Source organism: Acanthaster planci, linkage group LG08 (assembly GCF_054643075.1).
Source record: "Acanthaster planci isolate LZ-2023a linkage group LG08, COTS_SCS, whole genome shotgun sequence".
NCBI lineage: Eukaryota > Metazoa > Echinodermata > Asteroidea > Valvatida > Acanthasteridae > Acanthaster > Acanthaster planci.
The window spans coordinates 4,627,906-4,909,828 of NC_141784.1; the positions used below are offsets into that span (position 1 = coordinate 4,627,906).

General features: G+C 40.8%; 12 protein-coding genes, 1 long non-coding RNA gene and 2 other non-coding genes across 46 annotated transcripts in view; 6 read left to right on the forward strand and 9 right to left on the reverse strand.

Moving 5' to 3' along the window:
• Positions 1 to 4,366, reverse strand: part of LOC110974478 (coatomer subunit zeta-1-like) — an 86,287-nt gene extending 81,921 nt beyond the window's left edge. The window contains exon 1 of the mRNA XM_087140360.1: positions 4,349 to 4,366. Within this exon, the coding sequence (XP_086996486.1) occupies positions 4,349 to 4,366 (18 nt within the window). The remainder of the gene's footprint in view (positions 1 to 4,348) is intronic.
• A 4,617-nt stretch (positions 4,367 to 8,983) lies between these two features.
• Trnan-guu (transfer RNA asparagine (anticodon GUU)) lies at positions 8,984 to 9,057 on the reverse strand. Its single transcript has one exon. It is a non-coding gene; the product is annotated as a tRNA-Asn (tRNA).
• Positions 9,058 to 30,265: 21,208 nt separating this feature from the next.
• Positions 30,266 to 56,674, forward strand: nfe2l1 (nuclear factor, erythroid 2 like 1). Of its 3 annotated transcripts, none has more exons than XM_087140356.1 (4): positions 30,266 to 30,501; positions 52,734 to 53,679; positions 54,135 to 54,281; positions 54,601 to 56,674. In XM_087140356.1, exons 1-4 carry the CDS (start codon positions 30,289 to 30,291, stop codon positions 55,260 to 55,262), a joined length of 1,968 nt encoding a protein of 655 aa, XP_086996482.1. In that variant the 5' UTR covers positions 30,266 to 30,288; the 3' UTR covers positions 55,263 to 56,674. The 3 variants fall into 3 exon arrangements, with proteins under 3 accessions (XP_086996482.1, XP_022081666.2, XP_022081665.2); XM_022225974.2 differs by lacking the exon at positions 30,266 to 30,501 and adding an exon at positions 46,977 to 47,386; XM_022225973.2 differs by lacking the exon at positions 30,266 to 30,501 and adding an exon at positions 50,822 to 51,934.
• Positions 38,327 to 41,455, reverse strand: LOC147798313 (uncharacterized). Its single transcript, XR_015426234.1, has 5 exons — positions 41,253 to 41,455; positions 40,988 to 41,080; positions 40,657 to 40,759; positions 40,443 to 40,524; positions 38,327 to 40,216 (listed from the first exon to the last, which is right to left on the reverse strand). It is a non-coding gene; the product is annotated as an uncharacterized LOC147798313 (long non-coding RNA).
• Positions 56,675 to 58,469: 1,795 nt separating the features above from the next.
• Positions 58,470 to 79,980, reverse strand: nemp1 (nuclear envelope integral membrane protein 1). 3 transcript variants are annotated; one of them, XM_022225975.2, is made up of 8 exons: positions 79,752 to 79,980; positions 77,710 to 77,819; positions 76,831 to 77,050; positions 75,111 to 75,183; positions 74,301 to 74,394; positions 73,477 to 73,814; positions 68,459 to 68,623; positions 58,470 to 61,364 (listed from the first exon to the last, which is right to left on the reverse strand). In XM_022225975.2, exons 1-8 carry the CDS (start codon positions 79,837 to 79,839, stop codon positions 61,217 to 61,219), a joined length of 1,236 nt encoding a protein of 411 aa, XP_022081667.2. In that variant the 5' UTR covers positions 79,840 to 79,980; the 3' UTR covers positions 58,470 to 61,216. The 3 variants fall into 3 exon arrangements, with proteins under 3 accessions (XP_022081667.2, XP_086996485.1, XP_086996484.1); XM_087140359.1 differs by having other exon boundaries at positions 79,729 to 79,824; XM_087140358.1 differs by lacking the exon at positions 79,752 to 79,980 and adding an exon at positions 79,230 to 79,705.
• Positions 79,981 to 80,346: 366 nt separating this feature from the next.
• Positions 80,347 to 91,533, forward strand: LOC110974525 (speckle targeted PIP5K1A-regulated poly(A) polymerase-like). 3 transcript variants are annotated; one of them, XM_022226242.2, is made up of 9 exons: positions 80,347 to 80,448; positions 80,661 to 80,753; positions 81,795 to 81,999; positions 83,185 to 83,442; positions 84,227 to 84,481; positions 86,093 to 86,298; positions 86,732 to 86,961; positions 87,314 to 87,379; positions 88,868 to 91,533. In XM_022226242.2, exons 4-9 carry the CDS (start codon positions 83,257 to 83,259, stop codon positions 90,214 to 90,216), a joined length of 2,292 nt encoding a protein of 763 aa, XP_022081934.2. In that variant the 5' UTR covers positions 80,347 to 80,448; positions 80,661 to 80,753; positions 81,795 to 81,999; positions 83,185 to 83,256; the 3' UTR covers positions 90,217 to 91,533. The 3 variants fall into 3 exon arrangements, with proteins under 3 accessions (XP_022081934.2, XP_022081932.2, XP_022081933.2); XM_022226240.2 differs by having other exon boundaries at positions 81,795 to 81,985; XM_022226241.2 differs by having other exon boundaries at positions 81,795 to 81,985; positions 84,227 to 84,418.
• Positions 91,534 to 92,562: 1,029 nt separating this feature from the next.
• LOC110974527 (D(2) dopamine receptor-like) lies at positions 92,563 to 120,619 on the reverse strand. The gene is made up of 2 exons (XM_022226243.2): positions 119,529 to 120,619; positions 92,563 to 98,282 (listed from the first exon to the last, which is right to left on the reverse strand). The coding sequence occupies exons 1-2, from the start codon at positions 120,001 to 120,003 to the stop codon at positions 97,042 to 97,044; spliced, it is 1,716 nt and encodes a 571-aa protein (XP_022081935.2). The 5' UTR covers positions 120,004 to 120,619; the 3' UTR covers positions 92,563 to 97,041.
• On the reverse strand, positions 94,863 to 94,936 carry Trnan-guu (transfer RNA asparagine (anticodon GUU)). Its single transcript has one exon. It is a non-coding gene; the product is annotated as a tRNA-Asn (tRNA).
• Positions 120,620 to 127,672: 7,053 nt separating the features above from the next.
• On the forward strand, positions 127,673 to 136,735 carry LOC110974590 (myosin-2 essential light chain-like). The gene is made up of 6 exons (XM_022226338.2): positions 127,673 to 127,810; positions 127,908 to 127,932; positions 130,020 to 130,160; positions 133,005 to 133,169; positions 133,688 to 133,765; positions 134,630 to 136,735. Exons 1-6 carry the CDS (start codon positions 127,808 to 127,810, stop codon positions 134,656 to 134,658), a joined length of 441 nt encoding a protein of 146 aa, XP_022082030.1. The 5' UTR covers positions 127,673 to 127,807; the 3' UTR covers positions 134,659 to 136,735.
• A 768-nt stretch (positions 136,736 to 137,503) lies between these two features.
• LOC110974521 (uncharacterized) lies at positions 137,504 to 184,211 on the forward strand. 18 transcript variants are annotated; one of them, XM_087139698.1, is made up of 13 exons: positions 137,504 to 137,779; positions 145,685 to 145,993; positions 159,718 to 160,079; positions 161,243 to 161,396; positions 161,651 to 161,772; positions 162,651 to 162,749; positions 165,300 to 165,395; positions 166,918 to 167,013; positions 169,812 to 169,907; positions 174,141 to 174,236; positions 176,306 to 176,398; positions 177,438 to 177,623; positions 178,762 to 184,211. In XM_087139698.1, the coding sequence occupies exons 1-13, from the start codon at positions 137,692 to 137,694 to the stop codon at positions 178,912 to 178,914; spliced, it is 1,950 nt and encodes a 649-aa protein (XP_086995824.1). In that variant the 5' UTR covers positions 137,504 to 137,691; the 3' UTR covers positions 178,915 to 184,211. The 18 variants fall into 18 exon arrangements, with proteins under 18 accessions (XP_086995824.1, XP_086995826.1, XP_086995827.1 ...); XM_087139707.1 differs by having other exon boundaries at positions 137,507 to 137,685; XM_087139705.1 differs by lacking the exon at positions 137,504 to 137,779 and adding an exon at positions 140,290 to 140,426.
• elac1 (elaC ribonuclease Z 1) lies at positions 184,044 to 200,224 on the reverse strand. Of its 7 annotated transcripts, none has more exons than XM_022226348.2 (15): positions 200,105 to 200,224; positions 198,908 to 199,035; positions 198,421 to 198,483; positions 196,628 to 196,856; positions 195,820 to 195,968; positions 195,091 to 195,189; positions 194,034 to 194,186; positions 193,376 to 193,426; positions 193,111 to 193,195; positions 192,039 to 192,346; positions 191,571 to 191,668; positions 190,575 to 190,670; positions 190,120 to 190,268; positions 188,457 to 188,588; positions 184,044 to 187,228 (listed from the first exon to the last, which is right to left on the reverse strand). In XM_022226348.2, exons 4-15 carry the CDS (start codon positions 196,818 to 196,820, stop codon positions 186,975 to 186,977), a joined length of 1,767 nt encoding a protein of 588 aa, XP_022082040.2. In that variant the 5' UTR covers positions 196,821 to 196,856; positions 198,421 to 198,483; positions 198,908 to 199,035; positions 200,105 to 200,224; the 3' UTR covers positions 184,044 to 186,974. The 7 variants fall into 7 exon arrangements, with proteins under 7 accessions (XP_022082040.2, XP_022082043.2, XP_022082042.2 ...); XM_022226351.2 differs by having other exon boundaries at positions 196,628 to 196,871; XM_022226350.2 differs by having other exon boundaries at positions 196,628 to 196,982.
• A 48-nt stretch (positions 200,225 to 200,272) lies between these two features.
• On the forward strand, positions 200,273 to 242,722 carry fbxl7 (F-box and leucine rich repeat protein 7). 3 transcript variants are annotated; one of them, XM_022226406.2, is made up of 5 exons: positions 200,273 to 200,423; positions 202,191 to 202,514; positions 206,812 to 206,907; positions 231,679 to 232,296; positions 234,253 to 242,722. In XM_022226406.2, exons 2-5 carry the CDS (start codon positions 202,472 to 202,474, stop codon positions 234,993 to 234,995), a joined length of 1,500 nt encoding a protein of 499 aa, XP_022082098.2. In that variant the 5' UTR covers positions 200,273 to 200,423; positions 202,191 to 202,471; the 3' UTR covers positions 234,996 to 242,722. The 3 variants fall into 3 exon arrangements, with proteins under 3 accessions (XP_022082098.2, XP_022082100.2, XP_022082097.2); XM_022226408.2 differs by lacking the exons at positions 200,273 to 200,423; positions 202,191 to 202,514; positions 206,812 to 206,907 and adding an exon at positions 217,446 to 217,825; XM_022226405.2 differs by lacking the exons at positions 200,273 to 200,423; positions 202,191 to 202,514; positions 206,812 to 206,907 and adding an exon at positions 227,965 to 228,773.
• A 5,817-nt stretch (positions 242,723 to 248,539) lies between these two features.
• Positions 248,540 to 256,446, reverse strand: LOC110974437 (transmembrane protein 169-like). Its single transcript, XM_087140026.1, has 2 exons — positions 256,206 to 256,446; positions 248,540 to 254,420 (listed from the first exon to the last, which is right to left on the reverse strand). Exon 2 carries the CDS (start codon positions 254,303 to 254,305, stop codon positions 253,544 to 253,546), a length of 762 nt encoding a protein of 253 aa, XP_086996152.1. The 5' UTR covers positions 254,306 to 254,420; positions 256,206 to 256,446; the 3' UTR covers positions 248,540 to 253,543.
• A 210-nt stretch (positions 256,447 to 256,656) lies between these two features.
• mlx (MAX dimerization protein MLX) lies at positions 256,657 to 269,548 on the forward strand. The gene is made up of 9 exons (XM_022226068.2): positions 256,657 to 256,781; positions 259,098 to 259,178; positions 261,210 to 261,308; positions 261,734 to 261,831; positions 262,242 to 262,338; positions 263,875 to 263,974; positions 264,146 to 264,230; positions 264,347 to 264,463; positions 266,322 to 269,548. Exons 2-9 carry the CDS (start codon positions 259,133 to 259,135, stop codon positions 266,379 to 266,381), a joined length of 702 nt encoding a protein of 233 aa, XP_022081760.1. The 5' UTR covers positions 256,657 to 256,781; positions 259,098 to 259,132; the 3' UTR covers positions 266,382 to 269,548.
• Positions 269,549 to 272,058: 2,510 nt separating this feature from the next.
• LOC110974581 (myeloid differentiation primary response protein MyD88-like) lies at positions 272,059 to 281,564 on the reverse strand. Its single transcript, XM_022226327.2, has 6 exons — positions 280,523 to 281,564; positions 279,970 to 280,041; positions 279,742 to 279,813; positions 276,015 to 276,192; positions 275,396 to 275,487; positions 272,059 to 275,199 (listed from the first exon to the last, which is right to left on the reverse strand). Exons 1-6 carry the CDS (start codon positions 281,319 to 281,321, stop codon positions 275,051 to 275,053), a joined length of 1,362 nt encoding a protein of 453 aa, XP_022082019.2. The 5' UTR covers positions 281,322 to 281,564; the 3' UTR covers positions 272,059 to 275,050.
• Between the last annotated feature and the right edge of the window lie 359 nt (positions 281,565 to 281,923).

Sequence of the window (281,923 nt, forward strand, 5' to 3'; positions counted from 1 at the left end):
CATTTAAGCTGCAGGTTGCATGCAAGTGCTTTAGGACGGATGAATCTGAATATGACATCAAAGACAGTAGAGGAGCCAAGTCAGGTTAGCAGTTTGTCTCCACTGGTGACAAATTTCTGCCGGTGTCGACACCTAAAATGATTTCCGAAACATTCTAAATACTGTCATTCACTTTTGGCAGTCAAAACTTCACAGACCAGTTCGACACTAAAAAGGAGACTGATATTTAAAACAGAAATCACTGTATGGTTTTCAATCCAGCTTTATCCTCCATGCTGATACATTTGAAGACCAGGCTACACATGTACATGTACATAGATTTCCCTCGTCACTGCAAAATGTAAAACCATCGGGGGAAAACTGTTAATGTGACTGCATTCCACTGCAACAAACTCTTCCCCCCCTGATCCCCCCCCGACTTGGGTCATAAACAATGCATTTTGGAACATGTTAGATTGAGAACTCTGACCTCTTTGATTTTCTGGTACGATTTTCTGGTGCATTTCTCTCAAATACAAACACACAGTAAAATCAGTACAAGGCTAAGCAACCTATGAGAATTTCATTATTTTAAGATTCTGTTTGATCAGTTAACAAAAGCAAAGGGCAGATATAGAGAAAAAAATTTTGGCGGGAGGCCCAAAACTGTTGACAAATTTCTTCACCTAACCTTTTATAGCCTCACGAAAGGGTAAGACTCAATTTGGAAACTTTTTACACTCTTTTGAAAGGAAGTAGTCTCATTACATTCAAAAAGCCAAAAAAAATTTACAGGAAGGAATTCATGTGCTGTTTCACCCATGGATCCACCAATGGGCAAGCAGTTCAACTGTATTTATCATTGTTTCAAATCTGTACAGTGGAGTGTGGAAAACTGAAGATGAAATGCCGACAACCAGTAAGTACATGTACATATTGGACGTAAATTGTTCAGTAATATTTCAAAAACAAAAGAACACACATGGCGGATAAGCTTGGAAGGCCACCATATTACCTTTGAGATAATCCTCTCTCCATCATTATCAAGGATGGCAATAGCTTTGACGGTATACAAACTCGCTGGCTGTAACAAATGAAAACATCATTATAAATTATAAAAAAGGTGATAATATTATACACAGAGTTAAAATTAATAACAGCTAAACTTGGGTTTCACATTTTCATTTGAGAAAACAAATGTAAAAACAAAACTCATAACATTTATGGTCCAAAATTAGATGTGGGCGACTAGTGAATTTCAGTAGTCATGGCAACTACATGTATCAATAAATGGTTCCGATTTGTCAACCAACTATTTTTTGTATTAGTTTTGTGTATTCCAGTCAAACCATGTACATGTACATGTATGGTTAGTACATGCACTATCCATAATTAGTGATATGCAGCAAGGCACCCTCTGTTGCCTGTGGTGTGATAATGCACAATGCTGCCAACGGTTTGCAGCATTCCCATACCCAAATGGTACAGTCCAAACTCGGTGGAAAAGTCAAGATGACAGCCAACGGCTGTGCAACCACTGATCATCTTTACAATGGAGATCAATGTGTGCAACCTCGACTCCATGGGTCTGCATGTGCGCGTTCCATCGCAAGGCATGGTGGGAACCAACATGGCATGGCAAGATCGTACGCTTGGGAATGAGGTTGACAGCCATGCTGCTTAAAAGTTAGAGGTATTTTTGTGTTCTGCCGATAAAAAAGTCAACACAAAAAAGGAGAGTTTTGCTGAAGCTTACTTTGTACATGAAAATGTTACCATCAAAGATCTCCATGGGTAATAGCTTTGCTATTGACTCCAACAGTAACGGCTACAGTGGCCATGTCATGCGCATTGACAACTGCACGATGCAAAAAGTATTAGACTGGTTACCCTGTCCAGCAAGTCCAGCCAATGAAAAAATGTCAATGTGAAAAAAAAAAGTTATGTCAAAACTTACTTTATGCATGAAAATACTGCCACTAAGTATCTCCTGATCTACTGTGGCAAATTTATTGATTACCGGGGCAGTTTTCCAAAACCACCATCTGAAATAGTATTGCAGATTCCAACGGCAACTAGCATAGTGGTAGGCTTGGACAGTATTGCATTTTTAATAACGCGATATGCACGATAACTGATGAAATACTGCAATGTTCACTAATGTTGTGATATTCTTTGAAGTGGAGTATTCAGTGGCATCGTCAAATAGCATTAAAGACAAGCAGTGACATTCACTGGGAATGCCAGCAACTACCTCTGACTTCCAGTCAGACTCTAAAAGCTTCATGTACACCAAAACCACAAACACAATGAAAGGGGGATCATAAAATTTCAAAGGGTTTTGGCTGGTGGGTTGGCAGTTGTTTAAGTTTCATGTTGTAAACCAAGTCCAAGTGACAATGCAGTACCGGTTGACACTGGATGACTTGTACCACAAAAGATGGAGTGAATATGAAGACATGGTGGTTTTCCTTTATTTTCAAAGCACAGCAAGAATACATGGTATCAAAATTCCACAGGTATTTGCCGTTATTTCAGTATTTATGGACCATCAGTCGGTACTTTTCGGTACTGAAAAAATACTGCCACTATTCTGACTATTAAATAATCCAAGCCTACACGGCAGCCATGTGGGCATAGTGGCTTGCCGGCATGGCATGCATGGTGGCAACCATTGGCAACTCTCAAATCTCTTTATTTTCTCCAAATCTCGCAAGAAAAAATGACATCATTATCACGTGATCAGATAAAAATGACGTCATCACTGGTTGAACAAGCCTAAGCAGAAACTAGCAACATTCCTAGATTGTGGTTCGGTCCCCGACCTGTAGGCCTAGGCCTATAGTTCTGTCTCGTTTTATGATTAATAATGTATGTCAACAGTGCTGACTGTGTGTTGATGGTGTGTTGACAGTGATATAGACCCTTTCTCACATCACCTGTGATACAAACTGACCATGGTCCATAATGTCCATGGCCTACTTCCTGAATATTAAGGCACTACCCTGTAGGCCTTACTGCACTCTACCTTTTTTATGGTTCTGCACACAGTGGAATTTTGAAAGCTGCCCAGCAATCGTACCAGATAAAACATCCATTTGCGCTTTCTCAAGCAAATCTTCCCCTGAAGACCCTATAATAAAAGCCAACCAATATAGACCTACCAGGCATGAGTGTATTTTGTAGCATTTAACCTATATTATTGGCAAAAAATGAGGGTTTTTCTACCATCCTCACCTCTCATCGCTTGATGATCCACACATAATTATCTGCATTCTCTGTGGCCGCATGTCACGTGACAAAAACAAGGACAGCATATTCGTATAATGAACATTTATATTGCTTTGGATACCAGTCCCCATAATTCCAACTACTCCAACTAAGATTGTGTACAGAGACATGTGGGAAATCTGTGGTCAGGGAACCACACTAACCACATGTATCAGCTTGACCATTTTGGAAGCGGGGGGGGTGATGCACGCTGCATTGTCAAGCTACATGTAGCTATTTACACATGTTTAAAATGTTTGAAAAATATGTACTTCAGGGAGTGATAATATTTTACAAAGATACGGTTGTAAAGTGGTAAGACTAACAAAGTTTCTATTTTCCATGCAATTCAGGGATTTATTTTTTGCAAAATGGTCAAACCAATTTGCGATTAGCGTGCTTCCCTGACGACAGATTTCCCAGATGTCTTTAAATTTAGTGGGAGTAGTCAGAATTATGGGGACTGGTATCCAAAGCAACAAAAAAGTTTGTTACGCGAATACACTGCACCTGTTTTTGTCACGTCATGTACGGCCGCAGAGAATGTGTGCAGATCGTCATGGGATGAGAGGTGACAAAGGTAAATAAAATTAAAACTCATTTTTGCCAATAAGGCCTAGGCCTATTTTAGGTATAACGCTACAAAATACAAATACTCCGGGTAGTTCTGTATCAGCCTAGGTTATCTTCATGGGGTTTTTACTATTTTAGGGGAAGATTAGCTCTAGAAGAAGAAAGTGCAAACCGACATAAATTCTGGTTACCTTAAAAATGCCACTGCGTAGGTAACCATAAAAAAGATGGATGCAGTAAAGTCTATGGAGTAGTTCCTTACTGTTCAGGAAGTTGCCATGATCATGGCACAACCGGTCGACCATGACAACTGCACTAGTGTTATGTGAACGGCCGGCCACGACTGCGCATGAATTGAAACTCTAAAGACTTAAGGGGGAATGTCTACTAGTCACTTAACTGCGGTTGCCAACATTGTCTAATTTGAATTATCACTTTTACTGAACTCTGAAACATGAGCAATCGGCAGCAGCAGAAAGACAGCACTGATTGAATGATTTCATGCTATACAGCTCAAAAATCTCACCAGCACGGAAGCGTCCATCTTGAATTGTTACTGGTATCATGTACATGTATGTTACGCAGGTGTTGCGTTCAACGTTTACCAACGAAAACTTTTGCCAACGTGGAAAACCGGAATTTGCGAGAATATCCGAGAGGACGACTTGGCACTATATCAGTGATCACTTCGAGGGCGCTCTTTATTTTGCCAAGCTGGCTTGCAATTTTTTTTATGGGCCTCTTGTAAAAACGGCGTGCTTTCAATGCTAGCACTTCCCCCCCCCCCCAGGCAGTGCTAGCAACTTCCATGAAACGTGATAATTGCCACCATCTAGTGCACATTTGTTGCCTGTGGTGTGAACTTTAAACTGCCCCGTGGTTCCTTGGCAGGAACATAAGGCAATTTGTCACTGCCATTACCTTTTGTTGTCACTGAACGACGTGGTCATAAGGTTATCTCGTTACCCTGTCTGTAACGTGACCATGGTGCAATAAAAAAAAGCCACTGCCTCATCCCCATAATCGCCCTGAAAAACTGCACCGTTTGTAAACCTCAACGAAAAGCAGAAAAACAACCCGAAAGATAATTAGGCGAAGTTCCTCTGAAGAAGAATGAAATAGCTTGTAAAACACTTGTTACGGAGTTAACCTGTTATTTACCCCACGGCTGACGCAAAAAATGTTACCACCCGCCCCGTCGTGTAATACCTTGGATTAACTGAAACTAGTACCTGTATGTTTATAAACAATGTACGTAGCATATCGCAGAAGAAGACTTCATTAATATGAAATCATTACTTTTTGTTACTGAGAGGCCGCTGCTTGGGACATGCATATACATAGTAAACCCAGCTCACGTCCCACGTAGTTCACCACGGGGTGGTGTTATTGTGTGGTTTTCAGTCTGTACGGGTATTTCCCCCAATGCTGAAAAAACAGCGAGGAAATGCAAAGTAAACAAACGTGCGAAATAACAACGAGTATACTTGCGATTTCAAAAAGAGTTAGGCGAGTAAAAGGTCATGTTTTGATTATTGGAAATGACATAAGCAAAAGCGACGAACAGTTTCTTTAATTGCCCCGGTACAACCCCTTACAAAAATCACCGTGTACGCGCAAGGAGTTTTCACTTTTTTTCCAGGTCACGAGTAATAATTACAAATGACCCCCAAAGACAGCGCTGTTCATTCGTTCGAATTTGTATTCAAACTTTCTTAGTTTTTTATTTGCCGTTGTTTTCGCAGGTTAGTTTTTGTTTTTGTTCCTTTTTCACAGTGTTGCCTTTTTCCGGCGAAAAGTTGACTAATGAAAACCCCAAAACAACAAGTTTCATCTTGTTTTGTTGGGTTTTTTTGTGTGTGTGTGAATGTTTTGGTTTTTTTTATGTACAACATTCAGACGGGTTCCCTACTGAGATCCAAGCGTTTCTGTACAGCTGTCGGGGGGAACCTTCCCATCGGTTCTAGACCTAGAACCAGTTCTGATGACCTCACAGAGCCGATTATGTTCCCTTTTGTTTCGGTGATTAAGCAGAAGACAGGATGTGCATCATTGCATTATGACAATGGCGAGGAAGTGGGCATGCGGGCTACTCAGAGGGGAAACAGGTTACTTTGCACTGGCCCTTATACGGCGTTCAGTCATTAATGCTGTGTTCACGTGTAATCTGAATGACCATTGGTGAGAAAATCAAACTTCTCAGTAAGTGTAAAGTCTTAACTCCAAATTTGGAGGGACAGAAACTGCGATATCGGATAAATGTTTGTCCTGTTCATTCTTCGTCATTCGTTTACCTCATCTTACTTCCATCTCTCGCCCCCACGCCTACCCCTACCCGGCTGTTTGTTGCTCTGCTCAATTGTACACTTCAAATCAAGTGACTTGCTTTTTAGCACCGCAAGCTTATTCATTTTATTTTTGAATGGGATGTTTAGTAACAGCAGAAATATTACCGCCTAGATCAACCAGCTTCTACCCGAGGACAAATATTTCTTGTTTCAACAAATATACCACTTTCTATAACATTAATTTGCACTCAATCATTTAGTGGGCCTTTTATTGCAGGCCAAGTTCGCATTACGTCCATGGAAGAGGAACAATAACGGTGGTGAGATTTTTAATTGAATAAATTCCTCTATAACGGGGATACTGACTCGATTTCCTGGTCGTATTCTAGGAAGTCAAGGAATAACAAATACACCAACCTTGGGGGAAAGATAGGGGATAAAACATGTCAGTAAAATTCTGATAAAAAGCTTGTTCGAAGTAATATTCGAAGAAATTTAAATCTTTAAAGTTAACTCTATTTTAAAAAACAAAGATTGGACACAATGAGACCCTGGAACTTTGAGGGGGTCCGATTAACGCAGTGGTCGCCTCCTACGCGTGTCCCACGTTCGAATCTCGCCAAGGTTTGGCAAGTGGGTAAGGTTGTCAGTCCCAACCGAGGGGCGTATCCAGGACTTTTTCCAGGGGGTTCAGGGGGATTTTTTTTAAATGTCATTTTGGGGGACAAGCGTAAATGATGATGAACAAAGTCATGACGTACATGTACATTGTTTACAACGTTATTGGTGTACTTACTTCAGTTATTTTTTATTATTTCCCCCATTTTTGCGGGGGTTTTTTGGTCTCAGTGCAGGGAGGGTTCGACCCCACACACCTGGATTCGCGCCAACAACCTGTGTTTCCCCTGAAATTCAAATCTTCATTCCGGGGTTTTCCCACCTCTAAAACTTTAGACTTTCGTTTTCATTTATCTCAAGTGTTATATCCGTATTGAACATTCATTCATTAAATTATTTAGAGAGTCGATAAACGAAGGACGTTTGACAAAACACGAGATATATTTAAAAGACAAAGTCTTTTATGGAAATCGTTATTAAATCAAAAACTTGACAAGCACAACTAACGACAGGTCATATATGAAAGACTAGAAGGGAGCAATACAGACATGACTTCTTCATCTTCTTCATTTTGTTTCCTCGAACCGGCAGGCCATCATTTTTTAAAACTTTACTATTAGGCCTACCAAAAAGAAAAAATACAGAAAACAACCTTAGTTGCATCGGTGTACCTTATTACAGTGTTGTTTTTAAATTCGAAGTATAAATCTAACATTTTGTGAGAATAATTGTGTTGGGTGTGTAATAGGTCAAGAAACTGCAAAAACAACACCTCCTTCTTCGGCGTTTTCCAATGTCATGTTTCTGTCTCTACAGTAAAAGCCAGTGCTTGGAGCATCATCTGGCGATGGCGGTGTTTTCGGCTCTGATGGTGCGGGCTTTGCTTACCGCAGACACAGGGGCGCGTGCCGGCCCCAAACCAATCTGTCCTCATTTTTCTCAATGAAAAGGGGATGTGCACTGACATCAAACATGTCATGTGAGGAAATTGATACTACGTGATTTTTATTGTAAGAAGGAGAAAAAAATGAAGAGGGCGGGGTTGAAAAGTGTCTAGAATATGGATTTGCTAATGTGACAAAGATACCATATCTAACAATACAAAAAGTGTGATGTAAATCTAATCGGTATCCACACAGGACAACACCATCCGGGTATTGTTTCATGAAGATACCGGGGGCATTAATTTACTATTATTTGAACACCATAGTCTTTGCAGTGAACCACGGTATCAACTCGAGGTAGTCCGTCAAAGGTTACGCTCAGGTGCTTTACAGCCATTGATATTATGCCAAAGCAATGACTCTGGCATACTCCATAAACAAGAGGTTTCCGGAGCACGGGAAACTGACTGAAGCCACCCTTACCTTTTTGGTTCAAATTGCACACAGCAACAGATGTAAAGCATCCACTAGTGTCAAACAATTTGTTTGACAGCTAAACCCAATTGTTTCTTTGAGTTTGGAAGTGTAGATGTGCCCTACCTCATTTGTGAACAACAGAGAAATTACAGATGGAATCATTCCTTTACTTTCCATTTATGGATTTTTGCCACTGTTTCGCTGAGTAGGTACGCCTTTCTTACAATCATTCTTAGGTTAAAATAAATCGTTCATTTGCCGAGAACAAAGATCATACATGGTCTCCACCGACCTTTCGGTCACCTGCCCGATTCTTGACCAGATGACATTTTAATGATAATTTTCCTTGATGCCGACATTTGTTGATATACGACAGGCTCACCTCTCGTGCTAAGATGGATCTGACCCGGTAATTACTCTGTGAATGCTGGACTCCCCCCCCCCTACCCGTCGATTTTCTCACTAGAGCTTTGTGTAACCGCACAATTTCGGCCGCATCAAAAATACGTCAAAAATCAAGCATCCTCCAATATTTCAATTAGGAGAACGTGGTAAAAACACGCAGTAAATAGGAAATTGATGCCTCATAACTCGAGGTGTTCTAAATTATAGAAGTATGGGTGATCGATCAAGTGGAGGTGCTGGGGAGTGTCATAGGTCCGCCCTCCAACTAAAACCTAAAGAAATACCTCGTGAATCTTCACCCCTTCCTGAGGGGGATCTTACTTTCCTTTTATTTTTCCCGTTGCCCGGTTTTGCTTGAACCATCTTCTCTGTTGTATCGCATTCTTCGCTCCAAACATGCAGAAAGCATACTGATTCCAAGTAAGTAAATAAGTCCACCAAAAAATTCATCCTACTCTGCGGATCAGATAAATATCTCGCAAAAAAAGGCGTCCCTGGGTGGGCTCGAACCACCAACCTTTCGGTTAACAGCCGAACGCGCTAACCGATTGCGCCACAGAGACCTACGTTAGGACGCCAGTAATGAATTTGCCTTCTACATATTCTCAGCATTAACTTCATCTAGCTCTACAGTAATCGCAGGCCCACTGTGAGAGAATTCCATGTTGTTGATTTGATTCAAACCATTCACGTTTCTGCCAACGAGCAATTACTTGTGACAACGCGATGGTTCTACACACCAGCCGAAATTTATTTCAGTTTATGAAAGAGCAATTGAAAACTTGTAAGCTGATCGCTAAAAAAACACTGAGTTCTGTTGTTGCGAAATTTTTGCTGTTTTTGATTCACAGCCCGTGTGTGTGTGTCTGTCTAGCTTGTACTGAGCAAGATGTTACACACATGCCCCGGAATTACTAGCAGTCTGGACTTGTTCTGGATATACTGAACGACATGTAGTGTAAACAAAACATGTAATTTCCAGGAAATTAATACCGTGTGATTAGATCCCCTAAAGCCAGGGTCCATCGATCAAAATTGGAGACTGGTTCTTGTCACAGGTTGTCCCTTTGCCCTCCCCACCCCCACCCAACTGAGCACCTTTAACGAGTTAGCAGATTCGAATTTTGTCATCATTTGTATGCACTTTTATTTAGCTTTAACTACTGTTTGTGACTTTCATGCACGTATTTGGAAAAGAAAGTGGCCGAATGCTGGGAAAATATGTCAGTCGACACCTTGCCCCAAAATTGGTTGAAATATCAACTGCCTGCACTCTTGACGGACATCGTTCCATAATTTGCTAAGATTTCTTTCAACTTATCTTTGTAGGATCAAATAGCTTGCAACGGGCAAAGCACAGCAATAAGGTAACTTGGAGCACTGGTTGTATAATTCAGTTTTTGTCAGCGTTCCTATCACGGTGCTACGAAGCTCTTTCATATTTTTCATATCAGTTTACGCTTGTTTGATAAAAGATGCACAAACCACGCTTACCGGAAACCAAAATATCTAAAGGATACCTTGTATTTTAGTATATAAAAGAAATGTCGACTAGACCTTTTCTGTTGAAATAATGATTATCAACAAATGCCAAGTAAATCCTCGAAAACATGTACACCGATAAACTGGTTAAAAATGTACGTCTGTAGCGTCTTTTCACACACACACACAAAGTTTAATCAGTAAACTCCACAGAACTAGCATAATGGAATTTTTCAGGCCTGGATAGTTTCAATTTTTCCAGCGTGCTTCTTTCAGCTATAACTAACAGTCCTTGAAATCTTAATGCAAATGTCAGTTTCTTAATTACATGTATTTTCTACCCTCTCTTTAATTTCAACGAATTTGGACCCGGGGAGTGTGAAATTTCTCTGGCAAAGGGGATCATTTTAATCCCGAAAGTAGGCATACTTTGTTAACGGGTGGTGGTGGGGGTTAATAAGCCTAGTTTGCAGTGATCATTTCGCTTACACGTACACGTATTCAAGCACGGTGTGTCACAAATTGTATTTACGGATAATCCGACTTCTTGGAGGATCGACTGCTGTTTGCCAATCGAGCCAAACACACTACACATCTTCATCTAAAGTATCTTGTTTAATTATGAGTGTCTTTTCTCCAGATATACGCATTGTATCTCTAAACACAGTAGGTGAAAAAAAAACTGTTCGCAAACTTAGGCATATGCAGCAAGGTATGAGACGGAGAGAACCCCCCCCCTGCTTTGTGTTGGTCATTGTCTGGCAGGAATCTGGGGAATTCCTTTCAGACATCTTGGGGGATGTGTTAAGTAACAATAGTCTGGAATGTGTAGAGGGATTGGACATGTTGGGGGGTACCCCTCGGTCTCATTTCTTGCTCGGTATATTTGCAAGCCTTCATTTCGGGTACCGCCTTATTAGGCCTAGACATTCTTAATAGCGTTATTGCGAGCTTCCCAGGCCCAACATTGCGTGGCTGAGGTAGAAATGCTTGATAACTTCATAAAGTGCAAGAGACGTAACCGTCTGTCCTTTTGTAAGGACCACATCCTTGACTATCTCCACCCGAACTGCCGTAATTAAGACGGACGCTCAGGGCCGTACGTAAACCAATGAGCTCAGCGTCACAATACTCCAAACGATCAACACCAAGTCGGAGAAACAGTCCGCAAAACTGCTCGTTGTAATGATGCGGCATTTTGTGCGCAAGGTACTCGCGCAACTAGATGCGCAGGTATGGGCTGTGCCTAATGAGTGATGTCTTAATACTAATAGGCAAAGGCACCAAGATGAATTAGGATAGAAAGGGTTGGGACATGAGACATATTAGCTGGACTTGTTGAATGATTCACGAGTGTTGATATCTCGCTTTAGGTTCCCCATTGTGAAAGAATCAATAAGGGTGGAGAAGAATTTATTTGAAATTTGGCAGTGATTGGCATGTGTTTATGTCCTTTCGCTTGTAGTCGAAGATTGCACACCATTACCATACATGTTATTTCATCTATTTACGCCATACAGTGGTAGAAAGTTGTATCAAACATCTTTCGGAAGAATAATTGATTTCCATGACTGAAAAAAGTGCACGACTTGATATGGAAAGTATTTGTCTGTATAAAGTTCGGTTTATAGTACAGCTGAAGGAGCGAAGCGAAGCGAATACGACGTCAAGAAAACTATGCAGCGAAATTTCGCTCGAGTTGAAATGAGTTCAACTTTTGTGAATTCGCAGCGCGAATATCTGGGCCAGACGGGAGGTCACTAATCCGCGTTTTGTGTTCGCTATCTTGGGAATTATGAACCAGCCTTATTTAGGCCGGGCAGACTGAGTTCGCAAAGACAAGTTAACACCGGTTAAAACTTCTGACGTCAGTTCTTAGTGTCTAAATAACATCCATGAAACTATAATTGAAGCTATTTGTTGGGGGGACGTCCATGCTCTGCTTAGAAAAAAATTCAAACAATTATTTCATAATCAATATAAAAAGTATTCAGAAATATTGTAGGCATTTTGCGCCACAAAGAATAATATGTGATTTTTGTTAGAGGTAGGAACAGAAATAACTTTTCGATCCACGTATCGAGGACATAATTGGCGACTCTCTTCGGAAGGTTCAATCGTTATCTGATACGACAAAGGTCAATCAATTTGAAACTGATTTTTTTCAGTATGCCACATCCTTGTGATCTTTTGACAGTCAGTGCTGAAAACATGGCTTCAAGATTTTGCGGAGATTTTCAGCATCAAAATGAATAAAACAAGACTCGTGAAAGAACCTCTATGTTGAAATGATGCGGATTCAAACTGCATGATGACTCCATGCCGTTGGCTAAGAAACACGATGTACTCGAAACACATGGTTCGTAGAGATAAAAATAACATGTTTCTCAACTGAGCTGTGAAGCAAAATGCGTATATGGCCTTCTGCGCCGAGGAAAAACAGCTCATGTTCCAAAATCCCCTCTATAACCACAGGCCCCCTCCCGTGTACATGTATGTGCTTGGAACACGGAACCAGCACAAATTGGCATTTCCCCTCTCCCACGGGTTGCGGGCAGAGGAGACCCTTGTATCTCTGGCCCCAGCCAGCGTCACACCTGACCTACGAGATGAGCGAAGGCAATGGCCGGTAGGCTCTCGCTGAGGGAGGAAAACAGGTCAGCTTTTATAATATGCAGCGTATCTGGGAGGGGAACATATCCACAGTGCAACAAATCGAAGCTTCTCAAACTTTGGAACCTGGCACAGACAGCAAATGTCTTATTTCTGTTTGAGAAAACTGTCGAAAGTATAATATCCAGACAGTGTTTTTCACATAATTTTGATTTTTACTAAAACGTGATGATGTATTAACTTTTTACGGCCAGAGCGAAGCATGAGTGTACATCCAGTTCGGCGTCTTTTTCACCATTCAACAAAGAAAGAGTACCAAGTATAACTCCGATTGTTTCGCGTTTGACCATGCACCTCCATCCCATTGGCCGTGATGCTCCAGCAATTGCATGAGTAATGTTCCGACAGATTTCCAATTAGGATAACTTTAGTGGTTTCTTAACGCTCCTAAGATCGATGGGATTTCTTCAAGCTTTGTATTGAGATGTCACTGCGCCGCTCAAACTTGGTGATGACTGCACCAAGTTTCATGATGCTGATCGCGTAAATCATAACCGTTCGCCCGAGTTATTTTAGTCGAGCCCCAGGGGGGAGTCTCTTGCTAATTCATCTACTTCCCCTGGGTGCTCGTAAATCGCTATACCATCTCGTAGGTATTATTCGACTGTGATGCCTTAGACTTGGGGGCCACTTTGCGTGTTGAAGTTCAACTTGTAGAGAATGCACACTTACACGTACGTTAAAGCATTTTCTGAACCAGAACTTTTGGTAAAATCCCTCTTGGGCGTTCCAAATTCTGTAACAATGGATATCAATGTTTATGCTGACTGCAACTTGACCAATTTCGTTTGTTTCCAAAATGAAGGATCTAACATTAATTAGTGTTTTTCTTTTCTTAGTCACGTCAAGTGATGCGTGTTTCAAATTGTTCATTTCAACATGCTGGACTTATTCAATAATGGAATTATTTACACTAGGTGTCAAATTTTCTTCTGAGGGAAACTGAGATTGGAGTACAATTTCGGTTGGATTAAAATAAACATCTTGTAGTGTTTAACTAACACTGAGACGTTTCAGGAACACCACTTGAACAGTAAGTAAACTGTTCAGAGTTAATTTCAAAAACTGAATATTCAGTGCAACCGTACGATAAGAAAACACTCATGGAGTGACATACTGAATGTTCCGTTCCGCGGGGCGAAGCGTGTCAAAGCACGCATGTCTTTCATAAGAGGCGGAAATGGACCTACAGGCTGGTAGAGTGACGTCACTTATTACCCGGGGACTTGCTGGTCGCAAACGCACAGCCCCACTTTTTTTAATGTGTATTTTTGATGGTGTTGCCGTTATGTTCCTGAATTTTGGTGTTATCGTGGGCCTTTGCGGTGACGGTACCGTGGTGCCTAAACTTGTGGCGACAGTAGGTGATAGTAATGAACTTTGAAGAATCGTCTCAAGAAAGGTCACAAACTCAGTTTTTCAGCAGACCAGGGGTTAAAGCCCCCTCCCTTTCCATCTCTTTCCAAACCAAGATGCAAAATGTGTTATCTCTCACTTGAAATTTTGAGAAATCCGAATTCCAACAATCCCTTTTAAGGGACTTTTTCCAAAAGTCTTCAACACTATTTACTGTAAACCATGCCGGGACTCGAATATTAACAGCCACCAGAAAGAAAATAAGTTCAAGACATTGCATGCCTGAACTGGGAGTTGTCTGGTTTATGGATTCGAGGCTAGCGATATTACGGTGAGTTCGATTACTTCCTCGCACCTACTAGGGTAAGCAAGACTGTGTTCGATTTGACACTCACACTTCGCACTTATCGGGCCTGGCCAAAATAACCGACCAGCCAAGCCGGTTACTTGGGGAAGTACACCACAGTGGATTGCAAAACACAGGCGGCTATTGTTCTCCATAAAGGAGACCAATGGATGCGACAGACAGCTGATGCTGTTATCAATAGGCCTATAGGTCTGCTGGGTTCAGAAAAAAAAATTGTGAATGTGAGGGCAAAATGGCTCAAGTCAAGTAATCTATGTGAAATAAGGGCCATTACAAATTTAATTTCTGCATGACTTTTCACTCAGTTGGGAAGCTAATCCGAGATCATTCTTTTCTATACCGTTTTTGCATGCCCGCCTAAACCCATGATTGTGTATGACGGGTAAGCGCGGGGGGAGCAATTGAAGACTATGTGTAAGGTTGAAAAAGTTGCAGGAAGCATGCAGCGGTGTGTCCAAAAAAATGGACGCGTTGCGTTTTATTTTTAAGTCAGTCATGCGTAAATATTCTGGATGAATGCTTGTCTTATTTCCCCCGTTACCCTCAATCTTTCTGCACCTCGCCAATTTGGGATCCCACTTGGCCTCTGGGCCCTGACCCTGTACCAAGAGACTCAAGTTGGCCAGTAACAACCCGGAAGGTCTGTGGTATCCGGGGAGTGGTTGAGATCCCGCAGCCCTAGGCTCAGTGCTATCCTGACCCCGGGGTTGTGCCAAACGATCAGAGTACCCCCTGACGCCATGGAACACACCTCTATCTGATCAATGGGCTGTGCGCGTGAGCGTAGAGGGAGCTATGTTGCTTAGCAACGACCTCCCTTAACGCCGACTCAATGCATGCGCACGTGCGGTACGCAGGTTTTGCAAAGTTACCACTTATCTCGATGACTGCGTTCGAGCGTATACATGTACACGAGTACATTTTGGAGCCTACAAACAGTAGGAGAATGACCTGTGGGTAAGAAGAGCATGTTCTCGATAAGGCAGAAGCTGTTTCAAGATTGTAGAAAGGTAATTACACGTAAACTTTTACTGTTTGTCCGATGTGATTTGAGAGTACTGCGCGAGGAGCGTTTTCCTGCATCGCCACCGGAAAACTCAGCCTTACGGAATAGCGCGTTGAGGCCTGGTCCAGGCGTCAACTTTGGAGGCCGCAGTACTCAAAGAGTCGCAGGGTCTCATGTATTTGCTGCAAGGTAATAGGCGGGCGCGAGCTACAGTGCGTTCTGAGCGTACAGTAGGCCTAGCCTCCTTCGGCAGCGTCCATAATCTTTTCACCGACAGTAATTAAGCTTATAAAGACAACAGTGATAAATACCCCTTCCCCTTAAAAAATCAGGAAAAATACTCACAACCTTCTCACTTGCAGGCGGTCAGGACACGCATCAAACTTAAAGCTCATTTCAATCACCTTTCTTTTTCTTTTCAATTTTTGCTGGGTAATTTACCAATACCTTTTGAGGTATTTCGATCTGAAGATTATTCCTTGTGAGACCCATAGCCGTTTTGAAAACCGATGCCTACCCTCCATTGCAAAAAAAGAGCCATTTAGAAGGCTCCGTTTTGCCAAAATGTCTCAAAAATATAAGCTGGCAGTCTTGTTGATTGCTTCTACCCTTCCTGCCAGGGGTCAATTTCATAGAGCTTTTCAACATTTGCTTAATCGCGAAAAAAAAACCTTGCTTGACAAATCACATTACCAGCCAAACTCTACGTGATGTATGTTGTTTTGGAATGGTTTTCACCTGTCTTTTGATAAGCATGACAATCACATAGATTTTGAGCTGGTATACCTTTTTTAAACAAGGCTTTTAAAAGAAAATTTTGTGCTTAAGCAGCTCTATGAAATTGGCCCCCGCTGTCCATGATGCATAACATCCTCCAATGGATGGATACAAACTTGCACGGGCATTTTGGGGCTTTTTTCCTCGCCAGTCTGTCTTCGCCAGTTGCAGATACCCGTCCAGTGGAAGAACGATGTATCAGCCCGTCATAAGTGATGGACCGTGTTCGTTGCAGTTAACACGTGGCTAAAGAAACTGCTGACTTGTGGTTGTGTATATCATTTACCACAAAATAACATGTGTTCCTGCTGGTTTACAGACCTTCTCACTTTCACGTGCGCCATATTAGTAACCGTACCTTTTCTAAATTGGGCAGCGAAAGAAGAGTTGAGTGCGTATTTTATTTTCCTAATCTTGATATTTATTGATAAAATTATGGCGAGATAGTTGAAGCTTTGAACAAGCATAAGGTGAATGTGCACATGAACCCGTACCAAGGGCGGATCCAGAACCATTTTTTTTGGGGGGGGGGGCGACTTTTTTATCTGGTGGAGGGATTCGAATTTTTTTCATGTAACCTTTTATGGCCTTTCTGAGGGGCAAGGCTTCATTCGGGCTTTTAAACTGGGTCTTCGGGTGTGTTGCTTGCCGAGCGAGGTCGATTCATTCCGAAGGAATAGGGCACAGTCTAACATCCCATCAGCTGCAAGCTCCAACAAAAATTCCCCCAAGGGAAGCATGGTGTTTATATCCATGACAATTACCACGGGGTCAGGATGTGCTTAGTCATCCTCTCGCCATGATTGGGTAAAGGGAAAGAATGATTGACTCCACTTGGAGTCCTGGCCAAAGGTCCAAGGGGTTTCAACACGACAGACCAGTAATTGTGCTGTTGTAAAATCATTTTGAAAGCACAGTACCGAAGCAGATTATTTCCTTTGCGATGTGTCACGATCCGCTGAATGCCGATGGTATGTGAATGGATTTCCTTTACGGAAGACTCCAGCCTCAGGAAACCCACTGACAGTCGGGAAAAATCTGTCGGAAAGCTTCTTCATAATTGAAATAATTCGAACTGTTCACAATTTTGACTCTTTCCGTTGGCTATTCGTATGGTTGTCTTTATGATAAGATTGAGTGGTCATTTAATCCTGTCACACTCATAATTAAGATGGTTTGTGCGTCTCAAAATCAATTTCGCACCGAGCACTCCATGTCGCCTGTTGCCACTCTTCGTTCTACTGTCTGTCTGTCTCTATTTCCAGTTTTGCCTCCTCTTTTTATCTCTTTATTACTTCCTTTTGAATGTCAATTCTCTCTGTGCGTGGCCCCACCCAATAGGCGATTTTATCAGTTCCTATAACCGGTTCAAGAGTGCGGTTTGTCGATCTCTGGAACCACGTCTATCATTCTTCCAAGCCTAAAGTGGATTGCCCACTCCAATTTAAATCAAAGCAGCCCAGGAGATAGGGTGTATCGCTGCGTAAAAGTCTTCAAAGTTTACCTGACAGAGCCCAAACTTTCAGGCCATGCATGAACGATGCACGTTTCTCGTGACAACTCACTCTCCACCTATTTTGGCGTTGCGCGAAGATTTTGAGCTTAGCTGAGATTTCTGCTGAGCCTCTGCGTGGCTCGGCTCCTGGCATGGCCTTAAACGTGCTGAAACGTGAAAAAGCATCCTGCTCAAATCGCAAGCTGGATAAATCCGCAAAATAGAAATATATACATCGACAGAGATAACAAAGGGCGGAATCAGGGGCCCGACGGTGCCACCCCCCCCCGAAACCATTTTTTTTTTAAATTAGAGAAAAAAGGCGATTTTGGTCCATTCTCTTTCCCTTCCAAATTAAGAGCCCAAACTGTATCACCCCTCCTCAGGCCATAATAGGCTACATGCAAAACATGTCCAACTTGTGACTCCCTCCCCCAAAAGAGATTAGCCCCCCCCCTCCTTGCTTCTGGATCCGCCCATGGAGGTAAACGTGAGACACAACGTACAATCAGTACAAAGACATGCGGACCATCGAAAAAAAGTAATGATCATTAGAAATTATGGACAGAACTTGCATGAAGAATCACCTCCGTGTCCACCAACAAAATGCAATCATGGCCAAAAGTTGTGGCAAACTTAAGGCCGGTTCATACTTCTCGAGAAAGGAACAACAGATGTGAATTTGTGAGGGTAGATCAAATATACGCGCTGTGAATTCACAAAAGTTGAACACATTTCAACTCCAGCGAAATTTCGCTGCAAATGTTTTGTGACGTCGAAATCGCCTCGCTTTTACATTCGCCTGTTGTATAGAGATCTGCAAATAGAAACTAGCCTCCCACACGAAATGGCGTTCCACTTGGTTTGTAAACGAATCGAAAGCTCACATTTCCGAGTCTTGTCTCTCTTTTCGCTAGATAAAGGCTATCAAAATCTGCCAAATATGTCACACACAAAAATCAGTCAAGAAGAAAATGTTCGACGACCACTTTTGTATTTACGGATCCCATAAAGGGGCATTCAATATGTTTTATTTTGTGCGTGCGAGATATAGGGCCTATGTCGTGCGCACGACAGAGTTGTCTTTAATAGCGTTTTCGAAACGAATGGATTCAGCTTAGACTTTGGTTTTTCTGGTTCCAGTCAGAGCTTGAATATGTTGTTTCGAACGCTGCTTCAAAATGGCTAGAATCAGCCAAACCATACCGGTAGTCTCAGCCGAATCCACTCGTTTCGAAAACGCTCATATTATGTTCATGGGTTAGAAGTTAACAAATACGTACCACGCACCATTAAAGACAGTGTTCCAGTCAGGATCAATCCCTGGTTCTTCAGCTTACAAAAGATAGTGTTTGTTGTTATCTCTTTTTGGAGGTATAAACGTTCCCTTTAATCACCGTTAAATCACAGGTAATGCACAAAAAAGTGTGTGCCCATTGAATACAAGGAAAAATCAGCGTGGGTTTGCTCGACCCTTGCAACCGGAATTCGGAGCTGAATGTTGGGGTTAATACTTCGTACCTTCTGCGGTTTTACAGCTTCCTTAGCATGCATTTCCTACAGGATGACTGCCTCACTTATGTTTTTCTAAAGCGTACTTTGTCAAGCTCTGTGTGCCTGCTGTGTCAGCTCTTGCATGCGTGAGTCTCTAGGGCTAGAACAATCCGGTACCCTCATCGGTCGGGGGTCGGGCCTTTCGGGGAAGGGATGGGTACATGGTGTACACTCATGAATGTGAGTGCCCGCCCGACGTTCTCTTCGCAGCTTTCAGGGTCATTGTCAAACTCGATTGTAGACAATGAGTCGTGATTGGAAGCAGGTTCTTTCCCTCTTACATTGCTGCAGACAGTCAGGGACATACAGACTACATGTAATTTACGGTCGGATCCACTGAGATTTGGAGGAAGGGGGGGCCATGCTGCTGCGCGGTGAACGGCTCGTGAACACATCTGCGCGTGCTGTTCTCGCAATAACAAGGAGAGTAGATCTTCTGAAAGTCTTGGATTCTTTTCTTTCCGCTGTCTTGATAAAGTTGGCAATGAAAATACAGCACGGGAGAAAGTCTGCAAATGACACTGTATAGTGTCAACCACCCCATCAATGTCAGTGTCACACGACGATCGCACTGTAAATGACAGAATGGTCAAAAGGCCATACCTTTGTGTCTTGTTATAAACGCTTTTGTATGAGGAAAGCACAGACCTACATTTTGCGTCTTTTATTTGCACTTAATTAACAAATGACGGCAGATCAAAAACGATGTTTCCCCATCCATAAGGAACTGAGGTGTGTATTGCGCAGTTCTGCAGCTGAAATAGAGCCTGAAAGTAAAAGGTCACTTAGCGAGCTTCCGGAACCCTCGCGCGGTCCGCCTTTGGGGATTTCACATAGGGCTTTTGGAAGAACGATTCCTTACTGAAAACACCTCAAGAAACACTCATGCCGGAATTTTCCCTGCGTCCTCGTCAAGTAATATAGGGAAAAGTCAGCCAGAGATGGGTAAAAAAAAAAGGATTTCATGAAACGACCTTCCACTTCCGGCAGTATCGTTCCTATATACATGTAGGTCTCCTTGTTCAAACACATTTGTTTTCATTGCACTTGCTTTGGCGTGGAGACGAGATTGTAGGCCTACAGCGTTGCAAAGATTTACCTACCTGCAGTCGATGGACGCTAGATTCAGTCAAGTTGACGCAGTTCTTGTGAGCAAAGGTTAGATTACACATTAGAATCTTTCGCTAAAGCAGATTATTGCTTCAAGTTTATTTCGTTATAAATTACAAAATCCTGAAGATATTTTGGTTTGTTTTTATTTTGGCTTTATCGAAAGACTACCAAGAAGTATTATTCCGTAACTGTTCATCTGCGTATGCGATCACCGAATTGCACTGTTCTTTATGTAATTTAAATTTTCGGAAGTGATAGGTCAATTTTTGGCAGGATATTTGTCTTTCAGGTCAGGAAGTTTTTCAGTTTCTACTAATTGATACCGATATGCTAGCAAATATCTTACAAAAGGCCTTTTTACGGGTAGAGTTTATAAGATGTAATTGAACGAAAAAGTATTACACATTCTTAAAATTTTGCACGTTATTTTTCCTATCCGAGGGTTCCGAAAGCGCCATCTGGGGTCAACTTTCAAGCTCTATTGCTATGCTGCTATGCCGAATGCTGTATTTTCGTTGGTCCAAAGCGATCACATGCCCGGGCGACAAATAAGCATGTCACCCTCACCATTGGACATGACTTCGTGATATCACAGTCCAAACCATAATGCAGGGACTGCTTTAATACCAGCCTATTCGTTGGTTTGAGTGCTACTTCACCTTGAAGGTGATCATGAAATATCGAAATCCACTGTATGAGACCTCACATGTGCATTGCCAACCAAGGGTGAACCTTCTGTAAACTTTAGCCATCACCGATACAAAACAGTTGCTGGCAATAGGAGACAAGCCTTCCAGCCTTTTTCTTTTGACGTTACCGTCACTTTCATTCAGAGTTCAAGAGGGTTTCCGGTGCTTAGTTCCAGCAGACCTTTTAATAATAATAAAAAAACAAGCAAACAATCTCGGAAAATCCGTTTACGTAAATGTCTATCCATCCACGTCCGGACGAAATAAGAGTGGGTGGACTCAGCCGAGGGTGAGATGAGAAACGATTCTTGAGAGTTGATATTCGTTTTTACTCTAAACTTTATTTAATATGCCAACAAATCCCCATTCCGCACCTCCTCGGCAACTGTAATATCGATCCCAAGCTTACACCAGTTTAGTTTTTTCCCCATACTACCCAACTGGTATTTGCTTTTCGAAGGAGGTTCGGGCGGAAAGCGACAAGTTGCAACAAGCTTCATGCTGTACTAAATCAGTTCAACTTCGGTTTCAAGGTGCGCAAAACACCAACAGCAAGCCCAGTGTCATGTTCCCGTTATGTGAGAAACAAGGGCGTAATAGGAGGTAGACATTTTATGAAACTGATGCACTCAGTAGCTTTCGTTAAAAAATATTACAAAATAAACAGCTCGGCACAACTCCTACAGGTGGACGAGCCCCATGACGCCCAGCCCTACTTTTGGCCGACTGATGAAAGGATCAGAAAGATATGCCCTTCGCCCAATGATTGCTCCTTTAAAATAAAAAAAATCAGAAAAAGCTACTCATGTAGTAATTCTTGTGTTGCTACTGATTTTGCAATGACTCAGCGATTCTGTTATTGTTTTCTGGTAAAAAAAAATTCCCAGTTACCGTTGATTATGACATCCCCTTTAGATCTTCAAATGCTAGCCCTGTTACGGATGCTAATTCTATTTTAGGGGTCTAAAACCAGCTCATCTCTACAGCAATTCTCAATTCTTGCCTCCTCCCCCAATATCTGATGAAACGATGGCTTCCAAAAGCTAACGCAGTGCTGCAAGATGTTGGCCAAACACTAGCAGTTTGGTGTAGCTATGGTGTAATTCGACCAGCAGAATTAGAAGCCATTACTGCGGTGGCACAATGCTCTTGAACAGGTGGTACGCGCTTTACATGCCTCTTCGACCAAAAGTGTGTCGTGATTTGCCAAATGCACGCGCGCGTCAAGCTGAAGAATGTGCGTGTGAGTGTGGTGCCACCGCAGTTAGGGTGTCTGATCGGATTAGTCTATAGTTCTAGGGTGTCAACCAAAAATGACTTGATGCGTTGTATACTCTGTCCAATTCCGAAGCAAAAGTAAAAGGATGTGGTATGCATTTGCGGGTACACCATAGGATCTATCTTTTCAAGAAGAGGTGGGGTTCCGAAAAGAACCGGTGAGTGTTAACTCGACGTTTCAACCAGGATGCTTTGGCCGTCCTCAGGAGAGCAGGGGGTTGCACTTCACCTGTTTCAATCGTTCCTCACCATACCGAGTACCAGCTGCAAGAGGTCTATGGTCAGTTGCTAAACATTGTTTATCAATAGTCTAAACCTATAATTAGAAAGGGTTAAGAAAAATGCTTACAATTGCTAATAAACGGTTTTGGAGTGTACGTGTGTGTTGTTAACACACTTGAAAGTTAATCTCCCACGATGTCTGATGTCTGAATCCGCCCTCTGAATGGACATCCAGGATATAGATGCATCCTACGCTTGGGAGAATGAATTAGACAACCATTCTAAAGGTGGATTGGAATCAGTTTTTGAATTTATGCCACGAGAATGTGAGTCACGCTTACAGGCAACAAACAGACGGCCCAGGTGTCACATTGTCAGAGTGTTTGTCTTATCTTCGAGTCGAACTTGTTTTCCTTCTGCATTTTGACTCCTTCCTGCCCGATGACACATATGACATCCACAAGCATTTCAATTGTCCATCAGTCCAGTTCATGCAGAGAGATTGAGTGACGAGAACGGAAGTGTGGATTGATGATCATCCAGCATCCACTCCACGCAAAGGAACCAAGCTGGCGCGGATGGATCATGGACTGACGGTAATGAAATCCTTACGCACAACGCGTATCAGTCGCACGTGATATTCCTGTTTTTGTGTCAGCTGGCCTAGAGTTCGGACCATGTATACCTGACAGCCCCCGAGTTTTAAGTGTACCCTGATCGGGTTTCGAAGCACAAACAGGTCTCCATTCGTTTGAAGTTACAAGTTCTGTCCTTATAAGCTCTCAATCCTCCAACACAGTTGAAGATCGAGCACTGATAGGGCTAAACCAACTGTTGAAAGTTGAAAATGGTCTGCATGCAATTGGGATTTTCTTCACAGGGACTGCGTATCGTCGGTATTAATAATGCACCTTGTTCGTGGACTTAACTTCAAATTTAATCTTACAAACTGTTCGAAAAGAAATGGCGAATATATGGGGCCTATGAAGAATTGGACATGAATACAAACGATAGGATAAAGGAACAACAAAAAGAGAAAATTACTTGCAACCAATTAATTCTTCACATCACAAAATAATGTTTCTAACTCAATGTGCCTTGAGTCCTTCAATCTTTTGCACCAAAATTACGCAAAATCGAGATTTGCCTCATTTGGTGCAACGACCGACTGGACCTGACAGGGAGAGACCATCCCGTTTTCGCGCCGTGTCTGCCAGTAATTCCCGGTCGTGCAGCTATGTTCCGGGTGTCCAGTACAGACGGTGTTTCAAAACACAAGCACGCAATAAATAGAACTCCAAATCAGCCCGACACTCTGACCGTGTCTGAATCACTTGGCTGCGGCTTGACATTGCACACTACTCTATGGGTAGTGGCTGCAGCCACTGTCACAGACTCGTGCGTATTGTCAAGCCGTAGCCTAGTAATTCGGACAAGGCATCTCTCTCGACACGCCCTTAATCGTTAATTCAGTCAGTTGGCAAGGTGAAAATATATATTCATATGTAGCATGTTAACATACTTTAAGGCAGATCCATTATTAAATCTACCAGTCTTCAGCAACAAATGAACCCTAACCATCCGAAAAGTCTGCAGGTTGAAGTCTGAAGGTTCGGTCAGCTTCATTATTCTTCAGTTAGATTTGATCTGTAATGACGGAAAAGTGACCAGCCCAGAAGGCCTAAGCTGGGTTTGGATAGTAGGAGATTAATGATGAAACTGCAACAAAATTTATTAATTTATTGGTAATTTGAAAATTGGAAAGGGGAATCTGGAAACTATCAGACTCAACACAGCGCTCAACATGCGATGGACATCGGTGTTTGACACTTGTTGACTCTGTGTACATTTCTAGTTTTCAAATTACGTTTCGGGTTTAAAAGTCTGGTATAGATTATCTAATGAGAGCCATCAGATTCCTGACTTCTATCTTTAGTTTGCGTGAGTATGCTGATTTGTAAATAATGAAAGTCATGATCGGCAGCTTCTCGTGGGTGTTCCCAGCAAAATTTCGGCGGGAAATACACGGGCCTGCCCAAGCTGAAAAGTTTGGGACGTAATCTAGATCCTCACGCCCACAGCCGTCCTTACTTGCCCAGCTTACTCACTGGTGTTTTCTAATCAAACAAAAGTAAGCATGCAGTATAGCCAGTCGTCCATGAAAAGTTTGTCCACGTCGGACCATCAGCCATCATAGCAAGAAGGCGGAGGTATAGGGGTTTGAGGTTGCGAGCTGCCGGTAAGACGACAGGAGTGAGGATTACAGGTACCGTAATAGACCGGGACAAGCCTGAGGGTTGATTGGGGCCATGTCGTAGTTGGACACAGACAGTAGATTGACTGGAGAGACCTGGTCGGCTCGGTGTATGTGGATGTGTGGCACTGGGGTATTGGATATGAACGGAATAGGACGTGAGAGAGATGGCATCAGACCCAATCAGGGGTTGAGTCCTTGGATGTGATGAGGGAAAGGACAACGATCCAAGTGAGAAGGAGGTAGAGATTTCTTCAATTATACACATTCTGGGTCATAAAGAAATCAATACATAACTAAATTGTATCAAAACGGACTGAGATAATCAGTTTATTGACTTAATAAAGTTTTGGTCTTGACTTGAGCTTGATTTCCTTCTCTTAATTTTCACCGTTTCTTCTTCCCTCTTGAATGAAAAGAATTTTTACTTGTTTAAATAAGTGAGTTAAATTAACCCATTGGCTCTTCTCTCCAATATTTTAGAAGTTGAAAATGGTCAGAATTTTAACAGAGAAGACTGCATAATATACTTGGGGGCATTACGACTGCACGGAACCCATGGCCCAGTGCACGCTATTAGCTGATTATACAGACATTCCCTAAATTAGCATCTGCGTTGGGCTATCCCCACGCAACCCCCTATATTTCCACTGTAGAACTTTACATTTTAAGTAAAAGGTTTGCGGTAGCACCTCTTAATAATAAAACGAGAAGTGACGGTTTAAATATCTTATACTTCAAAAGTACAGTAATTAGGAACTTGGTAACAAATTATGCAAGGTAAAAAAGAGGCATTTTTTTGTCTATTTTGGCCTGGTTTGTTTTGTTGGTTGTGTATACATTTGGGGAAAGCAAGTAAACGTTCGTGAAAAGAGGCCAAAACCGATGGCATTTTTCAACGAACCAGCAATGACACTCCTATCAACCCGTGAGAAAAAGGGCTCCAGGAACTTTAAAGAGCGCGGTTATTCACGGAAGTGTGTTGTTTGTTGTTGAAATACAAGGAAAAACAACAATGGTTGCAGTAATGCTCGCCTCAACATTTTCCACAACAAAGCCTGCTGTGATCCATAAAGTGGGATTTTTCCCCTTTACGACGTCGAATAGTGAAGTTTTCGTCATTACCTCGAAGAATTGTGCTGGAGCCAAACCGTCAAATTATTTACCTATATACTTGAAGTAGGCATTTATATCACGAAAGCAAAAGCCAAAATGAGGCAGTGGCTAAAGGTAAGCTCATTCTTTGAAAAAAAAAACCAACACGCCTCTTGTAGAATTTACTTGCATGCATGGCGACAGATTCCCTAAAGTTATGTTGTTGTAATGCTCTTAAAACTCTCTGTCTCTCTTTGTCTTTTTTCCGCCAATGTAAGTCGCTTCTCACAACACTCAGAATTTTTTTAGTTGGCTGACGAAAAACACGAAATCTTCCCTTAAAAATTCAAATATATTTTGATCCATCAAGGTCGTATTCAGGGGTTTTGAGAGGCAGGAAAATGTGATCAGGAAGTGTAGATTGGGTTAAAAGTACAGCATGCAGGTAGACTCATTATACCTACAAATTCCTGAAAGTACAGGTGATTCAGTAAAGGGGTCACTTGAGCAGGCACAAGCTAAATGTTACTGAACAGCTCCATTTCAAGGTGCATGTGTATGTGCTAATCTAAGGGGGGCAAGGGTACTCGTGCCTCCTGGAGTGGTTGTCTGGGACCCCGCCCCCCTATACCCAGCAAGAAATGAGACCGAGGGGTACCCCCCAACATGTCCAATCCCTATACACATTCCAGACTATTGTTACTTAACACATCCCTCCAAGATGTCTGAAAGGAATTCCCCAGATTCCTGCGAGACAGTGACCAACACAAAGCAGGGGGGGTTCTCTCCGTCTCATACCTTGCTGCATATGCCGCCCCCTTTTAATATCTTGAAATGAACGCAACTTAAACACAGCTGCAATTCACTACTTTCAGTACCCCCTTAAATAAATGTTTGCAACCCCAGTTGCCCCCACTGCAGCCTCCCCGGCAAAAGTTCACCCCAGTCATGCAACTATCAAAAGGTTAGAGGTGTAGCAAATGTGTATACGAAAAGGGACTGATAATACCCGCTTTGTTTTAGAGTTGTTACAACTTTGTAGAACCTCTGTATATTTCGACTGTTTCTGCTCGTCTGTTTGGGTTCCTTTAGACGGAAAATTTGTAGTAATTTGTTGCATACATAGTAGTAACAGAATATGATAAAATGTAACGACTTCTCAGGCTGATTTTCCTAATACAGAAAGACATTATCAAATTCGAGTGGCCAGCCTACCGTCCAACATCGATCGCCGTCCACCGGTGATTTGCGTTACCCCTCGGTGATCAGTTACTTCCCAGTTGAGGCACTCCGCACTCAAAACGTCCGGGGATAATTAGTAAAATCCGAACTAAGCCGAGGAAACCTTTTGTTAAGGATCACCCAGGATGGATCATTAGCCATGGACGGTATTTATTTTCTTTCCTTTCTTTCCTCAAACGTTTCAAAACCCCCTAGGATTGTCTAATTGCCTCTTAAAACCGTAAGCTTCATCCGAAAGTGATTGAGAATTTTTTTTTTCGAATTGTAGTTTGGGAGAAAGATTTATCTTATAGGTGAAATCATCTTGCACTTGTTGAATGAATGTGGGAAGTTGTACTGAACGGGACGGATAACAACAGTTTTTAAAAGTGCAAACAAGGAAATTTCAGATTCTTTGCCAGCTTGAAACCACTGAGCATTGTCAGCGACATAACAACAAGCCTGTTCGCTAGATTATTTTGCTCTGTAAAGCTTAACATTTTTAAAGAGAAATTAGTGTAATCATGTTCTATTGATATTCTCACGGTATACTAATTATTGAACACTAAATATTACATTACAGTTTAATTTGATGAACAGTATGGCGACGCACCGATGAAATCTAAACCATACACCATCCCATCAACAACCAATAAAAACTGTTATAGTCTAAACTCACTGGGTGGAGTCAGAAAAGTGAATTCCGCAATTCCACTGTCCTCCCTCGTTTTGACTTGAAGTGTTGTCTATCATGTACGGCCAGCAATCGGAAAAGGATTAATGCTCAATACCTTCAAAACACCGAAGATACATTACTGTCAAAACAGTGACAACACAGCATCTTTTTCAATCGGTCGTCAACACGCGACCCGTACAGCAAGAGGACAGGCTGGAGAAGAAATCGAGCCTAGTCAGGTCAGAAGTTCACGAGCTATCGTTTTGATTGTTTTGGCGTTTTCGTATTTTCCACCACTTTCTTGGCCTTTTTCGTGAGCGCCAAAGCCTTGCTTCATTTAGAAGGCGCAGAGTCGCCGGTGCCGAGCACCTATTTTTAACTCACGGGGGGACGAAGCAGAGAGCCACGGTAGGCTGCCGAGAGGGCTTAGCCTTTTGAATCAAGCTTTAGGAAACCGGACCGTGTAGTCTTAAAATAATGTTATTCCCTCTCGATTATCCCGAACAGTGCGTGAGGGCTCCACAAAATCCTTTACTGTAATCGTCCACTTCCCATTCACTGGCATACCCGTGTGGAACATTCGGAAATATGTTTCTGTCAATTTTAGAGATTGACGAGAGGCAACACATGCACGTTGAACATCAGAACGGAGGTGCAGTTGTTGGATCAATCCACGGGTAGTGACTTCATACGGATAACCGGTAGCATGAGAAATTGCACGGCAGTCATGGCTGTTAAGACTTCGGTGCTTGTTTGTTTGTTCTCAAAGTGAGTAAATTTAGCATTAATTGGAAAATTTTGTTCCCCGTCGACGATTTTCTTTTTAACAATAAGGGATTTCTGCAAGGACGGAGAGTGTAGCAAAATGACTCACGAAAAGTATGGTCTTTAAAGCTATCATACATGTACAGAGAAGAAATGATCGTATTAATTGTAGGACCACAAAGGTCAGGTGAAATACAGCTACAAGGCTTTTTTTAAGCGAAGCTGAATATCTGTTTAGGGAGCCTATTACGCGTATGGTCTCTAGCATGTCTTGCATGCTTTAAGTGCCCGGTCTCGGAGTTCTCCCCGAGTACTTGCTTGCTCTTGACCGAGGAGGTGTCGGGAGGAGCAGGGCTAGTGTGACGATCCCCGCCCCCGCGGACACTCCAACGAAAAAACCTATCCTTTGCAACCAGACGCGGAATCGAGGGCCACAGACTTGGAACGACTTATCGATCGGTGAGGCACGCGCGCTACAAATTGTCATTTTGGTTCCCCATTGTCTCCCATGGGAGAACTGGGGTGATATCCATCATGGAGAACACCCGCACGCGATAACCATGGCTCATGTAATAATGCAGCGTCTCTTTCTGAGTGGGCATGCGCTCCTTTGCCGTGCAATCACCCCCAATGTGTCACTTGGCTCGTCGGTGCGTCATGCCGTCTATCTACACAGCCTGTATCTTTCCACAGCACGCCGCAACAAAAGTGACGCACACCGCGAACAGCTAATTGTCCAAAGCAATTTCGGGTCATTCTGATCTAGAATTCACAACTGTTTATAAGATCCTGAGGTTTTTTCCTGCGCCTTTCTGAGCCCTGAAGGGAGATGGGGGGGGGGGAAATGACCTGAATCGCCAGCCCGGGCCTCTGAGTCACCTCACCGGAGTCGGGACTCAAGGAATGGGGATAAATTAATGGAGATTTGGAGGTGCTTTAAGGTGGCTTAACATCTCAGCTTTATGAAAAGAGCCGGTTTTAACACATCACAGGGACCTAGATTTTACTTAGCCCAGGAATCTATAGAACGGTGAGATGCACCAGCTGTGGGAATACGTGAAGTGTAAGAAGAGGACGGACTTTTGTTAATCACCGATGCCTGGAGATACTATCATACGCTGTATGTAATGTGACTATCTCTCCTCCACTGCACGTTTTGTGCCTATTTACCCAGTACACACACCCCATCAGTGCACAGTGTAGGCTGGCTGGACCACTCAGGAAGCCCCCAATTTATCACAACGTACAGCAGGGGGAAATGACCAATCAAACGACTTCTGTTGGCATAGTTTTCGGTATTTCCAATCCAAGACAGCAGTGTGATGCAAAAGACTGTATCTGACATGCCTCAAAACGGTCACCCTCGACGGCGGTGATTTTCCCCTTCTTCCTCCTCTTTTTTTCATTTTAAACGGACACCCATCCCTGTAAAATAGTGCAATCCTCCAAAGTCACCGATTCTGCCTGGAAACACAAGCCGAATGGGGAACTACGCAGCAGTAAAGTAACACTGGGATGCGCAGTAACACTAACAGGGACCCGTGGACGTGCACGCGCACGCGAATCCAATCAGGAAAGAGAGCTCCACTCCTGTATCCCTCCGCCTCTGCTGTCTATACTTACCATGCCACGGCGGCTGCATACACAGTCAGACTAGCTGGGAATATGGGCAGTTCAGAGGCGAGGCTCCCCCTCGCTTAGCGAGACTTTAGAAAGTCACAGCCATTCGTCAGTCGACGCACACTGGGACGAACAGGGACTTATATGCGCCATGGATTGGTTGTACAACCACACCAGGTCATCATGCCGTCATCAACCAAGGAAAGCCTACTATCACCACCATACCCACCACCACCACCGGACTCACCATCACCACAATCACAGGCAATCTCACAAGCAAGCTGTCGGAATGTGTGGCCCTAGATATCGTGAGCTGCGCAGAATGTCTTTCAATTCTTACGGAATTTACCATCCATATTGTAAGGTAAATATAACTTAATACGGTTTCAGTAGCAAACAGTTTTGGTTTTTAAAAACAGCTTTTGCTTATGGTCCAATTAATTCTATGATTCTATAGAAAGTAACACCAGAATTGTACAAACTCTGCTTTGTTTTTCACAAGGCCATTGTAAAAACGCTTTTTTGCGAACAGTGCACAGCACTACGAAGTTAAATTTCCAAACGCGTACGTCCACAATTACAAAAGCGGCTGTGTGTTTGTAGTTCATGTGCTTATGACGCCAAAAAATAAACCTTGAACACTTCTATTAATGTTTGGCTTCAAATTTCGTGACCCACATGTTGGGACTGTTTCTAATTAATAAACTTAACCGCCATCGCAAACTTCCCGGTCTTCTTTTAAATTGCATGCGTTTCCCGGAAAAACGACATTCAGAGGATGGCATCTGTCACGGCCACAGGACTTAATATAGGGCAAGTATTTTTATTTTTACAACATGGTAGGAAAAACGCGATAAAAAAAAGGTGAAGATCGATTTTAATCCAGTCTGAATTGCTCACAATAAAAAAAGAACACAAAACGAAAAAGAAAATTACATGACTGAGACTGCTGACGTTTACGAGCGTGAAGAGAAGACATTCTGATAATTATTTCAATGAAGAGAGAAATATTTTTGCAACATTTTTGTCAATGAATTCGCATCAGTCAGCTGGGGAAAAGAAAGCTTGATTAACAGAAAAAACCATAATTTGCCACTTGACTTTCTGAATATTCATGCCCTTAAATAGGTGGGTGAAATTTCGTCTTACACTCAAGTTTCTACAGAAAGATATACTTATTTCACATATTGTCAGGACATATTCTTAAGTACAATTATCTCTCTTCACAAAACTATCTGATGTGTACATAGTCTCTAAACTTTCAGATTTAAACGAAAGGACGTCGCGTTGTGGTTAATTGAAACTTCAAAATCTCCTGGAAGCTTTGGAACTCGTTTGACTCTCAGCCGAGAAAGAAAAAGTTGAAGCCACGTTAAAAATTGGTTCTGAAATTAGGAAGTGTACTTAACTTACATTGGAACTTATCTACCATAGATCAATCTGTATAAAGGAAAGCTTAGCCTTAAAACAAACTCCAGAAAATGGGAGGATGCTTTCACTCTTCGTTTTCCCAATGAGGTTGCAGAGTAAGCTTAAAGTCTTGTTTCAAATTTCATCCATTAATCTGCGGTCGTCACGCTCACTGAAACAAACGAACAACATCCCCTTGTAGATACAGCGCAAAGCAAATATATTCCAGAATTTGTTATGAAAAAGTGCAATACTTGAATCGATTAGATTCTCATTATTTCCAGATTAAATCGTCCTCTATTTTGGAATGAAATAGTACTTTTTTGTAAGTGTTTCACGGATATTTTAAGCATCAGGTTTAAACAGACAGGGAGTCCGAAAACGAGTGTCCCGAGAATAAAAACAAAGGGTGCACCCTGAGCTACCTTTAAAGCTCACTGGAGGAGAAAATACCGACTTGTTTTAGGATACATGTAACTAACATCTTAAATAATTCAGCGGGTGTCTTCCCTCTGTCTTAAAGTCAACGGAAGTAATGGTCTTCCGTTGAACGGACGCAGTTATCAGTGTATCCCTGTACGAACCGTTCCACGTGTACGCGTATGGGGATTTGGCTAATCTATAAACCAGCTCCCATAATGAATTTGTGGTACAGAACCACTTGAGATTCTGTTGGGATTTCTGAAAGGGTCGAATGTAATCATGAGTAATTTTGGAGGGGTACGAAAAATATCCATGAAAATCGTTTTGCATACGGACACGCGAATGCATGAAAACGATCGAAAAGGCTTGCTGTTGTGATCTTTGAAAAAAAAAGATGGCGTACTTTCACTTTAATATGAGTCTATGTACACTGTGAGTAATCACAAACTTCCCTGGGTTTTCCATTTATATCGTCGTGCACAGTCAACGGAATTATATGTGCTGAAAGAAATGAATGTTTTTCAAGGTAACAATTTCTAATTCGGGAATCCTCATCTCAAAGAATTAAGTCTGTAGCGTAGGTACTTTACTTCAGGAAAAAAGCCTCACTGTCGTGGTACATGCATAAATTTTTCTTATTTAGCTTTGTATATTTTGGAATTGTCACCTTATGCAGGCTTCTTACCCTGGTTTGTAGATATTTTGTTGCTGTGGACGCTTTCAAATTAAATGTATAAATCAAAAGTCTTGTACCTTCGAAACGCAACACCGTAGTGGTTAGGATTAAACTAAAGCCAGACGAGAGCTCAAAGTGTCATGAAACAGTGGCGGGTCCAACATTTACGAAAGTGGACATCGAATCGGAGATGAAATCTGAACATAATGAGTGAGGCATGTTTTATCTCATCTCGGGGGAGATTGTCTTCAAAGTTATCAAGCAACCGGTTGAAAGCCGGAGAAACAAGAAGGACGGGATGGGCCTATATCCCCGAAGAAAGGGGGTTGCCTCTCGACGACTGACTGTAACCAGTCAAAGTTACCCCGCAACAGCCGCTGTTTGCCACATAACTTCGAGCTCCATTATAATAATTGTCTTGTTTCTCAACCATTCCAACTACTTAGGAGAAAACGTTTATATTTATCATTTCTCATGTTTAAACGCATGCATCCAAGCCTAACCTCCTTTGAGCTGCTCATACCCTCATCAAGGCCACGTCCAACCTCGAAATCTTGAGTCAGATGGCATGAATCATTGTAACACTCTCAAATTCCCAGGTTTGTCAGGTCTTGAGCGTTGATTTATCATCAAATGAATGTTCAAGCGTTCTGTTGTGTCTGATTCGTGTTCATTGAGATTACCTGGTGATTCGCATACGATAAATGGCAAATCATAAGGATTAATAGAGGTGCATCTGGTTTACCAAAATGTTATACCACTTTTATTATCTCTCCATGTTAATCAACCCGCATACACGGGAGGAACTTTAAAAGTTCAAACGGGCCTCGGCAAATTTACAGGAGAAATGTTGTTACAGGCAAATCCCAGGTAACAAAAAATCACAAACTTTAATCTCACGCTGCGATCTGATCTGCGGACGGGAGTGGCCTCAGCCCACACACTACCTGAAATCTCCGGTCAACTCGTCGGCCTGCGACATCCCTCACAGGCTAGGCGTGGGAGGGTTGATCCAGCTAATATGCACTACCATCACATGAACTCATAAAACAGTTCTTGTCCCGGTTCGTGGGACCTTTGGACAAAGGTCTGAAAAGTTGGCTTGCTAGGGTATAAAAGAACAGCTTCTGAAGCATATTCGGATCCGAATGAACCAGGAAACAAGTAATTTTCTTCACTCTACGACAAAAGTTTTGGTGTCAAGATGCGAAAATTCGTCTTGTAAGGTAGGCCCGTTTAGAATATAATCGATTTTGTGAACAGATTGTTGAAGTCATCTGCTTGTGCGTTAAGTTGTGGATCCACCCCCCAACTTTAAAAGTAAGCCACTGAGGTAGGTGTAGAGGCAAGGTTAGACTATGGAGTCCCTAGCGTAAAGGCCAGTGTAGAGCATGAATGTCTGGTCAACAACGCTTGTCTCCAGGACTAATCATAGGCTTTTCCTGCTTGACACTATTCTGCATCAAACCTGCAGTAGGCCTAGTTATCGGGAAAAGGTAGTCGGGGATTAAGCCTCTGTAGGAATACACTTTTCAGGAGAGAGGGGGGCTTGAGCTCATGACATTAAATTGAATGATCCTCAGAACTTCAAACTAGGATTAAAGCTTGCCTGTGAAAGGATTAAGTTCGACCGCATTTCCTGGGAAGGCGATTTGTTTAATGTACTATCGTTAACATGCAGTTTTCACATGATGCGGTAATTGTTTTACTCTTACACAGCACTTATTTACAGTAAATGTGTACAAAGGGAGCAGTTATGGTGAAAGCCACAACATTCTCCCTAATTTTCGGGACAACACCATCCTTCCTGATGTTTCCTGGATCTGATGTTTTATGTCTCGCCCAGCAAAAAAGAAAATGGACACAGATCAGCCTGTCGTTACCACGTACCGACACTACCAGTCTGTTCAGTTCTGCAAAAATAACTGAGCGAACTTTAAGTAGGTCAAGAGTTACTATTTCACCTACCTCATATACATGTAGACAATTTGGATTTTTCCGTCAGGAACGAAACGGTGTTTTCGCGCGTCTACATTGAGTATGTGTTGTCACGTCATCGTCTTCTGACGTCTGTGCAACTGATGCTTATTGGCGACCGTGGGTTTTCTTAATGATATTGTCTTTTGATTTGAAGACTAGTATTACTGGTATAAACAGCGAGAAAAGTCTTTAATCGCCGGAAAACTTGAGTTTTCCAGTATCATACTGCTTCCGAAAACGAGGTTTTAGCGCATAAGCCCTGCGATCAACTGGCTGTAATCAAAACAACTGAAATTGAGAAAGTGAGCGGTCTTTATCATTTGAGGGTTCTGAGCATCCGAAATGCAGGAATGTTCATAGAATAAATGATTCGACTTATTTGTTCTTAATTCAAAATTACGCCCACTTTTGAATTCGCTGATGTGCTCGCCAAGAATGACACAGAAGTATTCAAGTGGCTTTGTAGTGTCGGTCATTCCCTCCAAACTCGACAGCGACAAGTGATTCAGATGGATTTCTTCTCTCGACAAACTAGAGACGCATTGTAATATGTATAATTTCTGCACGGTGGACCTACGCGTCGATGAAATCTGATAAACCTCGTCGGCTCATTAAAACAAAAACAGCAAACAGTTGCGTCTTATGAGAAAGTTAATGATGACAAAAAGAATATCTCTTTTCTCAGTGCAAGCATGGAAAAAAAGATGTCGCTCGAAAAGCTTTTGCTGACTTTGATGTGGTTGATCACAAATTGGCCTTTAGTTTAGTTTAGTTTTAGTTTAGTTTGGTTTAGTTTAGTTTAGTTTAGTTTAGTTTAGTTTAGTTTAGTTTAGTTTAGTTTAGTTTAGTTTAGTTTAGTTTAGTTTAGTTTAGTTTAGTTTAGTTTAGTTTAGTTTAGTTTAGTTTAGTTTAGTTTAGTTTAGTTTAGTTTAGTTTAGTTTAGTTTAGTTTAGTTTAGTTTAGTTTAGTTTAGTTTAGTTTAGTTTAGTTTAGTTTAGTTTAGTTTAGTTTAGTTTAGTTTAGTTTAGTTTAGTTTACTTTACTTTAGTTTAGTTTAGTTTAGTTTAGTTTAGTTTAGTTTAGTTTACTTTAGTTTAGTTTAGTTTACTTTAGTTTAGTTTAGTTTAGTTTAGTTTAGTTTAGTTTAGTTTAGTTCAGTTCAGTTGAGTTCAGTTCAGTTCAGTTGAGTTCAGTTCAGTTCAGTTCAGTTCAGTTCAGTTCAGTTCAGTTCAGTTCAGTTCAGTTCAGTTTAGTTTAGTTTAGTTTAGTTTAGTTTAGTTTAGTTTAGTTTAGTTTAGTTTAGTTTAGTTTAGTTTAGTTTAGTTTAGTTTAGTTTAGTTTAGTTTAGTTTAAGGTTTAAGGTAATGACCCTGCATTAGGTAATCCCGAAACTTTGCTATTGGGAAGATGCCAGTGCTGGCAAGCAACGACAGCCGCTCGACAGAGATTGAACCTTTCATCCTGGCCGAGCAAGATCGACCTTTCCGCGGCGAGACAGTCCTTGCTTGAGCGAGTACTTATCCGTCAGGGCTCTTTTTTTTTTGTCTCGACCCAACCAAGGCCACAACAAGGGGAATATAGCATTTCTAGCTGTGGTCTGACCAAGTGCCAAGTTTAGAACTCTGCCTGACGGGGTAGACAGGTGGCCGGTTTTTTCGTCTGTGTTTTTCGACGCAACGCTGACCAGGGTTGAGGAACTAGCAAATGATAAGCTCAGTCATCAACGTGAGTCATACTAACCGGCAATTTGACAATGAAAAATCTAAGCGAGTTGATATAATGCTCTTTGGCAGAAGTGCCAACTGGCCTGTGAATGTATTAAAACGATCGGACTGAAAACGTCAAAAAACTTGTGGCAGCATTGGCAGTATTTGTATGGTACAACAGAATTATGAGGAAATTTCCGGTATCGATAATGAGATTTGTTTATTTCGCAGTCATTGACCCATAATGGGAAGCAGCCCGTGTCTTCGGATGAAAGTAACGTAGCGCCCTCTTGAGCTCTACATTTGCCAGGGGAATGCAGATCACGCACTGCCCCATTACTGTTGATTGCTTTGTTCCCTCTTTCCCCCCTTATAGGCCTACGTGTTTTAGCTGTTGTTTCGCCAAAAACAAACTCATTGTTTCACTTTGTTTTGATATTTCTTATGGTTTATCTTAGTCTTTTTTGCTTTTCAATATATATAACCATTCAAATCGTATCTGTTACGTACAGGGGCGTGATCGACGGTTAGATAAGATTAAGATTAAATCCTGAGTGAAATCATTCCCTTGACATAACGCCACAAGGAAATACCTCTTTTGGTGAAATAACAAACAACAAAACAAGATCTGAAAAGTTCATCACTGTCAGGAAGTTCAGCCCTGGAAAAATAACATCCAATGTACGGTGTTCAGTGAACACTGAAGGCCACTACAACTAAATAAAGTCTATAGTCCCTAAGGGTGCACTGAACCAATTCAAGCTCCATTGAAAATGGTGTAAAATCAACCAAGTTTGGAGCCCCATGGCAGGCAACTGAAGTCCGCGAGGCCTCTCAAACAAAAAACAATGTGTTGTTTGGTCCTTCAGGTTTCATTTGATTTTCAATTTTTAGTAGGTTAACCAATGAATTTTTTAATTATCCGCCCAAAACAAACTCACCCCCAAAAAGTGAATGTTGCCAAGCCCTCCCAGCGGCCATTTTTCAAATGACATCCCTCACCTTCCTGGGGCTCTTCTGACTAATTTCCAATCCCATTTTCGTCTGCTTTGCCCCAGATGGGTGCCCCTGAATCTACAGAGATGATCCTGGGCCATACTGACACAATCCCACCATTTCTTGGCCCAAACAGACCCCTCTTTTCGAAACAATCTCTGGGGGTACTTTTTCTGCGCCTCGGCCTGGCGGAGAATTCTCCTTGAATTGGGACACTGCACCCCTAAACTCCCTTCTGCCGATGGTGATGACGTCATACGTTACTCGCGGTGAACCTGGAATTTAGTGGAAACACTTTCAATGACGAGACCTTAACATTTTGACAATTAATTGCTACAAAAGGCTCGATTCGCTGAGACAAATTACGTGAGTCACAAAAATCAGGCCAGGGTTGTTTACTACGCGACTGTTACCTACCTAGGCGAAGAATGATCTGACAAGGTCAGACCGGAAGTCAGCCCAGCTCCACCGGATGGCACAGGCGCCATCAGCGTGCAGCGCAAATAGCTAGCTCTGAACTTCCGCAGCAGCAGCAGCGTGACCTTTGTATGGCACACTGGAGATAACTGGTTTCCAATCAGTAATCAAACCCGCCCTCTGTCGATTGGCCTTACTATATGCACCAAGCATTCGCTCGAACGTCACCCAGCGCCCGAACAAGGTGCAGGGAAGGGCTGGTCGATGGTTTTGAACTATGATTGGCTACATTGTGCACGACCTGTGACCACGAGGTTATCACTTCCTGTTTGCAAAGCGTTATTTGTATTTATGAATCGCCGAAAGTAATAGTCAAGGAGCACGGACCCTGAAAAAATGAAAGTTCTCAACCCTCATAACATCTAAGGTCTGACAGCATAACTTGGTGGAATAGACCTTAGAGAACATTTCTAGGTAGTATGTGGCCTCAAATTGTGGTAGCACTTTTGCGCTATACGTAAAAATATTACAATATTTTGAAAATGCGATAAATAATAAAACACAAAAGAAAATTCGAAGTCTTGCTTTAAGCTGCAACTTCTAGCTTCTGTTTTTATTTCATTTCCCAAGAAATGGATAATGAAACATTATAATCCCTTAATCTGTCACAAATGTACATGTCAAGGACTTGGGAGGTCCAAACAATGCTGCCACGCCCATTTTTCGGTTGTAGGGCGGGAACGTGTAACTCATGTTCTAGTGGCTCATCAAATTTAGCGTATTTGTATAAATGGATTCCCATTTCTTGAACATTTCAGTGTTTTAGGTGGTCAAGGCAGCACTACCAAGTCCATTTTTCATTTACAGAAAAATGCAAATTCCTCATTTGAGGCTTATCCTATCAGATTTAATTAAACTCATACTTTAATTTGAACTGACTAATTGTGGCTGCGGATATGCTACACCACACAGTGTAGCATATCTGCAGCCACACAAGTGGGGCTAACTAATGTCTCCTCATATGAATTCAAATTAATTGTCCATTGACTCCACATCATCGTAGGAAAGGCAATGGCCCATTTGACTAAGCATTGTCACAAGCTGTTTTGATCCAGTGAGGTGACGGATAGCCATCCCAAGGCTTGCGTGCTTCGGCATCTTTGTGCGAGCATGGGAGGAACAGTAGACAATATCTTGGGCAAGCATAATTACGCGTCGCTCGTCTGTATCATTTTTACAAGCAGCATCTGTGAACTGCTCACCTTCCTCCATTTCTGGGTTTGTAATTATCCATCGTAGTAACCAGTACAAACTGTCAGGAATGAGTGATCTCGACGAAGCTTGCGTGAGGTCACTAATATTTGGAGGTCTAATAGAAATGCCGCTGCATTCACTGATGTCTGCTTTGATCAATGTCGCTGCCTGATGTATTATTTTCTGCTGGTCGTCACTTGCATTCTCACCGGATGGAACCCCTTGCTTTGGATTAACACTCTGTGCATCCAATGTTGACCTCTGATGTGCAGCATTGATGACATCTTGCAAGCATACTGAGCTTGAGTACACAAGCTCAGACCTTGATGGCCCAAATGTTTGGTGGAAAACAATTCCATCACCAAAGTGGTTTTGCAATCTGTTTTTTAGCCGCTGATTGGTGTATGAGTCAGCAGATTCTCCATGATCTTTCAAACAATCTTTGTACTTTTTCAGCAGTGTTGTCATGTTGAAGGCTTTACCGGCTACAATGTTAGGTGAAATATCTGCAACCAACTCTCTCATTGCAATGTCAAATGTGCTCTCCTGTTTGCTTTCGATGGCAACTTGGCGCTTGAGATTTGACTTGCTCACATATGTGGAAAAGCAGGCTTTGTGATACTTTCCTTCAGCTGCCACAAGGTCATTATTGACACCACGCAGCACCCGCAGCAGCTCTTCATCTCCTCTACACTCAGCAGCATGATAAATAGTTTCACAGACTTGAAATGTGCTGGCCGCTACCATCGATTTCACTTTTTTGTGGGTTAGCTGTTTGCAGAACAGGCACTTCGACCAGTCAGTGGGAGTAGATTTGGATCTGGACACGCGTGGTGTTCCACTACTTGTATTTGAACCCGCACTACTGACTGTGGAAATCTCTGATGGAGTCGGGGAAATGGCACGTCTCCGTTTCAGAAAGTGACGCAGATTTTCCTTGCTTGTGAAGGCCTCATAGCATTTGGAATGCCAAAGAAATGAAAGTTCTGGCAGATGTCCAATGTCAGGCTTCAGACGTTCATACACATCGTCTTCACGGATTTCTAATGCAGAAATCAGTTTGGGTATAGAGGACGGCAGTGGTGTTCTTAGGGACTCATCTGTATCTATCTGGCAGATTACACACTTGTCAAAATTTGTTCGTCTTTTTCTCTTTGCAGGTAGAAGGACAAATGACCCCTCATCATCTTGGCTGTCCATGCTTGTGAGGATGGGCACTATAACATTGAAACAAACATAACAGCAACCAAATAAAATTAATGTTTGAAAGTGCCTTGAGAATTAACCACTACTCTTAACAACACAAATAACAGTATGGATAAATCTTTTTGAAATTATGTATATTTATTTATGAATCAAAATCTATTTCTTTTTAGTATACTGTTAGGCCCACATGTCCAACGTAAACCATAAAAGAAACAGCAATGGGAGTGAAACACACACCTGCAACAACCCTTCTTGGTAGTTAGAAATAATCGCCAGAAGACAACATGGGATGAAGCGACTTGGCAAAGAAGTGACGTATCTGTTAAAATAAGAACGAAAAGGTTTCAGTAAATGTCTGGTCTGGAAGAAATATCAAAAGACCATCTAACTTTTTAAAAACAAATCCCCTATTCAAAAAAGCAACAGCAACATCAATTTGTGAAACACATACTCGTTCTTTTTAGTCCATGACAGTGAACTCCATTTGCTGTTGGCCCGCTGATGAAGATGGGACGATCATGACAAAGCTCTCACAGAGAAAAGACGTCTCGGTGCTGTATCATATGAAAGAAATGATTTTGTATTTTTTCACATGAATGATGTTGTCTCAAGTAGCAATTTAATTTAAGTGCTAAATATGGATACTACCCTTACAATGGTGCCAGTAAGACAGAGCCTGTTATCAGAAATCTTAATCAAGGCCCACATGTTTAATACAAAGTATAAAACACGTAGAAGAAAGGGTTACACCTAAGAAAGAGCGCTGAGAATGAAAAACACACCTGCATTATTAACCCTTCTTGGTCCGTTGGTAGTCAGAAATAATCATCAGAAGACACTATAAGATGAAGTGACATGGCAAAGAAGTGATGTATCTGTTAAAATAAGAACAAAAGGTCTTGTAAATGTCTGGAAGAAATATCAAAAGAGTATCGAACCGTGATCTGACATGGGTTTCCCCAAATTCACAATCCCCATGACCATGGTCATGAACAAACATGACAAATCGTGTTGAAAAAAGTTATGCAAAACACTTCTGGAACCTACCAATAAGCTTGATTGTCCTCTTCAGTCATCAGGCAGAAGTCTGTCGAATGCTGCAACAAATGCCTTAGGCTTTTGTCAAACTTCAGAGACATTTGCAAGTCGAAAACTATGGATGATCTGCAACTAACGTGACTAAGCTATGCTTGCCATGTGTAACCTGATCTGAAACCCAGACCCGTTGCATGAAAAACGAATAGGTCTTTTTCATGTGAGGCACCAGACTATATGCAAAAACCAAAAGTTTTATTATTAATAATTTAAAATACTAATATTAAAGTGTTTTTTATAACAAATAACCATTAAAAATGAAATCTTTGTAGTAAATAGTTTATTATAGTTTTCAATGATATAAGTACCAAAACAAATGCGATAAAACTTGCACTAAAAAATACATTGTGTTATAAGCCTAATATGTAAACAGTGTTTGGTCTTTACAGAAATCCCCACTGAAAGAAGGCTTGACTCTTCAAAAAATCACGATTTTCTCAAAAGTGATACCACAATTTGACACCACATACTACCTAGTGAAGATGTGTAAGGTATAAACTACCACTTTATGAAGTCAAACCTTAGATGTTGGGGGTGTTGAGCTAACTCCTAAATTAGAGGGTTTTCTGGACTTTGCTCCTTGACTATAATGCTTTGGCACGGGCAAAGTGTCGGCTGTATGATGAAACATGACTTTGGTACGATCACAGTGTGGTCATTTATCGTATCGTCTAGGTATCACTGATCACGTGCCTTTTGGCGATATACTTCAAATCAATGGTTATCTTGATCAATTTTGGATGAACGAAAAAAGTGTAGTGAGAATATTTTCAGCAATGAGAAAGAAAAAGAAAAATATCGAATTGATAACCGCCGCTCGTGTAACGCATTGCCCAAGGCCATGCGCCTGTCAGAAATTTAACCACAATGCTCTGTGCGTCGTTACCTGTGACCCCGTGTGACGTATTTCCTTCACTAAAATCAGTGCAAGGCCACCTGCCCTTCCCAGCGCCCTGTTTGGGTTCTGGCTGACGAGCGAACCCCGATTATAGCCGTCAATAATGGGGAAGCCATCTTGCTTTTTAGCATTCAAAGCTATGTAACTATTAAAACTGTCTAGAGGTAATAGGTCTAGTCTTTGCTCCACGAGACAATGGACCTAGCCATAACTCTGGAAGCCCCTTTTGGACACGGCCTGAGGATAAAAGGGGAAAAATGGTCTGTTCCCTTTTATCAATACGTGAAGTTGTATTGCTATTGGAAATGGATCAAAAGGGGGCTTGACAAACATGACAGCATCATGATAAAGGCCTATAGCACAATAATGACCAATACACTTTCGGCGATCCCAACCGTGAGAGGTTTTATTGCACATTTCCAAACGTTTTTCGTCCAAATTCATTCAAATTCGTCCCGAGAAGACTGGAAACGCTAATACTACAGTGAATTTAGTCATTGATCATTCCAAATGATTAATGGTTGATCTTTTTCAACATTTTGTCCATTTGATGTCATCAGATTTTTATAGAATCGTCTCCAGTCGCCCCATGATCACGTACTGTAAGAATTGAATTAGTCTTTGTTCAGTCGATTTAAATAATGTTTCTATCCAATTCATTGGATGGTGTACAAGCATTTACAAACGTGCAGACAGTGTACAAGACAAGAAATAAAAGGTTACCAACTTAAAAAATTACCAATCCCAAGGACAATAAGAATTGAAACGACTGTTGGTGAAAGATGTGAAAAAACAATATAAATGCATGTTTCCTTTCAAGTATATGGGCCTACTTGTTTCTCGCATGAATTGGCAAATGTATAAAGTTTCACTTGCCTTTGCATAGACCTTCATTTCCTCTAGTTTCTGACGCTTAAAACTGTCGAAGAAATAAATGGACACACAAACGTATGGAATAGATATCATTTTTGCCTATTGAAGATATATGGCCTACAGATCTATGTTGAACAGGAATTTTAAACTGCTCTCCAGACATACAATAAAGCAAATATTTTTAAAGTAGAAATGAACAGATGAACATATACCAACGATATTATAACAATCATGTGACGAATTTGAATGCAATTTAAATAAGGCTTATTAATTATTAAACTGTTCCATCCATTTTACGTTTGGCAATAGCGGACGACGACATCTGCGTGGCTTTCATGAAAAAGTGTGGTAAATGCATGAAATTGTTTTGAATAAAGCGCAAATATGGGTGACTAAGACGAAATTTAACTGAATAATGAAAGGCCCTGGGTTTTAGTAACGAATTTGAAGTCAACCGTTTATGAATTTGAACAAAAAAACGATTTGAAAAATGCGGGAATTACTGTGCAGTGTGCTTCATAGGCCGAGGCCGAATGGCTTCGTAATATTTAGAAATACGTGGAAATTGCGTAGAAGGCGCTATACCTGGCGGCTTCCAGAGGCGCTCGGTTGGCCGTAGCCAAACGGTTTGGACTTGGTGACAGCAAACGCAACTTTAATTCAATCTCTGCCAGATCTGCTTCGGTTCAAATTTCGCGAACCTTTTCATTATCATGCCTCGTTGAACTGCTTTAAAAAGGGCGTTCAACAACTGATGAACCCGCTGCATGTAAATGCAGGCACGTAATTGGGGTACATTTTGCGGGGGGGTATTTGGGAGAGCCCCTAATTTTTTGGAGGTGGGCGCTCAACGATTCAGGGGGGGCATACGGGGGCCACTTTAATTTGGACCAGTAATACCCGCACCATTTTCGTGAAGGGTATTACATTTTATCATCCATCTACGGTTTCTTGAATTTATGACAGAGAGAAGATTGAACATTGTAAACAGACACCGTATCTTCTGTGTATATGTCTATTTGCCCTGTGTCACACATTAAAAGCGATGATCTCACAATTATCGCAAACTTGGTCAGGTCAACGGTGAAGTTATCAGTGAGCTTTGAGAATCACATTCAACGTTTTGAAAGCCACGTACATTCGAGTATATTTGAATCTCCCTTGATCTTTTGGTTGAATCTATTGTTCATGCAGGCCTATGCTTTGGTTGAATAGCTAAGCAAAGGAATAGGGTCAGTGTGCAAAAGGTACGAACGATAACGCGCAGTTGAACCTTCTTGAACGTTTATTGCCCGAGACCTTTTAAATCAGACTTGAAGTTCACTCCTATTGACCTAATCTATTTATTCTTTCTGGTGATAATAAAACCGGGGGTGCCTCAAAAGTGCATGGACATTGTAGCCCGAAGGCCACAGAAAAAATGAAGAGAGAAAAGACATTAAGGTCCAGCTTTCGAGACGGGAGGAAAACCCTGCAATAAATACCTATGCAGGGAAAACCAAAAGAGTTATAGGTCGACTGAAAGCCAAAACCACATGACCACCTTGGTGAGAGACGAACCCAGTCACAGAGACGACAGGTGAGGAATTTTTAAAACATTTTACAATATGCCCAAGCTTTTCTGGACAAGTTAGGGTGTTGTTTGTTACTGTTAAGTAAATCAAAGAAGACAATGTTCAGCTCACACGTTTTCACATCCAAATTTACTTTTTGAATCTTCTTCTGAGAAAAGGTTATTTGATGGCTTATTGTAGTATATTTACATTTTAAATCGCCGAACAAACAACAAAACATAAACAGCCCAGCTTTTTTTGCACAATTCAATGCTTCATATAGTTATTGCCTTAGATGACATCATAGTTTTGCACATGGATATTCAAATTTACATCAGTATAAAAACCAAAAGTTCCGAAATACAGATTAAAATGGCCAAAAATAAAGACGCAATTTCGGGGCTTGGAGTGAAATAATTGTATATTACATATACATGGCCCCTTACCCTCAGTTGTTACATAAACGTTCATTCTACGGATTCATTCGTTTCCTTTTCATAGTGTAGGGACTTTTGTGGGTGATGCACTTTCAATATGTGTCATTCGTCCGAATGACGCGTGACGATGAATGTGAGAGACCCCCCCCCAAAAAAAAACAAAAAAGAATGAAAAGAAAGAATGGAAATTTAACAATTAAAGAGCGCAATTACGTATCCTCAGAGCAAACACTGACACCCATTATTATTCGTATAAAGAAGTGTTTAATTTTTATATTCTAATTTCTGTGGTACTGAATGAAGTTTCTAAATTTACAAAGGTTACAATCTCTCCCCTCGGCTTATTAACTAGCATGCACCATAGCACAAAAGCAGACTCTTGCCGATAACTGGATATTATTACACAACGTTCCAAACACACTCAGTGATGGTTTTTGTCCCTGTTGCCGGTGACAGGACGGGTGAGTGCCATAGGCTACAGGGGGAGGGGTACAATTAGTCTTAGACTCTTTACTACACTTTGTTACAGAAGATGTAATACGGGCGGCTCACAATAGTGCGCCACCAAGAGTTTGCAACACGTTGGCCAATCATAAGGCGCGAAATTTGTCGACCCTTTCCTAACGCGCATCGGGTCGACAAATTTCGCGCATTGTGATTGGCCAACGCGCTGCAATCTCTTGATGGTGCACTATTGTGAAACGGCTGTATTGTGCTCGGGCGCATAAATCAGCTCATATCTTAGGCCGTGCCCGAAACGGGCTTCCAGAGCTACGGCTAGGTCTATTGTCTACGCGTCTCCACACATTTCCAATGGAGTGAAGACCTAGACCTAGCTCTAGACAACAGATTCGGATGCAGCCTTACATTACTATTCCAAGGCTGTAACCGACCAAGTGGATGGATGACGCCCACTCCCCCCGGGGCGGGGGGGGGGATTTCACTAAAGCTAAAAACAAAAAAGATACAACGAAGTACGTTTGACTGTTTTGTTTTGTTTTGGATTTGTTGTGCTTGTCACTTTTTTCTAAATGATACAACAAACGAAAAGGAATGAATAGTTATTTGTTTTTCTTCAGATTTTTTCAATTGGACGGTAAAGCGTGTATTTATGTTAGCGTCCCCTAACACCAGAAAAAAATGGTGAAAAATGTTAACATTTCAACTAATTTAACTAATACACTGTATATATGACTAAAATATATATATATATAATACTTGCAAGTTGGGATTTTGAAGTTTTTTAAATGGTCAAACGATCTCCAAACAAGTCTTCATAAATAATAGCCGCGTCTGGATTCGTGGCTACGTCTGTAAATCCCACACATCACTTAATAGGAAACAGATTTATTTTTTAGTTCTTATTGAAGGTTCTATTCTTACTAAAACACAACTATAATATAAACCCACAGTAAATGTCCAGTTCTCTTGTCCAACTTGTCCTATTTATTTTTTTATGATCTTTGAACAAGTGTAAAAGGAAAAACACCGACCTGCCACCTTCTTTCCCCCATAGTAATACTGCACGGGGCTGAGCACGGTACGATCTCTACTGCCTGAAAGCGCATGATTTTTACCATTCAGTCAAGCAGTGGCTAGTGGAACAGTCTGTGTACTGCAGGTCCGCAACTTACGTCAATCCATAGTCAGACTCTTAACCACCCAAGGTCAAAACAGTGGATGAAAACACATGTATTCCAACCTTGTCCGGTAGCTCAACATCGTCTACCAATCATCACCCCAAGAAATGATGTCATCGTACTTGCAGCCGTCAACATGAATTATTCATCACTAATCTTTTCCGTATACGGGTACGGCCGGCAATCCCATATTGAGTTGCGTCAACACGTACGTACATGTACGGGTGTATGTACATGTACTGTACGTGTACATGTACGTGGTGTACATAGTGCGTTATTGTTTGATCTTTCCCATCCCCGGGCCGGGGTTGAAGTACAATTGAAAGCAGCCGTGTCTATGACCCGTACTCGAATTAGTACCAGGCTGCACTACCAAATTTAGGATTTTGTAGGCGTGCACCGGTAAGCCCACCGCTGACATAGTGTCAGTGTTCAGTGACCCGATTGGCGCGCCATACACATTATAGTATTGGTTCTCCATGTACCAACCATTAATCTCGAGAACAACCCGCACAATACACGGTTCACAACTTGTGGACGTCACACTCTATACACTGGTCTAGTACTGACATTGATTTCACTGGAACATATCGCAACAACCATGGAGGTTTTACAGGGACAACTGAGTCCGAACATGAAAATGGATGTAACTGATGGATCCGACATCAAAGAGCAAACACAGAAGGTAGGGGCCGGCAGCGCTGTATGCGTAGACTCATGTAACCTGACTGTGGTGTGTCATGTGATGACCATGTTATTGGAGAGTGTTCAGTGTTCAAATTTGCTAATGATGTAGTTATCATGGGTAGCACACATGTACAACCATCGTGTGAACTGTATAATGCATATATGCTCACCAGAATGCGGTTTCAACCATGTAAACCGCTTCTTCTTTAACCATACTTAAACCGTGTTAACATGGTGGTTCACATCATGGTTTTCTCATGGTGTGGATCGCCTTCGATGTCACGATCATTCATGGAGAGGTACATGTAGTAGATCGACTATGCTACGATTCACTGCAAGCATGAGGGTATCCCTCCAGTTTTACCGATTAAATCATGTTGCAACTGAATTTGATGTTTTCATTGATAATGGTCTTTTCTGTTTTGCATTATAAGTTGCCACCAGGCAGGCAAAATGGGCGGTACATCATGGTACATAAATACATGTAAGGTGTATGATATGGCACTGGAACTCCATGCATGCAACAGACTAAATGGCACTAAGAATTCAAAGTTCAGAACCCCCGTTAACGTCTTTTTCAATGAGTCTTCTTGTTTTACCACATCTGTTCAGAGTTATTTCAGTGAAATTTTAAATGCTTCTCAATCTCAAATTAATTTTTTTATTATGAACTTGCAACTCGCAGTATAAATGCTGGAGATATTTTTCCCAAGAGACGAGACAGTATAGATAGCTACGTATATGTATTTTGTGATTAACTAAGTAGTCTTCATTTTTAAGGTGCTAAAAACTGTCAGAGTTGCAAACAGTGTGAATGCAACATCATTTTCAACATTCATTCATTTTTCTATATGCTTTTCCATTTGTTATCATTGAAATTTATTTGATTTCAAATCAATAATGAAAGGCCAACAGGTAACAACAAACGAACAAGCACAGTTTCATCACTTTATGCAATGGCATAACGTTCAACAGAGTGATCGGCAGTGATGTGTCTAGTGGCAGGGGGGAAGTTTTGACACCCCCCCTTATTGAGAGATGTTGTTGGTTTCTCCTTTTTTAAGAAATTGAAATTATCAGCATTTAAGGGAACTGCATAACCACCGTGGTGGGTGACTACAAACGTTACAAACGAAAAAAAGATGGACAGTTGTTTTTTAGAAAAAAAATCCCATTTGGTCCCCCCACCCCCATATATAGACCTCGATACATTCCACGGTTGATTGGTTGCTTGGTAAAGTTGGTTCTCCACTCTGCATTGTCTTTCACCATCACTCCCAGAATTCTAATCCATCTTGTGTTGTTTTCCTGCGGACTGCATGTGTAGTGCCAAACTGCATCACATCCTCACTGCAAACATTCCCTGACTAAAAGAAGGAAGATGCATAGAGGCTGCTCGTCAAAACCTGAGATTTAAGTGAAACTTTCTGTCACCAGGATCGAGTGATTTGTTATTGTTTGCTCTGACACAGATGTGAGGCAGTATTGCCAGACACATCAAAAGTTTGGAATACAAATGTCTCAGGAAAAGTTTGTAGAAAAATGCCACACAAGATACTGTACCATTACCCCCAAAAGTCTGATTTTGTTGTTTGAAAAGTGTTTAAAACCTTATTTTCATAAAGCTGAAACAAACTTCAGCTGCATGTACATGTACAACCACGAAATTGATTGAACATGAGCATGCAAGGTCAAAGGTCAAGGAGTGTGGGTCCTTCCTAGTGCAAGCGGCAAGAAATCGATGATGATGCAGATTCTTAAAATTGCACCTCTTGCAAATTCTTTTTAAGGGAACAAGTGCTTGCCCTGTCATGTTGTTCATCTTTGAGGTGGCAGAAGATGTTTTTGTGAATCCAGAAGGAATTAGTTTGTAGTGGACGATTCTCGTAATTAGAAAGTGAAAATTTACTGTACATAAGTAAACTGAAAATTCACTTCCAATTAATGAAACAAGAAAGAATCCATATTTTGAGTGCAACTTTTGGACTCATCTATAATTCACTGTAGTTACTTTTGGAGTTTTTGCTGTTGAAGATATTTATTTCAGTCTAACTTGGATCTTCGATTTAAATGTACATGTACCAACCCGCGGTTTTGTTCCACAAAAAAAGATAGTTCATCCTCAATCCTCAGGCATAGTGGTAGACGTGAAGTGACTCAAGTGAACAAAGGTTTCTTAAAATTATAAGCAAGTGTCCATGTTGAGTTGCACCCTCTTTTTTCTGTACTTTTGTGATGGATGCGTAATCAGGAAGTGTTCTTGTGACTCACTGTCGCGCCACCGAATAATTGCTTTACATTTTGTTTAAGAAACAAGGTTACAAGGTGATTTCATAGTTTCAAATATGAGCTCAAAACATCGGACAAAGGACTGTGTTATGAAGAAATTTACTTGGACGTTGTACAAGCCTTGATGGATTATGAACTTGCGAAGCAATGTTTTATGGGATTTACATGCAAATGGTGACTCCTTCAATTGGGTGAATTTCCTGAGCTTTTGTGGAAGCAGGTTAAGAGAGAACTACATGTTTGTTGGATTAAAAAATCAAAAGTGAATGATGCGCAGTCGTTTGATTGTTAGTCACTGAAGTTGAAGAATGTTATTATAGAAACGATGGTCTTATTAGTCACATGAGGAAAAACTAGACATGTGTTGGCATGCTTTGACTTCCGGGGCGATATATTTAGACTTGTTTTGGTTTGAGCTTCCTAATTTCGTTTTCACTTGACGGCGGGCCTGTTCTGTGAAACAAAATACTTGAAAAGAAGGGAACAAAGTTTAACATACAAGGGTACCTAATATTGATTTTTTTTTTTAGTATTTATGAGGCAGCATTTGAGAAGAAATTTTAACCAACTGCTTGCAAGAAGTATAACAAGAAATGGAAAAAACTTTTTGTGTATGAAAGAATATATAAAAAAATTCCAATTGTCATAATTCACTAACTTTATTTTTGGAATTTCCCTCCGACCTCATTCAGTAATATTAAGTCCAGGATGCTGGAGTTGTTAAGGAGAAACCTTTATCGTTTTCCTTTTTAGGTATTGGGGATTGAAAATGCGTATTGTGACGCCAATTACTACGGTTCACATTTGTGCGGGTAGGTCCCGTGCCCATAGTTAGTTGTTTCACCCAATGTTCATTCCTTTCAGCCAAAGAAATGGAAGTTTTGCTTTAAACCTCGTTTGTGTTCCACTGTTGTACTCAGTAAGTTTAACCGTTCTTTCAACAATAACAAAAATACCAGAAATCGTGGCCCACTCGCAGCAATTCTTATGCTAACTGCTCCCGCCGTAGCCAGTGTTTGCAGGTCATTTGCATTTGCGTCATCGCCGTGCGACCGTCCCGTACACTTCCAGAAGGTTCCTTCCACAATCACGTGGAGAGTACGCGTGCGCTCGTGAAGTCATTACGTCATGTCTAAATATAGACTCAACGACCTGACTCGACACTCCTGTTCTAGTCTTTGTGTGGTCTATGTGTATCTGTGTGAACAACGGAGCAACTGAGGACAAGGAAAATACGCAAATGTACAGCCTGAAGACTGAAGAAAACTATCAGTAAAGAGCTTGAAGACTGTGGGCTCCAAAAAGATTCGATTCATCGCAGGAGTGGAATTGCAGCGTTAACAAATTAGGGGGTTTTCGTCGTGTCGGGCGGAATATCCTGACCGGCGTTTTTATCGCGTGACCTACCATCTACTTCTTGTGGACTATGATGAAATCACTCAACTGCTGAATCAGGCGAGCTAACGCAAAGCCGTGTGCGTGATTTCGGAGATTGCTGGACTACGTACGAATGTTTAGGTTTGGAAATAAGTAACTTTGCCATATTGACGAGACAAAGAAGCAAAGCCGATAATACAGTTGTGGTCGATTGTTTGGTTGAGATGAGTTGAGATTTTTCCTGGACTGGGCTTAGTCATGTTAGTTGGGTCTTTGTGAGGAACTTGATTTGTAAGCTCCTATCCTGCAACGGTTGCTGAGTTAGTGTTTGTTTACAACTGCCTCAGTTCTCACCATGCATCGTAAGAAACCCTGGCGAGATCCATTTCTCACATTGGCTGTTATTTTGAGTCTCCTCCGGGTTGACTGGGATGATTATATGCAGAGACAACTGGGCTCACAATTGCCAGAGATCCACGAAATACTGCTTGGACAAAGCGCTGCTCTGACTGAGACGCAGTTCCACAATCTCTACAATTCTTTAGACGGTAGCTATGTGAATTTCAAGAATTTGGACTATGATCTCCACAGCCAGTCGGCTTTTAGAGAACTCAACTCGCTCTCCCACGGCCTCTACCCGGTCAGCCGGGATTTTAGAGAAGTTTCCACATGGCTGTTGGATCGACTGGAACCCAATAATGTCAGATCTTTACCCCTTGTCAACGTAGCATCTGCTCCGAATAACAACAACAACAATGACGAAAACAACAATAATGGCGAGGCTTCGGAAGGAGAAGCCAACGGTCCAGCACAAAACACACTGGATGGTGCTGTTGCTGTGACGCACAGCGGCCAAAACATTGTTGATCTGAGTCCAGAGGTACTCAAGTGAAAAATTGTCTTTGTTTCTAAAAATCCATAAACAGAATGAAATACAGGCCAAAGAGAACCATAAGTCAGACCCTTTTTCAGTACTGCGCTGGAAATTTTGTATTATTTCAAGTTTTGATCAGGGTTTTCACTTGTGTAGCCACGTTTTCCCCTATTCAAAGGAGATTCGTAAAAGGGGCATTGTCCTTTGTGCCAATATCATAAGATTTAGCAAAGCAAAAATCCCTCAATTAAAAAATCCAAGCTTATTAAAAGTCTTCAGTTTGGAAACTACTAAAGCAGACAGCATTGTTATCAGAAAATGTACACGTAACCAGTAGTCTCTTTTGTCAACAGCCAAACACAATTGCACACTATTCAGCCTTTCTGATCTTACAGGATGACCTTAAATGATTCACAGAGCTGTTGTCACATTGTCCATTACTATTCAGCAGATCCAACCATTCTTCTTCAAGGTTGGAATTTTCCTTTCACAGGTTACCTTGCCTTTCTGTGGGTGTCCTTTCGTTTGTTTCTTGTTGTGAAGCTTTCTTTGGAGCATTTCATCTTATTAGACTGACAGGAATTCTTCACACACTGGCAGTAAAAGTGGACAATGTATATTTGTGTATTTTTCAATCAAATTTTCTGTCGCGTGATTTTCTTGAATGAGAAACCATAGATACAGTCAGGGAATTCCAAATTTCATGGAAGTACAAGTTTTCCCAACTGATTGTGATGCAGGCGTGGTGAGGTTTTGATGCAAAAATCTCATGATACTTTCATTTCTGTATTTCTCTCGAACACAGGATATGGACCTCATTGAGGCTTTGTGGAGACAAGACATTGACATGGGTATTTGCCGGGAAGAGTCCTATGCCTTCAAGGAAGATCTACTGGTGGAGAAAGGAGAGCACGCAGACAAGCTGAAACCCCAGCAGCAGTCGTGGGACCACTTCGGCTACAACATCGATGGAGAGACGGGAGAGTACGTGCCCAACCCGCCGGGGCTGGAGGTGGTACAGCCCCAGACACCCCAGCCAACCCTACCTCAGGTCCCCGTTCAGCCAGATGGGAACATCTCCCTGGAAGACTGCCTGCAGCTCCTTGAGGATGAGTACCTACCTGCTGTGCCCCAGACTGATGCTGAGCAGCATCAGGCCCAGCAACAGCAGCAGCCTCTGAGCCCCCAGGAGCAAGAGCAGCGGTGGGAGGACCTGGCCTCCATTCCCGAACTCACCCGCCAGCTCCACGAGCTCCCCGGCCTGCCTTACCAAGCCGCAGTGGACATGAACATAACACAACCGCACACCACCCAGGATGCCTTTGCCATCAACGCCACCACAAACGGCAACGTGAACCTGCAGAATGCCACGCTGGCTGCCAACCGAAACGTGCTGCCTGTTGAGCTGCAGCGGCTGTATGAGTTCGTCCAGCCACCAGAGGTCTTCTCCCCGTTGTCCAACTTTGCGAACCTCAGTCTGAGCTCGACGTCACCGACGGGGTCGATCAATGGCCAGCAGAACCTTAACTTCACTAGCTTCCTCCTGCCAGACCAGACGTTCTCACCAACCCTGGAGACACCCATGCCAAATGCCACTGACAACCAGGACAACTCCTCTCTACTGATGGAGCTACTGAACACATCCAGCGTGGGTGAAGTGGATCCCATGGATGTGGACTTTGACGAGCAGATTCAAAATGTCATGCAGGCATTCGGAGAGACCAATTCCACTTCCTCGTTCGAGGGATCATGTAAGTAACTATCTTGAAATGGCATGGAATTCATAGCAGCAGACTTTTGAGGCGCAGACGTACCAGTCCTTCACAGTATTATGCGTGCTCAGGACGACGCATGCCTGCTCAGAACAACACACACATGCTCAGAACTGGTAAAAAGGACACCAAGCATATCAAAGTCTCCCAATGAAGTAATGACTTATTTTTCAGAACCTGTTTGGCAGTTGTTACGGATTTTTGTGAAGAAAAATCAATTCTGACATTGATCAACCATTTTCCTGATGATCTAAGTATGGTGATCAGACACCAAACACATAGATTTTTGTACATGTATTTTACAAAAAAGTCCATCTTTCTATTGTAAATAGTTCTAGGACTCCAAGTATCCATGCTGATTGCATTTATATTAACCACTCATTTTTTTCACTAATATGGAAGTAACTTATTGTTCTGTTGACTATCATTTACAGGCTCTGGATTTGAAGATATGAGTGACGGGAGTTCCCCGTACCACACCAGCGATGATGGCTTAGAGGGTGCTACAGGTTACAATGCCAGCCTAGATGGAAATGGCCTGAACGGGACATCCAGTGGCTATGGCTACCACAGACAAAGAGGTGAGAGTACAGATCAAACAGGGACATACCTTATCTGGCCTTGGGAGGCCCGCACTGGTCTAGTAACCAGGCTGCAGGGATGGTGAAAGATGACATAACAGACAAAGGGGCAATATCTTGAGGGAGGTTAAGAGGGGATTGACGAGTGAGGATAAGGATCCTTTGCATTTTGTTTTTAGAAATGTCTTCTACTGCCTGTAAGCAAAATGTCTGCCCATTACAATTTTAGATCTTTCTTCAAGGATTGATTGGAGTCAAGTGGTCTTTTGTTTCATTGATTTAAATGATAAATTGCTGTCAATGCCCTTATTGGTTGTAGGTGGTTCAAGTTGTGGGGGTGACAGTGACAGTGGAAGTTCTTTCAGCAGTTACAACAGCCAGTCCTCTAAGCCCGAAAATGTCAAGCACAACCATACCTACGCCTCATCCTCGAGTTCTCCCACCAGCACCCGCAGCAGCAACAGCAGCAAGAGCAGCTCCACCAAGAAGGACAAGCAGAACGTGGTCAAGCTGTCGCGCGACGAGAAGCGAGCCCGCTCCCTCAAGGTGCCAGTGCCCATCGACAAAATCATCAACCTGCCCGTGGACGCCTTCAATGACATGCTGAAGAAGTACGAGCTGAACGACGCCCAGCTGACGCTGATCAGGGACATCCGCCGCCGCGGCAAGAACAAGGTGGCGGCCCAGAACTGCCGCAAGCGAAAGATCAATGCCCTGGTGTCGGTGGAGGTCAACATCGACAGCCTGAAGGTGGAAAAGGAACAGCTGCAGCTGGAGCGCGAACAGATCGATAAGGAGACGTCCGACATGCAGGCACGCTACGAGCAACTCTACAGTGAAGTCTTCCAGAGCATGTGTGACGAGCACGGCGATCCGGTAGACCCTAACGAATTCACCCTGCAACAGATGCCAGATGGTAGCATGTTCCTTGTCCCAAGGAACAGCACCGACCTGGACAAAGACAAGAACACAGAGAAATAGACTCTGACTGGTGCACGGACATGAATGCACTTGCACACCTGATCAGACAAAGCCTTAAATGTCAAGAGAGATGGCACAGTATCAAGTATCACTAAGCTTGAATTGTAGCATGTATGTACGCTCCTCCTCTGTAGGTTCTTTTGAGTTACATAATCTGTCTTGTCGTTTTGTTTCAATTGGTTGGTAGAGTTCTTGTCAATTGGGATGAAATACGAAATGCAAAAATACTCCTTATGGTGACTTTAAAGTTATTCTTAACAGATGATTCGCATTGATACTGTCAAGATTTGATTTATGCAAGCATGGCTTACTTTTTTTTTCAATGAAAGGAAGTATATGCAGAATCGGTCACCTTTCTATTTTACCTTGCTCTTTTCATGGTAGCGATTGAAATTAAAATATATCTTGTACAGCGTTCAGAGAAATATACTGTAAATAATGTGCATATTTTGTAAATAGCAGCAGTCTGTAAATATGTACAAATATTGAAGTAAGTTTGTTTGGTCCAGTTGTTCACACTACCTCTTAACGTACTGTTTTGAATATCACAAAGAATGTTTTTTCCTGAGTTGTAATGGCGAGGTCTGTATGTGAATTTTTCCCATCCGTATCGAGAAGTTTGGCACGTAACATTCAGCATCAGCAATGCAGACTTGTCCTCTCTTGTCTAGGATAAAATCATGCTAAGTTTTTGCATGCCGTTGCAACCAAATGGGCGTCAATAAACTATTGGTGTCATGGTTTGATATTTAATGGATACTTTGCGGGGAAAAGAGAGAAATTCAAAATGGTATGAAGCCTTATTTATTGTGAACATTTAGTCCAAACAGTTTATTATCAAAGAAAGATTTATTGTAACATACTTAGAGTACATGCCAGTAGATTTTATGGCACTTGTCTTGCAGGCTCATTTGCCATTTCTTTGTTTACAACAAACAGCTGGATATTACAAACTGGTAGACAGCTGTATTTTATATGATTTGTAATCTTTATTGTTTGCAATGTGTAAATTCAACTCTGCATTTCATGCAAAAGGATCAAAATGATTGTGTCTTTTCAGCTTAGCTGTGTGCGTATTTGTGCTGGTAAATATTTTGTCTTTTCTGTTGGCAGTAAATTTGAAATGGAGTCTGCAATTTTGCTGGTAGCTGTCTTTGTGCTGTTCTTCCAAATAGTTCCATGTAAAGATTATTGTTTCGACTTTTTGTGCATGTACACAAAAACTTCCTTTTTTATGTTGTGCTGTAATAAGGACAATCTATTTCTGACTGACAAATGCATCGTTATCTTATAAACCACTTTAAAGAAGAAAAAAAATTATCGCTTCCCACACTAAGATATAAAACCTGATTAATATGTGGGTTTTGTTTTGCTTCTTTGACAAGTTGAATAAAATTACCACGAAATCTCAATGCTTTGTGTGTCTGTATATACTCCTTGGACGTGTTTGAGTTCAAAAGCGCAGAGTTAGAAAGTTTAAGTCTCTTTTCCTGAGGGAGAAAGAAATACATTTTTGTTGAAAGACTAACAGATCATACTGTATACCCACACCTTCCCCCTCCTATTAACAACCACCATTTTAATAGTTCTGGAAAACTACAGGGTAATGACACAGCAAGTGACCACTTACACGATGTTCATTTACATAATGGATCCTTCAGTAATATGGTGGATAAACACTGGTACTCTGATCTTGAGGGTAGTCACACACTACCATGCAGTGATCTAATACCAAGATGACCAAACATTATGTCTGCATTTATGAATCATCTGGGTAAAGCAACCCTGACCCCACATATCCTCAACATGACTGGTCTCTGGCAATACAAAGTAGCAACACAGTACAATCTCAGACATGGTGTCGACCGATAAGTGTGGACAATGGAACCTTGTGGTTACACTCTTACCGTAGACCACAGACCTGACCTCAAGTGAGGACAGGCAATGTCCTCAAAGCTTCTGGCACAACTGGATGCCATGTGTCCTCACAACTCCTCTGAAATTTGACTGGCCTGCTTCCCATGCATGTGGACGGAGGGAATCCATATTTCTACAAAAAATATCTACTTCTCCGCTGATACTTGTCAAAGTCCCCACGATGGGATATCGCGCCAAAGGTTCACCACCACAAGTTATAACTATTTAGCAAAAACTGTTCTCACACCCAAGTTTTGAGAGACACCTTGTAGCTGTGTTCGGATTTCTCTTGTACAAATCAGGCTGGTACCCATGCAATCACAGTCCAGTTTCAAAGCCCTTCTTACCACGAATGAAAAAGGACCATACATGTATGCTTTTCGCTATTTACACGCTGCCGCCATAGGCATGGAGAGCCTTGAACTGGCAACTTGTACAATCGCTTCAGAATTGTTTTATCCAATTGCATGGTAGAAGAACTAACTCGGCATGCACAAAATTACATAAGCAACATGCACAGGAATCAGTGAACCAGTTATTTTTATTGTGTAAACCTGCCAGATCGAGGCTCTGCATGCCTATGGTGGCAGCATGCAAAGAGCAAGTAGCAGAAGAACCAGCTCCAACCGCATATTTCTAGGGCATAAGAATGACTGTCTTACATACATCCCATAATGCTTTTGGGTATAGGGGCTTCATGCAGAGTTCCAATGCTATACGTACAGCGTAGAACTGCAGACCATTACTGCAGACTTGTAATTAAGGCATCCTAAAATGAAATTGGACGAGGATATAATGATACATCCATTAACACTGAGTGACTGGTAATAAGTCTTACCCTACGTATTAATTAAGAAAATGATGGATCAAGTCGCATCTCCACCCCAACACTTCCTGAATAATAACAGACAAGTGAGGAAGCCCTCTAGAGCAGCACACATGAATGGCATGATTAATCATTATATGCATACTACCTGTGCACATTCCAGTCCATCACGAAGTAGACAAACGTGCACAAGATAACTTTGACCAAAAAAACTGTGATCCAATCATAAGCGTAATGAACTCAGAATTATTGCACATATATGCCACGTTCATGAATAATTCATATCGATGAGACATGCCGCTCAAGACTTCCTCCGTCCACTCTCGGGAAAGCAGCATCAATCAAATCCGTTACTACAGTACTAGTTCGCAGTTCTCTCGGAACAAAAACTTTGTTCAGGATAAATAATATATTTCAAATAAATGTTCAGTACAAATGAATGACGATGATATGCACAAAAATATAAAAAATATGATAAAATCACAACAGACTTTTATTGCTTTTCATTAAACTGTTAAAAATGTTTTCAAATCGGTGATAATTAAGAAAAACTGAATAAATTCAATTCTTACATAACAATTACAGTATCAAATGCTGCAAATATCCTCATACGTGTTGGAGGCAAGCATAAACTTCAGACATCATGCCCTGAACATCTGTATGGTCAAATTTCTTTTTGGTGAACATGTTGAAGCAGGAATTTTGTTATTGCAACACAAACCGGCAACAGGGGTGACAAAATGCCTATTTTACCAAGCTTGACATACATGCCAAGGGTAATCGATGTTTGTGTGCACAGTCTCTTTTTTATTGCAAGGTATGACAGCTCCCCCCACACAAATTTATTTTTAAAAAATTAACAAAAATTCAGCACTTAAGAAGTGCCTACATGGGTCACTGCTTCAGTCTGTAGATGGATTCGCTATTTGGTCATCTCGGACACCCTGGCATATATCTCTGCACTTCAGTACATGGCGATCTCCAAAGTGAGCCTCACTTTCTTTGCCATACTTCCTTTACTGAAAACCAGTGGCTAACTTTAGATTCACACAGCAAAATGCCAGAGAGGTTCATTCCCATAGCAACACCATTTTAAATATTTGGCAAACCAAGAGACGGGCCAGGACACTTCAAATATGCCAATCTGTTATCCGGGCTACTTACTCTTGTAAACGGAAGTAGGGTAAATCATAGAGGAGGGGCACAGGAGTTGCAACTCAGGCACTTCAAAGTGTTTAAGGATGGTCCGTGCCCAATCAGACGAATAATAGAAAACATTCCAAAACTGCCTGATTACTACCTGCATCTTAGCCGGACAAGTGGGGCCAGTAATATCCTGGCAATACTTGTAGTGTTTAGCTTGCAATTGAATACAAATTATTGATGTGGCCAGGAAATAGAGAAACATCCCTGATATTAGACCTACTTTTGCCATCGTAAATAAGCTATTAAAATTTTGATACACTGTTCCATTATGCAATGTTTGTAAGTTTATTCTCCTCCGTCCAATACATCAGTGTTCAAAGAATTGTTATGAATTTGGCTAAGACTGGCCAACAAAATGTCCACTACTACTGGAAAGCTGACTTCGTTAGGAACAAAATGTGCTATTTCATCACAGGGAGTGATCATGAAATCTCATAAAATACATTTTTGTACAAATGCCATAATAAAAACAATTCAAACAAAACAGAAAATCTTGTAAACAAAATTGCGGTGGTGATCAAAGGGGTTTTGTGGTTGTGAAACTGATGGTGCATAGCAAGCATTCGCTGTGCTCTGGCTATGCACACACCTGGCATGCCAGAAAGGGGTAATTGGCCAGATGTTACAGCCCGGGCAGTTCAAACTCCTTCCGTGTCCTTCCTCTATGGGTTAAGCTTTGTTTGCATGTGTGCTTTCCTATGGGAATCAATGGTGATGGAAGACAGGGAAGGTAGGCCAGGGAGCATGCCCCCCCCCACACTTTTGGCAGGCCATATAATAGGGTGGAGCTTAATGGATTGGTCTATTAATGTCCGATACCCAACTCTGAAAACGGTTCCCTTGCTACTGATGGGAAACAGGTGGGGAGGAGAGATAAGAATTAAGGATGGCACCATCAGTACATGAATGTAATGCCATTCGTCCCATTCTATTTCCACCTGTTGAAATAAATATGTCCTCCGCTCTTTTTAAACTTTAGATCCTCCTTTTTACCTTTTTTTCGCTCTTCCACCCTGGGTTTCTTAAAGACAGAGGGCTGCACTGCACAATGAGTTGCTCACCTATTCAGGGTTCTCAAAGAAATCTGTAACCACATTCAATGACTTTTCCAGAACTTTCAAGGATTAAATGTGACAATTCTTCCATGAGGTTTAGCGCCATTTTACATGTATAAACTGGGAGACTGCCATGGCCACTACTAAGAGCCCTGAGCTGCACAAAGAGAGGGCGCAATTTTACTAGCAACAGCAGCTGCTTTGGTCCCTAGCAACAGCAGCTGCTTTGGTCAGAACTGCACTTCGCTGGTTCACAAATAGCTATGAAATGCACGCATTACGGGTGCATTGCCGCCAGCAAATGAACACTCCCAACCAACATGGCTCATTTCAATCCATGAGGGGGTGCTTCTGCTCAATGCAGATAGTTTCACAAGGATAGACCCAATAACTGTCTCGCTATTCTATTATCTCCTCAAAAGCTGCCCACAAAAATTAATTGTCGCATGACCATGATTTCAACGACTTTTCCACAACTGTTTTTCTTCCTTGACTTTTCCGTACCTTTCTAGAATAACTTTTCCAGGATCTTCCATGACCACGGGAACCCTCCTATCACTTCAGGAATTCTCCTCAAATACTTCATCGTAAAATGAAGCAGCAAATATTTTTCCTAAATCTTGACCGTTTCGTTTGATAAAGAAGACATATTTCTAAGTCAAGGCACCGGCGAAATTGCATAGAAGTTTCTACATTAAACCTTGTTGCAACAACACAGTAAACTTTCATATCTTCACTGTCAATAAAATATGTATAATCTTCAAATATATAACAAAGAGAAAATTTTTCATAGGTCTCAATTGATTTTTGGGAAGCTAATTTTGAAAATGAAAGTTTACACTACGCACAGCAAAGAGGAAAGAAAGGGCTGTTTAAAAAAGGGTGCATGTTAAATAAATAAAACTGTTCCATTAAAAACAAATAAGCTGACAGCATTGCATTTCAAAATATCACTCTGTTTCCATGTCACTGTCACTTGTCATTCTGCCACTGCCATCGTCACTGGAATCAAGGGTCAAAAGTGACAGGTCATCTTCATAGGCTGATGACTCAGCTCGGCTCACGTGATCTTCATCACCCAGAACAAATTGGGCAAATCTGGGGCGGAGGGGAAGACAAAAAGAATAAGATTATAGGGTTCGATTCCCTGGTGCTACAATGTCTAGCAATAGTCAGGGAAAGCACTGTGAGGTTGGGTGCTCATTTATGACGGAATATAAATGCGAGTGATTTCATCATGACTTTGTGGAGACGGGCCATGGTACACGTGGAATTCACCACTGGTTTCATAAAATACTGATGGCAGATGGGGGGCATCCCTCCGCGTTTCTGCAGGTCCTACATATAAAGTGGGGTTTACTAGACATGCTAGAGCTACCTATTATGGCTGATGCCTGACGGTCTTACAACTCTCCCCCCCCCTCTGAAAATCATTCTGCCATTGTACTCATGAAACAATAAGAAAGCCTGTACAATGTTTCTGTCTTATCGATATGTATTTGCCACTGTACATACATTTTATACTCGTCAGGGGAAACTGTCAGTTTGTTGTTGGATCCCGGAACCAGACTCATTCAAACATAACGGTTCATGCATCCATGAGTGACTGAAAACAAAACTGATATGACATGACATATATATGTACTGCAATACAGTACAAAAGCTATGCTGCTATACATCTACACAGTGACCAAAAACTCACAATGAGGCTGAGTTCGGGCGGCTTGTTCCCGTATGTTCACGAACAGCTCGATTTGTTGTTCGTGGGTCGGCCGCTCGAACGCCGGGAACAAACAACCGGTTATTACAAGCAACATGCAACATGGCGGCGTCCATGTACGTTATTCGAGAGTTAAGGTTTAGATGGGCTGAATTCTTTTCTATACAAACAGGAACATTCATTTCTGTGTTTCGGAAAATAATTAATGTTAATTTTGCAAAACTTCCCATTGTCCACATGGTCTATGGCTTTGGAAGCCATCTCTTTACTTTTTGCAGCTGTTCAAAAATCAAAATCTCACGAGTTTTTCCATGTGTTCCTGTAAAACCCTGACGAGGAGGTGGGGTGTGATCCTGTTCCGAGAACAGTGTTCTTGAGTCGTGTCCCCGCCGTTCAAGCGCGAGAACAAGAAACCCGTGTCAAGAACGGACCGCCCAAACTCGACCAAAGAGATTGGGACATATGTGAGCAGTTGTTGGGGGTGTGTGCTGGAACTGGGAATCTGAGAGCACCCAACAACTGGTGTCAGGAACTTGTTCCAAATAAATTATGAAACCATAAACCAACTTCACTCATTCCCTAAAACCTTGCCAAAAATGAAACAGAAAATTTCAGTTTGGGAATTAAAAATAAAATCAGGCTACGCATTCACGAGTACAGATTGTAGATGGACATGTTGGTAAGATGGAATTGGTATGCTTTTCCTGTCAACTGAGGGCACTCCTGCCATGCTGTCATTACAGGAAAACACGGCTCAAAAAGAACAAAAGTACAAAAGCAACAGAGGAAGACATGAAACTACATGTAGGACAGCACAAAAAGAGAAGTTGCAAGTTGCTTTGTTTTGTATTCTGTGGTAGTTTTTCCCCTTCCATTTACGCTTTGCCATGATGTACACATAAAATGGAAGAAAAAAAAAAGAAATCAATTTATTTGAGGAAAAGGATGCATGCCTACCTTTAAAGTAAGGCAAAAATGCTTATGGTGAAAAAGGACTGGACTTTTTAAAAAATTGAACAAATTATTTAAGTCAACAACGAGTCTTGGGGGTACATGTAAAATGAATGGACCATGCAACCTGTATATCATGAAAACATTTCAACACATCCAGTAACTTTGGCCTTTGAGTCATCGCTCAATTATGAGTTTCGAGTCACAATGAATTCACAGGGCTTAGCATTGTCCCCCAAATCTTTCCACTTGTGTGCTTATTCTTTTGAATAACTACACTGGTTATGAAGATTTGAATATATTGAGGTCATTTGTTACTCAAGAGCGGTTCCTCGCGAACAATTGTTGTTTACTGTACATGATAGTGCTTGAGCCGTCTCGCGAGCACCTGCGAGATCTCATTCATACTTGTGGGTGTCCATAAGCGCTAGTTTTCCCCACAAAATTTTCAAGGAGATAGAAGGGTCTATCGGTAAGGTGTGAACGCGTACGAGTGCGAGAGGTACTTCAATAGGGCTGAGTCAATTTGAATAACTCACTATTCGAATATTCAATTGAATATCGTACCGATCGGCAGATTGTTGATGAACAAACCATATACAAAATCAGTTGCAATAACGCACACAATTGTACATTATAATCATTATAATAGCTTCTCATATCTAGGAATATCTCCAGCCATGATTTCGCAAGATTTAAGAGATGAACAAGACTGCTTGCCCAGTTGAAAATTCCTACTCCTTTTAAATCTTTTAATGAATAATTTACTTTTTTAATTGTTGATAGATTTCTGTCGCTTTTATTCAAATCTGCTTGAAACGAGCCTCCGCAGTGCATTTTTTTCTCATTTAAAGCAAAGAAAATGTTCCCTTCCTTCTCATGAATTTTGCATTGGAATATTCAAATTCGGAAAGAAACAAATTTAAATATTTGATAATCGATCAAATATTTGGTTATTCATCACAGCCCTATACTTCAATTTAACAGAAGTGTGGTTCATTCGACTGTCTTCAGCAAATTGGTCCAGAGACAATATCAAGGAACATTTCCAGCAGCCATTTGAAAAACTTGCATGTACATGTGAACGAAATAATGAGATTTCAGGCATATCAATGACTCCGGATGCCGCAAATGTGCCAAAAAGCTTCAATGCCAACCACACATCGCGTACACTACACATGTGCACGGTAGATTTCAGATAATAGACACAAACCGAAAAAGTTGGATGTGGGGGGGGAAAAAGGACACAAGTGAACCAGGGAATAGTGCATTCATCAGACACGAGTGACAGGCCCCACTGTGGGATTACAGAACGAAAGGTTGACAACTCATGCTCAGTATCCATAGGTCTTGAATCTAATGCAAGCATAGCTTGGAGGGAATGACAGATGGGTATCAAGCGCGTCAGATGTAGGACACATCAACTCAGACATCGGAAAAGGGGATGATAAGGCGAGCCATGGATTAAAGTCGCTGTCTCTCGGTCTCTGAGTCTGTTTTCAACAGGACCTTTTCGTCGGGTGACTCTGCAAGGGATGAACGTAACAAATTACTATTTGGGCAACCCATGCTTTCCGCATGAAGTATTTACAACGTTTCACACAGTGCACTATTTTGAGCAAATTTGTTAGCGCACATTTGGAATGCTTACAATGTGAAATAGATGATGGATAAAAACCTGTTTACACATGTGATAAAAAAAGTAGAAAATAATCAACCACAGTAGATTCATACAGGACATATATAGGACATATATATTCATATAGAGCAGACAAATCGTGAAATTAAAAGACACCGTCCATTCCGGCCAATCAGCAGTCCTGTTAGGTATGACATCATGGACTGACTGGCATGGTCAAGTGCTCCCCCTCATGCCTTGTGGCATGTTACTGTTTGTTACGGATAGTCAGTATTCAACATACATTTAATGATCTGCATACTGAGCGGGCTTCCACCTCATGCGTAAATTTTACATGCTACTCTGTGGACAATGCTTTCTGGTACCACCTAGTCGTGTCAATGGGCCCTACTTCGATAAAAATGATGTTCTTTAACCCACACAGCAACTTCAAATAGATCAGACTGATCAGAGTCAAAGTCGACACCCACTTCCCTTGTGGTTCCATTCCCAGTAGCACGTGCCACACCCCATCCACCCACCAACGCTTCAAATCAGCCTCGGGTGACTCAAACATCTAAATCGACTCAGGACTTCCCATGCCAACCAAGAGAAACTTCTCTGCCCAGGAATCAATTTCCAGTTACTCACCCAAGGCTAATTTTCACTTGTGATCTGCGGTAGTGACTCATTAATAATGCAAGGTCGTAAAGTGATCTTTTACGGCCCAAACTTTATTGCTAGGAGAGTTTTCAAAGACAAATCAAACAGCTTGCACGTCATGCGATGCTTGCCCTTGCAAGAATTGTCCAGCCCTAAGAACAGATCCATGTTCAGAATTTTCAACATTTAGAATCAACTCCCACATATCTACAATCAGCACAAAAAAGTGTATGTTTCTCTTTTTAGAATGCTGGGTCAAGGCCAACCAAGCTTAGTTCTCATCAAAAAGTCAAACTGGCTAAAGTATCATTCAATTAATCAATTGTGTGGTTAAGGGAGTGCGCCTCTTTTATAACCCCTACAATAAATCAGTGTGGTATAGAGACCACCTACATGTAAAAACCACCCCTAAACCCCAGATGACGATCACAAGCCCAACACAAGACCTGTAGTCTGAATTCATGTAACAGCTACACTCCTCTGTTACTCGTCTGGTGCCCTGTCTTGTGACTGGTTGCATGTCTGGTCTTGGTTACTAGTGCTGCAGCCGCACCTCTGCACCGAACCAAAAATCATTGAACATGGCACTTTTGAACCGAACCGAACTGAACTGGCCGGTTCAAATGTTTGGCTTTAATATGGTTTGGCATTGATAGCACACAGAATGTGTGCAAGAAAACTTGACAAAAAAGCAAACATGACGAAAAATGGATAACGAGTTATGCCGCACCGGCATGTGTAAACTTACGGTGGCCTCACATCACAAGATGGTTGTAAAAAGCATGTGGTGAGAATTCACTAATAATAAACCGAGAACACGCAACATATGGCATTTCTGCTGCACAACAATTCTAAATTCTCACTACATCCAATTGTTCTTATGTATATTTAGATTTAACATTATGTTTGACAATCTCTGATAGCCACGCCCTTACATTTCATGTAGGCCAATGATGTCATAAATGGCCGTGCAAAACGAATTTTGATTGGGCGCAGATCACAGTTGGACTCGTGCTCAATCGAAGGCAACTCCGGAGGGGAAACTGATTTTGTCAGGCGAGGCCAGTGCAGCGATCCAGCGCACGACAAGATTTGGTTCGAGCAGAGGCCTAATTTGCCTTTCATTTGATCATGTTTGATCAAAGTTGTAGTGTGAATGCATTGTAATGGAATTTTGCCAGATCTCTAGGTTGTTCGCAAATCTCCAATAACAAAATGCTGTCATCTATTTGAAAAAACATGATGGAAAATCGCCCCTTTGACCATGAGGGCGCCGTCCTGGGAAAGAATGCTGAGGGTTCTTCCAATACATCAAAAGCCATAGTTTGGTAGTTGAATCTGTTTCGTGAAAAATAACCAAAACACAATTTGCTGGAAATCTAATTTTATCTTGTATCCTGTACTGGAGGAAACTCCCATTTGAGCATGCTGTTTTGGTTTTTTTCTGTTTTCACATATCCTACGATCGTTTCGTTGAGTCAAGCGTTGTCCAAACACAACTGCTTTTGGTCTGTAAAACACCGGCCAGAAACTGTCACACCTCCGACAGTAACTTTCTGGGAAATTTTAACTCCTAAACAAATTTTGGGAAACACTTTGGAAAAAATTATGTTCACATCGACGCTGCTCATGGATGGGGATGGAGAGGAGGCTCATTGCTTGTATAAAATATTTTATACAAAGAAGTACAGGTACTATACACGGCACATTTGTAGTGAGCTCTTCGACATCTCAATGTGCATTGTACATGTAAATGCATGTACATGACTACACATGTGTACATGTCCGAACCCGAACTGAAGTTTGGCAAAAAATGTCCAAACCATGTCCGAACCGAACCGAACACTGGCACCTACATGTACTTGCAGCACTATCGATGACAACACCTATGTCAGAACGTACATTACATATACAGGGTGTCCCCGGAAAACCAAACCCTGAGGAAAGGGGTTAATATGGGGGTTCAGTCCAGGACAAGTATGACAGAGGACAACCTCATTCACTGGTTTATCCAAAGTGTTACAACTGAGTTTGCATGCCCCATTTTCAAGACAATGGTGTTCAGCCATGCATGACAGGAGAGACATCATCAAGGTATCATTAGAAAGAATACTGCTTCTACTTATCGGAGATCCTTATACATTATAATAATATCTCATGGTTTGGGCATATTAACCCCTTTCCTCAGGGTTTGGTTTTTTTCTGGAGGGACACCCTGTACAGTTCACTCATTTTACCTGGCTTGCTGAGCTTAGTCTTAGTCCGAGCGTGGTGTAGTCGAGATTCTTTAGATCATCACAAGACCAACAGAAGATATCCAATCTGAATTCAAGTTACAAACTGCTTAAATGAACTGTAACAATAGCATTCCCTTGTCACAATTCATCCCGTTACTTGTGACTGGTCTTGAGACTGTTCTCATGCATGGTCTTGTCTCTGGTCTAGTGATAGTCTCGACTACAACACTGGTGAGTGGGGCAGACGTATTTGGCTTCACTATAGACGCACAAAGGAACAAAAGATCTTCCCTTTCCTCAATCGTCCATCTTTTCTTCAAGCCTGGTTCTCAAAAGAATAACTGCTTCACAGTCCAGGTCAGAGTGTTGCATTATATAACATAGGTCAACAATGTTTTATCCTCTGAGGTATGGCAACTTACAACAACAGTGACAGAGCACTGTGACCTCTTTCCGTCTTTGGTGCAAAGAGTAAAGCGCATGGTTTATCTTTCTGACACTGGCATGATTGAAGGCCATAATGTGGGACTTGTGCACTTTGCATCCAAAGGGACCCAGCTCTTGGGTGATAATGTCAAGTCTCACATCAGTGAGCTTCCTGTGTTAAATCAAGTCTTAGCAGCCCTGCAGAATCAAGTCTTCACATCACACATCCTTAGACACATACATGTGTCACCTTGGCATTATTACTGACACAAAGCACAACGTAACGCGTCAGGTGTGTCTGAGGCCAAATTACTTTGCTGTGGACTGAAACTATGCACAAGTGTACAGAGATGACTGCAGCCTCTTCCCATGGAGGCCTGTGCAATTTCAAGCTGCAGCCGAGTACATGTGGACACAGCCCAAGGCAGAGTTTAAATGGATCCATATGTCCCAGCCTCGAAAAGGGCTGGCTCACACGTCTATCCATCAAAGAACTCCACTGTGAAATTGCATTTATTAAAACCAGGCCCTGGATGCTTTCTTTGTTTTTCCAGGTCGAGGTAACAGGGTCACAGACCTTTTCGGGGACTCCAGTTTGGCGATCATCTGCCACTGATTGCACTCTGGGCTTCGACAGAATTCCCGGAGCTCATCCAAAGCTTTCCTGGTCTCAACCCGGCCCTGCTCGTAATACTCATCCTCCGTCAGCAATCGTATTCTCACCTGCTGGTTACTCCACCACCTGTTAAGCCACAAATTGCAAGAATTATGAGGGCCACCATTTCTTTGGGAAATTTTAGACTTGAAGAGAATTCTAAATTATTGAATATCACATTCTTGAAAAGTGCGAGTGTATAAAACCGTGTTTCTTGTTAAATATAAATATTTATGATTCACTATTTTTCCCCCTCAAAGTAAGATCTATCCTAGCACATCAAGGCTGTGAACATTAGCAAGTCTAAATTTCTTATCCCATTCAAACAGTCTTCATTATCATGACAAACATCTGCAAAGTCTTTCATCAGCTGAAACTTAAAAATTACTGGCTAGCCAAAAGGATGCTGTCAACTACAGAAACTGGCTTTAATGTTGAATGGAAGCCTTTGCTACATGTTCTCGCTGAGTGGTACAACCCAACAGAACCCGACAGTCAGTCACAAATTCAGGTAAGACCAAAATGCTAGCAGTTTGTGATTTACACTCTTTGTGCCAATTCATCATCCATATAAGGGTGTGAATGGAACATAAAAAAATAACTGAAAATAGCTGAATTGCAAGTGCAAAGCACAGAGTATACGGCAGGGGGTAGATGCTCTGTGTTGCATTTTACAGCATTTTATGTCCCTGAGACTGCCCTTGTCCGCACCACCACATTGCCAGTCAAGGAAAAGCTGGACTCATTTCAATCATAGGACAAATTCAGACAAACCAAGTCGCTGGCCCAAAGCAAGGCTCCAGGTTCAGATGGCATCCCGGCTGGAGGTGCTGCAGTGTGCAAATCCAGCACTTCTCATCCGCTTGCACAAACTTCTCTGCCAGTGCTAAGAGGAGGGCACAGTTCCCCCAAGACATGCCAAATGCAAACATCATCACACTGTACAAAAACAAAGGGGATCGTAGCTACTGTAACGACTACAGAGGCCCATCCCTCCTCTGCATTGCTGGAACAGCTTTTGCACGTGTTGTTTTGAAATGGCCGCAGTCACTACTAGAGTTAGTCTATCCCGAGTCCCAGTGCTACTTCTTCAGTGATCTTCTCCCTCAGACAACTGTGAGAGAAGAGCCGAGAACAAAGGCAGCCTCTTTACATCGACTTAAGAGTCAGCGCGCAGCACCCGTAAAAGCTGCTCCTTTCATTTGCTACGTATGCACGGCTGTCTGAATCATGCATATGTAATGAGCTGTGTAGTGGACTTTTCAGAATTGTATACCACCTTGTGTTACCTATAAGAATGGAATATCTTTACATAAATGAACAGTTAAGATATCAGTCTCATGTCCTTTGTAAAAAAAAAATACAAATATTCGCGGTCTCTTTTGAAGGATATCAGCATAAAACGTAGGCATTCGTGTGTAACAATGCGGGTAAAATGGTTTTAGTGGATCGAAATCTGCGCCGGCAGAATTGTCTTGACGGCAGAAAGATAGAGATGTCATATATAATGCCAAACAATACGTTTTTACTTTTTAAGTCGTTGCGAAACAGTCAAGTGCGCCCAGAATATTTCGTTATCGCAGGTTTAGACTTCGTGAGACTTCGTGAGAAAACTGTCGTATGTGTTTCGTGAAAGACTATCTGTAATTGGTCGATTGACATATTCTCTCTAATACTGGCCAATCAAATGACAGCAGAGATACGCGTAAATGTGTGTGACCGAAACCGGGAAGCCAGACTTAGCATCGAAGGAAACGTAGTGAATGTTGGTTGTTTACTGGGGAACCAGTACAAATGCAAAAATGTAAACACTGCCGGGATTGCTGAGTGAGTAGTGCATACAACTTTACAATTTTGATTGGCCCGGCAGCCAAGATATTGGTATTAAAGGGATGTTTAATCATTTTCGTGAAGAATAGTAAGACTCAATCTTATCCAGTTATGGCAAAACAGTCAAGTGCACTTAAAAAAGAGGAGGCCTGCGATTTTCGTGAAAAACACTAAGCAAGTTTGCGTCCAAATAAATCGTTGGGAAATTGTCGATCATCGCCGAAACATAACTTTATTGATAGTGAAAAACGTGAACTATCTACTCACCAAGTCATTTCGACCCACGAATGAAGCAATGGATTTCCTGGCGGGTTGAAGGGACACTACTGTAATCTCGCTTTTTCTCGCGAAATCCCATGTACTCAAGAGATCATTTTCGAGTGCAAATGGAATTGCCAAAAATGCTCATTAACGGAGGAGCTGCGCGCTGACCAAACCAAGGTGGTTAGCAGAAGAGGTCTCTTCACACTGGTCGAGAAGATCGGTTGCCCACCAAAGCTGCTAAGCATTATTTCCTTCCACGACCACTACACACACTCCAGCAGCAAGCTTCTCAACCTTGCCTGCCTCAGAGCAAAGACCAGAGTTTGACAGATCTTGATTAGATCCTCTTTGCTGATGATGCCACCTTGATATCACATACCCAGGCAGGCCTATAGCCACTCGTCAATTCCATGGCACGTGCCTGCCAGGAGTTCTGCCTCACCATCAGCCTAAAGAAGACAGAGATCATGTGCCAGGACATCCGTGAAGTCCCACATGTCACCATCAGTGACCACAGACTGCAGGTGGTTGATGAGTTCACCTACTTATGTTCTACGGTCTCTAACAACTTGTCCCTCGACCCAGAACTCAATAGACGTATTGGGAAAGCTGCCGCTGCGATAGCGAAGTTAACCAAGAGAGTTTGGGAAAATGGCAGCTCACCACAGCTACTGAAATGGTAGTTTACAGATCTCATGTGTCAAGTACCCAAGTAAGAGCTTGGCTAGGAAGAGTCGTCAAGAGAATTGCCTTAACACGTTCCATCTCAGATGCCTGCGTCTCCTGGAGGGACCAAGTACCTAACACAGTTGTGCTGGACCAGGCAGTTACCAAGCATGTACGCTCTCCTTTTCAAAGAGACAGCTTTGCTGGCTACAGTAGGCAACATACAGCCGATAGTCGATGGCAGCAGGCCAAAGGACATTCTACATGGTGAGCTGAAATCGCAAGTGCAAAGTGCGAAGCATTCAGTGTGGGTTATGGGGCCGGCCTCTGGAAAATTTTGAAATGTAGATGCTCTGTGGTGCATTTTACGGCCTCCTGGTGCAACCATCTGTTATACTTTTTCTTGCAATTTAGGTTTTGTATATTTTAATTTCACTATGTCTTCACATTAGGCTGAAATTCTTGAAGGATAAATGAACTAGTATACAAAAATTGTAACTATCAAGGTTTGTAGAGTGAGTTGGCCCTTTTCCCACCTAATCTGACCATGTTTTCAAACTTTAAATACTTTAAAGAATGCACATCGGACGTCTATTCTTTTGGATTTTCCCGGCACGAATTGTGTTGCCTGCCAATCTATGATGTTTTCCATTCAAGTCCCTTTCCACGTATTTGTAACTTTAGGATCGGTCTTGTCAAAGAATGTATCTAAGACAGAGCCTCTTTGGACAATTATACATTTGTACTGCACTGAAAAACTGTTTGAAAACTCGTACTAAACAATGTAAAACCGCACGATAAAATGTGTGATTACTCGCCGTGCGTAAGTTGTAATGAAGCCCTCTATCAGCGAACACGAAAATTTACTAACCTTATTTCAAGCTGTAAATTGACAGCGAAATGTGTGCTGCCACGAGTTATAGTGGAGCTTGTTAGTCACTACTTCTGCTCATGCAGGAACGGCTGTTATGAGTCCCACTGACACATGAATATTGATGTTTCATTGGCAGCCAGTCACAGCACAATGACCAGATGGTCCGAGGATGCCAGTTTACACCAACCTCGTTACCATGCGTACAATCTTACCGTGCCATGTCGGTTCCCAACATACCTTGTGCAATCTAACCCCTGTATTGTATGATTTAAATATCCCCCTTTTTGGGATATTTAAATTAAGACTATAGTCAGTGTGTTTACGCGCGATGTAGATTTACACATGCATGACATGCAGGAGAATACGTGGGCGCGAGTGTGCAGCTTTTGAAATACGCATGCGATTGACTTTGCGTTTTTTACGTTTATGTATATTCATCCTGAATAGCCAGTCAACATCCTTTTCGTATTCTACACAACCAGGGGCTAGTGAAGGAACATGTATGTTGCCCATGGAGTCAAGGTTGCATTTACACACAAGGCTTGCCCGCACTGAATAATGCCCACACAGATTAGTACACTGTACGCGTATGCACACCATGTACGATAGATTCAGACGCGCGCATTACATGTAACAGCGCTCCAGTCCTGTTTGGTGTCGGAAAGAGGATGTGCAGAGTTTGGCCTGGCCGTCGTGTCACGTCGGTACAAAAAGACAAATAGAAAAATCGGCACTTGCACAAGGAAGAAAAAACAAGGAAAATCTGGCCGGTCAATGGCAAAAAGCGGAAAATGAAACTCGGCATATTCAACAAAAAAGCCGAAATCCGCCAAAAAGCAGAGATTTCACACCCTCGACTCATACTTCTAAAAAAGAGTTAGGACAAGTCCTTGGGCATGCGTTTGTAAGGGCTGTATTTGAGACCAACACAAGATCATTTGCAAGACCCAACACAAGTCCATTAGCAAGATCAGACATAAGAACAGTTGCAAGACTGAACACCAGACCATTTGCAAGATCAGACATAAGAATATTCACAAGACTGGACACCAGACCATTCACAAAACTGGACACAAGACCAGTCACAAGACAAGACACAAGACTAGTCACAAAACTAAAAACACTAAAACAGGGTAAAATGCGACAACAGAATTTTTTTTGCAGTTCATTTCAATAGCTTGTGACTTGAATTCAGACTGGAGGTCTTGTGTTTTGCCGAGATTTTAGCAGGGAGAGGAAGTATAAACTGCATTTCCACCTCTGCAAGATCACGCCATAGAGAGACAGCGAGTGGCTGAATACCTACCTTAGTATTGATCCAGCTCGCTTCATTCGTCCTCGAGGCAACCACCAGATGACAGCCAGCACTGCTATGATCGCCACTGTTGAGGCCTCGTGCTGGGAGCCATTGTAGATGCTGACCAGCCCCAAGAGCTGAATGCAAAGCTGTATTAGGTAGATGGTGCGGTCACTGGTGACCGGTCCGTACCAATAACACACAGCAAAGCTGATGAAGGCCGCTAGCACCACATAGCCTATCAGGTAGGGTTTGTACTGCAGAGCAAGGAAGTTGTCTAAAACCCAGTGTACAAAGTAGAAACACACTGCCCATCCACCGAGAAGAAGAGAAAGGGCCCCAGTTCTCTGTGCAGCAAGAAGAAAAACACAGAAGGATTGCACTCCATATTTTGTCGGTGGTTTCTCGCCACGTTAAAGGAACTGTAACCAAGTAACAGCCGCGGGTGGCCTATAAACGTGAAATAATGACTTGGCAGTAACACTTCGACATTGCCTTGTCAGAAAAGGTTTTGATTAATAATTGGACACAAATACAAGGGAGGATCTCTGTTAGAATGTACAATTTTCACATGCGCATCCAGTACCAAGTCGGAACAGTTGTCATCGACCTTCGTCAGTATCAAAGGGAGTGCTCCTAATACATGTACAGCCAGTAAGATTCAAGATGCTACATGCTAAATGTATGCATAAAAGTTAAAACAGCACTGGACAGCATATGCTTTTTGCATTCACTTCATTAATCCAATGCTTCTTACAAATCTGTTAGGGCAGGAACTTTTCAAGGAATTAGGCCATCTCCATAAATCTTATGATGTTTCTCCGTTGACTTACCCTTGGGATAAAACGACTAAGAATATACACCAGAATGAGGAGAGATGCCACAGTGCCCAAAGTCACACCGGTGGAATAATGGAACACAACACTCCTGATTGTAGGAAGAGAAAGAAAAAAACTAAAAATTGTAGTTTGAAAAGAGTTTAATCCTGGAATATGTTTTAAAACCTTAAAAGAGCTTAGGGCGGACCCTGCAACATTTTCTCTGTCGGCATCACAATACTTTTTGTGTGACCAAGGCTTCAGGATTCATTCCTAGAAACGGTTTACAGTCATTTTGACATCGGTTTTATGAAATTCAGACTTAACATTCTCACCTAATTGCTGTTTCTGAGACAGGTCAGGCCCCCCAAAAGTTAACTTTTTACACTGATATGTGCTCTGTGTACACAATACTTTTTGTGTGACCAAAGCCTCAGGATTCATTCCTAGAAACGGTTTACAGTCATTTTGACATCGGTTTTATGAAATTCAGACTTAACATTCTCACCTAATAGCTGTTTCTGAGACAGGTCAGGCCTCCCAAAAGTTAACTTTTGACCCTGATATGTGCTCTGTGTACACGTACATGGACCGCCACACGTGAGCATATGAACCATTGATGTCTTTCAACAAAACCTATGTCTGATTGAATTCACGTACTGGTATGTACTTACGGTACAAAAAATGCCTTTATACTAATGTCCAGTTTGAAAAAATCAGGCATGGAAAAAATAAGATCTTGGGGGAAGTAGATTCTAGAGTCTATCCGGCAGTCATAAAAGGCCAAAAATGGAAACAGGCCAACTGCTCAAGTTCACTACTTACTTGCTGAGTCTTGGAGCAGCAAAGACTAAGCTCACGCCACCGACAGTCAAGAGGAAATACATCCAATGAACATCTAGGGACAAGACAACAGGCATTTTTATCCAATTTCACCACAGTTTATACTGGATGAATAAACGCAGGCCGTTAAATCTTTGACCGTGAAAAATCAAGTGGAGAGAACAGGAGAAGTTTGAGCTTTTAAGCAAACATCAACCATCCCAGATATTTTCACATCGACTAACTGATGTTGGCCAGATGCTGTACGTAAAGGATTAAAGAGGCCACTACGTGTACAACTTTACTCGGGGCTGGATGCCAAAGTTACCAATTCAGTCTGCTCTTCATCTCTCCAGGCCAACTTTAACTTCAGGGAAAAATGAAAGCAAAGCGAACGTGATGTCAGCGAACATTTGAAACAAAATTTGCTTGACCTGAAATGTGTTCGACTTTTGCAAATACACAGCACGAAATTTTTGTCTGACATCACAAAAAAATCAAGAATTTTACACCCCGGCGCAAAGTCGTAATGCCGTGCCCCCAGTATCAGTGATCAACCCTCCAACCAATGAATTGGAAGAAATTAAAAGAATTTGTTGATCTGGTACACCACCTATGAGACTAGCTACCAGATTTGATGGGAGCACTCTGCCTCCAAGAGAATAAAAATATCTCCAAAAATCCATTGAGTGTGAGTTCCAGTCATGGGCACTGTCGGACCATTTTGAATGTGAGAGGGCATCATGAAAATTATTTTGTTAAAATTGTGCCATTTTTGGGGGGGTGTAAATTGGAATTAAAGAATAACATTTTTTTTCTACATTAGTTTGAATGTGATGCAAAGGGGTTCAACAGACTTCCATATGCACGCAACTAGTCTATACCCTTTAAAGAGTTTTTCACTTCATTAGAAACAAAAGCCACTTGACCTTTCTTGCAGTTATTTTTAACCACTTGTTGCCGGGTTTAATTTGAAGTTGCATGACGTAAAACCAGGGGGATTTCAAGATTTTCCGTTTTCAAAATTCTTCAAAAAATCATAAGTACATTTACTGGATGTTTACACCCACACGAATGACTGTACTCTGGTGGCTACTCTAATCTGACAGACAACATCTATTGATGCACAAGTATTTCAGCCAGGCCTGCCTCCTGGTAAGAAGAGCCCAGATTGTGTGGTGTTATATAAGTTTCCTTTGTTCCCGAAACTGGCACAGTGCGTGGCTGGCATCTTTTCAATGGGGGCCAGATTAGCGTGCAGCGGTACTGTGGCGCTCATCACTGGAGCGCTTTTGTCCCCAATGGTGATCCATTCGTGCTAAATGCCACAAACAGTGGTATAATCTTTCAGAACAACGACGGATTTCCTCCGCTGTCGACAACTGAAAAAATGTCGGCGATTCCCAGCACCTCGGTCTTTTGTTCCGAGTACGGCCTTTTGTTACAAGGCCCAGCTCTTTTGTCCGCTTTCAGGTTCCCCGGCTTCGTCTATTAAGCCAATGTGCCCGAAACCGGGCACCCCAGCAGGAAATGGCTAACCAGTTAGCACACCGACTCACAACTTTAAAACGTGGCCCCCCCCCCAAGAAAAGTCCCACCTCCATGCATCTACCCTGTATTCAGATGCCACGTATGTGAAATAGGAGGATTATTTTTTTTGCCCTGAACATTAGTCTGAAGTAATAGTCCGAACCATTCAAGTTGCATTTCCATCCTAACTTACAGGTTTCGGTGACGGTAACTTCCACTTGGTCAGAGGCTCTCACTCCAATGCAGTTGTTATGGAGTGGAGACATCCCCCTCGGTTGAGACCACACCCATGGTGGGAGCAAGGATGGAAGGATGCCGTTCTTCTTGGACAAATGCTTCTCCACATCGGTCATGTTTGCTCCAACAACGACCGTAATCTTAGTGTCAGGGGGTCCAACATTGACAACTTTAACCTGTGAGAGCGAAACATCATATCTTGCCTTAATATGCCACACAGGAAAAACATAACATATCAACTGATCAAAACTAAGCAAACCATTTCTAAACAAATTGCTAAAAAAAATTTAAAATAGATAAGTTCAATTAACAAAGCTTACCCCTTAAAAAGCATAAACCATGTAGGGGTCTTATCTTGCATTGTACATGACAACAAAATATATCACATACATGTAGCTTCATCAACAACAATGTCCATATCAAGGAATCTCTCCTCCCCTAGCCAGTTGAACAAAAAGTTTCCCAAACCCCCCCCCCGCATAAAATCCTAGATCCGCCTCTGAACGTCAGTAACCCCAACCTTCCCAGATACTCCAAAATTCACCAGGTTTAAGAGAAACTTGGTGGTATACATGTACATGTGTGTACACAACAACCAGCCATGAACCTAACATAATAGAACTTCTAAATAATTATAAATTGGTTCCATTGCATTTCCAGTGGGACTAACAGTTTTGCACTGGACGCTTTGACCCTCTAAGTTAGCACCACCACCCCGTATGAAAATCCCACATTCCCCTCTCATTTTGGGTGAATATGGAGGGCAAAAGTAACTTTGTAATGTAGATACATAAAAACTACCAGTGCGGCATAAATTGTGGCCTTTTTAGCTTACATTTAAAGTGCTCCACAGCCGTAGCCACCTCCAGTCTACCCTGGCTTCAAAACATCTATTGTAGTTGTCAGTTTGGCAGGATTCCAAGACCTTAATATTCGCTGGCAAAACTACAGGTGAAGACACAGGTTAATTAAAGCCAGCTTGAAGATAGTGTGGACTTTTAAATGCAATACAACAAACCAACATGTACTAGGTCTTTATGCCAAGATGTAACAATCGTTGAAATACTGAGGGCTACTTTGTGAGTGAGAAATCATGCTTCAGTGGCTGAGTAATATACAACGCTTACAGAATGAAAGTTACAAACGAGGAAAAGACAGACCAGACGCTCCTGAATTAGTTTTAAAACACTCACGGAACATGTATCAGCAGTTAATTTTGCCATGACACAAAACAGCCATCAGTATTTTGACAATTGAAATACAACGAAAGCACCCATTAGCACAGGTGCTTTCGTGGAGCTCCCTCAAATCTATACATTTACATGTAAAGAAAACAGGGTCGTGACTAATTTTGCATACAATTTGATCGCTCCCACTGCTTGGCAACAAAATTGTCATGAAAGTTCTTTGTCATGCCTGCGAATAGCAACCTGTACAGTGAGCATCCTGGCCAAATTTCAGCTCACAAATATGATCAACTTGGTGGATGTCAAGTGACGACAGAAAGAGAAAAGTCGCCTGTGTTCCCGTATCCCAACATACCCAAGTCAGGGAGCAATCCCAGTATCGATGGAGGAGTATACTAAGCTACGTTGTAAGTTAGCATGCTTACGGCTATGTTTAGTATTAACAAGGAGGAAGGACTGGACAGGAGTTTGAAAAGCCTGCCAAGCCACCACAGGGTATTTACTGGCCAATCATGCCAATTAGCAACCCTACATGTAGCTGACCAGTGTGGTTAACACGTTAAGGCATTGGAGACTGTTTCACAAGGATCTGGATCGCCATCAAGGATCCCAGAGCTTGTTTGCATTTTCCATTAGGCAGGTTCTGGCATTTCTGGTGACAGTGAACCAATGACAGATCACTGATCGTCATTCGTGTGGAACAAACTGGCCCCAGGCTATGTTTATGCAACTCACAACTGACATGACTGACTGAGCAAGGCAAGACTCCACGGGAATCCGGGCCACACACCTGTACTACGGTAGTTGTACAGGGTGTCCCAGGAAAAACCAAACCCTAAGGAAAAGGGTTAGTATGACAGAGGACAACCTCATTCACTGGTTTATCCAAAGTGTTACAACTGAGTTTGCATGCCCCATTTTCAAGACAACGGTGTTCAGTCATGCATGACAGGAGGGATACCATCAAGGTATCATTAGAAAGAATACTGCTTCTACTTTTCGGAGATCCTTATACATTATAATCATATCTCATGGTTTGGGTATATTAACCCCTTTCCTCAGGGTTTGGTTTTTTGGGGACAACCTGTATAGGGCCTAGGGCTAGACCTCTAAACAGGGCCCAGACATATCTAATACATGGACCGAGCGGTAAGATACTACATCATACCAATGGGCTCTTCCAAAACTTGCAACTTGGGCAGCAGTTTAGATATGTCTTGACGTGGAACAAGCATTGAAACGATGAGGGGCAACTGACGTAATGTTCCACGACCTTATTTTAAAGATGGCGACGGTGAGAGCGAGCCTGTGAGACTGAATGGATGAAGGCAAAAAGACTGGAAAATACCAGAACTTGAGTGAAATCATTCAATAAAGCGGAGAGGCTAAGGATCATCTCTGTGTGCAAAAGAAATTGCGCCCACGATGATAAGTGGGTGCGCCGAAAATTTTCAGTACGCCGACACGAAAGCGCGTATAGGCTCCTATGGATGTGTGGCTGAGGATGGAGCGGGGAGTGAGAGTCCGTGCCACACTGGGGGTTACGCCCCAGCCCGCCGTGCCTGCGCCCACGGACCCACAGTTCTGGGTACTTCCTGAAACAATGCAAAATATACGCTTTGTTAACTATATATACAAATATTACTGATGAAGGCCAGAAGACATACTTTAAAAATAAACTAAGGCTCACCCACTCCAGTAGCACTGCAGATTACAGCGCTGAAAAGGAAGACGAGACACGCGATCACCACACTCAAATGCACCGCCATGCCCGCCATGTTTCAAACAGTATTTAATAACCATCTTGTAGTTCGTGTCAAGGGGTTCAGTCCACTGATTCAACTCTCAAGCTTCATTTGAAAATAGCGTAAAATCAGCGGCATACCAACATCCCTATGTTTCTGAAACACAAATAAAATTATTGTCTGGTCCCTAGTCTTTGAACTTCTTTCACTTTTCTGTGGGTTACCCGATTATATTTTTAGTTATTCTTGAAAAGTGATTTTTCCGAAGCAAGCTCAAGCTTGCACTTGCAGCTATTTTTCAACTTTCTCGGCATTTAGTACCATTTTTCAACCGTATTTTAAGCCATTCTGCTCTCAGATGAAAGCCCAAAGACTTAGAGATTTGATCCTGGCAAAGCTTTACACAATCTCAACATTTAGGGGGCCAAACGATCTCCCTTTTCAAAAGATACTGTGGTGGGCACTTGCAAATTCTCACCTGAATTAATACAGCACCCTGCATGCATGTTACTTGCACATGTATGTGTATGCGGGAGATATCCGGCGATAGAGGGCGACGTAACACATAAACGTAGAGCCTCAAAATACGTTTGTTTCATGTCACCTCGGCCTCGTGATGCCGCAGTCTACTCGAGTTTGCAGGTATTAATTAAAATGTACAAACGAAATTTGATATTACTGACATATATGTATATATGATTGATTTTTAATGTTTTTAGATTGGTACAGTAGAAAAAGAAACGGGTTGATTTTGCAAGCTAGGTTTGTGTGATCATGAAGGAAGGAATGGTGTGATGGTCCTACCCGTCGTTGAATGAGTGAGATAGTCCTGTTTTCTTGAAAATTTGTTGCAGATTCTAGAATGGACACGATGGAGAAGTCTGAGTTTATTAAGGTCCGTGGAAGGAATTTTGTTTGTCAGCTGTGTGACATTAAAATCACTTCAGGTAAGCCCATATATTGCTTTTTTATGTATCAAGTAGGCCTAGGCCTATATTACATTGCAACTATGCTATTGCAAGCCAAGTTGTAATCGCATCTGTCACAAGTCATTCGGTTGTGTCAACTCACAAGCTGTGAACTGTGACAGTCATTCTTTTGTCATGGTTCATCTCGGTAGTTCTTACCTACTGATTGGTGAAGTGACTTGTGGACTGACTTGTGATTGACTTGTGGACTGACGTTAACTTGTAATGAACTTGTGACTGATTTGTGATTGACTTGTGGACTGACTTGTGATTGACTTGTGGACTGACGTTAACTTGTAGTGAACTTGTGAGTGACTTGTGATTGACTTGTGGACTGACGTTGATTTGTAATGAACTTAACTTGTGGACTGGCTTGTGGACTGACTTATGCTAGCTTCACTAGTTTTTACTTTGTACATGGTTAGTTGTGATTTAATACTAGGCTAGAACTGGGCAAACCCATGCATTAGAACTGTGGAGGGTTGTAATTTCCCAATTCAACTGGTAACGTCCAGTGTACTGTAAGCTGGTCATTCCAGACCAATTTAAACTCCCTCCCCCGTGACCTGACTCAGATCTCCTGAAAAATTCCTGGAAATACCTTGACATACAAAATAAAAGAAAATGGAGTTTCAGGTTTAAAACCTGATTTCCTGGTTTTCTTGTTATAACCACTGAAACGTTAGGTGCTGTGCCACATTTTGGCACCCATGAACTGTACAGTGTATATTCTTCTCCATTAAAGATGGAAAGCTGGAGACTGGTGTGAAGGCTACATGTAATATTTGCCCGCGGTTTTAGATCAAATTAAAAAATCAATTACATGTACCATTTACCTCTTCTAATGTGGAAGTTATGGGCCTCCAAAATCTTACATGTGTACGAAAATTCTGATTTGCTAAAATTGTGCATTGTCAACATTTATGGTGAAACTATTCTGAAGATACAGTGAACGCATTCAATCCTAGACCTGTAGACATTATTTGCAAGACTACATGTAACCAATTTATCTTGTTGCAGAGAAAGCAGTCGATGATCACCTGACAGGGAAGAAACATCAGCGGCTGCTAAGTCTCCGAGTCAGCCGCCAACAGCAAGTACAAAGAAGTATCTTTGTTGGAGGTTTGAGTCGGGTGAATGGGGAACCGGAGTTGGGAGACTACTTTTCAAAGTTTGGAGAAGTGACGCAAGTTATCATCGACAAAGAAAAGGTGCATTTTGCCTGGTAATGTAATACTTCCAATCAGCATTTTAAATGATTTGAGCAGTGTCTCTCAATTTTTTTTTAATTCATTATTTTGTTGAATTTTGCCAATTTAAGTTTCAATGTTCATCACGTTTGCTGATTTGTGGCATAACTATAGATTTGCAATGCACTGAGTAAGTTCCAATGAGAGATTTTCAAGATGTTTGGTGGAGACAAACACATCCGTCATTTTCTTATGTTTTTGTCATGTTTGAGTTCACACTTGCATATGCTCAAAATGATGCCAACAATACCAGACTGGTCATGTGACACTGACAGGTTTGCAGCAACCGTGTCAAAACTCCGCCATGAGGTTACTATTGCATAGACCTATCTGTTCGACTTAACCCTAACCCTACATAGTACTACGAATTACTAGTTGTTGTAAAATGTAGTATTCAGTCCTGTCGCTTGTAAGAGGACACGACCTTATTGTTCTCTGAAGCCATAAAATAAAATAGATAAGACAATGTACCATACATTGCTGTGGCACTATGAATGCATGGCTTTATTGTTCTCTGTACGAGTAACAATGGAAGTAACCTAGCCAGAGGTAGTAATCTGTAGTGCTAGGTCCTTCAGGCTCAGACTATTACTTAGTATTTTGTAGTACTGTGTAGTGTAAGCCAAACAATGTGCTTGGCTTCATCTGTGGGCTTTAGGTAGTAAGCTTTCATTGTCACTGTCCAACACAGTCATGCACCATGTTTAAATATGACGGCAGTAGCATGTAACAAATACCATTGCGTGTATCGAAATAAGGGATTTATAAGTTAGATGAAGAAGGCCAGGGTTTGCCCTTAACTTTTTTCTCGCTTGCCAGCTGGACCAGCAAGGCATTGGCATTGCGGAACAGAAGCTCCAGCTTGTTTTACTGCCGCCGCATTCATAGACTTCAGCATTACTTCTGCTGGGCTGGTGCCAGGGACCGAACTATTCCTGGTTGCAAAAGGTTTTATTTTATTTGGTTCAAAAACCAGCAGCAGCAAGAGGGCGTGCATCACGATCAACTATTTCATCGCTTATTTCAGAATATTGTTTTACTAGACCGCCGGACTACCCAGACGAGGGCTTTTGCTAGACCGCTGCGGTTTTTACTCAAATTTGGCTAGCGGACCAGCGTTAAGATTGAACCCTGAAGGCTATCACTTGCATTCTCAATAGGCTCACTATGCAATAGTGGAGTTCACCAGCCCAGAATCGGCCAAGAAAGCCACCGAGGTGGAGAAACAGCTCATGAATGGCCTCAAGATTGTGGTCCGGCCCAGGCTGCCAAAAAATACCCAGCCACAGACCATGGGAAGCGGCCCATCAAGGAATAGACAGACAAGCAAGGGGACAAGTCAGGGGATTGGACAGACCAGGCAGCCAGAGCCTGAATTGGATGAAAGACTGCGGCGGACACTACAGCAAGCAAAAACAGTAAGCGAATTTCCAGACTTCTAACATGCAGGCTTCAGTCACAGTAATGCTCACGAATGATTTCCTGTATTATACCTACATTGTACCATTTGAAGACCTTAGTCTCCTTTGTTTCATCAGTCCATTTCTCTAGTGGTTACTGGGCCAATAAATACTCTCCAGTGTGCAGGTTGTTCCATATTAACTCATTTATTGCATCATCGTAATTCCATTGGACCTTTTGTGGTGGTGGATAGTTGATTTCAGGCCTTGCCCTTTTGTAGTCCCAAGAATGCAGTGAAGTCACAGGTCCTTCTTTACTTCTGATTACATGGAAATGATTTGACAAAAGGCCTTGCTCAAAGACATGGGATCCTGAATTCATATCCTGCTGACAAATAAGATTGAGACAACAGGTGTAATTGGATATTCAAATATTTGGCTTTCCATTGGATGTAATCTTCAGTTTTACAGAGTTCCCGCAAAAGCAGAGACAAAATAGAAATATTTTACCAAAAATGAAATAAGAAAAACTTGCCTTATTGTTAGGCATGTGCATCCAGGAGCCTTTGAGTTTGCTCCTAATACTTAGGAGTATCATAGGCTTTGAGAATGTAATTTTGTAACCAAAAATTTGATTTTTATTCCCTTTTTCTTTAAATTTGAAACGAAAATATTTCAAAAATTAGATATTGGAAGATTTGACAAATGATCCAATATCTGAATATTCAAATAGTCGGCACAGCCTTTAATCTTGCACAGTGATATTCGTCACGAAGATTTGTCGTCACCTTTGCTTCTTCAGGTACCTGAGCAGATGTCTGTCCTCGTTCAGCTTTCAGCCCTATCCCAGGCAGACCAGAGACTGCGTGGTCTGATCTGCGACCTCCTGCAGGGCGTCTTGGAGGAGTTGCTCCCGGGCTGTCGCGTCGCCCCGTTTGGCTCCTCCACCAACGGGTTCGGGGTGCAAGGGTGTGATCTGGACGTCCACCTTGAGGTGAGCGAGCTTGCACCGGGTGAGATGGGAGAGAGGTCCTCACTGGCAAGAGCAGCTGAAGAGGTATTGTTTAGGGTTTAACAAAAGAGGGTCATCCAAACCATGGGTTAATAAATTCATTGCATCGGTTTGGCATTCGAGGCATGTCCTTTAGCTTTGTGTTAGGTGCTGGGGTTTACAGTTGTTGGTTGTAATCAAGTACTATTGAACACAGTGTTGTGGTCAAGTGCACTGCAGTGAACATGAGTACAGAAAAGTACAGGTGTGCTACTTCTTGCTTGAGAATGAGTGTGAGTACAAATATGCTGATAGAGCCTTCCGTAATGAGGGCTGTTTATAAGCCGAGATTGTTTGTATGTTACCTGGGTCATTTGATGAAGCAGTTTGCATCTGTTATGCTATCTCTCACATTTCATTTTTTTTTTTTTTTTTTTTCAATTTCACCACTATGTTGATCAAATTCTCAAAAATGTAACAGTCTTTGCTACATTGACTCCAGAGCATAGCAAAAAGAGGCAGATGGCCAAGTCATGGATAAGTCAGACCCTTTGTGTACAAAACCAGTGGGAACCATTGACGTGTAAGGATCTGGTCACATGCTACTCTTATTATCCACCCCGAATGGAACCAAGAGAGGGCGTAGTTTTCCTAGCAACGAAGGTCATAATGTACTTTGGTGGGAACTGCTCTCGTTCAGGAAGGACTATGAGATTCACATGTTACGGTTGTGTGGCTACCAACAAAACAATCCCTCCCTACCAGTGTGGTGCTTTTCAACCGACGAGGGGGTGCTTCTGCTCAAGGCAGATTGGCAGATCATGCCAACTTTGTATCTGTCACATATCCTCCACTCGGAAGTGGTTGAAGACTGTTTCCAATATCATACCAAGAGAAGGTTGAAGTAACCTTTAGGAAGACGTAATGGTTTCATTCTTTAACCACTTTGGACCGGGGGAATTTATTAATTTTGATTCTGCTGGGCCGGAGTATTTTTCATTTTTTTCTGTTTTCAAAATTCTGTAAAAATTCATATCTTTATTTACTGGACACTTACACCCACACGAATGACTGTCTGGTGGCTACTCTAAACTGACAGACAACATCTATTGACGTCAGAGTATCTCAGCCAGGCCTGCCGCCTTGTGAAAAGAGCCCAGATTATGCAGTGTTATGTAATTTTCTTTTGTTCCCGAAACTAGCACAGTGCAGTGCTGACATCTTTTCAATAGGGGCCAGATTAGTGTGCAACGGTACTGTGTGGCTCATCGCTGCAGCGGTGGATCGCGTTTGTCCCTAGTTGTAATCCGCTCACACTGCATTCCACAAACAGTGGTATACTGTTTCAAAACAATGCTGGATTATCTCCGCTATTGCCAGTGAAAAAATGTTGATAATTCCCAGCAGCCTGGTCTTTTGTTACGTTTTACGAGTACGAGGACTTTTGTTACAAGGCCCAGTTCCATTTGTCCGATTTTGGACACCCCGGCTGTGCATCGAAAGAGTCCAAAACCGGGCTCCCCGGCAGCAAGTGGTTAATATCATAAATGGTAACTCTGGTTCAGTTCTCACTGAGGACACTGTGGATATAACTCAAGTGTTAAATAGACACTGTACTGGGAGCACGTCACACGTGTAGTCACTACTGAATTCTGACTTCATTTGTCAATTTTGCAGAGCCCGTCCAGTCCCAGGGATGACCACACCCTTTTGGACATCACTTCAGCCACACCACTCGACATACTCACCCTGGTCAGCGATGTCATCAAGCGTTGCGTGCCCAGCTGTCACAACGTCCATGTCATTCCCAGCGCGAGGCTGCCAGTGGTCAAGCTTACCCATAAGGAGTCTGGAGTGCAGTGCGATATCTCAATAAACAACAGGTGCATTTGGTCGAAAGGCTCTCAGAATTTCAAATCACAGAATATGTTGTGAAGAAACACGAATCCATATCTCTCTGACTTGACAAAGAAACAGCTTTTCTTTGTGTCCACATGTATCTTTTTGTTATATTTGATAACAAGACTTTCACTAATTTTAGTCATTTTTAATACTATTAATATAACTTCCCACTCAAGGATTTGCCTTATGATTAGCTGATAGCACATGATGTGATCTTTACTATTTCACCATGCTCTCAAAATTAAAACCTTCATATAAAGTACACAAAGCATCCTCACTTTCAAAAGTATCCATCCTTGCAGTATGGATATACTTACTTCTTGGCACAATTTCACGGTATCTACATCTTGAAATGTTATTTAGTGTAGGATACACTAATCCTAATCCGTCCACGTCTAATCTCCACATCGATAGGCTAGCTCTGCAAAATACCAAACTCCTCCAGTTCTACAGCCAGCTGGGTCCCCAAGTGCGCCCTCTAGTGTTCACCATCCGCCACTGGGCCAAACTCCGCCAGCTGGCTGGGAACGTTGGCGCGGGACCTCGCCTAACCAACTACGCCCTGACGTTGATGGTGCTGTTTTTTCTCCAGGCCAAGGACGAGCCTGTGATTCCCAGTGTGGCCGAGCTACACCAGACTGGGGGTAAGCGTCGTCCACTGTTAGACAAGCATGTCATTTCTTGTATGCAGACATAAGAACAAAAGAGGTCCCCGTAATGCAGGTGTTGAACCTTTCATGGACTTGCCCCAGGTCCACACAAGATTCACCCTCTGCAAAAAACAGCCTTAGAGGAGATTTGTGGTCATGGTTATCTGCCAGGAGTATTTAGAGACGAACATTGAAGGAAATGTGATGAGAAAATATCATGTTACTGTTGGCCACAGCCGGGTGATTTGATCAAAGTCTGATTTCTTGCATCCACATTAAATTGGTGCTTTCTGTATCAAGTTCGTTCTCATTGGTCTTTGTTTGTCAATTTTTGACTGTCTTACAGATGGCTGGGATAGTGTGTTTTCCATTAAAGAGGCTACATCAACAGCCAAACCTTTGCAGACTCAAGGTAATTATTTGGACGTTCATCTTTCCAATATGGAAATTCTATCAATCCTAACCCATTAGATCCTTGATTCACAGGGCTCGTGAAATTTAAAAAAATGAAGTTGCCATTCGGACAGGAGAGTCTAAAATCTGGTTGCCCGAACTTCATTTTCAGTTGCCCAGCAAGGAAGTTTTAGCCACACATGGTCTCCAAACTTTCAGAAATTACAGTCATTTTCCTAGTTCCCGATCTCTTGAAATGAATAGGCCTAGGCCTACCCACCTATTTGCTATTGCTCTGCAGTATTACACGCTAAGACGACTTTCTTTTTTGAAAGTTAAAATAGAAGTCTTGCAGTACAAATTTTACTCCCAGAAAATTTCAAGATAAGGAATTCTGGCTAAATTTCAAATTCGCGCTTCGATGTTTTTTGACGGTTTGTCAAAAAAAAAAAAAGCACCAAAAATCAACACCAGAAAAATTACTAGTCGGTGGGTCACTCACTACGCAATATACCATGAAAGTTTTTCCTAGTTTCAGATCGCGCATGCAAGTAGGCCTACATGTACGAACGTCATGAACTCAACTACATATGCGTAACAGATTTGTACGTGACGTAATGGGGTCGTCAACTTTGTGGCGGGGGGGGGATTTGTGATCGACGGCTCGCTGTGCAGCAAAGACAAGTCAAAATTTATGCAGGCTATCCATGTTTATGCACTGAAATTCTAATATATAAACTAGTCCCCTTTAAAATAAAACTTGCTTTAACAAAAAATATGCTTGTTACAATGGTTTTGGCAGAGAAATGGGTTTACACTTGACTACTTTTTATGTGTAGTGATCTAGAACTGGCTAAACCGATCCAGAACTAGGAAAAGTGTCGTCGTCACTTTTGTCGATCTTGTAAGACAAATTAAAAGCTAAAAATTTGAAAATATACATGTACAAGGTAGACCTCTGACCCCATTTCACTGAAATTTGATGATAATTGAGCTGTAATACGACTGAATATAGTTTTAGCGATCTGGAACAAGGAAAACCACTGAATACAGACGCCGCTGCATTGTTCATGCCAGCGATTCGACCGTACGTACCACGGTGCACATACCCGAACATGTACAGTTGTGCAACAATCAAGGTTAGGATGTGGATCTTTTTTGCAGTCTTTTTTTTGTGATCTTTTTTTTGGTGCAGAGTGCTGAAATGGCCAAAACGCCGGGCAAAAAAATGTGTTGCCGAAAAAAGGTGCTTGCCCGTCGGGCTGGCAGCCTGGAACATTTGGTTGCCCGACAAAATATTTTGGTTGTCCCGGGACATCGGACTACCGATTCTGCGAGCCATGTTGAAGTGGTATTATGGTTCCTGCTAGTAATCAATTTGAGTTAGTATTTTTAGCACAGTGTCCCACGCACGAGATTCTTAATCTCTTCCCCCTCCCTGCCACATCTCCAGACTTCAATCCACCTCCTGCAGAAAGTCAGAAAAATTGTCATTTTGTCCTGTCAGGTGATCTTCTCACAGGATTCTTCAGCTTCTACAGCAGATTTGATTTCACCACCTCTGTCATCTGCCCTCTCTCGGGAAAGACAGCTTCCCTCTCGGAAGTCTTAAAGGGGGGTCGGGATGATTCCGGGAGAAGCTTCAAGGCAGGGGCAGTCAACGTCCAGGACCCTTTTGAGCTATGGCACAACGTCACGTTGAATGTGAATGAGAAGACTGCCCAGAGACTGTCCGCAGAGTTTGGCATCGCTGCCCGGCTCTGTCAGTCCGAGCTGATGCAAAAAGGGAGAGGTGGCTCTGAGGGCAATCCTTGGGGTCTCCTGGCATTATTCGACCTAGCCAACTATTCCTCCTCCAAGTCTCAGCCCTTGTCTAACATGGCATCAGCCGGCAGCGGAACATCTGCGTCAAGTGGAGCTACAATTGAGATCAACCTGAAAGCCTCACACCTCTCGGAGAGGTTGATCGCAGAACACCCAGATCCTGGCGACTTGAAATTAGTTTGGTGTGTGGCTGTGAGAAAGCTGCTCTATCGCGTTCTCACAGAAGCCTTGAGGTTTGAGTGTTGTTGGTCAAGCAGCCAAGAAATGGCAAGTCCATCCAAATTGACTCAGACTAGTGAAGCAACAGGGCAACAGCACCTTGGTCCCTGTCAGACCACAGATGAAAAGATCCCAGAATCAAGACTGCCCTGCCCAGCTGCTACCTCTGAAGAAGATTCCAACAGGAACTTTGATGAGCCACCTCCCAGGAAACGTTGTCGAGTAGCAGATTGTCAGGATGGTAGTCAGTCTTCAACATTGTCAGATGATTGTTTGGATGGATCAAAGCAGGAGGTTTCAACATCTACACAGAGTGCTTACCCATGGAGCTCAGCAATGGAGATGTTAGAGTGCACGGCATACCATCATGTCTGGCTTGGGCGACGCAAGGCCAGACGTCAGCTACAGTTGAAACGCAGATCCACAGACGGTCACTGTAACCCTGACGGAAAGCAGTCGATGCAGCCGGGATCTTGTCAGCAATTCACACACATTTCACTGCCTGACTCTAGCAAGGTGTCTCCTAGTAAAGACGGATCACGTGATGTGCAAGTCGATTCCCAATCAGCCAGTGACAGTCTTCTCCTTGAGAGCCAGGTCACAGATGTGATCATTGCCGAGAAGCAGCAAGGAGACTGTGTGTCCCCGTCGCCTGTCTTAAAGTTTACCCTGGAACTCAGGGATAACGTTACCTGTGGAAGTACGGCTGTGGTTATGCGCTTCTTGCCAAAAAGTGGAGACACGGACTTCAAAATGTTCCTGCATTTCTTTGATTCTTTCTTCCAAAAGATTTTGGATCATTGTAAAATTTAAAAAAAAAGAATAATTACCTTGGGTTTTTTTTTGAGGGAGGGTACTTTTTGAGTATCGCTCTCAGTGACATGTTATATCAACAGCACACACTCAAAGGCACAGTTGCCATTTCCTTTGGAAGCGTGGACTGTCATTATTTGAAAAGTAGGTTTTCTGTTAACCTGATGTTGGCTTAGTTTGATGACTTTCTACACAGACATGCAGTTATTGTTTTGACTATTTGTTCCTCCTATGTGTGGCAATAGGAAATGAACAGAGTCTTTGCATGTTAGCCATCTTGTAGAGCAGTTCTTTTGTTCATCAGAGAAACCTCCTTTGAGCACTAGCCTACAAGATGGCAGCTATGCAAACCCTCCGTAACACATACAAATTCTTCATAGCTTGGAAGTGGTTTATGTTTCAAACTTAACCGTTGGTAGTGTCTCATCAAGCTACCTGTCCACCTGTCCCAAGGACTGGCAAAAGCATATTTGGACTGGCGGTTATTGCTCCTTCAAAATTTACAAGCCTTTATTTTTTTACTTAAATCTTTAACACTGATGAACAGCTCTTCACATTCCTTCTGAAATAATGGTTGCAGTGGAAATATGGCCTTGGATAGGGACTGGTCAGACAGGTTTTAAATCAGCTGAGAAGGGACAGGTAGAATTTTTATTCCTTGATGAAACAATCACGGTTGGAAGCTTGTTTTCTCAGGGCTTGGTCCATAACCCTAATTGCCAGCGTGGTGCTGCAGCCCTTTTCAAACACATTTTTTATGGCATGAGTGTTAACTTAAAAGTACTTTTCAGTCAACCCAACCCAAACCATGGCTTCCAAATAAATATCCCTTTCACTTTTCATCTTGAATTTTTGTTTTCACTGTTTTGCACACATCTTGAAGGTTCCCCTACATTAATTTTTCTGTCATTTATTCCAAAGTTTGTCGATCGATGCTAACTCTTAGGAACAAAGTTACATTTATGTCTGTACATAGTTATGCACATGTTGCACTGTTTTCAGACAAAAAGCAGGGTTTGAAATCTCACACTCCACCATCCATGGGTATATAGATGCCACATACACATGTACATGCTGTGGTGTATATTATTGAAAAGCTGTGCAAATTGGGGGAATTTGAAATTGATTGCTTGTTGCAATTGTGCATGTAGTTTGAGAGCTCCGAGCTCGAGGTCTCTAGTTCAAGTCTAATGTATCAAGGCTATTTTCACGGGGATTTTTTCCTTGTTAGAGTTATTTTTTTATGAATCATACAATTTTGGCTTTTAGAAATTGCTTTATTGATTAATATGAAATAATTGACAAACAAAAACTGGATGTATCGGTGATCATTTTGTGATTTTATTTTTCACTTTGGTTTCCTTGCCATGAACAAAATGTTAACATCTACAATATCGGATGTAATCGACTCTAATTCAAGTTAAAGTACATAAAAGGTTTTGGTGCCATTGCAAAATAGGTTTTCCGTTCGAAAGTACATTTTTTAACAAATGATGATAAACCCGTCATTTATTATTAAAGTCCCTCGTTTATACTCTATAGAGAAATGCACTGGTAAACCATTGTCGTGTATAAAGTACGGTAACAAACATTTCACGTTCTCTAGTCGGATTGCACACGTCAAAACAGACTTTTCTTATTTTCCACCCAAAATAAAATAAATATTTTTCATAAACTGTTACTAAATATTCACTGTTGTCTTCAAAGTACACTTCCAGATCGAATGTTTTTTCTGGTTTTATGAAAAGTGAGAAAGCAGTCCAGAAATGTACATTAGTTAAGAAGAGATTATCAAGGAAAATCAGATTTTATCCTCATGTTGATTTTCATTGATACAGTCTCGTCCTGGATGTCAAATGTACACCCACAACGATCCCAAGTCGACTAATGATTGCTGACATCCATATTTCGATTTTGGATGAACTTGCTGTTTGATGTTCGGTGCAATTTAAAGCTAAACAAATGGCTAGTGATAATATGCCTTATATGTCACCAAATTTCTTCAAAGAAATTAAGAATGAGAGGTATTTTCCAAATTCTTTCCTCAAAAATCTGTGTTCTTTTGTTGGAGCAAATGCGAATGCCATTATACCATGGATTGATTACATCCTTTCAAAATGAACGAGTCTTGACTTTGTAGTTACTCCCACAGGACGAGTGTCAATCAAACTTGCATTTTGGATTTCATAAATCTCTTACACCCGGTCATTATGTGTGATTCCTCAGAGTACCGTAATAATTACTAGCGTCAGGCTTGTGTCTTAAGCGAGGAATATTAATCAGCACTCCAGGCTTACCGTCGTGCTCAGGAATGCAAATTTTTAGCGAGAGTGCGGGGAGAGGGGGACAGGCCCTGTGTGATAAAGATTGCGTCCCCCGCCTCGACACGTTTGATGAGCATTAGAGCTGAAACATAGCAGGCATGATATTGCATATTTTTTGCTGCGTTCCTACAACGTAGGTTACCCCGAGTATCCTTTGGGAAGGAATGTTTGTACGCTGATTGACGTCAGCTTGACCGCGTACTGTATTTCACCCACTTGAAGCATGAGAGAAATCCCCCGTGCCCAATCGTGACTCCAGTGCTGTATGTTGATGTGCGCATTTCCTTCTAAATAAAGCGTACTTGATTTTTCTCCGCACGCCAGAACAAATAATATGTATTTGAGGCTTCTCAAGTGGACAATTTCAACGTCAGTAATGTCCCAGGACACGGAGAGCCGGTATTGCTAACGCGACTATACTTCATCAGCATCTCACCAAAATTTCATGACCGTTTTTCCTCAGCCTGTTATTCCTTCAACAGCCTTTTTGCTATTGCCCCAGAGAGCAGTATACCCCGCTCACTTAACTGCCATGCCCCACGCGGACAGTTGGAGGTTGTTGTCACGGACGTGTATAAAAAAATCCGGACTCGCAATGCCCTTAATCATCTTATAGAGATCATTGAATCCACTAGCGGTTGGCTTCTTTTCATACAAAGGCGTTGCAAGTCCAGGTTTTTTTTATATACGCCGTGGTTGTTGCAAGCAGGTTAAGGGAACTCAACCCACCCACGGCCACGTGATATCAACAGATTCGTTAAAGCTTAGCCAATGGTTGCCAACGTTTTTAGCCGTGTCACAGAGATTGATCGCAACTCAGTGGTTTTTTTTGCTCTTCTGAAAGAGCAACGATTTGACCCAACCTTAACATCGCACCCTTTCGCTCAGAGAAATAAAGATGTAACATTTAAAAAGCCCATGTACTGTTCTTTTAATGCAGTTCTTGTAAATGCCCGTTGTGTCCCATTCAAACTGATGTTCAATTATTGTGCCATTTTAGAACATTTAAGTACATTTTTATTGGCAATGCACACGTGATTTTGCATATTTATGCGCGAAACTGTGATGTCATCAGTGGGATACATGGTATCGCTAAAAATTTGCCAGAATTTTGGACACTTTGCTGAAAGTCGTAAATTATGTTTACTTTGATAATTCGTTGTTTGTTTTCATGAAAGTAGGTCAGTGATCGAAGTGTTTACATGATATTTTCAATGAGTAGAATTTGGGTTCACAATGTAAACATAACCCCCACCCCGAACAGTGTCTCCCTGTAATGACATCACATTTAAACTGTTTCAAAAAAGTAACCAGAAGAGAGATGTCGGGTAATTTTCTGAAATTTTTGAGGAGTAGAAAGTATTACAAAACACGTTCCAAATTAAACTTCACATCATGGACCCTTGAAGCCTTTGATAAAAACGGACATAATAGTGTCCGTTCGCCATTGAGCTCGTGATGGTGTCTTTTATTTCCAGTTTCTCGAATGGATGCAATTTGGCATCAAGGCAGCATGACTACATGTCAGTCATCATCAGCATTGCTCATAATGAGTACAAGATACACCAGGTTTAAATCAGCAGGATAAATAATGTGAAAACAAATCATCCACTGTGTGTGTTCCCAGATCTGTGTGGAAAAATCACACGTCTTCTGCTGTGGTGTGAGATACCAAGTGCACGGCAACCTGACTGATTCTGAAGCATGCGCCCTGCAGCCGTGGGTATTTTCAAGTCCATTTTGAATGGATAAAGAACGAGTGCTTGACACGTGCCGGCACATGAAAACATTTTAAATATATGAAAAAGGAATGGGACATAATAGACACTTGTCCGAGTCTTTCGACAACTAGTACAACCTTTCCAACGCCTTTGTCCAAATACCCAACTTCTCACCATAAAAGAAAGTCGCAGCACCCGATATCTAAATTCCATCTTGGCTGGTGAAAAAGGTGCGAATACAATACTATATAGGCAGGAAACTTCATGTAAAATATACGTCAAAGCAGGAGACTACTTGCCGCCGTTCAATAAAGCATAATAGAAGATAACGTTACTCCCTTTGTGTCGGCTTGATTTAAGCCTAATTAAGGCATCATGGGATATTAAGTTGGTCGAACTGATTTGAAATTCTGTGTTTACGTTTTGGCGTATCTGTCTGCTTAGGAGGTGATCCTTACTTTCCTCGAGGTAGGCTCACTATTTTTAAATATACATCACGAATAGTGTAAAAGATCAAAAGGTACACATAATTTCCTGTGGCTTTGGACTTTCGACTGCCGATATATACAAATAGTGTAAAAAAGCGGCAAAAAAGTTTCTCCGTCCCTGGGTGGGCTCGAACCACCAACCTTTCGGTTAACAGCCGAACGCGCTAACCGATTGCGCCACAGAGACCGAGGACAGGTACCTTTAGCCGTGGGCACCACTTTAACCTATTTGGGACAACACATATGTCACTATTGTCCTGACATTATTCCGAGTGCTAAGCTAAGCTATTTAACTTTTAAAATTTTGAACAGGGTTGGTATAGTAACGTGCACCGCACTATACTAAACTATTTGAAAGCATAAATGAAACTCGCTATTACCCTTTATAAGCGATTCTGAAGGCAATAGCTAGTTTGAACACATACATGTCTTCGTTTGACTAACTGTAACTGGCTATCTCAGGTAATTCAAATTGTTCGTTCAAACTAGACCAACTATGAGTGTACTTTCGCACATAACTAAGTGCAGACTTAATAAAGAACAAATAACTGACTTAAGCAAGAAGCGTTGCTCCGAGATATATGTAATCGCCATTATCCATTCGATGAGTGAGCAAAATGATTACAGGACGCGCGTTATGCTACCTTCTCATGATAAAACTAGTTTCCTTTCTCCGTCAATTACATTTTTAAACTGCAGGTGAAAATATTGCCAGGGTAACAGGTTAAATGCAACAGAAAACCTCACTTTAAGCTGTTTGTATATTCACTAGTCTTTTTGCGACTCGATTTTACCACTAATTTTGCGTGGGCTACATGACGGATATTCTAAGATTGCCTTTGTAACTAAACCTTAATTTTCTGTGATAAAAGCCATATTTGTAAATTGTCTTTTCCATCAAAATGTTGGAAAGGTTTTGATCGAACGTGTTTTACATTTGACTTGGTAAATGAGTAAATATTACTCAGAATATCGTGAAGAATCAGTAGGCCTATACATCAAATATATAATCTACAAGTTCAATTCATTTTGACATGAAATTGCGAAGTGGCTTACTGTTTACGGCAGGGAAGTTTTCAAATTATTCAAGGATTTCGTAACACAATAAAAGTATGTTGCATCCTCATCTTAGTAACTGTTATGTTTTCCATACTGAAACAACGATTTTCCTGCACCTATGATTAAAAAGTGCATAACCATTTGATAAATTGTATACGGAAAGACTTAATGGCGGCTAAAAACTTGGGAACTCAACTTTACTCGTGCCATGTGTGACTTTTCACCACTGGCTTTGAAGTGGAAAGACAGCTTGAGTCTTGAATAAACAAGAGGTCACAATTTCAACCCAGGCTCATACCATAAATACTTCGTAAAAGTGAAATTTTCAGGCACAGACAACTACGTGTGCTTCCTTTTTCATTTCCAAGTTGCGTCATTTATAGCACTGGATAAAAGTCGAGGCTTTTTATCAGGTGAAATAAAGATAACATTGATATCGCCTAATGCGTTAATCAAACTAAGATTATGAGCGTTAATGACAGACTCGTGTGGCAGGACGTAGGCCTACGTGCATTAGTCGCGAAGTGGGAAGTTATCACTCGGTTATTTGGCTGATTAAAATAAGCACACATGCACAAAATGTCGACAAACCCTCCCCCGTGGTTCCAATCCCTTTCTTCTGTATGCTGTGGTTCCACCCACCCCTGCCCCAGTGGCAATATCCGAATTACTTGGCTACGGTTTGAAACATTTATTGACGAGTCTACGGTAGAGGCTGCAGTCCTTCCCAATAGAGTCACGTGTATGTGTAAGCCGCAGCCAAGCAAATCGGACATGGCCGAGCCATTAAACCTGAAACACCGTGTAGCCAGGGATCACGCCCCAATAACACAATGCAACCTGGGAAGTGGTGAACAGGGATCACTCAGAGAGAATACGGCTTTTGAACATAAATCGTGAAAAAAATTATATAGGGAAACTGACTAGGTTTTTAATACATGTACTTAGGCAACGTGATAAGACAAATATTTTGAAAATCCCCGCAAATCATCCACAAGAAGGCACAAGGTCTTCAATGTGTCATCCGAGATCGAATCAATTTGAGCTACATTTCACACACAATATATCGTTTCTTTGATGTTAAAGTTAGTCATATGTATACTTTTCTGGGCTTTGGATGTGAGTGATGGAACTTTTTTTCACGATAACAGCTGCCTATTCCTCTGCGTACAAACACGAAATTGCACCATGAAGTCTTAGAGGGTCTTTTTTGTAAACCTTTGATAGGCAATTTCACTTAAGAGTTTCATTTTTTACATTGATTACAGACACCCTGTTCTGACGAGGCATCTTTGTAGATAGGCAGCACCTACAGGCACCGCGTGGGCTGAAGAACCCGCAGAAGAACCGTTTGAAGCCACTCCTGAAATTACGGTTCAGCATGCCGTAGATGAGCGGGTTTATGGCGCTGCTGGCGAACATCATGTACACGGAGAAGATGTTGAGGGCCGGAGATACATCCCCGTCCCAAGCCGTCTCCAAGAAGTTGATGAAAGTTATGGGCAACCAGCACAGTATGAATGAAGTCAGGACAGTGCATACCATGACGGTGACCCGCACGTCATCCTTAGGGGGTCGGAAGTTGCCCCCTGCAGTTGCTTTGCCAGTAGGGGCGGTTTTGACCGTCTTCTCGGTCTCTTTTTTGGTGCTGCCCTTCTGCCGCTTCAGCATACTACCGTCCCCTTGCTCGGGTGCAGACGAGGTTCGGCAGACCCTGGGGTGGGCACTTTTGGATCGTGAAGGGGTGGCTTCGTGCGCTTTAGATTGGTCAGAATGGTCTGTTTGGTAAGACACTGGCACGGCAATAGTGAGATTCTTGTCTGCAGTCTGAGCCTCGCAGTCTGGGGCATTGTTTAATACCTGTAGGAACCTGTTGTCGTCTTTGATCTGTGCTTCTGCGAGGGACCACGACCGCCCTCTGTTGGCACTGTGGACTCCCGGTGACAGGTGATGGCCCAGCGTGATGGGTTCTGGTGATGCGGGCGATACAACCTGATCCTTGTCACCCACATCACTCAGAATCGCCGCTGGCATCTGTTGGGTCGACGGGCCAGGAGGGTTACTGCCGACCGCTCCACTGACCACTGAGACCGCACTGACACTGTCGGCTTGCGGTGGTCCCGTGCTCTGCAGGCTTTCCCGCCTCGCGGCTGCCGATAAATGCCGCTCGACCGCGGCGTTCAAGTGCCGCCCAAAGCTACTATTGCTGAAGTTCCGTGAGACCGACCCGTCCTTCCTTCGTGTGCTGTGACTCCGCATCCTTTTGAATTTTTTCCTCACCAGTCGGAAAATGGCGGCGTAGGCAATGAACATGACGACAAAAGGAAGGAATATGCCCAGTGTGAAGACAAAGACCGTGTAGGTGATCTCTGTGGACCATTTCAATGTGCAGATGGCTCTCTCTGCAATGAACTCGTATCGTGACCAACCAACGACTGGAGGGAAGGAGAGAAGCGCTGACAGAAACCACAGGCCTGCAGGGAAAAGAGAAGAAAAGAGAAAGGGGACTCACTTCAAAATACAACACAAATAAATACATTTCTGGATCTTGTTTTTTTTTTAATCACTGCATGCACTCAGCTTCGGTGTTTTTATGAACGCACAATCTCGTAATATTCCATTGCGTGAAAATGTCAATAATGTTTGTACAGACAATCCTATCCCTAACTCTGAATAAATATCGGCTGTTTTATCATGTCAGTATAAAACAGCATCTCTTTCTGTAATCTGTTTTCTGATTCGAAGTAGGATCTGTTGATCAGTTCACTCCCTTACCGGGGAATAAAGGTCTTTGCTGCGTATGAATCCGTGTGTTAGCGCAATTAGGCATGTCTAAAGGAAGGGTATTTTCAATAGGTTTTGTTTACAAGTTGGCCACTTTGGATTGTAGTTGCCAAATCCACTTTCATTGAACACTGTGAAAATGAGACGAAGCATGTCTTTTTTGCCATAATTACAGATTTAAACTCACTTTGAAAAACATTTTGTTTCGGCCTGGACAAAAGGTGACACGACTTTTTAAACACACTAGATGGAAATATCTATTGAAGCACAGGAATGGGTAAATTGTCCCTTTGTCTTTGTTCTATACACGAATTAAGTTTTTTGGAAGCTTTTTAGCGATCGCTTCGGTTTCGATACAAGATGATCGACAGGATAATAAATCGTACTGTTTTTCTAAACCGATTAATGGTGTTGTTTATGTTCATATTATTATTATAAAATGTTAATTCATTAAACTTTCGCGGCCTGATGAAGACCGTGATGTAGTTTAAGTTACAATCATTAAATTAAAAACGCATTCAGTAAAAGATTTATATCAAAGTATCATGACCATAACAGTAAAGACTGTGAAAACATAGCTCAGAAGCATACGTGCTGATAAAGACATTAAACACGACCACTCCTTTTATATTACTTATGTCATATTATAATTATTATATCATATATTGTATATATCCTTGTATGAGTTGCCACAGCGTAGCCAATTAAGCAGTCTAGCCACGAGTGTCAAAATGCAACGGGCTCTAGAATTTTTTTTAAATGTGACTAAGAGCAAAATTGAGACGGGTGAAAAGAGATCACAGAATGCAGAACCGGAATGGCGAAGGTAAATGGTGAAAAGCACAAAATAAATACAAAAATCGTTCCGAAGTCGACTATTTTCTTACTTGTGTTTTCAGTAAAGGCCTAGAACCTATTTTTGTAATCTAATCTACACGGGAAGAAAATTACATTTTGCAATAGGAAGACGAAGTCCAGACTACGGGCCTGATGGATCAGACGAGAGACAACGAGGCGGGGGCAATTTTATAACCGGTTTTGTCGCCTCAGATGAACAAGATTGAACTGTATAGATCTTAATTCACAAATGTACCGCGCGTGTACCGGACAACAAAAGCTTGCCATGCCGACAAGGTTTAGGCCTACGGGAGTCTGTGAAATCATAATGCCACAGCAACACGGCTCTGTTCAAATGACACGATTTCACAGGGGTAACGCGTGAACCTGGATTATTCACGACTTGTCTTGAATATTTTTGCGACGTCATGAATTTATGAACGACTTAGTTGCGAAAATTTTCGGGACGTAGTGAATGTCACAACGTCGTATGTTTCACTCTTTCGTGACTAAATTCACTACTTCGCAAAAATATTCACGACTAGTCGTGACTAAATTCACGACATCACAAAAATATTCACGACAGGTCGCACATACTAATGTATGTCCCCCAAGGCCACCATAGTAACCGGATGATTCAACAGACTGACTAGACGACATAGTCTGTGAATTTGAGGAACAGCCTCATCGAGAGGACAGGTGAACTGAGGTCGCGGGGGGGGCACCCCCAATACCCGGATTTCGTTTCCGTCTCACGTTCGCCTCTGAAATCAATACCCTCTTTTAGGCTTGCTGCGTTCAAATTAAATCGAAATGCTTGTTTCGCTGGCATGTACCGACAGTTCCACGTCTTGTTGGTAGTATTTGACTTATAGTGACTTCAAAGTCCGAAGATGAAAAAAAGGGCGAAGTCAGAAACGGAGAATAACCCCATTATTGTTGGAAGCAAAAAAAAAAAAAACTCTTCAAACCTTGTCAGCGAGTTGCTGCTCAGGGTCGTGGCTGGGGGTGGGGCGTGTGAAGGGTGCACGCCCCCTATGAAAAATCATCCTAACTGTTTTGATGTTGTGTCTTCTTCCATGGAGACAACTGGTCACCAAAACACGAACTGCACAGTCTAAAGTCGAGCAAACGAGCTTATCTTCAACCAATGTACAGCAACGATTGTAGCTTGAGGGATTTCAATGGCTTACTTATGTCATTTATCGGGGACAAGATCTATGCCTTTACATCCATTTGTTATATTGGAGAAAGTTGATTTCTACGTAGGGAGAACACTTTTCACAGAATACTGATGAATTTAAAATACATAGGCCGAATGGTCTAGTATTTGCATTGTGTGGATGATTGTGTGGTGATTTTTTAACTTTTTAGGGGGAGGGGTGTGCTGAAGAAATTCAAATTATGTAATTTTAAGATTTCGGGTCTTTTTTAAGATTCTTCTATACGATACATTTTCCCATGTGTAAGAATGTAACTGCAAACCAGTCATTTTCTGTTTTGTTTAAGAATGAATTGTGTCCAACAGCGATGCCAGTAGGGGTCATTGTCCTATGATACACTGCGGGTGGGTAAACGTGTGGCTCATTTAAGGACCATCAGAATTGGGACGTGAACAGAATACGGGCGGCTCAGAAAAGATACGCGGTCACAAAAACCACTCTGTGTGGTCATTGCGAGAATTCTAACAGACTTATTAAAATAAAAATATTGAAGGGTCTCCAATAACCACACAAAGCGAGGGTTTTTTCCCGACGACAGCGTACGTGCGCCATTTTATTAAATTTAGTGTATACCGCTAAGTGCTTCTGAATCCTTCGCCGGTGCTTACAGAAGAGGAACAAGCACCTCCACCCCGCTGCGTCTGTGATCCATTTTATACTGTTTAAAGCAAATAAAAGTGTTTTGAGGTGGCTTTAAATAAGTATGTTTAACATACCAGCCGGATGCCTCGTCACACGACAATAGACCGAGTTCTTCAACAGTAATCAATTCAGCATTTGTTTATATATTTAAAATGAACTTTGGAAGCAACAGCAGATGATTTCGTCGGGACTCGGGGCAGGTGTGTTGCTGACAAATCTTGCAGCTTTCAGTCGTTTTTTTATCCTCTGTAATTAAAAGCCATTCCCGTCACGAACTCTGGGCCAATCAGAAAACTCAAACTGTTTTTGATACTTATGAATAATTGGTAACTGTGAATTCAACTCAAGCGTTAGGAAGCCATTTACCCCACTGAACATTCGTAGCCGAGCATGATGTAGTCATTACACTAAATATGAAATTCCACTCACATCTGAAGAACATTTGATTGGCCACAGGGTTAATTAATGTGCACGGGCTACATTCCTAAACCCAGGACAGAACTCAAAAACCCATGGAGAGTTAATACGTTCCCGTAGTGACTGTGTTCGGAATTTTTTAGGTTTTTTACAGACAACATTTGGGATAAAATACGGCAGCGTTAACGTCATCGTGTTTGCATATTATGAGAAAGAAAGTCAAAATTAATGTTCCCATGTCGAGGCTGGCCAAATAAGACAACAAATCTTATTTGGTTGACATCACAATTAATATGTAAACTCAGGACTGTTTATGGCTGGCTTTCAAAGCAATCAGCGATCACATCAGAATATTTTCAGCAGTGGCGTATTCAGCTTTTGGTGTAGGGGGAATTCAAAAGTGAATGTGGCTTTGGGCTCTTTCAACATAAGTTTGGGGAGAAAAAAACCAGAAGCCTTACTCGCCATCCCGACATCCTTGCTTTTATTTGCTGATGTTGTTTTCTGAGGATTTTGGTGTTAATGTTTGATAAATAAATGTACCAGCTACTTAATTTCCTACTCACCTTTGAATTATATTCTTTGTTTAAAAAAATCCATAGGGGGCCAAGTTGCCCCCCCCCACGCCATTGATTTTCAGTGACGGAGCAACTGGGTGCATGTCATGGCGCCAAAGTGAAAATTATTTTGTGGTAGAGAAAAACGAAGCCCTGAACCTCGGTAAATAGGGGATAACCCTCCCTTGCCCAACCTCATGCATCCTCTTCAAGTCATGGTTTATTCATTTGGCGTCTCACATTTTGACACGAAATTTATTCCAGTGTGGGATGTACAGTTAGTTATCGCAGGGCTGCCGGTCGTATGTTTCTCATAGATATGATGAGGACTACTCGCTCCGAGACTTCGAAACGATTAAAAAGACGACAAAATATTTCGACTAGACTAAAATTTGTATACACGTTTATGCTTTACCCATTTTATGTAAATAAACATCCTAGACGTCATTGGCCCGAGCCCGAAAAAGATAAACAAACTCTTTAGTTATACGTTAAACAGCATCAGGTATTTAGTTTTTGTGTAACCTCACAGCTGTCGTCAATTTTTCTGTCTTGTGTGAACTGGCATACAATGTATTCGTTTCGACAATGCGGACAGTACAAGCAAATAATTCCCTGCAATATTTTAGTTCATGCATTAAGGCCCTATTGCTAGCACCTTGAAAATCTTTTACCAAAGGCAACTGTGTCAACATTGTGATTAACATCACATCGCCGTGATAACGTCAGAAAGGAGTCTTGTTTCGATGATGCATCATCACGCAAATCTATGACCAGAGGTAACTGTGCTAACACATGCAAGATTGGAATCACATGGCCGTAACAACGCCGAGAAAACACTGTTATCATACCTTAACTTTTTTCTCTGGGAGCACGGTTCTTAATGCCTCAGGCGGGCCGGCAGGGCTTATCGTCATGCCGAAGATGCAGTGTGGGGGCATTTGTGTTAAAGAATAATGGTGTGGAAGTTTGTTTTTCGAAGACTACACGGCCGACTCCTGCTAAACCACTTGGGTTTCATGCGTTGTATTTCATCGGCTACTTTCAACTTAACTTCTGATGCAATCAACCTCCGTAATTTTCTTGCGAGACTCCTTGACCTCTAACTTAACATCCTGGTTTTGTACCGTCATACCTTCAACGAACACTGATAAAGTCATCACTTTAAGCAACTGAGATTTGCCGTATAGGAGCAATAAATTTGGAACACGAGACAGAAACGCAGCATCCTACCCAAAATAGGTTGTAACGGAGGATTAAGTTTCTTTGGTACTTGACAAAGGAAAAGCAGAAGTAGAATGGCACGCCACACGATTTGTGATTTTAACTTCTTCTGATAATTACGTAGCTTGTAATTGATGTCAACAGATTTTCATAAGTTGCTTGCCAAGTTGAAGCTGGCCATTTTTAGTGCCTCGGCGCGACCTAACTCAGCAAAATTAATTTTTGTAAAAATCATTTATGGACAAGCTTGCATCCAGGATTAAATAATGATGTTCGCTTGAATTGTTGTAGGGACGTTGCATGAAATACTTCCATTAGGCCTACCTTCATTTGATTTGTTCCGACCAACAAAGAAAGCCCACCAAATTTCACAATTAGATCAAAGACCAAACAGAGCATAATATGCAGATGAAATATGATTAAATCAATAATCAAATATCAATGATATTTGCCCACCTAACTTAGGCAGAATTTTACTTTGATTGAATGTGAAGTATTGGAATTGATCCTAGCCGGCGTGCGGGGATCATAATCCCCTTCCATACGGTTCGGACTTGAGTTACACTCGAGCACGTACGCCTGATTACTTAGCGCCAATTAGCTGAACACTCCATTATGTACGGGAAGTAATCGATTGAGTCTAATTACTGTGTGAGTGGGTGTGGTTTACGTTGCATCGACGTCACTCTTACGAAAAGGATATTCTCGGTAAAGGGGACCCATGTGGTAATGGCCCGATGATATTCCTTTCTGCCTGGGTCTCCGTACTTTTGTGGGGCACTTGTTTTTATATTTGTCGTCATGTATAATCCAGAATGCAACGGAAAGTCTTAATCCATCACATTTGTTAAAATTGTCTTGGGGCGAAATATCCCGAGATGCTGGAATACTGATTGCCGTGTCCCATGCGAAATATATTCAGTGCAAGAAAACGTGAACAATATCTCTCAGTTCAGAAGAACGCATTGAAAGGGGCATCGCGATCACAGGCGCTGGAGCCGACAAAGGATGAAAGAAACCGCTAGTTAACTTTTCCCCCTGGGAAGGCAAGAGACGAGGGGCTGCAAAAAAAGATGAACTGCAATGAAAAGGGATTTAAGTATTTCTCCCTTATTTTTAGGACTGTTGAATTATTTACGAATTCATTTTCTGCGCAGGATTCCCTCAAAAACACACCTGTGGAAAACAATTCCAAGATGACACTTAAATTTAGACAATGTTTAAGTGAAAATGGGCAGGAAAATAAACTGTTGTCAGCTTTCTGATCAATTTTCGAGTGAGAAATATATTGGCTGTAAAGGTAAACGAAAACCATATTAAGTTTTGGGCCATCGTCACCCGGTCGTTGAAAATTACTGCAGGGAAGCGATTTCTCTTATCTATTTATTTAATTATTTATCTATTTATATTCATCCAGCAGCACATTTAGCGCCAATAACAGGATGAGGTGATAATTTTAAGAAGACCATGAAGAAATGGTCCGTTTCAGAGGCAGGATTTCAGAAAAATCCTGGACAAAGATTCCGGGGAAAATCCACGCATTCAAGGGCTGAAAACCCAATGACCTTCAACTTGTCTGGTCTTAAATCTCTCCGAGATATAACACGACTGGCCAGCCCCTTTCATTAGTTGCCCTTATTTGAAATGGGCCATTCGCATCAAACTTTCCGGGAAAACATCAAGCCTAACCACTTTTACGGCCTTCCGCACGAAGAAGCCAAATGAACTCAATAACAAACCAAAATCTAATATTTCCATTGAAAGATGGGGTTCCAGTCAAAATAAACGACAACGGGAAGGCATTGAAATATGACCGCTTACGGTCACTTATAAGAAATCACGTAAACAGTTTCATTATCACGGGTGTTGACCGATTCCCACGTAGCTTTTCTGACGCACATATAAAATCTGTGGACATCCAATATCACACCTTACTTACACACATAAAAACCCGTGAGCTTTCTCGCTCAGAGTACCCTAAACTTCATGTTACGCACACAATGACTAGGACCTAGCCGAGCAGGCTCTGCAATTTCAAAAGGTGGCCAGATTTACCGAGGGGGCAAAAATAAGATGGGGCAAGCGGCTCATCGCTGTACCTTTCAATGTTGAAACCCATGAATGATTTGGCCCCTTCCGTCTGCCCCAATAAAGAACCGTTGTTCCCGCATCCTGTTTGCGTAGCTTTCAGCTTCAGCGGCGACTGCAGGCATAAATATAACCCCCCGTTCTTCATTGTCAAGAAGTAATTGCTCCTTATCTCTGATATTCCCAAGGGAAAGATGAAGGTTTACTTCATCAGTTAGAAGACCGTCTCCTGGCAGCATTGTATACCTTAAAAAATCTTTCTGGGGCAAATTGTGCGTCGTGAGTTATTTTGTATTGCATAAACTCAGAATCTAACGGCTAACCCGTTAGATTTTGGTCTAGATTCAGCCATGCTGAAAATGAACTTGAAGTGAGCATTTGTCATCACAAACCGGCACAAACCTTTCGATATTCAGGAAATAGGCTCCAACCGAGAACCACTTCTAAAAAATCTTTTTATTTTCATTTTTAATGAAAGTGTCTCGTTTTCTTGAAATGCTTACTGATGACTCTATATATCTTCAGCCTGAAAAATATACTAATTTTGTTTGCAGATAATTATGGATGATATTGCATTTCCAATTATTAGTGTTGTCCCGTTACAGAACGCGTATTCTGCGCCGTCCAACGTCTTTCAAAAGGTTAATAATTATGCCAACACAATAGGAAACTATAGACATGGCCGTCATAAGAGGAGGAAGAGGGCGTACCCCTCCCCCTGAAAAATTGGAAATAATACAAAGGAGGGAGAAAGAGCGGCAAAAAAAGGGGAAGAGCTAGGAACAAATATCACCATTTTGCTCGAAATATCTCTTCCACCTTCAATGGTCTGTCAGTTTGCTGGTCTTGTCCCCCTCCCCCGGGAAAATCCTCGCAACGCCCTAGGATGATCGTAGAGGTTGGCTACACGATTCTGTAATGTTAGATCAAATATTCGCTCAAGCAAGTTTCGCAGCAAACGTTTTCTGAAGTTAGGTTCGCTTAACTTTTCCATGTTCCTAAAGCACGAATCTGCCTCAAGCTGATATAAAAACTGGTAAATGCCTTACGATAATATTGGGGACATTTTTATCTCGTAGTACAACAGTACGTCCTAAGCCAGAATGTTACACTTCAGCAAAGAACGTTCCGAGTGATGAACTACATTTACCTTATTCTTTATGTTCAGATATAATAATCATACCCCATGCGCTTATACAATGTAGGTACGTGGCCTCAGTCGACATGCATCAAGCTTAAAATAATATAATATCAATAATATCAATAAGTCACATAAAGAATGACAATTTATTTTTACTAAGGCTGGAATTCTGTGCTACTTAGAACATTAACATATGGCATGAAGTATGGAACGTGTGCAGATAAAATTGGAATACAAAACCTATTTTAATAAACCGGGCAAAGGCAGGTTAACCGGATTCAAAACTTTTTGTTTTGGAAGGTAAAAGACATACCAGCCAGAAAAAAGGCTCTCAGTGAGGAATGACGAACGCAAGCGTGGATGATTTCAATCGCAACATTTATTATGACAGATGAAATAGCCGGCATACTATTCTAGCAATGCCAAGGATACACAAATATTACAGTCAGTGGCGTAGCCAGTTTTTCCAGGCAACTATTTCATGTCAATTAACTCTTTGCCTCAAGGAGGCATTTGTTTTTAGGAATTCACATGCAAGTATTCCCATGTTCAGAAGAGCTCAACTCCAAATTGATGGGTCTTCATTGTTTATTATGCCTTTTGCAAAGGCTCAAAGTGCTGCTTCTGAAAAAAAATCTACCAGGAAGTTCGAGATTGATGCGCACTGATAGACGCACTTGTCCTGGATTATTTGTTTTGTTATCCCGAGTGGTTCGCTTCACGCCTGCGCGATAGGCAGGCAAAAGCAAACACGAAGCAACAATTATGTAAGAAATTGTCCTGCTCTTAAACAGATTGATAAAGGAATCGCAAGTTGGAAAATACGAAGGGGGGGTGAACAAAGCATCGATAAATGCTCAAAAGGTAAATTTGAAGAAAACATCGGGACAGATCATTTTCATGCTTCGTGCCATGTGATAAAAGTACAAAGTAAGGATCATTTTAGAATCATAGACTATTTAGACGTGGAAGTCTCTGATATATATCGCAGCGTTTATTTATGTAGCGGGCTGTCTGCGTTATTGCACAGTTCACTCACACACGGAACCACCATTTTTCTTCTGCGTGGGATGTCAACCGCCGACAAGTGCAACTCTTCATATCCTGTTTCTTCGTTACACCACAAAATAAGATGACGCGCAGAAAAAAATCAACTGAAAGGACACCATGATCCCTTGGCCAGAAATGAGAATAAGTAATCACACTGTTCTATTCAGATAGTGTTTACAGATCCACGAAAAACCACAAGGTCAGAAAGCAACCGGGAAAACTCCTATGTTTAGTTCAGCTGTTTGGTTGGTTTATTTCCATACATAAGAATATAATGAAGCCCAGTTACTTACAGAATGAAGAGGAGGTGACAAACGGCTGATACCAGGCAAAAAGCAACGCTTGTATGGCCTGGTTCCTTATTTGTCCCAGTACTAACTGAAGGTACAGCTGAACGTCAGAATTAAGTAAGGATCTTTAAACCCAGTGAATAATAACACCAAGAAATTTGAAGGAAATCATTTGACTTATTTTTGAGTTATGAATCCATGCATTGATGTTACTATACCTATCGGTATTTGAGCACAGCATATAACAAGTCTTTCATTGATGGAAAGTCGATTACTTTGGAACCAGGAACATGTGACGTAATTCATTGTTTAAAATATCGACTACATCTTTTAAATTGTCATTGCTGAATAATATATTAGTATCATCTGCGAATAAAATAAATGAAAACAAACTTGAAGATTTACAAATATCGTTGATATAAATGAGAAAAAGAATGGGGTCTAAGATTGATCCTTGTGGGACACCACATCTGATAGGCTTGAGAGTTCACGAGCAATGTTTCCATTGGACAAACTGTTTTCGATCAGAAAGATTCTGAACCAATCCAAAGCCACTCCTCTAATGCTATATATGTTCAGTTTTGAAAGCAGAATATTATGATCAATTGTATCGAATGCCTTTGAGAGAGAAGATTTATCTTAAAAAGAACTCATTTTATCAATAAGATCAACCAGAGTCATATGGTTCGAGTAGTTCTCACAAAATCCATACTGTGACTTAGTTAAGATAAGTATACTTGGTTAAACGAATCCAGATGATTTGCTACCAGTCGTTCTCGGACTTTGGAAAGACACGGTAGTATAAAAACGGGACGGTAATTGAATATAACCTGTGGACCATGAGTTTTGAACACAGGAATTACTTCAGCAATGTCGAAGTCATTTGGTAGGGGCCTATATAGTTCCAGATAAAAACGGTAGTTGAGGTTAAACATTTTAACAGGGGAGCAACAGCATGCAGGATCAACCGGCGATGACTGAACAGGACACGACTAAATGCTGCCATAATGATTCCGAAATTGTGAATACTTTTAAAGTTACGTTAATGTCAAACATTGATTAATCATGCGTTGTGAGTGCAATGACCAAGTGGGTTCAGTGAAACAGCCATCAGCTCGATAAACAATAATCGCTGGGTTAGTCGACAGCTAATGGCGTTTCACTCTCTTAAACTTCAGAGCTCTCTAGAATGAAATCTACGGTTGGATTTGAACTCACAATGTCTTGTTTGTATCTTTGGCGAGTAGGTTCTGAATTTTGTTTGATACATGCATGGAATCCACTTCAGATAACTTTATTTTTAAAACAACTCAACTGATCTTCCTGTAGAAGAAATATCTAATGAAATAAAAATTTGCATTGAAAAATTTGAGTTTCTTTTGGGGCAAACTTTGAAAAGCATCAACAGTAGGATCCGCTATTTCCAGCTAAGTAGGTTTTTAAGTGTATAATCTTAAGCTGACCTGCTGTGAAGTGGTGGAAATCCAAATGGATATGGGGATAATTAAATTCTTAGTACTGTCCTGCTGATTAAAGTTAACTCAAAAAGGCGGGGCTCTTGGAGGCTAGACACCGCCACTGGGGGGCGCCCATCACGATAATGTTCATTTTATGTGATGCTTTTTGCGAGGTTACGTGCCCGTTAGCTTACATCAAAATGATACATATAATGCATATTGTGCATAATTATAACCTATACATTTGTTTTTTGTTTCTCGCTCCAGAAAGGGGAGGGTAGAACGGGGAAGGAACGCAACCTACCCCCACCATCAAAAGGTGAGGGTAGGTACCCCATCCCTGGGGATTTACACCCATGCTGTTTGGATCCACTGACTGATCCGCTCGCAAAACCTTTGCCCCGCTTTTCTTCTGTCCAAAAGGACAGGAAATCGTCACACTGGCCATTTATTGAAGTTAAGTCCTTTGCAAAGTCACGTCGGATCTCGACACAGCAAAACAAATTGAGCTTAATTGGAAAAGACATGCCAACGTCGCTGCAATTAAATTGTGCACTTCCAAAAACACTTCAACATCGGGCACACGGTTTAATCTATACACCCACGAAAGGGTTGGTGCTTAAACAAATATGAAAAATACCCGCTTTCAGAACATCCTCGGAGTGGTTGACGAAAACAGGACAATATTTCACTTTCACGGACTTCAGAAGGTACCTCTGCAGGCCTTTCAAAGCGGAATCCTGTGATGGTAATTGGAGGCGTGACAGCCGAATGTTTCAAAGGGCAATATCGAAGACGGAATGAGTCGTCACAGGTGCGCTGTTTAAATGGCCAGTGCAATGTGATTCTAATGCAGTTCTTGTAAAAGCTCTTTTTGTCCTACTTACACTGGTTTCATTTTTTGTTTTACCGCTTTGAGGGCATTTTGGTGTCTTGCTAATACAACTCCGCATTGTCATAATCAACAATTATGTTGTCATCCAGAGGTTGGACTATTTTTGTCGCTAACTCTGTTTGTTTTACGAATGGTACACTATCGCATCAGTTCATTACGAAATTGGCCAGTTAGCTAATAAAAGGTATTCCTGTGTCGGGGACCTTGAATTGAAACTAAGGTAAAATGTTTCATTTGAGGAACCCAAGATTAAAAGTAACAGAAACGAAATTAAAGTTCATACAAATTCCCGCTAGTTTCTGATTAGAATGATTTAAAACTTGAGATAACTTAGATCTAGATGTTTTAAGCCCCATTAAAAAACTGAAAGTGAGGTTTAGAACCCAAAGAGTCTAGGACCACCCCTTTCATAGATTACATTGATATGACAGATTCAAGGAACAAGACCTAATCCAGTCTGTTGCTGTCATAGATATTTTTCATTTAGCAATTTTAGGGGGTACGATTTGAACAGATTACCCCCAAAATGACGGGCAATGTCTATCACTCTTACAGCGCCTTCATTTTGTCAGGAAAAACGTGGATAATGTTAAACTTGTTTTTAAAAATGCACTTTTCAATGAAAGCATAACCAAAGGCATACCAGGAGTGTTTTTCAAGAGGAGCAGAAAGTTGAATAACATGTTACAACACCCAAAATAATCGAATTGAGTAAGGACTATATACATGTAAGTTCAAAAAATATACGCATTTAACAATGCCTCTACGAAGCAACACGTTCAAGTCAGTGCTGTCGATGTTTCAGGTCAATCATGACATTCAACAGAGTGTTGACTTTCATCTTTTTCTTAGCCCACCCACAACAGCTCATTCGAGCGAACTGAAGAGACAGTGTGTGCCTAGTTGTCCCAAAGCAGTCATTCAAAAAGTACCCAAAACCTTAAGCAGGGAAATTCTGAACGCCGGAAGAATGAGTCATTGCATCTAGACTGATTATAATAATGCGGTATATCAATCCTAAATATTTTGTTTCGATCTTTATCTCTTGACGAACTACCTCTGTTTCCAACGCCCCATTGCGGGACTTTAAAGCCTTTTGTCAGCTAAACTGTGCGCCTAGGGGTCCAGTCCACTAATTCAAGCCCCATTGAAAACAGTGTAAAATCAGCACTGTTCAGGGCCCAGTAGCATGCATGCCAACATCGCTGAGATTTCTGAAACACAAATGAAATTCTTGTCTGGTCGCTTATCTTTTAATTTCTTTTAAATTTTTTGTAGGTTAACCAATTATATTTTTAATTATTCCCACAAAACAAAATCACCCCTCAAAAACTGATTTTTCCGAAGTCTGATTGCGGCCATTTTTCAAGTGGCAACCCTCAACTTTCTCGGGCACTTAGGACCATTTATCAACCGTAGTTTTTAGCCATTCTGCTCTCATATGAAAGCTCAAAGACCCAGGGAGTTGATCCTCGGCAACGATTTACACAATCTCATCATTTTAGGGGCCAAACAATCTCCTTTTTCAAAAGATACTGTGGGGGCACATTATTAATTAATTAATGCTAATGAGCTGGCCATAAATTCTCACTTGAATTAGTGGTCTGCACCCCAAGTATAAGCACCTTGGGCATGACACATGACACATAACGAAAACGATATGCTTACATGCTTACGGGGCGCAATTTCCTAGTACAGCGGGCGTCGCGCATTCGTGCGTGATATTCACCTGTTGCGACTGTCGCTTGCGTTCGCTCGCTTTGCTTAATGGTTCTCATCAGTGTGGGCCAAACCTGTCACCGATTCACATGGTAAATCATCCATATTGTTACTGATATGGCGTGTGGCAGTGCCAGGCGCAAGAGTGTACAAAGTGGACAAGTTTTCAATTTATTCGGTATAGGATTCAGAGATAACTAGGCCAAGATTGGAAGTTACATATAAATCATATTCATTAAGTCATTCAAATGAAAATGTTAGGCTAAGTTCACGCCGATATTATAGCTATGTACCTATGCTTTTATTTCTTCATAAAACATTCTGACCTTTGCAGTTAGATCTAAATGACGCAAACGATAGATTAATGCCCTGCCTCGATTATGCCCAGATGCCGTTCCGTCAGGCGTACTTCACGTCTATTCATTGTCAGTACCGGTACACTTGTAGTAATGTAGCCATAATCCAATCTGCAATTTAGTGGATGTCATTGTAATTATAATACAATACACACTCACTGTTTTCTTCTCCTGACCAATACGGCACATTCAGATCTACACTTCCTATGGAAAGCCACTGGCAATATCCGGATTGCCACTGAGCCCTAACCCATCTTTCCTCAACCAATCTGGGTCTTATAACCTCAAGGAAAACAATCTTTGTCATCTGATAAAGTCCAACTCAACTTCTGCGTCTTCATTCGCATCGAATTGGCTCCCCTTTTTCCCTCCTCCCCCCCTCTCTCTCTTTCTCTCATTCTCTCTATTTCGGTGTAATGGAGACACGTTCTTTCATCAAATCCCCTCGTGTGATTTTGAGACTACAGACTCCCCTCCTTGCATCCCGTCTACTTGCAGCGATACGCATCCAGGTCTTGTGACTTTCAACCGCCATAATCCGTCAACGACGCTAAGAGCGTCGAAGTGGCATTTTGGGGGGGTAAAAAGCCATTCGCAAATGACCATCCCGGTAAGGGAAGTGCTGTCGCGCGAGGAAAGAAAAGATCGGTTTCATAATGGGAACAGACAGGTTAAAAGAGGCAGGCCGCGCCTAACACACTGGACTTAGGATTCTGTGCGTTAAAGTGTGCACTGTGTGGCGTAAGTTATAAAATGCACGTAGGATATAGATTCTGTTTCCCAACGATGAGAGAGAAGTTGGCGAACGGACTACCAAATTAACGTAATGGGTTTCCCTCAATTTACGAGAGGCTAATTTCATTTAGCAATGTTGCTATAACAACGTCGAATCTTCTCCGAGGATCGGGAATCTCTTTCCCCTAGCCTCCTAGTGCGCACCTATATACATACGTACGTCACACTCACACCCTCTAGACTGGTATACTTCAATAACATAATGAATTGTTTATCTTGCAACTTACCATTACCGAAGCGTGAAGTGTAATTATCCATAATGCCTGCGTCTACGGATCACAGTATGATGGGGAAATTACAATATGTCCTTCTGATATCCAAATCATAAAACCCCTTTTCCTGGTATTACAAGTCCCCTTTTTTAAAGGTTAAATAATATTTCAAAGGTATCGCATCGAGATCATCTCACTGTGTCTGGTTTCTAAGACGAATTGCCGTTTAATAGCGATATGATTTTGTAGGACTAACATGGGTGGAATTAATTTCCTCAACTGAAAGCCGGGGGAAAGACACCTGTTTGTAAGCCTACAGGGGAGGGGATTCTCATCGGGCCACGCTAGCATCCTAAGGAGTCCGCTCCGAAGACAGTATAAATGTAGAAGGCTCGACTTCACGGTCTTCGCAGCTTACATCTCTAGTTAAGTGTTACATGAGATCAACCATTTGAGTATTTTCGCCATGAACTGGACGAACCACGTGAGCCTTGTTCTGAAACAAAATATACTTAAGACTTAAAACATAATTAATGGAGTCGTTTATTATAAACTGCTGGTGGCAGCAGACATGCCAGTCCTTTTTCACGGTGTTGCGCACGCTCAGAATAATGTGTGGGTGTTCAGAACAACGGCGCGAGTGCCAAGAATTGGTAAAAGGGACCTGTATGTTTACCGCCATCAAGCGTCCTAAAGTCTTCCATTCTACTGTTTATCAGGAACACAGTTCCACACCTTACCATGATTTATTCACAAATATAGAGTAAACGCAGAAAATTTGGCTGGTCCCTTTAAATTTTCATTCATCTGAAAGCTATAAGGCAGTACTTTTTCAAATTGGTGGTGTGCTTTCCATCAAGATCACGCCAAATTTTGAGGAAGAAAGTACAGTTTTGTGCCTACAACTGGCTCTTGGGCAGCTGCATTACCTGACAATACAATTCAAAAAGGTAATATCTCTGGAACACTCGGCGACCCTTTAGTGAGTGGACAGTAAACAAGGATCGGCCGACGGCCGGGAAGTCTAATGAATTCGGCGGGCAAACCTGGCGTCGGTATAAATCGACGACAGACTTGACCTCCCGATGTGTCGCCCGTGCAATATGCAATCAATGGGAATCCATCTTAATAATCCCCGAACATGGAGTGCATTTTCGAAAGATTCATTTGATCTATTAGTGGCCTTTTCAACACTTTGAAATGATTACTCAGCTGTTGCACTCTCATGCAAAAAGACAAGATAAAAACAATATAGGGACGCTGCAAGAAACATGATAAGTAACCTCTTCTTAGCCAACTGAAAATTAGATTTGATGGTTTGGTGTACAAACATAATTTCATGAGCAGTGACAAGGGTCCATTGAAATAATTCATGTAATGATTGATGATAAGACTATACAAGCCACACAACTCTAGGGGCCTGGTTTGTGCTGCGGCCACTTCTCTGTTGAGTCCATTTATTCAAAGGTGATTGAGTATTCCTCCAAAAAATGCGCCAAGTTGACAAGCAGTTTGGCAAGGCTCGCATTACTGTCCTGATATTCAAAACCATTGTGTGAAATTACTCATTATAGCAATAATTCTATATGCTCTGTATTTATACTGTAAAGGTTATCATGCATCTGTTTCAATTATGTAGAATGCTTGTACTGACTGCCTCCGAATTTCGCATCTTTTGTGAATAAAACCCATCAGCTTAGGTAGATTTTGCCTACCCCAGGAGATAATATGCGTTCACCTTGAGCGGTAATGTGACTGAAGCTTGTCAACTCCGATACAAAACCTAGGAAATAATTCATAATTTCCAGGTAAGCTTACAACTACCAGAAATAGGCATTATAAAGGCAACCAATGAAGTCAATTCAAACTGCTAATTCAAACTGTTAATATTGATAAATTAAATGTAAATAAATAATGCTGGACTATTACATTATGACGACGTGAATAAATACTCGCGTGACTGGTAGACTCATCACTTAAACCTGCAAGCAAATTGCACTAATCCTCATATAAACTCAAAGACTCGGAAAAAATTCTTCTGTTAGCTTTCCTCGAACAATTATATATACACTGTATGTGATTACAAGCTTGGTGTTGAGTGGCTCTTACGATGTTCAATCAACACAGTAAGTCAGAAGAATGAGGAAAACCCATCCACTGAGATCATTCTGCACGAAATTTTGTTCAAGTGGTCAATTTTATAGTCCTCGCTGAAAAGCAGTTTTCAAGCTACCCGAAGAATGCGTCACTGCAGTTTCCCCCATCAAAGCCAAGTGCACGATCTACATTACATGACCGCTTCTAGGCCCAGGTCGACTTGTCAAGCACAGTGCACGCGGGTCTCAAAATGACCAAACTAAACAGACCGACTGAACGCATTGTCCCCACCATGGCAAATAGCACCGGTCCCCATTTCAGCAATTCGCAGATTGATTTCGAGGACAAAACGGTAAGCACACAGACATCAGGAGAAAATTACACCAGCTCTAAAGGTGTCACTCGTCAGTGAAGTGACTTGTCGCCTACACAGCGGAAATTAATGTTATCTGAGATGCCCAAGAGCTTGTGAGAGTGTCCACTATTATTGAACTGTTAAAGACGTGCTGCGGAGATGGCATTGACACAACCAATACCTGGTATCATCTAGCCTCTGTTTGAGGTGAAATGGAATTCTAGTATGCTATGACTCCCACGAGTGCGGGTCAAGATCCACGAACACTCCGGACGCGTCCCGTGACACAAATAAACAGCAGTAACAGCATGTACCCAAAACATAAAGACTAACCACTTGAATCAGGCACATAATATTATGTCAAACTTGCCAAGATCTAGTTTGGACAGTGGTACACGAAAGATGTCTAGGTACATTCAAGACCTAGGGCCTATACAAATTTAAAATGGTGAGCCTTCTTGAACTTTCAAGTAAATAACGCACTTACATGTCGTACTTGAACAGGTTCATTAAATGAATACTGTTCTAACTGAACGATATGTATTTACTTGAATACACTATTGTTTATGCTAATTTTATTGCCAGATTGAAACCTCCTTGTTCATCGACAGACCTAAACGATCATTACGACTCCGTATCAAAACTGATTCACGATTTTGCCGGACGTTAACACCGGTAACAGCCAAACAGCTCGTCAAGAACGTAGAGTTGAAACGACAACCGCTCTCATTTTTATTTGGTTGAGAAAAACAAAGCATGGTTAAGAAGATCACATTACAAGAGACGAATCGAGGGGAGTGATATCCCACTGTGGCGTAATGGGAAGTACTATTAATGCAAAAGGGATCCACTGTGGCGTTTTCCAGAATTCTAGAGTTCACAGAGATTTATCCAGGACTTTTAACTCTGGGCAAATTTAGTCAAGGCCAAAGGTTCCAAGAATCTACCATCCGTCGGTAACATCAATTAACTTCTAGTATGCATGCAGCGAGTGCAAGAAAGACAAGACACGGAAAAAGGAGTAGATTCCAGTGATTTTGAGCAACCATTTCTCCTGTTGCCATTCGAATACAGGGATGCCACACTGCAAAAACAAGTGTTCTTTTAACGCCTTTTAAAGCCTTCCTGGTAACACTTTATGAACGTGTTGTGCTGTTAATAACCCAAAGCTGAACACGTTGTGGTGTTTATTATTTTAACAAATAATGTTGACATGTTAACAAATTCGACTCAATGACACATTTTGTTGTTAATGATAAAACACCAAAAAACCAAAAAAAAGTTTCACCGGTGGTAACAGTTTCTGTACACCGAAACACGTTTATTGCCAAGAAGGTATTACCTGACTCTATAGCCAATTAGTCGGGCAACAGGCAAATAAAGTTGTGTCTTGATATGACTTTGATGTCGCAAGTGTGGTATGAAGTGCACACAGAGTGTAGAACAGACATGCCATCATTTTATTTCAAAAAGAAAACAGCATCGTGCTGTTGGATATCTGATGGAGGAATACCCGGGGCAAGTCGACGCTAATGTGAGATTGCCATCCGGCCTCTGGAGATGAAGGTAGAGTGGGAGATTAGGGGCATTATCTGTGCACCTAGATTTGTTCCCAAGGGACATAATGGGAATTGTAGTGATCAGCATAATGGTACAGTAATAAGGCAAACCCCAGTAGTCTGTTATCAACCAGACATCTTTCATGTTTGCCTCTAGTAATGCGAATACGCATCACCGAAGTGCCTGAAGTATTCGCCGGTGCCTGGGAAAACATCCCTCAGGAACTCGTAGACGGTCGGTGATGATTATGGTAATCGAGCATTATATAAATCTATTCTATATTAAAAGGAACGACCGGTATCAACAGATCGTACATAATTATGCTGATGCGTTCTTACTGGAGTCCGTGGTTGATTGGTTTGGCCCCGTTGCAGTCTATGCATACCCCGGCGCATGGCTTGGTTGACCGGACAACGGAAGAAATCTCTAGTGCACTCTATCAAAACAGTGCTGTGTTGGCGTGTGGCAACGGCTGTGGGGGGGTATGGTTGTTCGGCCTGGGCTGCAGTCCGCCCCTTGAAACTGGTCACAACAAAAATCTCCCCTGAGGTACGCTGCAATTTATTTTTTTTTACTAGGACAGACGCTTGGGTAATACCAAGATTTACAGCTTGACACATGACTCAACAAAATATAGTTTTATAAATGTTTCTAAATTTTAGCTTAATTTCCATTTTTCTTCATTTGCCGCTGTTAATGTGAGAACCGCTCATAGTTTTGTGGGAGTCACAAGTCCAACGATCCACAATTGTTAACTCTAACTGCCCAGCGAAAACAATAAAATCGTAGGATTGCGGACTGTACGGTTAACAAAGATCTACAGTTAGGATTTGGGGTCAGCTCGTACCTGAGTTAACTCGTGCCCTGGTCAACTCGTACCCCCGACGAAAACATACGTGAATTTTGACCCGAACGGATTACGAGTGTTTTCTTCCTATTTTACCCCAAACGGATTACGATAATTTGTCTCCCTTTTCATACCCCGAATGAATTACGATAACTGCTCTTCCCCTTTTCCTGTTTTTCTCACTTTTAAGACGATGTTAGATGCTAGGGGTGTTTATTCATCTTATATCATTAAAATGGTAAAACTTGCAAGTGTGGTCCCACAAACGAAATCTGGACGATTAATTTTATTTTGTTGATGACTTTATTAATATGACTGGGCCTGAGTAGTACGAGTTGACTCGTATACGAGCCAACCTGGGTGCGAGTCAGCTCAGGTGCGAGTTGACCTGGGTACGAGTTAACTTGGGTGCATATTTTAGGGTACGACTTGACCGGGGTACGGGTTAACCAAGGTACGAGTTGGCCCATTTCGACACATGCATGCATAAAAATCAACGTTGATGCAAGTGGTAGACTTGCACGGATAACACGCAGTGTAGCGACACAAAAAGGAATTGCCTACTATCATAAAAATTGACGAGTTTAGACAAATTAAAAAAAAAACTTTTAGTCCAGTTGCTAAAAGTAAGGATATTTTGTTATAAATAACATCGATCCCTCATATTACAAAATCGAGGCCGAGCCGAGATTCAAAATGAACAAAGTAAAGTATTTCCATCCAAGTGCATGGTTTTAAAATGGGGTGTTCTCTAGGAGGCTTGTGATAAGTAAGTTTATACTAGTTAACGTGTTTCAAAATGCCTTTACAAAATTTACAAAATTGAAATGTACAGATGTGTCTGGTAAGTTGTTAAGCAGGCAAATGACCTTTTGTTGTCAAACGGAACTATTTCTCTCACGGTGCTAACCCTTTGTAACCTAATAGTACAGAAGATTTTCACCATGAGTGACACTTCGCGTTTATAATTATCAAAAATATATGAAAAGATTGGAAGTCAACGAAAGTGTACACATTCGAACCTCGTTAATAAGAGCACTGCTAATACAAGATTCTGATTACAACAAGGAAAATTTTAGGTCCCAATCCTTTGTTTTTTGATGTTTTCATCTATTTGCCAAGTTTAGAGGACCTCTTATTAACGAGGTTCAACTGTAATGTTCTGAAGGCTTACCACTGATGAGTATTTTGATTGAAGACCGATTGAACCAGGAGGCGAAACGACCTGTTGATCTTCGGACCATTTGGTACCGATTCACGGATATCAATGCTAAGGTTAACACCGACGCCAGGCCATAGACGGATGTCGTGAACCCGTTGAATTGGCAAGCAGCGTTTCCGTACGTCCACCCACTCTGGGAGTCTTTCGACAACACCATCAACACCAGCGGGCCGTTTGCTATCACCGTGAACAGCCCGCACGCGGCCAGGTTCAGGACCAGTGTGTTGGGGACGGAGCGGAGCTTTTGATCGGTCAGAATGATCCAGCAGATGCTGGTGTTGCCCAAGAAGGCGAGAGCAAGAATAATTGCCATCAAAACGACGTGGAAGGGCCCCCATATCGAGCCGTCCGTGGTTGGGTCCCCAACATCTGGTGATGAAGTTGTCAGATTAGCTGTCGTGTTTCTTGGCAATTGCATTTGCTCCATCGTAATGTGCTGTTGCTCCTTTCTACGATGCGAGTTTCTTGCCTTCAGAAATGCTAATCTTTTCCTAAGACATTTTTACCAAAGAGATCCGGGAAAGGCGTAGATACCATTAAAAGATCTTAGCAAAGAATCAACATTTTTAGTGTCAACTCTCACTTCCATGACCAGGGCACGTCAAAATTAATACTACATGCAAAACCACTTCATAACGATGCCTCTACAGAGGAGCTCGCTGTACCATTCAGCTCAGCGAGAAATCAAAGAATCGCGGTTGTTGTGTTTCAACACATGCACTTCATCGTAACCCTATCAGCTTGGGGAGCGGGCAGATTTCACTGCTATCAAATAGCCGGCATATTAAACACAAATGTCGGCCCATTCGGCCGGTCCGCGAGAATGTGTGTTTCGAGTCTCCGCTGCCCAGATTTGCTTCATCGTTTAAGGTCTGCCTTGGAATAATCTTAAGATGCTAAGCTGTCCCAATACCACCAAGCAGCCTCTGTTCGAACCGACAGACCTTGCAGAAGCTGTGTAGAGATGGATAGAGTGCTTCTCGCACGTGATCGGAAGAGCAAGTGTTAACGACGTGCGGTGGTCGTGTGCACTACCTCTCTGATTACGTGTTGAGGCAGCGAAACTCATCGAGCGCGTGTACAGATTTTAGAATCTGCGCGGCACGTGGAATGAAAACTAACCCGATGCGCCTGCGCTGTCTTCACAAAGGTGTGTGTTACTGTATTCGCTCGTTCCCCACCGCCTGTAAACGTGGTGCTGTGCCAAATATTTGTACATTCGTTATTGATCGTCATTCGCATATTCGATGAACAAATTCTAATATTAAATTAGTATCCTGAAACATATTTTCAAAGATATTACGAGAAAACTTAAAGGTAGCTGATGCTTATTATGTCCAACGATAGGGCCAACTTTCTTTTCCTTTTTTCAGTTTTCGTGGTGTGTAATCTCACTATAAAATGCATAAAATTACAAATTAGAATCAAACGTAAGTTGGACTGTAGTATAGGCCCTTTCTTTTCGCTAGAGGACGGACCCATGCCTCGAAACCAAATGAGGTCAACCCCCACACAAACTTAGGCCTACATCAGCTTTTATGGGAATTTGGTACAACTCAATTATTCGAATATTCGATTGACTGGAAGGTGACACCTCTAATATTCAATAGTTCGAAATGACTCGTCTCAAGGGCACCTGTATAATTGCAAGATGCAAGCAGAGTAGAGTTCCTTTCGTGCGCGCGTGCCATGTGCGTACTGAACATATATGCCAATGTATATGAAGTGACCCACAATGCTTTGCGCGTTTGCAGCCGTATGCATTTCTTTCATAGAAGTTTGTGAACGCCACTTGCCCCTCCATAGCCCCCTTTATTAGGGCAGTGGTGCCAAGCAAATGATGTGACACAAATCTCTTGGCCGCCGTTGATGTCAATTTATTGTGGTGTTCCGAAAGGCTTTTCGTGGTTACGTCGTTGCTTCACTTGTGCACGATTGACAGGTGTAATGCTTCTCGTTATTAACAGACAAGCACGAATGAAATGGCAAGGGCAAACTGTAGCGTGCGTAAACCAACTCTGTTTCCGGTCATGTTTCCTCATGCAGTTGGTAGCCTTCCCACGATGCATTTGTGGGTGTTCCATTGAAAAGCGTTCCCCAAATGATGTGCTATGATATATTGTTCTCAGGATACTACTACAGGAATCCGCTTAACTACAGCCACAGAGCTTATATATTAGGCCTAGTTAGTAACTTCATCACCCTTTTCAATTCAAAAGGGGACTATTAATTAGCTTTGTTCTGGTTTACTGGTTTCTATTGCCTAGATGATAAAAATTGGCATTTCTGTCGGAAGAGTGGTACATTCGCATTTTATTTCCCAGTACCAAAATGGCATGGACATTTTGTTGCTATATAATGATTCTTTATTTTACAGGCAAGAGTTACACTTCAAAAAAAAATTGCAGTCTTTTCTCTGTTTATCAATCACACATCTTGGCAGGGACTTTGAATTTATATCTTTATTTGCTATTTCAAGTCCAGATGAGGGTGGGTCCTTTCAACGGTTTTGTTCATTGAATATTGATATTAAATAGTGTCGAAAATTTCTCTTTATTTGTAAATCTGATTCATTCAGAATATTCAAAAGTGAAAAGTGACTGCTAGATTTTAGCAAATCATGAACTATTCATAAGTTTAACTCTGCATTAAGACTTTTCAGATCCTGCACGGTTTAATGGTGAGATTTCTACCTTAAAATAAAACTACAAAGCCCATGCGACCATTCAAACTCGTTATATTTAGACTCCATAGATACAGCCCTTTTACCTTCAAACGTATTAATCATTTAGTATTACTCTGGTCCGGCTACTGATCAGTTATTTAGAGTGACCTTGCCTCTGTCAACTAATGTTGGATCTAAGGATCTCCAAGAGAGAAGGGGGAGTTAGAGAATACCTACCTGCATTCACCGTTGAGCTAAATGCGATCCAGAATAGCAATTTTCAAATAAAGTTGCCCGTATGCACCTCATGGGCAAGACTGCTCATCAATGCCTCGTCTGTTCTTGTCCGCTCAGTCACGACTTACACGTGCAGTAAGGCTTATCGTGCAGGCCGCTGTACGTGTCTCCATAATTCCTTGCACTTGAATAATTCCGTGGAGCTCGGCTGATTTCGAGTTTCAGCTATCAAAACCTAGTCTGCCATGTCGAACGTGGTCTGATGTTCAAAGTACTTTCCATATTTATTTTGTACTGTGTTTTTAGGGGGGAAATGCAAGCGTTACGGTTTCATCACTTCCAACAAAATGAACACTCCCGGCCAGCATGGCTCTTTTCAACCGATGAGGGGGTGCTTCTGCTCGAGGCGGATAGGGTGTCGTGACCATGGTCGTGACTTGACAATGTGCGCGCCGGCGCGCTCAAAGTAAGGCGTGTGCGTGAATGCAACGGCTCGCAGGAATCCAGAAAGAGTAGTGCAAACGAATGGAGTACACAGGCGCAAAAGTTCACACGCTGGTTCTCACACCAACGCTTTTGACACGCATTATTGAGTGCGCGATGTGGGCCTATTCACTTCGGTAGAGCGGGAAAGTGTATACGTGGTGCTTCTCATGGTTGGAAAAGGAAATACATCCCTATAAGCTCACGTGAGTTTTAACTGTTCCATCCCCTTCAACATACGCACTTGCACCCCCTGTCGTTTTCTTATGAGCGATATTTGCTTAATTGTAGATTTTAAGGAGACGCCACTCCTGCACGTTCTTTAGCGTGCTTTTTGCAAATACCAATACACATAATAGCTATTGGTAACATGCGCGAGGCGTGCCACCTCTCCACGAGCATTAAGCAGCCGTAGTAATGACTTTTAATTCTGGTTATCGATTTCACTACAATGTTACTCAGTTTTATCATTTAATCCTCAACTGTGACACGTTTACGTTCACAAGTTACTTCCTTTCATAAAAGTTTTTGGTCTCATGCTACTTTGAATTTTCAGTTTAGAAACGTATAAAAAATGGCACCAAATACGTTCAAACTGGAATGTCTACCTCTTTTGAAAACTTTGAGTAAATTGGGTAATGGCCAGGATGTGTTTTTTTTTCCTCCGGGAGTGAATCCCCCTTTTATTTTATTTTTGTCTATTCTATGAGACTTTATTTCTCAAATAATCCATCGGCAAGAATGATGGCACCATCGTGAGTTGGAAAACCATTTCATCATCTTCATTGGAAAAACGAATAAGTCATACGCTGCTTACGCTGAGATAGCCTTGTAGGTAAACTATTCCTTTGATAAACAATCTGTAGCGAAACGCTGGGGTCGGTCACCATGATATGAAAACATCTTTCTTTGCTTCGCTGCTCACGCCTACAAATTGGGAGAGCTACGGAGGGCGGATGCAAGCGTAGCAAAAAATATTTTTATGCACTGCTCTTTGTAACCAGTATCCACCCAACTGCACTGCTCCTAGGAAATTTGAAACTGCTTCGATCCAAATGTGGGTTGAGCAAGCAAGCGGCCACACAAGGAAAACATCTTCAGGATTGTCATGGAAACCAGCAGATATCCAGTTTTAGCTCCGTGTATGCTTGGCTGGCCTATCACGCGGGTACTGACAGTGGGGTGTCTCTGCCGTGAATGATGGAGATTTTATGGAAGCTGTTGTCGTTTTATTTTAATTGGACCTCGCAGTGGAGTAGTTTTCGTCAGAGAGGCGCTGTTAGCTAATATCTCTTTAAAAGGCCAGGAACTGAGTCACGATCTCGTCACAAAGCTCGTCACAGAGCACAAAAGTCGATCAGACGCTGTGATAAGGCAACATTCCCTGTGCCTGGTAAATTTACATTTTGTGGGGGGGCTACCGAAGTGACCATTAAGTGTTCCTTGTGGCCTGGGCCCTGTGCATGAATTTTGGCAGAAGGGATTCTACGGATGTGTGGCAGGTTCCTCGACTAAAAAGCTAGTTTGGAGCGATGAAATGGGGTTATTTTGGGATTATTTATTTAGAGAATGAGCCATGTCGGTATGTATCTCAAAACAGCAAGGTCATCCGGGAACAAAGCTCGCGCGTAAGGCCGCGCAGGGCCGCGCTGATAGGGTGGATCACTCACGCGCGTCCAAATGACCTTGGGTTCCATTTTGGGCGTGCGATGTTGGAGTGCCGAACTTGTTCATTGTTACAGTACAAGTGATCATCAACTAAAAGTTAGCAGTGAAACCAAAAATTGAGATATCCCGTTTAGCTCGCCCTCCTACGAGAGTCTCGGATGTTGCGTCAGTAGCTTCAGCTGAATATTAGGGTGCAGTCCACTAATTCAAGTGAGAGTTTTTGACCAGCTCGTTAGCATTAAAAGTTCCCCCACAACATCTTTTGAAAAAGGAGATTGTTTAGGCCCCAAAATGATGAGATTGTTTAAATCTCTGCCATGATCAACCCTCAAGAGCAGAATGGCTACTAGACGGTTGAAAAATGGTCCTAAGTGTCCGAGAAAAATGAGGGCTACCAGCAGACTTTGTACAAATCACTTTTTGATCGCGTAAAATGAAACACAAAAAAATGAAACACAAAAAAATGAAAAACAAAAAAATGAACCACAAAAAAATGAAAAGAAAATAACAATTAGGGAACAGACAATACTTTAATTTGTGTTTCAGAAACTTTAGGAATATTGACATGCATGCGATTGGGCCCTGAACAATGCTGATATTACATTGTTTTCAATGGGGCATGCATTAGTGGACTGTACCGCACCCAGTAATCAACGCTGAGCCGCCATCGTGCAGCCAGCACTGTGCCGTTGGGGCGGTATACTAGGAGCGGAATTTTCAATGATTTTCATGAGGCATTCATTAGATCAGAAGAAACAGCGATAAATCGAATTTGCTCTGCAAAGAGTTGTATTCCATTCCATCCCATCCTGCGAATGACTTATTTCAGCGGATGAGATCAGTTAAACGTTACAGATCAATTCGCGCAGATTCCACTCGAACCTTGAACAGTTTTTATCCAAGTGCAGTTCGCTTATTGAACGTACATGTACAGGTACAATCAAAGTCCTAATCAGTGATCCATCAGATTTTATTGTTATCTTAATCCCATTTTATTTAATAATCAATTGTTATTTTACCTGATATGCTGTCTGAAATTATCTGTTGTAATTCTGGTGTGAATTTTTGTAGCGTCGGTTATTATTGTTTTGTATATATATTTTGATTATCAAGTTTTTAACGTTCTCAAAACCACACAACGAATTTCAATGTATTCCAATAAACTATGTTGGATACAAATGATATTTAATAAATGAAACATCATTTTGTGGAATAGAATTTGCCACTTCAGTGAAAGAAAACTGTCAAGGTATTCGACGTACAAACGATGTATAACATCCTCGCTACCTTCATCTTATGCTTTAGTCTGTAATGCGATAGCTCAGTCGACGTGGTCCAGAGTTTGTTTCTTTGTTTTGCTCCAGTCTTAGGTTCCCAAGAGAAATACAAGAGAAAAACCTCAGACGAAAGTGCACGACGAGTGGGAAAAATGGGAGCAGTATGATGATTGATAGCAGGGACTAAACATGAGCCTGAATATGTTAAAACCAAGAAATTCGACAGCAATGGTTTTAATGCACTTAACATCTTCGGGTTTGGTGATTCCCATCCATAGTGATTGTTGCATTCAATTGTTCACTTGCAAATAAATCTCTCCCTTACTAATCCCTTGCCCTAAATTATAGAGATAAATTACTTTAGGAGAATTAATTGAACAGACAGTGAGGCACTCTCTGGTATATATGGGGATTATTAACCTTTTATTAATTTTCCTCGCAGGAAGAGTGGAGATGGTTCCCGCTGTGGCAAGAGTCGTGTTAAGAAGAGGTCATAAATAATGCTTTGCGGTATCAAACAGTAACCCTTTCCTCATCAGTAGACAACCTTGAGATCTGAATGTTCAAAATGATGCAATAAATTATTCAATTGTTTCTCTCCACAACCCAATCAGATAGATTAGATTCGGTTCTCTAATACTCGACAAACTTCACAAATATCTAACAAACTGCACCGGTAAAAAAGGTTTTACACTTGAGGCAAAATAACACTTTTCTGCTAACGTGTATCTCCGATTATTCCATCCCACTCATTTCTATTTGAAAATACGCCTGCAAGCGGCATTTATCAAATTCCTGTCAAGTGGACTCATCGAAACCACAAGGCCGGACGCGGAACTGACAACCCTACGTTTGGGGCGTGGCCATACTAATGCGGTTTACTACATTGTCGGTACTGTGTAGATACCATTTTGGGAAAACATGTATGTCGTATCGATATATCCGGAGTCGATACTGAGAAAAACCAAGTGCAAAATCGGTACACTGTGATCAAAAAGGCTCAAACGGGAAAGGTTCAGCGTGCGCGCGTTTGACACCCAAAGATAAATAAATAAATAAAACACAAAACATCAAATTTCAAGAAATATCCTCTTCGATCCGATTATGTTCAAGCCAAATGCTAAACAAAAGAATGCACTTGAATGTGCTAGTTTTTCTGATCCACATGGAAAGCTCCAGCTTTCTCCCATTTTGTTTGTGGCTATGTTTTCTTCTCTTTTATTTTTGGATTGGTCTTCTTTACTATATTTTATATATTTGTTGTAATTATGGTATGTGAATTTGTCTCTGTAAGAGTTGTATTCAAGTGGTGAATAAAATCAGTGCAATGCAGAAGAAATACTAAACTTTAACAGCCTCAGTGCGACTTATTCTGTGCATGTTATTATAATTACTGTTAATCATTTCTGGTTCTGAACAGCAACGATTCCTCAAAAGCACCCTAGGCACTGTAGCTCGCAAGCTTAGCCTGAAGAAACCTGTAGAAAGGAGACAGAAGCAGTTAAAGATTTAGAGGTGGTAGCAAACCCCAGAGGAATATTCTGGGTAAAACCCACGGAATCAGGTATGGACTGAAAACCCCAATCCACATGTGGACCAAGCCGGGATTTGAACCCGGACCGCAGAGGTACTTAAGCTGGAAGGCGAGGAAACTGAGAAGCCTGAGCACTCCGTCAACCTGACTCCGGCGGACACGACATGGACACGGCGTACACTTCAATGCCGTCCTAATAGTATTCGATACTATGATTAATCGTATTCTTAAGAGAGCGAGATTTTAGAACCGCTCATGATCGATGCACATGCACATTACAGTTGATACGGTATAGCAAGTGGTGCCTGAGCCGTCAAATCACGTACCCAACGCGAACGTAGAGCAAGAACACAGACTTTGCTTAAAAATGGTAAGTTTTGAACCTCCATCTCTCTAGTTCACGTATTCAGTATCGAGTGTAAATCTGCATATGTATTAATAAGAAGGTATTATTTTCTCCTTTGCAGTCGCTCTCAGAAGAACAACTAACCGGTAAGTGTCCAAATTATCTTCTCTTATCAAACGTGTCGAAGACTTCGTTGTGATGTGGCTAGCCTATGCCGCGGTCATGATGGTCATGATGGTTGTGGCCATTCGAAGCCTGAAGTCATCATGTCATGGGCTCCATGGTTGGTGTCAGTGATGAGTGCGAAAAGTGACAGGCCAACATGGCTGACAGAGACAGGCTGACAGGATTTCTAAAAGTTTAGTTAGGCCTACATTTATAAACCATGTAAACATGGTAAACGTGGCAGTGGCAAATGAAAGAGTGATACTCCGTGTGTATCACCGAGTTAGTGACTGAGAGTTCTAGAATTTGGCAAATAGGACCTACCGAGAATACATTTGCCACTTTTTAACTGCATGTAGGCTCGACCATGTAGTACTGTAGGCCTAGGCCTGCCGGGCCTAAACAATTTTCTCTTTATCGTACGCGTAGGGCTGAGTCAATTTGAATAATTCACTGTTCAACTATTAATTAGACCCTCAATTTTATTGAATGTCCGAATATTCAGTTGTGCAGACCGGCAGATGTTGATGAACAAACCATACACAAAGTCAGTTGCTATAACACATACAGTTGTTCATTATGATCAATATAATTGCTTCTCACATCTAGGAGTATCTCCAGCCACGATTTAGCAAGATTGAAGAGATAAACAAAACTTCTTACCATGTTGAAATTTCTATTCCCTATAAATTGTTTGATGAATAATTTACTTTTTAAATCAAAAGCCTCCCTAGTGCAGTGCAGTATTTCTCATTTAAAACAAAAGAAAATGTTCCCTTTCTTTATGAATCACGTCTTTTAACATGGTCGGCGATAGTACCCGTCCAACAACCATTCATATGCCTTGTCTACCATTAATAGATTTCACATAAAATGCATGTAGCTTTTACCCCAAGTCCGAAACGGTCCTTAAACCATGTAAACTGTCTAATGTTCCCTCTCCAGGATTCGGTTGGACTTAGCCCCACTAGTGTGGCATGGACTCTCACTCCCACTCCATCCTTAGCCACATATCCGTATATGCAGTTTCGTGTCGGCGTACTGAACATTTTTGGCGCACCCACTTATCATCGTGGGCGCAATTTCTTTTGCACACGGAGATGATCCTTAGCCTCTCCCTTTTCTTACTGCCACTTATTGAATGTTTTCACTCACTTTATTCTGGTATTTTCCAGTCTTTTTGCCTTCACCCATTCAATCTCACGGGCTTGCTCTCACAGTTGCCATCTTTAAAATAAGGTCGTTGAACATTACTGCTGCCCAAGTTTTGGAAGAGCCCATTGTTACATGTAGTATCTTATCCCTCGGTCCGTGTATTAGATATGTCTTGACATGGAACAGCCGTCGAGACGATGAGGGGTCAAGTGACGTAATTTTCAATGACCTTATTTTAAAGATGGCGGCTCCGAGAGCGAGCCCGTGAGATTGAATGGGCGAAGGCAAAAAGACTTGAAAATACCAGAACAACGTGAGTGAAATCATTCAATAAATGGCGCTCAGAAAGTGGAGAGGCTAAGGATCATTTCTGTGTGCAAAAGAAATTGCGCCCACGATGATTAAGTAGGTGTGCTGAAAATTTTCAGTACGACGACATGAAATTGCATATACGGATATGTGGCTGAGGATGGATCGGGAGTGAGAGTCCATGCCACACTAGTGGGGCTAAGTTTGAATCAGCGATGATGGTGGTAATGTTTACTTCCATGTACAGGTACATTCGGGAAGAAAAGATAAATTTTCCCTTCAAATCGGAAAGTCAAGCTTGAAATCCAAGTTGGCATCTTCTCCTTTTTGTGCAATTCAAACTGCATGCAAATGACAGGGATAATATTCGAGATGTCACGACACACCGGCCAAGCAGACCATTCACAATAAGCACACTGTGTCTGCATGCGCATGCCAATGACAGTTTGTGAGCAATGCAAAGTTTGTTGTCCAACTCGATGTAATCACACCTAACATTGCGCTGCTCACGAAACAGTTGTTGGTATAGACATGCACAAGCCTCAGACTCAATTCTGTGTGGTCAGCACTAATTGATTGTCATTCATTTTCAATTCTTGTTTAGAGTACCAGGATGCTTTTGCCCTCTTTGACAAGAGGGGAGATGGCAAGATTGAAATCGGTCAGCTGGGAGCTGTGATCAGGGCAATGGGACAGAATCCAACCCAGGCTGACATCAAGAGATTTTCCCAGGGCTACTCTAAAGGTTTGCATTCTGTTCCATTAACCCGTACCCTCCTCCAAAGTCTCCAAATTCCTCTGGGCGAGTTTGAAGGATTTTAGAGGATTGAGGCTGGATGGGATAAAAAGGTGTGGCGGATAGTAGAGAGTGCATTGTGTCAAGGTCCTAGGTTACACTTACCAATGCTTATTCTCCGTCATGCATGAAGTTATGCCTATGTACTTGTTAAGCAGTTACACTTAATCTTCCATACAAGTACGTACAGGATACGTTCACGCTGCCTCAACATAATGACTGCATTGCTGGAGGATTTTGTAGGATTGAGACAATGGTTTGTCCGCTAGGCATTGGGAAAATTTGAATTTGGAAGGATTCAGGATGCATCAAAGCCAGAAGGGCTTGGGGGGGTAATGATTGCTGAACAAACGTCCACAGTCTTGTAGATTTGGCAATGATTTATGGAGGCTGTTGATGCCTGTTGGTCCGCCAATTGTTGAAGTCAGTCAAGATGTGCTTTTTTGCGTAGGGGAGTGGTTAGTTACTTTGTGGATGTTAAATGTGGGATAGTTATTTTACCTTTAGTACTTTTCCCAATGCCATTGGGAACAAACATCTCAACCCTAAGTCCTTAAACTGTCTTGTCAGAAACTATAAAGAAGGTTACACCATAGGTCAAATCCCAAAATGCGACTGCAGAATAATCCGTGAATATCATATTTGGAAGAAAGTAAATAACAGCCTCTGTCAATCTGTTAAATACATTTTCTGCCCAGAGTGCTAATATTTTCAAGAAAACAGGAATTTTATTCACTTTTAACAATGGTCAGTGCCTGCTTGGCCAACAATGGCTGCAGTTTCCGAGCCACACATCGAGAGAATTTTCATGAACAAAACCAGGATTTTCAGGACGTTAAACCGCCCACGTTTCCAGACACTATTTCCTCTGTAACCATAATTATTAGTAATCCGAGAATGGGTTTCAGACTTGCATTGACGTGTAAACTGATGCAAAAGTGTGGTCATGAAGCATAATCACACACGCACATGTACATATACTCATCTTGTCATGGACACAAGTCGACTGCAGTAATCTCAAAGCTCCATTTTTTTCTGTAAATCCACAGAGCTTCAATTTTAAAGAGGTGCATTACTTAAGATAAATTCACTGATTACTTTTGGCTGTGGAAAACTGCTTTTTTTAAGGGAAAGCGCACCTGTCATGTTCGTTCATCTGCAGGTGGACATCGCTCGTGTGTTTATTGCACTCTCTCCGAGTGCCCTCTAGGTCATTGACTTTGTGCAAGATAAATCAAAAGATCTCCATTTGGCTGTTCAAAAAGGCCCCTGTGCTTTTGTTCATTTTTTTTAAGCAATTTACTTGAAAGCATATGCATGCAACAGGGCAATGAAATAAAAGCTGCAGTAAATTTTCTACCCCTAAATCAGCCAATCTTGTAAAATTACAACAAAGAAAGGTGTAACCTCTCTTCAAGGGCCATGCGGAATCCCCCCACCCCATGCACTCTAGCTCAAAGTCAGTTTTACCTCATCTCTGTGAAGTTTGGGAATTCTGTAGTTATCTCTTGCGTGAGGAGCCTGCATCAAGGCTAGCAGTTTATGATGATCATTTGTACAAATCAAACGTGCTATTATTTTTGTTTGAGTCCCCCGTACAAGCGGTGTCTGTCAGAAGAAAATGAACTTTTAAACAAGTCTAACGGCTGCCATCCATTAAGTTTGCTATGATGCGTGCGCCATCTTGCGTTTTTATTGTGGTATCGTTACACTACTGTCTTAATAGATGTGATATCATGACACATCTGCAAGGGAGGAAATGGAGCCTCTGCCTAGTCTGATACAAGTTATTTGAACATGTACCATCAGTACCAAAGGAAGACTGGACTATAGACTTGGGCACGGATGTGTTTTTAGTTTTTTGTGCGATACTGTATCTTTGTTGAGTTTAGGACACAGCATGTCAAGCTTCACGTGCATGTTATTCACTTGCCGACTACTGCTTATAGAATGCCGCGTTAGACGGGGTTTTCGATCTCAAGCCTCACGGATCCCTTCAGTGGAAAATTAAATGCGCTCTGTTTTTCTTGTCTCTTTTTTTCTTTGAAGTAAATCCAATTCTTGTAATACTGTGATTTCATCAAAAAAGGCATTGTTTAGCAATTTCAGGCTGCTGTGACGTGAATATGATGTTTTAAAATTTCCCTTGTCATTTTTTGTTACACCTCTGAATTGAATTTTTCACCAATTTAATCAAAACCATGAGTGTCGGTCCAGTCCTGCTCCGAAAGTTGAACGATGTGTGAGAACTTGATGCATTGCAGTATTGGTTTATTCTAGTTGGCCACTCGTGTGTTTTCTCAAAAGCAGTACCTTTAATTCTAAAACACATTTTTGGTCGAGAATCTGCATAGTTCAGCAGACATTATGTTGAATAACTTCTATGGAGAAAAAAAGTTCGGATTAATTTCAACTGTCGACAAAAAAACTGCAGTGTTCCAACTGCTGATCAAAATTGTATGTCAGTTTGTCTAAGGGCCCGGTCACGTGATAGTTCTGAACCAGTGGGAAATGAGTCTTGTCTATTTGTGTCTAGACATGTTAATTTATATATGCCTAATTTAGTTTAATATATGGGAAAGTTGTCAGTTTAGACAGCACCTAGACTGAAGATTTGTTTGTTTTGGATGATATTTCGGGAGCTGTTCAGTTTATTTTTTATCTCATCTCCTTGGATATTAATGTTTGTCTCTTGTTTTTAATGGTTTTTTTAATTTTTAAATTGTAATTCCTGAGATACAAAGTAAATGCTGATGTACACGTAGAGTAAAGGTTTTTCTATTTTCTCTTCAGACCACCGAATTACCTTTGAGGAGTTCCTGCCTATCCTTGCCTCCACTCAGAAGATCAAGGAGCAGGGAACTTCAGAGGACTTTGTCGAAGGTTTGAAAGTGTTTGACAAGGACGGTAACGGCACCATCAGTGCCGCTGAGCTTCGCCATGTTCTGACCAGTCTAGGTGAGTCAGAAAAAAATGATAGGCTTTCATTAGAACCCATAGCAGAAGGAAAGAGTTGCTTCATCAGCCAGGATTCATGAATTCTCCCCCCCCCAAAAAAAAAAAAGTCATGCTGGCCTTTGATAATGAAGGATTTCCAAGCTTTTCAGAAACTTGATAAAAAATAATGACATAAAGTCAGGGTGGTGGCATGGACACATTTAACCCAGGCCTCACTAAAAGGAACAAAACACTTTCATACAATGCAGCTACATGTACACACTGCTATATTGGGCAATATCTGGGCCTACCAGACCTATCCCACAGAATTAAACACTTTACTACTGTTTAATTCTGTGTGGCTGGGGGAAGGTTAGGGTTAAGCAAGTCAGATTGGTCTACCTTTTCCCTTAGTTGGCTGGGTGTATTTGATGTTTTTTGTCCTCATTTACCCATTACGTTTTGGATGTAGGTTCAGTTGGATTTCAGGTCACTAGACGAAAACCGTTTTTTTTTTTCGGGTGGTTTTATTTCTGCAGGAGAGAAAATGACCGACGAAGAGGTGACAGTTATCCTTCAGGGTTTGGAGGACTCACAGGGACACGTCAACTATGAGGGTAAGCACCAGTAATTTTGGGTTCTTTGAATACAAAAACCTGTTCAGTTTGCAGTCCATATCCTCAAAATGTTTACTTGACCTACTAAGGGACCTCTAAAAACTATGACTGTTAAAATATTCCATTTGGAGTTGTGCTTGGTCAGAAAGGGTCTACCCCAATCCAACTCGAGCAGCTTGGGCCCACTGAGTGTCCCTATAATAGGAAAAATGGTCCGTATCCCTGAATTTGTCATCAACCTACTCCATGATGAACGTCAAGGAAACAAAGTCTCTTCCCAATTGGCCAGTTGGAATGAGCTATCCGCCGTGACTTGAAGCATGCCCTGGTTGGCACAGAAGAGATAGATTTCATTCACACTTGAGCAGAAAATCTGTCGTGTGTGTTCAGCACAGCCCACACCAATCGCACATGATCCTTTGTGTGCATGCACGTACAGTGAGCTCTCACCATGGGACCGCCGTTTCTGTGTAGAAGCACACCATTTCTTTTCCATACGGTATGGATTCCCCAAAATTGATCAGAAATGCTGTGTATTGACAGTTGTCAACTCTCCAACCCAAGGCAACGAAGTTGATTTTGTGGGCACAGTCAAAAGTCACAACTCATGAAGTGCCAAACCCGAGTCCAAGTCTTTTCAAGTAATTTGCTGAATTTAGAATGTATATAGCTAAGGGCAAGTCCTAAATGACCTTCCAGAGCAACGGCTATGACTGTTGTTAGCATGTGTCCAAGCAACTAAAAACCTTTAAGACTAGAGCTTCATGTTACTCCTTGGACGTGGCTCACTTGTCATGTCTCAGTGAAATCCAATCATGCAATTACAAATCAACTTCTGGGGGTGTCTTTGTCTTGCTTTTTCAGAGTTTGTGAAGACGGTTATGAATGGCTAAACGACTGCAGGTGAGTAATTGTCCAGTGAGTCATGGGTGATCGGTCCACACACACACACACAAAAACTGGATTTCGCCAAGGTTGCAACTTCAAATGCACTTGACGTGCACCTGTGCAGAGTGCGTTTGATGTATACTCTTACTTTTGTGTTGTAAGGACAGCATTCCAAGCTATGCATCCCTTGTACAGTTAAAACACGCTGTGAAATACTGCAAATAGTCGATTTGTGTCAAGTATCCCACTGACAAGGATCCGAGTCATACAGGGGGTTTCAAAATTCATGACAGACAACCTGTCCACATCTGACTGCCGGTAGGTTCCAGAGCCTCACTGACAGGTTTTAAGAAATTGGGAACATGCATACGTTTAAGCAGAGGTGTCTGGAAAGTCACAGCTCCTAAATGTTTTTCTTCAAGTTGGTTTCTGTTTTGTCAGTTGTAATGAAACAGACACTTCTGTATGATTGGATCCTTATCTAGGGCAAATAGTTTGTAGAATTTGTGTCACCAAATATCGCTGGATTGTTCTATTTTGGTATCAGAGCCTTGAGTGGTCTTCGACATTACGTATACATCCTGTGTGGCTTAATGTATCAAACGTACACATTGTAAAGTCAGTTGGTAGTTACATGCACGAGGTGTGCACAGATGCATGGAGGAATCTTCCATGATCAGTACCATGCGTATCTGGACACCGTGGGATGTGCCGGAAACCAGTTAGAAACAGTCTGATAATGATGGTTGATGATAATGTGGTTGGATTTATCGTTGCATTGATTTGATCCTTGCAGTAAAAACAACTTGATAAATATGAAAGTCTAGTTGGGAGCCATTACTAACACTTACATCGAAGGCTTCAAGTATCACAACAGAAGTAAAGACCAGATTTTATTTTACTGTTTTTGTTTCTGAAAATCAAGTGTCAATCTTGTTTCAATTTCAAAACAAATTTAATGCGAAAAAGACAGCTTCAGAATAGAAAATAATCAGCCAAAATGATTCATGACAAAAAAAGGTGGAACAAATTGTGGTCTTCGGATATTTTCCATAGATCTTCCAATCTGCCCTGAATGTTACTTTCTCATAATGCTTTTGGGACCTGCCTATAATACGAAGGCAATTATCATTTTAACTAATGTTAATTACTTGTACTAACCCTTTTTTAGCCTATAACTTAAGCAGTGTGCGTAACTGTGCATAGTTTTGTCATTCACAGTAATTATAATCAATACTATGACATGTACATGAGGCATATGTAGTGAGGAGTAGATATTTATTTGCAATGTTCCCTTTTTAGTAACTCTGAATTTTTTGGCTAAGATCTTCTCACAATCATGAATTGTTCTGTATTTCATTAATTTATTCAACTGTTAGGTAGAACTTTCAGTGCAAAGATATCTTAAATATCAATCAACATTTGACAGGCTGTGATAAATTTATGCTGCGCTTTTTAGTGAGAAATAATTCTACTCTGCTAACTAAAAGAACACAGTAAATGCAGTCAGATATCTTGCTTGGGGCCACATTTGCTGTGCTTACAACTTGCAGCATATGAACCTGCATTTTGGAGAAACTGTCACGGAACACATATCGCTGCGTGGACAAATGTTGCATGTAGGGCATCAGAAAAAACTTGTATTCTGCATTATGACTAATCTCTGCCCACTCTATATATTCATCCCGGCATTTTCACCACTCCCATTTGCCGAAGAACAAGATGCAACTCATTTTGACCTGGTGATGGATTTTGAGAATAAATTTACCTGGATGTTATATTTCCTTCGCGTTGAAGCTGAAAGTATTTCTTAGCAAAAAAGAAATGTGCGCATTTATGCAGGTACTTGTTCATGGATGTGAATAAACGTTGTGAAAGTACTCATTCGAAGCCGGTTCGTTTTATTATGACAACAAAATTACGAACTGGGGTGGGAGCCAGTTAACAAATTGTGTTCCTGTGGTATTTTGATCACAAGTCTGCACTCATCTTTCTATCATTGTAATACACATTCCTACACTCTTGGAAAGCATTTTGGCTTTTTGCTATTGTAGAATAAATTCTTGTAGAAAAACTGTAGAAGGCTACATGTATTTTGTGTGTCGAATTTGCTGTGTTCCAATTCCTTTTTAAGGGTTTTACTTGTTTAACAATGAAGTACACAATCCTGATATTCACCTTGATGCATTGGGTCGTTTTGCTATGAGTTTTGGGTTCTGTCATTTCTTACCAGGCTCACTTAGTGACTCTGACTTCTTGTGTCGCCAGTCTGCCTTGCCAGCTGTTTCATTGACCCGCAACTGCGTGTGTTGTCGGCAGGATTTTTCGAGGGAGGGGATAGATTTTTTTCGGGGGTTGGAGGCAAAACATTCAAACTGATATACCATTACCGGTAGAAGGGAATTAATTTTCAAGCCAATTAGTGATTGTCATCCACTTCCCGCCTTTTTTTCTTTTCTCCCTCCCCCCCCCCCCACCCATTTTTTTCTGGGGGGAGGGGGACTCGCGAATCCCACGCTTGACAGTTATGACTCTTCAAACGGTTGAACGATTCTGGAGGTTGGGACGAGTAACCTGAGTTGATATGCGTGTATACCTACGATCTCTTAATACTTGTAGTGGACATCATCAGACGGGTCAGCTCCAGTCAAAGCGGTCTACTGTCGATAATCACAGAAGTTAAGAAACGCAATGAAATCATGAGGTGGCTTGGATGTAAAATAAACGGCCACTTGTTCTCATTCTTCTATTGATTCAAAAACCCCCGTCAATCGATCGGCAGGTACCCACTATGTACAAAACAAACAGCGCAGCGCGTCACACGTCACTCCCCGACACAAAAGCGTTCCCGTCAACCGTCTTGTTGGCTATTGACGGTGAGACGGGCAACGAGCTAGAGCCAGAAAGAATGTTTAAATGACGGAGTGTAAAGGCCAGAACAGTCTGCATAAATGACAGACTAGTCGATGTTGCGATTAACGATGACTGACTGTAGATAGAATCTTATGCCGACCTAGATTATGTTCTGAAAGGTAAGCATGATTGTTGCCAATGTACCAGCCAACAACTCTGTCAGTCAAATAACTTGCCTACGTCGTTGGGCCAACGTCGCTTCCTTTCTAACAGGTAACTCAATCAGTTTAACTTGTATAATTATGATAACGTGTCATTTTATCCTTCAAATAGCAAAATTAAGAAAATCCTAGGTTTGTAGTAGTAAACAGCTAGCTAAGGAATGCAGGTTCGAACAGATATTCCCGCCCGGCGCCCATAAGATTTTTGAGAATTATTGACACTGTCTTTAATGACATCAAAGATAAGTGATAAATATAGTTCATGCATTTTTACAACGATATTAACATCTCGTTTCCATCCTAGGATTTTGCTCATTTATAATCCGTTCAAAAGTGAAATGGCACACGCCCACGCCTCCCCACAATAAATATTTCCACAAGTTGTGTAGCCATGCAGTCCGCCACGATTATGGGTCCATATGTGTTCCCTTCGATCCGTGTGCACTTCGTTCATTCGTTTTCGGTGTGAAAACGAAAAACGACAAGTGAAAAAGAAGTCGTCCTTGTTTTTCGATTTGAAAAAAAAAACTTCTGATAAAAAAAAGAGTTCTTTCTCGTTTTTCCATTTGAAAACGAAAAAGGGGGAAAAGAAAAGAAACCATTTTTGTCTGTGCATGCATAAATTTAAACGGTACACGAGACACGAAAGTAATTTCTTCTAAATTTCATTTTACGTGTAATTCGATTTTCGCCTTATAGGCTGGTTCCCCACCGTATGTTAATAATGTACGGCAGGTAGTCACTGCATCCTTACGTAATGACGTAAATGAAGTTTTGCCAAAGTTGAGATCATTATGCAGAAAAAAAAATTGAGTACAATCATTTGCAGAAGTTTACGACCACTTGGAACTCTGTTGGTATTTCTGTCACTGGACCTGCATTATATTGTTTCACTGAATGATAACATAAGATTTTTTTTACAGTGGTGATAACATCAGAGTCGTGCTATGAACCCAGTTGCATGAATTTTGTTGCAAAAGCACGTCTTGTATAACATTTTGTCTGTAAAAGAAGGGGACAGAAAGCCAGTCTAAGTGATCAGAAACAAAGGAAAGCACACTAAATAGTAACGTTTCAAATCATGGGAATAAACATAAGGTACCATGATTGATTGGTTTAGGTTTGGTTTTTCTTCATGTTAAAGCATTTTCTTTGGGTGGTCCTAAACTCTTGCAAATGACTGTTGATAGTACCGCCCGCGTTCTTCCTACAAGATAAACACAGATCCCTCACACTTTTGGGGGGGGATTACCAATAATTATAATCACCCTTTCCCCCTTTAAGTCACAGACAATGCGCATCCTTAGCCTGCCCATGCGCCATACCCCCTGCGGGTGTCACAATCTCCCCGCCCCCGCCCATGCTTGTTAGAATGTAAGAAAGTTTTGTAAGTTGCTCCCTCCCCCATCCGCTTTTTATTTTGAAGTCAACAAACTAATCGCAATCCTCTATCTCAGCCATGTATAGAACTACAAGTTCGCATAAAGACGTGTCTTTAAATAGACCCTTTTTCATTTTTCAAAAGTGCATCAATATAATTGCGACGTTACTCAATGTTACATTGTAAAAACGATTCACAATATGATTCTTGTTTTTCGTTTTCGTAAGTTGTGAAAAGAAAAACCACCTGTTTCTATTTTTTCTCACGTTTATGTTTCAAAAGGAAAAAAAAAGAGAAAACGACCTTTTTCTATTTTTTTTCACACTCATTTTTCAATCTTCGTTTTTCGTTTTCAAATCGGAAAACGGATAAACGAAACGCACACAGACCCTGATGTCTTTTTGTCTTCACATGAAAACCATTCAGTTCTGAGTGCCTAAGATTTGTTGTTTTTCCAAAACTCTTCTGAAGTTTTGACGAGGTCTGTGACAGTTCGTCACAAAAAACAAGTAAAATTGAAACAACTGACATACAAAAAGTGCTCGTTTATAGGGACGTTTGCGGGGCATGGACATTTTGAGGGACATAAAGATACGAGGTGGGACATTGTCTTGCTACATTAACAACCTTGATCGAGGCCTTGAGAAAGGTCCGTGTGATTTCATTGTTCTGGGAGTGTTTTGGTTTTCTATTTCTCGATAAATTTTGTTGTAACTGTGGTTTCTGTTTTCGTTTGTTTGATTTTTATTTTGATTTTCGATCCTTTTGTTTGTTTGGTTTTAGTTTTATTTTGCCTTCTCAGCATTATTTTTTGTTGGGGGGGGGTCATTTTGGGCGTGTCCGGCCAGGACATTAAGACATGGAGCTAGCGGCACAGGCGTTTTTCCAAGGGGGGGGGGGCAGTTATTAGACCATGGGCATCAGCCACGGGTCGATCCATTATGCCCCACCCATCAGTAGGACCTGCAAACAGTTGGGGGTGGGCCAGGCCCCCCAGTAGGAAAAGTGGCCCCCTCCCCGCTTCCGTCGCCAGTAGTTAGTGGGATTGCTGACTTAACGTACAGATAGGCTACGGATAGAGACAGAGATTACTCTGACAACGCCAAATGAGAAAAAAACTACCGCGAGCGGAGCTGTTAAGTTGAAGAGCGCCACCAACTGCTTAAGTTAATCAAAAGTCAGTTGCGTTGCGTCGTCAGGTGGCTGTCACCGCACCACTGGTCACGGATAATTTAAAAACCGTAACTTTTTGAGACTTTTCCCTTCTCTGTTATTCTCAAGAAACCTGTCATTTAAGATGGTTCGGATTCATTTCAATGTAAGTATCTGATAAACGGGCAACGTCTCGATTTGTTGACCAGGGAAGGCCCTTTTTAGGGAGGCAAGGAGGCGGAAGAGATCTGTTCTGCTTTTGATGTTAACAAGTAACGTTGCAACTGTCATGCACACATTTTTGTAGTTTTGCGTAAACGTCAACTCGAAACTTTTCAAATAACGTTAAATGTGTAGAGGGTTTAGCCTAGCCTACTTAGAAAACACTTCAGAATTTCCAGACCAGTCTCATACACTGAACAGGGTGTCAAGTGATGTCCAGACATGGACCGTACTTCTGTCCTTGACAGCAACAGGTTTTGAAGGGTCAAGATTTCTCTCTGACGATTCGATGTCATAAAATGTAAGCAGCTGGCCCATATGTACATGTACAATATTATTTAGAAGAGACTATTCCTTATATGTACATAATACATACACATGTACAAATTTGTGAAGTGATTGCAATTTGAAGTTCCTTCTTTAATCAGACAGGCTTATTTCTCACGACATCAGGAAATCTGCATGAATTTCCAATGCCATGAGCATTGGGCTGGAGTTAGTCAAGCTCTTCATTAAACATTTGTACATGTACACTTGTTGAAAAGATGGATCAATTAGCAGTCTTGCGACATGACCATGATGGGAATGTGTCTAAAACAGTGACCAAAAGCTTGTTCATATAAGTTTCAGAACTTAGTGAAGCAAATATAAAGTCATGAAAACTTTGCTGCGACATTTTGCTCCAGTCAAAAGTTTTTCAAATTCGTATTATTCGATCTGGCCTCACAAATATTAATTTTTTGTTTGCTTTTGCAAGTACGGAAGTATGAAATGGCCTGAACAGATGTTTCTTTCTGATACCATTTTCACGTGCAATATTACTAGTTTCAAACTTTGAGGAACATCAGGGATTATATTTAGATGTTTTGTGGTTTATCATAACTTATAGTTAATGCCTCTGTTTAATGCTGTCCCACGTCTTATGTTGGTGGGTTCATAACCTTTTTTCAAAGCCCCAGGATGGGATTTTTGTCAGCGGGAGGTTTGCAAACTATGCAAAGGCTACCCTAGGGGTGGCAGGTTTGTCACTGCGAGATTGACAATCCTTACACTTTGCGTGGGCCAGCCCCAGGGAGGGATTCCCTGTGTGAAGGAAAACAAATTGTCCATTCGTTTCATTTGCAGTTACTGTGCAGAGCAATCCAATAAGATGGGAGTAGGCCTAGCAGTGTGTGTACAGATTGTATGGTGACTGTAGTCAACAGACACTCTCCACTACATGGCAATGGTACATGTACTTCCCCAACTTGGTCAAATGACCAGACTAAGAGATCGTTGGCTGTAATGTCTTTCTTGTACCATGAAACTATCCCCAGAACTGTGGGGTCCGACTCTGCCCCGCTCTTCCTCGTGGGAGCAGGGTGGACGTCGAACCCCACAGTTCTAGGCTTACCATGAAACCACATGGATTGTACATGTACCTCTGCATTTTGTCGAATACCAGTGTTGGCTTTTAAAGACTTCTTCCCTATTCACATTAAATTGGATCATGATATGGTACCAAAATAGCAGAGTAGTGTGCACTGTTGATGTACCGGTAGGGGCCTACATGTATACATTATGTACTGATAGATAAAGTTTTAGGGATAGACTTGTTTGGACAGTGTTATGGTATGGCGTCTAGCATCAGTGTTACACATCTCTTTTGCTAACACTGACATGACTATTGTACTGGTTGAAATATTCAAATAATACTATGCTGAGGCTTGTGAGTACATTTAATCACAATTCAAACTTTTACATGTACAGTAATTGTATTTGTATACATGTCGATAAAAATCAAAGATTCTGATTTGATTTGATGATTAAAAATTTACTCACAGGTGTAGGGAAATTTTGAAATTACCCACGATGAATTGGGGCAGGGATCAGGATTTCCAAAAATGTGACCTGTCAGGACAATAACCGCAAGGTTGCATTCCACTCTTTCTTATTTTGACGGTTCAAAGTCAAATATTGATGTGTCCAGGACATTTTAAGGGTTTTTGTAATATTTGGAAAGAGTAACTTGTCTCCTATTTGATTACAAATACCACAGGATCATATTAAAAATGTCCTTTTCTCAGCAATTTCGACGACAGCATTATTCGTGCCTTGTCAGAAATGTTGAAACATTGTCGGAAACAAAGACATAAAGCTGTCCAAATAATGTCACATCATTGCCTTATACTTTCCCCCAAGTGGTCCATGTACCGCACTTACCACTGGAAGGCTCTTTTTCTGCTGAATTCAAAAACACCAAAATCTCAATTTCAAAAATTCTGACTTTCAGCTCATGTTGTGGTGATAGGCCACACATGTACATGTACACGTACAACTGTAGACGTGTATTGAGTTGGCTCTGTCAATGCACATGCAGGTTACATGTACGTGTACATTGATTGGTTTGGCCCAGGTGTAGCGAAGTGTGAATTTCTTTGTCCAATCCAGGCAATGGATTACTGAAACATACAACTTTATGGTCCCAGAAGTAATGGTTGTTGGGGGGGGTGGACAGTTGCTATAGCTATTTCTTTGAGCTGTCTGAGGACATCAGTGGCAATTTCATGCTGATTAATTTTTTTGTGTGTGGAAAATTTTAGTGTCATTTGTTCAGTCAGTTTGTGTTACCTTGGAGCTATTGACGAGGAGCTCCATGCCGTTCCCTAACCTGCAGTAGTAGACCGCACAATGTGAAAGCCAAGTTTTGGCATTGTTCATAGTATTGGAACCGTTGCTCCATTTTTCAAAACAACAGTGCATTTCTGCATTTTTTTCCTCTTCCTGAATTGATTGATATATATTTATTGTAGATTTATTTTTGGCAGTAGGTGAAACAGAATGAATTTCCCCAACTCCAAAGTTCAAAGGTACTGACTCTCTACTGACGAGTTTAATAGTATGGTATACCAGGCCCTAAACTTAGCGCTAGACTGACATACAAATTCTAGTCAAAGCTGCTGTGGGCTAGTCAAATGCCTTCTTTATCTTGCCGGGCGGGCTAGTGAAATAATTCTTATCGGTACCTGCTTTAAACTGTAAGGATGAATTTGAATACAACAGACATTGTGAAGTTGAGTTTATTAATTGTAAGTTTTGAATCCTCAACTTCAAGTTGTAAAATTGACAGCATGACTCTACAGTAACGGCTGAATAATACTTAGCTGCAAAAAGCCAGGTAACGCTAGTTTTGCGAACTAGGTCCAGAGGGTTAACAGGAATTCTTGCATGCATACATGAAAAAATGAGTTAACTTGCCAGGCAGACTAGTTAAAAACCTTAAGGGCAAGGCCTGGGTTAACCAAAATGAATGATGTCATTTGCTGCATTGGTTTAGGAAACCACATGAACCTCAGATAATCAAGTTATACAGTATTGGTCATGTCAAGTCTGAACTCATGAAAGTGATGGGTTATTTTGTGGTTTTCACTCTAAAAGCCTCATCAGCACAGCTGCTCCAACCTTTCACAGACCTGCAACAGAGACTTGGCATGATTTAACAGAGACTTCATGAGTGACTTGTGGGCTTAAGTTACGAAAAATTGTCCCCATTATAGGCTGTGTTCTTAGCCCAGTTTTGTTACTAATGTGGAAATGATGCCTCTTGTTACTGACTGCTAGCTTTCTGAAATCCCCAGTGTGAGAAACACCCATCTACATGTAATTGCCGAAATGCTTTCACCGGGTTAATTTGTCAAGTGTTACATACATGTATGTAAGTTCAGAATTCATCCGTAGAGACGACAATAGGAACTGATAACTTACAAAATCGGCAAACTTAAAGGAAAAATCACTTATTCTATTGCAGATCAGTAATGTACTGGCACAGGGCAGGTGATTTAGTTATTGGTGCTGCTGCAAAAATTTCAGTGTAATTTTTTTTTCTCATTTTTTGGTACCCTGTAAATCCATCCACGTGTTGTCCTGCCGAGGATTTTAGTTATCCCAAAATGCAAGTGATCACAGCCCAGCAAGCTCATGTGTCATAATAGCATTAGGCCTGGCATAATTGTATGTAGTCCAGATAATACTGCCAGTCAGCAGAAGCATAAGGCATAATTGAATTGCTGGGATCCTGAGGCCATGCCCACACACTCCATACCCCCCTGCTATATTATGTTAATGAGATTGAGGCAAGCAGGGGCTCTTGAAAGACTTAGCCTACACACAGTGCACACAACTGTACATGTACATGTACATGTACAGTACACTGTACAGTACATTGTACATGTGCATGTGTGTACTGTACATGAACGCACACTTCAGTCCTACACCCCGGTCGGTCGCACAGAAGCAATCTTGCACGTAGAAGGTTCCGTGACAGAAAGGGATCCTTTTTAAAGGATTTCCGCTTTGCCAAAAAAAAAAAAACCCCAGTCTGCCAGGTAAGTCTTGCATGTATAATCAGAATCATCCTGTCTTCATTGCAGTGACAATTCTCTGCTGATTTTAGGGGCTGTCTGTTTGTTTTTTCCCCTTTGGAGGGAATTCACTGAACCTGTCATCACACAGGTTGTATGGGAGTTGTCACTTATGACACTGAATGCAACTGTCATCTCTCCTGCGCAATTTTTATTTTCTACTCATGCGTGAAGCAGTCATGTTTTTAGATCCAATGGAATTCGAAAAATTAGCTGTGTTAAATAAAAAAAGGGTCACTGTTGAATTAGGAAAATTGAGTGGATTTGTCATAGAAAATGTTAAATTATGCATACATTGCACTGTGTGTGGAAGGCCTGTATGCTAGTACATGTACTTAGGATGAATTTTACCTGTGATTTGAAAATGTGGACAAATACCGGTAGATTTGCGATCAAAATTTAGTACCATTGTCAGTACACTCTGTGTAATGGAAGTAATGTGTTTAAATGCTTGTAAAGAGAGAAGTATTTATCAGAGACCTTAAAAAGAGCTGCATTAGACTAAAGTTTCCCAAATTCATTAGACATTGATAGCATACATGTAGGCAGATATTTACTGTATTTTTGAAGGCGATTAATGTAAAGATGTCTGTTTGGTCATCTTTAGTTCTTTTTGTGGGGAAAACTTTGTTTTACTTGTGTTTTTTTTGTACATTTAGTCAGTCTTTGCTGCATGGATCAAGTCTTCATCAGTGTGGTAGAATCCCATGGAATGGATGTGTTAATAGGATTGTACCGTACATGTATGTTGTCATTAGCTTGACTTGTGCATCTTTTCATCTTTGTCCCGTGCGCCTTTTAGCTTCAGCTTCCTACCACGGAATCATAGTTGCCAGCATCCCCCTCCAACACACTCCTTCCTTTTCCTCCAAGATGGCCGATGACACGGTATTCCTACCAAACGATAACCAAGCCTCGATGCTGTCCCCATTTGAGCCAACCCCCAACAACAACGGCCCCGAAAAGAGCATGGGCCAGAACGGGATCGGGGATGGCGGACCCGACCCAATCCCAATGGGGGATGTGGCCTCAAATGGACAATACACGCCGGACGATAACGGAATAGTGAATTCCGGGGTGGACATTAATGGGATGGTTGTAGACTCACAGGGTGAGTGATCGAGTGAAGTCCTTACTTGCACCTTCTCCCTTGATTTTGCCGTGTTGGTGTGATGTGATACTAAACGTTGATTCCACCTTTCCTTTGCATGCTGTGGAAAGTGCAAAATAGTAAGGAAAAATGAACATCTGCATGCCTGCATGTAATAACCTGATTTTGTGAGAAAAAAAATGAGGGGGTGGATCCGGGAGGTGGGGGGTGCATGCCCCCTCCTCTTTCAGCAAAAAATAAATAGATGAAAAAAGAGAAAAAGAGGAAAGGGGAAGAATAAAAAGGTGTCATACAAAAAAGGCTCCAGACCCAAGCCAACCCGGCGTTTGACCATTTACTGCTCCACATGTAGTTCACGCCCCCCCTTTTGGAAAATCCAGGATCACACCCTCCCTTTGGGAAAATCCTGGATCCGCCCCTGACTTTGACAGCAGATTTGATTTGCTTTGTAGTGCATGGCTCTTCTGCATGTCGGTGTGACTATTAGGATACTGAAGAAGTTTCAACAACTTCAAATTTATTTGAAGTATGCACAATTCCTGAGTTTTCTTACATGATGTTAAAGAAAGAAAATGCTAGAAATGTACATTGTAAGTGTGCGCATTATACACACAGATAACAGTGCGGTCGCTGCATTTCAACAGTAAATTAAACTTCAGTGTGTGACAAAATGCGATCATAACCAGTGGTGGTTTCTCTCACTTTGTGGTGAAGGGGGAAAAAAAATCCTCAAACTAACAATGAACTGCAGCTTTTTGTTTCCAACTGATTGCACTTTTAATAAATGTAACTGGCATCCACAGAGATGACAGTGAATAAAAGTAAGCATGCTCAAGCATTCATTTCTATTCCAGAACTTTTTGTAGTCGTGTTTCAAATCTCTCAAGAACTGCCTTGATACGTAAAACCTGAGTCTGCTATTTACCCTTGAGGAGTTGTTTGCATTTGCTTTTGTGGTAAGACATTAAAAGGGATAGCGATGAATATGTCTGGCCAGTGATTAAGTCTTACGCCCACAATCATTAAATTAATTTAATTATTTGTCCCACTGATAACATCTAGCCACTCAGATCCTGGCCATGGACTGAGAATGTCTTCCCCAATGCATGGTCTCCATCCTTGAATTTATTTAAACAAAGGAAATTTAGTTAAGAATTACGGATGAGCTGCTGAGGCATGTTCTTGAGCTGATCGTGCAGTGAGCTGCCACTTTTCAGTCTATCTTTACTTGCGTCGGTTAGATACCGTAGTGGTTTAAAACAATGTTTAGTTCAGATGAATTTGTAACAGCCAAACTGCACATGATGGGAATTTCCATGTTCTATTTTAGTTTTTTGTTTTTGTTTCAGTGCAGAATTACGGGGAAAGCATGTGGCATAGAATGGTAATATGCATTTGACAAGCGTGGGATAGGTACTGATTAAGGGTCGTTTTTGATTATATTTTCTTCACGCGGAAACATGCATAGCTGTGTGGGCACTTACTAAATTGGAGAGATTTGGGTTTGGGAGCAGTGAGCAATGTTACTCACACAGTAATGATTATCCAACACCAAGGATGTCTTTGACAACAGATTTCCAAGGTGACATTGTTTGAATTCCCAGGTAGTCATCTGAATCACAGATAGTAATTCAGATCTTATCCCTAATGCTTGATTGTACTTCTGTACTTGCACACTGCATGTACCAGGTGCCCATTTATTTTTTCTTCAGCCCAGTGAGGGAGAAGCAAGAACAAAACCACAAAACCCAGGGCAGTTAATTTATCAGAGGACCAATTTCACACACGTCACGCCAGTTACTATCGACACTTTGCCAGACACCTTAGTCATGTAACCAGGATAGCCATTTCTGGTTATTCATTAATGTGCTTGCGTGCACCACTTTAATTTGATCACGTCCCCCGAGTCATCAAGACATTATGAGGCCATCCAATCAATAAGCATCTATGTGTTCGCGCAGTGCTGAGCAAGTAGAAAGCACAGCATCTGTCAATATGGACAGCCAAACTGCCATTCTCCCAACATGGCTCAAGTTTGAAGGCTTCTGTTGTGAATTACATATGTACAATATGTAGGATGCTGCACAGTTTCTCAGACATTCACGTGACAACTGTTGTCGTTGGATTTAAGGATTCCTTCCCAATGATTGTACGCTGTAGCAACACTTACCGGTATTCTTGTGGGAGTTGTTGTCATGCCAGTTGTATGGCTAAGTTTTGTTGCCTGAATTCAAAGTCTTCATTGTAGCAATGCATTCATCTCAGCGTACACCGTTGTGACTTCAAAAGAGCTGCGTTTTTTCTACAGTCACTACTCACAAGTGCCCTTTCTAGCCGTTGTGCATAATTTATGAAATTCTGGTCTATTTTCTCTCAAACTGTGTCCAAAACTGCAAAAGTACCCTTTCTTGGATTGAATGAAATTTTTCCAGGTACATACATGCACTTGTATACCCAGTACATGATGCCCATCATATTGTTTATTATGCCTGCGGTATACGGAGGGGGAAGGGAAATCCCAGCCAGTTATAAGACCGTCTTACTAATGGAGTTTCATGTATGTGTGTGTCAACCCATCTGTTTTTTTTAGGGGGGGTGGATCTTTGTTGTTACACAGAACCTGTTACCAGCAATTCACATACATGAGACTCTCAGTTGACTGATATTGTCATCTGTCTGTGTTGACAAATGTACTGTGTAGGCAGCTCTAACATGTTTAGACGTTACCACATGCAGGATTTAAGTGTCGATTTCTCCGCTCCTTGGAAAATTGGGGGAAATTGAAAAATTCTGAAATTTGTACGTGTGGTTTTTAATAGCTTGACCAGGCATACATACATGTACCGGTATGTATGCCTGTACTGATAGGTTGTGGCATTTACAATGTACCGAGTATCTTGATACTGCCACATGTATGCATCTTTTGATGGTTAGTATTGCAACTCATCCTGATGCCTTATCTTGTTGTCTTAATATTTCTTGTTCTCCTTCATGCATTTATTTTATTTATTTATTCTGGCAAAAAGACAATTTATGATGAAAGTCACAATACAAAAACACAAAAATATTAAGAATAGTAAAAGGCAGAAGCTAGGGATAGCCCAAGAAAGCTGTAATAAACAGCTTATTTCCATTGGGGTCCTCACAAAAAAGAAAAACATTTATACAATACTAAAAATATTAAAAAACACACAGGTGGTTAACAGATTTTTTTGAAAATGTGTAAAATTTTGAAAAATAACCAACAAATTTAAAATTTAAATTTTAAAATGCATGACATTCTTTCTGGCTCAGAACCTCAGGTTTATGGTGATATGCTACATGTATGCCAGGACTTGTGTATGTGGTTTCATTAACCCAACGATCGTAGCTCTGTGAATACCATGAATAGGCAAAGATGGGCTTTGTCCTCATTGAGTGAAGACAGTACTCTGTGCATGGTCTTATGGGGACAAAGGCCAACGAGTCATACTTCTTTCTTTTGCATGGCATTTGAAAATAGGATACATAGGTAGGAACTTTGTTTTCTGTTTTCTACACTGATTCATTATGTACCCTTTGTGTATTATGGCCATTCTATAAATTCTGGGTCCAAAAGTATGACATTTTCGTGCCGTGTCGTGACACCTGACCTGTGTAATTTGACATGGAAATTTAATTGAAATTGATTTCGAACCATTTCTATTTGTTTGGCAAGTAATTTGCATTAATTCGTCACTCTTGGAAATTAGAGAATGTATTCTGAACTTACAAAATCATGTGACAGGGACACAAAAAATAGACCCGTATAGAACAACCCATTAACTGATTAAACATAACAAGAGAAGCTGGATGGCTCTTATTTCAAATGAAATGAAAATGGTACACTCAGTTACATGCATGTAAATATCTGTTGACCTTTTCGTACCATATTTAAACTACCGGTACTTATGCAACGTGTGTATTTTTCTGTTCATTTGTTTCCATTTACAAACATTGCGAAAAGGTTATACCCAAAAGACTACAGGATCATACCATCAAAATGGGTACGAGGAACCTTAGGTTTGGAAACAGGAAACATAACCCTTTTATAAGGACTAATGTATCACTGATCACCGTGCAGCAAGTATCAATTATTGTAATTTTCGTAATTCAATGATGTGTCGGAAGAGCACATTATGTGAATTACCTTTTCGTAGAGCGTATTGTAAAAGCTCATAACTTCAAGTTATTGTGGATGCGCTTTAACCTACAGCAAGCCTGACTGCCTCTGACATTATAATCCTGACATCACCCTAGAAACGAGCCTTCGCATTCTAATTAATGGACACTGTAGCATTTCTAGTAGGGATACGTGGGCACTGGATCTACGCATGTTGAATGGATACAGCAGTGCGGACTCAAACAGTGCAGTGCTCATGAATGTCGTGTCATTTTATTTATGCTTGGCCAAAACCAGGCACATGTATAAGGAAGCTTGAAATTGAACCTTTATCCTGGTTAACAGTTCATCACTGACGAGTGCTTCCCCCTCCCCCAGAAAAAGTGCCTCCCCCACCCTGGAAAAATTACAAGTATTACCCATTCTAGCTGCTCACATTGTGAAGTGGCACATATAGGTACCAGTACATGTGTGTGTAATAATCAGAGAGATACTTGTTAAAATAATGCAGTAGTGATAGTTCTCAAATGTCATGCAGTTGTACTTAATTTCCAGAAATTAGGGTTCCATTTTTTTCGTGACCCTGTCTTATCTGACATATGATTTCATAAGTTCAGAACATTTTCTAATTTCCACATTTTCTAATTTATGCAAGTTACCTGCCAAACAAATAGTAATAGTTTGAAATCAATTCTGGTGATATTTCCATGTTAAATAAAAAAAGGTCACATGTAACAGAGACACAAAAGTGTCACACTTTTGGACTCCTAATGTCTGGAATTACCTTTATACATGTTCATACATGTACAGTGAAATGCAGACATGGATTTGACCTTATTCCCTATGTGCGCAGGTTGATCTAATTTCACCCAAAACTGCTGCTTGTGAAGGTTGTTGACAAGGTCTGCCACCAGCCTTGATAAAAAAATTGATCATAAGTAGAACCTTGCATGTGTTAGTGACCATGCAGCCGATCACGGTAGTTATTGTGTGGAGTTCTTGTTAACTTAGGTCTCTTCATGCTTGTGCCGGTTTGCTCGTGAATATTTTACAATATTTTTTGGGGGGATACAGCCAGGAAAACTCTTTTGAATTGTGCAAGTTAAATACAATTCTCTGTCCTGAGACCCACTTTTTATGCTGTTTAGATTTTGTTCAAAAGGGTTCAGTGTTAGAGGATAGGATTAAAATACAAATAAATATCATTTCCAACTTTTTTTTTTGCAGGCGCTGGTAAATTGTGAGTTTGATTGGAAAAAAGAAATTGAAATTAGTTGAAATTGTGTTTTGTTGTGATTCCTTTTGATCTGTAGACTGAAGGATTGCCTGAATTGCAATTTAAAATTACATGGAAAGAGAAAGTGATACGCAGTTGGTGAGTTTTTCATGGAAGTAGTGGCTTTGGGATCAAACGCTGCCAGTTTGACCCTTTCCACCAGAAACGTTGAACTTCTAAAGGCATTATTATGTGAAGAACATCACTTCTCAATGTCAGAAAATTTGGTTGGGAAATTGTGGGTTTGGTTGCCTGACAAATAATTTTAACGAGTGTCTTGAAAAGGTGGTACTGTTATATCTCAGGTACTGGTATTAAGGAAATAACTGGAACGAACTCACCGCATATGTAACTGTCAAACGCGTAACAAGCGGGCTGCCATCTTGGAACCCTTTTCTTTATTCAATATGTAGTTCATGTCACTCACATAACAGGTACAACTGTATCTACATGCATAAGTGCTGCTATGTTTTAAAGGAATAAATCCCAAATAATCATTAACCATCATTTTTCTACCCTTTTACTCGGAGGAATTAATGTAAGAAAAAGGTAGAGAGTACTACAAATGTTATTCTTGTAACATATTTGCTGCCAACACTGCTTTAACTAGTAATGACATTGTAGCAAACAAGTGGAATTTGTTTAAGAGGTTATATCATTCAGCTTCATGATTTTCCCACAAAATGACTAGCAAGCTTTTCAGGTGACTGCTTTTCTTGAATCGGCTGTTAGTTATGACTGTCAACTTGAGACAATCTTCCCTGCTACATAAATATGCCACCATATGTCGGCTATTGGCAGGGGGTGGCGTTTCCAACATGTCATCTGCCTGAAAAGGGATACCACTGGAGGCTGTGGTCGTAATTCAATTAGAGTGGAGTGCTCACTGTGATTTAAAATAGTTGTCTGACATGTTATGATCAGTGGAGGATTGGGTTATCTGTGGAATCGCTCTCACGGGACTAAATAAAATGTAAATCGTATCTCAAAATACCTTTACTGTTTAGAACTTTCATCCAAGTCAAAGGTATTTTCTTCTGGATTTATTATAAAATGTTGCGTGAAATTTTTTTGAAAGTAATAATGCCCGTCATATCATTCAACCAAAAATAAAATGACTTTGTCTTGTAAAATGCACTTATAGTCCAGTGTGTAACTCAAGATAACTGCAGAAATATTCTGCCTATGTACGTGCCACCTTTCTTTAAATAAATAACAAAAATATGTTTACAAAACTTGCCCATGTTTATTCCAAAGCACATAAATTTACATATACCTGTAATTCAGCTTCCATAATTACAAGTAACCACTAACTGTCTCCCCCCTCCCTGAAAAAACTCATTTCAACCACTTGTTTTCTTAAGTTGTGTTTGCTCATTTCTTGGGGGGGTGTATAAATATTTGTCATGTGCCAGCTTAGGCTTGCTGTATAGTGCAACTACCCTGGTTTACCACAGTCCTAGTCAAGCAGCACAAATGCCTTCTATGCACGGTGCACTGCCCGTCCCATGTACATGTGTACAAATGCCAAATCCTCCATCACTTGCCTGTGGAAAATGCCAGCATCACATCAGTCACACCTGGTAATTTCTCGCTAATCTGCGGGTTTGGGTTAGGGCCGGCATCCGTACCAGAGATCAAAGTGAATGGAACGACAAGGCGGGAACTTACATGTAACTGACATGGCTGAGTGGAGATTTCAGTTACCATTTGTATCGGCTGTAATAGAGGATTTTCAATCACGTGATTTTTGAGGGTCAGCATTCAATTTAGACAGATGTGCGTGGAAACGCGCACGCCTTTGAAGTCTCTCAACATTTTGCCTATAGAAATACTCAGATTTGAAAATACACGCACCCCCATGCACGTGGTATGCCTCCTGCAATGCCTTTGTCCACCATGATACATCACATGCAGAACCTCTACAGCTAGATACTTCAGTAGAACGTACTGGGTATTTCTAAATGTACATGTACACTTGGCATCCAAGTTATGGGGACCAAACAACGGTTGAATGATAGTTGTGAGGACAAATGAATGCTTCCCTACCCCCGGAACTTGCCAGGGCACTCATTTTGACACATTGTGCTACCGTATACCCCTCTGCATGTATTTGTGATAAAGTACATATATCCCTGACAATCTGTGTAAAACTAAATTCAAATTGCAGAATTCGGGACTGTGAAGATTGAACTACATGTACAGATACCTTTAAACTTACTGGTATACATGTCCTTGGTTTCCCTCTTGAAAGATGCAATGCTATTCGTGGAGCATCAATTACACTGTACCAGCTTTTAATGTACTTGTATATGTATGTACATGTATACTTGCATACACATGGACTGAAATATTCCCCAAAACAGAGATTCACTGGAATTTAATGCTGGCAACGTTAATTTTTTTTTCTGTTTGTACAAGGGTTACTGACAAAACAAGGCAAAAACAAAAAGAAAATTACTTCTGAGGTTAAAATAATGGAAAATTAAATTAATTGTGTACATTTAGATTGAAAGAAGTACACTCTTAGCGTTGCTTGAGAGAATGCTGTGTCACTTGGAGAAATCTAGTAAGTCACTTGAAGTAAACCAGACATGTTTGTGTCTACCAAGTACACGTAATTATTGATCGCGCATCACACATATGCTCTGGCCTATCCAATCATGAAACATGGAAATTTGATTTATTGGTGCAAAAGATCCCTTGCCTGATGGCAACAAATTCTCCCTGATGAGAGACTGGTTACCAAGGCAACCCAGACCCTGTTTACTGTAGCTCACACAGGTTCAGAGGCAGAGTGATTCTAGCCTGGTGCAAGTGGAATGTGGATCTGTTCACCTCTGATTGGTACCAGAGGAAGACAACCATGTACTGTACCTGTACTCATCTTTTTGTGGTTGTACTGATGCGTTAACAAAAGTTGTGCATTAATTTAATTAACTCTCCTCACACTGTACATGTACTCCAAATGTTCACACACCCAAGGGGTTGGGGTGTTAATTGAGGTCACATGTGCTCCCGCTCGCTTGCCATCTTGTTTAGAAATTGATAATGGTCATTGTCGCATCCTCTTTTCTCAAAATCTCCCAGGAAAAGCATGTCAGTTAGCTTTAAAAAGCACAGGGCCATTCATTGCCAGTGACCTGTAGTGACCAGCGTATATTGAAACAGATTTTAACAGAAGTCCATGCAGGGTATACAAATTAATGCTGTTGCTGACGTCAGGCATGAGATTTTTCAGACTTTTGTCCGAATTCAGACATTTTGAATCTGATAGAAGGCATTGTTGGTACAGGAAAAATCCACCTTTCAGGATTTTTTACCCAGTTTCAGATATTTTTAAAACTGATAATCTCATCCCTTTGATGGTGAATAGGCAAACAGAATGAACCATGTTTCCCAAAGTGATGACAAAACCATTTTGAGCTCATCTTCACAACATTTGGGTATTTTGTCTTTTTTTGTGATCACAAGCACCTTAGAAGTATCATCTATAGAGGCTTTGCGTGGTGGCCATCTTGTAAGGCCATTCTTTTTGTTCTACAGGGAAACCTTCTTACATACCCTGTGGAACAAAAGCACTGGCCTGTAAGATGGCAGCCGTCAAACCCTTATAGTGTACTAATATGAATGTGCTTATATCAGAAAGGAGGTCTTTTCTGGCAAGCCTGTCAGAAGGATTACGGTATCTGTCTTGTGGGTGTTTCAGGAACAGGAACTTAGATGACAGACCCACCTTTCCTTCTACGTGTTCGTGATACACCCTAGAGGCATAATTGGATCTGTATGGATGCACATGCTGTACCAAAAGTCTTTTGAGCTTTCGGAAGTAGCAAGATTCTCATTTTCCAAATTTGGAGCCTGTGAAAACAGACCTCGATAACCCCCCCTCCCCTTTCCTGCATTAAGTAACACCCATTTCTGAGAAACTGAACATGTGGCCAATGCCATGTCTGGGCTCCCACTGATATCCCTGGAGTGTGCTGTCTGAGAAGTTGATCTCCCCCCCCTAGCATCCTACATGTACATGTACATGACTTTTGCCTCGGTGTTGTACCCATAAGTGCCGACAAATGTGTAACTGTGTATAACGAAACAAAGTGATTTGGTGCTAATAAGACAGGATATCCTATGCACCTTGGAGCCTTTGGTAGTTACTTACAGCGATGACATCATGACAGTCATGAGTCACCTCGCAGTCTATAGACAAAAGTTTCTCTAGCTGTCGTAGGCCTCTGCATGGGTAGTTTTACCAACAGGATTTATGGATTCCTAGGAAAACGTGTGTGGGTCCTAGGGTAAAAATTATCTAAAAATAAAAATCCAGGGAGGCTTCATGACAGCTTGGTTTACTTTAGTATTGTGCACAATGGCAATAAAAAGGGACACACAGCATGCTTTTGTCTCTGTGCGTGGGTAGGCATTCACCGCATTAAGGGGACAAATTCTTTTGTGAGGGAAATTTGAACCGAGTTGTGGGGACATTTCTGAGTCCCCACAACATTTTCGGTCCCCACAAAAAAGGTGAAATGTCGAGTGTAACTCAGTGTACATGTATGTCCCCACTACTACAGTGCGGGATACGAGTTTGTTTCTGCGTTCAATTGGGGACCCTGAACAATAGAGGACAATGAGGTCCCCGATTGACAGAGGGTCCCCGATTGACAACTGTGTACAAAACATATGGGTGGTCTTCTAAAAAAGTTAAAGTACAAACAAAAGAGGAACCATAGGGGGTCCCCAGTTGCAGGCAAATACACACTTGGATGTGTGTGCCTGAAGCAGTGCTGTCTAAGCAACTACATGTAGCGAGCGAAGTCCATATCTACTGACAGGTCATTTGATAGATGTCGGGAGGGATAAGTACATGTACATGTATGGCATTTTCTGGTTTTTGTGACCTGTGGAATGTGCCAGTACTGCATCACTCTTGGAAATCAAAGAGTGTGCTTTAAATTTGCAAAATTATGGATGTCAGAAATGACAGGGACATGTCAAACGTTGGACCCCAGATTTACAGGATGGCCCATATGCCAGTAGACCCTGCCGGGCTTTTCCCTTGGTCTAGAAACCGAGATGATTTGAAAGTCGATTGGCACTGCAAATGTCAAAAGATAAACAATTGGATACCTCAGCTTCACTGTGAAGCGGTATCCCTGTGTTTGATCTTTGCGCGTAGTGCATAACAAATACTGATGCATGTACATGTATGAATGATTTATTTGGTTGTTGTTTGCGGATACTTGATTGCTAGAAGTAGATGAATGGAAGGTGCCTTATTCATGTTAAACGTTGGATTCAGAGTGTTGCTTGCTCATGTACATGTACAATAGTTTAAGTAAATCTTGAAGAGCAGTGTAAAGGGAGGTAGAGTTCACTGTTTAGAGCAAGATTCAGAGGGTCTTTGTACCTAAGGTTACATTGTCGGTTGATATGTGTGCACATGTGGGACACTTACCCAGATGTTTACCAAGTTTTGATATAGAAACGGATCGTAATGTCACTTGTTCAGTTTATTACGGCTGCCCAGAAACCTTCCGAGAGTGTTTTTACAAATGGGTCATTCCATGAAGTTCGGGCACAGTTTGTGACAGCGTCCCTTGTTACATCAGTGAAAATAAACATCTTTTTTCCCTGCATGTGGATTCTAAATTGACATTGTTCTAAATCTTGCTAGGTTCTTGTAGTGGTGTGCTTCATCTTTGCCGAATAATAATGACTTACTCTGTTGTAATGTGGAAATAATGGGCAATAAAAGTTACTGATGTAACAAGGGACGCCGTCACAAACTGTGCTCGAACTTCATGGAATGACCCAAATACTAATAGAGGTCTTGTCAAAAAATAAGATACGTGCAAGTGCCAGTCACATTTTGCCTGAAAACATGCCTTTTGGATTGAGCCCCCACTGTTCTGATGAATCTTTTCAACAGTTGGAGGATGCAGGACTACTCGGACAGACATGTATGTTTGGGTTAAGGGTCATAATATAAATTAAGGGTCCACAAGTGTGACATTTTTGTGTCCCTGTTACACCTGACCTGTGTAATTTGCCATGGAAATATCACCTAAATTGATTTTGAACTGTTTCTATTTGTTTGGCAGGTAATTTCCATTAATTCATCACTCTTGGAAAGTAGATAATGTGTTCTGAACTTACAAAATCACATGTCAGATGTGACAGGAACATGCCAAAAATTGGACTCCTAATTTATAGACTGATCCTTACATTTAAGTCTGAGTTTATGTGTAGATGCTGGCTCTGTGTGTGCTCATTTGCTCAGAAAGGCATGAATTATAAAGGTTTTTTCCCCAGAAATATTGATATTACTTGCAGGTACATGTATACGTACCGGTATTTTGTGCTGGTGTGGGTTGTGAAAGTACTTATTCTGTAGAGAGGAACGCGGGACATTTCACCTAGTTTGTGGGACCAAAATGTTATGGGGACTCAGCAATGTACTTGCACGTCCCCACAACTCAGTCCACATTTGCCTCACAAAAGAAATTTCCCCCATAACCTGGTAAAGGCCTACCCATGTAATGGACACGTCACTGGGTTTGGCTTTCAGTCATAATTTTAAGTTCACTCAGTCCGAAGCATTCATGTTGCACTTCAGTATTGATTCAGTGCTCTTCATGCATAATGATAACGGTATCCTGTAGGACATGCATCTGGTCGATGGTGAAGAAATGTGAGTGCCTAGGTTTAAAGGCAGATGTGAAGAGTGTTACATCTCCAGGACGTTCTAAGTACCGGTAGAACATACATGTACATGTACATGTGCTCAGAAAACCCACAGGAGTCTGCCCACAGTGATTTTCTCTGGGCAATTTGACGTTTTCTTTGAGAGTGTTTGTATAATAACTTATGTTGGGGAAAAGGACATGTACACGTAAGGCATGTAATTTGGCATGAATCAGTTTAACATTAATTGAATTAATGCCATCCTTTCTGTCCAAGAAATTTCATTTTAAAAACAGTACCATTCAATGATAGAGTGCATTTAGTTCCGGATTTGGGACTACCTTTTATAAAGCCAAACTAGTCACACTTAAAAAATTTATGTGGTTCGTCAAGAAGCTCATTTGAATTATAATGTTAAACAAAAGAGGCATAAAAATACATTCAAATCACTTCAACACATCAAAGTCCAAGTCACAGTGTTTAACAATTCCATGTGTTATTTGCTGACAGTGTACACATAGAAACAGTTTGAGTTCAATAACTAATGAACCATTAACCTTAACCCCTGGGGACCACTGAAATCCTGTATAACCTTGTTGGGTTCAGCACGGTTAGGCAGGGACCATTGAAATCCTGCATAACCTTGATGGGTTCAGCATGGTTAGGGTAAACCCTAACCCCCTAGGGACCATTGAAATCCTGCATAACCTTGTTGGGTTCAGCATGGTTAACCCCCTAGGGACCATTGAAATCCTGCATAACCTTGTTGGGTTCAGCATGGTTAGGGTGAACCCTAACCCCCTAGGGACCATTGAAATCCTGCATAACCTTGATGGGTTCAGCATGGTTAGGCTTAGCTAATAGTGTGATGAGTGTAGCACTTGAAGAAATGCTCTAACACTTTAAACTTGAAGGTTTGAATTTCATCAATCACTATTCACGAGCTAACAACATTCAAACATTGCCAGATACCGGTAACTGCATTACTTTACTAGTGTGCTACAATGGTAAACTTTGAGACGCTGGTGGCAGCAGACCTTTTTCACAGTATTGCACGTGCTCAGAACCATGCACGCATGCTCAGAACAATGCATAACAAGGACCAGTATGTACAGGTTTGTGCTGTCACCAAGTGTCCCAAAGTCTCCCATTGCATGATGATGTGCTTACCTGCCTCTTTGAACTATGAGTATAAGCTAGAGTAATCTTTTTCATATTTGATGGTGGAGTGCCCTTGGTGTTTTTACAGAGTGCGTATCGGTACATGGAAGTTTAATACATAAATAATGGAATTAATCTAAGAAGCTCACGATGAAAGCTGGGGTGATGGAGTACTGTATACAACCTGTATTGGCCATTAGCATAGACTTCAAATGCACTTGACAAATGACTATCCACTGGTTTACAGTTTTGAATATCGTCCAGACAGTGTTCTCCCTGTTTCCCTGAAAATTTAACAAGAGTTTTTCTCCCGTACTTTCAAGTTGCTACGTGTATTTCTTCATCCTTGTGTTCTCTTCACAGATTTCTATAAAGAACAGGCACTTTTTAGAAATGTTTGGTTTCACTGGATTTTACACATGTGTTAAAATTACCGTGTGATTACCTTATTTTAACCAGGAGAGCCGGACGCGGCACCTTGCGAAGCTTTCAAACCCGAATCCCTGCCTAAGGAACCCCAGGGAATCACCAACCGAGTCCCCTCCCCCTCCCAGATCCCACCGCCCTCTCCACAGGGGAAGACCTCCCCTCAGCAGTCCCAATCTCCACGTAGGGGAACGCCCACAAAGATACCCTCGCTGAAGCAGCGACCGAGGTCCGTCGGTTCCTATGAGGAGACGGTGAAGCAGCGGTCGCCAAAGAGCACCATCTCCCCGCGACCTAACTCCTGCGTGATCAAATCAAGCACTGGAAGAGCTGACAGCAGTAAGGACATCTACACGGCAGGTGGTGGTGGAAACGTGAAAATCGTTGACAATAAGGTGAGGAATATGTACTGGAATGGTTTTTTTTCTTTAATTCATTCTATTTCTTTTACATTAGTAATTCTAGTAACTATTTTATGTATGTATTTACAGTGCATTTGAGTATGTCAACACAGAATTTGCAGGATGTAAATTTCATTATGTATTGTTTTTGTTTATAAAACAAACATGTACAGAAACATGTACAGAATCGTTCTATTGAATGTGTCGTCCTGAAATTATCACGTGTTCGCATGTAGCCATACAGACACAAATTGTGCATAATTTTGGAAGGCCTTCTAAAACAAAACTCATTTATCATGCGCACATAATATATAGATGAATACTTTGATGGTGTCTCCATGGTGTCTCAGGGGCTATTTTTGTTATTTTGATTTAGTTACAAGGAATGCACAAAAGGTTTACTCGAGCCTTCTGAGGATACATTGAAGCATAACTTCTATTCTAACGTCAGGTCACATCCCCCTAAAATGGAAGACAGGTGGTTGTAGCTCTCTCGAGCAGAAGGAATATGGTACTTTTTGACATTTTCGCAAAAATGGTTCCTCCTTAATTACCTCACAGTGGCACAAAAAGGAGTCCATCATTGTAATTGCTAAGCAGCAACTTTGTCTGCATAGAATAACTGATTGTTTTTTGAAAAGGGTTTTAAAGCTGGTCAAATCCACAAGGCATTCTGGAAATTAAAGTAAGTGTACATGTTCACTGTGTCGAAAATCCAAGTTCAACCTCATCCGTAGCAGAGAAATATAGTGCGTTTTCAAGTGGTGATACATGTTATTTTCACTCAACTTGAAGTGTTTTGCATTAAAGTGGAGCACATTCGCAAGGCTTCATACTGAACTTTTTGAGTTGTGTGGCATGTTAGAATGGATGGCTGCACTTTGTAAACATTCTCACTGTTAAACCCTGACTCCCCAGAGTGATTTACTAGGAACCATACCCATTCACACAAATTCCAACACCATATGGTAAACTGTGCACAAAAACTGTTGGACTCTTGTTTATTTTGGGTATGCCTGAACCCATGTTAAAGCACAAGCAGTTTAGGGGTACAGTACCCAATGCCACAAATTCACATGCTTTACTGGTGTTCAATTCTGTGTGGTTAGGGAAGGTTAGGGTCAACGACTTCAAACTTTGGTTTCTCGTCTCTACAGCTCGACATGTCTGGAGTCAAGCCACGTACCATCAGCCACTCAAATCACAAGCCAGGAGGTGGCAATGTCAAGATCTTTGACCAGAAAATGGACTACTCTCACGTCAAAGCAAGAAGTGATATCGGCAGTGGAAAGACCAGCCCCAGGAGATCCAGTAAGAGTTGGTTTCATTTTACAATACCAATTACAATACAAAAGATTTTATATGTTCTTATCATTACATCTAGCCATTGACCACTTTGACCACATTGACCGCATTGGCGTTGTTCTTTTTTTTTTAAAGTCATATTGAATTAACAAAGACAAGAGATGGCCAGATACACAAATGTTTTCAGTATGCTCTCTAAAAACATGACTGGTCTGAAAAAAAAAATCAAATTTTTTGTTTAAATCTTCCCTGTTATCCAGCTTCTTCGGAGCCCACATCTCCTCGTATCAAGACAGCGCCCAACCCACTTCCCAACACTAAGAATGTTCAGTCCAAGATTGGCTCCAAAGATAACCTCAAGCACACCCCAGGAGGAGGCAAGGTGAGGAAGGAAAGTTGGAAAGGGGATTTCTAAATGAGCCCAGCACCAGGCTCACATCTGAAGGGAAACAAATTCCATGTGTATTCATTTCAGCCTCTCGTGACAGAGAAACTTGCCGCACGGTTTTTCTTCTCCCCAAAAAGTCATCCACTTATCATTGCAAGAGCAGGTCGCTTTTTCGTCACAGGTCGTTAGGATGTTCTCTTCTGTTCGCTTCCACCCCAATGCTTGAACATTGAAACATCTCCCATGGAATAGAAGGAAAACTATTATATTGCCCTGTTCCTGAAGATTGTTTACCTTTTACATTATCAATTGCATGCAGGGTTACACAGAAATGACTGACAAAGTACACATATTTTACCTTGAACATTGATGGGTAATGTAGGCCCTACGGTACTGTATGTTCCACACGGAACCCAAAGGAAGAAGAAGAATGATGGGTAATTTGCACTTTGGTGTTGAAACTGCGTTATGAAATTTGTGAAGGATGCTCCAATATGGAGTACTTATCAGAGAGTGTTAGGAGAAATGTCCACTGCTGGTCAGATGTGACTGAAAGATTGTCGCACAATAGCCTATGCCTCACCGCCGATTGTTGGGTTGCAGTCATAATGACTACAGCTGGCTAGTTTCTCACTGTTTCTACCTGACCATAACAACTTTGACATCTTCAAGTACTTTGCACTTTCTCGGACTTTTAATTTTTTTTTTTTTTGGAGTGTGGGTAGTATACATGCAGTGTATGTACTGCACTTTGCCTTTTTCAAAATGAAAACATTAAAGGTGTGCCAAAAGCTGACATTGAAAAGTACCCATTTGGAAAACACAACCACAAATGAAGTGTTGATTCCTAGACTGTTCCATTTTGCCTACAGGTGAAGATACAGTCAGAAAAGGTTGATTTCAGCACAGTACAGTCGAGGTGCGGTTCCCTGAATAATTCCAAGCACAAACCCGGGGGTGGAAATGTCAAGGTACGCATTGGTTGAGTCACTGTGGTTTACATGTATCCATTGTAGCAAAATTATGGACTGCAAAAGAAAAAGAGGAAAATGTAGTATGTTTTACTAAAAATGCATGATTATAGTTGTAGATTTCATTTTTTGGTTTTGTTTTTGTTCATTACTCTTTTTGTTTTTGTTCAGTATTCATTCGTAATACCTTCAATGTGGAATTCAAAATTGTGTAAGGGTACCTTGTTATGAAAAGATGGTCAGACAAGTTGTGAGATGACTTATTGGCCAAGTTCTGTGAGATCGAAATAAAATACTGCCAGAATATGTGTGCCACCACAGTGGACATCCCACTACTAATATCTCAAAACCCTTTTGGTTTCCTCAGACACTGCATTCTTCCTAAACTGAAATTTTGCTTTTTTTTTAATACCTTGTATTAATTAATTTTTGTTTCGTAAACACTTTCTTGGCTGATTTTTTTTACTGGTGCTTCATAACAGTGTGTTAAATTAGTAACCGCATAACACCTTACTTCCAAAGTAACCCTTTCTTTGTAAGTTATAGCCTGAACTACGAGTACTCAGCAAAATGTCTTGTTCCCCCTCATTTCATGAACCATTCCAGAAGCAAGCTGATAGTGACAGGAGCAAGAACTCTACATTCGTTATTTGCATAACAATGGTCAAACAGGACCCTGATAACAAGTCCCCTGCCCTAACCCCACCCCTCCTGGACATGGATGGACGCAGAGCCAAAAGTGCAGGGCCTGGGCCCCAAAAGCTCAGACGCCCTCGTCAGAAGGTGATCTCGCATCCGTGAATGCACTTTGTTTGCAGTGGGCTGGGTCAGCTTTTTAAAAGAGTTGTTGGTCTGCAGTTGTTAGGCAGTGATTTCTGTGAGTTGGAAAAAGCAGTTCAGTAGATTTAAATTTGGCCAGCTTTAGCACTTGGGGTGTAGGATAAGTCATGACATCACCACTGTACATGTACATGTAAGACCGTGGCCTGGGCTAACCGATAACATAAGGGTTTGACTAGTGGTTACATTACCGTGGTAACCATAGTTATGCCTTTGTATTTCCTTTGAGGTTGATCAAAATGTGGAACAGTGAAGAAGTAGATTCTAAAGATATGAATTGACTTTGAAATCATCTAGCGAATATTTTAAATCTGAAATGTGCTTTGAAACAGAGAATTGTTTGGACAGTGAATCAAAATTCGGCCCACTACACAATGCAGAATATGTCATCAAGTGAAATTATTTTGCTAGGAAGTACCGTTATGTGGCATCATACAATTATCCAATTGTATTGTAATTTTTGTATGTCTGACCGAGTATCAGTTGAGATGCAACACAAACTGGAATATTACATTTCCAACCCCTTGATAGTAGTCTTGTGTTTCATGGCATCAACCTGCTTACACAAGCATCTTTGGTACCAGTTACTTTGAAGAGCTTGCATTAACCCCTCTAATGTCACCCTACTAATTTCACACTTTGCTAAATTTTAGATGGAGCCTTGCTTTTTTGTGTGGTTGTCAGATCATTTCTCCAACTCCTGACAACTCTGTAATGTGGTTTCTTTAGACTAACGTTTAGCTTGAACTTGATTTTACACCAATAACCGTAAAGTTAAATTGTTTGTGAGCACTCATGTCAGCAGCCTTTTTTATCGTGAACTTTGTTTAACGGCATTTATCGCAGCTACATGTATGCTCAAACATGGAGAATTAACGCCTTTCCACATGCTGTGAGACTTGTTTTCTTGCAGATGCAGAACAGGTTTCAGGATCTCCAAGATAGACCTACCGATCCCCAGTTAACAAACAAACTCTGCTTCTGAAACACCAAATGTTTGCAAACCATCACCTTGCAGTAGGCCTAATACATGAAAAGCATACACACAGGGGGAGGGCCTGTTTGTTTCATGGGGATCCAGATCGTGATCAGTAATCTGAGGTTGGTCCATGGACGCCAGCCAGAACCTGTCTAATGGATAGCGCGAATCAACTATGGGATAACTGATCGCGACCCAGATCCATGTGAAACAAAAGGCTTATAGAGTTGATGTTTCTTGACCATTAACCCTAACAATCCTCGATCCTTCAACAGGTAAAGGATTGTGTAGACTGTTAATTATCAAGGATGGCAACGTAAAGGGTAAAGCATGAAATGTATTCCATCCAGAGTCATTTACATGTTCTCTGAACAAAATTGGTTCTAGAAGGATATATGTAGAAAACACACAAGGAGACAAATGCCATTGATATGGACACTGAAGTGTCCAGTAAAATCCTGTCATTTTGAAAACTGACCAAAGAAAAAGCATGTGAAAATTGTTTGATTATCATGAATTCAGTTCTTAGCATTGTGAGATTTATATCCGCAAATTCAGTCAACCGAATGACATTTAAACACTGCCTTGCACGTAGACCTTTTCTTCACATTGATTTTTCCTGTTGTTTTTGTTCAAAGGGACGATCTGTTGATGCATTATACCCTCTCCATCGGCAAGTACAGCAGTGATCCTAATCAATTCTTGTCACATACTTTCCGTTAATCCTGCAGATTTTTGATCAGAAGTTAGACATCAGCATGTATGTTAGGAGCCGTGTAGGCTCATTAGACAATTCATACCATACACCAGGGGGCGGGAACCTCAAGGTAGTTTTTGAATATGCATGTCCATTTTGATTTCATTTGCATAAGTCTCACCTTTTACTTTTTTCTGCTTTGAGGGCAATTCAACAATATGCTAGAAGGATCTTGGGCTATGAATTTTAGTTGTTTTTTTATGTTTTTGTTTTGTTCTTTGAAGTTCTTGCTTTTGGTTTGGTTTGTGTATATTTTCTGAGGAAAGAGGAAAAATATGATAAAACTGGGGGTTTGAAAAATTTAATAAATCACATCAGAAGTTTGACCATTGACAAAGTTTTATTTCAATATAATTATATGCATGTTATTAACATCTCAGTATCTCTGCTTTACATATTTAATCCAAGCCTGACCATACACCTGACCATGGCCAAAACACCCACAGGATCTTCATGACTATCACAAGGGGTATTTCACCACCTGTGCATTTCTTACAGACAGCATGTTAAAAAGAAATACCTTGTCTTAGTAAAAGCTACACCTGATTTCTTTGGTTTGTGCATTCTCATGGTCAAGCTGTGCATGTACCAGCCTTAAGCACAGGACATCATTTAAAAGTAGAAGCAACATTCTTTTCAGTAATGACACCTGTACCTCCGTAGCATTTCAGTTGTCATGCATAACTTGGCACCACTGACTTAAAACTGTCATACGAAATTAAGGTTGGATCACCTTCATCTTGAACTAAATCAGTTGAATAAAGTCAGCATCAGTTAGCTGGCACTGGAGATGAAGGACCTCCATATTAGCACTAAAAAGGGACGACTGGGATTCTTCTATATCATTGAAATTAGTTTGTGAGTGAAGTAGCTTCTGACATGTCTGATTTGTATCTCATCCACCTGTCTGATTTGTATCTCATCCACCTGATGCTCCATTTGTTCTCCTGTTTAAGCGTTGGACAGTATGTCCAATGCTGGATGTTGATGGTTGGGATGCAGACTAATTCCATACTCAAATGTTGCCTTGCAAAAGGAGATTTAGTCGCAGGTGTTTTGATTGTGGAGGGGGGGAACGGGGACAAATCAGACCTAGCTGGAAAAGCAAGTTTTTCATGATCGAAATTCAGTGACAGAACAAGAATTTATGGAATTTGAAACTTTCTGTCTGTTTGCCACATATGTGCCAACCTCAAGTTGCGAATCACAATTTCTGGACAATGCTACTCACTTTTAAAAGCATGACCCTTGAAATGTATCCAAGGTACTATAGTCCCTAGCTGGCCAGCAAATGTAAAGTTTGTCCATATTAACCCTATAGAGTAGGATTGCCTTCTTGAAAACATGCTGTGTTCATGTTGAATGAAATAAGTTTCACAATTCTGAGCACAGCGAAATTACGAACACATTTGCCAAACTCATGACTTACAAATCCTTTGAATAACCGTATGTGCTATGAAAACTATCAGCCTGTTGAAAGTGCTTGTTGGGAGATTTTGAATGTGCATGGAAGGTAGCGACACTGTAGTTTATCTGCTTGTGAGCACATTTGATCAGTCACCAACGTAATGACGGTTTTCCCTGACCCTTAGATATATGACGAGCACTTAACCTTCAAAAGGAAAGCCCTGAGTCGAATTGGATCCTTAAGCAATGCTCACCACCGTCCAATGCCCAGTTCCTTCAAGGTAGTCTGCATCTTGGCACAGGGCATGATGGGAATGAAGATGCATTGTGTATTCTGTTGGTTCATGAGATAACACTGTAAGAATGGCAAACCGTATCCCATAGTGCATCAGTCATTTGGCATCAGTTAACCGTATCCCACAGTGCATCAGTCATTTGGCATCAGTTAGCATGCGGGAAATACTTTCAGGTTTTTTTTTTTCTCATTATGGGTTGGATGCAGAGGGTTTATTGTCTTATTACAAGTTGATTTTATTTCATTTGCATTTTTCGGGCATTGTTTTGGGCTTTTTTGTTACGTTTTGTTTCGTATTGCATAGTAAATAAGAAATTTGCAGGGGTTGTTGGGAAAAACTAACAATCCAATAAACTTGTATTCGCGTTTATAATATTAAATGCATGGATGTACAGTTACATGTATGCCATAATCCCATGCGCAGGGATAGTAATAACAGCGCCTTGAGCACCTTCACACGTGGTGGATATGTTTCACGCTTTATAAATGGCCATTATTATTATCATAATTAAATACAACATTAATCTTTGCATATACAGATATTATTTTTCTCTTCTGTGGCTAATTATACATCACAGGTGTATACAGGACCTGCAAATCCTCTGCTTCTCCCTATGGGTGCACCTTGCAGACATGTCTATTTGTACCATTTACTTGACAGTAGAGGACAGGTGCCAGACATTTTTTCAATGGCAAATTTTATTTTCTTCAAGGGGGAGTATCGTAACCAGGTTTTTCTTAGGAACAGAAGAATTGCAGGGTCAAATTTTTCAACATGCAGATTGGAAGAGTGTGCATTACAAGAGAAACGGCCCAAATTACCATCACATACGAGTACAAGACTGACCTTTGCAGGCTGGACTGAAGGTTGGAGTGATGTTGCAATCATCATTGTGATAACATGTCATTGTCCATAGGACAATGACAATGATAATGTCCATGGACACGGACATGGACATTATAGTGTACTTCTCCACTTTGTACATGTACATATAGTTGGAAATACTTATCAGCAGGCACACAGTAAAAATCTATGTAATTTCTTTGAAAAGTGAAATTGATGAATGGTGCCAATATGACCCTATGCATGGACAAGTATTTGAAGTCTAATTTTGCTGTTTACTCGCCAAAATGTCTTCAGTTTCCTGCACAAAATCTGCAAATGAACAGGCTGTCGGAGTGACAGCGCCATTGTCTTCATTGTTTTTTAGCTTTATGTAACTGGGCTCATGTCAAATAATTTGGATATCTCATGCGACATCTATTTACATGTATGTTCAATCATCCGCATTATGAATAATTGAGGTATGCCACTTTCCAAGTGATTTGCTGATTTCCTTGTTTGTAATGAACTTGGTTGATACAAAATCCTCGCATGCGTTCACAGACTTATGCAGGTGTGGTGAGGGACCCTCCCATGCGTTCACAGACTTATGCAGGTGTGGTGAGGAACCCTCGCATACGCTCACTAGCTTATGCAGGTGTGGTGAGGGACCCTCGCATACGCTCACTAGCTTATGCAGGTGTGGTGAGGGACCCTCGTATGCGTTCACAGGCTTATGCAGGTGTGGTGAGGGACCATCGTATGCACTTACAGGCTTATGCAGGTGTGGTGAGGGACCCTCGTATGCGCTTACAGGCTTATGCAGGTGTGGTGAGGGACCCTCGCATGCGTTGACAGGCTTATGCAGGTGTGGTGAGGGATGTAATTTCTTTTGCATTCCACAGTCCCCACAATTTTCACCAGTCTCCAGATAAAACAATTTCTAACAACCAGTCTCTTCTTTGGTGGTGATGGGATAGCTCAGTAATGATAATAATAATAAAAAATAACAAACACTTGTCAAGCGCCATCTACATGTATCTCGTAAACCATTCTGAGGCACTGTATTATCGTTATCCCTGCACATTGGGCTCACATCATCTGAACATTCCTGAAACCATCTCAGCTCCCTGGGGAGTATACGAGTCCGATGCAGCCATTTCTGCGCAAACGGATAACCGGGTCTGCCCTCACAGGTACCCATTCACTCCTGGGTGGAGAGAGGTACAAAGGAGTAAAGTGACTTGCCCAAGAACACAACATGCTGTCATAGTCATGATCACAGCAATGAGTTACATACTCCGCATACTTGTACATGTGTATCAAATCCCATGATGGCAATTTTTATATCCTCTCATTCTCGTACAGATGGAATAGATGAAAACTTCTCTCTATTTTAATTCTGCAAAGTCAAACCAGCAAGTGAAGGAACAGTGAATGAAGTTTACTGCCAGTATCCTTATGTCTATGGCAAAACTCAATGTCTTCTGTATTTAAATCCACAGGCAGGATTTCTGTGAAATTTCATTGTAGGTTTAATGTAGCCTCTCCACGACACTACAAAATGGTACCACTCTATCAAACGTATGGTGAGCCAGAGCGGACAAAATATGTAACATATATGACAATGCGTGAATTCCCCTAATTTCCCTGCTTTAAGGATCAGTCACCACCGTCAATCATAATTTTTTTGTGAGGATCACTTTTAATAGTAATTTGAAAAGAGTAACTACATGGTATTATATAAGCGTTGAACACTGTACAAAAAGTTTAGTCATACCAGATAATGAGGATTTGATTTTTCCTTTGCAGAGATAAAGCAAATTATCCTTTGCTGCTATACCCAGGAATATCTATTTGGGATTGCAGTGTACATGTACCTTTTGACTCTCTGTAACAATTGGCTGTCCATAAACCCATCGAGATCAGGGGTTAAACTCTACCCCCTGTTGTTCCCCCAGATTCTGGACCAGAAGGTGGACTTCACCTCCAAAGTCCAGAGCAAAGTGGGATCCTTGGAGAAAGCTAGTCACACCCCTGCTGGGGGTCAAGTCAAGGTCAGATTTAAATAAGTATAGGTCAAGGGTCAGAGGCTCATCCAGTCACACTCGTGCAGCATATCAATATCATTTACTGTAATTTTTTTATTGATCATTTTTTAATGAAGTTTGAATTTGGGGACAATCTATTTTGACCTTGCCAGAAAACAGAAAAGAAATGTTTCATGAGATGAGTCATTTTACAGTTTCATGAAATCAGATCTGTGGCAGATCAGACAGCTGAAAAATTACAAGTCAAGAATGAGTCACCAGCAAAGAATTATGTTTTTTTTTGTTAGTTGGCACTTAAATTCTGGAAGATGCAGTTTTTTTATGCAACACTTTCACATTCGATACAAGTATCAAATTGTTTTACAGTAAGTCTTACTCAGTAAACAGTTGCGATTCTACTAATGAAAGGCATTGATTTAAAGATATTTTTCTGCTGTACTGGATGACCCATGACGTGAGCATGACCTTTGACATCTGAGCATGTGTAGATGAGTGACTGCCATGGGTACATATTCTAGAATAATGCAGAGGTTCCACCAAGCTATTCCGAGCCTATCACCGCTGGTTGTCATCATTTGGCCTAATACATATGTAATGCATAGAGGGTTCTGGACAAGTGGAGAAATTGTGTAGACCCGCGTGTACCCTCTCACCAGAAAAACACCTGTGCAGTTGACCTGGTTGATGTGACTGTGCCTCCTCATGAATGTAATGTATGCAGATTCTCTTGAAAGAAGTGAGGGGTTGTTAAAGAGAAATGAGGACACGGGGAGTCCTTTGGTTGTGTGTTGGGAGAGCATTGGCACAACAGGGGGGTTTATTAATCTTGATAAATGAAATGGGCTGGTGGAGAGACTGATGTGGGGATCGGTAAGCATCAGAGAATTGCGATCGGTGATCAATGGGTGATCTCTGACCATAGAAAATCGTTTCAGAAAATACAAGGGTATTGATAACCATTAACAGAGGGGAAACTATCCAGCTTTCTAAATCATTGAACTTGTAGGCACAGGAATACGCCATGAGCGTCATACATGCGCAAAGGTATAGACCTACATGCGACACGGGACATGTTTGATTTGAAGGGTGCCTATTTTCGACACCTCGTGTGGCGTGACTTATTTCGTTCAGCCCAAACACTGAAAGTTACAACACTAATGGATTCATAACAGTTCAAACAATAACTAGTAATTAACAATGAGAATAATCATAGGGTTTACCATTAACAGTAATCATAGATCTGGGTTTTAGAACAGAAAATTTGTTGCTCACCATCCTTAGCCAGCCCCGCACTTTCCATTTCCCGGGGTTGCTACATGTAAGTCGGTTCATGGCAGGTTCGCATGATGGCACCCTTTATTACTTAAATCGCAATAGCGTTGACCCAAAAAGTGTTTAGGTGCATATTGAAATGCGCATGTATGAGGAGAAGTGAATATAGGGATGATTTAATTTACACTAGAAACAAAAAACCTCAGAGAGGATGCAGTCTGTTAGTTTGCACAACGATGTTGTCATTTCTCTTCCTTATTTTTCATTGGAGATAAATTTTCATTTCTGTTTGATTGCCGTACCATGCTTAAAATATCATGCTTCATGGAGACATTGCTTGTTAGACGTAGTAGATACCTGTCCCTATCATCTGCTGTGCAGAATGGACAATTAATTTGTACTTGCTGATGTGTTTATGAATGCTCCATGTACGTTTCAGTTGTGGTAATTTTAGACTTGAAAAAATGCGAGCCGACTGAATGAAATAAGTTCAATTAGTTGCAAGTCACATAGGCCACTTTTGAGATAGACCTTTAAAATTTCTTCCACAGTGTAGGAGAACTCAACATCTCTCATCCACTTCATGTCCATTTTCAGCCATCAGGCTGACTGGCATTGGTATCAACATGATTCATGATGCTAACGAGTTCAGTTTGCTCGGTAGAAAATGAGACCAAAATTGCAGGGGAAAACTTCAAGATTTATATGTTAATTGCATGGAGTCTGGTCACATTTGAACAATGAATATGACCCAATTAGGAATGCAGTACTATGATAGCAATCAGACAAGTAAATCCTTCCGAAAGGACATTATTATTTGCTCTGTGGTTGTCATTTGAGGGCGCTAACTACATTTAGTGCTAAACTGAACTGACCCCATTGGTTTATACACACCCTCTGACTCTAACACCAACTGCAATACATTTCCAGTGCCTTAATAGACACCTCATAAAGCCAACTAATAGAGACCTTCAGTTGTCAGGCTTTCTCTCCCTATTTCTTCCATTGAATTTCTGCCTCTGCTGAAGAATATATAAGCTCCTTTGTTATTCATATTTTACTTGCTTCAGAAATGTTGCATTAACTTTTTAACACACCCCTGTGCACGGAGTCCCAAAGAATGAGAGAGCTTTTTTCTAACTTAATCCAGAAAACTTAGAATTTCACTTTACTTGTGACTGACACTCAGCTTTTGTTCATTACCTTTTATACATTTGTGTTGATTTGTTGCCTTTTAATCTGCATTATTAATGTTTGGAGTGGATGTATAAATTTAGTTCATTGAAATGCCTGTATTGTTAAGAATATAGATGGATTTTTAAATATTTGATTCTCTTTATATGGATCCTTTTAGAAGAGACTGTTCAAAATATAATTTTTTCTTTACGTCAATTTTTTTTTTATCAAAAAAATTCACTTGCCCTTCAACACAAACCAAACGCATACATATTTCAAATGGCAAGTTGATTTCAGTTTTAAGTTATTTTTTTAACATCTTCTGACCCACGTTTTGAGAATAAAATCCAGACTGAGAAGCACTGATGATTTTCAATGGCCCGTAATCTCTCTCTCTCACTTTGCCGATTTCTCGTTCTCTCCCTTTGTTTCCTTCACTCCGTATATTCTTTTTTCCCATTAAGTGGGATGTATACATGAAACTTTGTCTTTAATGTGAAGGATGTAACCAGTCTGCAGTAATGACAAGAGCCTTCAGAAGTTGCACAAACCGCAGGCTAAACGGACCATGTTTGCAACTTATACCCAACTTAAGTTCATGATATAAGATTTTAAAAAATTGTTGACTGATTACCAACCATGCCCCCATCTAATCTCTCGTTGCTGACAGCGTAAGGTTTTAGTCTGTGCCTAAGTCAGTGTTGTCTGTCTTTAAAGAAATTCGAGTGTGTGTACACTGTCCACCAAACTGTACTTCTGTACAAAAAAGCTTTTGCATGACAGCTGTCTTGTAGCGCCGTTTTTTGACTCACATGGATATGAAGTTGTAGACTTTTGTGCATATCCCAGTGGAACTGAAGCAGCTGCCTCGCAGAAGCTCTGCTTATGGAGTAATTTTCAATTGCTTACAAAACACGCAACAAGCATCCTGAAGTACACATAGCGGAAGTAGTCAAATCTGCAAGCCCCCCACTTTTGTGCAATTGAGTCATACACCTCACAGCTGATTCCTAGAGTCAGCTGATGAAACACTCATATCTAATGAGTTAGTGTGGTGGTCTAACTGCTCCCACGTGCACATCAAGATTGGATGATTTTGTCTGGTTTCTGTACTCAAGAAACAACTCTTCTAATTCATTGTTCTGGCAGTGCTTCTGTGCATGTATAGAAGATTGCTCATCGTGAGATGAATGTTACAAACGTGCATGGGTATCAAGACTTACAAGAGTACTTGAAAGTGAAGCTGGTTCAGATTTCTCACTTCCTGTGCAAGGCAAGAATTTAGACGTGCGGACACATTCCGTTCATGGCTACGGAAAAGAATATCCCCTTTTAGTATAAACCAGATTTTGTACTGTCAGAAGTTTTTCCTTTTTTCCCTCAAAATGTTTGAGCAAGTATTTCATTACATTATCATCTGTTTCTGCTCTTCTGCTGTACTCGTCAAATCACTTTGGCATTTGCACGTCAGTGAAAAGCCTGTTGGGAAGTGAGAGCTGAATCATACAGCTATGAATTGCCAAGAGAATTGCTCTATGGTCAACTATAGCAAAGCAAGAAAATGTATTGTTAATAATCTGTATTAATGATGCTTGATATACTGCACACTACAGTTTGATGATGCATTGCACCTTTTGTTTCCCTGTTTCCCTCTTTTTTTTTTAGAATGTGATTTACAAACTCTCTTCTTTTCTGTCATTCCAATGTCTGAACTTACTCATCGGGCAAGTTTCCTTCTCCCAGCTAATCCTTGTTTTCGATCCCTGCCTGATCTTTGAAATCCCTTTCTAGCTCGTCTCTGAGAAGCTGGATTTTGAAAAGCGAGCCAAGAGCAAAGTGGGTTCCTTTGACAACGTCCGCCACAGCCCAGGGGGAGGAACTGTCAAGGTATCGCCCCATTGGCGGGATGGAATTGACGTTTGCTGTGCAGTGTCACCATGGAAACCCGACAACTACTCTTTTGCCCTATTAATCAAAGTCCGTTTTGGTTGAATCGTAACAGGTTTTGCTGTGTGACTGATTTTATTTCATCCCAACAGAGTTACAGGATCACTTGGCATTACATCGAAACTAATTACCTACTTAACTGAGTCGGCTACAAATTTTATTGGATTGTTGGCCTTTGTGACCCAACCTAGCCTAATAAGTCTGAAGTTTTGAGCCACAGATATTGGCAATCACAATCCCGCATTCATCCGTTATCAAATCATAGGAAATAAGATAAACAATAAGTGCTCAAGACCCATGTTCAGAGATACCCACTAGGCATCATAGGTTTCCTATCCAACGAATTTGCCTCAAAGAACTAAGCGTGGATTGTTATATGCTCTGAATAATGTAAAACAGTAGAGTACAGTGTGGCTATACATATTACCAGTATTGGAGGTAACTCTATCGCCGAGTTTCGGAACCTTCCTCCCAATATATGGTCATTTTTCACAGTTTTTTTTTTTTCAATGTTCTGTGCTGGATTTTGAATCGAGGTCGTATGCAGATAGGGGAGGCAACAAGGCCATAGCCCCTTCCAAAAGGAACAAAGTGTTTTGTGTTTGATAAACAGTGAGAAAGGCAATTTTTGGAGACTGTATATCATTTCCCACACTTCCAAAAAATGTGTAAAAGGCCTTAGTGTTTACATGTAAAAACACTTCTCTGAAAGGCTGTAAAAGGTTATATAACCAAATTTCCAATTTTGTTTTGTCCCCAAAAGAACGAAATTGTCCCCTCACCCCCAAAATGTGGTTCTGAATAGGCCCTTGAGTGACATTTTTCCTGAAAATAGTAAAGAAACTTGTAATACAAGTAATCCTGTAGGCCTCCGTTGAGCCTGTAGTGATGAGTGTGTCTTGATAAACCTGCGTAATTGTGGTACATATGTTTCTTTGCATTGAGTTAGAAATGTCGGGGATGAAATATCTCTTGTTCAAAGTACTAAATATTGATGGCAGAAACATATTTCCTAAATTTACTTTGTTGAAGGGTTTATAAGAGTGTCTTGTTTAACCAAATTGTCTGTTTGAAGCCAAATATTATCCATGCCTGGAAAAAAAACTCATGTACATGTCATCACCATTTTCACAAAGAGCCACACTTGTAGATTTTGAAGAAAAACTGGTTTTCCAAAAAATTGCCTGAGAAGCTTCTCAGTCAAAACATTAAATGATTCTTTGAGAGGTAAACTTTTGCCTGAACCCAATAATTAAAATGAACACAGTGGTTCATTAGCCGAAATCAATCAGTAAAGATGTGAGTCTGATCCATGTTTAATACTTTTTGGCCATGGAACTGTTACATTGTAACAACGATGTGTGGCTCTTTGTGAAAATCTACATGTATCTTGACTTACTTTTAGGCCTTTCCAGTCAATATGTTTTGTGCTAGTGCAAGGGGCAGTAAGATTTGTATCTCTTTGTGAAAACGCAAACTGAACTTGCCAAAATTTTGGCCCCTAACAATATGAATGAAACCAGTTTTCAAAATAAAAATGCTACTCTTGACGTGTGGCTTTTTGTGAAAACAGTGACGATGTAATGGACATCCTTCTAACATTTTGCAGATGACAAGTGTTTACTTACAGGCAACATATGTACTAGTCAGTCGATTCAGTTTGAAATTGCTTGGACTGAGCCTTGAAATAAAGAGATATTCAGTTTTACTGTCACAGTGCAAATCAGTGAAATATGTTCCACATCTTGAATGATTATTTCTGTACTAATATAACCCTTCTGGGGTAGAGAGCCGCCTTATTATATTTGCATTGCTGTGCACATTGTCTGATTTTTGTCTGTTTTTCATGTATACTAACATTTATTTTTCAGGAACTGGAAATTTTACATTTTTTATTTCCTTTCCTGAAAATAAACCAACAATTGCCTTTATTTTCAGTAATTTATGCACAAAGTGCCCTGCAGCTGATCTTTGAGGCCATAAGCGTGTTTCCTCCATTTTTCTCGTAGATTGAGACAAAAAAGTTAGACTTCAGTAAAACCGCATCCAAAGTTGGATCCAAAGACAACATCAAGCACCAACCACAGGGTGGAAATAAAAAGGTAGGGTACCAGACACAGATTTACGCAATTTAGTGCTGCTGTAGAAAACCTAGGCTTATCATTATGCAAGGTTTGGCTTCTATATTACGAGCCATAAAATTGAGAATAAAATGTCTTGAAACTGCTTGGTTTTGTTTGAGTATCACATGTTTGAAATCAACACAGGAATTGCTTTGAATGATGACTTAACAAATACTTGTTAGGTTTACGAATGGTAGATTATTCTTGTTTAGTTAGGATAAGAATAATGAATCTGGACTTCTTGTGATGAAAACATTGACGACACCGTTGATTTGTATTGTGCAGGATGTACGGTATTAAACACCAAAAGAGATGAGACTATACAATCGTCCCCATGCATTTTTGGAGACTATACAATCGTCCCCATGCATTTTTGGAGACTATACAATCCTCCCCATGCATTTTTGGAGACTGTACAATCGTCCCCATGCATTTTTGGAGACTATACAATCGTCCCCATGCATTTTTGGAGACTATACAATCGTCCCCATGCATTTTTGGAGACTATACAATCGTCCCCATGCATTTTCGGAGACTATACAATCGTCCCCATGCATTTTTGGAGACTATACAATCGTCCCCATGCATTTTTGGAGACTATACAATCGTCCCCATGCATTTTTTCATTGAGTCTTTCCATCCCAATCCTGGCTACTGCTCTGCATACACGTGTAGATGCATATGTTTCACAGGATGCTGTAAAGGTTAATGAGTATTGGGCTATAAGCAGTTGGCAAATAATTCAAGTGATTCTTAAGGCTTTTTCCATTTTTCTTGGGAAACTTAAGAGTTGGTATTGAAATAGGCTAGTGAGTGCTAGACAGATTAGGAGTCATTTGCAAAATGTTGGAGTTGTACCCTGCCTTCTGCCTGTTATAACCGTGTGTGAACAAATGATGGTCACAGCGTCTGAGTCATTTTCAATTGAATGTGCACAGAAGTGCCATGTGCAATGGAGCCTGCCAACTGACCAACATCAACCAAGTCTCTCTCCTCTCTCCAACCCTTCTCCCCCCAGATCATCAACGAGAAAGTGGAATTCAAAGCAGAGTCCAAGATTGGATCCAAGGACAACATCAAGCACCAGGCTGGCGGCGGTAATGTCAAGATTGTGAATGAGAAAGTGGACTTTGGCACCAAGGCATCGTCAAAGATTGGCTCGAAGGATAATATTGACCACAAGCCGGGAGGGGGAAATGTTAAGGTGGGACACGTCTGTAAGAAGTTTAGATGATTGATGGACGCATTGAAGTCATGTCCAGTGCCCTTTGACCCAAGGGTGCCCTCATTGGGCTGTTTTGTTGAGCGAAGTGATATGCCCATTTGAATCTGAGATATTGATGTTGAGCCCAAAATTATGTCTACTTGGCTGCTGTACATACAGAGCCCAGTGGTTTTTGCATTTGACTGTAGGATTTGCCCATCAGGCTAGCTGGTCTGCTCGTAGAGCCCAGTGGTTTTTGCATCTGACTGTAGGATCTGCCCATCAGGCTAGCTGGTCTACTCATAGAACCCAGTGGTTTTGCATTTGATTCTTGGATCTACTGACCGGCGTAACTCCTCTACTATAGAGCCCAGTGGTGTAGCCACTTGACTCTGGAATCTATCCATTGGACTAGCTGCTGTAGAGCTAAGTGGGGTACCCATATGACTCTAGGTTATACCCTTAACCACTTGCTGCCGGGTGGGTTGAAAAATGTAGTCGGGACTTTTCCAAGATTTTCAGTTTTCAAAATTCTTCAAAAATTCATCATTTCAATTAATGGACGTTTGCACCCACACAAATTACTGTCTGGTGGCCATTCTAGTCTGACAGACAAAATCTATTGATGTCTGAGTATTTCAGCCAGGCCAGCAGCCTTGTAAAGAGAGCCCAGTTTGTGCAGTGTTACGTAATTTTCTTTTGTTCACGAACCTGGCTCAGTGCACTGCTGACCTCTTTTCAATATGGGCCAGATTAGCATGCAGCAGTGCTGTGTGGCTCATCGCTGCGGTGGTGGAGCGCTTTTGTCCCCGGTGGTAATCCGCTCACTCTAAATGCCCCAAACCATAGTATCCTGTTTCAAAACAAGGCTGGATTATCTCCACTATTGAGAGTGAAAAAATGTCAGTAATGCCCAGCAGCCTGGTCTTTTGTTCCGCGTATGGTCTTTTGTTACAAGGCCCACTTCCCTTTGTCTCATTTCGGGTTCTCCCAACTCCGTGTATAAAGCCTACGTGCTCGAAAACGGATCCCCCGGCAGCAAGTGGTTAAGGCTTCTTGTCTTATTGTTACAGTTGCAGGTAAGATGTTGATTCTACACTTTGCAGAATACTTTTTTTCTCATCCATTCTTCCCCAAGATTGTGGATGAAAAGCTGGCATTTAAGGAGGCAGCCTCACCTAGGACAGACACTGGAGCTAAGGAGCCCAGATCACCTAGAGGGTCACAGTCCCGGTCATCTCGAGGGTCTAGGACATCGGTGGATTCACAGGAGGCAGTCTTTGTTGAGTGAAGCCACACTCTTTCTGATGTCATAGGCTTAACCTGTGATTTCCTTTGACAAACCCATCGATTGTTTTAATGCTCAACAGATCAAGTGATGTCTCCTCTAAGAATTTGTAAAGCTGTTTGATGAAAACAAGAATACATAGACAGGTAATTCCAGAAATTAGGGGTCTATTTTTTTCGTGTCTCTGTCACATCTGATGTATGAACTTATAAGTTCAGAACACATTTTCTTATTTCCAAGAGTGATGAATTCATGTAAATTACCTGCCAAACAAATAGTAATAGTTTGAAATCAATTCTGGTGATATTTCCATGTCAAATAACAAAGGTCAGAATGTAACAGGGACACAAAAATGTCACACGTTTGGACCCCTAGTTTCTAGAATTACCCACATTATCTAGGAGGTTAGTACAGTGTGCTTTGGTAGATCTAGCATATGATATAGAGTCTGAATGGACTCTTTTATCAAAGAATACAGAACGGTTGTCAAGTAATCTGAAGTGATTTATTTCAGCAGTCATTGATCTCCTTCGACTTTCAACTGTTGGGCTAGCAGCGGTGGATTTACATCACGGCAGCACTTTAGCCTTTCTATCAAGTTGTAGATTTGCTCTTGATGTTGAAGCTCACTCTGAGGCAGTTGCTTGCAAACAGGAGTTGAAATAAGTTGACAGCATAGACAAATTTTAGAGGCATTTGGATGTAGATTCGGAAAAAACTAAACTGTTTTTCTTGCTGGTTATTTTTGAATTTGCTGCATTTTTAGATGTGGTGTGAAGTGCTCCCCTCAAGGTTTATGCTTTTGATTAAATCTCGTAGGTACGATGAGTTACCTAAAATTTTCATTTAATATACACTCAGTTGTTAAATATTCGCTCAACACCCAAACTTACCATGATGGCTAAGTTCAGAGTTAAGATTTCTCCCATAAAGGTAGTTTTGTTGCACTGATGTCAGATTGTCACATCTAATTGAGTATTTTATCACATCAGTTGCAGCCACTCTTGAAGTGATCTCAGTAAACACAAAGCCATGTGTCAGGATTGTAAGAAAACATCCATGCATACTATTCTGGCCTACCAGCAGAACTAAAGCGATGTAAATGCATCATGATATTTGTCAGTCAGTCACATGTCTCTCCGCTGTAATTCATCACAGAGGGTGGGATCATGTGATATTTCGGGCCGGCTTTTATCATGGTGTTTTCCTTACCTCGATTGCCATCCACACAGTGCCTCTCTATCACATACAGTATCTGAAATCACTGGTCTTTCTTTTGGTAAAGGACTGTCGTTGGTCGGCCGTTGAGTACCTCCAGATTATTCTGCCTTCGAGTAAACACAAGAATGTTTCCTTCTTCTAGCATGAAACACGAAATACGCTGCATCCTGCAGACTTGATTGCTTAATGCCAGTGTTTAGAAATCCATTTTGTAGAAAGCTAATTGGTGCAACTGTTGCTATAACAATGACTGAGTCGCCCAAATGTTAAGGAAACGTTAGATTAACAGTAGGATTAAAGAGATGTGATTACGCATTCCTAGCAGAAACTGTCAACGGGAATGTGTGATCACTTTTTGGAATTGCAATGTTGGTAAAGATTGTGCTCAGCAGCAGCTGGGCTGTAAAGTGATCGTGGGACTGCCAGGCATACATAAGCAACAATAGAGTACCGCAGTGAATAGGTCACCCGCATAATTAGTGTGTAAAAGGCATTAGCGTGAGAACCAGCGCGTGAACCAACACGCGCGCGTACTCCATTCGTTTGCACTGCACTTTCTGGTTCACAGTGACGTCACACCTCGGTACTCTACATAAAGCGTCTGGGAGTACCTGGCTCACTGTCCCACCATAGAGGAAGGACACAGAAGGAGTTGCAACTCTAGCATTTCAAAGTGTCCAAGGATGGTCCCTGCCGAGTCAGACAAATAATAGAAAACATTCCAAAACTGCCTGATTACTGACTGCATCTTAGCCGGACTAGTCGGGCCAGTAATATCCCAGCAATACTTGTCGTTTTTTGCTTGCAATTAAATACAAATTATTGCTGTGACCTGGAAATAGAGAAAACTTCCTGACATTAGACCCACTTTTGCCATCGTAAATAAGCTATTAAAATTTGATACACTGTTCCATTATCCATGCAATGTTTGTAATTTTATTCTCGTCCCTCCAATACATCAGTGTTCAAAGACTTGGTACAAATTTGGCTAAGACTGGCCAACCAAATGTTGACTATTACTGGAAAGCTAAGTTCATAAATAACAGAATGTGCTATTTCATCACAGGGAGTGATCGTGAAATCTCATAAAATACATTTTTGTACAAATGCCATAATAAAAACGATTCAAACAAAACAGAAAATCTTGCAAACAACCGGGCTATTTATTCCCAAAATAACTCTAGAAGAAAGAATTCATGAAGGGCAAAGACTGCACAAATAGATTTAGGGCACACGGTGTAATGCAAGCAACTGCGCAAGCATTAAATTTGACGTTGTCATGACATCATACCAAGCACCAACAAAGGCATGAATATTCAATTTCCTATACCTCAGTGCACAAAGTTCTAAGGATGTAGATTGCCAGCGACAAATTGGGGGGGCAATCATAGGTACAAAGGGATTTCGTGGTTGTGAAACAGATGGTGTGTAGCAAGCATTCGCTGTGCTCTGGCTATGGGCATACCAGGCATGCCAGAAAGCAGTAATTGGCCAGATGTTACAGCCCGGGCAGTTCAACCTCCTTCTGTGTCCTTCCTCTATGGTCCCATGGAGGTGGTATTTTGTACTTGAGAATCTACATTTTTTCTCCTTTCAAACTCGCATCCCTTTTTCATCTCCTCCTAAGGTGTGAAATGCACCATTCGTTTTCCGCACTTTAACAAAGAGCAGTGTCTTCTTCCTTCTGGTTTAAGGCAAGGGATTTGATTTTTGACATCGATTGAAAATAGAAATAAAAATTTCGAAAATTTGCAAGATTTTTTTCCTCAGAGAAATTAAGTAGTGTAAAGTCAGCTTTACTGTGTATTAAGCTTCCATAATATTGTAAGTAGGTATTTCAAACTTTGTGTAAGCATGAGTGGAATCAGCGGTTCGGCCAGGATCTCATCCGGGGTGATGGGAATGCAAAATGGCAGCCTTCAGATAAAGTAAAGATGTGGAAGAAACAGCAGTGTCCCCATATAGTGCAGTGGAATATGCACAAATGGGTAGAAAGCACTTATGCCTTCATGAAGATGGCTGAAAATTACATCTTGGTGCAAGGAGAAACAACCGAATTTCAGAATTTGTGGTTTTGAAGCTTGCGTGGCCAGAGCATGTATACCTGGTTGAACCGCTAAGTGCAACCGACCGATTTATGAATTTATAAGATGCTACCCTGTAGGCTAAGCATCATGTGTTGTGCTTGTAAGTAGCAGAAGTATTGTTACTTGAAATTCCATACAATTTGTGATTTGTAAAAAAAAAAAGTTACTGAACAAAGGATGCATGTTCCACAGATGTTTTGATAATTTCTCTTCATCTTTCCTCAGGGAATTGGAATATTTTAAATTACTCACCCATTTGACTACACCCAGTGCCAGTCTCTGCATTCGGAGGTACCGGTACCAAGGCTCTATTCTTGTCTTCTTATCCATGCTTCAAAAATTGGAGCGGTTTGCGATCATTTTGTGGTGAATGATAGTACCTGTAAATCGAGTGACACAGACTGGAAAGTGTCTGTTGTACCTTTGCTGCAACCACATTAGTTCTTGTGAAATTGATACACATACAGTCCATGTTTGTTAAAGCTTAGATTCTCAGTAAAAACAGCTGGCTCGTGTATCACTTATCATTTTGAATCATCAGGGACAACTAAAAGACAAGAACAGGTGCATGTAGTTAGGGCGATAATTACAGTTTATCACACAACTGTTGTACCAAGGATCTGCTGTGTATTGTGTATTCGAAATTTAGGTGATAAAAACCAGAATGATGTCATCATATTTAAACTTTAGACAAAGCAATAACCAATAAGAGGATAAATATAGTTTTGCTCACTGACAGTCATTGTCATTTCTGCCAAATGATATAGGTTTATGAATTTCCATGGAAAATGTACCGACTGAAGCTGAAGTGTCTTTTTTGATAGTGAACTTTTTAATAGGAACCAGACTTTGTAAAAAATGACCGAGATATACGACCTTTCTATGAAATGAACTTTTCTTGCCCCAGATAAAAACTCATCAAAAAGAAGTTTCTACCTCTATTTTGGCATATAAAAATATTCCAAATCCAATTTTTCTTCTATTGTTTCAAAGCAAATTGTCAACAGATGGGACACTGTACAGATTGCTGGGCCGGTTTGAAAACCCACCTATTTTTAAGTTGGCATTTTATACTTCCTGAAATAAAACAACTTCTGAAAACATTCCTCCTGTACGTGTACACTTCAATACTCATTGATAATTGATTCGGCGTAGGAACAAGTAACTAGTCAAAATGTATTGATGAATTGATATGATGCATTCTGTACTTGTAAAGCCTAGCAGGTTGTAGTTTCATGAATGTATGTACTGTATTCGGTATTCATTCAAGCTGCATGCATTTTGCCGATGGAAGTGTCGCTTCGGTTTGTTTCTTGTAAAGGTGAAAAAAAAAATTGCAAACTTGATGGCATTTAACACCAGTTAATGACTTGCTGTGGTTTTTTTGCAGAAAGTGTGTACCTTTGTGTTTCGTCTGCTGGTCACATCTGCTGTGCCCTTGGTGGTTGAGGGCTCTTTACACTTTACATAGTTCACAAAGTCACGTGCATCAAAAGAACCAGTGGTTTGCCGAGTCCAGAATGTAGAAATCACTTGGTTATGGCTAACACAATTTCTTGGCTGTAATCAAGTAACTGGACAGCTTTGGTGAGAATAAAATATGCTGGCCCCACCCTCCCTCCAAAAAAAAAAAAAGGAAGGGGTCTGGTGGTAAGCAGAATGATTTCACTTCTGATTGGCTCTCGGATGCATATTTGCAGCAAAGTTTTGCTTTCAAATTGGAATTAATGCCTGGAACGGGAACAAAATCATTCGCAGAGATCATACATGACAAACCACTAGATGGCCAGTGTTCAAAAAGTGGGGTACAGAAGGTAAACGTGATTTAGTCTCTTCCAGTCTGTTTTATTGTTGCTGCTTTTATTTTTTTAGGTTGACTGCTTGAATGCTTTTTACACTGTACATTTTTAGAATTGTGTATATATACTTGTGTCCATCAGTGCTTGTGCTTCATGTGAAGATATGAAATTAAAAAACAGGATGAAAAGTTCACTTTCCTGTTTCTCTTGGGTTTTTACAAATTTGTCCAGTTCAAAAAATGTGTAGGTGGCACTGATTATGCATTGCTTTACGCATCGCGATATGTATCTATTGTGGACAGACGGAACGTGGACAGAAAACCCAGTCTCTTTCTTTACTGCTACATTATGAAAATTTGCACTAGAAGTGAAAGAATATTAATACTCCGTCTTTCCCTTTCTGTGGCGTTAAATAAATCACCCATTGTATGATTATCAATTCTACACTGTATTGAGTCATCTCTTTTCTGGTAACAGAGACACGTATGTACCTGGATGTGTCGCAACGTTTGCTTGATTTCCAACATGGGCCTGAAATGTAGCATCACTTCACTACATGTAGCATGCAAGAAAAAATACGTACACAGGAGTGAGAACCGTAAAGTCATTGAAAGTGAAACTGGAAATATCCCGAGTTGGAAATTTACTTAGTTTTTAAACTCAAACGTATAAAATACAAGCATACAAACAATATTAGCACGGTTTCCTGTTTCCATTTTGGTATTTGCCACTAAGTATCCAAAACCTTTACAGACTTGGTTCCAATTTCATGGCGTTGCTTAGCAGCAGAAATGTTGTGCTTACTACAGCATAAAATTGTGCTTACCGTAAACACTATTTCATGGCGGCATCACTTAGTGGCGTGCCTCTCTGCTGTACGTACCTCTTATAAAATACACATAGCCTCTGTTACCGTAAACCCGCGTGCTAAGCAGTGCCATGATATACGGCACTGATCAGTAACAAAAAGCCACCTAACTGCTCCCGATGGAAATCCAACCACCATTGTAGTTTCACTGGTCTCACTCCGGTTACATTATACATGCTGAGTGATACATCAAACTAGTTTCGGGGCAATCAAGTAACGGCGAAACAAATGTATAGGGCAACCCTGCTGGTAATTTGATGGTAACTCCAGGGCCCATTTTATGACATCTTCATCAGTTACAAAAATCTAGATGCAGCAAACCTCCACAGCTCTGATATAACTATACATGCGACAATAACCAACAATAAACAAGCATTTGATGCAACATTGAAACACTCCAACTGCATGTAACCTTTGGAATTTCTAGTGTGATCCTTGGCATTACTGAAAGGGGTTCCTGAAATCTGAAACACAGACAACATGACCTCAATATTCCCTCATGTAACACAGAATTTGAGGGCAATGGTCCATCTGGCGTTGGAAGAATCCACTAGCTTCATTTAGGGGCAGGTTTGATCAAGGACCATAGTTCAACTCACTCTGATCGAACAAACGCTAGTCGACGATGGTTGGACTAGTCTAGTCAACTATTCGTAACCAACCTACCGAGGTTGGTCATATCGCTGGTTGCCATAAACCGTTTGTAATAGCACAGTGCAGAGAGGACCAGTTATAAGAAAAATGCCAGAAAACAGTATGTCACTAATAAATCACCATTTTCACTTTTGTTTTTGCTACTTTGCCCAACCTGCGACCACCTTTTCTCCCCCTTCGGCATAGCGACCCAAAAATGGTTGACTAGGGTTGTTCATAATTCAACTTCACTGCCCATGCACTAGGTACGTCACAAACTAACCACTAGTTACTAGTGGTCCTTGATCAAACTCTCCCTAGTATTCTGTCGGTGCAGAACTCTTGTGCAGTTTTGTGTTCTTCTTTTTTTCAAATAATTTAATGGTTTTTGTGGTTATTTTTACTTTTCTTGTCATCTTAAGAAATTTTGAAATTATACTTATTGTTTATTTTCATATTTGTAATTTCCACTTGTGATTTTGTATGAATGCAAAAACCAGGTAATTCAGCTTAATACTGCGGATTGATTAAATAAAACCTGAATATGAATAGAAACACCAATAGACTTGTGGTCCTGTCATATACATAAAACTCAAAGGCAAAAAATGTCCTAGGGGAGAGAACATCATGGCTGAATTGATTTAACAGTTTCAACACATTACACAGACCAGTGGGCATCTGCTTCCGGAGAGAGTTATGTATGGAATGTTCAGCTTCTATGAGATGGTGTGGAAGTGCAAGTCTTTGTCCAAGTCCGTTTGTAAATGCTAGGGCATTTTCAGCATGGCTTTTCTGTCCAGCTTTACCAAAAGACCAAACCGCAAGTGCCAGATCTCATAGTCTTGTTTCTCAGTGAGTCAGTCGCCCGCTGCACTGTTAGAGGCTAATCCATTGTCTGGTATCAGAGGCCATTAAAGCAGTGCTACCACACCTTTACCAAAAGACCAAACCGCAAGTGCCAGATCTCATAGTCTTGTTTCTCAGTGAGTCAGTCGCCCGCTGCACTGATAGAGGCTAATCCATTGTCTGGTATCAGAGGCCATTAAAGCAGTGCTACCACACCTTTACCAAAAGACCAAACCGCAAGTGCCAGATCTCATAGACTTGTTTCTCAGTGAGTCAGTCACCCGCTGCACTGTGGTGCTACCACGCCTGCGGGAAGATCATACGCACACATTACATGTCTCTTTGACCAGTCGGGTGCTGTGACCTGTCATAAAATAATGCACATGCTCCTCATGTTTCAGAACGTGCTAGCGTGGTACACACACAGCAACTGCATCTCCACCAAATAGTCTCCTTGAAGTAGTCTATGAACTGATTGGCAATGTAATTGTTGGACTAGGAAAAGGACAGTCTGGTAACAAGCTTAAGGTCATTGGCAATGTTCTCCCTGCACCCGTACCCAACTAACGAGAGACAAAAGTCCATGTTCATTCTCCTAAGAAGATGACATCAACTTTTCATTGAGGCCTCTGTGTCCATCTCTGTGGCCAACACTTCCACCTTCCTGTGTATGGTGATGGTATCAAGGTCTTCAGCGATGACCACCTGACCAGTGTAATTGGTCTCGGTTGCCTGCCTCAGCAAGAGTTCCACCGTTTCTTCCCCGTCCTCAGCCGTCTCGTTTAGGGGCCTGAAGCGCTGACTGACGTGGAAGAGGACCAGGCTCTTGGCGTTGATGCTCCTGGCAAACTCAGCTGCCATGGCTGGTAAGGGACATAAAAGATGAAAGAAACTTGACACCTGTGTCTTTTCCATGACTTCACTTCACAGCCCCCCCCCCCCCGGAAAAAGGTTTATTTGGTTAGTCTGAGACCACTTGAATTTTTGACGGAGTGAATTTCTTGACACTGATGGTTTTTCTCTAAACGTAGTTCACTACTTTATACAAAAATCAAATTTTGAACGAAAAATAACCATTGGTGAAGCCAAACATCTCATCCAAATTTCAAGAGAGCAGTTAGCTATCAGGCATGAGACTACCAAGTCAGAAAAAAAGAGAAATTCCAAGCTGCTTAAGACTTTGCTGAATGTTTGAAAGTTTGTTGTGCCTCTCGCAGAAAATAAAAATGAGAAAATAAGGTGATTTAAAGAAACTTTGCATGCCTGAGTTTATAGTTCCCTACAGACAGAGAGCTAGGATTGAACAAGATGAGAAGAGATCGGTACTGACTGCAGACAAGTGGACTCATGTTGACAGCGATAACAAACCTAGCACCTACTACCTGATGCATAGATCAACATTAATCTCACATGCACTGAATTTCTTTACTGTACACTACATGTAGTTGCTAAACTAACATAGTGCCCTTTCTAAGACGCCTCGTTGGTTCTTTAGCCTGGTTGGCTGAAACACAGTCACATGGGGTTTTCTAATCTAGGCTGGAGCATGAAATTTGCATCAGCATCATTACAGACTTGTGCTACATTGCATGTGCATAATTCCCGAAGTGTAACGCTCAATTTACTGCCCAAGTTATTGACAAGTTTATACAGCACCTTCAATTATAAAACCTTGAGAAAATTCTCCTATTTTATATTTTGGACAGTGGTGTTACAAAAAAACAAGGGCTGACATATTTCGGTCACTTGTGCATGTCTATGCTCCCCTCAGGCCTGTGAGTGACCAAAAAAAGGGTTCTACTTGCCCATCCTTGGGCTCAGGAGAAACAGGACCCTCTTTTGGTCAATAGCTGATCCTTCAGGTACATAGATGAGCACTAGAGACCTCACTGCCGGTCCATATATGAATTCTAGGTCAATAGCTGATCCTTCAGGTACATAGATGAGCACTAAAGACCTCACTGCCGGTCCATATATGAATTCTAGGTCAATAGCTGATCCTCCAGGTACATAGATGAGCACTAGAGACCTCACTGCCGGTCCATATATGAATTCTAGGGCACACATTGAGGGTCCATTACACAGTCCTACCTGGTGTGGAATGGCCAGCCTCCAAGCATTTCTCCATGAGTTCATTGTTTAAGGTGGCCTCGTGGACCAGGATGTCAGCGTCGTAGGCTATCCTGCTGATCTGAGAGGAGTCCTTTGTGTCTCCAAGAATGACTGTGGAAGAGGTAGATCACTTAATCACATCAAGATTACTTACAGACCACTACCTGAAGGCCTGTTCATACTTGGCATCAAAGTACGCACAAATGTGAAATTGTGACATCGGGTTAAGTATTCACGGTGTGAATTAGCAAAAGTTCAACACATTTGAACTCCGACAAATGTCATTCCAAATGTTTTCTGACTTTTCTTCATCTTTAGAAAACAAGCAGCTTTACTCTCTTTTGGTGAAAACTATATCCCCAAAACCATCATGACAAGTGACATGCCTCATAAACTCTTTCTAATATCCACAGAGCAGAAGAAAGTTGTAAGTCTTGTTCATCAGTTTAGACTTGATAACACAACAAATACAGGTGACGTATAAAATGATACCCTGCAAATGATATTGAGTTTGAATGAGTTATACATCAGGGCTGGAAATAAACAACGGCCAAGAGGGCCATGGACGCTGATTTGATTCAACCCAATGCTTTGAACAGTGTGCTTTGTTTGTCATCAGGAAAGCTCCCAAAGTCCAACCTTACCACTATCACAATCTGGGTCAGGGTCCAAAGAAGCAGTTGATTCAACCCGACGCTTTGAACAGTGTGCTTTGTTTGTCATCAGGAAAGCTCCCAAAGTCCAATCTTACCACTATCGCAATCTGGGTCAGGGTCCAAAGAAGCAGTTGATTCAACCCGACGCTTTGAACAGTGTGCTTTGTTTATCATCAGGAAAGCTCCTAAAGTCCAACCTTACCACTATCGCAATCTGGGTCAGGGTCCAAAGAAGCAGTTGATTCAACCCAATGCTTTGAACAGTGTGCTTTGTTTATCATCAGGAAAGCTCCTAAAGTCCAACCTTACCACTATCACAATCTGGGTCAGGGTCCAAAGAAGCAGTTGATTCAACCCAACGCTTTGAACAGTGTGCTTTGTTTGTCATCAGGAAAGCTCCTAAAGTCCAACCTTACCACTATCGCAATCTGGGTCAGGGTCCAAAGAAGCAGTTGATTCAACCTGACGCTTTGAACAGTGTGCTTTGTTTGTCATCAGGAAAGCTCCTAAAGTCCAACCTTACCACTATCACAATCTGGGTCAGGGTCCAAAGAAGCAGTTGATTCAACCCAATGCTTTGAACAGTGTGCTTTGTTTGTCATCAGGAAAGCTCCCAAAGTCCAACCTTACCACTATCGCAATCTGGGTCAGGGTCCAAAGAGGCAGTTGATTCAACCCGACGCTTTGAACAGTGTGCTTTGTTTGTCATCAGGAAAGCTCCCAAAGTCCAACCTTACCACTATCGCAATCTGGGTCAGGGTCCAAAGAAGCAGTTGATTCAACCCGACGCTTTGAACAGTGTGCTTTGTTTGTCATCAGGAAAGCTCCCAAAGTCCAACCTTACCACTATCACAATCTGGGTCAGGGTCCAAAGAAGCAGTTGATTCAACCCGACGCTTTGAACAGTGTGCTTTGTTTGTCATCAGAAAAGCTCCTAAAGTCCAACATTACCACTATCACAATATGGGTCAGGGTCCTTTTCTCACCTATTTTCCGTCCTTGTATTGACGGTCCAATGGCTTCAATTGGAGTGATGATCTCACCACTGGGTGACACGATGTTCTCTCCTGATTTGATTTTGGCATACAAGGGACCCGGCGGTATTCCTCTCTCCTTTAGATACCCAGCTTTCAATCTGGTTGGAAAATATAAGTTACAAACTGAGTCCATGAAATATAATATGGCACTGTGTTATGTGCGGTTGAAAAAAAAAAAAACACACTCACTCTGACTCTAACATCTTTCAAACTTCTCAAACTATCACAGTGCAAAGTGTGTAACTGTTAGTGTATCTAACAAAGCGTCAAACACAACTCCGCATTTTCTGCCAGAATAGCCCCTTTCTTGTTTTTAATAATAATTTCATTTCTCTCCACAGTATATGAAAAACATAGTACAATATTATAAAAAACTCCCTGCTTAAAAGAGATCGAGTACTTACTTTCCAACTTGAGTTTTCTCTTCAATGACATAGCCAAAGCATGGGATGCGGTGCACTAACGGGGCAGCCTTGACGGCTAGTTTCTTGTCTTCAAAGCTGAAGATAGAAAATCCAAAACCTTTCTAGTTAAAAAAAACATTAATCCTAAGTCACTAGGCATATTCATTATCAATCTTCTGAAACTCTCTACAATCCTTCTCAACGATATCAATTATACCAAACGTTTTTTGAAAATGCTGTCATTTTTTCGTTTTCATGGGCAGTTCTTCTCAGAGTTCTTCTTTGATTTCGGAGAAATTACGGTAAGAGTTGCAAAGACAGTTTCTTTAATAAACCAAAAAGAGGGGCCATGTGTTCGTTGATTTCAATTGAGTACTAGGAATCCAGTTACTCATCATAGACCTGAAATATACCAGGCGTATCTACAACCTCCTTCACCAAGAGGACCCAATTTGTAAGGGCGCTTAATGCAGAGCAGAAAAGTTGCCCTTTCTGTAGCAGAAAAGCGTTGCTAACTTCAGCATTATTTCACAGTCACACCGTGCTAACGCTTGCACATTTATGGAGACTTCTATTGTTAGGTTGCGATTTTAAGCAAATTTTGCTGCTGAAGTTAGTGACCTCTTTCATTTGCTTAATGCTTGTGGTGTCTATGAAATGGATAAGGGATCTGTTAGCAAGAAATCCTGAGCTTAGCAACCTTATGAGATTGACCCAATTTATCACTGAGGAGACATGCACTTGACAAGCTTTGCTTCTTGTAGGTATCCATCTCACTGCTTCCTGTGTTCATTCACTTGCATCATGGTTGGTTTATGTACGGTACTTCTTATCATTAAAACAATAATTAAATCTTCCATCTTTGTAAGTTATTTTTGTATTATTTTGCTTTGAGAGGAAATCAAGTAAAGTTAAATTTAAGTTAGGTTTGTAACTATTGTGCATTGACTACCAAATATGCAAGGACTTTCCTGGGTCAAAGTTCATGATACCTACAGAGGCCAGCATCCTTGTTCTGGGTCCATCTCTATGGACCGGCCCATTTCTTCTTGGGGGTGACATTGTTGATCAGCTTCGTGGTCTGGGTGCCACTCCTGCAGCAAGTAAAAAAAAATGATAGATTTGAGCTCCAAAAAATGGGCCAAGGTAATACAGTCTAATCCTCCTTTTTTCCTGGATTTGAGTTTTGGTTTCTGACTTTAATTATTAATTTTAATGATTAACATTCCGCACAACATAGCATCAGTCGATTCACACATTCGAATGAAACCAATTTCATGTAAGGTTTAAATTCTCAAAACTTACTTAAACATTGAGGTGGGATGTACGTCTTTTTTCAACCCTACACCACCATCAAGTTTTATCTCAGCAACCGCTGCATTAAAAAAACTAACTTGAGGTTAAGCAGCTTCGATAAATCTGGAACCTGTCTATTTGCCACTGAAATATCAATCCACAATCTACCTCCCAGTCCGATGGCAAGTCATCCGCTGATGGAATCAGCTCATGTACTGCGTAGGTGAAGTCAAACATCGACCGCGATAGTTCCAGAGACACTCGCAGGTATTTGCGTAAGCCCCACGGGCCGTATAACTCAATCCTCTTGATGCTGGAGTCCTGGCTCATGGTGCATAGCAAGCCCGGCAGGCCGAAGAGGTGGTCACCATGGAGATGGGTGATGAAAATTTTGGTGATGCGGCTGGCTTTGAGTTTGCTCTTCATGATTTGGATCTGGGTCCCCTCCCCACAATCAAACATCCAACATTCACCATCTGGGGGACAGATGAAGTTCAAATGGAGTTGTTAATCCAAACATTCCCCGATCTTTAACGAATCTATCAGATTATGAATTCTCAACAGGGGCGGACAGTGGAGGCTTCAGAAACGGCAAAGATGCTGCGATATTAAGATTGAAGCAGTTGATAGCTGTGAGCTGCAATTGAATGGTACCATCCTGTAGTAATGCACAACTGTTTGTGTAAATAGAGTCCCTAGTTTATATTGTTATTGCCAACTCTGAAGCCTGGATTTACAGTATACAGGTTAATTCTGAGTCCAATCCCAAGACACTATGGCTGAATTGAAACCTTATTTTATTTATTTATTTATTTTTTTGGAAAGGCAGAATTTTTGAGGAGTTATTACATTTTTCTCCATCAACACGTATCTGCCAATGAATTACATCCAGAAATGAAGTGCATCGTTTTTAGAAACCAAACCCATGACCACACCAAATGCTGTTTCGTTTACAACCGGCTCCAACAAAATGAGGATTCGGTGTAAAAGTTGCTTTTAACTCCTTAACTTGCTAGGTTTACGATAACCACATTAAAATGGCAGCACATATTTTGAACTTCACTCTCAAATGACAATTCATGTACTGACCGACTGTATCCCCTGATCTCAGGATGATGAAAATATGGATTTTCATAACCCCAAATCTGATTGTTGTAAAATTGGCCTCAAAATGGTGTCGTGAATAGTTTAACCCTTTTGCACGGCCTGCATAACATAACATGTTTCCCCGGTAGCCTACCATGTCTGAAGACTGTTGAAGAAACCCCTCTCTTGGGTGTCGGGAAGCAGGAAGCTGTGCCCAAAAATGTCAGATCCATCATGGCCTGCGGATAGCAACAAAGCAGGCAGAAAACACATGCCGATTCAATCAACCGTCCGTTTGTCGAATCTGCATGGTGTCAACTTCCACATGCTTTTCTGTTTTTCAAGAAACTTCTGCATCTGAATTTGAATTCATGAAATGCAACACATTCTGCCCGGTAAAATAACAGCAGTGGACTCACTCTTTCCTCGGCGAGTAACTTCCTCTTCTTTCGTTGCGATAGAATTTCTATCTACAGCAAAAGTCAAAAACTTCCCTTATGAAAGATCGAGTGATGATAGCAAAATGGCCTCTGTTTTGTGCATGGAACCAATGAAACTAAGAAACATCTCGCAGAAATATTTAAAGGACACATCAGACATAAATATATCAAGATATCTAAGTAACATGAAGCTACAACTGTGCATTCTTCACAGAAAAATTGTGTTGAACACACAACTCGAAAAAAATGTAGTCCCGGTTAAAACATTTTTATCTGGACCCTAAAAAATAACCAAAAGGCCACTCCAAATCTGTTTGTTTTCATAAGCCAGACAGTTACTTCTAGCATGAAAAGTCTATTTACTACACCTCATAAATATTCATGACCAAATCGACTACTTCCCCTCAAACCATGCTGCATTTGTATATCACCAACCAGTGTAGTAACTGCCAGGGATACATGCAATCATTCTCCCTAAAGCTCCATTCTGCGCATCAGTCCTGGCAACGGATGCATAACACACATAGATACACATGTGCACACATGACCATGAAGTTCCAATGAGTCAAAATCATCAGTCTAACATGATCAGAGAGGCACGCTGTGTGAACGACCCCCCCGTGACAGCATGCAATACCTCCTGTCCCAAAACATGGCCGACGTGTCCCAAAGGATCTGGCAAGTCAATGTACACCCGTCTCTCGCCTTCTACATTCCCAGAGTCCAACTGTGATTTGATCTTGGCTGACACCAATTTGGCGGCTCTCTTGAGCCTTGAATCAAGTGGAACCTGTGTGGAAAATAATCCATCTCTTTCTTATCAGACCAGCGAGGAGAGGGACATTTTAAAAGTTAGAAGAATATGTAAAACAGCTCCCATTTTAGGCAAAGTTGATGTTGATGCTAACAGATGTACAACAACAGATGATGTTTTTTAAACAGGCTAACAAGGTTAACCACTTGCTGCCGGGTGGAATTTGAAGTTGAATTTGACATAAAAAGGGGGATTTTCAAGATTTTCCACTTTTAATATTCTTCGAAAAATCATAACTTCATTTGCTGGACGTTTACACCCACACAAATGACCCTCTGGTGGCTACTCCAATCTGACAGACAACACTTATTGACGCGCGAGTATTTCAGCCAGGCCTGTCGCCTTGTGAAAAGAGCCATGATTGTGCAATGTTATGTAATTTTCTTTATGTTCCCGAAACTGGCATAGTGCGCTGCTGACGTCTTTTCAATAGGGGTCAGATTACCATGCAGCGGTATCGCATCACCCACCACTAGAGTGCTGGAGTGCTTTTGTCCCCGGTGGTAATCCACTCGCGCTGAATGCCACAAACGGTGGTATAATCTTTCAAAACAATGAAAGATTTCCTCTGCTATTGACAACTATAAAAATGTTGGCAATTCCCAGCGGCTCAGTCCTTTGTTCCAAGTACGGTCTTTTGTACAAAGCCCAGCTCTTTTGTCTGGTTTCGGGCTCCCCAGTTTTATGTATAAAGCCTATGTGCCCAAAACTGGGCTCCCCAGCAGCAAGTGGTTAATTACACAAATTTCCACCACTTTGGAACTTTCTACCAATTTCGTCAAATTTCAATGCGTCAACATCTCGACTGGACTAGTCTTTACACCTTTATGCTTTTAATCCACAGACCTCAGAGAGTTTTTCCAATGGTGATATGCCCTACCTTGAACTGTGGGAAAACAAACAAGTCTCTCAGGATTATTTGCGAGGGACATCCCATCTTTTTGGACTTTCTCAAGCGCTTTGGAGGACGCTCCCTAGGCTGGTTTGAAGTTTGTTAGAAAAGACAAAAAGAAGACAATATTTTTAATGATTCCATCTTTAGAGAAGAAGCGTAATTGAATTTGAATATTCTTACATTCAGAATGCAAGTAACATGAATATTTCATGAGCTATATATATCCTTTGTGAATTTAAATACTTTCCATGACTGACAGGTTGGTGACTACACTGAGCCAAAATAATGGTCTTTTAAAACAAAAATTTTAAAAATGCTGTGTTTTCTCTGTCCAAAAATCTGCTTCACAAACATGGTTACAAGCAAATTAATGGGGGAGGCCACAAAATACAAAGAAAATTGAATCAGTTTTTATCTACATCACAGTTTGAAAAAAAAAAAAGCAAAGTTTTCAATTTTTGTCTACTTTTCACATAAATACATACTGGCGGCAGAAGGGTGGGACAGGGGAAGCAGGCCCTCTTTCTTCACACGAGGACTTGTTCCCCCCCCATCACTTTAGGCAGGTCCTATAACGGGGCGGAGCTTAATGGATCGGTCTATTAATGACTGATGCCTGACGGTCCCACAACTACCCCACACTTTGAATATTGTTCCGCCCACGCTGTCAGAACAGGTCGTATTTGCATATGCATGTATATCTCTGCCGGTCACCTTCCTACGATCCGGTCCATACTGGCACTGCTCCCACCTCCGACCCAGTATGATGAAAGGGGTGCCGTTGAGAGGGAGGGGCGTGGTGTTCTCCCCGTGGGTGGTTTGGTCTTTATACCTGATGGTGCGTCTATGTGTCTTTAGGGCCTCTGAAAGAAAACCCACCGATGATACCGTCATGAAGAAGTTCGGAATAAGGAACCACAAGTATGTAGGGGGAGGTCGTGGTTAATTAAGGAGGAAATTGGGTTCATGAGGAAGTCGTAAAATGAAATCTAAGGGACTGGAAGTGGTCACGGCTGATCACACTACATCCTGGACTGACCACACTAACCTTCTGGAAGTGCACAGATATTTTCTTAGAAATGAGATGGGAATAAGATGGGATATAAAGAGGAGGAGAGAGAGAGGAAGAGGGTCTTTGAGATTTTGACTTGCTTTGTATCACATCTGCTAGTGCTACTGTAGAAATAAATAAGTATACATGTAGATTAGCAGAGAAGCGTGATCATGTGAGTTTGTCAGAAGTACAACGGTTTCGTCGTAAAGAAGATGAAACTACATAACAGGCACTGTCAGACAAATTTTTCTAGACCAGTGCTTGTCTGAAATTGTAAATGAACACAGGTGCCAACATGACTGCTTACCTGAATTGTCTAAATTGAGCCAAAAAATTAGCAATGACAAAATTTTAAATGTCGAGTGTGCGTGTATTTCATCTCCAGTGAATGTTTCACTGGTTTGAAACTAAAAAATTTTTTACCTCAAAATGAAGCACAAGGTTGGATTCTGGTTATCAGGCATGTACCTTTAAGCGGATGGCCATAGCCTGGTGTCTCCTTGTAGCACACATACTTGGTTGATGTATGAGCTTTGTACTGACGGATGACCTCCTCAGCCTCCTCGGGCGTGGATGCGTAGCCAAAGTAGGACCTGGGGTTGTCAAGGACGTCAGCGAATTGTGTGGACGGGTAAAACGGAATCGCTTTCACCTCCTCCATACTGGAAGCGGTGCTGGAAGACTGGCGGTCTGGTTCCTGCAAGTCAAGAGACTTCAAGGACAAATCCCATCACACGCACAAGCATCCATGCCACAGATTCTTTGATTTTTTCCCCAGACTGAAAATGTCCTCCCAAGTGATCCTGTTGCACAGCTTGTTTCGCTAGAGTTTTGACAAAGGAGGGAACACGTTAAGAGTAGATGCATAATTGTCACACAAAGTACTTGATATTCCACAAGTATCTAGCATTTGAGTAATCAAAAGAAAGTTGAATCAAAATGTTCTTCCATGAATCACACAGGCCACTGCTGACACATTCTAAAAGCTTCATCACGTGCGGAATCAGGTAAGGAAGTTTCCATAATGTCCATTGCTAGACAAGGTAATACGTCAAGAATCCAATGTCAAAACAGTTGAATAACAACACCGGCCCAGTCACGGTCTAAATGTCATACTATCCTGTATGCTCATCTGTGTCGGAGTGCAGTGAATCGACACAGGGATACCTTCTCAGGTACCATATGCATGTGCCAACACTGCCAATAAATACCATGGTTTGCTTACAATTGTACACCTGCGGTCTTCACCACGCATCACCTATGCACAGACTCCAAGAGAATAAAGCCTGGTTTCCATATAGTCGATTGTAACATAGACGGTCCGTAAGACGTGAAGACACAGACACAAACGGAAGAGATGGTGCATAGCATCATTCCACCCAAACATGGAAACACAACGGCGTCCAAAACTCCAGAATTTTTTTTTCAGATAATACCCATTTACAGGTACATGTAGATTGACCGTACCGCCTCATGAAGCCGAACCGGTAATCCAGTTTCATGCATTTCATTGACGTTCAGCTATTTACTTGTTCATAAGGGGGGTAATATCTAAGCCTTTAGGAGAAAATGGGCAATATTCGTGGAACGAATGTATGCGTGTTTGTATGGGGATACTCAACGCAGGCAGTCGGCAAAGTTGAACCTGGCTCAACTATGCTGATTGTTTGTGGGCTGGTTTGTGTTTGTTTGCATTGTCGGCGGCACTTCCATTCGGCATGTTTCCATATGTCTGTGTTGCAGTTTAGGTTTTGATTGCATTGACATGGAAACCAGGCTTAAGAGACCTCCTATGCAGAATCCAGAACTGGAAATCCATGCACACATGCACAAATCTGAGCAGATACTCACACATTACACTCAGGAAGCCCCCAGTAATGGCAGATACATTGCACCAGCTACTGCACTACATGCAGGTAAATATAACGGTTACACATGTACCACCCATCTGCCATTTCTTGGGGGCATCATACATATATGTTGACAGCACCTGTTCTAGGAATGGAACCGATAAATATGTGAATAACACTTCTAGATGTTCAGCTTCAGCCAAAGTAACGGCTTCACACAATATTTTGCAACACCCTAGCTAAAATCAAACAGATTTGGAGTGGCTAACATTTTCATGGGTAGGAAGGCTGGAAAAAGTTTTCTTTGTCCCCTCTGCTTCTTAAAACCGAGCGATGCATCTACACAATAGTAGAAATTCATGACAGCTGACACACATATTGTCCTGTCTGACACGCTCAAAACCATCTCACCTTAGTGCCAAATGATATCACATTTAATGCTCCAACAGCGTCCTAACTACCTGTGCAGAGATCCTGAAAGAAATGAAATATAAGATGTTTCCAGACTTCAGCTTCTTGACAAGACCTACAAAGGTGGGCAGTACTTATGTGTAATGTCTCACTATACCCGTGCACTTGTCCGTTTCCTGAATTCGTAATTCCTACATGCTAAAACTTCAGCCTCAGGGAGAACAAATTACAGCCAACCTTCCAACATCCTTCAAAATAAATCAAAAAGGATTTGGGAAGTTTGCATTATTAGGGAAGGCAGAGCCCCACCGGTGTTTTAGTTTACCCAGGGCTCGATGCTTCTCAAAAGTGCAAGGGAATGTGGCATTAACAGAGGGAGGATTCAAGATGAAGGCTTTCACTTGCTGTGTGATGAGGTTAGTGATAATGTTTCAGTAATTTGTTCAAAATGGTCTAAAATTCCGAGTAAAACAAAGCCACAACTAACCTCCCCATACAATGTCCAGGCTGCCGATGGTAGGAAGATTTTCTTGTTCGATAGAATCTGCTTCCTTCACACTCACAGAAGTGAAATCCCTCCTCTCTTATCTATTTCGAATCAACTTGTAGGTGAACCTGCGTGTTACAAAGAAATGAACAATTTAAGTCCAAACGATAAGTCAATTCCACACATACCTTCCTAACACCACCTGCATTTCAGAGCACATCAAACTCCATTGAAAAATCTCTGACTTCTTCTTTAATTTGCAGAATTTGAAACTTCAACAACCTAGAGGCTTAGAGCTTTAATCTTGATCATGTAAACTGTTCCTTTACAAAATACAAGCTATATATCTTCATGTGTTTGACCATTTGACAGCAATGCAAATAACAAATACAAAACTGTACTTGTTACACAAGGATGGTAAATCTGGTGAATGATTTGAGTTGGTTTTTTACCAAACCATGCCAACCCAACCTTAAAAAATTCAATTCAAGGTCAATCTTGAGCAGGTTGAGACACAGCATGAGTGCATATTACAGGACCTCTTGTCTGTTTTTGTTGGCAACTTTAAGTACAATATTCAGAAAGAGTTCCATATACAAACAACACTTGATAATGGCCCTAAGCAGAAACCTAGGCCAAGTCTATACAAACCTTTTGAAGTTGTGTTTCTGAGCTGAGTAAGCCCATGGAGGGACGCTAGCTCTAGGCCTAGCCCCACTAGTGTGGCACGGACTCTCACTCCCGATCCATCGGGAGTGAGAGTCTTGGATCGGGAGTGAGAGTCCGTGCCACACTAGTGGGGCTAGCTCTACGCCCTACCTAGGCCTAAAAATTAAAAATCATGGTTCATGTGCTTAGGAATATCCGGAATATTCTTTGCTAAATTTCACTTTTTAGGACATGTTTCCAATTTCTGACATGTCTGACGGCTATTGTAACATTTTAAGGATATGGACCTCTTTCCCAATATTCAATTAATTCTTTTAACGGGATGGGCTGGTTGGTTGATTTTTGCTGGTCCTTCGCGCTGGCCTGACCCACTCCATGCCGCGGGACCCAAGTCAAGTCACAGACCGAGCCCAATTTCCGGACAACCTCCATAACCGCTGATAAAGTCCTGCCAACGTTAAAACCTTCCCCCCCAAAAGGATGTAATTGCTAGTGATTTTAAAATAACAGTAAAGTACTCATTCCTACAAGCTCTGCTACTTGGCATATCAACACGGATAGTTTGCACTTCTGTAGGACTTTGAGGCGAGTACACATTCGAATACAGACGAGTGGAGTGTTTAGACTTTATACGAGGCACTGATCAACAGAGGGCGCACATAAAACAAAAAAAAACAGGCTGACGCCGCGCCGCGCCGGCCGCGTACGTTGCGAGGTACATGTAGACTCACTGTTTACGCGGTAATGACAGGTTTCAAGGACCAATTTTAGCTTCGTAGGTTTCGTTTATTAAGTCCACTGATGCCTTGGCCAAGCAGCTAAGAATGAAGATCGCTGAGTACAGAAGGTAAGTATCACATTTAGAATGATGGGAAGGTGAAAGAATGTCCGATTTATTTTGGCACAACTGTAGGCCTTGCATGCTGACCACTAAAACAACAGAATCCATTCTGCGGTTGACTTCGTGCGGGGTCGCCATGCACTTGTCACCCCGCTTGTGAAACGAGTGATCCCGTGTTCGTCGGTCCATGATCGGTCCGGATTGTGGGATTCTCCCCCCCAAAATGTTATGCAAGCTTTCGCGTAGGCTGATGACATGCATGGCTGGTGGGCTAATCATAAAGATGGAAATTAGAACATCGCACTGTTTATGCATGTTTCATGGTTGGTCACTTCGTTTAAAAAAAACCTGCTAAACTAAACGATATGATCACTTTCCTTCATTTGGATTCAGTGTGAAGTATAGAACAACTAGTTCAAGCGTAGGCCCAAAGCACAACGTTTTAATTGTCTGCACCAAAATTTAGGTCACATTTATTTATTATGTGACATTCATCATTTTGGCCCAACATTTTGCTTTAAAATCAGCTTCAAAATTCAGTCTCTACTTTTCACCAAACAAATGGTGTCACCATTACCAGATCACATCATGTGCAATTTTTTTTTTGTTGGACAGAATAAACATAACATGTGCATAATTAACATTACGATGCCACATGGTTTTTACGTAGTCCAAGTGGACTCTTTGGAAATATTTTCTCACCATGCTAACAACACTGGACCATCTCTGATCTTTGCTAAATTCTCTGTCTTCCTGTTGTTTGCAACTTGAGGTTGGTAAAATAACCATACTTTGAGAGCAGAGAGAATTTTATGATGTCAAGAATAGTTTCTAATCCATTTTTCTTATTCATCGCCTAAACCCTGACAAAGTGGACATAGAGTTTCCATGCCTGTTTCATTTCACTTGCTTTTCTTGCATTTGCTAGAGGAAATTTTCTGACAGCATGACATGTACTGTGTGTACATTTAAAAAATGTCCACAAAATCTGCAACAAAGTGGCACCCGAAAATGTCCACTTTCCCAAGATCATGAGGCCCTGCTTATTTTACCAGACAAATTGAAGCACTTTGTTCAGTTATTTCCAATCCAATTTCTATCAACCTTTTATTTCACCAGTGACTTAGTGAATAAAAAATAAGTGCTAAGTTCATGAATACATGTATATGCAACTTCAACCAAGAAACGACTAGTACATCTTGTTTAGTGGCATAACTTGAGGTCTAGGGGGGGCATGACCTATGTACATCTGCACATCTATGTTCTATAAGCGTGCATGTACATGTACAACTCTGAAGTACGGTCATGTTGAATATATCGTGTCATTCAAATCTCAGACAACATGATGATTGACAAGACATGTCGCAACACTTACATGTACGCCTTGCGGTGATGTTCGATTTCATGGATGAAGGTTGAACACATGTACTCCAAGACCTCTGTTCCTTCCTTTAGTGGCTGTTTGCATGTACATTGTACGTGTTGATAATCGCCATGTTTTCGATGGACATTCGGGTTGCAGTTCAGACAGTTCAAGAGATTTCAGCTCCAAAAATACAATCTGGGTAAAACCATATGGAAATGAACCAGTCGGAGTGGGATCTGGCCGTTACTGGCCGTTGCATTACTATCGAGAAGAAAAAACCCAATTTTTAATTGCCCAGCCCCCTGCCAGGCCAGGAAAAACAAACTTAGTCTCAGTGTCAACCAGCCTGAGCTTTGGGATCACCACCACCACCACCAACTCCTATTCTTTACTTTCTTTCACACCAGGCGTCTGAACAGCTAGTGCATGTCCACCACCTGGAAACCTTTTGTTGCACTGTCACTGAAAAGAAAAGTACCACCCCACAGCCACTTTGGCCCTTTTTGTTACATCAAGAGTTTGATCACCAGCTGAGTGAGTACCAGACAGGGGGCTTGGAGTGTCATGGAGCCACATTGCCAAGATTCGCCGCCCGGACTGATGAGCATTTTTGGATTGGAACTCAATACCTATTGAAGTCGTGGACAGAGCGGTTTGTCTGAACAACTCGGATATAACTGATGTCGGAATGGGTGCGCAAAATGGTAAAGCATATGATTCTGCTAATGACAGTAAGTATTGGTGATATCACGTACTGCGTAACCGGGTCGTTGTAGGGACATAGCACTGACAGATTCCATCATCCCTTACTGCCAGCAGTGGCACATCATATATCACAGGCTCTCTGCTTTTTGTGGCTGACTTTTTTGCATGCCTTCATTCCAGGAGGCATGTAAAGAGTTGAGTGATGTGGGGAAACCTGATACATGTTTGATCTACTGGTATTTTTTATCATCTGCAGAGTAATTGAACTCTACCAGAGATAAGAGTATTACAAACACTGTTCATTGAATATGTGCTGGACAAATGATGCACCAGAGTCAAATTGTACATTCCTTTTTTTTTTTATTGGAACAGTACTATTCGTTTGTAAATTTCTAGTTTGTACAACTATATAGCTGTTTGCTTTTTCTGTCTGGAAAGAAGTTAATGGCTTTTTCCTTCCAAATGCAGTAAATTTGTAAATCCATGCACAATTTCTTTGACTGTAATCCTCCTGAACGAAGAAAGTGAAAAAAGAGCAACTTGGTTCAAATGCTGTTGTATCCGTTCGTGGTTGGATTTGGCAGACAATACAAGTGACTGGTATTCAGCACGCTATATGCTTTGTAACTGCAAAGTGGCAAGGCAGGTGCCGGTTAAAATCACTGTGCTGTGCAATGCTGCATAATTGTCTGAGCTGCATTTTGTCCCGTTCCGGGATATTTTGTTGCATTCTCTTGATACTTTGTGTAGCAGGTTGCCTCTGGTAGACATGATTGATAGGCCTAAGGGTTTAAACTGCCAAAGGCCAGAGAATTTTAAACAGTTTCAGAACAATCTTGCATACACCACTAAAACTGGTCACGTTTTAACTAAACTGGCTATGTATAGTTTTGTAATTTTTCAACCTTGTTAGAATCTTAATTTTGTCTACTTTATTGGCATTAGGAAGTGAAAAATTACCCTGTCAGCCATTAGTGTAGTTATACATACGTGTACATACCCTGATGTACATTCATGGCACCTGTAGTTGCTAAAAATATGCAGTGCAAAACATTTCTTCTTGAAATGTTTCATTCAAAGGTCTTAGGCCAGACAGTCACATTCCAATAGTCAGTTTTTATCCCCAAAGTTACTAGTGACTGTAACAGACTGACTTGGTGTGAGGCACATGCAATTGCCTTTTCCAATTGATTTATGCTTCTAAGCAAGGAAATTAATGGATCATACATGCACCCTTGCTCTCTGATCATCTTGCAAACAGGTTTATCTGTTGACAATCCTGTTAATGTACTGTGGGCATTTTACTCAGCCAACAGCTCTTAATAGGTTACAGGTGTTGAAGTTGATAAACGATAGCACTTGGCCCACCCCATGTAACAGATTTATCGGCCCATATTTGACACTGTCTGGGTGTCTCTCTAGCCAGGAGGGACAATAATAATTTGTTCTTGTTTCTCCAGGCTCTATTGTCAAAATTGCTTTAGAATTATTTTGTCTTGGCAGCTGGAAACTGGAAGTTGACCATTTCAGCATTTTGTATTGGACCCAGGGTGCATGTATAGTTGATTTTGTCAAAATCTGTAGAAAGATTTGTCTGAAAGTACTAGCAATGGTGAGGTGACTGCAGACTTTCTGCATTTGATGTGTCTTTGTTCCCACAGTCTACAGAGTATTCCGGATACTCGTCAACTGAGGTACAAGGAGTACGCAGGACAAACTTTGGAAAACTGCCAGCATAGCCATTTTAATTAGGGAATTAAGAATGTATTCATTTGGGCATTGAGCCAAGGTACAAGATATACAGGTATTTGGGCAGACTTTTTTAGGGAAACTCCTGCTTTAAAATTGATCAGTTTTGACAATCCACATGTTTATGAAAATGGCTACACTTACACCTGACTATATGATTTATAAAACGTACTATGAACTTCATACATACGGAAATTACTGTGTACATATACATGTCCCTAGAGCTTACTCGTACAACACGAACATGTTTCAAGGCTTGGTGATGCTCATGTACTGTACCATTCCTCCTTGCTGCTAGGGGTACTCTAGTGCTCAACGTCCATCACTACCAGCCCAATGATAAGACCCAGCCCTAGCCTCTTACTCATTCTAATTCTAATTTACCAACCCCAGCTTTCGGTGCTGCACTTTGCTTCAAATTGTTCAAATAGCTGTCAGTCTGTCAGGTATGTATGTCTCTCTGCCTGCATGTACAATGTATCACCTGACATTGGACATGGGAGGTGGGAGGGACAAAACACAAGGTCTCTGTAAGTGTTTATATTGGGGGGGGCACTTTGCTAACAAGTGTAACAATGAACAGGCCCCACCATGTAATCTGAGGGCAATCACTGACCCATAAGAGAGTGAGTGCTTGGTAAGAAGTGCTCTTAAATCTGGGAAAATGTGCTGTCCTCGCAACCTGCCACATCTTGAGGTTTGAACAATTTGCTGGAATTTTTGATGAGTTGGCAATCATCCTGTTTACTGAAAAAGGAACTGAATGAAAATCTTATGGCTCTTTGTTTTTGTTTGTCTTGGAGAACTTTAATTGATTCGAATAAGCGTTTTGCAAGTTACATGTATTTGAATAAAATCTGGTCTGAGGTCTTTGAATTCACGTAAACATACTTTGAATTCTTCATACTAAAGATGCTGTTGCTATACCTGATGATTTGGGGCAAGCTTTGCTTTGTTACATACGAGACGCTTTGCAACACTACACTGTTCTCAATAGATTAGAAAGGCACTAAGGAACCAGTCCATTCCAGAGATGATAGTCGCTATGCAAAAGCTTGCCCCGAATCACAAAGTACATGTATAGCAACATTATCTTTAGTCTAGAGAATTCCAATTGTTACGTTTATATAGACAATCAGGTAACTCAGTGTACCAGATTTTATTCAAATTTAACTCGCAAATGGCTTCTTCTTCTTAGCTCATATGCATAAATTTGTGTCAAAGTTGCAAATTCGTACCCCGGGGTGCATTTAATAATTAGTACGACGCATGAATAAGTGTACCATGATCAACAATGAAGACACATGCGTACATGGTTTGCCAGTACTGCTAAATATTGCACTATGGAATGTGCCTCTGTTGGTTGAAATAGTGTCTTTACATTAACGTGTCTGCATATGACCTGCCCACATGCATGGTACCATACAAGTGTATTCCAATCATAGTCACCAAATTGGCTTGTATCGATACATGTACTGTACATGTATTCATTTCATGTCTGTTTGAAGATTTACATCGGATGAGAACGTTAAAAGTCTTCCTCCTTTTTTCTAGCCAGGTTATTTTTTTTGAATATTACTTTAACAAGTTCACATTGTACCCTGTTGCAAAAAAATCACTCTTATGGTAATGCAAATACATTGCACACCTTCGGTCGTATGCTCATGGCTACATCTATACAATGCACAACAGCAAAGCTATATGTACCCTCACATTTTTGGTACTTTTTTGAAAGCTTAGGCCTTTGTCACTTGGCACCACATAAGGTCATGAATGTCAGCCCAATTATCAATGTTAAAAGAACGGTGAACATTGAATTATATCTTGGTACATTGGGTAACAATGCTGAGAAATTTCACACTATTTGGACACACTGCAAGACAGACTACATCAACATTCAGAGTGAAATGTACAGTATGCGTGAGCCTGGTGACTGACAACACTTTCAGTCCTACCTGTGTGTCTAAATGAGTTGTACCGGGAAAAAAATTAACATACATGTACTTGGAAGACCCTTTAGGCAATTCCACTGTAACATGCCCATGTAGTTTTGTTAGATTTTAAATTAAGCAGTGTTGCACCACTCTTTGACAGGTGCAGGGTACCAGTATCAACATGTTATAGGGATCAATCCTCCATGTTGGTACCATTGATACATTTTACCAGCATTTAGAAAACAGCCAGATTCAGAGGTTGTTTTATTTAAATTGTGAGCTGCATGTAATCACAGATATTCATGTAACCTTGTTTAGTTAAAAGATTGATAAGGATTTTAAAAATGCATGTCTTTGCAAGCAAAGTTCCTCAAAGTGGGATATCTGTAAGTACTCATGGGGTCTCATATTGCCCAAACCTCTTGGCCTGATGAAAGCTGGCATTGAGATTGTTCTTGTGCATTACATTTATTACAAATTGCAAGTATTGGATTTAAACCAAGAGGACCTGAAGTGCTCGTTCCGTCTGTCGTCCATTGTGTAGGTTCATGTATCTCACAGCATCACAGTTAATAATATGTCATACATTTCTTTGAAGTAATAAGCTTTTGTGTCTCAATCTTGCGTCTTTTCTTCAAAGGAAGGGCAGGTGGCAGCATTTCTCAGTCTGACAGCACTGAAGACTATAATTTTTCATCAGCTGCACAGTCACCGTCTTGCACCAACTCAAGTGCAGGTAAGTTGACGTTTTATACAGGGCTGTGTTTATCGTGATATATGTTTGAAATGACAGCAGTGATTTCAAATGGCCTTTTTTTTACCCAACACACCTTCATATGGACTTGTACCACCGAGTAATCCTGTGCTGAAATTTGAATCCAAACAAACAGGACAGGTCATACATGAACATGTACATGTGTGCTTGCCTGAAGCACTGGACTTTAAGGTTTCTTACTGTAACATTTACCAATGGAGGCTGATAATTTATTCTGGGAATAACCTTACAGGTACCTTACACTTACAGGGCCGATCTGGGGAAGGGTGTTGTTACCAAAGAGCTAAGGTGAAACTTAGGAGGGTGTGTTTAGGTGCTGTTGTTGAACATGTACATGTTCATGCAACATTAAAAAATGCAATATTAATTGGATTTTGCTGTGACAGGTGAAGTTCACAAATGCAGTCACTATAAAAGAATCAAAATTATATGCCAAATACCTTACAAACCAATTTCCTCTTTTGGGATTTGTTTAGTTTCTGTGTGTTGTACTATATTCCCTTTTTTTTTACTTCTTGTGAGTTGCTTTTTACAAGTACAAACAACTTACTGATTTTGCTTTGCACTAGTAACTTTAAATTTCCAGTTTCCATTCACCAGAATTTTCTATAGATGTCATAAGGTTATAAAAAAATTTCCAGAGAAGAATTATGGTACGGTTACCAGAAAAGTGTCATTCGTAAAAAGATGTAAAAACCTAATGTAATTGTCCTACTTTGTGAGAGGGTTTTCCCCTTGTCTTGTTTCCCCTCATGATGGAATTGACAAAACCGCAAGTTATCCCAGTATCTCAGCTCAAGGGGTAGGCTGCTTTTTGTCATGCTTACAGTCAAGGTCTATTGCTTTGAAAACAGGCAAAATATTTCCATTTTATTCCAGGCATCTTATTGGCAAAGCAAGTTTTAGTGTTGTAATCGGCACGCTGGAATGTCTGCCAAAAAGGGTACATTCCTTTGCACTGTGATCCTAGCTGTTCCGTCGATCTCCTTAATCTGTAAACTGTCATGCTACATGGCAGCATTGGTGCCCGGCCCTTTGTTGTGGGTTATGTAAGCCCTCTAATTAACATCAAAAGCCGCTTTTGTGCACCTGCATGTCGGAGTACCAGCTCAACATTGTTTGGCTTCAATAGCAGAATAGCCAAGAAAGTAGCCGCTTTGAAGGGTTGTCATCCATTGTGCCGACTGTTGACTTGTGTTTACTGCTCTGATACTAGGCTCAGAGCAGATGGCATACAAATACCGGTACATGATGCAGGATTAACTCCACTAAACACAAGGGCATCAAAAATACTAGCCTTGTTACAAGCTGCTTATTGATTATTGAGGACTGCAAGATTGAGAGGGTGTTTGCAGGGATCAGTTGGTGCAAATGAAAATTCTACGCGTAATTTTTCTGTATAGGTTGCCCTCATTTGATAACATTTGGAATATAATGTGCACTAGCTTTATTTGCACAGCTGTCGCTCCATGTACATGTACATATGCTGTATTCATATAACATCAGACAACTTCGGAATCATACCCCAAAATATTGTTTTAGTTTATTAATATTTGATCATCCAACAGCGCCTTTAGCACCAATTACAGGTTGATAATGAGTGAAGTGGATAATGAAGAAATGTTCAGTTTTAGAGGTGGGAGGAAACCCCCCCCTGGATAAATGGTTCGGGGAAACCCACGGACTCAGGTAGGGATTGAAAAACCCAATCCACGTGTGGACTGAGCTGAATTCGAACCCAGGCCTCCCTCCTCCCCAGGGGTAGAAGGCAAGGAAAGAAGCACTGCGCCAACCTGACTCTTGCAGAATGGAGACAGTATCTAGGCTAGTATCTTGCCAAAAACTGGATAAAAAACAACTCTGAGTGTCTGCTGTTAAACTTTTTTCGTGAATCATGGTGGATAGTTTTGACCCACTTACATAAAGGGGGGGTACCACCCTGTGCCACTTTACATGTATACACACATCAAGCACCGGTATGTCTTTACCCTAAAGTCAGGGACATTTTAGAAATAGAATACTAACCTTTCAGATGCAACGATGCATGCATTTCAGAATTTTGTGTGTGTCCATTTTACAGAACAGAGAGCTTAATCCAGGAATACCGAATAGTTGCTTGTCTGCAGGTAGTTTTCAGATCTACACAATGGTTTTTGAGGTCAAACACCCCATCGGATGGAGACAGTATGTCTGAGTGTGAATAGTTGAACCTGAATGACAGTCACATATGAACGCACTTTAATAGTTAATGCAAAGCTGACGAATTTCCCGCATTACGGTACCGTATCTCATTTTGGTGAGGAAAAAATTTTTTCTGTAAATCGCTATTTGAATAGCTGGTTATCAAAAACATAATGGGATAGTTACTGCTGGCAAGTGTATTTTGACATGATTTCTTAGCTTTGTGAATGTTCAGTGCACTAAAAGTTTATGCCTATTTCATAATATTGTTGCTCGTTTTGACCGATGCCTTTTCCAAACTAAACACAGTACTGTTGGATATATATTGTTTAAATACTCACAGCTCAGTCAGCTCAAAGTGTATCAATGATTGAAATCAGCCATCAATGTCGTTTACTTAAAGTCATTGTCAACAACTCCAGTTGACCAGGTTTTTAAAATGAAATCTACATTTTGTACATGTACATAGTTTAGTGTCAGGTGTTGACAGTTTACATGTAATGCATACCGGTTCCTCAGCTCAGAGTAAACTCAATGTACATGACGTCCATGATTGTACAAGCACTTGGAAGCATGTGTGACAGATTGTCCCAAGTTCAGTCTCATTGCTATAAGTCTTGGATACAAACAGAAGAATTTCCTGAATAAACACTGAATGTACTATATTTACATACCAGTAAATGTTGTCATGTACACGTGTACATGTGCCCTTCATGGCTTGACAACTTAGAACTCTGTCTCTGTGGATTTCCATTGAGTATTTAATCATAAAAATAAATTTCTAGTTAAACCTGTTTTGTGTTAAGCTTATATAAATCCTATATGATTGAGGACACATGTCCTCTCTGGTTTGACAACTGTTACTTCATTCAGCCTCTCTCATTGCTTTTTTACCACCCTCTCAATCCACTACATGTACTAGTCTCGGCTGAAGGGCCACAGGTGGCGGAGTTCTTGTGAGTTTTAGTGCTAATGGTTTTTGTCAATGGCAATTATAATCAGATTATTGGGCTGCCCTGCTGCTCAACCAGATGCCCAGGGCAAGGGAAATTACGGATCCCAAGTGGGCCAGGGGAACGTCAGTTCTGACTTGATGTCTGAGAGTGATATAAAAGGGCTAGACCTCAGCAGTAAAGTGCTCCCAAATGCAGGAACTGTTGAAATGGTGAGAAATTGTAGGTCTTGTGGGGACTTGCACTGCTTTAAAGTTTGAAGTTAAACTCTTTGTTACTGAAATCCCAAGCCATTTCCTTGTACCACTCATCATACAAACATATCGGCACATGACATGGCTATTTCAAAGTTTTGTATCTACCAGTACAATACTGGTAAATGTGGTTGCTACATTCATTCATGTCTTTGATGTCTTTTCTTCTCCATCCATTACACTCACTGAATAACCCTAACCCTCCTCAATCCTTCACCTGTTGGAGGACTGAGGAGTGTTAGGGATAAGGTTGTACATTTTCCTCATGCTACCTACATGTACATGTAGCTTACAAGATGCACCTAGTCAGACACTTTTTGGTTTTTGTATTTAGAAGTTGCAACTTTTGTCCTGTGACACCTGGTCTACAATGGGCTATTTTGTTTGGGGTTTCCTTGTTTGGTTACACTAATGCAAATAATCTTAGCTAGTGAAACGCTTTTTTTTTTTTTTACTACCTCGAGGCAGATGTTGATGCCCCATTTTCAAATACTGGCTAAAACCGTGAACCTTTTAATGTAATTTACTCTTAATGCAGTTTACTCAGACATATATTTTTAGCTGCTGGTTTTGTTAGTCAAGTTGTAGTCCCGACATACTGCACGTGTATGTGTACATCTGATCTTGTGCCTCAGTAATACGGTACATTCCTGCGTACATGTTCTGTACATTGATGTTCTGCTACTTGTCCAAGTTCATTGTCTACGTGTGCACCTGCATGCTCAGTTGCACAGACGCTGTCTTGGGGGCAGAATAGGTTTATTTTTCTTGTCAAGTGTCTGCGCAGTTGTTAGGTTGCACGCCTCACTCTTGAGGATGTACCTGACCCTGAAAGCATACGTGAACTTGGCCTCAAGTACCCACCTGTACTGTTCACAAGTTCACCTACCAGTGCAAGGATACACATGGCTTACTTGGAATCATGTCTGAGATGGTCACAGTGTCAGAGGATTTCCTGAGTTCACTTGACTTTGTTAATTGTTGTTGGACAAGTAGGGGGCTGTGATGTCATTTGAGGTACAATGTACATGTTATTATAGTGCACGCATCTTGTCATGACGACATAAACTTGCACTCAAATTCGTGGTGCCTACCAGGACAGTACTGGTAGGGTAGAGCAGATGCACAAGGAGTACCGTCTTGATTGTTGTTGGCGGCTGTAGTGATGGTCAAACCTTTACCCTCAGAGTTGGGGTACATGTACATACATGTACATGTACATGTATGTACGTGTACTTGTGTCTTGGATTTATGGAGACCATCAGAAATTGTGCAGAGGCAGGATACATATTAGTACGTGGCTTGGAAAGTCTAGATGATTGTACATTTGTGCAATTATTTCAGAAACCTGTTTGTATACGTGAGCCACGCGAAACACAATGTACCGGTAAGGTAACTACATTTGGGAAGTACATGTAGCTATTACCGGTATCCTGGTACCTGTAAGAGTGACAACAGGGGTCTTCAAAATGCCAAATTTTAGCCCATATTCTACCTCTTTGTCCGTGTGCATACATGTACCGGTACGGTACGTGCATGAGGACAGTCTACTCTGTCTGGAAATTTCCCAGCACATACTGCTGGCTGACGTACTAGACGATTGTTGTTAAGATTGAAGTATTGTTATATTTCCTGTCTATGTGTACCTCTTCAAGTACACGCACATGCAGTGCTGCCTAAAACATCCCAAGCAGGCTTTAATTGTGTGAGAGAGATTGATGGATAGCCAACTCCAATTTGATTTGGCAGTTGAATGGAGTTGAACTTAAGATGCACCAATGCATGTGTGCCGGCTCACCTCCCATAAAATGCCAAAAACCAGTCCAGAGATCACAATGTCTTCCTTTTGCTGTAGGTCAAACCCATGCCAGAGTACACCTACCCTTTCTATGAACAAAATTCAGGTAGAAGCCAACACAACGTTGAGTTGGCTGAATATTGGCTGCATAACAGGGAATGCGTGGGTTCATTACGTGTACATGTACATTTTATCTTAGTACAGCATTGAATTTTGGCACTTGGATCAGCCAGGTACCTTTGCGTCAGTATCAGCCAGCACTGCAAAATGGAAGTATGAATACACCTACATACGGGGAGGGGACGAAATCTGTACACATGTCCAATGTACCCATACTATCAAGCAACATTGTCAGTCTACGAATCTGAGCAAGTTGTAGGCCCACCAGGTATGTGTAAGTTGTTCAGCATTCGCTGAGCGGTACATTATGCCTTTCATTGTAGATGTCACAGTGGAAAGAGAAGAGGAAAAAATGTACACTTTGACAAATAAACTTTTTGACAAGTTGGTTTTAAGTTTAAAAACAAGCTTACTTAATCTTCCCAGGAAGGAAAAACTGAGTTTACTTTGTTTTTTATGTCTACTTTTCATTTATAAATCGGTAATATCCAGAGGAAATGTGGAGTTGTGTGTATACTGCAGTGGAGACTGGACCGAGTATAGCCATTTATCAAAGTTTAATATCTATGTTACCAGTAATTTCTAGATTTTGAATAAATTCAGAATTTTTAGTCAGGGAGCCATGCTACATTTGTTACATCAGTAATCATGTTATGCATTGCAACTTATTCTCCAAGTTTCCTCTTTAAACTTCACGAGAAGTAAACCCCAAAGAACTTATGAATCTTTTTCTCTGTTTAGGTAGAAAGTAAATCGGCTCCCAAACCTAAAAGCAACTTGTCCAATAGTCTCAAATGCAGGGGGCCTGCACATTCCGTCAGTCAGCTGTGTCACCTTCAGAAACAGGGTACTTTAGTCCTGTACAGTATTTGGCCCACATTTATTAGACATTCGTGTATAAAACAGAAATGTTTCTTAGCTTACATGTACGTTGTACATAAAATCATGAGCCCATGGACTGTAAGTCTGTTCTGTTGTCTTTGTCTAAAACATGAACAGATACACATGTTACATGTATGTTAGTTTGTAGAACTTGTCACTTGCCCTAGCTTTGCATATTCGTTAGGTTCCAGAAACAGTCTCGTTCTGCCTACCAAGCTCACAAAATGCCCTGCCCAGCATTCCACATTGTGGCTATGACCCCACACCAGCTTGTCTGAAGCAAATTACAGTTCAGTCTCCCGGAAACATTCCTCTGCTGCGTGTCATTATTCAATTTTTGTCCCTTCCCCGGGAGTCATAAGTTCAGAGGAGCATGTGGCAAATCAAAGGTCAGAATTTTAAATTGCTCGGACTTATGCTTTTATATTTGTCACACAACTGCCTTTTCACATTTTGGCATACCACTAAGGATTAAATTGTGATACTATCATGGAGTATGTACATGTACATGTACTTCGTTTGTGCCTTGTCCATAACGTATTGTATGTGACCACTCTGCAAATTTTTCACTTCTGGGGTGAGACCTTCTATTTTCTTCCCCACTTAATGCAAGATAAGGAATGCTTTCCTCTGTCAGACTTGTCAAACTTTGTCAGACGTGGAATTGATCAAATACCAATCCTTGTTCTATGTTTTCAACTTTTTTTTCAAGGCTTGGAGTAAAATGAGGTCATACCTGAATGTAAATCCCAATGGTGTCACTTGAGAGAGAGGAAAAGAAAAATTATCTCAGCCTAATAAAGCTAAAATGTAGCTTTACAAGAGATGTACATTGGGCTTTGGTCTTGAGCTGTGTAATTTCCAAGCTCTACTTCTTTCTTGGAATTGTGAGGGAAATGATCTCCAGCTTGTCTGGGTGGCAAATGATACCAGCACAAAGTACTGGTGTTTAGATCCAGAAATTCATAGCAATATACATACAATGTAGTACCGTATGTAAAATGATCAGATTATTGCAGTACGACCACTGAGTTGTCAAATCCCAATACGAGTCATAGAGCGTTTTTGAAACGAGTGGATTCGGCTGAGACTTTGGTTTTGCTGGTTCTACTAGCCATTTTGAAGTATGACGTGAAACCACATGTTCAAGCTCTGACTGGAACTAGCAAAACTGAAGTCTGAGCCAAATCTACTCATTTTGAAAACATTCATACATGTACTTAAAACTCTGATACATGTTTTCCTTTGGCCTACACGTATATGGGTCTAATCCATGCTCACTTACATGTACATGATGTACATGTATATTGATAACCCTAATCATACAACTCTCAGATCCGAGTCATCTTCATCAAATTATCCAGACAAGTCAGTGGTTGCTCTCTGGAAAGGCTGGTGATTTTTTTTTGTTTTTAGAACAAATATTGCATTTCACAACTGATGCAGGTGCACACGTGGGCACCCTCCACCACAGATTAATACTCGCGAGTTGTATAGAGGTAATTACCGATACCTGTAAATAGAAATTTGAAACTGAACTCATTATGTACAGTGTACATGCACATGTGGGGAATGCTTGTGATCAGTCACTGAAAGTCTGTCTTTAGATTTCTTTTGAAATGTGCATTGACAGGTCTACATTTTCATTACAAATACATCTTATGAATGTCCTTTCATATACATGTAAATGCTTGTCTTTCCTTGCGTGCCTACTGTACGTGTAGGTTTGTATCATTAATGCTATCACAACAAGTGGTGAAAAGTGCCAACGCCACCTGTTGCTTTTCAGGTATTTTAATGGATTCTGCCAGCTCAGAATGTGCTGTTATTTTTATAGGGCCTGTTTGTTTCACATGGACTCCCGATCGTGATTGGTGATCCTAGAGCTGGATTGCTCTATCCATTTGTACATGTAGTTCTGGTGTCTGTGAACCAACATCAGATCGCGATCCCTGTGAAACAAACAGGCCCATAGTGTTTGATGTTCAATCACAGTTTATTTTCACTGATCCGGAGATGAAGATGTGTACAGTCTTGTACATGTGCACTTGCAGCACATGGCCATTCTGTTCTTGTAATGACAAAAAGTCAACTTGAGCACAAGATCAATTTATTGATGGTTTTGCCTGTGTGCAGATCTTGCAGGCATGCCCCCCAACAAAGTAGAAGTGTTCAAATTAACATGACAATGGGCATATCAATATTGTCTGAGAAACATTTGAAATACAGTCTGTGTCGGTGCTTCTCTTCCAAAAGAGGAATGAAGGACATTCCATTTGCTGGTGGTAAATTTGAAATAGGCAACGAAATGTGATCTACATTCCTAGACTAGACAACAGGAGTCCACTACTTCACATCCATTTTCAATTCATCATTTCACTTCAGATCAGTTTCTAAGACATCATCCAATCTTTCTCATTAAACATGAGCATGTATACACAATATTTACAGCAGGAAGGAGTCAACAGCCTGTGTGAACCTTTCATCAAAATTAATTTAGCGTGCATAAATGCGCATTGTTTTACACCCCCCTAGACAGCTGTGATTTGTAGAATACTAAACAACCATCCAGTCTCCTTGTATCCCCTTGTATTTACCCCAGACTGTGCCAAATGCAGATCAAATAAGACCTCGTACGTATACAGTACGTATGTGACTGGCAAAATCAGCACACCACATAAATGGGCACGTTGCAGCAACATGCTTTTTTATCCAGTGCGTTCTTCCGGAAATCTGAGCACGCCAGAAAAATGAGACGGTGACACCGGTAATTTGAAAAACAAATCATTGTCAGAAATTTTACGTATAATTTGCACAACTGACATTCTTTGGTTTTCTTAACCTCGACCAAGCAGAATTCAACAAGAGTTGATGTATCTGTAATTTGTACTAAACCTAGGAGGGGGGGGATAATTAATAGAGCTGTGAAAGAACTTCCTTGAGTTTTTCTACAGGTACATTGACTCATCCAGAAAGTTACACCATCAAATTATGCACAGTGCAATAACATAGAGGTACATGTGGCTGAGGTGAGATTCGTCCTGGTTTCAGTATTTATTTCATCCCAATTTTCTTGATTGTACTTGTAGGATATTTCAAATCATTTCTTTTGAAATCTGGAAAATCCTGAGTTAACCGTTAAGTTGTTTTTATGTATAAAAGTTGATGAAGAACATAAGAAATGGGTATTGTAAGGAGTGCTTGTAGGCAAACACAAATGTATATCATAGATCCTACGCATGTGGAGCTCTCATAACTTCTGGTGATTAGTTTGTGGATATTTCATTTTCCTGAGCAAAAGAAATAATACAGGTTGCACTGGGATTATACCCACAATTCCCTTGACACGTTCCACTGGCTGTTAGCCAGTGAGGGGTCAGTTGGACAATAGAGTGTGCACCTAACAGTGGTGTGTGTCATTCAGAAATGTTTGTGCCAGGTTTGTACTATTTTCTCAATTCCTAGAGGACCAGTGAAATGGAAGGCATTGAGTCATAAAGGTGCCTGTCCATGCTTTAAACAGTCAGGGTCTTATCCCTTTAATTGTCTGGGTTGAGTTAAGTTCAGACTTCAGGTCTGAGGGCAAGGGTATAATGGCAGAGTTGGGGAGACAGCCCCAGGAGTAGACCTTGGCTTTACAGTGGGGGGTCTTCAATTTCTTTGAATTTATAAAGGCCCCGTCTGGTTACAACGTTCAGACACTGCGAACTTGAAGATGGAAATTATACTATTTTTCTCTGTACATTGTAACCATGTTCACTTAAACAGAAAGGTACTGCTTTTTTTCCTCCATGGGTTTGCATTGTTTGCACCTGTGTGCCTTATGTGAAGTTCAGTTTTGAAAAACTAAGTGGAAATATTCAACACTTAATTTGAGAAATTAATAAGCTGACCAAGACAACTGGCTTTCTGGAAAAAAGTTCCACTGCGCTAAATCAGATGTAGAAGTATTGTAGCTCAGAAAGTATTTTGAAGTACATGTAGTTTACAAACAGGTAATAGGCCTAAGTGATGTGAAAGCTCAGGGATGGAATTTGTAATTAGATGTATGTAGGTTTGCAGTGTCCACGTTACACTGATATATATTTGCTTTTCTGTAACTCATTAATGTTGCAGGTACTTCTTAGTGCTACTGACAAAGTTCTGTACTTGTTAGCTATGGGTACTTGTTAAAGCTTTGTTGATGCTGCTTAATGCTAATCTCCAGTCCAGCCGAGAAAGAAAAATGAAACCTCTGCAGAATTCTTGGTGCACTGAAGCGGAACGAAGCCTTAAACAGTTCTTTTTTGACTGCCCAAGCTGGTGTCAGGCACGTTATTGTTCGGCTCTTGGTGAAATGAAATCTCAGCGTATACATAGATCCCGTCTGTTGGGCGGGCAGTCCAAGGAAAGAACAGGGAGAGAAGTTTCAGGGTTACATGTACATGTAAAGTACATGCTTTGGGCGTCAGTTGTAAAATGCAGGTCAGTGTGGCTGAGGTATGTCAGGACATAATGAGACTTGTGTAGACCAATGAGGCGGAAGAGTCAGGGCTACAGACTCACACAGGTTGTTGCCAGATCCTGTCTGTGTTGTTGTTTTGCCTGTGGTTTACCACGGCCCTCAGAAGCTCTCAGTGTGGATTATGGAACGTAATACCCTTGTGACCGAGCTACAGGGAAAACTGGCTACTACTACTCAAAGATGAGAGGTACTGTGTCAAAATAATGTTGATATGGAGTTTTCTATTAACATGCCTTATGCCTGGAGGGTGTCTCACACTGCCATGCATCTTCTGTCCATAGCTACCGCTACATGTTCAATCTACAGTTGTGCTGTATTTTTGCATCTTTGTCAGTCGATGTTTTTAATTCTTACAGTGCCATATGGACATGCAGAATTGCAAATGTGACAACCATTGTGTGGTGATAAACTTGTGTAAGGCATGTTATTTTTGGCTTGATGAGGATGTGACACTCCACATTTCAATTCTGAGAAACATTGAAATGTTTTATTGAGTAGAGTGCCGGTAGATGTGTACAAAATGTACAGTGCAGATTTTCATCCGGTGCAGAATGGTCGGTGTCACTACCATTTAATGAGCTGAAATGACAAAGTGTTATGTACCAGTATGCGGTGAATTGTAGAGTAAAATTAACACTGGTGCTCTTACAGACTTGACAGGTGACGGTGTGAAGCATTAAGTAAAGTATGAACCGGTAGTTGCTACAACTTAAATGTATAAAGTACACATGTTCTGGTACAATGTACTTTGGTACAGGATGCATGTACATGTACATTGTGGTTTGTCAGATACACATGTACATGTACAAGTGTGCAATCTGTAATCTCTCTCGTTAGCTCTATCTCCATCAAGGAATGTGCACAATGTAAGTGCACTCCCTCCCTTGATATACGTAAGTGTTAACATTGTTACAACTTTCTTGATTGTCACAGGAATGTGGCTTTCCTGCAGCTTCTTCGTTTTTTGGCATGCTTACCTTGCGTAGGTGTGCCTGTTACTGAAGGGGTTTGTCCTGATACATGTGGGAGAACATGAAGGAATATGAATGTATTTAATAACAGCCTTTCACATTCAGCGCTGATCGTTGTACACGTGTGTGTACATCGTACGTGTTGCTAATGTGCAGATTCTCTTTACATGTGTACAAATTGATTTGTAGTTTAGAGAGTGTCTTGGCTAGTTTTCATTCATGGATGTGTTATATACTTGATTTTCAGTTCCTACATTGGATAGTATTGTTGGTGGAATTTTTCATCTGGGAAGTGTAAATTTTAATGTTGATTTTTGTCACTATTCACCAGCATACAAAGTTTGCTACTGTATGCTCAACAATATCCACAAGCCTTTTGTACAAATTAGTCGGCTTCTTGAACTCATCGTTATGTAAATTCAGCCCAACAGATAAGTTGGCTGGCTGATTTGGACACAAATCAAGCAAATTCAAACAATCTAATGTAAATGCTGGCAGAATTAATCCCAACCAGTGGGAAAAATGAAATCCCTAGTAACTGACAGTACCATAGTCAGCGATGTTGAATTTTGTATCAGGGAGATAGTTGATAGGAGGTTTTGATGTCTGGACAAAAAATGCACATGTATGTAAATGGATAACTTCTGTGAAGGATGGAATCTCTTAGCTGAAACTCCCAATCTTTTTTGTCAATTGCTACATGCACACATACACGTAATCTGTCAGTATTGTGTTTGTATGCCCTCTACTCACACTGTTTTATGTTGAACTTGAGTTCATTTTCTTCAAACTCTTTTTTGCAGATTTTCCCGTTCAATAGAAACAGGTACCCAACATGTACATCTTTGCATGCTTTTGCAGTTTTGTTCATTTGCTGTCCATTGTTAAAATGTTTTGATTTTGTTGAATTCATTCTCAGCGCTTCTCCCTCCGTTTTGGTTAGTGGTAATACCACTTTGTTTATGTCCCTGGAGTTACTGACAAGGTGACCTCCATACCACATACCAAGCATGTGACAGACAGACAACATGCTTCATTGTGCATGCTCATAATAGACGGGGTACCAAAAATATAAACCAGTGTCTGGGTTTTCAGCTTTCAAGCATATGAATATATTGTATTGTATTAATGGTAACATGAATCATGGAGGTAGGAAAACGGATGTAGCACTGTGCTCATAGACATTTGGAGCATATTGCCTGTACTTTTGTACAAAATGACAAGAATGCCAACATGTTTTTAAAGCCTGCAAGTTTCTGTGCACAGCACAGTTTACCTTTTGCATTCGTAGTGCATGTTTCCCCAATGGAAGAAAAGCAAACAAGTGATTGCATTTCATTGTGAATCTGCACTGTGGTCTGGTCGCCTGGAGAAAACCTGTTGCTCACTTGAATTCCCTCAATGCAACAGCAATTTGATGGATGCAAATGATAGCCTTAAGCCCCGCAGGAATACACGTTAATTCCACTCCCCGGCATTTTAAGTTTACACTGCTAAATGTCCCTGTTAGACACACTGCTGGCGTAATCTGTCCAGCTCTCCCCCTGTGCTATTCCTTTTATAACTGTAGAGAGAGTTTTTAAAAAACATAACCCGCTTTGCTTTTTTTATTTCATCCCTGGCGGGCTTGGAGGTGTTAGGAACCATAAAAAGTGGATTGCATTGCCAAAGAGGGGACCTCACAAAGGCTTGTTTTGTGTAGTCTGCGGAAGGTGTTTTCTATTCTGGTACTGGTAGCCAGTGTTGGTAATTGGCTGGTTGGTGCGGTTGTACAACACAGTAGGTGTGTGTACAGTGGAGCTACCTGCTTTTTAGGTCATTCATTCATGTATTTACCCACAACTAGACTAATGTTGGTTGTCGTCAGGGCTTATTTATCCCTGTCCTGACTCAGTTCAGATTTACATATCAAAGACAGGAACTGATAGGGATTTTTTTGAGGACGGTGCTCTACTGTCACCGGGTAGCTCCTGCTTATGCTGATGTTTGATCTACCTGTATTTATTCCCTAACGATTGAATAATTGATGCTGTTTCCTGCAGTCCAGTGAGATGATCAGCCTTATAACCGTGCATAATTTACGATCATCTTCTAAAATGGTTGACCTGCCGACTTTTACTCTTTGTTGGAGGGCAATGAATGAGGTTATTGGCCCCATTGATTGCAGATGAAATACTAGTTGGTGCATGTGTTATTTGGAAAGTTACATGTACATGTATATGTATCCAAGGTGTCAATAATAATAAATAATAATAAATTAAAATTTATACTGCGCGGTCTCCATGACAATGATCGTACACGCATTACACAAAATATTTGTCGTATTACTTTAAAAAAAGGCTTAGACCACTTTAAAAAAAAAAAGCAAAAAAAATTATGTCTAAAAGAACGGTGATTTAAATTTACAATTTCCAGCATTTAAAAATTAACATTAACCTTAGTTAAAAGCCAGTTTTAAAAGATAGGTCTTTACTTTACGCTTAAAAGTAGAGAGGGAATGTGATTGTTGGATATCCGCAGGCAACTTGTTCCATAACTCAGGGGCTGCGTATAGAAAAGATCTGCCTCCCAGTGTTTTTAAAATTTTACACTTGGGATAATCCAAACACACCTTATTATTTGAACATAGACAATAAGTACCGTAGTTGCCTCCTAACACCAACAAGATCACTGATGTACTGGTACTTTGGAGACAAGCCGTGTAAAGCTTTAAAAGTTAAAAGAAGTATTTTAAAATCTATGCGGAATTTCACTGGGAGCCAATGTAATTAACGCAAGACCGGTATTATATGGCTGAATTTCTGTGTGTTATTAACAAGCCTAGCAGCTGCATTGTGAACTCGTTGCAATTTAGCTAATTCACAGGTTGGTAGGCCATATAAAAGACTATTACAATAATCAAGTCTGTTGGTAATAAATGCATGAATAAGGGTGACCAATGAATCCTTGGACAAAAATGTACGTCTAATATTAAAATGTAGGATTTATCTTCTACAGCTTTGTATGCAAGCGCGGGGTATTTTCATATGTGATGTCCATTGTACCATGTTCACACTTGTCAGTTAACGTAACAACATCCTGTACAAATGAAGACATTCAGGTCTTTTCATGTACTGCTACTGGTAGTTAAGTAAACTCAGTGAAAATACTCATTTTTCTAGCACTGTGAACACCATCTTCAGCTGGATCATTGTTGATGGTTTCCTTGACTGTTTTGTTTCCGTTAGCAATCAGTTGCCTCTAAAACTGATCACCACGTGTGGACATGGCTTAGTCCTCATATGCTTGACACAGTCTGCATTATGTGGCCCTTTCATGTACACAGGTCCAAACTAGGTACATACACATGTACATGTATGTGAAGTTGGCACGTCACATTGTACATGTACTTGTGCATCGGTACGTGTGGATTCTACAGTATTGCCGTACACTATTGTTGACACAGTGTCTCAGTGTCAGATGTTAGGGTTATGTGTCTCCCATTCCTATTCTGTATGTCCAGCTCAAGTTCCAATTGTAGTAGTTTGGACTTGACTGCGTTGTGACAACAAAAGATTCAGACTGATTGAGCGTAAGACTACAAAATATTCTGGGTCAGACTGGACATGTAGACTTGCCAGACATCTTCTAATTTTATCGCCCAAATATGGTACACGTACCTTTCTTGAAATTACTGAATGGCACTTGTTCTCATATGTGGCCTCCGTGTACATGTAGGATATCCGAGATTTCAGGATTTGTGGCCCCAAAATTCTGAGAGGTCAGGTGTTCTTCTTTTGGGGGCTTTGTACTCCATATATAATGCAAGTTTGAGAGTCACATGCAACTGCCGTCTGTAGCCATCTGGGAGAGAACTTGTACCTTTTAGCTGAAAAACCATCAAAAGTCACATCATTGTATTGTTGTCATAGTAACAACCCACTGCTGGATGTTTTGTGGATTCCTATTCGTTGCCACTCTCACACCTGCATTATGTGGTGTCTCAGTTAACAGGTTTTTTGTTGTTCAGAGTTACATGTAGAAATGAGCATGTTGACCACAGGTCTATTTCATAATTGAAAATCATTAAAAGAATACCTTAAAGGCCAAACAATTTGCCAGAATCCAAGTTCTTAATTGACAATATGTATACACAAGCATGACAAACTGATACATGAGGGCATGACTAGACATTGTGTGTGCGAATGACATGTCTTATGGAGGAAGCTAAATGGATTTTTAGCAGTTTCTAGTTATTTGCCCTCTTAGGAAGTTATTGTGAAGCTGCAGTGGACAGAAATGATTAGTTCTATTCGGTGTTGGGTGGGAGTTTCCGTAATTCAAGCTGTCTCTTGAGTTTTAGTACTGCTTGGAACCTTTTGTGACAGGGATAAAACCTCTGCATTGGTGGAATATCACAGTAGCTCTCTAGGGAGAAACAGTGGAGCACTTGTACACAGCACATAGTTCAAGAAAAAAATTCTTTTCACAGCCAACTAATTGTGCGTGATATTTGGTTGTTTGCAGTGCTGTTTGCACAGCCTAGAAGTTTGATCTGGGGACAAACAGATTAACGGGTAGTTCTAAGGTACTGTACAATGTGCAGTGCTGGGTAGTGGTAGTAGAATGTACATGTACAGTACATACATGTACATACATCTCCATTAGACTAAATGTGTTGAGAAGTGCACTTTCTAAACCAGTTTAAATTATCCATGCTGTCCTGGACAACTGAGGGCACTGTTGCTGTGATGTCATCCAGGGAAAACATGGCTTGGTGTATAGGTTTTCTGCTCAAATTGAGAACCCAGAAACCACTTGGGGAAAATATTTAATAGAAATGGTTAGTTGCTTGCTTATTTCTTTGCCCCTACACGGCAATGAATTACTAAGAAGAGAACATTTGGATTGGCAAAATCTACAAAAGCAAGAGGTGATGTCATCCCAGAATATTCACTTTCATTCTTAGATGACATCACAGTTTTGCTCATGAATATAGAAATACTCAGCATAAAAACAAAAAAATGCAGCAAAAGCGCCCTTTGAAATAGTACAACAAAAATTAAAAATAAGGTTAACTGAGATACATACGTGTATTTTGGGGTTTGTTTCAAAACCTCCATTAAAGCTACTCTTTAAAAAGTCTTATGTATTCCGTAAATTCCCAGGAGAAATGATGTAAAGTATGAATACCATCCAGATCTTTTGAGAAGACAGGCAGGGATAGGCAGATATTTTTATTTACCTGTACATGCAGACAAAGTGCAAACCAGCTTCAAATTAAGTGCTGTATGTGAGAATTTTTAGGCCATGACTGGTACATTTACTTCCGAGACTGCTCGCACCTGCCCCTATGTGTACATGTATCTTGTTTGCTTGCAATGCCAACTACATGCACATGTAGTATTGTATTGTCTACTTATTGTGCACATTGGAAACCTCTGTTGGTTGTGTTTTATTCTTCTTCAGGGGTGAAATTTAAACTTAATTTCCCTCCCCCCCTTACTCATGGGAGGGGTTGGATTTTCTTGTATTGGCTATTCATCGGCCATTGTGTGCTGCAATTCGATTTCAGAGCCGGCTGAATTTATTTTGCCCTTTTTTGTCCATGCTGGGAGTGTAATTTCATCCATGGCCTCGGTTCACCAGCCTGTTGTTGTTTGCTTGATTGCGCCGTCTGCCTTGGCCGAGGTTTACTGGCACATAGAAAGGTTGTGCTGACAATCAGACTGGCTTTTTGTTCACCGTTATCTCCCCCCCCCAAAGTGCACTGTACTGGAATGTTTGCTTGGCCATATGCATCATTGTCAATGTGATTATTGTACAATCTCACCAAGTGGAATGTTCCTTTTATCATGTTATGAATTACCATGGAACTCACAAACATGTTGAGGCATAGTGGCTGCATACATATGCCTACATTTACACAGTTAGTTGGAAACACCTGTTTTCCCGCCTTCAATCTGCTTGCCACATGTGTACACACGTGTACATTTTGTGAGTATAGAATTTGTTCTGCTGTTTCATTTCAAACCAGTAATTGTTTGTACGGTACTGTACATACATGTACATGCAAGGACTCCTCCTTTGGAATACAGTTCAATCTTCAAGCCCCATGACTTCAATGATATGGAAGCTAGGCAAGAGAAAGCTAAAAGGTATATGTACTTGTAGTTAATGCCAAGCACTGCAAAGTGACGCAAAAAGGATAACGCCAACAGTACTAATTGATAGTTGATATACATTGAAGCTACTACTAACTCGAACAAGCTGTATTCATACAAATATTGACTGCTTCAAGTGGCATGGTGAAACTTACATGTGTACCCCTCAAGGTGATCCATTGTGCATTCTTGTTTTCCCAAGGCAAAGACCAAGGAAGGCTCCCTGAAGGAAGCCTGTATTTGCTTTACCGATAGTTGTAGAGAGGCATGTTGTTCATTTATTAATACACACACTCGTACATATTAACGCACCTCTTCTTCCAAGTCACTTAAACACTTCCAGGCCTGCCCGTGATGAACATTTCCACCCATTCCATTTCCTAACATTGTAATACAATGTAATACTTTCCAGAACATACAAACCATTGGATTGTCTGTTTACTTTTCATAGTATGGCAAAAATACTAAAACTGCTGAATATTGTGTGTTCTTGGCGGATGAAGAGACAGAATCTTTGCCTGGCGTGTTAAGGTTTATCAGCTTTCCGTTAACACCTCATGTGCGTTTTTACATTTTTACTGTCATGGATGGATGTCATGGATTGGTATGTATTTCAAAGCAGTAGCTGAAACTGTAGATTGTCACTGTTACAACCATGACGGTATAGTCGCCAGGTCCTTTACGTCACCACTTACTGTGAAAACCAATCAGACTTGACAATAGGTGGCGAAATACAGACCTGGTGACTATATTGTCACAGAAAGACTGTGTGTTAGTGTTAGATACAGAAGGGGAAGATGCTTGTTAGGATTTTGTTATATGAAAAATGAATGACCCAAAAATCTGATCATGATAGTTTATTTTTTCTGAACAAATGTTTTCACATACATATGTCGTAAGCAACTTGTTTCACCAAGGACTCAGCTCAGCCACATGTACCGGTACATTGTGTAAAGTTTTAAGCTTTTGTTTTGAAACAGTATAAGTTTCTCTCAACCGTCCAAGAGGGCAGTCAAATGCGTCTGATGCTCGGTGTTTTGAGTGTACTTATTTTGTCATGGGCTCTTGCTAGAATCCTTTCTTTATCCTTTACAGAGTGAAGTAAGTCTATTTGGCCAGTATTTTGAATTCCTGGGTATAAGCTCTTTTGTGTTGGGATTTCATCAGTACAAACAGTGTGGAAATGAATGTAGTGACACCATTTGCCTGTGCACCCAGAGAACGTGTACGCTGAGACACCTTCATGTTCATTTCCATCACAGTGCACCTGAATAGCCCCCTCTATTGACAGACACGTGTGATTGTACACACAGACATCTTACCAGACATAGTGGGAGAGACACTATAGTTGATATGTTTTCGTCTCTGATTATCAGATTAAAAGCATCAATTTAAACATAGTCTCAAGTGCAACCCAATTTATGTATCCAGGGAAGAAATGGTAAATACCGATATGCACCCAACTCGACATTTACGGTATCAACAGTACTGCCCTTTTGAAATTTGTTCACTCAGGCATATAACGCCATCCACTTCAAGAAGAGTATGTCCCCCGCACATTCAGAGTACATTGGTCAACATTTGAGGTTGATAGACTCAACTTGTTGCCTAGTAACTACCGGTAGCTAACTTTGTCAACACCAGTTACAGTTACATGCATTGTAATTTGGTGTGCTGACAGATTGGTCATTACCAGACAAGTTAGTCTCCCCTTGGGACTTGGGGCAGTAGTGGAATCCCTTGTGATACCCTGAGACTAGTGTGACTGATGGAGGTTTGTGAAGTGAACTGGGGAGTCTGGTTGGTGTAGTGGCTCTTTCCTCGCCTTCCACTTCCGTGCCCCAGGTTCGAATCCCACCTACATTTAGGTCAGCTTGTGGATTGGGTTTTCAGTCCCTGCCTGATTTGGTGGATTTTCCTCCCACCTCTAAAACTGAACATTTCTTCATTGTCTTCTTAACTGTCACTCAATAATTCATCCTGTAATCGGTGCTAAATTTGCTGTTACATATAGATGAACATATAAATAAATATATAAATAAGACAATGTATTTATTTCAAAATAGAATCACTCTGCTGTTTCAATCCAGTTATAACCTCCATGCTGATGATGCATGTGAAGACAGTTCGTACTGTAACTAATGGAATGCTCAAGACATGGCAACAATGTCGAACTGTTGGTGAAGCACTGCCAACATTGCAACTTAATTGTTCTCTTTACTTTGTGCTGTGTCATACACAAACCCGTACACCAAGGAGGAAGATACCCAGAGCTCAGAAATCATCAGTGGTTTTTCCTTTCTGTTTGTCTTCTTAAGGGGAGAGGGTCCATTCACAGTTTGCAAGAATTTTTGGAACAGGATATTTTGACCCTGTTGGTATTGCTCTACCTTCGGAATTTACTCAAAAGAGTTGTTAAAAATGAAAAAAAAAGGACAAGTGAGATGTTTGTCCGTGATACGCTTGATTGCAAATTTAACACCGTGAGAAATGGATCAGAGTGATTTTAGCCTTGCGAGTGTTTTTCAGACTTACATGTACATGTATTCTTGACTTCATGCACATGCACATGTCTGTCTGCACACTGGCATATTTCCTGGTTTGAGGATAAGCAATTACATGTAATGTTTCTGTATGGGGACCATGTGATAAGTGTTCCATTTTTAAGGCAAAAGTGATAAATCTTTTCAGACTTAAAGGGTTACATACATCCTTTTCCTGCACAAATAATTGGCTTGCATTTCAAGGAAGCTTGAATCAGACTTGAAGGTGGTGGGAATGAACTTATTCAGACTTGATCTGGGTGAGGGTTGTATTACTTGCATCTTACTCTTGGGAGACGATTAGCCACTGAATCAGAAATTCATGCAGTTACCGGGTATGCCCGAGAATACTGTAAGTTAAACAGATCTATAGGCCTATGTATTATACTGGTATTTCCAAAGTACACGTAGAAACACTGACACACATCATTGTAAGGTCAAAAAATAATAGGTCCTAACAAATAAAAGTACATGTCAAGTTTTGCTGAATGTGTTTTGGTCATACCTTCTTCCTGGGTGTTAGCCATATTGTCCAAACGACAAACAGTATCAGTAATTTCAATTTGGATCCCTAACATGTCTAATGTACCAGGTTTTTTACATACCAGTAGCGTGCAGATTTATTCAAGGCCATATTGAAGAAATACAACATAGCCTACATGAAACGGTACATGTACAGTACATAATACTTGCAGACCACCATTTCCAAAAGTTTCAATGGAATCCTTGCCTGACCTGAGATGACCCAGGTTCCCTGACCTCTTATTGGGTCATCTGTTTACATGTAGCTTTCACAAAACCAGACCCAGCCAATCCATCAAATCACTGATCCGTCATGTTGTTGTGTTTCTTTTTTGGGGGGGGCAGAAAATACCAAGAAGGCCTGGGCACTAAGCAATGAAAATACCAGGTGGCCCACTCAGTAATCTCTCATCTTACTGGCCAACATGGTTCCTGGAGGATTTTTTTTTGTCTGGTAGCCTGTGGGTATTCCATTGTTGTAGTGGATGGAAGTGTAAAGTTGGTGCAGCTGTTAAACTGTTGGTGATTTAAGGGGGACTGGCATACCCACTATACCTGGCCATCTAGGGGAGTTTTACAACCAAATTTGCTCTTCCAGACTAAAGGTAGCAGCTTCAAAACCTGGACTTTGTCCTCAGCGGATCACATAAATTACATTGCCTTATCACCTTCAAGTGTGATCCTGACAACCGTTTTCCAAGCCAGTTGATAAGCTTAACCCTCAGTGAGTGGTTCCTCTTCACTTGCAAAATGACTCCAAAGTGATGCGTGCTACCCGCTCCGACTTGTGAGCATGTGTCTGGCAACTTATTCAGCGGAGCTTGTGGAGTCTTTCTCTTGGAATACTGACAGGCGGCTTGGCCTGGAGTTTTGGATATGCAGGGCCAGTGACACTAACCAAAGGAATTGTGTAGGAGCCATGCTGAAGTTTGTCATCAGTAAACCTAAAGGATTAGGTCAGTGATACTTTGCAATTGAAACAATGTACTGTATACATGTACTTGTATGATTTCACATCTGTATACATGTATATTAGAGACGTGTTTAGAGCAAAGCCTCAGTGATTTTTACTGTACTTGACACATATAGGATTTGAAGTTAACTTGCTAAATAGAGCAATAATGGACAAACACCAGGTTCTAGCCATGTTGATGTTTTGTTAAGTTTTCATCATGATTTGAAGACAATTTAAAATAAACCATTGCCCCCACATGTACTTTACATGAATGTGAGTTATTGACCTGTTTGTGAGCTGTGATGAGCTATGAAGATTCCCTGTCCAAGTCATCACAATATGAACTCTCGACAGTTCTGTCTGAATCGTGATCAGTTTGTAATTTGGCACTACTTGATGGGACTGGTTAGCAGTTTGGGAAATATAGAGGAGGTCAGGTTACCACTCGTTAATTAGTGGTTGCTGAGTGATCATGTACGAGCACTGTCTAGTATTTGTAACACATCCCCCCCCATCCTGATTGAGGTTTACCCATGGATACATGTACATTAAAATGCATGGAGATGAATCACAGCAAGCATGCAGCTTTTTCTTCAATCACATGTTTTCCTCATTTTTTATATTTTTTTATCTCGCATATACACCTAGGTTACAAATTGAAAACCATTCCACAAAGTCTTTTTCTTTTTCTTAACCGGTAGTTTCGTGCTCGAAACTCCTTCCAATATTCTCATGTGTAACACGACAGTGATACAGATTTGGTATTTGATGGTACTGGAAGATGTAATTTTAAATCAAGAAATACACGGATGTTCTTGGCCGGTCCAAGACCAGGGCCAGTTTCAGAGGGCTGCTTATAAAATAAGCAAAAAATTTGTTTAAACGTGAAAAAACCTTGCTTGACAAATCAGTTTACCAGCCAAAACTTCTTGTGATGTATATTGTTTTGGAATGGTATTTACATGTCTTTTGGTTAGTATGACAATCACATAACGGTAGAGGTTGAGCTGGTAACCTTTGTTTATTAAGCAGGGTTTTTTCGTGCTTAAGCAAATTTCCTTGCTTAAGCAGCTCTGTGAATTTGGCCCAGCTGGTCTTAAACGAATGCTTAAGACCGATCAACCACAAACTTGTTCATGTTACTTTTGAGTCAGAAAGTCAAGAGAAGTTTTTAAAAATTACAAATTTCCAACAATTTTACTTCAGTTTTTCAAGTACCCCTTGACCATTTTAAAGTATGGTACATAACATACATGTACCACATATACATGTACATGTAACTCTCAGAAGTAGTTGTAAATAATTCCTTATATGGAGATTTGCATGTGGCGCATACTTCTTGAAAGGGATCATAATGCAATGACCCAGTGTAGTGTGAATTTGGGACTCTCAAAATGTTGACTCATTGGTAGTATTATGCAAGCACAAGTGAGGATTGCGAACATTCAACTAATAAAACGGAAAAGGGATGAGATCTCATAGGAGTCTAAATTTCATGTGACATCAGAAAAGTGATTTATCAGCCAGCCATTGCTTTATCAACTGTTTATTAAGACCAGCCAGTCATGTGACAGGCTCTTGACCAGTTAGAAATGACTAAACTGTCTTAGGTATGAATAAATACATGTACATGTAGGCTTTAGTTTTGATAATTACATGCACAGCATTTCGGGTCTGTTTTTAGGTGAGGCCAAAAAAAACTTATAGTTGTGTTTCCTATTACACTGAAAATAAATTAGGGTGGTTGGTTGGGTAAACTTTTTTTTTTACTCTAAACTTATATAGCCCAAAAAGTTGGGTCGGATTATGGTCTTTATTTTTTTTGGGGGGGGAGCAGTATATTTGTAACAGGTACTAAGTCAGTGTTGGATTCATACTGTACATGTGCACGTCAATATTACATATCAGCACTGTGATTGAGTAGTAAAGCAGCTGGTTGTTGAAATACAATCACAAAAGAGCCGTCCATCTCATGCAAAAAATTAAAACAATACAATGTACAGGATGATGTACACAAAGTTAGGCTCAGGGCAAGGCACCATACATGTAAGTTTTTATATTTTATTGATTTGTCGAATAAAAAGATATAAGTTCCGCTTGATTTTCTTGGTTGCATCGGGTAATCGGAAACACAGCTATTTTTTTGTTTGGCCTGATCTGAAAGCATTAAGGACAGAAAAATTAGGTTTTAAACAAAAATAGATACATGTACGTTGTATATGAAAAAATCTGAAGTATTTTTGAGTGTATGTAATGGCAACGGATATCTGTCCACAAGCACATTAAGCAGGCTGACCTGCCAATGTGTAAAGGTTTTTTGTTAATGAGCATCAGTCCACAGCAAATATTAGCGTTAAGGCCATAATTTCTACTCAGCACTGAAGGAAACTAGGTCGAGTTCAGATGCCCTTTTGTATATAACGGTGTGGTTAGCTGTCAGATTGCTCCCTAAAAAAATTTGTCGCAGAAGAAATTCTGGTTTTATGCATTATTTCCTTCCAGACAGTTTGACCGTAAACTCATCCTATCCACTTTTGTACTTAAAAACATACTTGTGCTGGGATAAATCACTGGCCAAAAGATTGGCCTAGATTTGTTTATGTTTATCCGTCAACTTGTATCAGTTTTTTGGGGTCCTCTTCATCCTAAAAGTCGCTGTTTTTGTTCAGGGTATATTTTTCCTGGAGACTGATCAATCCACATGATTTGTTTTGAAAGTGATTTGGAAGTTGAAGAAGTTCTTTCAACAGTGGTGATGATATAAACAAAGAATTACTTGTGCAAACCGTTTGACCTCGAGGGTAAGTTTAGAGGGAGTTTTGTAGAAAGTGTTTTGGCAGCAATTGGCAAAATGAGATTCTGTATCATTGATGATTTCTTTTCCATGTTTTTTAATCTTGCTCCAGACTCCTTGCAAGTGGTCAGGAAATTAAGGCTTGAGAATGGGTCGCAGGCAATGCCCAAGTCACCCTCTCAAGAGTCAAAAAGTACAGCTACAAGCTCAGGGGCATCGTCCTCAGCGACAAGTCCAACCCCCCTCATAGAAACCGAGGAGGTCACCGAGGTGACGATGACCAAAATGAGGAAGAAGCTGGCTCCTTCAAGGACTGCCAGCGAGTCTCCATTTGACAAGCTCACTGACAAAGTCATCACCAACATATTCTCCTACCTGACGGCCAAGCGCCTGTGTCGCTGCTCACAGGTTTGCAAACGTTGGCAGCGGCTTGCCTGGCAGCCCTGCCTATGGACGTCCATCGTGCTGTCCAAGCGACAGAAGCATGTCGATTACGCCCTGAAGTGTCTGGTGCGGCGTCTGTGCCTGGAGACCCCCTACGTGTGCCTGACAGTGGAAAGGATTGTGCTGAATGGTTGTGACCAGCTGACTGACCGCGGGCTGAGTTTGATTGCTAGACACTGTCCAGAACTGCAGCATATTGAATTGGGAGGGTGCAATAACATTACCAACGAGGGAATCTTCGAATTGGTCTCGCGATGCCCAAGCATAGACTTTATGGATTTGATGGGTAAGGTGGATTTGGTGGGAAAGATAGATGAGTCTTTCCACAAAGATGGCACATTTTGTGACAGTGGGACACATTTGGGGATAGGTGTTTGGAGTTCCTCAGAGTAACTGCACCATTATTATAAATTTGCCCGCTGCTCTACATTGTTTTAGAACATTCAAAAGTTATTCAGCTTGATATATATTTACCTAAAATCGAAAGCTACCAATGGACACCGAACTTTTTAAGGTGTGACATTTGGGGTCAGTTTACAGATTTCATTGAATGTCGCAAAGACTTCACATCATATTTCCGCAAAACTAGTTAAAAATTGTGTGTTGCATTGTCAGTTTGACCTAAGTCAAAATTTTACACCAAAGTGATAAAAATGGTTTGATATCCTTGTTACCATACTGGGTACCATGCCCCAAAATTTGAAATGCTCTAAAACACTGGAAATATTACAATCAGTCATTAAAAATAACTTTTGATTTACATGTCCGAAGGACTGCTTACATCCCCTTCACAAATTTGTCCAATTGCCACATACTTTGCGTACTCAACTTTATTGAATGACCCAAAGACGGTAATTTGCTAATTTAATGCTTTTTTACATCCATTTGTTTGTCGCTAATTGGACACTGTCACTGACGCCTTGAGAGACTATACCAGTGTATTTGCATGCACATGGATAGTGCTTCAAGAGCTACGTGTACGTGTATGTTAACGTTTTTATTGCACCAAACAGTATCATTTTCAAGAATGTAATTTAACCTTTTGCACAACAGCGGAAACTGATCAAAACCACCAGAGTAATAATCTTTTTTTCTTAGTCAGTACTTCATGCTTGTATCGTCTTTTATTGCGGGTACGTACTGTACCTCTATGTGGAACCTCCATGTATGTGCCAGGTTTTTTTTTAATCCTTTAAATTGATTTTTAGAAAAATGTCAGATTAGCTGTTTAAATGGCAATGCCTCTAGAGTGCCATTATCTACTGGTGTCTCGTAGAATAAAACAAAACAAATAGAACAAAAGGGATGTCAAGTTGAAAAAAGAGCTCAAGACACATACAAATACGTAGGCTGCACATACATGTACGTATATGTCAAGGTGTGCTAATGTGCTTGTATGTTTGTCTTCTTTCAACACAAAGAAGATATTTTTAGCTTTGCCCCAATTTATGGAGCAGTTTGTAAACAAACGTACCCATTACATGACTTTAAATCGTTATCACAGACTCCCGCAGCCTGAGAGAAATTCATATTGAAGTTTCGTACGAGGATAGAGGTCATATAGAACCAGTGTATGCCATTGACTTGTAACCCTGATGGAGTCATTCTAGCCGCCAAAATTTTAGGGAGGGTTTTGAGGGTGCTAATTCAAATTTTGAAACAAATTTCTCTACCGTTGACACAGTATTTCTATTTTACTGATTCCAGGGTTTTATGAAGGTTAACCCTAACAGTCGACTAGTCCTCAGTGTTCCAACAGGTGAAGACTTTAGGACTATTAGGATAAATCGTTAAATGGCAGTCAAGACAATGAACTTGGTGTTCCTATGAATAAGTGGATAAACAGTTATTGATAAAAATATTCATTTAGTACTCATGATATGACAAATATACATAGTTTGGCCTTGTAAAAGGACACAAAAATAAAAAATGGAACATTCTCAGGGACGCCAGACCTGAAATTCTCAGTTTAGGTTCCAGAAGTCAAATAGATTGAAGGGGTAGAGAAACTTGACAATTTAAGTTGGAAAAAAAAGAAAGAAAAGAACAAGCTGACTGATGTGTACATTTACACCTTACTTTGAAAACTGAAACTTGAAGGTCGTGAAATCGCATATATTCCCACTTGACATTGGGCTTAATTCAAATATACTTTATACTAGTACTCCCATAATTCTTGAACCGGGTCTACTCTACAATGTACTGAGAAGACTCCAACATTTGTCTTGTATGTCTTCCACAGGATGTCAGCAGATCAGCTTCATGAACTTTCCCTCCGACTACAACGCACTACGAGCTAGCCCCTTGCAGGGACAGACAATACCCCTCAGACACTTGGATCTGTCTGACTGCATTTCATTGGACGATAGCGGCCTGCGAATCATTGCCACAAACTGCCCGGGTCTGCTGAACCTCTACCTGAGACGTTGCTATCAGCTGACGGATATCGGTGTACAGTACCTGTCGTCCCATTGCTTCATGATCAAGGAGCTCTCTCTGAGTGACTGTCACCGCGTCACGGACTGCGGAATGAGAGAAGTTGCCAAGCTGGAGTTGCATCTTAGATACCTGAGCGTCGCCAAGTGTGAACTCATCACTGATATGGGCGTGTATGCCATCGCCAAGATGTGTGTGAAACTCAGGTATTTTAACGTTCGAGGGTGCGCGCATATCACAGATAAATCGCTGGAGGTGTTGGCCCGGGGTTGTCCACGACTGAGGTCCTTAGACGTTGGGAAATGCCCAGCTGTTACAGACAGAGGGGTGACAAGCGTGGCTGTAAACTGTTCAGGGCTGCGCAAGCTCAGCTTTAGGGGCTGCGTCAATGTGACAAGCGAGAGTCTTCATATTTTGGCCAGTTACTGCCCGGAACTACAGCAGCTCAACATCCAAGAGTGTGATGACCTCAGCGCGCACGCCTACAGAGTACTCAAAAAGCACTGCAGGAAGTGCATCATTGAGCACACCAACCCAGCTTTCTACTGAAAGTCTGCCCTGTCAGCGTGGCTATATGTTAATATGTATGTGTGCTTGGTTTCAAATGACTCGGCCTTTTTGAATATACATATACTGAACTGGCTCATTGGTTGGTTAAAAGTTCCTATGACTAATCACAAAAACTGACATAAAGGGATGCCGTGCCAACTAAATACCACTTCTGCCATAAAATGGCATCAGTGGCATTGAAATTGAATCTAAGGCCGTGTCCGAAACGGGCTTCCAGAGCTACGGCTAGGTCTATTGTCTACGCGTCTCCACGCATTTCTAATGGAGTGAAGACGTAGACATAGCTCTAGACAAGAGATTTGGATGCAGCCTAAAAGTTTGAACACGCAGGTGACAATTAGTTCTACGTACAGCACATCCACACATGTGAACCTTGTAACCTTGGCCGACCCTACATGTACATTGAGGGGAAAGTCTCTTTTGTCAGGAAACTCGGAATCACAACAGATTTGGCCTCTTAATTTTGATCATTCAATTACAGCCAATGTTCATAGTTGCCATTCATGTATGTCAGCCACAATGGGATATGATTGTCAAGTTGAAAAGCGCCCTCTCTTGTTCACTTACACAAAGTTCACCCCCCCACACATTGTCATAAAACTCACTAAGCCTTGTACCTCTGCGAAGTGCGTTCATGATTCTACAAAGCATGAAATAGATACCCTTTCTTCAACCGCACAGTGTACTGAAGAAAAGGGGATATTTTGCAGGTAAAATATCACGATGGGCTGCCTAACGTGTTAAGTCTAAAAAGAGTTTTGATGTCACTAAAAATGTACCAAGAAATAGTTGGAATTGACTGCTACAAACCGTACCCTTGTTCACTTCAAAGTAAGGTGACATCCATACAGTGTTTCAAGTTCAAAAGCATCAAAAGCTTTTTTACTCTCATATTTTCAGTCTTCTCAATAACAGGTTAGATTCTCATGTGCACCCCCCCCAAAAAAGAGCCAGACAATAAATGAGTTTTCCTTACGCCGTTTTTCAAAAAGATCAAAAATTGGGATAGGTCAGTTTGTGGTATGACAACAGACTGACATGAAGACGAATTCTTATTTTCTGCTTCTGGTACAAGAGAAGACGGAAACTAAGTAACAAAGGTTTTGTCCATGTACACTGAGGTTACCTTTTATCCTCTGTTGTTGCATATTTGTATATCCAAAACATAGGTGGAGTATTTACCCATGTGAATATGCTAAGGGGCTTTCACACACTCTCATGGAAATTAGGAGACGATTCCTAACATGGTTTGAAGGTGGATAGTCGATTTAGCTTCCAGAGGTATTGGAGGTGGAAAAAACTAGTTTCTGAGATGAACCATACCTCGTACATAAGCATTAAAATTTCAGGAGTAAGGGAAAAGGTGCCATAATGCTTGATGTTTCCACAAGCCTACTTCATCTTGGGGATTGTTCCACTGAAATGTTTCCGAGAGGAACGTGAACCCGTTCGTGTCGGCCAATATGCTAGCATATTTTTCTTGTGCCCATATCCTCACATACGCTCCTGTTTAACAGTAAAACTAGCATCTGGCACGTGATAAACCATGGACCAATGAGATTTCTGCTTTTGATCATGAATATGTATGAAGTATGGTATTCCAGACTACCCATAACCGTAACTGGCCTGAAGTAGTGCCGACTGTGTGTACATGTACACTGTACATGTTATCTCCCACCTCACATGACCCTTTTTTGAATGCAAGCGTAGTGCGGTTTGCTGTTTCTGCCAGGATCTATTCTGCAGATGGTCGTTACATGTACATGTATTACAAAATTTGGAGCTGTCTGTGTATCATTACAGAAAGCACTTAAAGGGTCATCCATTTTGGTCATCATTTTCACGAGCGTACAAACCGTATGCTAGGGGGAGGGGGTGAATTGGTTGCGTTCGCTTTAGAAACGTTACAAATGACGATTATGATAGACCGGCCAACGATCAACACCCAACTATTGCTTGTGTGCAGAGAGTGTACAGGACTGAGGCATCATTGATACAAGCTTGGGCAACGGCTATTTCTTAACCACTCGACAATTTTGCCTGGTGTCATATATGAAAAAAGTACACCCACAAGTACCAGGCAAAATTCAATAACGTTAAAATCACGGCTACGTGTCAAACAGTCTTCGAGCTTCCCCCCAAGCTCCGCTGTGCCCTGTGTGCAATGAGGTTTGGTACCCAGACACATTTGTATTTTACAGTTTATTTATGTACGCATTTTCCCTTGTGTGGAAAGGTGCCCCTTCAAATGTACAGCATGCTTAATACACGCAAGTTTGTACATGTACGTAAGATGCAAAAAATCATTGTAACCGCATAGCTGTGTACTTTTTACCACTTTTGTGAAGAGGAAAAGATCAATTCAAAGGTACATTTGCTGACTGCTATTTTTGGCTACAAAAAAATTGACACTTTTATTTCAAGAAAAAAGTACCTGTCCATCGGGCAATTCGTCCTTAATTTTTTGCTAGCCCGAACTCAAAGAAGAAATTTGCCCAGGCAATTGGACAACCACTATATGTCGAGGCCTGTACTGGACAATGTTATTCCTCCTGCCACTATCTCTGGTCGTCTGCTGCACATTAATAGCTGTACATTGTGAGTAAGAATGGGCCTCGGGCACCAAAGAGAAATCAGCATTTTATTTTGTACTCTCTTAGAGGGGGAGGGGACAGGAAAAAGAGTACGCTTGTGAAAATGACGACAAAAATAGATGACCCCAAACACGGCTATTTGGAACAAGAACCTTTCCGTTAATCGACTGCTAGTTGTGAAAGTAATTAAGTGGCTATGCTTAGCTGGTGGTTGCCTTGGAGCCCAAATATCTCTTATGTTGTCATAGCAACTGGCTTCAGAAAAGCTGTTGCTAAGGCACTGTGCTTAACCAAATTCATGTTATTGCAGAAGGCTGTGGTTTGTCTTCCATTGTATGACATTTCTAAGAATTTTCAGAACCACTTTCATACATGTACGTAGATTGAAGAACCTTGTATGTAGCCATTGTAACATATCGCTGGTGCTACTGTTTTGGGTTGGGGAGTTATCCACATTCATGTTCGGATTTTTGTACTGTGACTGGACTCATTTTTGTGAATACCTCAATTATTCTGTCTCTGTATTTAACCTATGGAATTTATCAAATACTGGTCACTGGTTCATTTTCATATCCATTGTAGTTAGGAAATGCATCCAACATTGAAGATAGCAGGGTCTCCGCAGCCTGGAAAAGTCATGGAAATTTGTTTTCATTTTCTAGGCCTGGAAAAGTCATGGAATTTGTCAAATGACTTACCGGTACATGTAAGTCATGGCATTGTCATGGAATTGTCATGGAACACTGTATGTGATTTCTTAATCAGTGCATAAATTGATTTTATTTGCAACTTCAAAAATCCGAATAATCCAAGAAATTATGTTATCGGCCAATATTGGGTCGTGGATTTTCATAATTTGGTCGTGGAAAAGGCATGGAATTTAATTGTTCTTTAGATGCAGGAACCCAGGATTGTATTCATGGGATTTTTACTTCTAGTTTTGATCAAACAATCTTGACAGTTAGCCTGTGCTGTGAGCCTATAGGTACAAGTACAGTAATGGCTGCACTCATTGAAATGAATTGTGGCACACTCATCAAGGGGGGACGTGATGCAATTTTCGAAATGTGATTCTATTTAATTTTCTGAGGAATTGAAAGAGCTCGCACTCTACCACCTTTCCTTTTAGTTGAGGATATTTGGGGGGCGTAGGAAAAAATCGACAAATTTAGTGGGGGGTGGGACAACTTCCCCCCCCCCCAATCTTCTGGACACAAAACCTGGAAATGCAGTTGGAAGTAAATGATAAGTTTCATGATTTCCCTTTTCCAGTTAGTCCTAATATCTTAACCAAGAACTGAGATTACATTTTTGTATTACTTTCTTTCCAGTGCATCATTGGCTTATTTTCCATTCACGAAAAAATTACCCAACACTGGACACATCAAAATAAACCAAAACAAAGAGTGTTTTTTGCATTTGATTTTCTGGCATTAATCCTGTGACTTGGCAGCTGTCTTTCACACGAAACATTCCATAGGTTGGTTGGTTTGATTTCTTAAAAAATATTTCGTTAATCGCAGCTGCTCTTAGTGAATGTGTGTACTGAATATATGCATTAGGGGTCATGAAGAAACAGAGGCAGCCACCGACAACACAAGTTTGTGGCATAATATCAAGATCCAAATGCCAACGACAATGAATGATTGTGGCTATGAATGATCAAAATGGGCAAAATAAAAAGTATGAGGAAACTACAACTCAATCATATGCGTACACTCACGAGAAAACATAGCAGAGCTCAGCACTCCGGCCGGGCGTAGTCCACGCACTTGTGTCATGGGGTCATATGGATACATTTGCATACCTAATACATTTTTTGAGAAGTGTGGCAAAATGCTCACCGGATACAGCGTTTTTGGTAGATATTTTCTTCGACATTAAAAACTGCAATCGTAATTTATTGTCTTGTATTTGGTTAAAAGCCTACAAAGTCCAGCAGAAAAACTTAAAAAATGGAAAACTACTGCCTCGTTAGTGTCCCTCTTTAAACTAACTTTTTCTGGCTTAGAACTGGAGGAATATACTTTGGATAAAATTGCATTGTGTAACGAACCTGCATGTTTGACGTCCATCTCCCAATTCTCCCTTGAATGATCCGTCCATCTGCCAGTTTCCAGGTTGTTATTAAATCTTCCATCAAATTATCCTTCACAAATGAGAAAAAAGAAGACTTCCTGCACATTTTAATCTTGCTGCTCTAGAAGATTGCTTGTACAACACAAAAAATGAGTCATATTTGTATTGGAAACCTCAAGGTGGGGCACACATTTGGAATGCTGCCCAGAACTTGTTAGGGAAATGTTTGAAACTCACCCATCTGAGTCTGACTATGAGAGGCTTCAGTAAGAATTTAAGTCTCAGTGAAATGGCTACATTGATTATTTTGAATGGGTACCAACATGAGTGTCACACAGTCACGAAGGAAATACACAAACATTTGCAGAAAAACTTGAGCTCCTGTTATGAATGTTCCTGCCCTGAATACTGGAATATACTAGCTTGTCTTCCTTCTTGCTTTAAATCTGTCTTGACCTGTTACAAAATTTACCTCAAGGTATATGATGGCTCTGGAAGAGAACTCAATTACAGTTCTGGTGCAGATACAAGCGTACCGTTGTTTCCCTTTATAAATCCAAACCGGTTCTAAATTAGATATCAGTGTCTAGCATTTATGAGTCCTCATCTTCAGTCATTGACGTTGCGCTTGATTAAGAATTTTATTGGGTTCCAAATGAAATTGCTGAAAAGCATCAATATCATCATTAAATACTCTGATATTCCACTGGAATCATGTCGAGTTGTGATATTGTCCAAAATATCAAAAATTATGTTTGGGAAAAAATGTAATGAATCAGTTTAAAGGAAACAGAAAAGCCTACACTTCCATTTTAAACTGTGGTGGGGTGCGTGCAAATGATATATTGACCATTAGACAGATTAAGTGTGTTGTATTGTATTTGTCCCAACCTCGTTCCCACGGGTACGATCTTGCTGCGCCATGTTGGTTCCCACCATGCCTTGTGTGATCTCAACCATAATCTAAATATCCAACTGTTTGGGAGATTATAAATTAACACTGTAGTCAATGTGTTTGCGCATGATGGAGGTTTAAGCGTGGGTAATGTGAAGACGAATATGTGGGCACGAGCAAGTAGCTTTTGAAATACGCTTGCAATTCACATTAAGTTTATATATATTCATCCTGAATAGCCAGTCAGCATGATTTTCATATTCTTCACGACCAGAGGCGAGTGAAGGAACGTACACGCTGGCTATGGAGTCGAAGTTATGTTCGTCCTTTCATTCAATGTCAAGTCCAGTAGACAGCCATGTTGAGTTATAGAGTACTGAAGTGTAACGTCATTTATAACCAGTAACTGCTGTACAAACGAATGGAGCATGCGCGCACCTTGATTGGCGCACTATTTCTTGCGCTTATGCCTTTTACACGTTACTGTACATGTGACGCATTCACTTTGGTACTCTACAGAGTCTATAGTAACTGCTCTGGGTCAGATTTATGTATATACACAAGAGTCAAAAGCCATGTGAGTCTACTTGCCTCCAAACAGGTTTATTACAGTCAAGGTCGCTGATGCAGCAGACTAATTTCTTTTATAATGCTGTTAAGTGTTTTTTTCCTCTTAAAAGTACATCTGAACTGAAAGAAACACATTGTGACACTTGACAACATGTGTGATATTGAATGATGTGGACAGTGTACAAAGTGTCAGTTGAGGTCTCGGATTCCTGAGTATTTGTTTCACCTCGCTAAGTCTGTGCTTCCAGTCCCAGTTGCCCTTTTGGTCTCCCTGGACTTAATTCATTTGCCCAATTCCAAACCAAGGTTTTCCTTTCTCAGGGCTGCTCCTATTTTCAGTATCCCCTTCATGTTTCCAGTTTCCTTCTCATTTGGCTCTCTATGTTGAGTAAAACAAGGTCAAATTAAACTGCTGAGAAAAAAATGGATGCAACAGGACAGGTACTAGAGAGAGTTCAAAATCATTCTGGCACATTACCGTGAAGTAATTAGAATAAACCTCATTGGAATGGGATTTCCTGTCATTGTCTGGCCATCTTGATAAATGGGGAGGCGTGTCAGAAATGGTACATTCCTGTCTTTCCAATGTGGCACGCAAGTTTATTTGTGAAGGTGGTGGCAAAATGTCTGTTTGCTCTGCTGATAAAGCTGGTATCAAAACTAAATACCATTTACTTAACCGATGATGACTTTGATCTATTGATGCTCATAGTCGACAATCTTGCTAATGAAAAAAAAAAATGTGTTGGAGTAAGACCCTTTCAGGTGATATTTAAGTTGACCTTCAAAAGGCTTTGGTGGATTATGGGAAGAGAGATATTTATTGTTTTAGAGACTTTTCTTTGTATTAATTTGGCTTTGCATACTTTTCCTAAATCTGTTTCTGGTCCTGTACTATCAAGGAAGTCACAAAGAATTCATAAATTTTATGCATCTGGCACCAAATATTAAGATGTGTGTTTTTAAATATATGTTATGTACAAATACTTGCTGGTTGAAAACCACTGTACTATTTCTGTAAATACAGTTTCCGCTGATCTGTGTGTTTTAACATGCGTGCATAAGTGTTATCTTTTTACATTTATTTATTATTTAAGCAGTCTGCCGACTGTAGATTGACTGGTCTTCTCTTAAAAGCTGCTGCGCTACTTCTCAGAAAGGTTTCCCTATTTTCCAACTAATTCTGTATGTTATTAAATTCCCATCGAGAGCTTCAACTGAAATGCTGTAAACTTAACACCAAGCCTCAAGTGGTAATTCCCTGCATGTTTGTAAGTTATAATACGGACGATTCACAATAGTACACCACCAAGAGTTTGCAATGCGTTGGCCAATCATAATGCGTAAAATTTGTCGACCCTTTCCAAACGCGCACTGGGTTGACAAATTTCGCGCATTGTGATTGGCCAACGCGTTGCAAACTCTTGGTGGCGCACTAAAGTCAAACGGCCGTATTACAATATTTTCATTTCCATTTTGTTTTGACAATCACATATGGAAGATATAGTGTATTTACATATGTTTTAAAATACGTATAAGTTGAAATAAATTTGTATTCAACAAATGAAGCCATCTGTATAAATCAAACAGTTCGAATTACTGATTAGAGTTCCACGTCAGAGAATCAATGAATCCGAAATAAGAAGCTAAATGAGGGACGAACATCTTGGATTTGTAAGTTTTGTGATACACCCCCCCCATGGAACGTGAATCTATGAAACAGAGATAGTGCACAGAATATAAACCCTATCATAGAAACTATTTTTCAAGTGAACCTGAAGCCTTGATCGTGATTGGTCAGTCCATGGTAACGGACTGAGCAATATGATGTACATGTACCATAGTCCATGATGAACTCATGCTGTCTCTAGAGTAACTGCATAGTATCCCTCACTTGATGATTTACAGCCATGCATTCTAGCGTGAAGTCACATCTGGCACTCTTGCGACAAGTCTGCTGAAAGATAAATTTGTTGTCTCTGGAGGAGTGCTGAATAATGTGGTGTGATCATCATCTCACATATTCATTCGGCCCTTTATTCTGTGTTTTGCTAGAGTTTGCAGGATTTTACCCATTCTTTAGACGTGGCATCAGCAGTCGTTAGTGGTCAAGTGTCCTCCCAGAGTGATGTGGCCAACCACTGGATCGGCAGCACTCTTATTGTTAAAAATACAGTGCAAATGCTCTCCACGTGTGGTTACTGTTGTTATTGACGGGCTTCCCTGGAGCAAAACACAAGTGAATAAGGATATGCAAACCCGGGGATGTGTAACTCAGTACATCACAGGGACAGTAGTCAAGGTGTTGCAAGTTCAAATCCCTTCTTCATTCTTTTTAACTGTCACAGTTCAGTCAGCCAAATACCAAAATGCTTCCGAGGGTTCAGAACCTTTTTGTGTAGCACACTTCCGTGTAAAGTGCTTGGTGTTTGTGAACGAATGCAAAGAATTTTCTCATAGTACATGTATACTGTTGAGTCTGGAAGCCTACAAAAACACTGTCGCAGCCACTGTGCAAAATAACCGGCCTTGAAGAGCTGTTTTCCTGAAGCAGGCATTTGGAAGTTGTGGTCCATAGATGCAGGTGTTGTGAGAGACAGAAATTAACCTTTGAGACTTACGAGGTAGAGCAGTTAAATTGAATGTCATCACGACCCTGGCTTAGTTTGCTCAGCAATTTCCAGACACAGATCTCAGAACTTCTGATTTTTTTATGGGAAGTTGATCAATACTGCAAGGGAAGGTAGAAAAGATCACTGAACCCAGAATTCTGACTCCCTCACTCCCAGCTCTTACTCTTGCCAGATTCATTTTCTTCTTTTTTGCAAATTAAACTGTTATTTTTTTGTGAATGAAAGCCTTCAAAATCCACTATCATTGATAAAGTTCTCATCTAAGTGATGAAAAAGTTTTGTATTCAAAAATACAAAGATTACGTCTTGTTCCCCGACTTGTTCTTTGTGATTGATAACAATATTAGCAATGTTCTCCACTGTAGACTAATGGCCTTTCATTCCAGTCAGCTTTACTTACAGCATTGATCACTTCAGGGCAAGAATTGTGGCTACTAATGCAGTGAAGAGCACTTTCATTTGTCACACAGTGTGGTTGGACACAATACAGGATAAGCAGCAGGCAGACCCATTAATGAATGAGAGCATAGTCCAACTTCCAACTTGGAAGTCTGTGCCAGTGAAGGTAATGGACATTCATCAATCTACAGCCAGATCTACTGCTCAAGACAGAAAGAGCAATATTAGTTACTCAGGAGGGGCATTGCATTCATGCTTTGGCAAGCTTATTTATGTTGCTCTCAACACCCATTTTGGAAAGTTACATTAGCAGAGGATCACTGCAGTAAAATGTGTCCCAAGAGGAACTGGACTCTAGACCTCTACACATGACATCTTCAAAAATGAAACTGAAATCTCTTCAGGATGACCTTCGAACACTTGTTTACAAGAAAAATTATATGTTTTGAATGGAGGGTTGGTTGTATTTTGTCAGGGTGATACAATTTCAGTAAAGTCTGTGAATACATAATTTCTCTTGAAGTGTAAAAGTAATGTGTTTTTCAAGATAGTGTACCGATAATTAAATTAGTATTTTACTGTGTAAACAGGTGACTTTGATCACACAGATTAGGATACACTGACCCATCAAATTTCCCCAGCACTTTGAGTGACTCAGCACTTACGTAACAAATTAAGGTATTTCCCATGCTCACACTTACTGAAAGTGTAAGTAATATACAGTCATCACAACATCTTCACCCAAGGATGCACAACGCAGGCCCTTCAGCCTCCAAATTTAGAAAACTCAAGCTGAAAGTAAAGCAGTGATGGAAGCTTCATGTCTCATTAGTCCTGCAGAATAATTTGGGGGGGGTTGCAGATGCTCAATAAAACCATAAAAGTAACCTCTGCACAAGACATCTTGAAAAAAAAAGAAGAAAGTAATTTGCACTATGGGTCACAGTGATGTGCTCAGTGCCAGTTTCAAAGAACAGATCGCCAATAATGCTACTACATGTATAAATATTCATGTTTCCTGTGCATGACAATAGTATTTTCAAGATAAGGAAAGGAATGATTGATCTGAAATCTTCATTAAAAACTGAGTAGGGACCCTCCTTTTCTTCCTCTTCAAGCAATTACCTGAAAGCAATTGTAACGATACTTATTACCATGGAAGCCTTTCTTTCCATACTTACGTTGTAAATTTTCAACCAGAAACTCGGAAAATCCTGACATCCGTATTTTGTTTTATCATTGCACCTTCTTAAACGTACATGTATGTGGAATTCACAGTCACAGTTGTGCTACAGCAAATGCATTAGTAACAGTCCATTTGTGTCCATTTTGTATATTTTTCATCACATGTAGTTGGTAAATACACAAGAAGCCATATGGGCTGTATTGGTGAAGGCCATTTCAATTTCAAATGTAATTATTCAAGAAAGGTTGCTACTTGTGCCGAGATACCAGTGTATATGCTCTTGAAATGCATTCAGCAAATGGAGTTTGCCTACCAATTTACATATCACTCAAAGACATCTTTGCTGGAAAACCAACCACAGTTAGCAAGATTACTCCTATTTTTTCTCCTCTTGTGGAGGTCTCCATATATAACTTGACAGTGCCTTCAGAGAAGGCTAGTGATCTGCATCAAAATATTCACTGTTATGTGAGGTGAAGTACTTTTCTATTGAGAGAAAAACCAAAAACACATTTTTGTGGGTAGCATGCAGAAATGTATATCCCTGAAATTCACTGGGCAACAAATGAAACAAAGTAGGCAGAAGATTTAATCGGGAAGTGCAAACTGAAACAAATGCACTTAGCAACATTTCTCCAAGACTAACCAGAACCGAAAAATACATTTTTAAAAAATTATTCACTTAAAGCACTTTATCAGTCATTGGGCCATTACTTGATCTTTCTGTCATTATGTTAATATTGAACAAGCTAATATGAAAGGTAGGTAGAGTGAACACTTTTAATAAAAAGAAGTTTCTGTCGGTACAGATACAAAAGTTGGCCTACAGGGATGCATCTTCTCTTGATGCTTTCAGTCTAGGGTCCAAAGACTGCACTGGAGATAATATATCCCTCCCTATAAACTCTGACAACTGTAGTGCCCATCAATATAAATATTTACGTGTACATGTATAGACACTGCCAGTGGATTCAGGTCCAAGCACATTTCACAACTTGGCCGACAAGACAACAAATGAAAATATACATGTACATTTTTGCAAGCCTGAGATTATTTTTGTCAAGTGTCCAGCACGATAAGGCTGCCTGGTGATGACTGTCTTTATTAATGCAGTCTTCACAATTTCCAGGTGAACTTGACCCCTGGATTTTTAATGCCCTATACAGTCGAGCAAATTGAATTTTCTGGCTGAATTCTTTCCACTCCGTGAGAAATGGGTGCATCTTGGTCTCAGAGGCTCAAGTGCTTGGGATTTCAAAACCTTTGCAATTTGCTTGATGAGTGCCACTACTGAGAAATATTCATGAGCAGGATTATGATGTCATTCAAGGCACTGAATCTCAATGTTTCACTGATTTTGAACCACTGCTATGGCTGATTTCATTTTCTTTTGCAATTTATTGCTGTGTGCTGCTTATTGATGTGTATATGGCAATAATCCAGCAAAATTTCTTTTCACAGAAATGTTCCCAGATTACAAATTCAGGGTTCACAAGTTGAACATGAAAACATGCAACCTGAACCATGTCTTCCTGGATTTACATCAAAACAAAAGCGCCCTCACTTGTTTAGAAATGATTGGTCAGTTTTTAATGTTTGAAAAAGTGCACAGTGCAACATTGAGATTCAGTGCCTTGGATGACATCACCGTTCTGCTCATGAATATGCAAATACATTAGCATAAAACCAAAAAAGCATCAAAATATGGGTTAAAATTGCAAACAAAACTTTAAAGTGGGGTTAATTGAAACCCAAAGATGTGATTTCAAGGGTTTTTAGTAAAATTTATAAAAATATCTCTTTTTCAGTTCATGTAACTTAAAAAAGATGTCAGTCTTCATACATTGAAAAAGAGTAGAGAAATACACAAAAAGTGATTCTAAGAAAAGTTTATTTCCTGGATCCTTTAAAGTCACCCTTCCTTGTCAACATAGGATACCACAGGTCACATTCGTAAGACAGGAAATTAGAATTGCTTGTTCGAAACTAGCGAGTGCCACTGTGTTCCAGCCCAGGGATTAGAGGGAAGGGGTGTATGTATAGGACTGGCGTGTCTATGACTCATACCAAAGCATATACCTGCCGACATGCATAATGACAGTGTGGACACATTACGGATAAAGGCATTCAGATACTTGAACAGGTTGTGTGGTCCATCCCTTTCACCTATGCAAAGTAATTTCAGTGACATTTTACGTATTGTTTCAAAAATACTTTATCTCTCCCCGAAAGTGCAAAATAATTCAACCAAGCGCATCATTGGGCTATTTTTTGAGGGGAGGATAATCTTCGGAAAGAGAGTAAAGCGCTTGACAGTATTAACAAACCACTAGGTCGATTCTGCAATATTTTTTAAAACAAGCATCTTTCTTCTATCCTTTCCTTCTTTTCTCTTTTCTTGTTTCATGTTTTTTTTTAATTTCTAGTGGGTAGGGGTTGTTGGCTAGGGAGTGCCCCCGTCCTTTACAGGCTACATGCATGTAGGCTATTCATCCAGAAGTTTTCATAATTTTACCAACATGCACCACTTCAACTGAGTAGTGGCCACAAGAGATTCCCCAGAACCAGCTTTGATGAACACCAGCACATTTTCAGTGGCTCTCTCAGGGGATGAGCACACAATACCCAATTCAGGTGCATCAGGTTTGCTAGAAAGTGTACAACGCAGATATATTTCAACTGGAGGTGACAGTTTGAGGGAATGCAGTCCAACAGCCTTTCTATCCAAGGACCAAAACAAGCAGGCAACTTGCACATGACTAAAACCCTGGATCACTTTCAGCATTCGCTCATTTTCTGCTGGTCCCAACAATGCGGCAAACATTTTGCGCACACGTCAGTCCTGAGATCCAGAGTGAGATGTCACTGAGTTTGATCTATTAAATTAATTAATGCTTAAATACATAGGGCTGTGGACAGGAAGCAGCAATTCACGACCAGCACAATTGGGAAAGATTTCTCTTTCTTAACTGCCAGTGTTTAATATTTCCTGTTGTGACCGCTAGTCATTCCCTTTTCACTACATAGCGACACTCATGTCAAGTTATTTCATTTTGTTTCCCGCACTACATGTGGCAATGAATACAAGCATGAATCTGCTAAAACAACTAAAATAATGGCACAAATCCACGTGATTTCCAGAGAAGAGAACTACTAAAACAGATCGATGTGTTTGGATTTTGATTTTATTTACACTGTTTGACAGTTTCATGACATTGCACATGAACATATAATGAAACAAGTCTGAATGCTTACTTTCACATTAAATTAATGTACTTACATGTAAAAGACCTGAAATGAATTACTCAAAATACAGCGTCACGAAGTTGAGAGTATTAAGATTAGATTTCAATTTGCATTGTAACATGAACACAAGCCTCATCGGAACTCATCCACCTACGGTTTACGTGTACATGCATATTGTGACCATCTTTGTGAACAGCATATGCATCATCTAATCTAAGTAATCATCTCATTCCAAAAATCTGTTCCCATCTTGTGCACATTCCATGTGAAATACTGCTCTTATAATTAGGACATATTGATAACATGCACGGATTACAGATGCGTAGAACATTGGAGGTAAATTTCATGCAGAATTGAATCAAATGAATACAGGTACATGTATAGTGTAGGCACATACATTGAATTCAATGTGTAGGCCCTACATTGTACGTTTTCTCCAACAGGCACTTCTGATTTGCAAAAATTGAGATTTTGAAGGCAATTTGAGGCATTCTCACCTTACACAATAGTGATGCTTCTCCAAACCACAATTAATGCCTATCCTATCCTTGATGTGTACATTATTCAGAAGGATACGTGTACAGGAGGTGTTAGAACATGCACGAAGATCAGCATCTCTGGCAGACTTGTAAAAAACCAAGTAGCCAGGTCAAAGCAATAGGTTTCCAACTCAGAAACTTATCATTAAAATACAGATTGGAAGGCCTAAACAATCTGTCAAAACATTGCATGCTCGAGACCAAGAAAAGATAACATTTAACAAGGCATTTAATATCTTTTCTTTTCATGCAACGCCTGAACAAATTCCCGCCATCTGCTTAATGAAAGTGCCATAACATATTCAGGCCAATTCATGGCACGTACCTGCACTATGAAAAAGTATAAATATAATCAAGAAGGGATTCACTTTGGCTGCATCAGGTCTGCTTGCACTTAAAACATTTGGAGATACGGTCCATCATTTGTCATATATGCATTTTGTTTTGAGGCAACAAAATTAGTCAAAATTTCACTGCGGTGAATAGGCCTACTGTATATTCTGAGAAAAGCAATTTTCTGAGATTTTGATTTCGGATCAACAGTGGCCAAGTCACGTTTTGAATTGTGCTTGAATTTAGGGTCCGGGACACGTTCTCACGTTCCGTTGAAGTCAGCTACGTGATGTTAATTAAAGTAACCGCACATGTGTGCATGCACTTCAAATGGCAATTTTTCACAATTGCATTTTAGACAGTCTTTGGAAATGGCTTTCTTTCATTGTTTCTTAAAGTTGACAGCTTGCCAGAAAGATTAATTTCACAGGGAGTTTAGTCCCCTGACCATCTTTAAATCAAGTATGCTTTTCACTAAAAATTTGTCAGTTATTCACCCAGGATTTTGAATATGGCAACTTTGGCAGTAATTTTACGCCAGAACATCAACATGACCGTAACTTGTACACAAAAAGAAAATTCAGCCATTGTAAAAAATAATATTCCTGTACCAGAAAGAATGAATTCATTCAGTGAAAGATTAAATGTTTTATTCCACTCAGTTTCACCTCCGTCACCTAACAGCGCATACATTTTCATGATTTTCATGAATTTCAAATTCCGATTCATTTGCCAAACGGACCTCCCAACTATTATTTATGAAATAATGCAACAATACTTGCAAACTTGTGCATGTAACGTGCATGTACATGTAGAGACAATGTACATGTAGGTGAAGGCCTCTTTTGGACAATTTTCTTAATGTACAGAAGCACCAATAACCCATTACATGTACATGTTTATCATTTCATTAAAAATATGAAATCCAAAGCTGTCTCACATATTTCACAGCATTCAGTACTTTACAAAACTAAAATCAGTCATTTTCTCAGAAATACTGTCTTGAAAATGTATTCAATTGCCTTTTTCTGAACATAAAAACAAACAAGATAATAGAAATGTACAGACACTAACATTCCAAGTAAACTTTGCAATGCAGGTTCACTTTGCACGTACCAGCAAATATTCATAGTGTGTATGCATGCACAATATGTATGGGGCAGAGCGCACATCCGGGATTCTCACAAAATGGCAGGTAGCGCGCCGGTTAAAACAGCGACCATGCCGAAATACACACACAGTAGCAGAGGATCAGGTTACGCAATCTTTTCTTTGATCAGTACGTACGCGTGTGCTCATTGCGGTTGTTTTCATTGGCGCGGTGTGGTTGCTATCCGCAATTTTGTGAAACTCCTGGTTGTCCGCGCTACCCCATATGAAGAAAGTGACCAAAATTTAATTACAGATACTGCATGCAATAGTACACCGAGTGCAAGACATGCATGCATTGACAGACATACACTGTTATGTAACACAGCATACAATTGATGCATACATAAACGTGAACGTAAACGTAAACAAAATAAATAAATAAATAAATAAGAAATAGTGCAGTGAACTACGGTCGAGGTTATACAAGTAGTCCAGCATTTTATTGATTTTCTTTCCTTGGCAATGGCAGCGTTGTAACGAGTCATTAATTTTCATGACTCAGGTCAGACTCGAGTTCAGTCAGTCATTGCAACTCTGAGCGATGGTACAATTTATTGGAAACAATTCACAAGCTGGACAATGCATGATACATGCTTGCAGTAAATTCGGGTTTTCCATAAAAAATACATACAACTAAGCAATCTGAAAAAAACGAGGAAATGTTGACTAAAAGGACTCTGCAAAGTGTTTTTTTTTCAATTTGGTATGTAACCCAGAGAGTTAGAGAGTAACAACATACACTGTAAGAGAACATCAGCTTATATGAAGGAAGTTGCATGCCCATGTCCAAAGTCACTTTCTACCGACATTGAGGATCAAGGATGTGGAGGGAACACAAGTTTACAGTTAACTTTAGGATTAACTTTATGTATCTGTAGCATTGACTAAAGTCAAGCACTCAGGCTTTTGTGTATTCCTGCAGTGAGACTCAAGATGCCATGTGCCAGTAGGTGCCAGGGTGCTTTTTAAATATGGACACCTATGAGTACGTTTTTATTTTCCACTTTAGATAGATACCCTGCTTTCCAATATGACTGACTGAAAATAACGTCCCTGAATGTCTACACTTCCTTTGTGATTTCCCCCTAGCTTTACAATGCAATCTATCAAGTCATTAACACTCACCAAAATTGCATTTGATTCTTTATCAAACAATTTGGAGACAGAATTGATATAATTACTACTACTTGCAGTCAAAAATATGCCAATAATATGAATATTGTACATGCACATTTACCATTAAGTTCATTTTTGTTTAAAGAAATTCCCTCAAAACTGCAAGCCATGAATAAATTGCAATTGTTACAAAAGAGAAATTTCCCCTATTCCAATATCCCCAAATTTTAATTTATTTTTTATTTTATTTTTATCTTCATATTGAATATTTCTTGTTGTGCTCTTTCTTGTTTTACCTTTCCATTTGGGTCTTGGGAGGCATACGCCTTTTGGCGACATTTAATTTTAACCTTTAATGTTCTCCTGGATGGCCTGCTGTGTCTTGTGATTGTTTCGTTGTATGTTCAATTGCCCCAAATAAATAATAATTTTATTATTATTATTATTATTAATGGAAAGTCATAGACCTTAACCAAAAGAAAAATCCATACGACAATAAACAAATCATGCATTAACTATTCACATTTGTCACAAATGGTTATTTTTGTGTAGAAAAGTTAATCTCTAACAATGTAGATTGTATGAGCTTTCCGTAGGATGAATATTACGGTGCTGTACAAGTGCTGAGTGGTTTACAGCATGCGAGCAAGGATTTGCCCCTATTTACAAAAACAATACCACCTACACATTACTATGCAACACACGCACAGCAGCCTGTACATTTGCACACACGGAATCGTACATCCACTTTGACTGTGGATAGCCATGGACCATGATAATTGAGCGTCACGTCAGAGCTTTGCTTTTCTTCCACCCAGAAGACTGGTGAATAAAATTAAAACAGTTCAAGGTACTTCAAACACCAATACACTGTACATTCAGAACGTCAGGGGTGAATACATTAGGCCTCCACGAAAGAGGTGAAGTTCTACATGAAGACATGTACATTAAAACATAAGGCTTGGTACACTATAGGCCTACTGGTACCTGCATATTAGAATATTTCAACTTGTAAACTTCAAGCAAGGTGGATATTCATATATAGTGTATTGTGAAATGATGCTGTATGCATATACTCTACCTGTATGCTGATTGATCAGTGCAATATGACAGCTGCTACTCTGATTAATTACAAGTAATTCCCTGCCATTTGGAGCGGTTACTGGTAAAGTGTCAATTTAAACACTCTTGGGCATTCCATGCAGGTGTGGGTGCATGTGTGTGTGTGCAGTCGCAAATTAAATTTGACTTTACAGGGTAAGCATACAGCTCCAATCTGCCTGAAGCTGCCTGATGTCTTTTTTTGTATGCCCACCCCCTAGGGTGGATGTGAAATCAGAGTGAAATTGGCAGATTCGGGACTGTTAGGTTTAAAAGTGCATGCTTGTTACTACCGACCTTAAATACATGCTACAAATTACATTCCTACGAAGTACATGCATACATTGCACATGTATGTTCAAAGTGTTTCAAAGTGAGTGAAATGATTTTAATGTTTCTAAAATTGGTACAAGACTTTGTTACATGATTCAATTTGACATCTGTATGAATACAACGATGGCATTTGCTTCATCTCTGTCAAACTGGATCTGTCAAAAAGGTCTTTTCCTAAAACACTGCCATTTCACCTTCAGACTCAATTTGTTGGGTTGGGTGACATACCCTGTACATGTATATGTACCACACTGAGCGGTCTAGGCCATTTCCGCCAATGCTTTATTGCTTTAGTGTGATGATGTGTCACACCGAGAGCACTGTTAATACCCTGGGAGAGTTGTTTCAGAATTATACTTGGCTTACGGCATGTGTGCATGATGTGGTCCTCCCAAAGCTATCTTCCTCGTAGTCGTCTAGGGTGATGACTTCGTACGGCGAGCAATTCGGTAGGCCAAGCTGGTGGCACAGCCATGCATAAAATCCCTTCTCCAGGTCGGTCACTGAGGTCCGCCATGAAGAGAGATACCATGACAGTTGCCTGACTGACGAATACAAGGAGACGACCAGAGCTGTCACTAGGATGACGGGAGGACATAACAGGATAAGAACAGGACAGACAACGATGCGGTGAATCCATCCTCTGTCGTCGTAATAGTAAAGGAAAATGTTGTACCAGGTAAGAATGCCCAGGTAAGTGTTTACCACTAGAGCTGTTGCAAAGACAAATGGAATGCAAAGGAACGTCAGGATGATGACGTGGGGTCCTTGCTGAGGACTGTAAATACAGCCGTCTTCATCATCATCGTCTTGATCAGTGGCGGTTACTCGCTGGTGTTTGTGGGGTTTACCCAGCATGTGGCATTCACTGCAATGTTCCCTTGCGTGGTCAGGATGAAAGCGGTGCGGTTGAGACACACCATCTTCATCTTCAACACGGATCTCTGTTATTTCTTCCGTCTGGAAACTGGATGGGCCTCCTCCAATCGGGGACTCTGTCCTTTGAGACTGGGCACTCACTTGTCCATCTCGTACCGCATTCTCTGGACCATTGGCACCATTATTATCAATGCTTACAAATTTGACATGCTTCCTGAAGGGCGTCTTTGGCATGGTGAACGTGGTATAATAATATGAAAAGCTGTGGCTGCGACCAGTATCTCCAACACACTATCCTAAACTCAAAGTCATCGTGCTTGGACCATCCGTGGAGTCGGGAATGTATGCCCTGTGGATGGCGGGAAAAATGCAGCATTTATTTTTAGAAGTTATTATTACTCAATGAACACTGCAACAGTTGAAGCTTTTCAATCTATTCTTTTCACTCTTTCACGTTTGGTAAACATGAACACACAACGGACAGATTCAATGCACGGTAGAAGCTGTATTGTGCTACTTGTGGTAAAAGTTCCTGTTTACCATGTGCAGTCACAGGAATGCACAGCACCAGTCTACAACGTAATCCCGCTCTCGTGTTCACATACTGCAATGAATATTCTATTGTGTGTGTTTTGTGTTGAATAAATAATACTATTTGGGTCATTACATTTTGGCATACACAAAAATTAAATGAAAATTTAAGTACATATACTGTCTACACTGCTGGCCACAACTTGAGTAACATGATCCGTTATGCTTGTTGCCAAGGTTGATTGCTTCCTGTCTGGAGGGGCATTGGTTTTGTCACAGAGGTAATGTTTGCATTGCAACAATAGTAAATAACCGTGGATGATTGTACAGCTTAAGGCATGTTCTTCACAAAATGGACCAAAATGCTACTCCAAATGTCATTTTTCAAAACTCCTAAAAGAGTGACTTTGATCACGTAAAATACAAATAAGCACCTTCAGATTTATAAAAATTCCGCATAAATTACTGGAGATTGTGAGGTTTTCAGGATCCATGAAAAAGGCAGGAGTATAACATACAACTGTTGTAGATCACTTTGACCAAAGTTTTGCATGTACATGAATAGCTAAAATCTTGAACAAGTAGCAGTCACATCTTTAACGTTAATCAGGCAATAAGGTGAAGGAAAAAAACAGAAAAGAAAATCACATTTATTGTCCTAACCAACATGTAATTCCTTTTGGAGGCGATCTGGTCATAGGGAGTCCAGCTAAATAACTCCTCTGAAATTATTTTATCAGTCAGAGAGAATAAATTGCCATTTATAATCAATAATCTGAAATTTTCTCACATCAAGTTTACGAACTGAAACTTCATATCGGTGGCTGATATAAATATCTTAAAATCTCTACCATTTATAGCCCTATCAAAATTGGTAACTGTTATAATATTTGAGAAGTTTCAAATGTAACTGCATTTTGAGAGTATATCTCACAAAATTTTAGCCGGGTTTACAAAAGCAGAGATAAAATCTTGTAAAATAAAATATATGTTACAGATTCATTTGACCCTGAAAGTATGTTTTGTTTCCTGGTTTCAAATTCTCTTCTCCAAAATGTAAACAAACACCTGTGGAAATGATTTACCTTTGACTTTTTTTAAATTCTCTTCCTAAATGATATTTAACATTAAAATATTTAAAATTAAAATATGCTAGGTCTAGTTTGTGTAGAAAAATTCAGCAATAAGGTTTCTCTGTATTTCTGCAATAATGTGCATAGGCCTTATTTACCGGCTATCAGAAAATGATTACAGCCCTCGAAAGTCACAGTAAATGGGAAAAAATGATGGGCGTAGTACTTAGGCCTCGTAAGAAAACACTTCAGTATAGTTCAGACCAGTCTCATATGGTTTGTACTCAGAGCTTCAAGTAATCTCCAGGCATGGAACTCATTCCCTAAACAATGATTTAACTGGCCGGTGTATATGTAACGTCTATGACGGTATAGTCGCCAGGGCCCTAATAATTTCGGCACTTCTTGTCAAGTCTGATTGGTTTTGCAACTATACCGTCAATCAATTCACACAGGCCCGCTGAATTATTTACGCTAGTATTAAAGTTAGTTATTGTATCCAAACTTTAGTACAAACTTGACAAAAATACCTTAACCGTCGACAGAGCCACACTGCTGAAGCTCCCTGGTTGTGATTTTAAATGAAGTTCTCACTTGGTAGGATATAACGGAGAAGGCCTTAATTTTTTTTTATCGAAGAGTGAGCAACCACGGATGATTTGTTGAAATGAAGTGTCAGTGTAGCGGCACTTGCCGGACCGATCGCAGAGCGCGTATCTAGTCTAGCCGTCGTCGTGTATGTACGTACACATGTAATGTACATTGTACGTACGTGCTGGACTAACATCAACTTGGGTTCTAACAAACTACAAAACGGTTGAACTTGTTTTAGGTTTGAGGTATACTTGAGCTGAAAGAATCCCATTTGATGGGAAATATGTAGAAAACTTAGAGGGTTCACACAAAGAGCATGGTTAATAAATAATAAACCATCTCAATGTGGTGGATTATTTCGCTATTACGAATTTACAATTACTACAGATAGAAAGTAAGCCCTATACGAGATATGGTAGAGTCAAGATCCGAGTCAGAGGTCATCAATTCTCAACAAACGCTTCTAAATGGCGGCATGCATGGAGAACGGGAGCGATATCTTCAGATAAAAGGTAAACCATTGTCCCCAAGTATTGGAATTTCTGTTCCCAAAATAGTAATTTTCAATATCTCATAGTGACAAAGGGTGTCCGTAGCAAAAAATTTCATGATGGAGCAGAGAAGGGATCTGTGAAAAATGCGTTCAAAACTTGGTTACCTGGCGGTACAGCTGTGTGCGCTGGGGGTACATGTATGATGTACATTGTACGATTCGCGGAAAATGTGCCTGCAGTTGAAGTCGGCCTACATGTTGGAGGTGTCGGTCACTCCCCCCCTAACCAATTCACCCCATTTCTACTTCGCCCCATTTCTACTTCGCCCCATTTCTACTTCGCCCCATTTCTACTTCGCCCCATTTCTACTTCGTCCCACTGGTTATCTTTCATTCGTTTCTTTCAGCTTTAAGCATGTAAAGAGAAGCATGATGCAACAAATAAAAAAACAACGGTTTGAGTAGGCTTCCCAGCCAAGTCAGAGGTAGGCCCTAGGCCTATCCTACCCATTAAAACAACTTGCTCAGGGAAATGTTATGTAAAACATGGCCTATGCTAGCCCCACTAGTGGGGCATGGACTCTCACTCCCGCTCCATCCCTAGCCACACATCCGTATATGTATTTTAAAGGCAAGTTGGTTTTGGAGGATGTGGACTAAGAAATGTCCCGTCTATGTAGTAAGGAGCCGCTGAACCATTCAGTACGAATCTTGTTTAGCGCTGGCTTGAGAATATGATGTCAGAAGCAGCCTACAAAATGGGAGATGCATTTTTCATATTCTTCCCATAAATGACCAGATGTACTGCATGGCAGTGACAATTACCAGAACGATGTACATATTGTACAGAAGTTTGTATCAAATTAAAATAAAGAGGATGAGAAATAAACCCAATTCAAGTCCAACTATTAATTCACCATGAATGCCATAGGATGAGTTCGGGTGGCATGTTCTCGTTTGTTCATGAACAGCTCGATTTGTTGTTCGCGGGTCGGCCGCTTGAATGCCGGGAACGTACAACCAGTTATTACAACTGATGGTTATTTGTGGAAAGCAACATACAACATGGCAGCGTCCTTGTGCAGTTTTCGAGAGTTAATGTCAGATAACTGGGCTAACTTCTTTAATTTCCATTTATAAAAAAATCATGTCTGTCATGGAAATTATTAATGTTAATTTTGCAAAACTTTCCATTGTCTCCGGCTTTGTTAGCCATGTCGATACTTTTTGCAGCTGTTTAAAAATCAGTTCTCACAGGTTTTTCTGTGTGTTCGTGTAAAATCCTGACGAGGAGGTGGTGTGTGATCCTGTTCTGAGAACAGTGTCTTGGGTCGTGTTCCCACCGTTCGAGCATGAGAACACGAAATCCATATCAAGAACAGGCCACCCGAACTCGACCATGGAGTTTTCTATAACTCCATGAAGAGGCTTAATTGTAACACGCTCGAACACCAACAGGCAAAGTGGAAATGGGGCGAAGTTTGGATGGGGCAAAGTGGGGATGGGGCGAAGTTGGATTGGGGCAAAGTGACTGTAATCAAAAAACAGTAAAATCATGAATGAGGCATCATTGGAAAGCGTTTGTTCTCTACTTTGAGATGATACCAAGTTTGTAGCTTTGCCAAAGTAACCATTTAAAGTAGGATTTCCTTTTTTTATTTGATACATCTCGTACAGGACTGTGCGGGAAAACCAAGGCCATGTGAATATGCCCTGACCTACTCTTATGATCCTTTTGCTACGTTTTACATTACAGTGGCCGTCTGCCAGGGACTTTTTTATCTCAAATTCTTCCGCGACCTGGTTGACCCTGTAAAATTTCCAATTCGCCGAAGTAACACTAATGACAGTTGCCAATAATTAACAATTTTGACAGTTTACTGGCTGTTCGTAGTCTCAGTAAGTTATACCAAAAAAGTTTCCACGTGAAGGCCATGTTCGTGGCATTTTTTTTTCTAATGGTCACAGTTCTGTGAAATGCTGCTTCTTATTGTACAAGATATACTGTCCACAAATTCATTTTTATGGTGCCTGAAATGTTGGCTTTTAGTAGTGTTTTTTCTCATTGAGGTACAACTTTTCTCAGGGCCATAAATTTCATTTCATTACTCAATTTGGGCCTCCTGATGCCGTATCACAGCATACCCATGCAACCTTTATGACATGCACACCTCAAATTGTATCATTACTGCCCAGATTTTTAAACCAATTTGCTAAACTGCAAATACTTCAAACGAAGTGGAAGCTGTCCCCAACAGTGCACCATGCATCACAGTGACAATTCCACAATGTCTAATTACAGAAATGTGCATTTAAATGATGGTTTGGCTTTAAGTCTTCATGCAGGGTAAGCCTTAACTTTCTGTCAAGATGTCGGCCACAGATTCCAGCTTTGCTGACTCTAGTTTTGACCAAAGTAAGTACACTACATAGTCATATGACAAATGAACTCTTGATGCCCTTAAGCAAAGGGTGTCGTGCGTCTTTGGCAGCCAACAGCTGCTTATTCTGTTAACTAATTTGCTTATGGGAGTGAGACACCTTTAAATGCAGTAGTGTATGCTTGTACATGTGTACGTTTTTGTTTACCTGACAGGGTGTTGCAGACCTGCCAACTGTTCCGATTTAAGATGAACTGTTCCAATTTTTGAGTTTTAAAAGGCCTAAAAATTGGAATGTTCTGATTTTCCAATTTTTGGGAGAAAAAAAATCTAAAAAAGCCTTGAAAATTTCTGCTGATTGTCTGAGAAGTTCACTTGTCCTCATCCTATGTCGTACAACACATACCCAGGTATGTCCTGGTTGTGCCCAAATCGCTTGGCTGCGGCTTCAGTTTATGCGAGACTGTAAGGAAATTGGGTGCAGCCACAACCGTACCTGTAGATTTGTGTGTAATTTCAAGCCGCAACCAAGATGCGGACACCAACCTCAACTCCATTGGCAGTGTGCACATTCCTTTGAAATTCATAGCAGGGCAAGTTCGTACGAATGGGAACAAGGTTGGCATGTCAGGGACAAAAAATGAATGAAATGATGGCATTGTTTACTTCTGTGAGTCCCCCCCCCCAAAAAAAACTCCCTCATTATTTTGTCGTTTAGTATAAATTAATTTGACTTTTTTAAAATCTTTATTTGTATGCATGGTCCAGTAATTATGGGAAAAGAAAAGTAAATCTATTGCCATTTGTGAACGAGCCTACATGTATTCATAACCAGTGTGGATGCATAGTGTGTGTGTGCATGTGACAACCGTGACGCGATGTCATGGATGTGAGCGTGAGTACATAGAGTGCTTGTATCCATCTGCTATGTCTATGCTGACGGGCTGATTAATCATGGAGAAGTGCAACCAGAAATCCGCTGGCAGAGTACAGACATTTTTAGAAGAATGTGAAGCAAAATACCGTGTTTCTGCATCCTCAAAGGGGGAGCAGTTTAATGTTTTGTCAATACTGTTGGCAAGATATCAAATATACTATTATATAGCTTAGCTAGTATAGTGGGGGACCATGGGGGACTGAGCGATATTATACGTCACCTTGAAACGCCAAAGCACAAAAAAAAAGTGGTGTCGTAGGAAAGAGCTGCTATTCAACACGAGTAAGCTGGCATCCTTTTTCCGAAAAGAAGATACTTCAGTGATTAATGCATGCGTCCATGCTAGCTTTCCCCCAAAATGTAATCCTCATGCTGTTTTCCATTCTTGTTATTTCTCATTTGTAATTTCATTAAATGCAACGAAATGGAGCCATAACATTTGCCTAAATGAAATCTATACGCGCAAACAGAGAGTATGAAAACAAAATTGAATTACTCAAAAGACACGTTGCTGTGGGGTTGATAACAACTATAGGTCACGTGATTTTGTGGGTGCAATCAGTCTATTGCATCATCAGTCTATTGCAACTGTCACAATGATTGTTGAAATCTCCAGGCATTAAAAAAAGGGAAAAATTGAAAAGGGTTTGTCGAGGTTTGCAAGCAACACTTCTCCTAGCATACATGTACAACTGTTACATGTCGCTTCTTTGATGTAGAAATGTCCACCTAAGTTGCTGCAGTCATGTATACCTTTATAAATTCATTCTTGAAGATAATTGATGGGTTAACATCTGGGGATGTAACATGTATTCCAAGTGTATTGTAGACACGGCACCCATGTTAAAAGTGGATGCATGTAGTAAGTTGTTGATCTCTTAAACTTAGTGGGTGCTAGCGAAGGGTATGTAGGCATGAAATGCACGTTTCAGGCCATTGTCAACTTACTGATATTTTTCAGTTTATGTACGAGTGTAATCATGCCAAAATACTTTGTTAATTGCCTTTTCAAAAAAGAATCACTCCCTTTGGTTTGCATGATATCTTTGTATGAACTTTCTTATCAAATATTGTCGTTTCCTTTGCCAGTTTGGAATGTGCTTTTGATTTGTTCATTTCCATGCATCAGGTATGCAGGATGACGATTTGCCCTTATCGGGTCAGACGTCTAGACAGAACAGTACCTCTTCTCTGCCTGGCTTGAACGATGGAGGACTTCAGCTGACAGGTGACAAGACAATCTGAAGTTGGCATGCACTGGGTCATTTGGTCTTAGAATTGCTTCAGCCGTGACAGGACTTTCCTGTTTTGTCATTCCCATGTGAAAACTCACCACATAAAACTCTGAGGCGTGGTCCTCCACAGTGACATTGTTCCACATGAGGTCAAGGTCTTTCACTCCAGTCCTCCGTAGAATACTTGGACATCGTCAGCATGCATTTGCACCTGTTTATCCAAATCGCCAGCTTCCTGCTGTTAGTCTAAAGTCCACACCCTCAAGCTTCGCAGCCCATAACTGTACAGCATTATATCTTAGTGTCAGATTTGGGATAGGACTTGTAGTCTGTATACACGTAGTCCATGCTAAATATTGGTCATCTTCCACAAAAAGAATTCGGTCCAGTTATCATTTGGTCTTCCCCATGTTCGCAGATGATGATGACGATACTTCTGATGCGTATCGTAATTACAAAGACAGACGGCGGAATGCCCACACGGCGGCTGAACAAAAGAGAAGAGATGCCATAAAGGTACTGTGATGACTGGATAATTGCCTGCTGTACTTTTGGTTATCACCGTGTCTAATGAGCAGTGAGTAATGTCTCGAGCGCGCACTTGACAACAAAATTAAAATGAGTGCATTATGGTTTTATCTGGCTTTTCCTGATCTGAGTAATTTGCTGTGAGAAAAGTGAGGCACTTAAAACCTGTGTAGAACTGTTTGATCATAGAAAGTTTCTTTCAAGGATCTTTGACCTTGTCAGGTTCTTTAGAATTCATTAGAAAAATCACTCAAAGTGAACTTGATTTAAGTATACGTGTATGTAGTTGTAAAAATCCACCACTTTGCTTCAGTAGAACTCTGCTAGATTGTGTCTCTAGCATTTCAACTTTATGCGGTCTGTTCCAAAACTCAAACTGAATGTCTTGTTGATTGCAGAAAGGTTACGAGGAGCTGCAGATGATTGTTCCAACTTGTCAACAAGTGGACAGCGTGGGCTCCCAGAAGCTCAGCAAAGCAACCATCCTTCAGAGATGTAAGCCCCTGTCTCTTGGGTAGAGTTGGGACAAACATTTAGATCAGATGCTGAAAGTCGAACAAAAAAATCATTTTAGATTCTACAGTTTCTACAGTAAATATCAAGTCATCAAAATTATCAAAATTTTTGCTTTGTAATGAACATTTCTTCAAGTAAGCAACATTTCTTTATTCTAGAAAAAGGAAGGACACCAAAGTATGTTAATAAAAAAGTTTTCACCTTTGATCCCGCATGAAATCCTGCTGGGTCTATTTGGTTTGTGGACTTGCTTTTCTGTAAGCCCTTGTGCTAAATACAATCGAGTCACCTTGAATACCTTCAACATGCTTCACGTCCACTTATGACGTTTTCAAACTGAAACATCAGCCAACATCATGTAGAGCATGTTTTTTGAGACCGCCAGAGATATGCACTCCCAAATATCCTTCTGTAGTCGAGGGTGGCAGCCAGAAACTTGTGATGAGAGCAGATACAGTGGAACGTCACTATACGGAACACCACTATACCGAACATTCGGCTGTACTGAACATCGTCCTGGCTCCCATTATTTTGTGCACAAAACCCACCGAATATTATACAGTTGCAAATCAACCGAGATTCGCCACAGCATGCATCAGGGATTGATCCTAAGCAGTAGCTTGACCACGTTTAGGATAAACTAAATATCAATTTTGTAACTCCAGATTTCATGAAAAAACAAAAATAATTAACAGATACATTTCTAGAAACCTCAAACGTGAATGCAATGGCAAAACATCATGAAACAGCGAATGATAGTATCACAAGAGGGTGCACTTCAGTTAGACAAGAGAGGACGCTATTCAACATGGCGACGAAACGTTGGCAAGTCAATTTCGCTATATCGAACGACCGCCATACCGAACATTTAGTGTGGACCCCGTCGTGTTTGTTATAGCGGCGTTCCACTGTAATTGAAAAATTTGAGCCATTTTCAATTTTTTTCTATGTGACATGGGGTACTGTCACCGTCACAATGTATGATGTCTGCACTCATTTTAGTACTGCAAATTTTGGCCATTTCTCCCCAAAAACTGGAAATTGATAGGATGAATGCTCAACAAATACAGGTAGTTGATATAAAAGTAATCTATCATGTTACAACCACCTAAATTTTGGGACATCGAGATCGGGATGCCATTTTTGTTTTCAATTCTCAGCCGAGTGACATCATGAACTTATATTAGTAATTCAGTGTAAGGCTCAAGCAAAAACTGTTGATTGGCTCGCCTGGAAAGACGGGTGAAAAGCAATGAGAAACATAAGCTCTGCTGAACAAATGCGGAAGACTACGCGGTACCTTTATAATTAATCCCAACTGTTGCTTTCAGAAAGGCACCACTTTGGCTCTCTGATAAATTTCAGAAAGTGAAAGACGAATGCCTTGCAATGCGTTATTAGTGAACTGATAAAAGAATTCCTTCAGCTCTGTTAGCTTTCTTTCTCTTGTCAAATGCAAAAGTCCGTACTCGTCAGGAGATTTTCAGTGGATAATAAAGTTGTGCTTTCCAACAGCGATTGACTACATCCAGTATTTGGCACAGCAGAAGAAAAAACAGGAGCAAGAGGTAGAGAACCTGAGAAAGGAAGTCATGGCCCTCAAGATCATGAAAAGGTACAGTGTAAATGATAATTTGACGTGCCATATGATCACCATGTAGTCAACTTCACACAGGAGTATCGTACAAGTGCGACTTGGAATAAGTAGTGATGCAAGCTACCGGTCCCAAGGACTGTGATTTGATTTTGATTCTGATTCTGAACTTGATTTTGATTCATCTTACAGTAATTACGAGCAGATTGTGAAAGCTCACCAAAACACACCGGGACAAGGCCAGAATCAAGTATCGGACCAGGTCAAGTTTGATGTGGTAAGTGTACGCAGCAAATTGTGGTCAATTGAATTATCCTGACGGAATTAAATGTAGTTGATAAAGTGCAAGCTCTATTGACTCACACCCCTCATGTTTGTTGTCTCGGTGAATAGTTCCGCGCCATCATGGATTCACAGTTCCAGTCTTTCAATGACTCCATCTCGGTCGCCAGTTTTGCCGAGCTCTCAGCGTGTGTATTCAGCTGGCTGGAAGAGTACTGCAAACCACAGGTACGTTGATGCCAAAACATCGTCCGTTATCTGATGGAACTGGAAGGGAGTGCTCCAGCATTGACGGTCAAGTGGTATCCGCCCTGAGTTGAAGTGCGTCCTCACTGGCAAAGAAGAGAGAGGCCGGTGGGACGCTTTTCACCTGGACTCGTGCGGATGCCCAGCACAGACGCAGAGACCATGCATTCAAAAAAAATTTGGTCCTGTGAGGTCTGCATGCCTCGTGCTAAATGTGCGTAAACCTGTTAACTATGCCAAAACAAGCCCTTGTTCTTGCTTCAAGCAGAAAGTTAAACCAAGCCTCCCGAGTAGATTTTGAGAAAAGTTCATAAAATGGAGGTTAACCCCAGTAACCTGACATTACCTTTGTGGCATGGCCAGGCATTTTTGGACAAAATTGCTCCTTGACATCAATAGTGTCTTAAAAAGTTACTAAACTGAATGAGACTAACATAAGTCTTGGGAAAATGACCGCTAATGAGCAGCGTTTATAAACTGCAACTTTATTACAGACTGTCGTGTCTCCTTGTTAAAATTTTTTTTTTTTGGTTAAACGTATTAGAACAATGCCTGAAAATAGAAGAGTGACCACAAGAGGTGATTAATGTGTTGTGGATGAACACATACAGCCAGCTATTTGATTAAGGGAACTTGGGAAGGAAACTGGCATATATCTGGTTTGTCCCTGCAACTCTGCCCTAGTGCTAGGGAAATCGGATCTGACTTCAAACTTGGTTGACTCCAATCTCAAATTAATACTTCATTCCCGTGAAGAGGATAGGATAGTATGCTGTGTGTCACTTTTTTATCTCTGGCCAGCTGAAAAGAAAATGCTGGTGGGATGGTTTGCCGAAAAGTCTGAAAACGTGGATGAAGCTTTTCATGAGTCGTTTCTGCCCACTGCACCTTGTTTTTAACACGCGGATGGGGTGTGCACAACTGCCCCTGTGATGGGATTAGTCATTTTAATGAACCTTTGCTTTAGTCAATTCTGGCTTAGGAGTTAGCCAGTCACCATCGAGGGCGTATTTGTGGCCATGTACACCATCAGACCTCGTTGCCGTGGTTCTATGATTGCATTAGAAACCTTTGAAGATGCCCCGGCACGCTTATCATTCAAGTTAACCTGATCACAACACCTGGCCTGCAAGGGTGTGTCCTCTTCCAAGTGAATGGGATCAATCATGTGGCAATATAGCAGACAATTTTTAAGTGTAATGACAATTCCAATCACTCTTTGTACCTGCTCATAAAACTTCTGCCCAGTGAACATAAATGCTGCCCTCCATTGGCCACTAGAGAGAATTCCAACAGAGTCTTTAGTCTTCACCAGTGTACAACAGTTGCATTCCAAATTCTGTAGTTGGCTTCACTGTTTTAAAGCAAGTGTTGTTACTGTCAGTGACATATCATTACTAAGTAAAGCTGTGCTGTGGCATTTTGCTTGTTTACATTTTGGGATTTTGTTTTGCACATTGTTGATATTTGTTTTTGTGTTGTTTATGGTCACTGGAAAGTTTACGTTCTAAACCTATTTTACCGTGGTAGTTTTTTCATCTTCGTTACTTGGTTTACGCACACATGAGAGGGCGCTGTTGTGGCTGGCCACATGAAATGTTCGCGTTGTGCTTTTATTTTGGATTAAGAAAATAGAAGGGCAACTTGTACATAGAGAAGATTAATTCTGGCTTTGTATGAAGCAAATAACGGAAGAACAATTTCATTCAGTGACAGATTGAATGTTCTTTTCCATTTAAGTATTGCCGCCTCGTGGAATCATTGTTGCCCTTGTATGGTTACTTGGTAGGATTTTTTATTAGAATTTAATTGCTTTTTATATTTGTGGCTTATTTTTCAGACGTTACGAGAGCTGGTGTTCAATGTTTTGAGGAAACTTCATCAAAACCAGACCATCTGATCACCCATGGAATCTTAAGCTTACAGTTCCTTCACAGTTTTGGATCATCCTGCTGTTTCTGTCCTCTGGAATTATTTATTGCACACAGTAGAAAAACAAGCCATTTTAGAGAAGACGACCAGTTAGCATACCTTGATTTCGAAAATGAATTCTCCAAAATACATTTTGAAATTAACTGCATTTTGTTGAGTAATTCCAAAATTTTCTGGCACCTTGGGTGCCGTTAGATTGTGTAATCTAACGAATCTATGAAATTTTCAACATTACTTCAGGTGATGAACGTCCAGTGTGCTGAATATTTTTTTTACGTCTGCATTACTTATCGCTTTTGACATGCTCTGTGTCTCACAAAGCTCTGAAAGTGAAAATACTTCTGGCACGTTTGAGGTTAGCGAAACTGAGATAAAAGTGTCACATATATTTTTGGTGGTGACTAAAAGGGAGGCATTTTGTAACTGGCTAGATGGTGGCAGACCTAAAGGAGACTGATTTCCTAACCTGCTGAGCTGACCAACAAGTAAGAGAAAAATGTCCTATTTGGATAAATGGTGGTCGTCCTGTGGATTGTGTCTGGTTTCTTGTGGGTTTGCGTACGTATATCTAGATGTTTCACTTGTTTTAAATATCATTGAGGACGTCAACAGGAAACATGAACAAGGAGAGGTTGGAAAACTCAAAATTAAAAAGTAATTAAAGACAAAGTTGAGAGCAGATTGTCAGTAAAGTAATTCTTTCACAGAATCGACCACTAAATATTGTACAGTATTACCCTCATTTTCAGTGTCATGTAGGGTAGTTGTTTGACGTCACTCGTCTTTTTGATGGAATTTATTTACCCTCATCCCTTTTTGCTGGACACAATGTAAGAAACTCGTGAATTTCTTTTCTTTTTTTTTAAAGCAGAGATAGGTGCATTTGGGCCAGTGGTTACTGGCTGCACGTAAGCATTGACATGTCTCACAAAGCTTTCAAGTTATTTAAAAATTTGACTTCATTGTATTTCTGTCTATTGCATGATAGGGGGGGTCATTTTCTTTGAAAGTACTCAAGAAATGCATATTATCAAAGCCACATTAATTTGGAAATTACCTCAAAACACCAATTAAAAATGGTAAAAGAGGTCGTTGGAAATTAATTATAAAATTTGATGGATGTATTGAAAGTCAAGTTGATTGTTGCAGCAGTCTGTTCTAAGCTTAAGAGAAACTTTGTCTAAGTAGATTCTACAATATGGAAATGTTAATATTTTGTGTGTGGGCTGCAAGGAACTTGAAGCATCAGTGACATTTTGAGACAATATTCTGCAATGAGGGTCTTCAGGTAGAAAGCAGTTTCACCATTAAACAAGGTTTCGGTATCACCATGCTTATTACTTTGCCATTTGAGACTGTAAACATTGTCTCAACAATGTGGAATCCACAAGTAGGATTGTTTCATTATTATTTTGACTGCATGTGGCAAAAAAAAAGATATTTGAGGAAATTACAGCAAGAAGAAATGACACAGTCTTTCTCTGCAAAATGTGACAACACAGCATGAGGCCGTTGATATTCAAAGTGCTTTGGTGGATTGGCTCACTTAATTATACACTCCAGTTTCATGAGTTCAAGATATATCTAGACTTATTTATTTCCCTGTAATCTCTATAAGGAAACAATCCCTATAAGGAAACAAACTTCATATTAATTTGCAAGACTTTAGATTGGCATTGAAGAATTCCACCATGGAGACTTGGGATTTGCACCACCCAAGCATTCAAGTTCTCTAGGTTGAGAGGAGATCTGTTGTTATTGGGCAAGCGAAAAAAAAATAAATTCTTTACTTTTGACCAATCAAATTTATTCATACATGTATGTTAAATGAAAGGGTAAATCATACTTAATTTGATGTTTACTGTAAAGGAAGTGATTTTGTTGAACTCAGTGAACAAACTTGCACGAATTTTGTCCAAGGCATGTTGACCTCTAGAGGAAATCCTGACCAAGGAAAGAAAATGTTAATTATTTCATTTCTTTTGTGGTGTGAGATATTGCATTTTAATAACAATTACTGGACATATCAAATATTTAGGTGTGCAGCTCATGAAGGGGTCTTGACCAACAAATTTAGCTTACATCTTGGAGCATGTACATGTGCTTGCCGTTCATACTTAGAAGAAATGTCACCGGAATAGTATTTTGGAAGGGTGCCTATATGAATAAATATAAAATGGCCAACAGGTAATGCCTTGGTGGATGTATTTCAAATCCATCCCTTCCCCTAATTCTTGAATTGGAAAGTTTATGTTGAGGATGGTCACACATCCTTATAAATCGTTTTATAATGTGTATTTATGGCTTGATTGTTAAGAGGGAATATTCCAGGTCTAACATGGCTACCATTTTACCTCACATAAATTATGCAGTCCCAGGATATCACAAAAGGTCTTGTAAAATTTCAGTTTTGATGAGTTTTCCAATCCATAAAGTTAGTGACGAGCACATTCACAATGCAAAGAATGAGTCGTGATATTTAGCCAAAAAAAATAGGGAGTACAGAATTACCCAGGAGTTAGACAGTGTTGCCAATTGTGAGGAAATTAAAGTAAAATAATTCCTAGAGAAGACATTAAACCAAATGGGAGTGCAAAATGTTTACTTACAGATAATTACAGGGGTGAGATTGTATTTGGTTTTAGTTCCTCGAACTGGATGACTCTTGGTGTCCATTTTAGCTCAGTTTTTTCCTTCGGGCGAAACATTACAATGCTACTGATGCTGTTCTTTAAGTGGCTGTTTATGCCAAGTGTCATCATCAAAACTGTGTTTCAGCAAAACGTCTTGATATCTGGGGAGAAGGTTCACAATGCTTGCAGATTTTAGGAATAATAGTTAGGATTATGATGTCTATTTTGCATTAATCATTGTCCAGCAACTTATGCACTGTAATATGACTTTGTAAGTAGGATATTCAAGTAGAACCCCAAATATACTCATTTCTTTGCAAGTATCAAAAACGTGAATAATTTATTTCATGTTGGCACCCAATTAATACAGGTTGGGTACCCTTCCATAGCAATTTTCAAGTGTCCTGCCCTAACTATCGTTTGTTAGGGCTAGAAGAATGTATCCGCCAAGTTTGGGCTTGTCTGTCACAGTCCTGTCAGAAATAAAAATGAACGTAAACCACCTCACTGTTTACTTTTGTCATTCTTGTTCTGTTTGTACATTGTCATGTTATTTCCCCATATAAGTGCGTGCAAGTCCTGGAAAATTCAAAGATAAGTGGATCATCAAGGTACACCAAAAGCTCTCGCAGTAACAGGCCTAAAGGAAGTGGATATTTTAGCCTGAGTCATGGTTGCTGCATTGAGTCAGTTGATATTTATGGGCCGGTGATGAGTGTCACATATGAATGAACACGGTGTCGTGGGAGTTCAGGGGAAAGTCAAGGTGATGATTCATTGAATCTAGGTGTTTTCAGTTTTGGCAAGTCCTGCATGGCCAGTCCACTGAACCTGATTATTTTGTTTCTGGATCAGAACTGTTCAGTAACAACAGAATACAGAAAAGCCTATCCAAATTTTTTGCTTTTTTTTTTTTCCTGTGCTTTACGTACCCCTTGTTTTTGGATTTGCAGTCGTAATGGGGCATCCAATATCTTGCTACTCAGAGAATGCTGATGCAAGTGACTTTGTGATGCCGCCAAAAAGGAATGTGTTCCTATTCTAATTTTATAAATTCTAAACGTTTTGGATTTTTTCTTCATTATATTTGAAACTGCTTCCAAGGAAGGAAACTGGATCAAGGAAAAGTGAAGGGAACTGGATTTCAGGCAAAAACCGATTTGAGGAAAAAGAGGCGACAACAAGAAATACAAGAGGATTAAACAGCATCCTGGTATATGAGAACAGTCCCAAGACAGACATGAGAAGCCATCACTTCTTTGAATAGTTAAGTTCCTTTTTAATTTGAATTCCTGCTTCTGTGATGTTGCTATTTTTAACAAGGAATATTGTGGTATCGCAGCGGTGGAGAGACAGAGGGAAAGTTGCCCTGTGATGACATGATGACAGTTTGTTTTTCTTTTGGGGGAGGGGCATTCTTTGTGGGACGAAAAAGAGATCAGACATGACACTCAAACACCATGTACGGGGTTCTTGTTGCCAAGAGTACATAATAGTAGGGAAATATAAAAATGAAGCAAACACTTTCTGGACTCACTCCACAAACCTTTTACTGCATGGTTTTTTACTTCTATGTTCAATGTTGTAAACCATTAAACACTGTGCTTATGTATTTTGTAGTATAAACAGTTAAATAAATCTCCCCATTGCGTGTAATTTTGTGCATACATGTTCAGAATAATTGGCTGAAACTTTGACATCGATCTTGGAGGTGCACTGACTCTGTCAAATCTGTCTACTTTAGTCACAATATAGGCTTTTACACTTGTCAGTCACACTTTGTTAACACATGCACTTTCATGACCTGTAGGTTTGTGAGTACACTGTGGAAACTATCACTTGATGTGTGGTTCGGAGGAGACCTGTTGAGTGTTAGCTCGACGTTCGGCCATCATCCTCAGGAGAGTGATGAGTGTACACTTTCCTTTGGAACTTGGGGGCCCTACGGTCAGCTGAGCATCAGAGTGTGGCTGCATCAGTATAGCTATTTATTGCTTGTGTAACAGGGAAAAATGGCACACTACGGGGAATTTGCAAAACAACAAAAACTCTAACTAAACCAAGGATCTTTGAAGGAAAAGTCGCAGGAAACTGAATTAATAAGGACTCAGACACCAATATTTGACTTCAAAAAAGGGGGAAAAAATTTATGAATGAAAAAAAAGTACAGGAAAATTGCAAAAAACTAAAATGACTCAAGGACTAAAAAAAAAACACCCAAAGACTCAAAACCCAAACCCAACACAGTGCGTAAAATGGACCTAATGAGGAGAGCTGGCTTTCAATCACTGACTCATAGAAGCAGACAGAAACCTGACTCAACTTAGTAGAAACACACTCTCAAGTTAGGAGGAACAAATGAACAATGATGGTATCTCTGCTGGTCTGCTCTTCGAAACTTAATGTGGCCAGAGCATGGGGTTAAGTTATATGGGTAGAAGCAAGGACCAAAGTAAATAAACAGGGGGATATACTTACAGAAAAATCCAGGGGAACTCAAAACAAAAACTCTATTTTTAGAGGGACACTACTCCTATGAAAAGACGCTAACAAAAACTATAACAGATTTCTGGCTCTGCCACACTTGCCTGTCCATATGGTACCGAGAGATAGATCTAACAGGTTTTTTGTGCCTATTTTCATTTTAGACAGGTTGTATCATGCATTTATGTAACACAGATCAGGTTTCAAGTCTAACTGTGCATGACCATATAGTCGCCAGGTCCCTAATTTTGCCACCTATTGTCGTCTGATTGGTTTTCACAGTAGGTGGCAAAAAAATGATGAGGGACCTTGCAACTTTACGGTCACACACGTCACCCATTAAACAGTTTCGTTGCTCTGTGTAGGTACAAATTGTCAATGACTCCCCTCCCCCCCACACAGTATATGCAGTGTGAACAACCGCACCCCCACCCCATGTGCAAACTTTATAAACAGCTCCTACTGGTCACTCTCTTGCCAATGAAATAAGGTACACACAAAAACCAAAAGGGAAACAAAATGCAACCATTTTTAAAAGGACTAATGGTGATGTACGGTATCTTTATTCAACTTCATCCAAAACCAATCATACAAACAAGCACTGATACAACTTGGTCACCGCCAAGGAACCATCAAGAAAGAAGTTTTATTACAGAAAATCATCTAAATATTACTACAATATATATTATGTCAACACTAAACGCACATGACAAAGTCTCGTAGGAATTTATTCACACCAGAAAGTATTACTGGTAATAAAAACATGCTGGTGGATGTTACATCATTTCTTTAGACTATCATAAGCCTTGAAGAAGTCAATCGGATACCTGTGGTCTTTTCCATGCACATTTTTTTGTACATTCCATCTGAGCGACCTGGATAACAAACCTCCATATACATGTATGTGCAGTTGTTTAAATCCGACTCAAATCATCTGAGCTTTTCTGGTTATGAACAAAAAGCCTTTCCACAAACTAGAAATAAATCAACAGGATGCAGGATATGCACGTATGAAATTACAATATCAAACATCCATTCTGGAAAGAGCATTGTCGTATGACAGTTCATGCTGTAAGAGTTAGTAACATTAGTCGTTACACCATCATGACAACATGTATGCCAAATTCTGACTAACAGTCACATGTTCAAATAAGCATGCAATACGACCCATCTCTCACAAGGATCCACTCTTACCCTCATAGACGAACCAAGGCATGACTTCTAGAGGTTAAATCTGCATTGTGGGCTATGACTTTACATTGTTTCAAAATCCATCCACGCATCAACTGAAGGCCATCAAGTAAAAAAAAAGAATGACTTGTTTGTCACGGCATACATAATACTGAAAGCAAAATAAAACATGACGAATTCATTTTAACCATTTCACACCGGGCCCACATATCCGTGTTGATTCTGCTGGGCCGGGTGACTTTTCATTTTTTTTTTCTGTTTTCAAAATTCATTAAAAATTCATAAGTTCATTTACTGGACGTTTACACCCACACAAATGACCCTTTGGTGGGTCTCTAATCTGACAGACAACATTCATTGACGCCTGAGTATTTCAGCCAGGCCTGCCACCTTGTGAAAAGAGCCCAGATTGTGCGATGTTAAGTAATTTTCTTTTGTTCCCGAAACTGGCACAGTGCGCTGCTGGCGTCTTTTCAATACGGGCCAGATTAGCATGCAGTGGTATTGTATTGCTCATCACTAGAATGCTGAAGTGCTTTTGTCCCCGGTGGTAATTCGCTCGCACTGAATGCTACAAACAGTGGTATAATCTTTCAAAACAATGAAGGATTTCCTCCGCTATTGAAAACTGAAAAAATATTGCCAATTCCCAGCAGCCCCGTCTTTTGTTTCAAGTATGGTCTTTTGTGACAAGGCCCAGCTCTTTTGTCCACCTTTGGGCTCCCCAGCTTCGTGTATAGAGCCTATGTCCCTGAAACCGGGGACTCTGGCACCAAGTGGTTAATGCAATACTTGATTAGCAAAATATCCTGGTTTCCACGAGGTGAAAGATATGAAATTAATAACTAACAGTGCTTATCCAATCAACATGGTGTACCTTTACCACTTAACAGAGAGTTGACTCACTGTCTGTGTACAATATTAGACACTAGAGCCTTGCCCAACAAAACTAAAAGAAATGCAACACTCAGGTGTAAAACAGATCAAAACTACTGATTTTTTTTTAGGGTATGAGAGAACAAAAAATACATTTGAGAAACAACTAACTTGTCCTCCAAAGCTGTTACTTACTTCACGTGGATCTGTGTACACAAACACCTGTAAGTGCACTGTAGGTGGACAAACATCCTCCACCCTAGTCAAGTTCTGACTCAGGTGGTTGGCGTTTCAGGGGAGAGTCCCTGTCACAGTTTGAAGAGAAATCCTTTCTATCCTGTGGACTCATTCAGTTTCACTATGCCTGATCGTCATAATTACAAACGTGAACAGTCCCTCCACCCTCCCACAGGCTGTGAGTGGGCGTATCAACTTCATGCAGGTACTATGTTTAGACCAGGATTTCCTGGGTTTCCAGTCAAGGCGTCCCCAAATGTGCAATCAACCGTATCTGCTTATAAACTACAACTTTCCTGTACCTGATACCAGTACAAAGGCAATAAATAACAATGACAAAAATGGCAGACTATCAAAATGCAATGCACACAAGTAACTGTAACAGATGTACGCACAGGAAGTAAACCACACTCTTTCAGAACAAGATGCAGAATATAGGTGTTCCCTAATTCATCATGACAAAGATAAAAATCACTTGCAAGTAAACAAATCAAATCAAACTGCTAACTAGTTTTATACTGCTATATATTTCAAGCACCTCACACTGGACATGCACTTCAATCAATAGGCCTATGTGCTGATGATGTCACACTTTGTTGTATACATGTGCACTTTCCTACACAGCCAGAGAGGGCCCAATGTCCACGGTGAACCAGAGACACACATGTACAATTACAATGTACATTAATGTATACTATCCAAATTTATATGTCATATGTATGTCATATGAGGATGAAGAGTTTATGCTGACAACTAATTGTATTTAAACAAATGAAATGCAGTATTTTTCTTGAATGTTTCACAAGTGAAGGTATTCATGACAGTAACATTCAAACAACTGTGCACTAACGTTCATAATGTTTATATTCTTCAAATAGTGAAAGAGTATAAAATGTGTGCACAAAGAGTTCACAAATTATGAAATTAAAAAGCTCCCACATCACACTTTGAAAAACAGCATTTATAATCTGTACTGTACGGTGCATGTGAGAATAATACAAACATGTATTTGAAAACTGCATCAAAAGTACTTATGACTCTGTTACAATGATACTGTAAAAAAATTGAAAACCCTCATGAAATATACACAGTTTTAGATAAAACTCCATATTTTTATGTTTAGGGGAAGGCTAGACATATTTACAAATGTACAACTTGCCCAGAGGGCCTGCATGTAGCCTCAATGACAAGCCATTGGTGCAGCACAGTAAGGTGACTACTTTTTGGTGAGAGCACTGTACAGTCTGCGCCAGAACCACTGTCTTAGATCTTTCTTGGTGTAATCACAGATTGTTAAATGGCGCAGGATGTTGGGCGGTTTGCAGTTCTCTACCATCACAGGTATCAGACGCTTGCTTCGTGCACCTGCAGACAAATGAGCAAAATCAATTTGAGGCCCCACTGAATGTTAAGCGCCATGACGTACAATGGATTCATTTGCTGGGATTGATCAAGCAAATGACAGGGCCCCTACATGCATATGCATATGCCTCCTCTAACATTAGGAGAAGCCAAAGTCGGTTGCATGGTACTAGTTCGAAAGTGATGTCTTCTGACTTACTTGGGGCAATGCTGTGAGCAAACTTGGTCTGAAAGTTGCAGTCTTCACTCGTCAAGAAATCCGGGGACAGCACAATGATCATACGCTTACATCTACGAGAATGGATTAGAGAAAGAGGATTACATGAACTCCACGAACAAGGCAAAAGAGGGTACCATGGCTGAGAATAGGGACATATTCTAGGAGAAAGATCAGCCTTTTGGTAAAGTCACACTGCATAAAAGTGGAAGTGTTGAGTATGCTTTGGGGAACATTTTTGAAGATGCAAGAAAAATAATCCCAATCACTTCTCCCAGGACACAGGTCGAGTTTCATAAACACACCCTGCAGGTGAATTTAACAGTTTTCACATGAAAATCGTCAAATTGCTTCACAATTTGCCTCTAACACCCATGGACAAGTAGTACACGTAAGTGTTTTAACTTTGCTTTTAGCAAAGCATCTGTGAGCACGCACAAAAGTTTATTTACATCCATGCATGATTCATCAGCATTTGTTAATTAAAGGGGATTCCCCTCCAAACAGGAAGTACATGTAGTTACACGCACATGTACATTACATCATAAAAGACATTCCAACGGTATAGTTACAAACAACACTTAAAGGGGCTTGGGAATACCTGTTCTCAATGAGTTCAGCTGTGATGGTTGAGTAGGAACCTCCAGGCACTAAGTCCCTAAAATCAATGCACAGTTTCAGGTTGTAGGGTTCTTTCTCCAGGACTGTCATCATTTCCTTCACAAACTCCCTGTCTGCATCAGTGAAGCAGACATAGGCATCAAAAACCTCCGGAGGGCCTGTGGAACACAGAGGAAAGGACAGTGCATTTCATAAGGTGGTTGTGCACGAGATCCGGCAACTTCTTTACTCAATATTTGATGAGTGTGGACTACTCACCAGCTAAATGCAGGAAACAGTCATCATGTTATGCCCAAATCATACTTGGGCGTGTCACAAGGACAACATAACAATGACTGATTGCAGCATGGCTGTAATTACCACACTAGTTCATGTACATTGTAAACACAATCTGGCCATCTGCATACACAGGGACCGCAGCCAGGTTCATCCATCACGCATGGCATTGAGTCACCTACAGCAGACACTTTTGTACACACTAAAGTAATCCTCCATTTTGTTTTGCACACCCACACACACACAACTTGACCACTGCCCTTGATCTCTGACCACAGCACACTACCTGCTGAGGCAAATAAATTGGCAGTGCCCCGTGGACTGTTGCAAAATATGAGATTGGGAAGATATATTGTACAAATCCATACATGTGCTTGATTCAAATGATTCTAGCGGGTCACTTATTTGTGGCATTGTACCGTAAAACAATGAGTTTCATGAAATTAACACCAGGGCGGTCATTTCAGGAGTCCATGCCATACTGTATGTTTGTTATTTGCCCATAAATCTTTTTCTCACAATGATATCTATAGACCCTCTCCTTACATGTAATGCATGATTCCTTTGCTTCACTCAACTAATCTATTCTTTCCTAGCTTGTCCAGATACAGTGTACATGAACTTTGCTTTTAATCTCGTGACATTTTTAACCAAGTCTGTGTCCAGGGTTCTGAGAGTGTTTTCCAGTTCGCAGCTTCAATCAGGACATTTTCTTCAGCGTTAAGGCATTCCTGAGCTTTTAGGCATCTTTACTTCCCCACTCTTGTAAATGCACACGGTAATTCATGTACCTCTGTTTATTATTTCTTGAGTCAAATAAAATATTTCACTGTTCAAACTGAAATCCACTCTGGGTAATGGTTCTAGAAGGCAAAACACTCTGTCCTAGTATCGACAAGAGTTTCACACAGCTACATGTATTACATATTGCACAGCATAAGTTTACCTCCTGCATACATGTATTGTAAGCCGGCTTACATATACATGTACAAGCAGCGTAAATGAATTCATATTGCCACACACATATACTTTCACTTTTAGCATGGTGCTATATTCAGATCAGGTAAACTATAATGAATGATTATCAAAATTATGAGTAGTCAAAGAACCCAAGCAGTTGGATTCACATGACAAACATGCTATTGTGAAAAATAGTTTAAATAAAATGTTATCTACATGCATCTGAAGATAAACGGGGAGGGGGTTGACGTGTGAGATCAACCACACCCTCTGATTCTCACCACTACTAATCAGGGAATGCCTTATCAAAATTCAAATTCAGTTTGATAGGATTTCATACTGCATTGTCATAGGTGTAAATCAAAGAGATTCCTACAAAATATAACACAAATAAATAAAAGTATATGTATTAACTAGGTGGTGTGATTACAAAATTGTAATGTGATACACATTACAATTTTCTGAAAAAGTGAAGCCACTGCAATTTGAAACTCATTTACGTATGAACACTTGACAAAATACTAGTTTTTCCAAAGTCAACATTATATATGCACCAGATGGAAATATCCTCTACATTTAATGCCGTTCCATCTTCAGAAATTAAAATCTGGAACATGTCCATGTTGGCCATAAATTTGTAAGAAACAGGCCATCTGTTATCCCTGAACCGGGACACCACTTCCTTTTTCAAAAGGAAACTGCGTGTACATTTCCGTGCTTGTATTAACATGGTGCAACACAGAGTTTAGGAAGCAGGATACCAGTACATGGACATGTACCTGTACATGTGTCAACATTTTCCCCATGCGACCCCATTCATGGACTTTCTTCCAATGAAAACCACAATTGACAAATGCTCTTCTTAAAATGGCCACACCAGTGGGTAATACCCACAGTACAGGCGAGTACAAGTATACATCAAATTTCACAGCCATTAGGGAATTCTGTTCCAGAAAAACCATATCTGTTTACAAATTGGTTGAAGTAATACAAAGACACCCTTGACCTGTTGACATTCTACATGTGTATTGCGTAGTACCAATGGGGCATTGCAAAGTACTGCTTTTCTGTGAATTTGCCAACAGTTCATCTTGCAGGAAATTCTCAAGAATAGGTAAAAGGACAAGTGCATCTCATTGTATTTCTTTTTATTTACCTACTCACATGATGCTCTGCCAAAAAAACTCAATTCTATAAGTAGGCAATACAAAGTTTACATAAATTCATTATTGAGCTGAATGTTTGGCTGACTAAATCATCACTGCTTTTGTGCTTGACAAACTTTGACTGAAAGTTTTGTGCTCAAGGGAAAATATTGTACTGTGCACAGCTTTCAGGAATACAAATCATTACAATAGCAGATTCAAAATGCCTACACTTACCTGGATGCTATTCAAACTTTCCTGAAAGAAATGACGCCTAGCCTAGGTTCTCCCTTTATGCCACTAAACAAAGGGCCTAAAAATATACCACTGAAGGCATTCACTTAGTTACGGGCGGTTGCAAGGACGGTCACAAACATAACATAACTCCACACTCCTGGAAAATGCAAGTTCCAAAACTGTGCCAAGCGTAGCAAGTTTTCAAATTTAAAATTATTCAATCTAAAATTTTCCTTGAAAATGGTTTTAGGAGCAACTATGCAGAGCGGAAAATAATGGACCACAGCAGTACCATGCTTAACAACCGGGGGAGTACATGTCCATATTTAACTTGTGCCTCATCATCGCTAAAAACACTAGACAATTGTGGAGTAAGCATAAATTCATACCTTTAAAGGAAACGCGGTGAGGAACTATAACCACAGCGATCTTGGCAAATTTTGTTATGTAGTATCTAATATGTGTGTGCGTAAAAAATCACAGCAAACAACTTCAGCAACTTTGACGATTTCATTTTCACTCAAAGTCAAACAGGGATGATCAAAGTTGTTAAATGCAAGCTGAATCTCTGAAAACAGCTGCTTCAAGTTAAACTGGTGTCGAGTTTAACTGGTCGTATCATGACAATTTTCGAGAGTGTCTGTAGGTGAAGTGTCAGAACACAGAAGGCAGGCGTCTGCATCAATGCATGTACTGGACTTGCTTTGCAGCAAATCAAGCCATGACATTTTGCCCTTCAAGCAAGGGCAAGTTGGACACGCAACAGTTTGTTAACCACTTGGGCGATTTTACCCGATGCCCTCCTTGCCATTTATATATGTTACGTGCATCTAGGTTACCACTCAAAATCCACCATAGGTTTATTATTCAGTGATCAATCTTGCCCAAAGTCGGTGCTTTAACCCTAAGCCCCCAAGGGTTTCTGGCCCTAACCTTCCCCATTCACACAACGTTAAACACCCATATGGGACTTTGTGCACAGAGGCTGTTGGATTTTGTTTTTCTGAGGTATGCCAAACCCAATGCAAAAGCCAGCTGTTATGGGCCTACCACACGTGGTTCCAACAAATTCAGTTTGCTCAGTCCTACCTGAAACATGATCCTCCAATGTTATCCCTCGTAACTCTGGTGTTTCAGGGACATTTGGATAGCTTCCACTCACTGTAATACAAACAGAAAGGAGAAAAAAGACATTTGCATAAATCAATGACCTTATTAGGAAGATTCTGATCATTACCAGAACTCGTCTGAGCCATCAGCTCTTCCCAATACGCAAGAATATTACAGGCCGTTAGTTTGATCTCATAAGTGTCTTACCCTCGGGCACTTGGACTGGTTGGCCAGTTATGTCACCTCTACGTCTCTCTAGCCATCGGCTTGCATCTCGCTCTGAAAATTACAATAAGAATGATTCACATGGTCTCACAATTCATGTACTGTAAGTGAACAATTCGTAATTTGGAAAGAGTTCCACACATGAACACCCCCTGTGTAAACCCTATGAGACTGGTCTGAACAGTTGTGTGTTTCTGCATAAATGCGTTAACATTTTCCACACTAAATTTTACTCTTTAGGACAGTACTGCTTTCTGATGGCTGATAAACCACTACAAAGGGAAATTAGTGATGTCTGTGTATGAAACTGAACTTAACCACCGACATGTTTACAAACACCCTCTGCCATTTTGTTTTGGAAACAAAATAAAACACTGTCATAACTCCCTCGAATTTGGTATTTAATGATCAAATTGATATTGTTAACAGTATTCAACAATAAATACTGACAATAACAATCATTCTTAGAAATAAATAATTTACAGTGACTTAAATGCTCATTAACAGATATTTTATTGCGGACCATTATACATACCGACTAGTTTCTGAATATCATTTAATACATCCTCTCTATTGATGTCTCGCAGCATTTCTAACAGCACTCCAATCGTGCTGCCTTGTTGGCATGTCCACGCTGAAAGAACCATCTTTGTGGGGTCTCTCTCCAGTGCAAAGTTCTCAATCTCCTCATATTCAAATCCCATCTCTCCAGCCAGCCCCGTCCAGTCATTGTGCAGAACTTTGGGAGGGTTCAACATGAGTGACAGGCGTGTCCTTGTTGGCACATTGAGTGCCCTTGCAGGAATCTTTTCCAAGTCCAACTCACTAGCATCAATGTTTGTAGATCCAGTTGAAGGCAGATTTACACGCAAGCCAGTAGGCCTACTGCATGTTGAAAGCATGTCCACTTTGCTCAGTTGATCTGCTTGCGTTGATCTGCTACTTGTCATAGAGGACATCGTTTCTGTGTTTGAGCCGTGTGGTGAGTAATCATAACCACTCATTCTGTTTGTCATATTCGCATTAGTGCCCGGCCTAGTGGGCTTGGACCTAACTGACTCAGTGACTTGGGAATCGGAACAAGGCCTGTAACTATTCGATGCTGATGATGAGCCCGAGTTTGGAAACAGGCAGGCTGTGGGTTCAGTTCTACCGAGTGCTGTGGTTGTTTCTATCTTTGTGGTTTTATGTGTATCACTGTCGACGGGCGTCACCACTTGACTGCTGTACGTGCACGTACCGATGGTGGCATTCCCACCCAGTGTTCGACCCGGATACAAATATGCCGAGGCCTCTTGATCACGCTTCTCGGAAAATGCAGGACTCGTAGACATTCTGAATGCAGAGGAACGTGTGGGTTCAACCCTGCAGATTACAGTGTCGATGTCAGTCAAGTGAGTCGCTATGCAAAAAAGGGTCTAATGTCCGTTCAGGCGTGTCAGTTATTCCCCAGCTGCGTCAATCTCCTCATTCAGCGGTTTAGAAAGACGAAATCGTGCAGTGTGTGTGCGATAGGAAACTTTGCACAATGGCGATGACGTACCCTACGTACGTACGAACGAACGTGCTAAGCTTATTTTGAGCTCGAGTTAGCCTTTAATAAATCACGCCTAGATCGTATGGCGCTGGGCAGGCGAATAACGTGTAAAACGAGCGTCTTTACGTCTAGTTACCGGCCAGCATTGGCCAGCGCACTGTTTTACAGCACACAACATAGGTAGAGAGAGGAAGCTTTAAACGTTTTAAAACCTAATAAGTAGAGGAAAAAAGTCCAAAGATTTTGTTAGTTAAATGCCTAAAAATACCAAATGTTAACATTTTAGTTTGTTCTGCAAATAGTACATTAAGAAAAGGATTGCCGTGACGTGTAACGTTCGACTAAGAATAGGATACCCTTTTTGAAATTGGAATGATCTGCGCTTTTGCGTCAGCTATA

Excerpts from the sequence above, each read along its gene's own strand:
- nfe2l1 (XM_022225973.2), top strand. The coding sequence starts at position 51,410 with ATGCATCGTAAGAAACCCTGGCGAGATCCATTTCTCACATTGGCTGTT. Across the intron at positions 51,935-52,733 it reads TTGTTGATCTGAGTCCAGAG|GATATGGACCTCATTGAGGC; the intron begins GTACTCAAGTGA and ends TCTCGAACACAG. Across the intron at positions 53,680-54,134 it reads TTCCTCGTTCGAGGGATCAT|GCTCTGGATTTGAAGATATG; the intron begins GTAAGTAACTAT and ends TATCATTTACAG.
- nemp1 (XM_022225975.2), bottom strand. The coding sequence starts at position 79,839 with ATGGCGGGCATGGCGGTGCATTTGAGTGTGGTGATCGCGTGTCTCGTC. Across the intron at positions 73,815-74,300 it reads TTAGTCGTTTTATCCCAAGG|AGAACTGGGGCCCTTTCTCT; the intron begins GTAAGTCAACGG and ends CTTGCTGCACAG. Across the intron at positions 68,624-73,476 it reads CGAGCTGGATCAATACTAAG|GTGGTGGAGTAACCAGCAGG; the intron begins GTAGGTATTCAG and ends GTGGCTTAACAG.
- LOC110974525 (XM_022226240.2), top strand. The coding sequence starts at position 80,669 with ATGGACACGATGGAGAAGTCTGAGTTTATTAAGGTCCGTGGAAGGAAT. Across the intron at positions 84,482-86,092 it reads TGGCAAGAGCAGCTGAAGAG|AGCCCGTCCAGTCCCAGGGA; the intron begins GTATTGTTTAGG and ends TCAATTTTGCAG. Across the intron at positions 86,299-86,731 it reads GATATCTCAATAAACAACAG|GCTAGCTCTGCAAAATACCA; the intron begins GTGCATTTGGTC and ends CCACATCGATAG.
- LOC110974527 (XM_022226243.2), bottom strand. The coding sequence starts at position 120,003 with ATGGAGCAAATGCAATTGCCAAGAAACACGACAGCTAATCTGACAACT. Across the intron at positions 98,283-119,528 it reads AATCAAAATACTCATCAGTG|GCCTGTGGTTTCTGTCAGCG; the intron begins GTAAGCCTTCAG and ends TTTTCCCTGCAG.
- LOC110974590 (XM_022226338.2), top strand. Across the intron at positions 127,933-130,019 it reads CTCAGAAGAACAACTAACCG|AGTACCAGGATGCTTTTGCC; the intron begins GTAAGTGTCCAA and ends ATTCTTGTTTAG. Across the intron at positions 130,161-133,004 it reads TTCCCAGGGCTACTCTAAAG|ACCACCGAATTACCTTTGAG; the intron begins GTTTGCATTCTG and ends TTTTCTCTTCAG.
- LOC110974521 (XM_087139698.1), top strand. The coding sequence starts at position 137,692 with ATGATTGTTGCCAATGTACCAGCCAACAACTCTGTCAGTCAAATAACT. Across the intron at positions 176,399-177,437 it reads CACAGGGTGGAAATAAAAAG|ATCATCAACGAGAAAGTGGA; the intron begins GTAGGGTACCAG and ends TTCTCCCCCCAG. Across the intron at positions 177,624-178,761 it reads CGGGAGGGGGAAATGTTAAG|ATTGTGGATGAAAAGCTGGC; the intron begins GTGGGACACGTC and ends TTCTTCCCCAAG.
- elac1 (XM_087139719.1), bottom strand. The coding sequence starts at position 196,820 with ATGGAGGAGGTGAAAGCGATTCCGTTTTACCCGTCCACACAATTCGCT. Across the intron at positions 193,427-194,033 it reads GCCATGTTTTGGGACAGGAG|ATAGAAATTCTATCGCAACG; the intron begins GTATTGCATGCT and ends CTTTTGCTGTAG. Across the intron at positions 190,671-191,570 it reads GAACAAGGATGCTGGCCTCT|CTTTGAAGACAAGAAACTAG; the intron begins GTAGGTATCATG and ends TTCTATCTTCAG.
- fbxl7 (XM_022226405.2), top strand. The coding sequence starts at position 228,611 with ATGTGTCTGGCAACTTATTCAGCGGAGCTTGTGGAGTCTTTCTCTTGG. Across the intron at positions 228,774-231,678 it reads CAGTAAACCTAAAGGATTAG|ACTCCTTGCAAGTGGTCAGG; the intron begins GTCAGTGATACT and ends ATCTTGCTCCAG. Across the intron at positions 232,297-234,252 it reads AGACTTTATGGATTTGATGG|GATGTCAGCAGATCAGCTTC; the intron begins GTAAGGTGGATT and ends TGTCTTCCACAG.
- LOC110974437 (XM_087140026.1), bottom strand. The coding sequence starts at position 254,305 with ATGCCAAAGACGCCCTTCAGGAAGCATGTCAAATTTGTAAGCATTGAT.
- mlx (XM_022226068.2), top strand. The coding sequence starts at position 259,133 with ATGTCGGCCACAGATTCCAGCTTTGCTGACTCTAGTTTTGACCAAA. Across the intron at positions 259,179-261,209 it reads TGACTCTAGTTTTGACCAAA|GTATGCAGGATGACGATTTG; the intron begins GTAAGTACACTA and ends TCCATGCATCAG. Across the intron at positions 264,231-264,346 it reads ACCAGGTCAAGTTTGATGTG|TTCCGCGCCATCATGGATTC; the intron begins GTAAGTGTACGC and ends CTCGGTGAATAG.
- LOC110974581 (XM_022226327.2), bottom strand. The coding sequence starts at position 281,321 with ATGTCTACGAGTCCTGCATTTTCCGAGAAGCGTGATCAAGAGGCCTCG. Across the intron at positions 279,814-279,969 it reads ACCAGTCCAAGTGCCCGAGG|TGAGTGGAAGCTATCCAAAT; the intron begins GTAAGACACTTA and ends TTTGTATTACAG. Across the intron at positions 276,193-279,741 it reads ATTGGAGGATCATGTTTCAG|GCCCTCCGGAGGTTTTTGAT; the intron begins GTAGGACTGAGC and ends TGTGTTCCACAG.